We start from the raw sequence: 237,111 nt of genomic DNA on the forward strand, positions 1-237,111 counted from the left end.
AGACTGGTGACAGGAAAATTCTGTGTCCTTTGTTGAGAGTGATCCTACAGTGAAAGAGACTTTTCACAGGCCCAGGGATCAAACCCTCCTGGATCTCATTGCAGGACTGGGACTGGTGTCAACCACATATCCAAAACTGTCTTATCTTTTGACAGCAGAAAGCCATGCCAGGCTCCCCTAGCCCACTGGACCTCTCTATCCTCCATCAAACTCAACAGAGGGTTTCGCAGCAGATCCAGACCTGTGGTTTCCATAGAATTGTGGAATGGTTTGGGTTGGAAGGGAGTTTATAGATCACCTAACTCCAGCCTCCCTACCATAGGCAGGGACACGTTCCACTAGACCAGGTTGCTCCAAGCACCATCCAACCTGGCCTTGAGACCCAGGAGTCCTGGCTCCTTCCATAGCAATTACTTGAACTTTCTAGCACAGCCCTAGATGCTCACTGAGCATTGCTCACCCTGCAGAGTTAAACAAAGGCTCCAGCTCACCTGGAAGCACACTCAGTATTTGATCCTGCCTGATTTTCATCCATATCCTGGCAGCATCAAGCCAGTCATGTTAATTTGAAAGAACTGAGAACTGGGGACACAGATAGATGGGTGGACTCTGTTGTTCCAGTGTTTGGTCCTGGGAGGTCCTGGGCTTTGGTCACCACCCTTAGCTGCAGCTCAGGCATATCTTAATGGCCATATCCCACATATCCAAGCTAAGGTAGAAGCTGAGTGTTGGAGCAGAGAGAGGAGGATGTATTTCACAGGCAAAGCCAGCACCAGCCATTTAGCAGCCTGTGTATCCATATATTCAAACTAAGGAGCTGCACTGTGTGGGGCTGCCAAGGGTGGCAGCCATGGGGCCAGGCTCAAATACAGCTGCTGAACAAAGCTGCAGTACCTATCCAGCAAAAATAACCTCAGTGGAAACATCCAAGGAAAACCACAAGTGGTTTTTACTCCTCTGTCCTGTTCATCCACATGGAATTAAGCTGAACTCTCCAAAAACATTGATCTTAGAGGCAAAAACAGCTGTAAGAAACTTCAGTGCAAAGGGCTCCAGGGTTTTTTCAGAGTTGAGCGAACTGGTAAAGTGTTTCTATTCTGAAATTTCTAACAATGTTTCAGCTGTTCTCAGATGAATATCAGACTGGCTGCCTGATTATATGTGAAAGACATTTTCAAGAGTGCTGCCATGAATACCAGAGTAATTTTTTCCACCAGAAGTCTGTCCTGGGATGGTCTGTGGTCTTCACTAGAAGCAGACTCCAAGAGGAGCTGTAAGTCCCATGGCCCTGTTTGCCTTCTGCCCATACGGCCACTTGCTCAAGTTCCAAACACAGAGAGTGAGAGTAAAACAGTAAATCTGGAGTTTGAGCTCAAATCCTGTCCGTGACCACAGGAATAAGAGCCTGGCCTGATCTGCACCTAAGCACCTCCTCATAACACCTCTTCACACCCTGAGGGTCTCCCGTGAAGCTGCAGATGTGTCTCCTCAAGGGCAGTGGTGACTCTGGGCTGCCCTAACAGCACAGACACAGCCTGAGATCCAACAGGCTCTGTAAAATCCAGCCCCAGTCCCTTCTCTCTGCAGACAATTTTGCCCCCTTACTTTTTTTGCAGAGGGTTACTTAAGTAAGATAAAAAAACAGGAACTTCTACAGGCTGCCTTGTTCTTTATTTCACCTGATACTTTAATCCCACCTGCCAAACCTCTCTGACCCATATTTTTCCAGGGTTGACCTAAGTTTTAAAGAGAAAATACCAGGAGATTTGACTCCTGGCATCTATGTATAATTCTTGTCTCACCTAGTTCTTGCCAAGAGGAAGATTCGCCACTGCTGTTTTACAGGCATGAGATAACCATACCCATTACCAGATTATCAGTCAAAGCTCCTTATGAGCAAGACAAAGAAACAATAGGACCCCTGGAAATTTATCAGCCTCTGGAAAAGGGAAGCACTATTTGCTGAAAAGAGCCCACCCTGTTAGCAGGTGTTGATTTTACTGATTAAAGGGTAATTAGGTTTGGCTGACTCAGTATATGGGGAAGAAAAAAAACTTCTGGTGACAAAGGATTTAAGGCTAAACACGGGCAGTGTGCTTGAGCAGCCCTTAAGGTTAATGTGAATAAAGTCAAACCAAAGGGGAGGGTGTTGTCCTCTGAGGTCGTGGGTTTTTTTAAGTCTGTACAAATGCCTTTCAAAAGGAAAGAAGAAAGCAACTCTTGCCAAAAAGAACAAGAAAAAAAAAAAGAAAAGAAAAAATTGGCCATTGAGAAACAGACAATTCAGTTAGAGCCCATCTCCATAATGCCCTTATTCCCTGGGGCATGTGGAAACATCAGCTGTGTTTGCAAGGCAAAGAGGCCACCTGTCCCAGCACAGCACAGATAAAGGATGTCTGTCATGGACAGTCTCATGGGGTAAACATGAATCAAGGCAACACCAAAATGGAACTTTACTTTTATGAGTAACAGCCCTTGAAATCCATCCATGCCTTCAAATACATCTCTGGGGATACATTCTCTTGGATCCCTTGCCCCCAAAGCCACCCAGAAGTGGAAATAGGCCAGTACTGATGCAGGCCAGCATTGCGTCTTAGCTTGGAGGAATGACATTTGCTCTCTTTCCCTCCACTGATTAACTGTGGAGAAGTCTCACTAAGTCTAAGATGCTTAACAAGTGTACCTCAGTCCTCCTTTTAGACTATGTTACTTAAGTGCATTTTTCACTCCTCCCATCCTCCTCTCTTGTAGATCCTCTCCTGCTGCTGCACATAAAACTGTAATATCTGAAACATGCATGTAAATTCCCAAAGTACAGTTAAGTACAACTGCAACTGGGCAAACTGAGGCAGTGAGAAAGGAAGTAATTTGTCATTCAGTTTTGTGACCCCAACATTATCCAGTTCATAAATGGTAGTCAGGAATGGACCCAGTTAGGATGATTCCCAGTTTAATGCTGTTTGTGCTGATCTTGCTTTCTTCCAGGGCTGATTTTTCTTAATGCTTTCCTACTTTTTACTGACCTGGCACCATTAACCTCTTCCTTGCTGATTAAACCATCAACAGCCAAAGGCTGGTCAGTAGAAGAGCTGGACCAGGAATAGATCTCAGCTAGAGAACCGGATGTAGAACTGAAGTCCTGTTTGTTTACACAGTCACATGCAGATTTACAAATTTTCTAAAACTACTCTTTCTTTCTAACTCTAGTAACATTACTCACTTCTTACTGTTTTTTCCATAAGATCTCAAAGCACTCTCCAAAAGGCCCTGTTGCATTCTGCAATTTCACACATGGACAAAGAACAGTCATATGTTTAAAGTCAATACTTTTGCAATGTCAGCCAGGGGAAATTGATAGAGATAAGAAAATATTAAATACTTTTTAAGTCCAGCCAGAGCTCTTTCCACTTGGCCACATTCCTTCTAAACAAATGTAAATTAATAAAAAAGTATATGTGCATTTATACCTACAGAAAGAAAAGTAAACTGGGTGGTCAGAGCTTCAATATAAAATGGCAAAGTTTCCCAGCAGAGTACAGCTCTTTGTTTTCTTTTTTTCTTAATCTTTCCTCTAAGAGTGTGTTATGGAAACAGATGGGGTTACTCATGGAAGTAAGCACTGTTTGCATTCATCAGTTTGAAGCAGAGGACTTCACATAATGCAGTTTTGCAATACAACACCAAGTATCTCACAAGTAAAATCCATATTCATTGCTAAACAACAGCTGTGCAGAATATTCAAACTGAAAAGCCTTTGAAGTTTTCACATTTTGTGTCACTCAATCACTTCAGTTTACAAAACGAACATAAAACCTGGAGGACTTTGCTCCATACTGGGAAAGGTTTCAAGTGGGCGTAGTGCTTCAACCAAATTCTGTGTAGAGTAAAAGCCCCAAGTGATGCTTTTATCCCACTGAAACACTGGGAAACACTGAACAAGGTGGTGCGAAATCCTCCAATGCATGAAAATGTCGAAAGTAAAATATTTGAAGACTACAAAGTGATCCACAACAGAGCTGAAAACTTTCTCCTCATGCCTGACCAAGTAACTGGAGTTGAAACCTCTCTCAGTTGGCATTCTCTTTATTCTAATGATTCCATGTTCTGTGTCAGAGGGTACTGTGTAATCTGGTGATTTTTCTGGGATCAGCATATCCAGTTGGGTTTAGCTGGTACCTTGTGCACAGGATGTTAATCCCTGTACTAGAACTACAGGAATTTGGAGTCATCTTGATCTTTGTACTACAATGCAAGTCACATAAATGTTTAAAGAGACAAGTTTCACTGAGATCTTAATGACCTGCACTGTCTTCTGATATCTGTAAAGTGAAACTGTTCTCCACTTGATCTGACTCATAAGTCCTCTTCTAGCAGTTTTTCTGGGTAGATTTCTCCATTAATTGGATGATGGTAGGTACTGGCTTTACTGTTTTCCACCCCTATCCTTCCATTAGTATATTCAATAGCTCTCTGGGAGTGCTTCTTAGATGAGAGGCTGAATTTGACACCTGAGGATACCTATCTCTGACCTCGTTGGTCTTGGCTTTGAAGAGCAGAGACATCCCAGCTGGTTCAATGTGAGCAGCAGAATGTTTTTCCTGTTATCTCACCTATGATAAGCAAGGCAGAATTGTCTCAATCCTACTGCCATGTAGTCATGAAGCACTTCAGGTTGCAGACCCCTTCTAATCTAGATCTCCACTAGGTTCTTCCCTTTTGTTTTTCCTGCTTTACTATCAACCCTCACAAATCATTTACATTGTCCTTAATTTCCACAGGAACTAGAATTGTTTCTCAGATTACCTTGTCTAGAAGTTCTCTGCCTGTCCTGTGGGAGTAACTTGAAGTAATGTTATTTGATTAAAAAAAGGAATAATCTCAACATTCATCCTTAAAATGATAGCATGGGCATTTATCACAAACCTCTGTACTCTACTCTGAGGGCATGCAAAGGCAGTAGATTGTAGGACAACAAGAGAGTCCTTCAGCATTCCCCAGGTTCTTCTCTCCCTCATGGGCGCACATCCTCTACACACAGCCCATCATCATGGAAACTACTGTTATAACTTACACTGGAAAAGCCATTTTTGTTGCCAGAGACCTTTCCCACAAAAAGGTTGGTTTCCAAACATTGTCATGAAGCTTTTTCAAAAAATCCACCTTTATACTAATAGTCTGAACCACATAAGAGTCTGAACACAGGCACTGTCACTCACATTTTGGACTAGTCCTTGGTTCACTTTTGATCCAGGTCACCTGGATCAAACAATCCAGAACATTTCTGAGCATGGCTTGGGAGTCGGCAGGAACTTTGGCCATTCCCAACAGGCAGGAAGGAATCATGGTTTGGAGTTTGATAGCGTGACCACAAACAGATGATGTGCTCTAAGAGACTCAAGAGTGTTTCAGGAGTTTGTAATATCCTTGGTGAAGACACAGTGGCATGGGCTGAGAACTGAAAAAATAACCCCAGAGCAGACTGTCTGCCAGTGCTACAGCATCTTCTTCTGCTGCTCTGGCAAGCCCAATTAGAGCTGCCCAGGAATGACAGGGCATCCTGCAGTCTCCAGACTCCAGCACAGCTATAGCCCAGGTTGCTCCGTGTTTGTGCTCCCACCCATTTACAGTGACCAGCAGGACAGAGCATTCCTTCAGGAGCATTCAGCATAGACTGTGCTTAAGTTGCATCTGGAGAAGTCAAGGAAAAAACCTTATTGGCTCCTCTGGTTCCAACATAATTTGGACAGATCAGCTTTTGCCTCCGATTTATCATTGCCTTGGAGCAGAGGGTATTTCCCTTGGTTTTGGACAGACAGCAAATTATACAAAAAAACTCTGGCTCACAGATGACAAACTGGTAAAAAATCAAAGGGAATCAGAGGAAATGCTTTTCTGCTGAATGGGGAAAATTAATCCCAAGTGTAATTACACTGGCATCAGCGCAAATTCAACAATGGACTACATCTACCATTTGCAAGAAGAACAGGTTTGTGTTCTCCTTTCACATGTACTTAAACATACATTTTCCTTTCCTCTTTTAAATCTTTTCCATTTGAGAGGGCTGTTTCAAGAGTAACCATATGCTTTCACATGCATTTTAGTACTCAGGCCAAAAATATCACCAGGTATTTTTTTTTTACAGTGGTCCCAAGAGACAATCTAGTGACAAAGTCCAGGTGTGCTGGGCAGTGCAGACAGGACTGGACTATGTCATCTAAAACAACCCAAGGAATTTACAAGGGCATTGAAGTCCAAGACAGTCAAATCTCCACACACTGTAGCCACAACACTATAATTAGTGAACTTCAGTTAACTTGCTTCTAGGGCAAGAGATGCTTCCCACTGTAGAAAGATCATACTGAAATTTGGCTGCAGTCATTGTCTCTGGGCACCTGGCTCACACATCACTGATACCTAATGCGGTAATGCTGCTCACCAGACCAGCTAGAGAGGATACAGAGGAAGGAAGGAAGGAAACCTTACAGGTTTTTATGACTGTTTTACAAGATATTTGAAAATGTCAGAGTTCACCAGGCTGGGCATTGCCTGGACTGACAACAGTGTTATTTGCAGAGCTGTGTGTGTATGAGCATAGTTTAGTGGTTGCGTGCATCCAGAGACTACATAAAATAAGTGTAAAAAATGGCTTTTCTAACACAAGCAACTTGCCTCAGAGACTGGAGCCCACTTAGATTCCAAAATATTTTCAGTTTTTGCTGGACTATCCCATTGTGAAGACCAACAAGCAGCATCACCCTCCCAGCCTTACCCTGCCCAACACTGGTGCTGTGCTCTGCCCTGTCCTGCAATCATCCCCCGGGCGCTGTTCCATGCACAGTCCTTCCCTGGTCATTCTCAATCTCAGGTATTGTTGTCCACGGAGAATCTATTATATTTATTACTACACTGCAGGTAATTTCTCGCTTCATTTGCTAACCCCATCTTGGACATGCATAACTAATCAAATTCCCTTTTCCTTTCCCACAGTGAAAGGTAAAACAATTTTTTTTTCAGTTCACTGAATCTATCCTGACACAGCACACCAGCTCATCTCCACCTAATGCTCCTTCTGTAAAATGAACCTTCTGACAGTAGAGGAAAAGCAGCTTTTTCCATTAAAAGGAGTCTGATTTGAGGCAGTTTGGTTTTCACCCAAAGAAGATTGCCACAAATGTTGCTGTGAATAACCAGGAGAGCTGAGAGCTTCTTCAGCTGGTTTAGGAAGCCAGTGTCCAGAGCTGCTGCTGCTTCTGTGGTGGAAGAGGCCGAGACTCAAAGCTTGTAAAGCCCAGTTCTCAGATGAAAGCCCTGCTGAGAGTCCAGAGGGAAGCCTAGTGAGACATAAGACAAAGCAGCAGTTTCTCTCTCCCACCTATTTCCACACAATACTACTGCACACAGCTGAGCCAGTGCAGTGGAAAACAATGTTATGATTTCTAAAGGGCTTTTGCAAAACAAAGGATATAAGAGACATTTTCTCTTCAGTTTAGTCACTAGTCACTCAATAATGAAGAGCAGAAGTTGATTTGTTTTGTTAAAAATAATGAGAAGCCACGACGTTGAGCAATTTGGTCATAAATTTTTTACTTGCTTTCCCTCCTGCATACGGAGGTTGAGATAGTAGATATAATTTACTATGACAAACCACCAGCATTAATGCATTAATCAAGAAAAACAAATGGTCTCCCTAGAAATCTCCTGCCCACCTAGAGAGAGTAATGGGGTTATAAATAGAGAAAGAACAAATATTGACTCTATGAAATGTAAAGGTACCTGGGAGTTCACCCATCAGTCTTTCAATTACACTTGCCTTTCAAGATAAATGGGATTGCTTTTATAATTAATTTCAATTGTTTCAATTGGATTTTTTAGCATCTCAGGAAACAGGAGGGGGACATCAGTGGTCTCTTTAGATTCCGAAGGTGTTCCAGACTGTTTCTGAAGGACAGGACCTCCAATTTCTAGAATGAGATAGATGCTCCCAACACAAGACATGTCTTCCAGTTTGAGATCGGTACTGAAGGAGCTGCCTGGACTCATCAATTAGTTATTTGTTTAATGGTATTTCTGGGGCAGCTTTCTGTAAAATGGCTCTGGAACTGAGCCTCCATTACTCAGACTATAGAAGCTTGGAGGCAAGGACACCCCTTGGCATCTGGACCCATACAGAACTCAAGGAGACCCAAGAATTAACTGCCTAAGGGAAAGACCTCTGGCATCATTTCCTGAACTTAACCTTACTTTGTCACACACTCTTCATAACTCTCCAAACTCATAACATCTCACTCTTTTAACCTCTAAGCAATTATATACCCGTCTTCTACACAGTTTATTGGATTATTGGAGTAATTTCAACATTGTCTTCCATACTAGACACAATTCCTCTTAAAAATTTCTTACTAAATCAGAAAATTAGTAGAATCAAGTGGTTTATAAATGCTGAGATGAGCCAGTGTTGTCGTCCATTCCTTAACCTGTAAGGGTGCCTGCCACGCATCCCAGAGGAAACTGAATTCTCAGTGGGGACATATTCAAGAGCAAAAGACAACAAAAACAACAGCTCAAATTCTCAATGATCTTAAACATCACAGATTCCAAGAGGAATTTAAAGACACTTCTGACTCTGAACATAGAGCCAGTGTCTACTGGGGCACTGGCAAAGCTACCAACAAACCAGATCACATTTCATAGATCCCCTGCACCCTGACAGAAATCACCGGCACACGTATTTTTTTCTTCTCCCATACAGGTTATACAATAACAATTTACCCTCCAGGGCTGGAATGCAACAAAGGGAAAAGGAAATAGAAGAGCATAGGTGTGCAGGAACATGGCAGTGATGTGCCACAGAAGCCATGCCTGCTGCCAGAGTCCCTCTGGAAGCCTCAGGCTCAGAGGAGCAGATATGAGCCTCTTCCCAGCGCTGCACAGAGGGCAGAGCGTGCACTGGCCTGGCAGGGTTAACTGTGTGTGGCTCCAGCAGGATGCAGCTCCAAAACAACCCAGGCTCCAAAACAACCGAGGCCCGGGGCTGTTTTGACAGAAGGAGCGGAAGATTTTCCAGTCCATCGCTTTCCTGAGCTCAGTGCTGGGATGCTGTGTCTGAAGAACAGCTCTCCCTCTCCTCTTTATTTGCTCTACAGTAAGGAAAAAATGTAATTGTGGATGCTTGATGGCCACCTTAATGAGCAGCTGCTCTATCCAGAAGGGCCTGGCACCTGAGGTCATTTTAAGTGACATTTTGGGATTTCTCTGATTATTTTCAGCTAGGTCAACTCACCTTAAGTTAACCAATAATTCATGTGTCATTAAAGGGAAGCTTCCAGAAAGACTAGAACTTACATCAGATTATTTCAAGGTTCTAATAAAATCCACTATACTCAAACCTTTCCAGAGTAGTTTATAGGGCTGCTTTGGTACCTGCGATAATCAGGACACAGAGGAATCCAGGCATAGCCTTGTGTCCCTGCTGACACAGGTTTGCAAGAGAGCCTGAAGGATTCAGACACCTCTGGACAGTCTGAAAGGAGCTATGTCTGCTCCACCAGCCATTGCTAGGGCTACAGCAGCTATGAATAGGTTGAAAATAGGTTGACAGGTTGAAAAGGGCACAATTTAGCTAGAAGATGAGGTGGAGAGGCCCTCCATGAGCCAGTCCCATTTCTTTTGTAATCTGAGGACATCCAGCTGCCTCTTCTCAACTCCTAAGGGACAACAGACCAGATCTCCAGAGCAACTTAGTCCCTTGCAGACATCTCTTTTTGTTTAGAGACACAGTAATAATAACAGCAGGTTATCATTGACTGTGTTTGCTATAAAAAGACATTTTTGGCTGTGTTTCCTATAAAAAGACATCCATGTTCCCTTGGGCAACGTGAAAATTCACTCCCTTCTTCACACCTTCTGACAGGCCACAGACAGCTGTGCTGGGGCTGCTGCAATGCGGCTTCAGGTGTTCAGCCTGCAACGCAGACTGTTTTGGAAGGTGATACTGACAGCCCTGATCCTGGTGGTGCTGGGACTGAAGCACTGCATTCCTGGGGACACAAGCAGATTAAATTCAGGTAAGCAGGTCAGCTCAGGCCGGTACAATCTGTTGGGCATCTCCACACCAGAAATGTGCACCCTTCCTTTACCTTCCAAAGGCAGCACATGGTCTGAGAAGGTCTGTTCTTCAGCCTTTGTTACAACAAAGCTGAATTAAAGCACAGGAATCAAAAATGAATGGCTCAGAGTGACAAAGAATGCGGGGAGCAAAACTCAAGGTCTCCTTCCTCCTTAAACATTGGCATTTTTTCCTCTAATGAGCAGGACCATGTTCAGTGAAATCTTTAGCAAGGAAGTGCAGAGGGATCAGTTGTACTGCTGACCTTGGAGAGAATTTCTTGACTTTATTGATACATCTGCAAAGACACATCAAGGGAGGAAGACACTGAAATGCTGATGTCAAAAGAGATTTGGGTTTAAAATAGGCTGGAGGTGGCAGTTTGTCCAGCTGGATAACTGAGGGTGTTTGGGGTGACTGTGAGCACTGCTGAACTGCCATGTTCAGTTTTGAAACAAATATCTCAAAAAGGGTGTTGAAATAAGGGAGGAGACTTCAAAGACCCTAACATGAAGATGGCATTCAGTGGAAGATCTTGGGCACATCCTACTTCCACAGATGAGAGAGGATCAGGCTAAGCACTATTTACCACCTGTCCTGCTTTTCTTCCCAAAGAAACTCAGATTTGATTAGTAAGGAACCATAAGTGAGTGTCCCCAGGATTGGACAGGAAGGACTAGAAATATGTTCAGCTCAGTTAGAATTAATTCAGAGAAGTACCAAAGTCTGTTTAATCACAGAATAAGCTGAGTTGGAAGGTACCCTCAAGGATCATCAAGTCTACCCTGTGCCTGAGAGCATCATTGAAACACTTCTTGAACTCTGTCAGGCTTGGTGCTGTGACCACTTCCCTGGGGAAGATCCCATTCCAGTGCCCAACCACCCTCTGGGTAAAAAATCTTTTTCTAACACCCAACCTAAACCTTACCGGGCACAGCTTCAGTTCATTCCCTCAGGTCTTGTCACTGGTCACCACAGAGAAGAGATCATCCTCTGCCTCCCCTTTCTCCTCACCAGCAAATTGTAACTGCAGTGAGGTCTCCCCTCATTCTCCTCTCCAGGCTGCACAAGCCAAGTGCCCTCAGCCACTCCTCATGTGGCGTCCCCCCAAGGCCCTTCACCATCTTCCTTGCCCTCCTTTGTTGTATCACCTTAGAACAGTGATGCCTTTCATTTGTGAGCCTCACCCTCTTCCAGCGATTGTAAAGCGATCCATATTCTCATAGATGTTGTTATATAGGCAAGAAGAGTAGGGAGGCAGCCCTTCTCCTACCCTGCCTCATGTGACAGAATGAAGAAACTCAAGGGGAGTGTCTTGCCCCTGTATATCAAACTCAAGAAAGCTGTTCCTGAAAAAAGAGACCCAACAACACGTGGTCCAGTGTCTTGATGCCAGGGTCCCTCAACAACCCACACAGGAACTGGGAAATACACAGGGGCAAGTTTCTGGGCTCTGCAGAGCAGCTTAAGGGAAGCGAGGTTCTCTTGGGAAGCCCTGAGGTCAGGGCAGTTCCAGCCCATCAAAGCAGTTTTGTAAGCCTGCAATCCACAGTGGTCAGTCAGGGAGTTAAAAGTGGCTCCCTGACACTGAAACATCCAATTCTCTTCTTTAAAGACAGTTGTGAGCTACAAATGTGCAGTTTCCCAAGTCATAGCCCACACATCTCCTTACAGCTATTTTGTTATCTCCTCAATCAGCATTAAGGTATTGGAATTACCCTTACATGATAATTTCTCACCCCCTGAAAAATATTATTCCACCTTTTTAATAAAGCTCACATAAGGGATAAGAACATAAAAGATTAAACTTGAGGAGGAGTGGTGTGCTCAGTACTGGTGGATTTTTTTGCATTTTAAGGGTCAGAGTGCCCTCTTCTGTCCCATCCGTGTCCTGCTGATTAACTCGCTGTTAACCCGCAGATTACAGAAACCTGTGACTTGTCTTCTGCACACCTTATCGTCTACTGAAGCACAGCTAAGGAACGAAGCACCAGATCACAAAGCAGGAAATTATTCGTGTTAATTTGGGGGCTTGGGCAGTCATCTGCAACCAATAAAAGGGGTTGGGGGACCATCACAGGCAACATGATGGATCTGATTAGTTCATGGGGTCAGGGATGTTTTGAAGTGAATCTCTGCAAGGTTTAAACAGCGGGGTGTTATTTATAGACCTACATTTAGAATTCACCTTCCTCCTCCCTCTGTAAGCACTAATTGAATCCAGACTGATGGCCAAGGAAACCTGACTGACACAAACATATTAAAGATACCTCAACAGTACTTTTGCATATAATCATTTCCAAACTAATCTTGGTGAAAAGCACTGGGGCTGCAGGATATCTGAATTACGGACAGAGATAACGATGGCCTCGAAAAATATTTTTAGCTGAGTGTTTTTATCATGAAAACAGAAGTGTGTTTCTTGAAAACATGCCATCACTTTCATGCGGCAAAGCCAGAATTCATAACCTCTGGCGGATCCCTGTGGTGCCCAAGGAGCTGCCAGCGGTGCCTGCGCTGTGTTGTGATGATCCCGGGGATGCACTGGGAGCTCCAGCTCCGCATCCCAGGGACAGCAGCTGCCCCTCTCCCCTGCTCTGGGGCCGCGGTCCTCCTGCCAAAATCGCCCTGAGGGACGGAGGTGACAGGGTTTGTTTCCCTCCACCCTCAAATCCCAGGACGGGTTGGCTTGAGAGGGTCTTTAATGACCCTTCCAGCCCCTGCCCTGGGGCAGGGACACCTCGCACTAAACCAGCCCCTTCTAACCCGGCCTGGAACACTTCCGGGGATGGGAAATGCACAGCTCCTCCGGGCGGTCCGACCCAGCGCCTCACCACCCTCACGGCGAGGAATTCCCTCCCGCTATCCGACCCGAACCTGCTCCAGCTCGGCACCGCCCCGTGAGGCGGCACCGCCTCCGCGCTCCGTCCCGACGCGCTTTGTCCCCCCGCGCCCGCCGTAGCGGCCGCGCCGCAGCCGCCATGGCGGCCGCCTGTGGGAGGCTGGTGCCGCGGGGCGCCGCCATCGCCCTGCCCGGCCGTGAGCACCGCGCGGGCCCTCACCCTCACCCCCGAGCACCCCCGGGCACCCCCGAGCCTCCCCCGGGCCCGGCGCCCTCCCCCTGCCCTCCCTGGCCCACAGAGCGCGGGGGAGGAGGCTCCTGGCCTGGCGGGCTGGTTGTGGTGTCATGTCCTGCTTTGGTGGGGAGGGGTTAAACTTGAAATCACGGGTGTTTTAAACGTTGTTTCGTATTTTACAGGGTATTTTTCTTTATCGGGGTATCGAGTGAGCAGCGATGGAAAGCCACCGAAATTCCAGCCGCCTCCGAAGCCCGTCATTATCGACAGGAAGACGCAGAAGGAGGAGAGCAGGTGAGGGTGCCGCTGCTCACCTGGGCTGTGCTCGGGCTGCTCGCTGTGTGAGCACGCACTTAGAGAGCCAAGGAATTACTACACACACAAAAAAAATACCCCAACACAGTTTGGAAAATTCTAGCAAAGATCATTTGTGTTGGAATATGCTCAAAACACCTTCAAATACTGTTTCTGGAGTTTGTGAAAGCAATGAAACATGAAAAAAATGTAGAGCAGTAAATACTATTGAAAATTTGGAGATAATGTGGGAGATTATATCTGTTAAAGGCGTCTCTTTAGCGTGCCAGGGGTGACAGGGACACAGGTCCTGTGTCTGCCATTGCCTTGGACCTCAAGGCTGGTTGTGCATCACTGGTTGTGACATGGACCTGATGTCTCTGGTAGCCTTCATGAGATGTCTCATTCTGGGTACTGTTGATGTCACTTCAGCCCATTTCACAGAATCACAGAATGGTTTGGGTTGGAAGGGCCCTAAAGATCATCTCGTGCAAATCCCCCCTGCCATGGGCAGGGACACCTCCCACTAGAGCAGCTTGCTCCAAGTTCCATCCAGCCTGTTCATGAACACTTCCAGGATTGGGGCATCCACAGCCTCTCTGGGTTTTAAACCAAATTTGCACTGCTTTAAATGACCCAGTGGTTCAAACTGCAGTGCTGTGTCTGGAAGAAGAGTGGTGGCCCTGTGTTGTTCATCTGCCCCTTCCAAAAACCTCACTTTGAAGATCATGAGTAGGTTTGGTGTTGTTTGCTGCCTGTGGGGCTGCCTGTGGGCAGCAGCACCAGCAAGAACCTCTGCTGCCCCCACAGCCCCATAAGGTTTGTAGGGCAGATTTGCATTTGTCCTCTTCTCTGTTGGGTCCTTCTCTCCTGGCCAGATCCAGGACTTTTAAGATGGATCTGTCCACCTTCATCCATCTGCTCTGAGGGCAGGTGGTCTTGCCATCCAAACCTGAGTGAGCACATCCAAATATCTGTTGGAAATGGTTCTCAGCTCAAGCCAGTCCATGTCAGGAAGTATGCACTCAGCTCAGCAGTCAATAACTGAGGTCCAGGCCATGGGGAAATTCTTTGGCATGGTTTAATTTTTTTGTAGCAAAAAAATAGTTTTACCAGTCTCTTTAAGCTTCTGTAACACAAAAGGACATTTATGTGGTGTGTCCTGTAGAATCAATTTGTGAAAGCTGTAATAGATTATTCCATAGCTGTTACTAAGGTCAACAAATAGTAAGTGTTCTGTCATGGGGATTACAATTAAACCATGAAATAACGTGTTTCTAAGCTGTGACAGCACTAATTGAACTGGCCTCTTTCAGTCAGCTCCTCTGAGACCACCATGTATTACTGGTTTGGGAAAAAATCTCTTTAAAAAGAACGACAACAAAAGAAGCCGACAAAAAAGCCACATAAAAACCCAAAACCAATATCAGAACCCCACAAAAACTCCTTATAAATAACGAAAGACAATAATTAAATAAAATTGGTGACTTCTGAAACTGCAGTTCATATCTCTGAAAAGGCAACAGCTGGCAAATCTTAGGCCAAATACTTGGAATTGTCTAATATTTTAATGCAAATGCTTTTGTTTCATACTTCTAAAAGTTTGGCTTTTCTTACAGGTTTCTGAGCCCTGAATTTATACCTCCCAGAGGGAGAACAGATCCTCTTAAATACTACATAGAAAGAAAGGATATGATACAGAGAAGAAAAGTGTTCAACATCCCAGAATTCTATGTTGGTCAGTGTCAGCACTAAAACTTTTGTAATTCTGGCAGTATTTTACATTGTGTGGGGTGTTAAAAAGTGTGGTCATATGTAGAATAGCATAAAACACAAAGTCTCAGGTGTGTTTGATCAACTAGGACATGTTTCTATATGTAGTACTTTGTGTGTTAATCTCATATTTACATCCTGATTAATTAAGAGTAATTCTTATGTCCTCCTTATGTGGAATCCTGGCCCTTGAGCATATGGTTTACCAGTACAACTAAAGAAAAAAAATACATTAGATTAATTATATTCAATTGGAATAGGGAAGAGCAGAAAAATAAAGGTGAAGCTTGCAGTTAACCTGCAGTACCACTTCAACCTGTATTAATTCAGGTTTTAATTTAATTAATTAAAACCTTAGCAGTTTTTTCTGTTTCTGGCATTTTTGATGGGAAGCAAAAGTATTTTCAAAACGCACCTGAATAGATGCACTTTGCCTGATTCTTCCCACATTTTGGCACGTATTAAGTGGGACAGGCTGTTAATTTGAGTCCATTTTTCTGGCAGGCAGTATACTCGCCGTGACGACTGCGAATCCCCTCGCCAGTGACAAATCCAGCCGCTTTGTTGGGATCTGCATCCAGAGGGGAGGGAAAGGGCTCGGCGCTACCTTTGTCCTTCGGAATGTCATAGAAGACCAAGGTGGGCTTTCAGCTGTGGTAATTATGCTGCAAGTGTTCAGCAAAAAATGTGCTATGTGGTAGAAATTTAGTCTGTGGGGAGGAAAACAGCAGATTGAAGTGAAAGTATCAGTCTGCCTGTTAGAGTACTGGGCAAGTTTAAAACTGCGTACACAGAAATGCTGATGTGCTCTGTACTTGAAGGTATGGAACTGCACAGTAATTTTTAGACATTCTGTGATGGTTGTGCTTATGTCTGAGTCTGGGTTGTCTGTTGCCATGTAAATACCAGCCCAGTTTGAGCACTGTGTTTTCATGAACTAGGGATGTAGGTGTGAACTGTTTTAATAAGCAACAGATTAGAAGAGTTTTATCACAGGTTCATATTCTGGATTATGACAAAAGCAGGGGCAGTGCAAATAGTGAAGTTCTGAGGGCAAATATGAAAGGAGTGCATGTCTCTTCATACACCCTACACCTACACTGAGATTCATAATTAACAGCCATTGTAACCAAAAGGAAATAAAATTTAAAACCCAAGCTCGTGTTCCTTAAATTTGAGCCATTCAAGTCTCTTATACAGAATGGCTTCAAAGATTTGATTTACAGAAAAATGTGCAGACACAGTGCACGAGTATGATCACAAGTGCACTGCAGTGCTCTGAGGAGTAAAAAGCAGTTTGCAATGATGCAGGAATGTGTAACTGAAGCAATACTGCTTGGGTGTTAGTATTTCTCCTGAATTTGGTGCATTAAGCCAGGCTTTCTGTCTCTAAGGGGTTGAAATCTGTTACGAACTGTACAGCCCTCGAATCCAGGCGATTGAGGTGCTGAAGCTGGAGAAGAGGCTGGATGAGAACCTGATGTACCTGCGGGATGCCCTCCCCGAGTACAGCACTGTCGATGTCAATATGAAACCCGTGCCTCGGATGGAGCACGAGGAAATTCCTGTGAACAAGGTAGGAGCCATGTGCGTCAGAGGGAAAGCACAGGATTATTTACAGCTTCCATTTATGACTTATCCTGGCAGGCTGGAGCAGCTCTTTGCTACATCAGTTACCAGGGTGACAAAAGAAGATAAAATGAGGCAAATCTTTGTGCCATTTGTTTAATGAAAGAATGGTGAGAATGTAAAACACCTACCATCCTCTGGAGTTAGTTTTGAAAACATGCAAAGAGAAGCCTCCACATTCCTCTGTAGAACTGTGCAGAAGGGAAAGCTTTTCTTACAGGAATGTTATTATTAACGTAGTTACTGATTCAGGAGTGGTTGGTGTAGGGAAACAAGGTGAGAAAGATGGAAGAGTCACCTAAAATCTTCATCTCAGGGAAGATCCAGAAACTGTCAGACCCTGCCAGAGTGTTGTGTAGAAACTCAGTATGGCAATTCCTCCCTTTTCCTCTTGTGCTACTTTTATTTTTTTCTTAATAAGGAGCAAAAGTACAAAAGATGAGTTAGCTTCAATTTATGTTTCGATTAAGGACTCTGTGGTAAATCAAGCCAGTGTTAATTAAAAAGTTTTACAAGATACTATGATAACAATCATAGTATCATAGTAGTTACTAAACAACACACTGACAGATTGGTCAGTTTTCTCTTACTTTTTGCTAGATCACAATCAAAAATCTAATTCCTTAATACCTTTTTATTGTTTTGGGGGGTTTTTTATATTTTTTAATCTTTCACTCTAGGTGCAGGTACGAATGAAACCTAAACCATGGTCAAAACGGTGGGAAAGACCGAAATACAATATAAAGGGAATCAAGTTTGAGCTACCAGAACATAAAATGCAAGCAGCACAGAAATGGAGCCAGCCATGGCTGGAGTTTGACATGCTGAGAGAATATGATACTTCAAAAATAGAGGAAAAGATTCGGAAAGAACTGAGTGAAGAACTTGAAAAATAATAATGTTTTTTGCAGTCTAGAATTCCTGAGAAAATTAGTATTTTTAGTTTACTGTATGGATGATCAGTTGTCAAGTTTTGTATATACATGGGCAAAGCAACAATAAAGTTAACCTTTCCAGATTTCAGCATGAACAGATTTCTGTGGCTCAAGTGTCCACTGCCCTGTCAACTCCTACAAGTCATTACAAGGAATCTTTCTTCCAGAAACAAACATCTACAGAGCTAAATTGTGACAGAACATCAATTACATTTTTGTCATAGCACAAGGCTGGTGCTAGAGACAAGCTGGCATGAGGCAAAGCAGAACAAGAGAAAAGCAATGAGATCATGAGCTTGTGGTGATTGCTGATCACCAGTTGCATTTTTGTTGCATTCTGAGAGGAAAAACAGCAGAAATTGATTATTAGAAAGTGGCATTTACATATAACATAAATCCTGAAGCTGCTGTATGTTAGTGGAACTGGAAGGGCTTATTTTCATACAACTTCATAACATTTTGTCACACATTAAAGAAATGAGCTGTAAGAGTCATTACCACAGTAAAATATTTTATTTTCAAAAAAACCCTAATTATTTTTAATCTTTTGTCTGTAATACTGATCAAACCTATTTACAATTAAAATATTTTACAAAAATATATTTTAACTTAAAAAAATATAAAAAGAAGGCATAAGGATTAAGTCTACAAGAGTTAAATTCTATTCCCAGAAGATTTTGGAGAAATAGTCACGAACATATAGATTCTGTGATGCATTACAGTTTTTACAATGAAACATCACTGTTATTCTGTAACAATATTTATTGCAAATATACAAAATTACAAAACATTAGAAATAATATAATATCCTAGTAAGGATATGAAGAAGTAAAGTTCTGTGGAGCTTACTGGGAAGCAAAGGGAGATTTCTAGAACTCCAGTTACTAGAAAGTAACTGAAGTTGTTCTGTTCTTCTCATCATCACAGTGTCTGCAAATCCTGATTCCTTACCTGCACACTGAGCCCCCCTTGTTTCTGTATCAGGGGCATCATGAATCCTTTTCGCTAGGAATGGCTGAACAATAACCCTACCAAAAATCTCTGTGGACCACAAGTCAGAAGAGCTCAGTGACTGCTGAGTCAAATGGTATTTGGCAATTAGTACTGGAAATAACCTGTCAAGTTGTTTACTGGCTAGCAGTGATGAAGTTCACAGGCACTTTCTGTTTGCAAGTTTCCTTCAAGAAGGATACAGCAGTAAAGCACTGTCACACGTTTTAGAATGCCTGAACCATTGCTTTGACAACTGCAACTTCTAAATACTGCCTAATCTAGGAGTAGATGGCATAGTAAAAAACATTTTGGAAAAACACCTCATGTATTTAGTGAGACCAAGATAGCGATTACCACTACCTCTGAGTAGACAGGATCCACTAATTAAGTTTCATATTAGAACTGGTTTACTGTGAGTAGCAGGCTTGTTTCAGTAATGTAAGCATTCCTTCAAAGGTTTCTATTTCCCAGTCACTGCTTTAAGGTGTTCAAGTTTATGCTCTTCAATGAAGTCTTCTACAATATGCAAAGCTCCAATTTTCACCAACAGGAGAAGAACTTCTTTTGTTTCATCACTGTTTAAGAATTAAAAAAAAAAATTAATAAGTATAATAGCACTTTTATTGACCTGTCTAAACTATAATTTTTGTTTCCTGACTTTGGCTACTCTGATCATTAACAGCACCCAACGTCAACCACCTCAAACTCTCACAGTAAATGAGGACTGCTCAAGTGCTCCTTCACATTACACCCATCTTTTCTTTTTGATACACATATATATATATATATATACACCATACATGAGCATACTTAGGAATTTTTAAAAATTTTAACACAAAAGTATTTGGGAAAGCTCTTGAATCTCAAGGACAGCCTCATCAATTACCTGTGGTTGTCCTTGTGTAGCTCACGAGCACATTGCAGCAAGTGCTGGCTGAAGTTCAGTAATTCAGGGAGAGTTGATCCACCCTTGAGATCTTGAAACCATCTTTCTGGAAGGCATGCAACCACCTGTTTACACAATATTTGGAAAAAGTTTAACAAGCATTTCAATATAACCAAGTCACATCATTTCTGACAGGAACCTTCTGGCAGGTTCAGTCATTATTACTGTGCTTTTTCCTTCAAACCAACACCTACTATCTCTCCAAGAAGTTATGTTTAAGAGCCTACAGACCAGAATTTGCTCTAAAATGCTCTATGCAGCAAGGTTGTTAAAAGAAAAAATTAAAATCAAGTTTTAAATGTTTACTTCTTTTTTTTTTAAATATTCCATCTTCAGTTTTGACCCCTCTTCATGAAAAACAAAAGGCTTTGAGCATACACCCTTCTTGCAACGAACATTATCTTTTACCTTATTACACTTTTCAGTATTTTCTGGCCCTAGCGGTGTGTTTAGGATGTTCAGGAGAAGGTAACGATTCAGCAGCTTGCTCAGTCCCAAATCACGCACCTTGTCTTCCTGGACAATCCCATCCCAAAGAACAACATTGGAGAGCAGCTGCAGTAATGAAGAAACAATCTGTAGAGCTGTTGGCTGTAAGTGTGCTAGAACTGTTACAAGTTTCATAAAAGAAGAACATGGAAAAGTAATATGCGCATCCAATGCAAGTCCTCAAACTCCAGGATTTACACTTTTCAAACTTCTGGTCAGTTAGCCACTAATAAACTGCACAGAGTAAATAACCTAATTAATTTTACAAGTACATCTGTATGTATGTATAGATACACCTGTGTATGTGTACACATGACCTCCCAAGGGTGGGAAGAACATTTTTCCCTTCCTTCTTGGGGGTTTAACAATTTGCTAAGTACAGAAGGCAACTAAGCAAACTGTTAGAGAAGCAAAGACAGAAATGAAAAGGCACATCAACTGCTCAGGACAAGACTACACACAGTCCCTCATGACATGATGATACTACAATTTGTGGCATCACAAAGATTTTTTTGTAGTTCATATCAGTATTATTAGGCACTGAGGGTTTTTCTGTTGCCTCTATCACTGTAAATCCTTACAACTGTCATTTTTGAGCGTGGTGTAAGGCTGTGTTTGTGAGGGTAAAATACCTTGAGGTTAAGCTACCTGAAAATCAACCTGCTCTGAACCAAGGAGGAGGGCAGGCAACATGAATAGCAGGAAAACTGAATATTGTCTGGGATGTTAATATTTCCAGTGAAATGAATTTCAGAGAGGACAAACAGAACAAATCCAGCCCTATTTTCTCTACCTTAACAGCTGACCAAAATCGTCTCTCTTGAAATTTTGAACGTAGTGATGACTTGTCTTCCACAGTGCTGCTCACAGAAAAAAAAAAGAAAAAGTTAAAATAAAGATTATTTTTTGTTGGATTTAAAAGAAGATAAACAGACACCTGATCTCTCAGACATAGATGTCTACAGTATTTCATCTACATCTGTAGGGGAGAAAGGTAGAGGAACTAAAAAAATACAAACTGAAGAGAGTCACAGGGTTAGCTTACCTTTTAGGATACAGAGGAATAAAGACATCTTCCTCTACAGATTTCTTCATTCTTAGGACAACCGTGTTCATCAAATCCTATTAAAAAAGAATTATTAATATGTCCGCAGAAGAAAGATTTCGTATTCCATTTGTAACAACCTCAAAGGTTATTTAGTTCATCCAGAGGTCTGGTATCTTAGAGATAAGTGCAGCTGCCATTTGTATAGAACACACACTGAGACCCTGAATAGAAAATAGAAACAGCAGACAAATCACAGCTGCAATTGTCTATAGGCTTAGCCTAGAGGGTTTCACTGTATCCCTGAGCTATATCCCTAGGTGAGGCCTTTTTTTGCACACTAATCTGCAAGGCAGCAAGAAAACTGAACAGATTAAAGCCAAATCAAGTTATACACATGGGATCTCCATTAAAAGATGTTAAATTCTATGTAAAAAAAAAATCACCATAGCTAGGATAGTAAGTATTTTTGAGCAACATGTTTTCAGGTGCCATAGACTGCCCCCTACCTTTTTTTTTTTAAGCCTATTTATTTAAGTTCTTGCTAAGATCAGTTGAATCACTTGACTTTAAGCCATGGTTTCAAAAGAGCAAACTTTGGAAGGCATAAACATTTTCTTTAGAATATTTATTTTCATACTCAGGGCCCAAACGTCCATCCTATTTCACCACTTAATCCATCCCATTTTCACTAGATAAACTGTCTGATTTACATCAGAATAAACCCCGAATCAGGCTAAGAAAGGCTTCCTAGAGCAACTGTGTATATAAAAGTAATTACTAAAGGATTGCTAGGATTACATAGTAGTTTTCCTCCTCACCAATTAACCAACCTTTGGGGATTCTCAACTTTTAAAATTCTAGGCCTACTTTATAAATAAAAGCTTAAGGGATGCACCACTGAAGCATCACCAGCATATAAATCTCAAATTTGGAGAGATAATTAAATGCAAATAATTGTTATTGCAGGGAAGGAAGATTAGATCTACGAACAGATTCTGGATAGATACAGGCAGAATTTTTCTACTGACAGCAGCTGATTTCTGCCTCATCATCTTCAACAAGGAGAGCATCAGAGAGCTGGAAGTTTAACTGTTAAATCATCTTAATATAAAGTGACAAATCAAAAAAGTAGTCAGAACCAAACAGCTTCAGGGGAATGTTCTCAGTGCCCACAGGAGCACACACAAAAGTACACACAGTGGTGAAGTTCCCCTTTCTCAGTACCACAGCTTTTACCTCTCTTGCTCGGCTGGACTCATTTTTGGAAAGGATTTGTCTTCCAAAGATGTTATTGCAAAGCTGTACAAGGTTCTTTGTCTGTGAAGTAGATAAAGGATCCCACACACTCTTCACAAATGCTGAAAAAAAATAGGAATTTATTTCATTCACAATATGCAATTACTTATCTGCCCTACTTTCAAGCCATTACAATGTAACAGAAGTAAACATGTAAAAAGCTCAGCCTCTCACAAAATAATTTTGAAGATGCCACCTCAGCCCCACTCTGTGGAACTACACAATCATTACATCTTGGAGCACTGTGATATCACCAGCATTATTTGATATTATCATTTTTATTTAAGGTTTGATTGTGTAGCTGCAGTGAACATTTTCAATACAATCTTATCATACCTGTAATTTTGGGAAGAACAGTTTTTTCAATCACTCTAGGCAAAACTTCTTTATCATGATCATCATCTCTTTTTGATTCAGATACATTTCCTGCATCACTGAATTCTTCTATAGCTTTGAACCAGGGCATCTCTTCCAACTCTGTAAAAGTCTGCTGAAAGATGAGTCCTGTTAGTTGTTCAGCTGGTCAGCATTAAGAGAAAAGCTCTATCCAGTAACACCCAAATTCCCACTTAATTTCAGCTTCATCCTCATCACTGAATGGGCCAAAACAACAAAACTAGATTTAAAGCCACAATTTCATGGATGGGATTCTTCAAGTGTCTTCAAAGAACCCAGAAGAACTGTTTTTACAGGAGATGTAGCAAAAGGGACTGGAGGTAAAAGGAAAGGGGAACGTTAAGAATATTCCACAACATGCTTCAGTTTCTGAGGCAACACAGTACCTTTCTTAATTTCTATGCTCTGTGCTAGGTATAGGAAAAAAATAATTCTTCATATTAATACATCATACAAACACAATTTTTAACAAAAATGTCAGCTGATGCACCCACCTCAAGAGGATTCCAACTTATCAACTGAACTCTGATCAACGGGTTTAGTAGCTTAGGCAGGCAGAAACTGATGTAAGCATCACAGTAAGAGTCAGGAAACTTTTCTTTCCATTCCTGGAATTTCAACAGGATTTTTCTGATGTCACAAAAATCTGCATGTACATCTTCAAAGATTTTCCTACTATCCTCTAAAACGTTATCTATGGATAATATTCATTGGGAATAAAAAGAAACAATCACAGAACTTATTGAGGCACAAGCTGAAGGGTTTATGCATCTATAGGACATAAGAGATATTTTTATGAGAATTGCATTTGTTATTTATCTTTGACACACCTGACATTGAAATGGTTTAAAAACAGCTCCCACAAAAACCCAGTTTTAGAGAAAAATAGTGTCAGAAGACCAAGGAAAGGCAAGTTTGTTCATGACCTTTTTCACAGATTTATATAATCACTGTATTTCAAACTTTGTTCCAGAATGATAACATTTCAGGCATGGAAACCCTTCTGCTGTTATATGAAGAAAAGCTATTATACCTTTCCCTCCTCCTCTTCATCCATTCACTCAAGATAATTAAAACACCAACCTTTAATTCACACTCCAACTTCTGGAAATAAATTGACTGTACAGAACACATTGCAGCACTGCACTGAGTACTGCCAGATCAGCTCTGGCATAATCTGACAGAGCTAACCTCTAGTTTGAAAAGCCATGCAGAGTGCTGCCACCACATAACTGACACCACAAGAAATTTACAACCATTCATTCATCCATTCTTCCCAAGTCATTAGTCAGAACTGCCTGGGTGCATTTTTTTCTACAGCATGCAAATAAAAACATGGAACTCAAATGAAGTATTCCTCTACTTTTCCTTAAAAAAAAAAATCATTGAAGAAATATCAACGAGAGATCTTCTTCTAGGACATCACATGAGGACTGTCACCAACCTTTGCTCTTCTGGAACTCCTCCAGCTCTGTGGGAGTCAGCTCCTCATCACTCGACAAGCCCTCATGGTGATCTCCTTCTCCCAATTGCTCCCTCGCCTGCCGCCTGCAAGCCCTGCAGTTTGGAATGAGCTCAGATGAGTTATCCTCTCCTGTGCGTGCAGGAGAGAGCTTAAAGAAAATAATCCAACTTCAAAAAATGTACTTAAAACAAGTCATGAGAAAACAGCCTAAGAAGAGGCAATGGGGGAGCCACAGTGACTAAAGAACTGACTACAAGAACTCCTAAACTGTGGAAAAAGGAGGGGATTTGAGCTCAGAGCAACATCTCTGACCTCCCCCATGAGCCATACAATAACCTTCCCTTCACCTCATCACCACTGATGAGGCTAACAACTCATCCCACCTGAGCATCTGGTGTTGAACTGGATCCTGTCTGACAGTTTAGTGCGTATTTACTGAGTTCTCAGACTGTCCTGTCAGTCTTGGATCTTGTTCAACAACCTACAGGAAAAAGGTAATAGCATCCATGTGCCAGTGGGGTTCTAAAAACTGTTGCAGTGGCATCAAGAGAAACAGGCTGCAAAATCAATGGCTTGAATTTCTACCGCAGGAAAATGATAAATTATATGGAAGTGATATTGCATAAATACTTTTAAACAGCTATTCACACCAATTAGCATTAAAAGTTAATTGCTTTGAGAAGAAGTTGTTATTATTATACCACTTTTCATCCAGTAAAATTTCAAGGTACTTGCTGCTTCAAAGTGTAGTTATGACTTGAGGTACTTCAACTATAAAACTTTCAAAGCTCCCAATAATATGAAAAAGATTTGGTACCAATCTGTGAACACTGTAACATCCAAAATGTAGCATGGGGCTAGAGGTAGATTTGCTTCACTCTCCATTGCCTCTCCAGCAGAAACAATTCTGCCCAATTTTGATATTTATACATAATACAAAAATATATTTTGGTAGAAGTTAATAATATTAAAATATTAATACTATTAAAATAGGAAGAAAAAAAGCTCCCCTCATAATTTTGTCTCACTTAAGAATTTTTAGTTTAAAATATCCAGCTCTATTAGCATTCACGTTCAAATCAAAATAACGCATAGATGGCTTCCATGTACTTCACGTTTTGGAAAGCAAATACTGAAAGATTTTTAGTGTAATCTCATTTAATAATCCTACAGGTTTACAATCATGACTCTAGGAATGACAGGAAGTCAGTGCACAGCACATTTATCAGGGTTAAGTGCACCCCTATGTAAGAGTTACCTTCGGTGCTCACACATTTCCAGAACCTGTGTCTTCTCATCACCTTCCAATTTGCTTTTCACTGGTTTGTCATTCCCACCTATAAGACAGAAAGAGACAAAAAATAAAGTGGTGTGTTTTCAAAGTTCCTGTTTTATTTTAAATCGGGAAACAAAGAACCTCCTTCTATTGTTTTGTTAGGTTTTTTTAATTTGGAAAATAGCCAACAAAAGAACAAACCTAATCAAAACTCTAACATTATCCAGAGTAAGTCAGAGTAAATTCCTTATAGCACTAATAACTAGCTAATGTGCAAAACATGCCAAAGAGAAAGGGTGTACTACTACTGAAGTACTATCATGTAAGAAAAAACAGCCTTTCCACTATATTAAATATAATTAGGAACATAAAAAACAATGCTATGTGCTGCTAAATATGCAAGTGAAGTCTCATTTGTAATGAGCTGGAGATAAAATCATTTTAATAGCAATTCCTACTATGGCATTACCCCATTACCCTTTTCTCCTTACACCTGTCAGTTTGCCACCCCATTTTACAAAACCATCCAGGCTGCTACTTTCTCTCATCAGCAGTTTATCCTCTCATGTAAGAAGACTGAACCCATATGATTTAGTATTTACCAGGATCCAGTACATCTGCCCTCCATCTGTTCCCAGCAGATTGCTCTCAGCTTTGCCTGAACAGTTTTAAAGGGTTTGGTTTTGAAGGTCTGGTTTGTTTGGGTTTTTTAAATAGTACCAGCTAGAGATTCACACAGCATATAAACAATACCTTAATGAGGAAAGAAAATATGAGCTGAGAAAACTGCACTAATTTTTCCTACAGTGACTGAAACAGTTTTCCTTTAGATAAAACCCTTACACAGAGTAGCTTCTCTCTTCATGCTCGGCCACATGGGTGTTACCTCCTGGTTTGAAATCTCCAATCTGGGCACACACATAGCCTTACACACCCTCAGGTAAAAGTGATGCTGCCAATTATACACTCAGCTTTTTCAGATAATCACAGAATTCAATAATAAGGAAGCTTTCTCCAACTTGAAATCTACTGATGCAGTGGTCTTCAGGGCAGTTAGGACTTGGGGAAGGGAAGGAGAGATCTTGACTCCGTTTCAGAAGGCTGGTTTATTATATTATGATATATATTACATTAAAAAAGACCACACCTAACTATACTACAAAGAACAGAGAGAAAGATTCATCAGAAAGCGAGACAGGAATAGAAAGGAATGAATAATAAAGTTCTGTGACTCCCAGAGAGTTCGAGAGCTGTTGCTTTCTTGACTGGTCACCAAGTAGAAACATCCCACATTGACCAATCGAGAAAGCACCTGCTGCATTCCACAGCAGCAGATAACAAATTGTTTACACTTGAAGCTGAGGCCCTCTCAGCTTCTCAAGAGAAGAAAATCCTAGCAAAGGGATTTTCATAAAATATCATAACTACAATCTATTGGAAAACTGACTCTCATTTTTCTTTTTAAATATTGATGGGAAATTGAACAATTAAAAATTGACAAGGTACTTGGTCATGTCATTCAGAGAAATTAAACCAGAGAAAAACAGTATCATGGGCATTACTGAGGTAAGAATTTCAAATGAAGTACAGTATAAGACGCCTACTGACAATGGGAAGGGGAAAGGAGATCAAAAGTGAAAATTAAAATCTTAACCCAAAAATTAACTGTATTTCTGCTCAAAGACAGAAGTTACTTTCTCACTGAAAATTTGAACTTAGTACTAACTTGTCAGATGCTGAACATAAGCAGATTCATTTTTCAGCTCCTCTTGCCTTCGCTTCGATACTCTCACGGCTCGTTGCTGAAGAAGGGCATGCACAGCCCACTCCAGTTCATTAATGTCCTTCAGCTGCAATACAGCAAACACCAATTAGGCTTTCAATAGATTTAAATCCCACAAGAAACAAAAACCAGTTTCCATGGGGTTTTTGTATAGCTGTGAAATTAGAACAGAAGTATCATAGTTTGACAAGTAAGTTCCTGGTCATGGGAGTTTTTCAGGCTGAAAACACAAACTACATGCCAGTTACACATCAAGGACTAAGACTTCATACAAAAGGGCTCTCAAGGACACCACTGGTGTCCCTTGTTTTATTGCAGTTTGCTTTTGAGGCACTAGCTACTGAAGAAAATGTATTCACTAACATTTCTTCTCTTTAAAGTTACCTGAAGAAATTCACAACTGCAAAGTGACACAAAATTAAATTTAGATTAAATTTGATTCTGATAGAACTGATTTTTAACTGGGTGGTATCTCTCATTTTTCACTGAAAGAATATACCTTTATCATCTTAAAAAAAAAAAAAAGAGGAAAATATACATACTTTTTCATTCAAACAGTTTATCAAGTTTTCTACATATGTTTTCATGGTCCTGTAGAATTTGTAATTCATAGCTGCATCTGAAGACTTCTCCAACTCCTGGACAGACATCTTTGAGCTCTCAATATCCTCCATATATTTTTCATACTCTCTCTGGTGGGCACGGTGCACATCCTGTAAGGACGTTATCCTAAAAGAGAGAAACCCAGATAATCAGAGCTATTGCCAACTTAACTGCTGATGCACTCCAAAACATTTATAATCATATACAAAATCTTTGCCTGTGCTAATAATAGCACTTGCATTTGACCTGAGCAGCACTGAAAGATTTACCCATGCCAACATTTACAGGGTAGGGACAAACTTCATGCTTTGGCAACCCAAATGTCATTTATATGATGCCAGTTTTGAAAGCACCACAGGTATTTTACCTGGACTCCTCAATACACCACACTTCCCAAAACCATAAAAGCCAAAATTACATGGTATCAAATTATAAAATAGATTCTACCCGATGTAATCTGGTAAAAACTACAGCTCACATCAGCATGTCCATATCAGTTAATAAAAGCTGCATGGACAGAAGTACCTGTAGCATTCACAATGTGCTCACCATTAAATACAATTCAACTGACAACTCTTACTATTGTGTGATCAACACCAAAAACTTCTGTCTACAGCTATCTCTAGTGGACAGGTAGCACACAAACATTTACATATATTACAACTCTGCTTCCTCTCTTTTTTACCCCTTCCCTCCTTACATATCCCAAGTGTTTGCTCAGTTTGAGCAGGTCTGTAACAGAATCAAGGCACCGACCACAATTTATTTCACCTTCCCAAAGAAACACTTCCCAAAGAAAATAGTTTAATTAAGCTATTGCATTCTACTGTGCTACAAATTAAAAAGAAAAAAATATTAATTTATTTCAGCACTTAATATGCTAAAAACATCTAAAAACAAAACAGGTTTGTACCTACACCAAACAGGTTCTTCCTCCCATTCCTGCTGTTTCCCAGACAAATTTCCCACCCTTGACAGCTGTATTCTTATGTTTTCTTATTTGATTCTGTACATAAATTCCTGCTTCAGTTAACTCAATTCCCTTCAGATGATTAAAGCTAAGAAAGCATACAATTCCACAAAAATATTTAGTCCAACTTAGTTTCACTTCTCTAAACAAATGTGGCAGTGATGGTCTGTACAAAGCAAAGATTACACACAGAGCTTGGTGCAAGCTCACAGCACAACTTACATCCCGCTTGTATTAAGTTACTTGTCTAAACTTATCTGAACAGCTGCCTCCCTGTGCTGGGAAGGATGACAGGGGATGGCTTACCTTGGGATGCCTGACACCAGCTGTCCTTCCCACACACCCTCTAGGAGGCTCCCATGTCCAACCAAGGACACTTCAGCTGCCCACACAGCAGCTGAGCTCCTCAAGAGGAGTCACAGCCTGGCACAAAACTAAAGAAAAAGATCCAGGCACGTTCTGAACAGGCTGTAAAACACTTGGGCTGGTTTAGGAAATACTGGGCTATTTTTGCAGCTGGTATAAGAACTACCATAGGAGCATTGGAAGTGCCAGCTCCACCTGCCCCAAGTGAAATTCTGCTTGCTGGGAAAACATAACATTGAACCAAGGCTTCTGTCAAGAACCACCAGTAACCATAAAAAGCTGCTGCCAAATAAAAGAATTTACTTTCTAAAGTTCAAGTTGACAGAAACACTCTTGGAAATTCCAAATGCTCCCCTGAAATAAAGCATTATCACATAAAGTAAGAAATTTGTAGTACTCCATTAGACATCATTACACTTGGTAACAACCCAAATAAAGCTCAATGCTCTGGAAAAAAAGAGTAAGACTTCAAAGCTGTTGCCTCATTCTGTGACAAAAACTCAGACAACTAGTAAGTTAAGGAGTTACCTTTCAGTCAATCTCTTCTTCACAATTTCCAGATTCACAGGTGGTAGAGAAACAGAGGTATCAAATTTGGGTTTGGTTGGTTGATATTTACACACAGAAGCATCATCACAAATTTCCTACAAAAATTAAGTGTCAGTTTTTAATACATCATTTACACAATTTGTCCCCTTGCAACTCTACAGATCAACAAGACATATCATTTGAATACTAGACATCTGATACAAAGATATATATTTAAATCACAAAAAAATCTAGACAAAACCCAATCAAATCAAGCATTATTCCATAACTAACAAGGTCTACAGCTATAAATTGCTGCTGTTTCCTGAGGAGTAGAATTAACTTTTCCATAAGCAAGTGGAGTATGAGGACTTAAGATCATACTGGATTTGAACACCAGTCTCAGAAAGGTGTAACTTTCTCTCATTCCTCTACTCCCCAAATTAGAAAAACTTCTACAGATGTCAATTCTGACTTCAATAAAGAGCTGGTTATTCAGATACTCCTAAGTGATCCAAGCCAGAGCCAAAACTTCCAGCATATCAGAATATAGCTTGTTTTTGCCAATTACTTAGTGAGAAAAAGACAGCATTCTGCTGAACTGTGAAGAGAGCTCAGATTGCCACTCAACAGAAATTTAGCAGAATAAAAGAATAATTTTTGCTTTGCAACTTTGCAACATTTGTATCATTTGCATACTCTTGCTTTCAAGATCCCTTGCGCAGCAGCAAAAAAATCAGAGTTCAGAATTTTCTTCTCTGCTTCTTGTGATCTCTTATCACAACAGGTATCTGTCTCTGGGGCTGACACCACCACACTGCTTCTCAACAGCCAGACAGATTACAGATTTTCATTATCATCTTCCCATATTTCTAATCATCTTTCCCAGAAGAATCAGGGGAAACTTCCTTAAATCCTCCCTAATGAGAGGGCAAAACAGAAATAACAACAGTACCCCAGAAAAGCTCTCTTGCCTATAAGCAAAAAGCAACTTCCAATGGTTAGGAAAGCATGTGTCACCTGAGAGAGTTTAACAGCTTTCTTTATTTGCTGTTCTTCCCACTTGGCTTCATCGTCACTTGATGCATCACCCAGAGACACTGGAAGGTAAAACAACTGTTATTAGATCTAACTACACCCTTTAGTTTTTCCCCTCCATCTAAAGCAACAATTGCTCTCCCAGCCAACACTGAGAAGTGATACACACAAAAAACAGCAGATGAAAAACCTGCAGATGGAGGACTGAAAAACTGAAAGGCAAGGAAGGCTTGGAAAAGGCTACTGGGATTTGTAGGATTCACACTAACATTAATTCCCCCAACTGTTTCTCAGACAACTACTACTGCAGTAGGAGACACAAACATCTTGTTTTTATTTCTCAAAACAAAGTTTACATGTATAATACATGTAAACAAGAGTGTAAGTATAGACCAAGACATGACACCCAACAAACCCCTGAGCATTCCAGAACATACACTCAACTACAGATACAAAAACATCTCATTAGCATTAAATTGAATGGCAGATTCTGCTCACAGATATGCATTCCTTATAGCCCTTATTCAAATACTTAAGTAAACCTGTGCTTCATAAACAACACTATAAGCAGCTCTAAGCGAATAAAAACAATGGAAAAGCCAATTATGTTTTGCATGCAGTAGGTTTGTTTACTTCTGAATGGCTGGAATGCTGGTTTTGTTTGTTTGTTTTTCATTTTTCAAATTTATAATGTCAGTGCAGGAAGAGCACTTAAAAGACCAGACCAGAAGCAGGAGGCAGGACTTAGAATAACTTTATTCACAGTAAATGTGCCTCTTACAAGGCCATTTTTTTGCAGTCAACAAGTCCAAAAATAATTCTGTAAACATTTCTTAAAGTATCCTGCACCACCACAAGTGAGACCTAAACCAGGTTTATGACCCATATAAATAAACCTCAAGTACCAACTGCACAGCCTTTTTCCAAGAGCCCTGAGGAGCAAAGCTTCCCTCCTTACTGGAAAAGTCCCATGTGGCTCCAGAGACTAAAACAAAGCCTCTGGGAGAAACACCACACACTCACCCATGTCTTCAGTCATCCTCTGCCTAAGAGTTCTCATTTTAGGAGCAAAATCGAGATTCTTTGTTTCAGACTCATCTTCACTCTCCAAATCACTGCTTCCTCTTCTCTGAAGGACCTGAGGACTGTTTGAAACATCCAGGGCAAGATAATCAGCCTCTGTCCTGGCTAAGTGACGCTTCCTCCGAGCAGCCTCAACGTGAGCTGCACTGGGGATATTGCCTGCAACAAAGATGGAGAAAATCTAAGGAAAAGACTAAAAGCAACACTCTATCTAATGCCAATCATCACAACTGTTCAGCACCACTGTACAACTCTGGATACAGAACACAAGATGGTTTTCTACAATGGTTGCCACGTAGAATATAAGGAGATGAAAAAGTAGCTCTCAGCCTCAAAGTGAGGTTTTCTTTTCACCTCATGAAGGGAATTGTGCATCACTAAAGAGGAATTTTCTGCTGCTTTCCTTCTATAACCAGGGCTCATAATTTCTGCTCCATTCCCAAAATTAGCACAGAAAGACAACAAATGTTTGCAACTATGGGGGAACTACTATTCTTCCAGAAGGGTAGTCCTGACTCACACCTAACAGATGCCCATACCTTAAGTGGTTTAAGCTGAGTGGAACTCATCTCACCTAACTTGTCATGTACTTCAAACAAAATGTTCTAAAATAGCTTTCTTGGAGAAAAAAAGAAAAAAAGCCAGGGAACTAACCTGGTGATAAATCCTTCCTCCTTTGTGGAGAGCTGGATTCATTTTCAGAATCTGAGCTGTTGTAATCCTCATTCAGTGAAGAATAAGTTTCATCCTCATTGTCCTCATCCTCTTCACGAGCATCTTTGGTGTTGCCAACTCCAGGCTCCAACTGACAGATTTCTTCATTACAGGGGAAAAAAGTATGATCCATTATTTCAGTTTCAGCTGCTGGAACATGATGTGCCATAACTGGTTACCAGAAATTACTTACACCTTGCTGCAGCAAAGACTGGCCCCTTGTCTAGCTCCACCTGTTCTCATCAAAACATGTCAAATTGTAACACCCCAAGACAGTCACTTACAAGCCAATTCTTGTATTGAATAAAAGCATCTTTGATGATGCTTCCCATAGAAAGACTGTGAGTCCTTCTGAGACACAGAGTGTATTTACAGGCACAAAAGCAATGAGATCAGCCCTCAGATAACAACTAATTAATATTCTGATTGCTTACAGCATATTTGGATTCTTGACTTAAAAAACTGCATTTAGAAAGCACTTTTTTTAAAGCATTAACAATGAGGGAGCTCTTAGTAAAACTATAAACATTTATATCTATCTTGTCTCCAGTTATTATCAAATTCTTTAAAAATATTGATTTCTCTTCGTCTACCACTACTCTTTCAGTAAATCATAAGATTACTGAACAACAGAAAGTACCACCTTTTATAAGAATATGATATGCTTTTATAAGAGGTTACTAAGAAAATTTACTATCTCAGCTGAATCACAGCCTCAAAGGGAATTATTGCCCAATCTCAATCTAATTTACTTTTATCAAACATTAGTAAATATGGTATATCTGTGAATTGAGAGAGGTGTCAAAGGGGAAATACATAAAAAGAACTTTTAGATGCATTTGTTTCTAAAACACAGAAACTCCAAATATTCCAACAGGAGAGTTACCACAGAATGGTTTGGGTTAGAAGGCACCTTAAAGATCACCTAGTTCCAATTCCCCTGCCATGGGCAGGCACATCTTCCACCAGACCAGGTGCTCACAGCCCCATCCAACCTGGCCTTGGACACTTCCAGGGATGGGGAGCCTAGCCTCTCTGGGCAACTGACTGTATTCCAATGAAACTAGGGATACTACCAGAATAATCAAGGCTACTGACTGAACTCAATCAAAACATTCAAATGCGGTAAGAGCACACAATTTAATAATGTTTACATTAATTTTCATCAGACAAAATGCTACTAAGCTCACATTTTCCCTCAATGCCAATCCTCAGATCAAACTGCAATCTGACAGCAATAAGCAGTGGATACCTGGCCCATAGTTTGAAAGATATGATGCTGAGGTATAAACTTATCAAAACTTTGTTAACTTTGACGTAGTAGATGGTTCTGCATAATCGGGTTTTCTCAAGAACAGCCCTCAAGTTCTGATAATCTTTTACCAAGGTCAAACTGAAAATTATTTCAGCAGAAACACATTACAATTATAAACCTGTAAACTAACATTGTAAGTATAATTCTGGGTTCAATTAACAAGCAAAAAACATCGAACAGCAGTATTCTTATATCACTCTTCATGTATTTCATAAAATATTTAACTAAACAAAGTACTTACTTTTGCTTTCTTCAGCTTCTGTCTGTGCAGGCAGTAAGCTTTCCTTCTTTTTAATTCTAAAGGTTACTTCGTTGAAGGATGGCTTTTTAACTTTAAAAAACTCTTCACCTATCAGATAAAACAAAGTGATTCTGAGTAACATTCATAAAGCTACCAATATACACACATATATATGAATGTACTGCATACAAAAGTGCATGTAAGCTCTATGTGTGCACAGCATAACTTCTGAATCACGGAATCAATTAGGTTGGAAAGGATCTCGGAGATCAAGTCCAACCTATGACCAAACACCAACATGTCAACAAGCTATGGCACTAAGGGCCATGTCCAGTCTTTCAGTTCTAGATTAATTCTAAATATTACAGTGGCTTTATCACTCATGATCGATCACCTCTTAGGTAAAAACTGCAGCTCAGCCTCCTCTACAGAGCAACACTGCACTGCTGAAAGGCAGGGTCTCTGCAGCTTGCCCCCACCAAGGTGGCTATGTCTTCTCACCAACCACAACAGTAACAGCCCAGAAGTGTCAATTAAACATTCAAGTTTCATTTAGTTAGGATTGTTCATCTTAAGCTTGTTCAGTCACAGAACCACACAGTACTTGTTCTCTCTGGTTTTCTGCAGTTCTAAGAAGATTTCAGATGCTTTCCAACCAAAAGAACATGGACATCAACAATTGCCAAAATACTTTTCACAGCATCACAGAATTGTCAAGGTTGAAAGGACCTCCGGAGATCACCTTGGCCAACCCCTCTGCCAGGGCAGGATCACCTGGAACAGGTGAGACAGGAACGTGTCCAGGTGGGCCTGGAATGTCTCCAGAGAGGGAGACTGCACGCCCTCCCTCGGCAGCTGCTCCAGTGCTCTGCCACCCTTGATGTAAACGAGTTCTTCCTCGTGTTGAGGTGGAACTTATTGTGTTTTGGTTTGTTGCCACTGCTGCTCATCCTACTGCTGGGCATCACCGAAGAGAGTTCTGCACCATTCTCTGGGCACCCACTTTCGAGATATTTAAATGGACCGATGAGACCAGCTCTCTGTCTTCTCCAGACTAACCAGGCCCAGCCCACGTTTAGCACGGGCTTACCGTGCAAAACCTCCCGAGAGCCCTTCCCCCGACACGGCACGGCTGGGTGTGTTTGCAGCGAGGGGCAGGAGGGGCTCGCTGAGGCGGCAGCCCAAGGCAGAGCCCCTCCGCTCCCGGCGCCCCCGGCCGTGCCCTGCGGATGCCACACACTCGATCGCTCCTCACCTTCCCGCTCCTCCTCGCCGCCGAAGCTCAGCAGCTCCTTCCCGGCGCGGCCCGGCCCCGCTGCGGCCCCGGCTCGGCGCTGCCCCGGGCCCGTGCCCGCCCCGGCTCTGCGCGCCCGGCCGCGGGGGCTGCGGGCCGGCTCCTCCGCGGGCAGCGGCCCTTCCGCGCCGGGATCGCCCTCTGCCTCCTCGGGCTCCGCTTCCCGCTCCGAGGGCGAGCTGGCGCCCGAGTCCGGGGACGGGGCTGCGGCCGGCTCCGCCCGCGGCTCCGGCTCCGGCTCCGGCTCGCCCTCGCTGCTGCCGCTGGAGGCTGCGCGCCGCCGGCCGCGGAAGTTGCGCGGCGGACGGCGGAACATCGCTGCGGGAATCGCTCCGGGGAACCGCTCCCGGAAATCGCTGCGGGAATCGCTCCCGGGAATCGCTGCGGGAATCGCTCCCGGGAATCGCTCCCGGGAGCCGCCGCGATCCCAGCGTGGGGCCCGGCGCGCACGCGCGGCGACCCCGGCGCGGGTGGGAGGGAGCTTGGGAGGGACGGAGGGGCGGAAGGGAAAGGTGTAAAAGAACGTAAAAGGCGTTTTTTGGTGATTTGTTGATGCCTAAACGTGTAACTTGTTTTACAAACCGTGAGCCTCTCAGTGCGGGGTCTGCCGAGCTGGGTGAGTGCTCCCCCTCCTCCGCTGTACCATCGAAAGCTTGTGGAGTTCTGGTATTATGAAATTCAATTTATTAATAATATATGATAATATATTATTTCAATCTGCAAAAGTTGTATTTCAGTTATATGGCGGTAATTATTAATGAATATTTATAAGCTTTTGTGATTGCTATGTATTACATAAATGAATAGTAAATTGAAATGTAATTGCTAATGCCTAACTACACATAAACGAAGTAGCTATTTTAGAATTAGTAGTACTATACACCAAAAAACAAATAAATATGCTTTTTAAGGCCAGGTTGGAGGGAGCTCTGAGCAACCTGCCTAGTGGAAGGTGTCCCTGCCCATGGAAGGGACAAATGGAATTAGATAATCTTTAAGGTCCCTTCCAACACAAGCTATTCTATGATTATTATAAACGTAAAAATGACTCTGAAGCTCGTTGTCAAAAAGTAATCACGCTTTTTTTTCCCTTTCCTCAGGCTGAGCTCACAGAAGGAGCCAGGCAGGTGCCAGTGCTGGTGGAAGGGGAGGGAACATATGGCTGGGAACAGAAGGAAGGTGGGAATGTGACAAGTGATGACAAATTGGTTTGCTTGGAGAGGAGTTGCACTGTAGCTTGTATCAGCCTTTGATTTCTGCTGTGCTGACTTGAGCTGTGTGTGATTTGCTCTGTGGAAAGAAAGCATCCCACTCCAAATGAAACCATGAAACCAGGCAGAGCAAGTCCTTCAAGTAAGCCTTTGTGTCCCAAGAGAAGTATCCAGGAATAGCAAACGTTTGAAATGTTCTTGCTCAAATTGCTCCACCTTTCTGTTCTTCCTCTGTAAGATGAGGATACTAATATTAACTTGCCTCAGGAATCTTGTGAAGAAAAAGCTGCATTTGTGAAGCACCAGTTACAGTAAGAATAACATAAAAACCCAAGAGAAAATAAACCAAAATATATTTTTATTTAGCACTGCTTCTGAATAATTTTTAAATAAAACCCAAGGCTACTTAGTGAATAAGGAAGATTATAAAATCTTTAAGAATTCAGGAAACACAATTCACCTTGCAGCGTTATTCATTTTCTGCACTGAAAAAGGGTGGGGGTCTGGTGGAAAAATAAAGTATTTATGCAAATGCTGAAATTAAATCTGTCCATGGATTTGTATTTAAATTGACTTATTGCAGGCTCTTATTCAAAACTGCCTTATTGCTGTGGAATTGATATACACTTTTCCTGGGTAGTTTCTCTGACTGAAGGGTGAAGTCAAGAATAGTCTGGGGATGCACAGATGTATTGAGTTGTTCCATTGCAACCTGGGCAAAGCAAAGTTTTCAGGTGTACATTTACCTGGAATAATGCCCATAAGTTTCCTGTTTCTCGTTTACCACTCCAGGACTGATGAAGGCTTCATCATGCCAAACAAAGATGGGAGTTTTACCAGGAACCTTTAACATCTTTATAATAATGACAGAGATTCTTTGCCTGGCTGTGTCTCTGTATTTAAGTGTTTCTTTTTAATCTGATTTTAAATCCTGTCAGTCTAGTGAGCACCGCTCAGGCAGGACTGAGCTGGCTCCTTCTAAGACAAAATGGGCCAGGACCCAAATGTTTCAGCATGGCAGAAACAGGGGACACAACCCTTGTACTCTTGGTCTTTCCTGCAGGTTGAAATTGCCATGTTTGCAGTTGTCCCTCCAGTTAGTGCCAAGATACTGATCTAGGCAGTGGCATCCAATCCATGATGATCCCAGTTCAGAAGAGGAAAAGCAAATTCAGCCTCAGCAACACAGCACAGTATTTCTTGGAAGGACTGCCAATGCCAAGTGCTGATGGATTTATCTTGTTAGGCAGTAAAAGCCCTTTTCCTGACACTGCTGACACAGAACAAAAGGATAATTTTGCCTTAAACTATTTAGCCATGAAGGTTAAACTTAATAGACAGGTGAGGATTTATTGGTCACAAATATTAGAATCATTTGTTCTTAAGTGTTTTAGTGACTCTGCAGCCAAAATTCCTCTGGCAATGAATTTTCAGAAAGACTTGGAGTAGATCAGTGAAGTAGATCAGCAAATTGTTATCGATTTCCCTTTCCAAAGCAAGAAGCGGGATAAAAGCAAGACAAACCTTGCATGAAAATTCAAGTGAAGCATTAATGGCTGATAGTATGATCTCTTTTCACACTCCATTGATTTCAGCTCTAGCTTGAACTCTGTTAAACTTTAATGTCAATGTAAGTTACAAAGTGACTTGCTCTGACAGACTTACCTCTGGTCAAAAACAACTTTCAACTGCAAAAAAAACCCTAAACCTAAGAGGTCAACCTGTTTTAGGGAAAGACTACAAAATTAGATCTAACTCCCTGAATGCAAAAAGTTTGCCTCTGATTCGAGTACAGCACGACCTTATTACTTGCAGCTGGTGGAAGAATTTGCCTTTGCTTCTGTTTTTCATGGAAAAGTCCAGCAGGATGTCAGGCAGATGGGGGCAGCAGCACCTCAAACTCTCAGCGTTACACCAGACAAGCAAGAGCTATAGTCAGGGGAAATTTCCGTGTCCCATAAACACAGAGCTTTTGTGTAGACTTCCATAAGCCAGCTTGAAACCACAGTGATCTCTTTGCCCATTCAATGAATCCCTGTTTTTATTAATTATGTTATTAATCATAAACTCACTTTACTATTTTGCACTGTTTTGCTTATCTTTATCATAGTATGTACTTGTTTTATAGCATGCCTGCATCTTTCCAGAAAACTGTGAATATGAAAAAATTTCATTTTCACAGCAACTCATGAAACATTCTGAAATCTGAGATTTATTTCAGATTTTCCACAATATTTATGTTATTCATCCCTTAAAAGCAACATGTAATTCCAGAGAACTGCACAAAATTTGGTACACAAGAGGTACACTACTCAAAAGTAGTACTGGTCCTCAAAACCCAACAGTGTGTATGAAACAACAGGAGTTTAGCACCTAAAAGTGAAAGATTTGGGGGAAAAAAAACCCACATTTGTAGCAAATGCAGTAGGGATCCCAGCCTACTGGGGTCAGAGTGGCTTCTTAGCTTGCATCAAAATTTGAGTGCAGAGAAACAAATGTGTCTGAAATGAACCTGCAGCTCTGCCTTACTGAGGTGTTATTTACTAATTGTGGCATAAGGATTGTAAAATTGCAACTAATAACCTTGCTTAACCCCATTACTCTGCTATTGTCAGCACTTGGCACTTGTGAAATTCCTGTGTGCTTGAGCATTTCTGCCCGCCTGCACTGCAGCTAGGGATAGCAAGTAAAACCCTTGTGTCTGCTCAGCAGTTGGCGAAGTTTTATTTGCAATAATTCAGTCTGCATGAGTCAGCACTGCCTCCCTTCACAACATGGTCTGGCTTGTCTGGAAAGCTGCTTTCTCTATGGTTACATAGATGTTCTGAAAAATCTCAAAATAATTTCAGTGCGGTAGGCAAAGAAGCCTTTGCCACACTGAACAAATACAGTCCAGCTCCCCATCCACTACTAAATAATATCAGTGCCTGGCAGGGAACAAAGTTGGGACATGAATATTTTATTTCATACAGCTATGAAGTAATAGAAAATCCTGCAAAATGAATACTGTAGCCATTTGTTATTTTAAAACCTGTGTGGGTTTCTGGTTCAGAAACCAAACCAGCATCTCTAGAAGTTCTATTTTTGATGCAGTGTGTGCTTTGTGCCTTCTATGCCTTTTTGATAAGTTGTTACTCAGAATCTATATCAGAAATGCAGCACTCTTGTTCTGTTAGGTGTGGAAAGCAAATATTAACCCGTCCCTTTGTTTATCCCATTCTGTTTTTTTGCCTCCATTTTTAAATAAAGATGTGGGTTAAAAGACAGTATCTAGCATTTACTCAAAAGGAGGAAAGCAATTGGCACTGCTGTAAATATGGAACCTCCAGCAGCACCGAGTGAGGGCTCCTTGCTTCTGTGTTTGCTGGAAAGAAAAAAGAGGAGGTGGAAAAGGAAATTTAGCATGAATAAGAGAGTTAAATCTAGTAAAGGGGTCAGAGCTGTCACTCATCAGGTAGGTGTGGCTGTTCCTAAGTAGTTCTTTATAGCTGGGACAACAAGCTGGACTCTCCAGATGAGGAAATGCCACTCACTAGGAAGCAAAATTAAACAGGTCACTGCAGGAGGAATGTGTGCAGGTAACTATTGAGCAATTACTGCTTTTTGACCACTCAGAAATAGTTGTCACTTTACGTCCCTTGATCTCTGACCAGTAACTGTGCACAAAGCATGGCTTGTTCTTGCAGTAACTGATTTCTGGTATACATTTGGTCCTGGTTTAACTTTATGTATTTTAAACATACATTTACAGGAAGATGTCCATCATCAAGCTTAGACACTGCCTGGTCAGAGGGCTTGGACAGGGAGAATAAAGCATTCACTTCTGGTGTGATTTCCTGCAGTAGAGCAAAGAAAATAAGCAATATTACTGGGTAAACTAAGAGCAGAGAAGAAAGTCATGTTACCTTTTGCCACTCAGCTCAGGCTAAGCAATTTTATTCATTATTTTTTTTGCTGTCAGTGGAGGTCTTTCCTTATTACTCTAAGGATAGGAAAAATGTTTGTAACAGGATACTGAGACAGAGTACAGATAATGATCAAAAAGTAAAGCCTTAATGTGAAAATTTAGTTGCTAGTAATAGGAATAGTTTCTCCATCTTCATTATATCTTTTAGGTTGTTAGGTTTTGCTGTTGTGTCTTGCTTTTGGCTCAGACATGACAAGGAGATCATAGAACCATAGGATGGGTTGAGTTTGACCTTAAAGATCATCTAGTTCCAATCTCCCTGCCACGGGCAAGGACACCTCCCACTAGAAGCCCAGGATAATAAATGATACCATAACAATCCTAGAGGATGAAACATTGCTTATAGTAAATCCTACTTCTTTTCTACTCCTCACACACTTTTCATCTTAATTGGTCTCCTCTGAGTAGCTGTTGTGCTGCAACACTGCCCCTATGTCTGGAACAAGCCTCTATCTTATCATACCTTTGGTTTCTCCTCCTTTCAGCTCCCTTTTCTATTATCAGTTATTATTAAACAATTTCTCTTACTTTAATGGCTTTTTGAAACAAACTAATTAGTTCCTGCAGTTCTTTGCCACTGTCTACTCATTGCTAGAAGGGTACTGTCACCAGAAGGGACTTTTATTTCACCTGGTATTTGACATCAGCCCCCAAAACCACATCTTGAAGCTTGTAAAAAGCACTTTTCCCAAACCCTGAGATGCCCACAGGCAGTATCTGCCTGTAGAAACTCCACCTTCATAAAAGTAGCATTTTTCTTTTGAACCAGCTTCAAGCAGTAGTCAAACTCTGAGTGGAAACAAATTTCATTCTCCATTTTAAAGATGTAATACTAGTTTGTGCCTTGGACATTACTAATAAAATATCTCTGTAAGACCCGTAGGTTGAGTAAGAGTTCAGCTTTACTTCAAGGATGCACTTTTTCATAGCTGACACTAAACATTGTATGTCTACATACTCTATTTCCAAGAAGAGTGGCTTGAGGGGCTGCTGCATTCAAATGTGTCTGCAGTACAGATTGTGAGTCCTCCTCCTCTTCCTGATAATTAATTAATCTTACAGATATTTATTCTTCTAGTATCTCTGATCAGCTGCAGTTCATTGTGATAACAGAGATGCATTGAATTTGTGTAGAATCAGAATGCATAAAGCCTTGATGTACTAATTTTTTGTACCCGGTTATATTGCTAGGGAGTCAGCTGAATTTTTAATTCCCTACAACTCCTCCCTCCCCAGGCAACAGGTCAAAAGAGGTGATTCTAACTGGGTGTCCAGCTCTGGGGTGTTTAGCACAAGAAAGGTGTGGTCCTGTTGGGGTGGGCTCAGTTCGGGCCATGAAGATGCTCAGAGGGCTGAAACACCTCTGGTATGAAGCAAGGCTGAGTGAGTTGGGATTGTTCAAAGAATATATCCCTTCTTATTGCAGGGGGTTTGGACTAGATGACCCTTAAAGGTCCTTTCCAAGTCAAACTATGCTACCATTGTGATTTTCCTGGCTTCAGTTTTGTCTCAAAGGAGCTATTAGGCAAGGTGTGTAGTTACCCCAACTGAGGCACATTGCTGCTTTCCTGTAGGGATCTCTCATTTAATAAAGCAGACGGGTCATTCCCCATCTGTCATATTTACAGAATCAAATATCCCAACATCCTTTATGCGATTTCTGCTTTATGTACTTTGTCACCTCTAAGCCGTCGTTAAGCACAGACATTGCCCAAGTTCATTTGTGTGTGGGATGTGGCAGTAACATCAATTACAGAAGAAAGGAACCATGAGGTTCTTTGAAACGTCACCTAGTTCAATGTTCAAGGCATGATCAACTGTATTTACCAAACTCCTACAACATCTGTCTAACATGTTCTTAGAGACTTTCCTTCACAGATTTTTACATTGCCCTTCCCAGTCCTTAACTACTGTAATCAGTAATGTGATCGATTTTGTCTTACGAGAAGAAACGTGTTTACCTGGTTTATTGTTATCTTAATCCTCTCTACAATGGTGTTTCTGTAAACTGTTATGCCTGGTGCAAGCACTTGTCTTCAGTCCGGAGCAGGCTGGAGGTGTTGCCAACACAACAAAGTCACATTTAGAACTGTATCACTATAACGTGTACTAAACAGATTAAAGGCTGTGCATTAAGAGGTGTTATAAAGTAATTAAAGTGAAAAATGTCAGATGAGAGACTTTTTAATTGGGCTTCGGAGAAGCCTGTTCTTGACCAAGGGCTGCTTTGTTATCCCAAATAATTGTTTGGAATTATATGAAGCACTGCTTATGAAATCTGGAGATGACTTCAAAACAGCCCAGGGCCACCTGGGCCCCTTGAATAACACATGTTTTAATCCACCTACACAGCAAATATCTGTGCATCAAAGCCAAGGTTGCTGTCTGTTCATAGGATAAAAATACAAAGCATGTTTTTGGGCTGGGCGTGAGGGAGGAGAGTGCTGTATCTTCAAAAGCAGTGAATCAGATGAAGGCTGAGGAGGTCACAAGGGGTAAATGCATGAATGCTGCCCGCGCAATGTGGCAGCTGTGACAGCAAATGCAGACATCGGGTGTGTAACACAAATCCTGCCAGGGCTAAGTGCTAGGATGTGGCCACAGCCATTGCATGGCACAGGAACGTGACTCTTCTGCAATCACCGGGAATGATAAAAGGTGTAACCAACTGGAAAGGCTCATTAGGAACCCAGAAGAATGAGTCAGTGGAAAGCTCTGGGCTGTACGAAGGTGATAGGTAATTATTACCCAGCAAAAGCATAGCAGAAAGGCGCTGTAATCGTCCGTGCACAGCGAGATCCCTCGCTGGAGAAGGAAAACGTTTGGTGGTTAAAAATCATGGCATTTTCGACGTGTTGCCTTCCTATAGGATTCTTTAATTTTTGTTAAGATAAACCCATGAAACCCTACGTGTTTCAGTCCCCGAGCAGTGCCTGGCGTGAGCCCAGTTTAGCTGCTGGTGGCAGCCCGCTCCGCGCTGGTGCGGGCTCCCAGCGGGACACGCTTCCCATGGACAAGCACCAAGGGTGCTGTCACCTGCTGCCAGGGGGAAGAATGATCTGAATCTGGGCGCTTTGCCCGTGCAGAACAGAGGCCACGGCTTGTCAGCTTCTAGTAGAGATAGGGCTGGGACACAGCCGGAAAGCTAAAGCAAAGGTAACCTGTGGAGCAGATGAGGAGGCAGCGGGTGGAATCGAGTGAGAGAGAGGTGAGCAAGGACGTGGTAAATCCTCTGTCAGACAGGTCTTTAAGCAGTAGCAGTTACCGTATAGCAAAAGCCCCGACAGGCTCGGTGCCGACATCCCCAGACCGCGGCACTGTTTGGCGAGCCCGGCCCAGACCCGGGGGCTGCACCCACGGCACAGGAACCCCTCCATAGGGCTCCGAGAGCCCCGTCCCGGCAGCGGCGGAGCCCGGCCTCGGGCAGCGCCCGCCCCCGCTTCCTCCCCCGCCCCCGCCGCCATGTTGTGGGGCCGAGCGCCGCGGGAGGCGCAGGGGCCGCGGCCCGGCGGAGCCGCCGCTCGGGGCAGCGCAACAGGTACCGGCGGGCCGGGGGCGGGAGCGCTGCGGGCTCCACTGCCTTGAGCCGCTTTACTTGTCTTTTATTCCTTAGCTGACTCTTAGCTCTCTCTCTCTTTTTTTTTCTTTCTTTTTCCCTTTTTTTTTTTTTTTAAGTTTTTTTTTTTCTTCCTAATTTTTTTCTCCCTTTTTTCGGGCGGGGGTGGTGTCTGGGGCTTTAGCGGAGGTGGCTCCCACTGCCGGCGCTGCCGCCGCTCGCCCGCGCTCCCTCAGTGCGCTGCGAGCGGAGCGGCCGCGGTGCCCGTGCCCAGGCTGCTCCCGGAGCGCCCTGCCGAGCTGAGGGGACTCGGACGCGTTTGTAGAGCCCGGTTCCTTGTGGTGATGGTGATTTTGTTCCGTCTGGTTAACTGTGAAAAGGCGGGGTTTGGGGAAACCAAGCTGGTTTCTGCAGTTAAAGTTTGCAAACTGCTCTGTCTGTAAATAGACTGGATTTTCTCCGTCTGGACTGCTCACCGCGGCATGTCGTAATTCAGAGAATAAAATGAGACTGAGGTACGTGATTCGGTTTCCTAAACATCAAGGTACCATTTTGAATAGAGTAAATGGTTTTCGGGGCAGCTGGGGCTTTGACATCTGTCACATTGCAGAACTCGAAAGTAGATCGTGCTTTAAGATAGTGCCTGCATTCTTTGAAGATATTCTTGCAGCGGCTCTCTTAAACATCGGTCGGAAATTCCCCATCTAAAACATGGGAATGAGAAGTCTCAAGCTTCTTCGCCCTCGTGTCCAGGCTGCCCGATGTTGTGCGTCGCTCTTTTGGGAAAAGGATGGTTTTTGGGCTGGTTCGCTGGTGGTGCTGGCCTGTGCTGGCCGCAGCTCCCCCGCCGGAGTGTGCGCAGGAAGGCTCGGGGCTGTGTGAAGCTGAGCGTGGTGGGGGTAGCATCGGTGGTGCATAAATTGCTGCCTGCTTTCAAGAACTTTAATCATTCATCTGAAATTCGCTTGTAACAAACATCTACATCCTCTGATGCCACGGGGACATGTAGAAGTAATGAGCGCTGGGAACTAGTTGGATAAGCAGCTGCCCAAACCTGGTTCGTTTTTGTTACCTTGTTTCCACTCTTCCTCCCCTGTTTTGTTTGTGTGTATTTTTTTAGTCTGACTCATCTGGGAGGGGCATTCACACCACCATACCTCTGAGTATTTAGAGAAACCTTAACTCAGGCTCTGGGCTCCCTGTGATGTGAAGACAACTGTGTGATGCTTGCAGACATGGATTTAGGCTGCTCCGTGCTTTCTGTTGAACAGATTTTTTTGTTAGATTAGCCTCCTAACTCAGATGCCTAAATTAGATCAAGTGAATATGCTTATCCTTTTAATTACTATCCTGAGGGAATTTAATTTACTTTTTTTTCTCCTCCATCTGTACAAAATCTGGGGTACAGGATGTATCCCTGGCTGAGTTGTAGCTGTCACTGTAATAGAAACCAAGAGGATGATGTTCCCGTAGCAGTAATAATAACAAACAATACGGGTACCTATGGTCTGTTTGTGCTAATCTTAAAAATAATGGGGTTATCTACTATAGGTGCTGTTCAAAGCGCCAAAGCTTTATGGACACTTATTTTTTTAACCATTCTTGTAGACAGAATGAGATAGATCAAGGCAAAAGTGAACGTGGGTGATTTTGAATGGTGTTTTTGAGAAGGCCTTATTTATTGAGATTCAGGTATTACAGTGAATTGTATCAGAGCAGTACTTACAGCAACGTTTTTTACAGATATTTCTGTTGTAGTCTCTAATGTTGAAAAGTTAATTAATTTCATGCCATAGGAAAGTAGCAGCTATGAAAAATGAAGCTAAGTCTGTAGGTGATAGTATTTCCTAGTGAGCTGCTTGTCAGAAGCTGGTGAGGAAAATGAGGCAGCATTTGGAAAGTGAAAGGTGATGTGCATGCTTTGCTTTGGGTGTTATCAGAAACCTTCACAGCTTTTGAGAAGAGGCATCTGTCAGGAAAATACTGGGGGTTTAGTTCCTGAAGGGCAATGTAGTCCAGATTAGTTCACAAATTGAGACAGATGTCTCTGGTCTGAGAGATAATTTACTTGCAGACTTTTAACTAACAGGTTATCTACTGTTGCATCAAAAGATTTAATTTGATCAGCATGCAAAATATGTGAAAAAAGCATTTAATGAGATTTTTCTTTTAAAGGCCAGAGCTGTTCTCTTTGCCTTTTTAAAAACTGGTTCAAAAATTGGACATCTTTATTTGAAATGTTAATTTCTAGCCTATTTTCACTTGAAAGAAAATACCTCCACTATCTCAGTTTTTAAAAAGCTTTTAACTGCTTCCATTCGTTTTTATTTACCTCAAGTGTAGTTACAGAACAATATTGTTTTGAAAGGATTTCTGGAGATCATCTGGTACAACTCCATGAAAAGCATGGCCGGATCGGGTCACTCAGAACCATGTCTGGTTGTGTTGGGATTATCTCTGAGGGTGGAGATCCCAAAAACTCACTGGACAGCCCTCTCCACTTTGGTACCTACCCTGGCTCAAAGTACATCCCATCCCCTTGTCCAGGCTGTCAGTGAAGACATTAAACAATACTGGCCATGATGTCAGCTCCTGGGGAGCATCACTAGTTCCAGCCAGATGGATTTGGGGCTACTGACCACAGCCCTTGGAGTCTGCTGGTCAGGCAGGTTTTCCACCCAGTTTACAGTCAGCTTTTTCAAACTGTATTCCACCAGTTTGGGTGTAAGGACACTGTGGGAGACCTTGTTAAAAGCCTTTGTAGTGTCAAAACAAGCTGCTGTGCCCTTGTTCACAGGGCAAATCATCTCAAAGATGGGATGTGTCAGGTGTGGTTGGTCCTCAATAGCCACGTGCCATTTCCCTTCACCTTTTTCTTCTTCAAGCATCTGTGGGTGGGTCCCATGATGATTTGCTCCATAATCTTTCTAGGGACTGAAGTGAGACTTAACTGCCTTCTGTTTGCCTTTTTCCAGTCACCAGGATCCTTGACCAGTCACCAAGACCCCCAAAAATAACTGTTTGGTCTTACAGTGACATTAGCCAGTGTTCCTGGCAGCACTGGGGCTGTGATTTGTTCCATATGTATGCAAATACTCTATTTACATGTTTTCAAATTATTTTGACTTTCAAAAGCTGCTTTCAGTTCAGGGCAATGTTAAATCTCTTGGTAAAGCATACTGGATGATGAATCCTGCCATGTTTTTAAGTTTTGGGGTGAACCTTGGTGTAGACAGTCGTTCTATGAAAATCACGAGAGAAGTAGTTGGCTGACAGAGTTTGAGGTGTTGCTTGGATTGGAAGGTTCATTTTATGTGGCTGAATGATTGGGACAGTCAGTAACCCTTCTTAGGCTTTTTTGTCTTAAATGGTGATTGGTGATTATAAAGATAGCAAAGATAGGGTTGTGCTAATTGGAGAGTCCATTTTGTGAGGGACTGACCTATTTCAAGCACTATCACTATTTAGGAAAACAACACAATGTATTCTTTGAGGTTCAGAGGTTGAGGCTAGATATGGGGTGAAATAGGGTAGTTACTCTATTCCTCTTACCTTTAAAAACATATCACTCCTTAACTTCACCTTTTAGAATTGCGTTTTTCTTGTGTGCCCTGGTTGGTGATAGATGGCACATCAGACTATTTGGAGGAAAACATTCATGTTAGAGTTCCTAGTTGGATTTCTGGAAGGGCTAAGCAGCTGTTTTAAGTGATCCTGAAATTTTTCAAATGCTTAGTTGCAAATATTGCAGGTAGCTGAATTCCCTCTGGTATAGTGTGTCTGACTCCTGATCAATATAGAACTGGGAGATTTATGTCTACATGTAAGTTCGAGTTCCTTCCAGTGACAGACCAATGTAAGCCAAAATTTTAAGCCAGCTGTGAGCAGTGAAGCCTTGTTTTCTGTGGCATTAGCTGTCTGAGTTTGATCAGATGTGAGCCTGTGTTAATTTTTTCTTGTGGTCAGTATATTTACAGCTCCTTTCAGCCATGTGGATCCTCTGGTGTCTAATATAGGTACTCAAACATACAGCAGTCTTTCTCTCCCTTGAGGGTACTAAATTTGGTTGTGCCTTTTCTGTCTGGTTGCCTGCTTTTTATGAACGTTATATTCAGTTAAGATCATTTCAAAGGACACCATTCTGTTAAGCTTGGTTCATTTTGGGTGATGGGGTTCATCAAAGTCGTTTACTCATGTCTCATACTCTGAGAAAGGCAAGCTAAAAATTCAGACATCCTGGTTGCTTGGTTACTATAATGCTACTGCTTGCATTAATTCACTTGTCTATCAGGATGGTGGGTTTTGGGGTTTGTTTTTGGTTTGTGTTTTTTTTTTTTTTTTCCTTATTCTTATTCTCAGATTTATTTAAGGATAAGTCTTTAGAAAACAAATAGAAGACTATTTCATGAGGAGTCCTTTGTTCTTCTTATTTCTACATATACATTGTTTTATTGCCCTTTGCAAGATGATGCAGGGACTGTAGTAACTCATTTTTCTGGTATTGTTGTGCCATTAGCACCAAATGTTGGAAAGGTGAGGATTAGGTCACATAAAAATTATATAGTAAAAATGGAGCTGGTGAAATGTCATTTTTCTTCAAATTGAGAGTATTTAGAACTTTTTCAGTCTAGGAACAGAGCCTGGCCACGTTGGTTAATTGGATCCAAGAGTTAAAACAATGGATTGAACATTAATACATAGGTGAGCGCAGTGTTGTGTAACTCTTATTTTCAGAGCAACACATGAAATTCAAATGATGTAATATGATGACAGTAGCAGCACAAAGCATTGGAATTACCTAATAGAGGACAAGTACCTGAGAACTATTTTTAAACACTTTGGCAGTTACAGATAGTTGAAAAGGCATGGTTGATCCAGAAAAGTCACAGCTTCTTTGGAACAGCGATTCCGAGAGCAGCCAGTTTGACTCAAAACACTTTGATACGAGGTGTTGCTGCTTCAGAAGTAGCAGATAATAATTCTGAGCTGGCTCTACTAGTGAAAATGTTCAAGGCTGATGCAAGTGGAGCTTGTGAAATGCTGTGGCATCAGTCATGAGCAGTATCTGCAGTTAGTGATTCAACAGCATACACATGAAGTAAGGGAAGAACAGGAAATGGGAGTTAACTTTTCTTTGTTTCTAAAAATATTACGATTGGAATGTGGAAAAAATTACCTATTATGGTTATACTAATAAATGTATCAAAAAGCAGAGCACATTTAAGTAATACTTTGGTCTTATTTTTCAAAGGTCAAGAATTTTACTAATCAAAAGCTAAAACTTTCTAGCTTTTTTTACCACACTCTTATGACTTCAAGGTAGGACATGTGTCTTTCTAATTGAGATACATTTGTCCCTTGGGATTTTACATGATATTGAGATGTTTGTTTAACATGGGTGATAATTGATTCCCTAAGATCATGAAATTCAATTTGGTGGTCAAAACATTATTACTGTATGCTCTAGAGCTCTGTGCTAAAGGTTTAAGAGACCACATTTCGACTGGATGGTTTGAAGGACTGTTCTTGATAATACGAGCATGAATGTGACTTGTGGATGGGAGTGGGGTCAGAGGCAGGAGTCTTCAGCTGGGGCAGTTGGGAGGTGCTGTGCCACACTGCCTGTGTCCTGGGTCCAGCTCAGAACCAGCGTGCTGGTCCCAGAGTCCCTGTGCTGGGGGGGGATCTCCATTACACCCACACTTTTCAGTGTCACTTTGGGAAATGCATTTTCACCCATCCATTATCCAACTAAAATACTCCTACCTAGTTATTTTGACTGCCATATGCTAATCTTTGCTTCTTCTCCCACGAGGTTTCCCTGTTTTTGATTCATCAGAGATAAACACCATTTCTCTGCTTTAAAGGATTCTTGTGGCCTTTCTCCTCTCCGCTTGTCATCTCATTCAATTTTGAGAAGTTAAACCTTATGGTTTTGTGCACCTGTCCAGCTTGAAAGCAGACACTTAAACGGTAAATCCAGTCTCACTAAATGTTTTACTTTCATTAGTCTTACAGATAGACAAAGATTGTTCTCTGCTGAGCACAGAAGAGTGCTCACGTATCTTTTGTTTCATGCTTTGCTATAGCGGCCCATTAGATGTTCTGTATATTTTGTTATCTGTGTCTGAAAGCTGAGCAGCAAGCTAAGCAGCATCTCTTCTATCATAAGAAGAAAATAATATTAAAATAATATTAAGAATTCTTCTGTTAGCTTTTTTTTTTCTCTGCTAGCATTTTGCTTGTGCTTCTGATGGAAGGACAGGAGTGGGCTCAAAATTTTCCTCTAGGGTGGCAAGATTTTAAATTAATAAACTTAAAAGTAATATGCACTCATGCTGCCAGTCATGGTTGCAGTAAGAAAACAGTGAAAAGAAGACAACTCATCAAATACTTTCGTCTTGCCCAAGTCCACATTGACATAAATTAGGAGTTACAGTGTGAAAGGGGAGAACTGCAAGTTTTAAGATGTGTGGACCTCACCAAACAGCATTTAAGGGTGCTTGCACAAAATTTGCAAATGATTACATGTGAGAATTGATGTGTTTTAAAACAGAATCTAAAAAAAAGGCATATGGAGTGTGGAGTCATGTGAATTGGAAAGTAGGAAGCATTAAAAAACCCAAAAAACCACAAGGGTATTTTAAGTTACCACCCTCGAGGAGCAAGCGTATCTCACTCAGCTCTCTGGAAAGGTTACAATATGCAGCCTAGAGTTGCTTCTTGAATATAGAAGCTCAGAGCCTTTCAAAAGAAACCTTATAAATAGTCTACCCTCTACTTCTTGGTTTTTTTTTCACTTCCTTTCTAAGCAAGCAGAGGTGGTGATGTCTGTCTGGGATCAGGTGAGTGAATGTATTCTCTCAGGGCGTGACTGAGCTGGGTTCAATTCCCATCTTTTCCTGAGGAAGTTTGTGTCTCCTGGGAGAAGGGCCAGGGAATTAAATAGTGAGCTTCCTGAAGTGGGATTCTCATTCTCTCCCTCAGAACAATTTCTTCCTTGCAAAGAAGGTTTGAAGCTGGAGGGGCAGACAGAGAGGGACCTGTAGGTCTCGCCTTAATGTAGAGAATTAAAAATAAAATGGGAGAAATCTTCTCCTAGAAAGGAGGAAGGAAAGATCAGTTTTAATCTCCAGAAACAGAGGAGAGAGCTGAACTGTGTCTTGATACTTTGAATGGGTGCTTTCACAGCTGAGCAGCTGTGTAAGAACCAGAGTAAGCCCAGCAATAGTGACCACACAATTCTGTTTTTTGAACAGAAACAGTGATCCTTGTATTTTGGATGGTCAGGATGTTCAGAAAGTGTATTAGTCAAGCAAGGTGGGCAGAAAGGTATTTGTCAGAAAAATACTTCTTGTGTTCTCTCTGGATCACAGAATCACTGGGTTGAAGAGACCTTCAAGATCATTGAGTTCAACCCAGCCCTAACACCTCAACTAAACCATGGCACCAAGTGCCACATCCAGTCATTTTTTAAACATATCCAGGGAATGGTGACTCCAGCACCTCCCCAGGCAGACCATTGCATAACTTTATCACTCTTTCAGTAAAAAACTTTTCCTAAATCCAGCCTGTATTTCTCTAGGCGCAGCTGGAGACTGTGTCCTTTCATTCTGTCAGTTGCTGCCTGGAGAAAGAGACCAACCTCACCTGACTACAGCCACATTTCAGGGAGTTGCAGAGAGTGATAAGGTCACCTCTGAGTCTCCTTTTCTCCAGGCTAAACACCCCCAGCTCCCTCAGTCATTCCTCAAAGGGTTTGAGTTCCAAGCCCCTCACCAGCCTCGTTGCCCTCCTCTGGATGCACTCACTGTTGGGTAGGAAGTTTCTCTTTCACAATAAGAAAGGAAGGGACTTCATACCATAGGGTTAAGAAGTAAAGTTAGAAGCCTTTTTTTTTTTTTTCTCTTTTTTTAATATCAAAATATTAACTGAGGCTCTCAGTACTGTTATCTGCAGTAGCAGGGGAGCAGGAAGAGCCAGCAATGTGCTACCCACAGTCAACTCCTCCGTTTTACCACTGATGTCATTCATCTGTTATCAGAGTGGGTGGACTTTGTAAGCTGGCCACAGTGCATTTTGAAAAGGCCATGTGGCTGTGTATAACTGTACTGTATAAAGGAGATAAATACTTGGCCTGCCACAATGTTGAGATGTTTTTCTTTTTTTTTTTTTATCAGCAAACTCTCATACCAGTATGTCTTGAACAAAAAGACAAAGAGAAGTTACAGTCTGTGGTGCTTCATAATGCCTTACTAATGCTTCTTATTCTCTCATTTCTAAGAGAGTACTCAAAAAAAAGCAGCAATCAACTTCATGGGCTATTACAGTGTCACTGCTTTGCAAATATAATGAGTTGTCTTATGTTGTCCAGGTCTACAGGTGTTGCAAAGAGTAAATCAGGTAGATAGTGCTGCAATCTCTGTCCTTGCTGATTGGCTCTTGAAGCAAAAATCTGCAACATATCTTCCTCCTGCCACAGAGAGAAGGAAGAGAGTAATAGTGTGACCACACATTCTGCTTCCATGGGATTTGCTTTCTTCCAGACAGAGCCTGGTGCACCAGACCTTCATTCCAACTAAAACTATGTGGCTGTGGTTTTTCTGAGAAATGTTTAAAAAAAAAAGATTCAAGTATAAATATTAACAAAGATTGTGGTAAGGCTGCCCTTCATAAAATGGCAATATGCCTATGATAGGGAAAACAAAAAGCTTTTTTCCTTTCTCCTGCAGTCTGTCCAGCTCTAATGTTTCCTAATGCTTTCAGCGTGGTCCTGTCGTGCCCCCTGCTTCTTGCAATCTCTTAATATCTTTTCTCCACTTGTATCAACTGTAATGAACACTGAGAGAGGGAACAGAAGTTGCAGTCTGGCAGGTCAGTTTGTGAAAACAATTAGTGCTTTAAAGATTTGGGCTTGTCAGATGGCTTGTTTACAAGAACTTGCTGTTCTGTTGTTTAAATGTGAGATCCAAGTTTTCCTGTTTTCACCCTAAATGGCAGCAGGACTTAATGTCATCTCCAGTGTTTGTAAGGATGTTTGATCCTGTTGTTACACCGTGGATTTCGTTCTGTCTGCCACGGTTTCTTACAACTGATGACGGAGTTCACCAAGCACATCTTCAGAGCATTTTGCAGAAACAGCTTTCTGTGAAATGCTCTGGTGGCAATGTCCATGATTTCATCAATATCATCTGTTTGGGATGCTGGCTGTAGTATTTTCTTGACTCTTATCTTCTTTTTTCAGTGAACATTTCTATATGACATTGTGTAGAAAGGGTCCTTGGAAGTGTACAGCTTTCACCTCCATTAATGATTAAAACTTATCAGAATGTATCTAAAAAAGTTTAAGTTTGTCTTAAAGTGAGAATATTTTGCTGTGATTCCCCTTGGAAAATAAATGGTTCACACTTGTGTCCTAAAGGCTTAAGGTGCTTTTACACCCTTGTAATCTTTATAGATGGTAACTGCAGCAACATTATTTGCAATTTGTGAAAATAATCTGCTTTTAGCTTTGATATATGCATAATCTCCAAGCCTTTGGGATGTGCTGGAGAAATGCAGAAGACAGAATACTTGTTGAGAGCAAGCTCCATTCATTGGGAAGGATTGTTTTCCCAGACTTTTGAAAAAATGCGCATAGATTTTAAGCTTACAGGACTGTTTCCTCATTCTTTAAAAAAAATGAGGGGAAATTATACTGCAGCAATACTTTTGTTCTTCCTTTTTTCAGTTCTTGGTACAATTGAGAAGCTGTCACTGTAGAAGTATCTGTGCTTGGTGCAGTTGTGGTGTCTGAATGATGTGGATCTGTGCAAAGGGATAAGACTCTGTTCCCAGTGTTGGTGAGATACAAAGTCCTGTAAAAGTCCCATTTATGATTTTTGGTTTCTTCTGTAAGATCATAGTTTACTCTGTTTGTAAGGGTTTATTTTAGGAGGGTTTGGTTCCCTTCAAGTTTAGTGTTTATTTGAAATACCAGGAGGTCTGCATATAGACATAATAGTGAGACAACAGAGCTAAATCATGATTTAGTCACATCACACTGCTGTAGTATACTCTCAGTACAGACCTATTGGACCGTTCCCTGGTTTTGGACCTTGGGTGTTGGTTCATCTACATGGCAGTGCCCAGCACAGATTTACCAGGCTGGTTCAGCCCAGACTTGGGAAACTTGGGGAGTTTTCAGGTACGCTGAAAAATCCCATATTGATAATTTGAGCAGGGATGCTCATTATTTTTGCTGATGAAAATGAACTGGCGACACATGTCCTCCATAGATGCAGGGCCTTCATAAATAAGAATGACCTTCACCAAGCGAAAGTGACATCAAAGTCCTCAAAAGTTTACAGTTGAAATGGATTTTAAAATGTGGTATAGTTGTGACTCTAGGGACATTAAAATGAGGAGAAGGGGTTTCCCCAATTAGTGTGCATGAAGCTACCCGGGTTACTTCTCCCACTCATGGGCTCAGCAGTGGAGCATTTTGAAAGCTCAATCTACACAAACCATTTCAGCAAAACCAATGCAAAATGCTGCTGTAGAACTGTGAGTTGTATGAAGCATTTTAAAAGTATATCTTAAGATTTGGGGCTGTAAGAGTTAATCAGTTTACTATCAAGACTTGTATTGTCTGATAACTATCTGACTTGTGTTGTGAGGCCTCTCCTCAAGTACTGTGTCCAGTTTTTGGCCCCACAGTAAGAAGTATATAAAAACACCAGAATATGTCCAAAGGAGGGAAACAAGGATGGTGAAAGGACTAGAGGGCAAGACTTTTGAGGAACAGCTGAGGATGTGAGGTTTGTCCAGTTTGGAGAAGAGACTGAGGGTGTGACCATATTGCTGACTGCATCTTCCTCATGATGGGAGCAGCAAGAGAAGAGCTGGTTCTGTTGGCAGGACCCGAGGGAATGGCTTAAAGCCCTATCAGAGCACATTGAGATAGGACATAAGGAGAAGTTCTCCACAGAGGGGGCAAATGTGCACAGGAAACTCCCCAGGGAAGGGGGTCCTGGCCCCAGCTGGTGTTCATGAAATATTGGCCAGTGCTCTTTAGATACCCAGTTTAACTTTTAGAGTGTCCTGCATGGAGTCTGAAGTTGGACTCAATGGTTCTCTTGTGTCCCTTCCAACTTGGGATATTCTATGTTTTTGTGATTACTCATTTGAAAAAAAAAAAAAAAACAGACTAAAAGCCACCTGAAATTAAGAGAATAAAGTGAGTTGGAGGAAAGAGCAAATATGTAGCCATTAACCAGGAAGATTAAATCTGGAACAAGTCACGTGCAGGTAGAAGTCTGCTGATTCTGGGGGTGTTCTCCAGCATCCTGCTTCTGTGTCATGGTTTCAGGGTCTGTTTTAGACCTCCTTGACAGAACAGCTTTTGCAGAGAAACGTGCTGTAGAAAGGTTTAACAACATTGGCAGCACTTTTCAGGAAGGCTTTTTATAGATCTCAAGTGTCTCTTGGTAGGCTGCTTGGTAGATCCATGTCTTGGAACAGGTCCATGCTTCCTTTTTTCATCTTTCTGTGCTTGATACCTTGTGTCATTGTGAGAGAACACTTGGACTCATCAACCACTCCATTTATGTATAATGATGATGATGTAAGCTATATATGGAGAATTGTTAACAACTGATCCCAGACATTTTTAATTTTGTTGAATAAATGTGCAATAGATACAAAAAATGCTTTCCTGTCCTCAGGTGGAACTGGAGTGCTTTCCAGTTGTGTGATTTTTGTGCTGAGATGCGCAGGAGTTTCTTTGCAGGAAAGGAGTAGGGGGATGTGATATTTCTGTACTTTAATATTAAGTACGTGCTTGTATGAGGTGAGGGTTTTTTTTTTTTGTGTATGTGTGTGGGTAGGAGGTTTGGTGTCTGAAAAGGGGGTGAGCAAGATGTGATTCATGTTTCTTTTAATTAAAATAAATATTTCATTTTTCTAGCTTCATCCTGTACAATAGTTTCTCCACAGAGAGCACTATGATAATGATGTATAAATTTCAGTATTTAAGTAAAATTTTCTCTTCCAATGCACAAGCTCACTTCATTGTCTTAGTTCTACATTTTTAAAGCAGTGAATTGTTCATGCTTTTCCCTCGGATAATTATTTGTGACTATTTTGCAGTTTCAAGGAATTCTTTATACAGGTACTCTTGAAAGAATGTGTACTAGAAAAAGAAAATCTTAGCACTCTGCTATTTATTATGAAAGTAAGTTCTGTTGAGACCCTGTTTAACTGCTGCTTTTGAGTGCTTATGGAGTAGCTCAGGAGAAGGAATAACTTCATTGTATTGCTTCTGCAAAACTGGCTGATGACAGATTTTTATTGGCACAATCCCTTTCTTCAGAATGCATCATCATGTAAGAGTGTTTTCTTTGTTAATAGTGCATGGAGTGTTGGAGTGGATGAATTTGAATAATAATTGGTTTTCCACTTCGCTCAGCAGCAGCTTTCGTTTACGTAGCTGAGCGCTGAACTTTTTTTAAAATGAAACACTGAATATCTCCCGGGGAGCGCTGGCAGGGATGCGCTGGGGCTCAGCCATATGTCCCGGCCAGCCGGGAGCTGTTTGTGCACATCACTCCCAACAGTTGGTACTGTTTTCCTTTAAGAGCTGCCACGAGGCTCGGGACTGCACTGCATACCCTATACAAAAAAAAAAATAAAAAAAAATTTAAAAAAAAATAAAAAAAAGACCAGAAAAAGATCCCGCCACCCATCCCCGGCGTGGATGCGGCTGGCTCAGCGCAGCCCCGGGCCGGGCATTGTTCGCTGAGGGAAGCGGGCCCGCGGCTCGGCCCTGCCCTTGTCGCGTTATCAATGCACGATGTTTTCCTGTTGCAGATGGCTGAGGGCTAGCGGCGCGCACTCGGGACCATGATGGCTCAGTTTCCCGCAGCCGTGAATGGTGAGTAGCTCGGGGTCGCTCAGGAAGGGGTGGAGGTTTGGGATTTGTTGTTCGGTTGTGGGTTTTGGTGCCCGCGGCAGCGTTGGGGTCGCTTTGCTGCAGATGGGATCGCTGTGCGTGGGCTGAGCCGGTGCTGCGAGGCTGGGAGGGGACAGCATCGCTGCAGTGTCATCCGGGCTGCGATGGCAGTCCCGGGTCATTTGCAGGGCTTAGGAATGTGCGAGTTGGAGTTCGAGAGCTGCCTGACTTCAAGCAGGGAATATGCTAAGTAATAGTTAATTAAACTTGCATACCTTCTCTATTATGCAATTCAGCACAAAGCGTGTTCCTTATGGTCCATTACGCTGTTTATTTAAAACAAAATATTCGAATGTGTCAAGGTGTTTGTGACATTGATGAAAACAATCAGCCGTTCTCAAAAAAAACACAAGAGAAAAAGAATTTTCCTCTTGATTGTGCTCTTTCCACTACGGAAACTTTTGAATTTGTTTCTTGGTGATTTCCTTTCAAAGAGTTGGAACCTTAAAATTGTTCCTGCATGTGTGTACGGGATGGAGCTTTTCTTTTTAGAGGAGGCTTATTTGTGAAGGCATGATTTGCAAAGACCTGCAAAGAAATTTGACATTTGCATGATGTTATTTACAGAGCTGGCCAAAATGAAAATACAATCATAGAATCAATGTTTTGTACTTCAGATACTCCTGATAAGGAGTTTTTCTCCTGATAAAAATAGAAACATAGATACAGGAATGAGTATTTATCTCATTTGTCTGTGAAGGTTACTGCAGGACTGGGAGGTCTTTAACTAATTTAGAAAATTGTCCCTGAGATAAATTGGGAAAAGGTTTTTGGGTTGTTTTTTTTTTTTTTTTTTCCCCAGAACAACATTCAGATTTCAAATTAAACCTCTTATTAAACCTACAAACCTCTTTCGTATAAGTGTAAGGCATTTCATTAAGAAAAAAATCTATGTAATCAGTGCTTTTTTTTTTTTTTACAGTCAGCTGCAGTTTTTTCCAGACTTTGTTTCACAGACCTTACAATAGAAGCCAAGTAAAAGGAGTCAATAAATACCAGGGGGAATCCTGTAGACGAAATTATTTTTTTTCACTTAATTGGACATAATGGAAGGGTTTTTTGTTTTTTTTTTTTGCCATATGGTTTTTGCTTCTTAATTTAAAATAAACAGTCAGAAGCTTTCTTTGGAGAAGATACAGCTTTATGTTCTTGGCTGTCTCTGTGGTGTATGCATGAGTTATTTGATGTCTTTTAGTTTTGGCTTTTTATTCCTTGGTTCTGTTGGAGGATTGCAAGTGTGCTGTCAGTGTTGACCACATACACTGCTCTCAGAAGCCTTGGTTTGGGAGAATATCCTTGATGTGAAATCCCTTGGGCAGTACTGTCTGCCACTCTCAAAAGGAATGGTGGCAGGGGATGCTGCCTTTCTCCTCTCAGAATTTTACAGTGTTGGAAGGCACAGTAAGAGGGAGAGCATGGGGAAGAGAGCCACCAGGCAATAGTTAAACTGTTGCTCCTCGCAGAGTAGTTTGGATGACTGTGTCAACTCTGTGTAGTCTTGCAGTTACAGTTCTTATCAGAACTGGTGACATTTCAAACAAGTCAGGTGTTTTAAACAATAGTTTTAATGTGATTTCTAGATAAATACTGAGCAACCTTTGCTGTTGTAATTGTTCTCTCATCTTTGTGCCTCTTCCCTGCTACTTACCACTTACAAGCACTGCTGTAGTGGTTGCATTCAAAGTAGTTCACCTGCATTTGCCACTCATTGCAGGAAACCTCTAATTATGTTGTTAGACCTTGGTAGTGACTTGAAGCATGAGATGAAGAATGAGGTGATGTGTGAGGCAACCAAGCCATTAGGCACGCTGCAGCCTGGGAGCACTGGCTGCCTACCTCACCTTTGTGCTAGCACAGCATTGACCCTTCCCTTTTGTATGCTACTGGGGGAAATAGTGGGTTCCTTCTGTGGGAAAAAACCTCTTATTCTTACCAAGGTACAATATACTGAGCTTTTAGTTCATGAGTAGTGTAATGCATGAAGTAGTTTCTGTTTCTGGGTTATTTTTGGTGTTCAGTGTTACAGAAGAGTGAGGGGATGGCTTGGAGCAGATGTGTGTACAAGTGTGTGATTATGTGACACAGTCTGAGAGCTGCAGGGTTCAAAGCACAATACTCAGCCTCAAACAAATACAAATGGGATGTGCTACAACACTTTATTTACCAGCCTAAGCAGAGAAAGCAGCTCTGCACAGGGTCCTGAGAAGGAGGGGGAGCTGAGCTGTGTGTGTAGCTCCAGTGGAGAGACTCGGCTTCACTGAGGCACCTTCAGAGCTCACCTTGGCTGAGCAGGGTCCTGAGCCTGTCCAGCCTCAGCGTGTGCCTGGTGGCCACTGTGCTGTGCTGAGAGCTGGCCACGTGTGAACGCTGTGTGCTCCAGGGGCACCTGCTGTTGATAGACCTCTCTTTAGAAAGTCATGAAAGGACACAGTGCCCGGAATGGAGCTCCCTTTGACTCTCCATTGCTGTCCAAGGTGACCTTTGTGGGTGCCTTACCAGCAAACTGAAATTCAAAGAGGAAAAGCAGGACTAAAGAGGGGGTGTTGATTTTTCTGGAACTCAGTGCAGACCCACTGGTTTTTATAAATTTATATCCCGTGCAGAATGTAAAGGTTATGGTGACATTTTATATGAAAAGGCAAGGCTGAGCAACTTATTTCTTATACAGCACCAGATGGATGAGACATTTATCTATTGGAGTCCAGTTCTGTCAAAGAGCCACTCCAGGCACATCCTTCTCCTCAGTCAGCAAACTGCTTGTATATTGGTCATTATTCCTGTGAAAATGATAAAACAAACCCAGTTTATGGTAGTTGATTCTTCTTACAAACAGTTCTCCATCTGGACAAAGGTTGCTTAGGAATTCATCCCGAGTCTTGCAAAAGCTTTTGGAAATGGCATTTTGTTACACTAAATAACAGCTTCAGCAATTGTGTTTCTAGAGAAAGAGTTAATATACTAACTGCTGAAGACACTTAAAAGGATAAAGGTTTTAAATGGTTAAAATGTACTTCAGTCTAATTTGTCTCAGTGATTGCTGCCTTTGTCTCTGCAAGAAGTAATCTTCACTGCCATGGGATGTGTTCTTTCTAGCTGGAGAGGATTTGCAAGATGTTTCTTTTCCAGTTCTCCTTCCTTCTTCTATAGGCCAGATTTATTCAGGGTTTGATATCCACGCTGATGGTTCTTGGTTTGGGGAGATTTAATCTTAAGGGACCACCTGGAACAAGGAAAGCAGTGTTTGCTGATCAGTATCTTTCACATTGTTTACTTAAGTACCATTGGAATTTTTGGGCTGTGCTTTTTTTGTTTATATTTTTATTTGCCATTTCTCTTCCCTTCTACCATCTGTTTCCTTTCAATATAAATTTTCTGTGGTCCAGCAGGAAAATCTCTGATAAACTGAGGTGTAGAAAGTAATAGTTGTAACTCATTTCACGTGCTTCCAGACCTTCATAAGTAAAACTGGATTATGTGCTGCTGTGAATAGAATTTTGTGTCTTCACACTTAGGTGTGTTGGGGACTACAGTAGACATGAAGGGGTTCTGTGAGGTCCTGGTTCCCTGGTGTCAAGGACAAAACACTCACCAACAGGTTCTGCTGCACCTTCTCTTTAAAAAAGTCAGTCTCAAGCTTTGCAGTCTGAATATTTTTGAATTAGGATCAACTCTGGTCATCAGAGCTCAATTAAAAGCTGCTTGTGTGCAACCTGACTCTTCACCTTGGGTGCACTGTAGATATGGAAACTGTAGACTTGAATGTCAACAAGTGTAGATAAAGACACAAAGCTGAATTAGACCTTGCAAAACAAGTATCAGAACTTGTTCTTCCATCTAAAAGTAGGAAAGAGAAAGAAATTGTAAGACAAGAGCAAATATCTTCTCTGTCTTTATTTATAAATTAAAGCTTCCTCTTGGTGAGGGCAGTGGTGTCAGTTGATATGGAGTAAAATTCATATGCTCAGAGGGGTGTTTATCTGCCACTGTCACACCCTGCAAAAAATTGGATTTCCAGTGTGTCTGCCATATTATATGTTTTCTTTAATCTTGTAAGTCAGAAATAGTGCTGTTAGGTTTCAGAATACAAGGTGTCTTATTTATATTTAATTGTGAGCATAATAAAATTCACTTGGAGGATGTAAGAGGAAATCTTAGAAGGAAAAAACTAGTTAGACGTGGAGGTACATGTTAAATAAAGTAAGTGGAAATAGGTTTTAACAAGGGAAGGTTGCACTTTGTGCCTTCTTGAATACCTGAGTTTTGTAGAAAACATGTAGCAGATCCCATGGTTGGATTTTATTAGAGAAATAAATGGCTAAAAGGAAAAGAAAATGCAAGTTTTAGACCAGACTGTTGTAGTCATGTTATTCTTCTTGGATTTTATCATGATGCCAGTCTTAATGGTTATTTATGGCAATATCATAAGTAAAAAGAAAACATATGCTGGTTAAATTGGAAGATGACAAACTCTGGAGTAATTTTCTAGCCAGAATTACACAGTATGGGCTGCATATCATTGGTTATATTTCGTCACATTTCTGCTGTGCTGACTTCAAATAGCTTTTTAGCCATACCATTATGGGCTAGAAGAATTTCTGCTGTGTGCTGGGAACTCAGCAGTTGGCTGTGACTAACGAGGAGGACAGCCGGATGTGTTGGAGGATCACGTAGTAATTACGTGGTTTGAGGGAAAGGAAATGCATCCTAAAATGTGGTGGATGAAATAAGGAGTGCTGTGTGCTATTGCTTCAGGCCCTGGTGAGACATGTTGTGGGTGAGAGGGTAGAATTTGTGTTATCTGCTTAAGAGGGGGGAAAAGAACCCAGGGAGTGAAATAGATACAGAGCTGGGCTTCAGTGTAATTAATTAAGTGCTGAGAAAGAATAAAGGGATTGCCTTTGTTAACCTGCCCAGATAAAAGCTTACTGTTTTGGTTTGGGTTTTAATTTTAATTTTATTGCATTTCCTACTCAGTAAATAAATTTGCTCTTTATTTTTTCTTACTAGGAAGAACAACATTAAGGAAGGAAACTAACTTGTCTTTGAGTACAGTGTTAGCACAGGGATAAATAGAGATGAAGCAGCTGTTGATGCAGTTGGTCTGGAAATGGGAATGGTTCTGTCAGCAGTGACATTCTGGACCGTGGTCAAGGAGGAAATCTGATTGCCTTAAGGCAGAACTTGCATTTTAGGAAGGAATTAACGTATTAGAGTTTCTTGGAGAACCAGCAGTCTGCACATGGTGACCTTGGAAGTGCCTTCCAATCTGGTGCTCCTAAAATATATTGAAGATTAGTGTTAGATCTTGAGCTGTTAACTTACTTTAGGCCTATAGTTTTGTCTTGCTAAGATTTCATTTTGTTAGTATCATGTGTTAGCTTTTATGAGGTAAGTTTTCACTGAATGGGAAACCCAGGATGGTTTTTATTTGGAATACTAATACTATAATGTAAGCTGCTTTATTCATTTTGGATGTCAGAGAGACTTTCTGGTGTTTTTTCTTCAAAGCATATAAAACCCTAAACAAAAACACACAAGAAGATCTACAAATACTTTCCCAAAATGGAGCAGGATGCTGAAGGCTTAGCTTAGAAGACTCAAAACCACAAATCTAATACATGGCCAAGTTTCAAAGTGCTTTGACTGTTAAAATGTTCATTTCCTTGAAGGTTTAACTCCCAAGTTTGTGAAATACATTACTCTGATAAGGCACTTCATGTGGTTGTTGCACTTTAGGGTTGATGAGCATTGTGTGAAGTGGCACCATGTTAACATCTACTAAATTCCAAATCATCTGTGATCATCACTTTGAGCAGGCCACAGACAATACTAATCAGTATTGGCAGAATGAGTTCAGGTTTAGCCCATTAATTATAATGGCAAGAACAAACACATTTTTCAGGCATTATGGTCTGTCAGATATATTTATATAATGCCTATTACTTTAATTAGGAATCTTGTGTGTTCAGGCTTTCCAGTGTACTGCATCAGTTCTTTGGGACATCTGTTGTTTGTACAACAATGGGACAGTAGCTTTAAATCATCACTGAGAGAGCTGCAAGGGGTGAAACCCTGGAATGCTGAAAGAATGTCAGTGTCCATGGGACTAGCATTCATACTGGCTATCTTCAGAGAGGATTTTTTTAAAAGCTAAAAGCATTTGTGCTTAGTTGGATGTGAAGTTCTCTGTATGGAAGTCTCAACAACAGGTAAGGTTAAATGAACATCAGGAATTTTTGCTGCTCTTTTACTTCTTCTTATTGAAGTAATTTGCTTAAAGGTTTTTTATATATGTAAATATGAGGTGGTATATTTTAAATTATGTACTGACATTTTTCCCTGCATTTCTTCTCATAACCATGATTTAGCATTGAACCATGATCTCTGCAGCACAGTTGTTTCTTTAGGAAACAGATCTTTCCTGAAAGGTCCTGGTTTCACTGCTGTGGAGCTCTGCACCTATTGCAGAGTGTGTTGATACTTGTAGAACTGTACTGAAGAGAGTACACTTATATTTTCTTACCAGCTATGAGTGAAATCTGTTGTGCAACAAATAATAGTGCTTCCATAGCTCTGTGTCTCGCAGGAGATCTTCAGGCTTGGGGAAATCAAATGTGCGGGTGTGCGTTTATATATATGAACTGTTTCTGATGGAGATGATGTTGGTTGGAAGGCTAGCAGAGTCTCTCCTCTTATTTCTCATGTTCTCTGTATTCAGACTGGATTAAGAAATACACAGACAGTCCTTTTTAACCTGGCCTGAAGATAACATTCACTAAGCTCCCTTTTCTGGAAATGATCCACTCTGTAGCTGCCAGAATCTGTTATGCTAAAGGAATTAAACACAAAGTAAGGATAGCTGTGAAAAAAGTGGCTACAAAGAGGTTGTGGCTCCTGTGCTAAGCTAGACAAATGGATGAGAGTTGTTTAGTTTAGTTCAGAGACAGCTGTGGATAGTTTAGGTGGTTTTTTAGAGACAGCTAAAAACTTGTAAAGCCATGACAGTACAGATAATGCCAACAAGGGAAGGAATATTCACTGTATTTTTTCATAGCTGCAAAGCAACATGAAACATCGTGAAATGACTGAGTTTAAGGCTAGCAGAAGAAAATGGGTTTGTTTGTTTGTTGGTTTGGTAGTTTGTTTCTCACAGTGAACAATTCACAGCTCATTTTTAGGACTCACTGTCTTTAAGATGTTTTGGAAACAGTACATGGAATCAAACCTTGAGGAGGAAAGATCTGTGCCATGGCTATAAAATGGTTGCTGCCTTTTTTTTTTTTTTTCCTTTCCCTTTGGGGGCTTTTTTTGCTCAAGAAGCTTGCTAAATCAGCGGTTTCTGGCAACTGAGAAATTGTAATACCCAGGGAAGAATTCTGTTCCAAATTCTAGCCCATAAGTGTCCCTATGAGCCACTGGCAAGGCAGGATGAGGGACTGTGATATAAACTGATACCAGTGGTTGTATGAACATAAATTCAACAGTTTTTAGTTTATTACATTTCAAATCAAACCCCCATGTGTGCTAGGAAAGTAATACTGTATGTGTGCTGGATATAGTTGGCAGGTTCTGCTAATTAGTAATTTATCCTTTTAAGGATTACTGTTTAAGCAAACTCTCTTGTTCTTGCTTCTGTTTCCTTTGTGTTTCCTTTGTGTTTCCTTTCAGTTTTCCCTCCATTTTTTCTTTCTCCCAGGACTAGAAGTTACAAAGAGGAAGGTAACAAGAGTGATTAAACATACAGAACAGCTTCCATATGTGGATTAGTTGAATTGACTAGGACATTTCAGCTTGGAAATGAAAGGGTGGGGATGGTGGAAAATGTAGCTGTCACCTTCCCGAGGTCATCCATTATTTTTCAGGAGAGGGAATGGTAATTACTCTCTGATAACACAAGGATTATCCAGTATCAGATGAAAGTACCATAGATCTCAGTCATACAGAGCACTTTGCACTGTGTCAAATAAACAATGAAAGCTGTAGGAAGCTGTGGATTACAAAAGATCTTGGATTCCTTAAATGATTAGAGATAGGTGGATTTTTCCTTCTAACAATGAGGCAGTTCTCTGGTTCAGGAGCTGCACTGGGGCTGAGGAGACATCCTGGAGCAGCACCACCACATGCTTGGCTCTCACTGTCACTCTGTGTGGGATATCAGCTGGGGGAATATTCAGTCTCTGCTGGAAGGACTGTTACTGTGTTTTGTTTCCTAAATTATCTCCTATTTTTATTTTATTCCAAGATCATTCAGGAAATGTCTCTTCATTTTTTTTTTAATTTCTCTCCCACCCTTCCTGTGTAATTTTTTGGGGATTTTTTTTTTGTTTGTCTGTTCTCCTCTTCTCTTTCAAGTCTGTGTCCCAGTTCTCCATTGCAAATATAACCCATCAGCCTTCCTCCTAGTCCCAGACTTCCTCCTCAGCTCTGAGAACCCAGAAATGTGGTTTTTACTCTGATGGCCAGATAGTGATGAGAACTACAAAAATTACTGGAAAGGACCTAATATTCCTGAAACAAAATTCTCTTCTGATTTTTGTCAGTGTGTGTCTTCGTGGGAAAATAATTTCCTTTACCACACCTAATTTCAAGGTTCACTTTGCATCCTCTTCCCTGGTATTTTTACTGCCTGCATTTCTCCTGGTGCAGAAATATTTATTGGCTGCCACAGATGGAAACTCACCTGAATCTTATTAGTTTTGCTGCACTCCATAGAGATTTGCTAGACAATAATTAAACAATTTGTTCTTTTGTAAATTTTTTATTAAGTCATAGGATTGTTTTGTGAATGCTGGTGAACAGCAGCAGAATAAAGCATCAGTTTCCAGGGTTAGAAATATTTTCTCTAAGCTTTGGTGATATTTTTCCACAAACATGGTAACTAAAAATTTTTATTTTTCTCCTGGAAGGCTTTGATATTGTACAGGTTGATAAGTTTACTCGAAAAAGCTTCTGACTTGTCCTTAACTGAAGGGTAAGCATCTCTTCCATCTTCTGTGTCAGGCTGGAAAGGAAGGCCATGGATTTTGTCAGCTGGAAGTCTGCTCACCTTAAAAGCAAATGGAGGCAGGGCTTAAAGCTGGAGAATTTAGCAAAGTATGATTATATTATGCCATGATAATATTGTTTACTCGACCTTTTCATACCTTCCATTGGAAAGACTCTTGTTGGTGTGACTTTTCTCTTCTTTCCATTTCTAAAATCCATCCAAAAGTATGAATTGCAGGTTTAGGAAAATTACCATTCCTGTGTGCTGGGCACTGGAGAGGATGTGCCTCAAATCCTGTGTGCAGTTCTGGGCCCCTCAGTTCAGGAAGGGCATTGAGGGGCTGGAGCGTGTCCAGGGAAGGGAACGGAGCTGGGGAAGGGGCTGGAGCACAGGTGTGATGAGGAGCAGCTGAGGGAGCTGGGAAAGGGGCTCAGCCTGGAGAAAAGGAGGCTCAGGGGGGACCTTCTGGCTCTGCACAGCTCCCTGACAGGAGGGGACAGCCAGGGGAGGTCGGGCTCTTCTCACAAGTAACAAATGACAGGACAAAGTCCTGTGAAGCAAAGTGACTTCCAAGTTGTACCAGGGAGATTTGTATTGAATACTGAAAAAAATTTCTTTCCTGAAAGTGTTGTCAAGCATTAGACAGGCTGGAGTCATCATCCCTGCAGGCATTTAAAAGACATGTAAATGTGGCCCTGAGGGCCATGGTTTAGTGGTGGGCTTGGCAGTGCTGGGTTGATGGCTGGACTCTGTCATCTTACAGGTATTTCCCAACCTAAATGATTCTGTGGATCTGTGATTCTGGGCACAGACAGAGCTGTCATTGGCTAGAAGAATGGGCTTGTTTCACCTGCTGTATCAGTGTAAATCAGCAACTACAGCTGGTTTCACTGTCATTGTTTCTCCAGAATTAGGCAGAAAATAATTTTATAGTAATTGCTGGTATTGAATCTAGATCTGGCAAAGGCTTAGGTTAAGCCCAGCTCTGTGTGCCAACTTCATGTAAGGAAAGGTAAAGTTAATTAACTTTCAATAATAAAACATGAGTTTACCAACATTGCACATTACAGTGATTGCACGTTTTGATGACATGTAGGAAACTTGCTTCATTAAAACTTTAAAAATCCACTATTGAATGAGTAGTCAAAAACTTTACAGAAAACTAGTGCAAAGGGTAGCATATTAATTTGCAGTTCAAAATAATGTCAAGTTTATACACATTTCTAGCACATATTTCCTGATGTACTTTTACATTAGTGGACCGTTAACAAAACTTTACTTTGTTTGTTTGTTTTTCACTATTTTTCTTCCTTGGTGTGGTTTTGTTGTTGTTGTTTGTTTGTTTCTGGTTTTTTGTTTGTTTCTGGTTTTTTGTTTGTTTGGGGTTTTTTGTTTGTTTCTGGTTTTTTGTTTGTTTCTGGTTTTTTGTTTGTTTCTGGTTTTTGTTTTAGTTTTGGGGTTTTTGTTTGGGTTTTTTTTTAGTGCTTCAGTGGAATTGGCAATAATTTAATTAAAAAGGATCTTCTGAAAATGGATAGCTTTAATGAGCTAGAATATTCTGTGATATTTATAAAGTATAGAAATACTATCCTGCTATTATAAACTGATACTTTAAGTGCTTTGGAATAGCCAAGTGTGCTGTAGAGTTCAGAAAAGAATTGGATCTATACTGTTAGCATAGATCACACTATTATGTATCTCTAAATTGTTTAAGGGATATACTCCTTCTAAAAGCATGGATTATATTTCTACATTGAGATCACTGCATGGCACGGAGTGTTCTGTGTTCTGATGTTCCTCCTTTATGGATGGATTTTGTGTATCAGAGTGGGAGCTGCCAGTGACAAGATCTCCGGGCAGAATTCTGCACCACATCTCACAGGAGCAAGTGGATCTAGTTTAAACCAGCTCAGTATTTGATTTCAGTGAACTGCCCTACCCCAGAGTTCCCAGTATACCAAATACCTGGAAATTTTGTACATAATGTAAAGAATGTTAATTGTACTCGAAAATGCAATGTGGCTGCTGTTGCTTTGTCTACATTTCTTGACGTTTACTCTTCATTTAAACAAGCTTTTCTGGGCCAATTCTTGTAGCCTTGCATGTGCCTGACACCTGTCTGCAGGTACCAGCTATTTTTTGACAGTGCACCAGAGATGCTTGAAAATCTTTAAAAATTCTCTTGGCTTCAAGGGGCACAATTCTTGTAAATTTCATGACATTGCAAAATTGAAGGAGAATCACATTTCCCTGTGTTTAACATGCTTTAGCTACAAGTTTTTCCTTTTAACTATGCACACAAAAAGGAGTTGCTGAAGTTACAGTTAAGCACAGAAATAGATACCCTTTTCCTCTGGCAGATGCCTTGGTGTTGCTTAATAAACATGAGAGCCTCCATGGAGCATTTCTGGGGATTAATGTATGTATTGTGAGAAGAGATTGCATGTGGCTCCTGTGATGGCCTGAGATTGTGGGAATAGCAGGTGCAAACCTCAGGGAAGAGCAGGTAATGCTTTGCGATGGACCCAAAGCCTCCACAGTAGTAGTTCATATGCATTAGCACACCTAAATAAGGATAAATGCTGATTATTAGTCATTTTTCTCCTGTTAGAGATACAGAATCAACAGCGAAGGAGGGAAGCAAATATTGAAAATAGCAATAACATTGATAAAGAATCTCAAATTCAGACTAATGGTAAAAGGTTCTGTGTATTTTCAGACTCGTGGAGTGTTTACTCACCACTGGGGAAAAATTAGAAGCCTGATTCAACATCTCAATTGGGAGTGTTAAATCTGTGATAAATGCCTCTGTGGTAAACTTATCTGCAAACACAGAAATACTGGAATTATTAGATTAATCCAAATATGTCCTAGACCAGACAACTCTCTGGGGGCTCCTAATAAGAGACTGCAATGTCGTTGCTGGTTGCATTAAGGAAAACCCCTTGTTATACAGCTTGAGGCACATTGCTGCATGTCTGTGCTGAAATTTCCCTGTCTTTAAACACAGGGGTAAATATTTATTTAAGGTCATTATGAAGCTTCATGCTAGTTTTTTTGATGGCTACAGAGGTGGTAGTATAATCTTCATGATTTACATGTACAAGGAATGCTCTTTCAATTTAGGTTTATTATCTCTGTGGAGTTAATTAACTTTGTAGGTCATAGGAGCACACTTTTTATTAGAGAAAAACAAGCAATGCCTGTGAGTGAGAAACTAAGATATTCTGGAGATTGTGAGACATGTCTTATGGTTTTTCCTTATCAGTAATCCTGCTTTTCTCACTGTAGCTACCCTTTCCGTATGGGCAGGACTAACCAGTGGCAGAGGTCTTAACAGAGCATTTTGAAGTCTATTTACTTTTCTTCTATGACTGCACTTTCTTTTCTCCGCTCTCTTTCAATGGTGATTTACCATTTTAAGGAAAGAACAGTGTTTGTTTCCCTTTTGATGTTGGCAGCCCATCAAAGCAAGTCCTTTATTTTATTCAGAAGGTTATCTGTCTGATGCAGTGCTGTAAAGACATTTCTGGAGCTTTCCTGAAATGCTGTGATCCTGCCATAAGCAGACCTCCCTACTCTCTCCTAAAGAGATGTCTTAAATTTAAAATGAACTTAAACTGAAGATGTTTCCAGCAATAGAAAACTGAGTTCTGCCACGTGGAATTACAGAAATACCTGTTACATGAAAGTGAGGGCAGTCTGTATTTTGTCATGTTCAGAGAAGTCTCGGGAGTGAAGTTCAAAGTGTGTTTAGCTTTGGGTGTTTGGGTCTTTGTCATCCTACATGGGCAGACTCCACATGTGGGATGACACTTGAATGTGTTGTGGAGTTTTGGAGTAGGCAAGTAAAGGATCTTTCACTGTTGGTATTCTGTTTTGGAATAGGGAATCTGTGGATACATACCTGGATGTGAAGTCCAGGTTTCCAATATTGGGTATCAAGAACCATTGCCAGTGCTGACATTTATCCAGTCTTCTCTGAAAGTATCAGCCTTCTCTAGGAAAGAAAGAAAACTTGGCCTCTGTCTTCCTGAAGTCTTACTAAGATAGACTTGTGATTTTTCATGAGCAAAAAGAAGTTACTCTGTTCTAGGCAAAGTCTTTGTGGGGAAAATCTCTCTGGTTCAGCACTTCTTGAGTTTTGATTCCTAAAAATGCAGGGTAGTCGAATACAGTGTTGATTTCATGTATAAAGTTGGAAGATTCTGAAGTACCCTGTTTTGAAGAATAATGAATTATTGAGATACCTTCTTGTCAGAGAGATTGTACTGTTTTTCCCCTGCAAAATTTTATCAGCTGCAGTTGGGAAATGATTTAGATGTTGAAAATGTCCAGGAAATATAAGCTGAGTCAGAAAAGTAATGTACTATTCCTTGTCAGCAGCAAAGCCTCTCATGGGAACATGTAGTAGCAACTGTGTTTTGATTTCTGGTGGGGAACTGATCTGTAAAATCTGATTTTACACATTGTAACTCACTGCTCCTTGGGCAGCCAAAGGTTCAGCATTGCTCCATCAAGGAGATTCCTGCGTCTTGCCCATCCTGTGGTCAGAGAGGGCTGTGAGGAGCAGACCCTGCCATTTGGTTTGTGATTCATGACTTGCCATGAGTGAGGACTGGGGCCATGTGGATGGAAGAACAGCAATTTCTCTATGCAGAATTCATTGGATCTGGTTTACAGGCAAGACATTTCTCAACCCTAGAACTGAAGGTGTGTTAGTGCAAAAAATGGCTGAGCTAAGCCAGATCAGTTTAGATGATACATCTTGGATGGCAGATGTTTGACTCCTCCTGCAGTTCTGCCTTTCCCAGGGAAGGAGTATCTTCCCTTCGTCACAGCTCAGCATGCCCAGGACGTGGTTGTGTGTAAACCAGGCAGTGTAAATTCTCTCAGCAGTTGCACTCAGTGTCCATTTTTACCACTTGTGACAAGTTTTGGGAAGCAATCACAATATTTGTGAGGATTGTAGCATGATTTTTGTAGCATGATTTGATGGTGATGGCACAGGAGAAGTGACTACTTTCAGAATAATTTTGGCTGAGTTTTTGTGATGCTCTTGGTTGTATTATATAGGTAAACACAGCAATTACTTTGGAGAATGGTGCTGTGATGTGCTTTGTGAGTGCCATTGTTGAAAGTGTTTATTTCAGATAGACTGGTATGGTATTTTCACATGGTATTTTGACAAATCTTCATTTGAGCTTTTCTGTACACAGATTCTACTTTTCTTAATTGTGTCACCAAGAGTACCATCAAAAGAACTGTGAGCACCTGGTTAAGCTAAATACAATCATTCACAGTGCTTTAGCCTTCCCTCTTGTGCTGTGCTCTTTATCTTGTTTCTGTGGCATATGGGGTGGGAGTTGATAAAAACAGTGAATCCTTTAAATAATAAGTGTGGGTGGGTTTGACTGCATTCACTGTGGATCCCTACCAGAAGCAATGGGTTTTAATTTTTAATTTTTTTTATTTTAGACAAATACTTTCATTGTCCAACAGTTATTAACCTGTACTCAGAAAACATTGACCTGTTCTAGCTCAGGCTGCAGATGGTAGACATTCTCTCAAGTGATGTTAGGATAAAACTTAATTTTCTGGGCCTTTGTTCAGTTATAGACAAGCACTAAAATTTCACTGGGAGGGGTGTGCTGACTTAAAAGTGTGCTGTTCTCTAGATCCTAATTCCTGCTATGAATACTTATATTTTTAAAAATCTGTGGTTTTATACATTGGAATTTAAGACTTACTACATTTTCTTCCACGCCTATAAAGAAACCATCAGGGAGCATGTCTTTATGGAATTAATCACCAAAAAAGTAAGACTGTCAGTCTCTCTCCCTAGGGAAAGGGAGAATCTGAAATTTTTCTTACTGTTGAAAATAAATTAATAGCAGGTTGGTGTTTTCAGTTCCCTGAAACATTCCCACAATGTGCTTTTGATAATGTTTGTAGTTATCACTGTTCCATGACAGCTGCTTGCACTGACTCACTGGGACTGTGGAAGGCTGGAGAAGCACTTGTTGATAGAATAATGTGGTTTTAGTCAAAAATTTCTTTTTTTTATATGAAATTTCTACTTGTAAGAGATTTGGGGTTGTTCAACCTGGAGAAGGCTCAAGAGAGACCTTTCTGTGGCTTTTTAGTACTTGAAGGGGGCCTGTAAGAAAGATGGGGACAAACACTCTAGCAGGACCTGTTGAGACAGGAGAAGGGGCGATGGTTTTAAGTTAAAAAATGTAGATTTCAAATAGATGTAAGGTAGAATTTTCCTGCAAGGGTGGTGGGGCCCTGGCACAGGTTGCCCTGAGGAGCTGTGGCTGCTCCATCCCTGGGAGTGACCCAGACTGGATGAGGCTCTGAGCAACCTGGGCTGGGGAAAGATGTTCCTGCTCCTTGCAGGTGTGTTGGAATAAATCACAGAGTCACAGTCATGGAACAGAAAGGACCTTGAAGATGTAGATCCACAGGTAAAAGTGTGCAGAATATCGAGTGTGCAAAAAATAGCAATATTCTTGGATGTGTTAAGGAAGGCAAAAATGAGAATGAAGGGTGAATGTGGATCTTGAATCACTTGTAGAATGAGATTTTAGTCATCATCCAGCTACAGGTGTGAATTTGGGGATTTGCTGACATGCAAGGTGTTAGCACATTTGAGACAATGCTGTGTAGAATGCTGGATTTCATAGTTGGAGAGGAAATATAATCTACCAGATAGTAAATCAACTCTTGAATAGAGAAATATGTGAGATTTTCAAGACTGATTGCCATCTTCTTGCTTAATCTGTGACAAATAAGTAAGAAACTGTGCATATATCAACAGAAGTTGCCTTACAATGTAAATTGGATTCTCTAGAGGGGCCATGGTGATGGTCATAACTCCAGTCAAGAAATTGTTACTGTGTTTTTATCACTTTGTAGCCGCTGACCATGTGAATATATTATGGTGGTCTTAATCATTCTGACATTGATTTAAAAAAGTTGAGAACTCTTACAGCTACCTGCTTCAAAAGATGTTCAAAGAGGAGTATTTAATAGAAGGAAAATGTGATGTTGATAATATTTTGTTTTCCAAAAATGAAAAAAGTGGTCAATTTCTCTGAAGTTGCTGCTGGCAGCTTTAGGAGCATTTTTTCATCTGAAATAATTTCTATAATCATAACCACATCTTAGGCACTTCCCATTTCGAGCTTAAATTTAGCACTTTAAAGAAATCTAAGTGCTGCTCTAATTTTTGCCTTAGGGTGTAAGTTGTCCTCATTAGTGTCTTGCAGTAATGCTTACAGTGCCCATTGACTTCTAGGCATCTGACTCAGATTTACTTCACTTTATTATCAGTATCTAATGTAGATTTATTTATGCTCATTTAATCAGAAGAAAAAAGAGGGGTGTTCTTGAGGTGCAATTTCACATGTAACCAGCAAAAAGACTCTTTCATTGAGGCCACACTAAAAAAAAATTGTATATCCTTGAGAGAGAAGCAGAACTCCAATTTCAGATGTGTAGAGGATGTATCCTAATGCCCTCATATATTTTCTGTCATACATCTCCCCAGTGAGTTTCTGTTTTCTTTCGGTCTTTTTAACTATTTTATTTCTCTACTAAAAGAGCAAGGGTAAAGAATTAAATCTGTACACATGCAAGGAGAAATACAGTTTTAACAAGACCTTCTTAAGAGGAAAAATTACGTCTGTTTTGGAAAATGTATTTGTTTATGTAGATAAACAAAGATGAGAGATGATTAACATCGTTACTGTGCCTATACTGGCAAGTAAATCATCTCACAGTCCCTTCACTCTGCTCTATAAACTGAAAAACAGGGCAAAAACCTCTTGAAATTTTAGCAATTCAAAGCTTTGAAATAAGGTTTATGTAGGAAGAGGAAGCCTTTTATGCTAACTTTTTTTCCCAAGTGCTGTGGCTTTTAAAGCAAGTTGTTAGTATCTTATTAGAAGAATTATTTATTCCCTTGACTGTCTTTTAGGGAGCAATACAAACACTTGAACAGATTAACAGTTCTTTGGAAGTAGTAATACTCAGCAGAATGTAACTTTAGAAGTGTTTTTCATATAATAACCTTTTAATGCTGTTTTGAGTGGTTCCATTCAGAATTTTGGCAAATTCTTGCATTCATTGACTTGAAAAATTAAATATTTGTGAAGAACTTCCCGAGTAAAACTTCCTTTTACTTAAAAAACAAACCAAATTATTTCTGGCAAGCTGCTTTTCCTGCAAAGGATGCACGCCCTGACCTTTAAGCAGCAGGTTGCAGCATTTCTGAAAGTCGGTCTGGTTCTGCCTGGTATTACCAGCACTGTAAACACAGTTATTCCCTGTAACTTCTCATTCCTACTCTCAGGCTGTAATATCTTATTCTTTAAGGAGTGTTAAAAATGTGAAATGGGCATTGCATGCTGTTCAAAAAAACCTGAAAAAAAGTCCAAAATGTCACTTCTTTGTTAGACAAAACCAAATTATTTTTGTTAGCAGTCCCTATTTGCGTTTTAGAGTGCTGGCAAGACAAGTGTAAGCCTTTTTGGCACCTAGAGGGTGTTAACCCTGTGCTTGGGAACCTGGGTGACACTGAATGCCATTTGTTCATCAGAGAGCCAGGGGAGTGTTTGGCTCACATAGGGGATGGTGAGGCACATCCTGCCCGGGCTGCAAACAATCAGCAGCGACAGGAAACTGCTCTGCACCAGCCTTGAAGGACGACAGAGCTTGTTTAAAAGCCAGGGTGAAGCAGTGTGGCTGGGGCATTGTCTCAGCTGGGCTTGCACATCTGGGAAGCAGGTTTGTGTTGCATAACGCTCTTGCCAAACTGGTAGGAGCTGGGTGTGGCCACGTCTAACTTTGTCTCTTGAGAAAGCCAAGCTTTTATTTTGCGAGTGACATGCTTTATTTTTGAAAGCTTTCAGTCTATTTGGTTGTTCTCTGGTTTTTTGTTGATTTGTTTTGGGGTTGTTTTCCAGGAGGGCCAAACATATGGGCCATCACCTCCGAAGAGCGGGCCAAGCATGACAAGCAGTTCGATAGCCTTAAACCCACGGGAGGTTTCATTACAGGTTGGTCTGAGGCTCTGCATTACACATTAACTTCTGTGTACACCTATCTCTACAGAGCAGTTTGAGAACTGCATCCTATTTCTAGCCTTTTGTTGTGTGACTAATAACCATAGTCTTCAGGCGAACAGCCACAGGTTGTTAGTAAACTTAACAAGCTTTCCTCTCAAGTCTGGCACGGGAATGCTGCTCTGTTTAACCCTGTCGCTTCTGCAGCCACCAGCTCTGTGCTGCCATTCTGTCTAGTTTCAGAAACCAGAGAATATCAGTTGAAATCTGTGCTCACATGGGAGGCTGCCAGGGAGCACTTCCAGTAGCTGTTGTGGCAGTGACACCAGACACAGCAGGAGTGGCTCTCCTCAGTCTGAGGAGAGAATGCTGTGCTATTAGGTATCTTTGTTTGGCAGGAGCAGGCAGGGAGAGGGATGCTGACAGCTTGTCCTTGTTAGCAGCTGCTTGAAATTTGGGCCATTGAGCCTTCAGCAGGGACTGGGTGGACTAATGGCATTTTGCAGGGGCCTGCTGTCAGTTCCAGTTGCATTCAGCTGTGTCTCCTCTGAAACAATTGGGTCACGTTGCTATGCACCTCAGAATTTGGAGGTTTTAGATCTAAAATCTGCTTTTGATATCAAGAAAGACCCAATTTCATTGGCAAAGAGATGTATTAATTTAAGAATGCCCCATTCTTGCTGGGTGGGTACTAAAGACCAGCCCTGACGACTCCTACCTGCCCAGCTATCCCGTGATGCCCTGCCTAGTTCCTCCACTGGCTCTGCTTTTCCTCTTTTGGGGCTGGAAAGGACTGAGGAGAGATTGGGAAGTTGTCTGTTTGGAACATGCTAAGTGGCACCTAACTCCTGCTTTGGCCAAACAGCACTGGGAGGTTGGTGTTCACCTCCAGCTGAAAACTATGCAGTCCCAGGAACTACCCTGAGGCCACTTCTGGGCTCTTACCTGCATCTACAGCTGCAGGCTTTGTTATTTATTTGGCTAATGCTTGAAATAAAAACTTGTGTATGAATATACACAAGAGAGAGCTGAAAGAGTAACTTGAAGTCTTAGCTTTAAGCATCTGCAATTCACTCAGATGTAGGATAAACACCACTGTCCCTGTTTTGGATGTGTACCAACTGATGTGGAACTTGGTATGGGATTGCACAACAGTTCCCATTCCCTTCCTGAAATACTGAAATCCTGGGTGTTCTCTGACAGAAAAGAATATTATTTAGAACATGGTGTTTTCCTGATTTTTCTAGAGACTCAATACTGGCTCAAGTTAGATGGGATAGAAAAGGAAAGAAACAGCATTCTCATCCTTTCCTGCATAAGTAATTGGGGCAGGACTAAATTTTCATTCATTTTTTAATCCATTCATCTTTTAAGATGTTGGCAGCCATTGATTTGTGACCTGTTAGAGTTTTTATAGCTATCTGAAATCACTTCTCAGAGCAAAGATTAGGAATTATGGAATCCATGGGTATCTGACAATCACTGTGACCATTGTTAAAAGCTGGAAAAAAAGCCCTGGAAAGCTTGGCATCCAGCATGGGGGTTTCTTTCAAAAATCTAATCCCCCAAGAACCTCCTGAGCTCTTTAAAAATCTGTCACTGGTATAAAAGTCTGTGTTTTTTTCTTTGTTTATCACAGGTGATCAAGCACGTACCTTTTTTTTGCAATCAGGTCTGCCATCTTCAATCCTTGCTCAAATATGGTAAGGTATTCTTTATTGCTTGTTTTTTCTAAGAGAGGAGATTCATAGTATTCAAATGCTGCCTTTGCTATGTGCTGTTTCACAGAGGCTTTCAGCAGTCAAGGCAGAAAGTGTTGTCTGAATCATTGTTTTAATTTTATTAAATATAGAGGGAGGTTTCAGCCCATATGTGTACCAACAGTTTAAACAATTAATTAAAAAGATGTAATTTTTACATCTTTCTTATGATATTATTTTAAATTGGATCCTGCTGAATGTAGCATTTTTAAACTATATTAAGGGCTTGAAATACCCATAAAGTAGAAGATAATAAAAAAATCTAAAGTCACAAAAAAGTAGAAGGACAGTTCTGCTATGTGTGATATCAAGCAATGCTGTAATACAGGAACTGGAAAAAGTGCTGTTCCTTGCAGCATATATGTGGTGAGTGCAACACTTGAAATGTTTTCTTCTCTGTAACCCCTTGGTCCTCACTGGAATCCTGTGCTCAGTTTGGGGTATGTGTGCTAAAATACATATACTGGAGGCTCGTCATAATTAAAAACAACTTAAAGAAAAAATGCTAGAGCAAATAACTAAGTGCAAGTTAGTTTTTCCTTTAGCCACATAGAATCACAGAATTGTTAAGGTTAGAAAAGTGTTCTAGGATCATCAAGTCCAACCATCATCACCACCATGTTCATCATTAAACCTCAGTGCCTAGAAGAGAGGGGCAAGGAGATTTTTATGTTGGGCCTTGGGGTTTTGTACTGAGCAGTAAACAGAATCAAAGGAAAAATGAAGCTTAACATTAGTCTGATTTTTTTTCTCCTAATTTTATTTACATTCTTGTGCTTGGTCCTTGCATGGTTAAATGTTAATAAAATTTCATATTATCTGTCTGACCAGAAAGGTTGAGGTTATGTATGCACTGTTGCATATATTTCCTGTTGTATTTATTTGGAGAACTGTCAAAAGGAAGACAGTGTGGGTGTCAGGCTTAGAAAACCTCACCACTGGGTGGTTAGTTCATCACTGTGAATTAATGAAGTTTTCATAGCAGTGCAGGGTGCCTTTAGGAGGTTTCTGCATCCTCCTGCATCTTGTTCCAGATTCTTGCATTAATTCCTTACTCTACCAAGGATTAATTTTAAATAATTATTCTGACTGGGAGCATAAAGAAAAGCATAACAGAGGCTTGCAGCAGAGGCAACAAGTGTATCCACTGGGCAGGAGACTTCTGCTTTCTTGGGAATTGCATGTTCAATATATAGCAACCTCAAAACTGATCTCTGCAGAAGCGGGTACTCAAACTTCTCAAAGGTATGAGCATTATCAAAAGTAGAACATTTACTTTGCAATAGGTTTCCTGTTTTCCTGTGCAAAAACAGTAAATAAATCTAGTAGGAAAGCCTCTCACAGATCAAAACTGTTATATTTCTGTTTCCTCTCTAATTTTATTTTATTTTGTTTTAAGGACGCTCTCAGACCTGAACAAGGATGGAAAAATGGATCAACTGGAGTTCTCTATAGCTATGAAACTCATCAAGCTGAAATTGCAAGGACAGCACTTGCCTTCCGTTCTCCCTCCTGTCATGAAACAAACTCCAGTGTTTTCACCACTAATGTCAGCTCGCTTTGGTACTTATGAATATATAATTACTTAGTGTTCAGAGGTAAAAAAAAACACAGTTAATTGCAGCCAAATAAAAGCATTAATCTGACCATGAAAGTTTAGTGAATCAGTGTGAAACAAGAAAAAAGGATATTCTGATTTAGGAAATTCACCAGGTCACTTTCTTGATATTTTTGAAAATTTGATTCTTTGAAGACATTTAATAGCGAAAAACATTTATTCAGTTTTGTCAAGAAGGCCACTTACATCTGCCATCTGCCTTGCAGGCCCTCGTTTTGTACTGGTGGTCTTTTTTGTTTCTTCCTCCTACTCAGTCACCTATTTATACGTGGGGGTTTTAAAGTTAAATTTAGTCAAAGGTCAGAGTTTTAGTAGAACAGCAGTTTTACATATTTTTCAAAGTGAATCAGACTGTTTTGGTTATATGATTAACTGAATAGAATTACTTTGACTCTTTTTTTTTGTAGTGTTTGGGAATTCTGTCCATGTTTGTTATTGTGTTATTTTATGGCACAAAATATCCACAATGACTTGAGCTGGAGTACAAAATGCGTGCACACTTCTACACTGAAATTAAATGTATGCATATATTAATTACATACATGATTTAAAATGTCTGCCCATCACCAGATCTCATGTGTTTGAGTACAAGGGCATCATGCATTTACAGGGAGCTGTGGTTGGCATACAGTTACCTCTATAACTTTCCATCATCTCACTAGCACTGTTGTGCTCCACAAGGTGCAGCCAGTAATTCAAGTGCCCTAATTTGCCTCAGGCAGCTGCCTCTAGAAACCCTTTGCTAAGCATGGGTCCCTTATAAGGACTTTTCACCCCTGTGGATTCTTCCAAGGCTGATAGTTGGAAGAGACTTAGTTCAGAAACAGCAGCAGCTTTTCCCTGTGGAGGATTGTCACAGCTTTTGAGGTTGTAATTCTCTCTCAGGGGCCAGGCTTGTTGAAGAAATAGGTATAGCTGCAATTATAGAAAACCAGATCATACTCTGTTGTGAAATAGTAGCTAAACCTACCTTGAGAATGAATTTGCTTGTCAAGATTTTTCTTTTTACATTCCTGTTCTCCAGTCTGTTTTCCCCTGTGAGCTGTCTTGCCTAAGTTTAGAGAAGAAGTAAATATTGTACATGAGCATCTGTTTTGACTCATTGTATTCCAGCAACTACACCAGTTGCTTTGTGTAGTTTCTGCCCCACATAAAGGACCCAGTTTCTTGCTGAAGCCTCTGCCATGTTAAACCCTGAATTATTGGATTTTGCTCTAGGAATGGGTAGTATGCCAAACCTGTCCATGCCAACATCTATGTCTGCGATCACACCATTGCCTCCCATGGCTCTGAGCTCCATGGCTTCCATCCCTCCTTTGGTTATCTCTGCTCCCCTGGTGCCTTCTGTCAGTACCTCCTCGCTGCCAAATGGAACATCCAGCCTCCTGCAGCCTTTGTCCGTTCCTTTCTCCTCAAGTAAGTACAGCACAGTCTAGTGCTTGCTCTCAGAATTGTGATTCTTATTTTCCCTGTGGCTAATTTCAGACAGGAATGCTAACACATGCATGAGAGTTAAAAAAAAACAACAAAACAACCAAAAACCCAGAAAACCCTACAAACGGTTTTTCTCCAAAGTTTACATTTGTTAATTCTGTTCTAACTAGTTAATCATAACAACAAGGCACTGATTAGCTTTTCTTACTTCTAGCAAAGTGAATGTTGATTATGAAGCATTATCTTATACCCAGTTGCTTTACAGTTCTGGGGTTAATTTCTTGTTTCTTCTTGTTCCAGCTCTGCCTCATACTGGTTCTTTAGGCCCCATGGCAGGAGGATTTGGTGGTTCCAGTATGCAGAAGGCACAGTCACTAATTGATTTAGGATCTAGCAGGTATGGAAGTTAAGTTTAAAATTGTTGTATCTTTACACTATGGTAGCATACCTTCTAAAACTTACAGAGCATTTCTGTTCTCAAAGTTAATTTGTTAAAAATTAGTTGATCTAATTTGACCTGTCAAGTATAAAAACAGATTTTGTTTTTATATGCACAGTAAGTAATTTTCAGTAAACTGACAAAATATCCAAAGTAGGTGAGGGGGTCAGATGAGCAGTGCCAAAAAGAAGGGAATGTACCTCATTAATAAATAGAAACAAACCTTGCTAAGTGGTTATAAACGCAATGTTTGTGCATTATGTGCTCATTCATTATAGAGGGCACCATGTCATCAGAAGGCATGTAAGAATAGGATTTGTTATCAATATTTATGTGTGAATTTGCTTTATGAATAATAAGAGGTTATGGATCTTTATAATCAGCTGCTCTGGTTCACTGATTTTAGAGCTTTGCCATAGAGGGACTTGCACATAGTGAGGGACTGGGCTTGTGTCTCTGATTTGGCATCCAGGGGTGTCTCCCAAAGGATGGTCCTGAGGGCAGCTTTGCCCCAGCTCAGTTCCATAAGTAACTCAGAGGCTCTTGCACCTCCCTGTTCAGGGCATGTGGGGTGCATGATCTGGGCTCCTCACACACCATCAGCAGATGTCCTGTAAGATGACTGTAGGCATGGCATGTGCCTGGAACCATCTTTTTTTTTTGTTGTTGGTTGTCTTTTTTGGATTGGAAAGCTTTCTTTTTCTGGTGCTGTACAAAGGAGCCCTTCTCCAGTGTTATTGTTGGCAGCATTGTCACCATCATGTTGTCTCATTCCATGCAGGGGATGTCAATCCAGCATTGTGCTGGAGAGGCTTTGTTTCTATCAGCATTCTGAATTGCCTTGGATAGCACTTCAAGAGTTTGGGTTTTTTTACTTGACAGAGCAGGGGATCGCCTGAAACAAGGCAGGCTGAATTCAGCTCTCCTGAGTTTGTCTGATTTTCAGAGACACTGAAAATGCTGGGAGTTCAGATGGAAGTTTGATGGGTGTATCTACACCCTCCATCAGCACTACTCTGCAGAAACTGACTGAGTTGGAAAAGCTCCACTCAGCATGTCATTGTCACAGGAGGTAGAGCTGGAAAATGGTGATTAAAACAGCTTTTGGTTATGAGTTCATCAGATCAATTTTTATTCTCATATTTATTCATTTACATGCCTCTTAAAGTTACTTAAACAATGACCCAACACTCTTGGGATAGTGGTGTTTTCCTGTGGTTTCCAGTACTATTATTCTGCAGTGGTAGAAGGATCAAGTATGTGCATTAGTGCCTGTGATACCAAAGGAAAGGGATTTTCTAATCAACATGTTGTTTCCTTACAAATGTATCCCTCCTGTGGCTGTAAAATTCCATATTTGTGATGAAATTATTTATAGCAAGTTAGCAGAGGTGAAACTTTGTGAAAGTTGTTTCATGTTACTGGAAGATTCCATGTATCTTCTGTTCCAATGCCTCTTTTTTAAACCAAGTGATTCAGAGTTATTTCTTTATCTCTTTTTCTCTTTTGGTTTTCTTTTAATATTTGGTTGTTTGGTTTGGTTTGGTTTTTTTGCTTTGTTTTGTTTTGAAACTTTATTGCAGTTCAAATTCTTCCTCTAGTGCATCACTAACTGGGAATTCACCAAAGATTACATCCTCAGACTGGGCAGTTCCTCAGGCCTCCAGATTAAAATACAGACAGAAATTTAACAGTCTTGATAAAAGCATGAGTGGATATTTATCAGGTGAGTATGACTTTAGGTGTGGACTGGGAAAACCAGAGTGTTTCCTGCCTCTGAACATCACAGGCTGAGGGATGGAATCCCAGCTCGGGATTTGACTTGCATGTGAAGTAAAAGCTGAAATGTTGGTGTTCAGACCTGTGCAGGACAGGGTGGATTTCAGCCACCCAGGGAATGAATGGAAGTGACCATCAGTTCATTGACTTGGGCTTTGTGTTAGACCTGGAGGAGCCAAACACACTGGGGAAGCTGCAGCAGCCGTGGCAGGGAAGAGGAGAAGCCTGGAGTGGTGGGACCTGACTAGAGGAGGCTGAGAAGCGCAAGGCTGTGGAGTTCAACTTTGTAAAATCAGCAGGCATTTTTCAGACATCACTCTTTGGACTGAGACTCTTTCTTGTGACACTGGGGGACATTCACCATCATTTTTGTGCCATGTACTCCTTTATCAGTCAATGCTCAGATACTTGGGCTTTGTCTTTTGAAAGAAAGTAGCTTGGGAAAGACACTGCAGAGCTGCAGGCATTGCTTGGAATTTTTTCCAAAGTAATTTAAGAGAGTCCTTGTTGATTTTCAGTGACATCTGTGCTGAGCGACAGCATTGTGGTGGCTTCAAAAGACTTCAGACAAAGTTAATATAAGAGGAGAGTTTTACAAAAGTTCTTACAAAATGGAATTCCTCATTGTAGTGCAGTGAGTAGAGAGTGCCCAGAGAGCAGTCGGGGGTGCGAAGTCAGTATGTGTATCTTGAAACTTTATTGCAGAAAACTTTATTACTGAAATCTAATCTGCATTAGATTTCCCATTTTGAATGAGCACTCTGCCTCAGTTCCCTTGCCTACAAAAGAGCAGGACAATTGATTCTTTAAGGAAAGGGTCTCAATGTTTTAATCTTCAGTCGATTTTGGACTGAAGGTTTCCTCCATCTGCCTAGAAATGTATCTGATTCTTTGCTACCAAGGAAAGCTCTCCAGGTGATAGCTCAAGGTTTAGGCAGTCAGCTGTGCTTTTGTGACAGCTGTGGGGATTACCATAAATACCCATTTTTCATGTCAGCTTTTGTGGAAAAAGGTACAGGAGAATACGTGCATCTTCATTATGTTCAGGTTATAATGCCTGTTGTTAAGCTTGGAAGTAAAACCAACTGATGAAAATGGATTAGATTAATATTAAAAATAAACATGCCCCAGTTCATGACCCATTTTTTGCCTTATGTGAACCTTTGAATGAAGTGTTTATTTTAATAAAAATCTTTTACACTTTCACTAAGGATTTCAAGCAAGGAATGCCCTTCTGCAATCAAATCTTTCACAGACTCAGCTGGCTACTATTTGGTGAGTTTAGTTACTGATTCAATGTCTTCATGTGTTATGAGAGGAAATGTACTTTTATTGAATAAGAAATGATAAAGAGACACCACAGAGCTAAAATCATAAACAGAAACTGAGCTGCTAGTTAAACCCAGTCTGTTCACTAGTTACATTTCTAAAAGACACCTTGAGATAATTCAGTTTTTCATTGTTTTTGTGTGTTTGTTAAACTCTGTGTAATAGAAGAGATGCGAACTCTAATTTCTGATCCAGGGATGCTCTTGCTGAGCTGAGGGCATGTTCCTTTCAAAAGTAGGATTCTGAAATCTAGGCTGTTAGTTTTAAAGTATGGAGGAAGATTAAAAATTAAGTAACCCTTCAGCTTTTTTGAGTTTTACTGCAGTTTCCATAAAGATATCTGCATATTACAAATTTGTTAAGACTTGCCTTTATTGTGCTGATGAAAGTGGTGAGAGTTGTCTGAAGGCTTGAATGATCTGCTCTGCTAGACATGGCAGTTTAGGTTACACCTTCAGACATAACTCAAATGTGAGTTATATGTGAAATTTAGTGTCCCAGCAGAATTCACAACAGCTTTACGTCTCTCTTGAGTTCCCCTTCTTCTTCCTCTGTCCCAGGACAGTCACTTGTATCTCTAGCAACAGCAAAGCTCAGCTTGTTTGCTTTCATGCTGTGAAGATAAACGTGGGCTGCTCCTCTCTGGAGTCTGGGAGGATAAATCAGGCGTGCAGTGGCTCTTTTCCTTCTGGGTGTGTGTCCTGAAGGTATCAGTAGCCAATGCAAGGAGCTCTGTGTTCCCCTGTAGAGAGAAATAACAGCCCAAATTTCAGTTTTGCCCTAAGAAACTACCAGTATTTCTACTGGGGGCTTGTTAGTGGTAATTACTGCAATAATGGTGCTATTACGTGTGAGTAGTGCTAGTGTGTGAACATAACAAAATATCATCATCTCCTGCTTTTGTTTTTCAATGTGGTTTGTGTGATGGGGTCGTTTTTGGTGTTTGTTTTGTTGTTTCCTTTTGCTTTTCATAGTTTTTTTTTAACTGCTTTTTTAATGAACTGTATTTTTACTAAGCATTTTGCTTTTTGCAGTCTAAGGACACATTTCAGTAATTCTGTCTCTATAGACAGGTCTTTAAGAGAGGCTCCTGCTTTCTTGCATTTCACTGATTTCACACAAATACACATACCCCACCAGCCCCCCAGCTTGTGGGAAACATTTTGTAGGCTCATATGATCTCCTGTTCCTTAGAGGGAGTAGGTGATCCTTTTCCTACCCTCTGCAAGTTACTCTGCACCAGCTTGTGTCTTCCCTGCACTGTCAAGGTGACATAAGCGGAAAAAAGAGTTCTTTGCAAGGTTTCCTCTTGTATAGTTTGATGTAATTTTACGTAATGTTTTCTTTGGCTTCAAAAATATAATTGAAAAAGTGATTTCTAGCTTTTTGAGGTGGTTAAGAACAGTTCTGGATTCACTTTCCAGCTCTTCTATTTGTGATGCAATAAAGCAAAAGATACTTCTTACTTTCAGTGTTTATGGAAATGTAAGAGAATTGGATTTGTTCAAGCTGGAGAAGAGAACGTTTCAGTGAAGCTGAAAATAAAGTTTCACCTGAAAATAGCCAAAGAAAGATGGAGAGAGTTAATTTACAAGGGTCTGTAGAGACAGGACAAGGAGAAATGGCTTCAAATTGAAAGAGACCAGATTTACACTGGAAATTAGGAAGAAGTTCTTTATTGTAAGAACTGTGAGGCACTGGAACAGGCTGTCTGGAGAAGCTGTGGATTCCCAGTCCCTGGAAGTGTTCATAGCCAAGCTGGATGGAGCTTGGAGCAACCTGGCTAGTGGAAGGTGTCCCTGTCCATGGCAGGGGGTTGGAACTGGATGATCCTTAAGGTTCCTTCCAACCCAAACCACTCCATGATTCTGTGATCTGAATAACAGTACATGATTAAACCAAATAATATCTCCCTTCATCAATTATTTATGTTATTAATTGTAAGTATTTTTACCAAAACGTTCCACAGGAATTGTCAGTTTTAAAAATTGTTTTTCCACAGTGCCTTGTTTCAGCTGTAATTTGTGAATGATTGTGGTGTTTGATTCTAATTGCTGCTGAACCCCTGCAGGTCCCTGGCTGATATAGATGGAGATGGGCAGCTGAAGGCTGATGAGTTTGTGTTGGCCATGCACCTCACAGACATGGCCAAAGCTGGACAGCCACTGCCCCTGACTCTGCCCCTTGAGCTGGTGCCACCTTCTTTCAGGTAATCACGGAGGGCAGTGAAATGTAATATATTTACCACAACTGTGCTGTTTCTCTAACAATGGTGGGGTGGGTTTTTTTTTCCTCTCCAGGAGTGGAAAATATACTGAAAATATAAATGGAACTCTGCCATCTTATCAACCTGTGCAAGAGGAGGAGCCGCAGAAAAAACAACCAGGTAAAAACCAGGATTCATGTTCTTAATGTATGGGGCTGGTTTTGAAGGGCACTGAAACCTTTAGAAAGTGGAAGAATCCAATCCGTGGAGAGCTTCATTTCAGGAGCCAGATCCCTTTTAACTGGGATGTTAGGAAGGTTGTTAAGTGGATGTAGCCAGCCTCTTACATCTAATAGAATTGAGAAGGCAGAGACAGGGGCTATTTTTAGCTCTAGGAAAGGAAAAGTGGGCTGATTAATAATGTATTCTGGAAAATAAACCCTTCATGGCCAGACACTGCTGTGCTACTGCAATTTTTTTCTTCATTTGAAAGTTCCTGGCATTGCTGGCCATTCTGAAAAGAGGGAGGTCCAGTGTAGTTCAATTCTGTGCAAACTGGAAGCAGTTTGAACATAACATAAATTCTGTTACTGACAATGTTACAGGGCCTTTGCAAGACAGGACTTGCCTCTCTTTTTGGAAGGGTGGTTGCTGGGGCCTAAACCATTCCTTTGTGTCTCTTTTTATCCTTGTGTGCAGTAATTGAGCTTGATCCTGGTTTTGTTACTCATAGTTTTAACTCCAGGAGCTTTTACAGGGAGCACCCTTAAAAACAAAGCTCTTTATCTATGTGTTAATGTTTCCTGCACATTGGAAAACCTTTTTAACAGCAGACAGTTTTCTACCAGCTTATAAAAGCTGTTCTTTTATGTTTTCCTCTAGCATTCTTTCCTCTTTCATCCTTTAGAGTGAGAGGCTTTCCTGTAGCATTCAAGTCATTTTTGTGGTCATTTTTAAACTGCAACTTTTTTCTTTTATTTTTTTTTCCCCAGCTGGAGTATACTTAGGAAAATTTAGAGGTATTTTTGAAGAGAAAAATAATACTTTAACAAATGGAAGATGCTTACATCATCCATGACTGAACAACCTGAGCTTGCCAAGAAGTATCTATCTATAGTGGCATAACTGAGGTCCTTGTTTGAGAGCAGTGTTTTGCACGGGGCAGAAATAACGACCTTTCCTTATTTTAGTGACATTTGAGGACAAAAGGAAAGCCAACTATGAGAGGGGAAATATGGAGCTGGAAAAACGCCGACAGGTCCTGCTGGAGCAGCAACAGAGAGAGGCTGAAAGAAAGGCTCAGAAGGAACGGGAAGAGCAGGAGCGACGAGAGAGGGAACGCCAGGAGCAGGAACGGAAGAGGCAGCTGGAAATGGAAAGGCAGCTGGAGAGACAACGAGAGCTGGAAAGACAAAGGGAAGAAGAAAGGAGGAAAGAAATAGAAAGGCGGGAGGTTGTTTTCTTAACATTGCTTTTTAATGCTCCAGGGAATGTGTGTGTGCAGTCAGCATCCAGGGTTTCAGGGCTGCCTTTGGCTGTCTCCTGGCCTGGCTGATTCCAGATTGTCTTGGAGAGAGAACATAATTTGTTATAAATATCGGTATAGGTTAAAGATTTTCAGATACTTATTAGAACAGAGATTTTCTTGGGCATATTTCTTGCATTTTTGCAAAAATTTGTATTCCCAACAAGACTCTACTGAATTTATAATTGATAACATTTTGACAACCGAACTTGAGACAAATTTGCTTCTACTTGGTGTCTCAGTGCATGCATCACACTTCCATATTTTATGTAGTTTTGTGAAATACTCAAAGGAGGTTACAAGCAGTATCTGTCAATGTGCTGTTTTATGGGCAGTATTCCAGGCTGCAAAGGCTTTCTGAATTATGAAGCTTTTTTTCATCCAGACTCAGGAGTGTGGCACGAAGAATCTTTTAGGATCACTTCCTGCGTTCTTTGATGCTGAAGTGTATAAGAGCACTTTAGAGAAGACATTATGTTGTGTTGCTGTTGTGCTGTTTAGAAATAGAGCACATTATACTAAATCATGCTCTCTGAGTTCTGCATCTCCACTGTAATTTAAGGTAATGCAACTTTTCCTCAGGCAGCAAAGCAGGAGCTCGAGCGCCAGCGACGACTGGAATGGGAGAGAATCCGTCGCCAAGAGCTTCTTAATCAGCGTAACAGGGAACAAGAAGAGATTGTCAAGTTGACCTCTAAAAAGAAGAGCCTTAATCTTGAATTAGAAGCCCTGGTAAGACAGGAATTTCACCACATATGCTGAAATACAGTATTTTAAATCATACAAATATTATACCTGCATTAATGGCCCACTAGGAGTTCCACTTTGTTTTGGATAATGAATCCAAAGCAGGTATTTTGGGTTGTTTTAAAGAACTGGTTGTGAACTAACCTGCCCACAGGCTTAGCAAAGGGATTTTTGCCATATGTGGTGTAATCTGTCTCTCCTTTCTTTCCAGACTGACAAACATCAGCAGATCTCAGGCAGGTTGCAGGATATTCGTAGCAAAAAGCAAATGCGAAAAACTGAGCTGGAGGCTTTGGATAGGAAATATGACCAAGGGATCATGGAAGTCAAGCAACTACAGCAACAGCTGGAGGTGTGTAACTTGGTTAAGCTTACGGTTTTCTTTTACCATATTCTGTTTCCCTAATGCTGTTGATAATGCATGTCCATAGGGAGGAATGTGCAGTTAGTTGGATTGCAGTGGAGAGAGGAAATAAGCAAGACTGTCAGCATTGCAGAGGCTTTTAGTTTTGTCTGTGGTGTTAAACAAATGATTATATGTACTAAAATGACCTGAGAGTTAAATAACAGTTGTGAAAACCTCAGCTATTTATTTGTGGACTGATAGTAGAGACTTCTCTTTAATTTTGAATTCTTCTGTGGCTCGAGACTCAGATTTTTTGGAGGAATGTTGTCCTGTGCTCAGACCAAGTTAGTGCTTAGGTTGAATTACCTTGCTGCTCTTATATCTTTTTTTTCTCTATTTGAGTAAAAAGACTTTAATTATTTCTAATCACTTGACTACCATAAATTATCCTCTTCCATATTTTTATGTGATGTTTCTGCTCGTCAGGAAAACTTCTTTTCATGTTGTTACTGGTTTATGTTAGGCTTGGAGCAGTCACCTTAAATGTCTTGTGATAATATTTACACTTCTAGCATGTTTGTTAAATATTTTTCCATCTGTGTTAATGGTTTGGGGTCAAAATCTTTTGATTATAATACTATTTCTATTAAGAGTATAGAAATAAATTTTTTCTTTATCCAGTAATAATAACTTGCATCCCTGTTTCATTAACATGAGTTGAAGCTATGCTTGAAAAGTCTCTGAGTTTTATTTAATGATTCATAAATAATATTTAAAAATTGTTATGTTCCTTCAACATCTACAGGATTATCAGAATAAACTAATCTATTTGGTTCCTGAAAAGCAGTTGTTAAATGAAAGGATAAAAAATGCTCAGCTTGAAAACACTCAGAGTAAGTGCCTGCACATGAGTTCTATTCTTGGTTGCCCTGCTGATTTCTCATCCTTTGTAATTAAGGCTGAAGGGTACAGAGGTGTTAATAACACCTTCACTTCTGCATCTTCCCAGTTGAGTGCCATTGTCTCATCTGCATTCCATTATTTCCTTCATGTTCCGAATAAGGGACAAACAAACACATTTTGGCAAGAAAGCACAGATTTTGCTTAAAACTTTTTTTATACAGGCTATGTAGCTCACAGATACTATCATAATTTGTCCTTTTTTTGGTAGTCTAAACTCAGGAGAGTTCATTTATGTAAAGTTTACATTGGTCTTTATTTCAAATTACACTGGAAGTCTCTGTCTAGAGAAACTTGGTATGAATTGGTCTGATATTAAAAAAAAAACAACTTGCAAATTACTCTGTATGTATTGCATGTAATGCCTGTGTGACTTAATTCACTGTTGGGGATATTTCTTCCTTGTGCTGTATATGAATAGAAAGGTAAATCAGGGAATTTTTGTGAGGAAGGAGGTTTGGATTTTGTAAACAATAGGAAAATAACAAACAATGATACAAAACGGGGGGGAAATTGAAAAAAACCTCAGAAACACTTGTAAAATTGCATGTCTTTCCGTCTGCAGGTACAGGAGTCAATTCAGTGCACAAGAAGTCCCAAGAAAAGGAAGAATTATGCCAAAGACTTAAGGAGCAACTAGATGCCCTTGAGAAAGAAACTGCTTCTAAACTTGCTGAAATGGATGAGTTTAACAGTCAGCTTAAGGTACGTGTGTTACCTAAATATCCTGCACTTGTGAGCACTGTATTGTTTTCTTCATCCAGTCATAAAGATTGGTGCCACTTTCACCAGGCTTCCACCAACTTCAGTGCCAAATAAGAATTATCAAAAGTCTTGGAGTAAATAACATAATAAAAATGCAAACATATTGCTAATGTACTAAAATATGAGTCTCTTGCTAACTATTGCTCTGCATGACTCAACTATTGCTCACTCTCCCCTTTTGCCTTCTAGAACTCATTTTGATTTAGAATTAAAGTTTCTCAGGCCCTTGCACATTCTGTTCTTACAGTATGAGGTCATATTTGCTGCTATTTTTGAATTGTGTACTGAACACTTGACTTTTGTTGATAGACCTGTGCAGTTTCACAGTACACTGTGCAAGGTCTGGTGGCAGATTTGGATACGAGCCTAAAAGTGTAAGCCACTTATTTGTTAATATTTGTTCATTTGTTGTAAGCCAAGAGTTGTTGACCATTGGCTCTGAATTTTTGTTTCTGGGGCAACTCTTGGCCTGCCTAAAAGCTCAGGCAGCTCTCACTGGGTAGCTCACATCCATGTAACTTTATTTGCCAGCTTGCTCCAAGTGGCACTGGTGGGAACCTTTTCCTTAAGTAATGGATTGATGCTGGGCCAGCACGATGGCTCTGAACTGTCCAATAAAAAAAAAGACCACAAAAATTTGTAAATGTATAAGGAATTCATTTTCTTTTTAAAAGTGGCTTCATGCAATGGGCATTTTCAGTTACTTGTTTATTGCATGGCTTGCTGTGTTCAGTGGCTGCATCCACAGTTCAGTCTTCCCTAAAATATGTTTTTCAAAATACAGTGCAAAGATTAATTGGCTTTTTATCTACCTTATCTTACAGTGTGAGAATATGGATGATTCTGTTCTTCAGTGCCTTTTGTCTCTGCTAAGCTGTCTCAACAACCTCTTCCTCTTACTTAAGGTTATTTTCTAATCTTTGGCTTTTTTGTTTTTTAATTATTTCGCAATTTTTCTCTGCTTACCCTTTCTGTTTGGATGTACAACTTCTATTAAATACATTTTCCCAAAAGAAAATCAGGAGGCTGCTTTTCTGTCTGCTAGCTTTTATATCCTCTTTAAGACTTAACATCCTTACCTGCTTAGAAATCCAAACTGCAGAATACTGAGAGCAAAATCCTGACTTGTAATTTTTTCATTTCTTAATGGTCTGTTCTCGAAGTTGTTTCTCCCAAACGTTTTTCTTGTTAGTTAAGGTAACATGAACCAAAAAAGCAGTCTCAGGTGGAAACAATGTCTTCTCCCACTTTTCCATCTCTTGCTCTGTATCTGTAGCCATCCATCCTAAGCTGTGAGTCAGGTATTTGAGTTCTTGTGCAGGGTGCAGAATATGCTATGGCAAACACAGTGCTGTCAAACCTCCAGATTAACCCAGTACTAAAACCTACTTGCTGTCTTTCAACACTACTTTTGTCTGCTGAGGTCAGAACTACTTTTAGAATAATGTATGAGGAAAAAAAACCTAACAGAATTACCTAAGTGAGCTTTTCATTTTGCTTTGCACGAGGGTTTTTCTGTCCTTAAAGATAGAGAGTTTTTCTAATGTAAGTTTGCTTCCATAGTGTTCCTGAAATTCTGGGCAAAATAAGAAGGAAAAATATTCCCTGCTGAATATGTTGGAGAAAAATTATAGTAAATTGCTTGATTTTGCTTGTTGCTACAGAGACATCCAATGACTCAGCAATTATGTTATCTTGCCTTTGTCATATAAATTGCACCATATATCTTAGGCAACATGATTGTTGGTAGAGGTGCATATTGTAGTGAGAATGCTTCATTCTTAATTGCTTTATTTGTATTTATGAGATCAGATACAAAACCTCAGGATTTCCCTGTTGCATTGCTCAATGTATATCAGCAGGATTCCTAAGAAAAAAGACTGAAGTATCTTAGAGGTGTTTTGCAACAAGGCAAAGTACAGGCTAAAGTAATTCTATTACTGTTGATTTTTTCGGTCTGTAAATTTAATTATCCAAAAGATTCATGCTGACTTTTTTTTGGAAAAAACAAAACCCCCTGATAACCCCCTGTTATCAGAGGGAGGTGGGATAGGAATTGAAGGATGTGTTCAGAAAGAAAAAGACTAAGACTGAGGAGTTTACAAGTACAGGAAAAGTCCAGTGAGAGTTAGTGTCTTTAAGGTGTGGTTTCCCTCAGTGGTAAGACTGCTGGGTATATTTATGAAGTTCTTCTGGTTTAAGCATGGGACTGATCACTCAGGAAGCATCAAGGGTGAGCATCCTACTGCAGGATGCCTTCTCAGGTTATGGTGCAGTGTTGGCTTTCAGCTGAAATCTGCCTCCTTGTAGTTACTCAAAATACAATTCACTGCCTTCGGTAGTGTTGTGTTTGAACAGTCAATTTTGCATCTTCCCCTCTCCTCTGTTGTATTTGGCTGTAGGACTGTAGCAGCTGTAGGACTGGAAGGGCTCATTGAAAGCCCAAATTACATCACTGACTTTGCAAACCTGCTGTCTCCTTTTATACTTCCAATGATTTGACTTTCTTTGCAGTGACCTCCAAGGACTATTAATAACTTAATACAATTCTGGCCATTTGTATTAAAACTTGGTTGAAAAAGCATTAAATGCCTGGATGCTTTTCTCAAAGATTGGCTTTATTCCCTTTTATGTATTCCATTGTTCCCTCCCTAGGACCTGAGGGAAAGTTACAGCACACAGCAATTAGCCTTGGAGCAGCTCCACAGGATCAAACAGGACAAAATCAGAGAGGTACAAAAAAGAAGAGCTGAGCTGGCACAGAAGAAGCGACTGGAAGATGAGGCTGCAAGGTAATCGTGGCTGAGGGTGTCAGTGCTGCAGCTCTTAGAACAAAATAATGCTGTTGTGGCTTTTAAGATAAGATCTTATGTATTTAATGTAAAAATATATCCTGTTGGTTGCCTTAGAGGAAGCATTTTATGTGGAGTACCACTCGTGTAAGAGGGTTTGAATTTAAGATTTTCCATGATTTATATTTGATTTAACTAAAGAAGCAGAGCTAGTGACCTTGTAGTGTGGGTGATTCATGGGCTTTGCTCATCACAGCGTTTTGCTGCCTGTGATGAAGTTTCATAACATTGTGACAGTCTAAGAGAGCCATGTGCCATATGTGTGGTGATAGCCTGTTAATTTTTTGGTTGGACACAGCTGTGTGATGGAGTAACAGCATCACTGCACAGCTCCTACTGCACCTGCCACATGCTTGGAAACACTAAAAAGCCCATCAGAGGAGTGGATGTCCCATAGAGAATGGATGAAAAGGTCTCATCTAGACATTTTTAAGAAGATGCCCTAAAGGGTTAGGTCCTTTCTCTTCAGAAGAAAGGTCTTGACAGCTAAAATACTGTGTTGAATTGGATATTAACTTCTTTAGACAGCTGAGGCACAGGATAACATCTGAATAGTTACAGAGAATACAGTCAAGTTTCCAGATCCTGTCTGCTGCAGTGTGGGTCCTGGCAGGGATAAGCACATTGGATAGATTACAACTGCTGAAGGCAAAAATACCAAGCTGCCAAGATCAGTATGCAAAGGCTGTTTTTATCTATGTACCTGAGTGAAATTAATATTTTTGGAAGTAATTGTTGCCAGTCAGGAGATTTGGGTACTGCCTTGCTGGAGAGCTTAAATCCAGCTTGGTTTAATTATCAGATCAGTTCTTGCTCATCAGGATGCAGATGGGCAGAAGTGCTTGTGAAGGCACTGTGCAGGTGATGGACTAAAATTATTGAATTTTAATCAAATTGTTATTTTTATGTGGAACACACTGGCACTCATGTTAAGCCATGGTCTGTGGCAGAGCTGATGGCCCTGAGAGCAGAGTGATCAATTTCATAAAATCAGTTTTGCTGACAAGTGTCACTGATTACTGTAGGAACACAATCTCACTCATTTTTATATAGATGTTCTCTTACCTTTCTCATTCCTCTCTTCTAGGAAGGCAAAACGGGAGAAGGAGAACCGATGGCAGGAAAACATCCGCAGGGAAGAGGAAGAGAAAAAGAAGAGATTGGAGGAAGAACGAATGCAGGAAAAAGTCCAAGAAAAACTGAAAGCTGAAGAAGCAGCTGCCATGATGAGAGAAAGGGAAAACAAACAACAGCTTCTTGTAGAGGAGGAGAAAAATAGACAAGCCACGATCTCGAGGGAGGTGGAACAACAAAGGCAGAGACAACTGGAAGAAGATAAAAGAAAGCAAGAACAAATAGCAAAAGAAGCTGAGGAGAGGCGCAAGCAGAACGAGGAGATAAAAAAGATAAAAGAAGCAACCAACTCTCAGGAGGTGGAGAAACACACTTCTAAAATAAACATAAATGAAAAGTTTGCAGATCTCTTGAAGCCAACAGAGGGGAAAAGTCTTAAGCCGCCCTGGAAAAATGAAGGTAATCTCAAAATCCTTAGACTTTTGGACTTTTACTTTCCTGAGTGTTCTTTCAGTCTTCGGGTGTGCTATTAATGATGTGACCCTGTGGCAGACTTCTTGCCTAAGTTACAATTAAAAAGAACCCAAACCAGCAATGTTTCATGTCTCTGTCAGTTATAAATGATCCTATAAACTTAAGTTACTTCTGTCAGTTTTCAGCACCTATGTCTCTGATGACAAATCTTCCAGTGATCATGGTCAATAAATAGCAGTTGCTGGGAACAGTAATATTTTAGGTTTTTCCTAGGGCTTGCACTTTCTTTCATTAAAATAGAATGCTAATATGGAGGGGGTTTGTTCATTGAGGAGAGATGGATAGGTAATGTTCAGAAAAGTGATTTCCTAACAGTGAAATGTAGTTTATTTTTGCATTACTCAATGCCTCATGTGAAAAAAACAAAAACCAGACTGACTAGAGCTAACTAGTTGTGGGACTTGGAAAAATAGTGCTTTAACAATACTTTCACTAAAGACACATTTGATTTCATCCTTCATTAGTTCTTGTCAGTTTTTATTAGCCACTTTTCTCACTGAGTTCAGCAAGGATCAAATTAGAACAAAGCTGAAAGATATTTGCACACCTCAGCTAAACCTTGTAAAACATTCCCTGTTTGCAACATCAGTCACTGACTTGGAGAATGGAGATGCAAAGAAAATAGAAATTGTGATATTTTGCTATTACTGATTTCTAAATAAAATCTTCACAACATGCTGCTGAGCACTTATTGTTGCAACAGTGGGACCTTTTCAACTTGGAACATTACAGTGGTGTTAAATGAGGCTTTATTAAAGCACTGTCTTAGCCAGAGCAGCATGGCAAGGAAAGAGGAGAAGATGTCATTTTAATGTCATTTTAATGAAGTCTAGTGGAAGGTGTCCCTGCCCATGGCAGGAGGCTGGAACTAGATGACCTTTAAGGTCCCTTCCAGCCCAACTCATTCTATGTTTTTGTGATTTTTTCACTGCAGAAGTCAATGCATTTTGTTGTCTCAGTTACATTTCCATGATTGGTGTGTTAAACTGATGCCCTGGTGATCTCTGATACCTGCACTGTGTCTGGGGCAAGAACTGACATTCCTACCATGGGGCTCTATCTGAGTGCTTGGCTCAGCTGTGTCAGAGTGGTGACTGGCTGTTTTACCTTCCAGGCAAGGCAGCTGGTGCTGCAGAGTCGAGGAATTCCATTGCCTTGGTAAATTACAGAGCTTTGTATCCATTTGAGGCAAGGAACCACGATGAGATGAGCTTTAATACTGGAGATATAATTCAGGTAAGATTGGCTATTCATTTTAACATGCAAAAATTCACCTTTTTCTCTAGCCTTGAGATGCACAAAGTCTTAAGGGTCAAAAGCATTGTGTTGATGTATTGTAAGGTTTACTCAAAATTTAAACTGGATTGCTGCTTTGTTTTTTTAAACAGGTGAAATTAGGATTAGTTCAGCCAAAATATTTCTCTGAGTTTTACACATGCTAGATATGTTGACAATCTCTTTAAATATAAGAACAGTGAATGCTAAACATAAACTTTCTAAAATTAGTAGATCAGAAACAATGTAGTTGTTGCAGCTCAGTGCACATGTACAAGTTGGCTTCTGAGTGTTTGCTTGAAATAAGAGCATAGTTAATAGACACATGAATTATTCATTGATGGCGTTTGAATTAAAATCAAATTAGTTATATAACAAGTAGATGTGAGAGGTTCTTTTGAATCTTAATACTGTTTTCCAGTGTATTCTTAATAGACATTTCTGCCTGTCTGAGCAACTTGGTCTAGTGGAAGGTGTCCCTGCCCCTGGTGGAGGGGGTGGAACCAGGTGATCTTCAAGATCCCTTTCAACACAAACCATCCTGTGAATCTGTGATTCTCTGAGTGTTCCTTTGCCAATCCTGCCTCAGGCAGACACTTAGAGCAATTTATTCTGTGTCCTTTTATTGTAGCACTTCTTGGAATTTGGTGTCTATAATATTACAGCAGGACCATAAGATTGGAAATGCCTTGTGGCTTCTCAGTTGAAGTCTGTGTTATTTCACGTATATTAGTTATTAGCACTTGTTTGAAAATCTTTGCCTGCAGGTGAATGTGTGAAAACTGATTTACAATCATGGTAATACAGTTTCTAATGTATAAATATGTGTTGTTGCTCCTCATTGAGACTGTAAGTAATACAAGTAGGTGATAAGGAAGAATTTGTGAAGCTATGTGGTACAAAATATTAAAACACTTGACTAAATTAGCTTTCAGTTTGACAGTGTTAAAGCATTTATTTGCATTTTCATACCAGTGAGCCATGGAAGAGGGAACAAGAGAAGTAGGTTTTGCTTTGACTTCCTTCTCAGCTGTAATTGTATCATTTAACTGCTGATAACTGATTTCAGAAATAATCTTAACAACTTCCACCTCCTCCTCCTCTGGCATCCCAAACCCCAGCTAAGCTAACCAGCTGATAGTGTTTGATGGGCTGCTAATTTCTAGCCAATTTTTGCTAACTGGCTAATTTGCAGCATAATGGAAGCTTCAGGATTGCTGTGAATGTTTAAGGATGCTCTATACTTAATCACATAATAAATAACAGAATTTTTGGATGTGTTTTGGGAGCAGTCAGATGACAGAGTTAATTATATCTGTGAGCAGAACAGCAGCAGTTGTTTCCTGCTCTGCTGGGCTCACCAGCCCCTTCCTCTTGGCTGCACATTCAGCAGAATCCAGCACGATGCACTGGCATTTTTGGCAGGACAGAGTGGCTCAGAGGCACTGCATGACCCCCGTGTGCAGGGCTGGGGCCTGTCTGCAGCAGCGCAGGGTCCCTGAGGTCTGGCTGCACCTGTGTCTGAATCCAGTGCAGCTGCATCATCCCAGGGCAGAATCAGCTCAGTTCTGCCAGGGCAGATCCTGGTCTGGGCACTGCCCCGGTTCGGGTCAGAGAGCCAGCAGGTGCTCACACACCACGTACTCTGCTTGTTTCATGCTGCTAATTCTCCTTCCTTTGTATTTCTTCTCCTGTCCATAGGTTGATGAAAAAACTGTGGGAGAGCCTGGTTGGCTTTATGGGAGTTTTCAAGGACATTTTGGTTGGTTTCCGTGCAATTATGTAGAAAAAATACCAGAAGGAGAAAAAGCTTTATCTCCTAAGAAAGCCTTACTTCCTCCTACAGTATCTTTATCTACTACCTCAGCTGCTTCAGAGTGAGTTGTTGTTATGCTTGTGTTTAAATTGCTTTTTCTAAATTTAGCTGGCACATAATGTGCTGTATAGTTTCACTTGGTTTTCAAATATAAAGGCAGAAAACTTAATGAAGAGCCTTCTTAAATGTCTTGGCTTGGAAAATTTGAGTGTTTGATAGTCTGCTTTGCATTGTATAGAATATCAGTTTTATAGATGTTGGAAAAAAAGTTCTCTGCTTGAGGTACTTTCTAAATTAAAGTTGTCATTTCATATAAATGCCTTGTGTTCAATTTGCAGACCACTTTCACCAAGTAAATCTGTAGAAGAATCTGATTACCAAAACATCCCCTTTTCCAGTCTGAATGTTAACACAGCCTGGCAGCAGAAATCAGCTTTTACTCGTACTGTGTCCCCTGGATCTGTTTCACCCATTCATGGACAGGTACCTTGTGCAGAACTTGATGTATTTCAGATTAATCTTAATGAAAATGATTTAAAGAAAAACCAGAACACCACACAACTTTGCTAGTGCTGGGTGCACTGAACGGGCCGGAGGATAAAGAAGCTCATCTAAATATTCTACTAGAGTGCATTGATATAATTCCATACATTTCCAGGGACTACTGTGCAACAACACTCATCTTTCATAATTCTAAAATAACTTTCACCTACAGTTAGACACAAAAAATCTTTCTAACAAATAAGAAACTGAGTTGCATGCATGCATTGATGTAAACAAAGTTATTCTGCCATCACTTAGGAATGAAGTCGCTTAACCTTCAATAAAAGACACCAGTGTTTGTTTTTAGCAGCTGGGGCAGTGTGGTCAACCAACATCACTTCTGTCTTACAGGGGCAGCCTGTAGAGAACCTAAAAGCACAAGCACTTTGTTCTTGGACTGCAAAAAAAGATAACCACTTGAATTTTTCAAAGAATGACATCATTACTGTCCTGGAGCAGCAGGAGAACTGGTGGTTTGGAGAGGTACATGGAGGAAGGGGTTGGTTTCCAAAGTCCTATGTCAAGCTCTTACCTGGGAGTGAAGCCAAGAAAGAGGAGTAAGTGTGACTTTTGTTGTTGTTTTATTCATCAGTTTGCAAAAAGAGGTAGTTAAGAGTGCAGAATTCTTGCAGTCCTTTAGTGTGCAGAACATAAATGCCATTTAGAATTTAAACAGTGTCATTTTAGGCTTTTATTATTTCATTCTGGCAAGCCAAGTAATGTTGGGCTCACTGCTGTGTAACTGTAGACAGTCTTGCTAGGCTGAGTGCTGTGAGACATCAGTGGTGTTTGATTATTCATCAAGTGCCAGACTTTTTGTTCATTACCAAGTCTCCTCTCTTGCAGTGCAGTTGCATTCTGCCTCTAAAGATGCCATTTTTTAAGTGACCCAAAACTAATTGTAAGCTTTGCACAGAGCAGTAGTGCGTTTTTCTTCACTTGACAAGATTATTATTCCTCTTCTAGTGCTCCAGGTACCTGTTCAGGTAAAGTCTGGTTACTGCTGGGATAGCTGCACCACTGTGTGTAAATTGTTCTGCTCATGCATTTTGCTACAACTTCTTAAAAATTCTTTAGAATAACAGAATTTAGTCAAAATCATAAATTTTCTTCTTTTGAATAACATAATTTATGAATGTATTCTTCCCTTTTGTCACATAATATTTTTAAGTGGTGTGCTCTTGGGTGCCATAAATATATTAAATATCAGTAATACTTGGCACTGTTTGATAGTCAGGGAAGCCTTTGTAGTTAATTCAGAGTCTGTGCTAGCTCTGATATAACCAAAGTGATCTTAGTCTCATGTGAATTGAGAGATTTGCTCTTGATCAGTCTCTTGGTAACACAAAGCTTTTTTTTTCCTCCTTTCTGCAGACCAGAAGCTATTTATGCAGCTGTAAACAAAAGGCCTTATACCCAGAGTTACACAGCAGGAGAGGGTAAGTGAGCATGAAAATTGCCAACTAATGCTACAGTCTGGTTCTGCTTAATGACTTGTAAATATAGTTCAGTTTGTGAGGAGTTTCTGAGCAGCAGTTTGACTGCATCTCCAAAAGACACAGTGCAAATGTTCAGCTGTTGATGCAAAAGTTCTAAAAGAAGAACTTAAGGTTTAAGTAATTCAGGTTGAGCATAGGCCTAGGTTCTCTTAATAAGACTTCTGCTCGAGCCTGAATATATTTCTGAAAACCCCTAAGCAGAGTTCTCTTCCTGCTGTTCTCTGCTGTGTTATGCTATTCTGTAAAGACATGAGGAAAGAATTTAAATCTCCTGAATGTGGATCATTCTCTTACAGTCAGTAAGGAGCAGAGAAAACTTACTGGAGAAAAATTTCCAGTGTATCTCCACGCTTCCCCCGTTATATTTTAATTGCAGCTGTGTTTTTTCATTACAAAGGTGTGTAACTTTAAGAGTAAATGAGTACAGTCAAGCAGGTGGACAGGTCAGTTCACAGACTTGGGAAGGTGTGATCCCTGTTATGAACACACTGTTATGATCCCTGTTGTGCACACACTGGAGAATGCTGATAGCCCTTTATCTGCACCTGGGGTTCCTTTGTGCCCCTCTGAAGCTGTCCTCTCCCGTGTGCTCCTTGCACAGAGTACGTTGCCCTCTATCCGTACTCGAGCTCTGAGCCCGGTGACCTGACGTTCATGGAAGGTGAGGAGATCCTGGTGACCCAGAAGGAAGGGGAGTGGTGGACCGGGAGCATCAAGAACAGAACTGGAATCTTCCCCTCCAATTACGTCAGACCAAAAGATCCAGACGTGAGTTGAAAGTCTGAGAATTAACAATCCTCAATGTATCTTCTCTCCATTTCATTCTGTTGGCACCCAGCTCCCACACAGGGATTTTGAGCGGAGATTAATATGCTTGACAGAAAAGAAAATCTTTAGTAGCTTGAGTGCAAAATCAGAGCTTTGGCCAGCGTCACGCTGCCTCTCTCTGTGTACAGGATGGTGTTTTGTTAAATACAGGTTTAAAGTTAAAATCTCCATGTACTTTTAGTGCAAACTGGTTTTATAGCACATTAAAGGTGTTGTTGTTTTGTCTTTGTAGGCTTCTAGCTATGCTGGCAAAACTGGAACAATAAATAAGAAACCCGGTAAGTGTCTGATAACCTTTTAACATATGAAGCTGTTTCTTAAGTAGCTCTGAGCATTTAGGTTCATAGCAGTGTTTTGTTGTGGCTGGTGTTCTTAGCTCCAAGCTGTGTACCAGGATATTTCTGTGGATCCAGCTCTCACTGCAGTGAAAAAATAACAAATGCAATTACTGCTTTCTTTCCAGAAATCGCTCAGGTTACTACTGCCTATGCTGCATCAGGAACTGAACAGCTCAGTCTTGCTCCAGGACAGCTGATACTTATTCTGAAGAAAAATGCCAGTGGATGGTGGCAAGGAGAGTTGCAGGTAGTGATTTGAAGAGGAATAATTGTGTCTTCATGAATGGCAAGGAGGTGCTCTCAGGTTTAATTCAAAAAAACAACTAAGCATAGAGTTATATAAAAGCTTGTCTGAAAGTTATCCTGTATAAACCAAAGGGGAAGAAAAGCTGTGTGGTGGGTTTTTTTTGTTTGTTAGATTGGTTGGTTGGCTTTTTTAAACATTAGGTTGCTGGGGGTTTTATGGTTTTTTTAGAGTCGATTTTCTTGGTCACATAAAATAATAAAACTGTCGATTAACAGGCGGGAGGAGGAAGAGACAAGTTGACAGTTACTTAATTGGTTAGGATTTAATTGGTGAAACATTAAACTGTGAAGTTATTCTAATGACAGAACAGGTGGGTTTGGAAGCTGGAGTTGGAAGCTTCTATAATGCAAAACTGCTGTTCCCACTTCTCTCCTTACCCCACCTAGATTTAAGGAGAATGTCCTGTTAAAGTGCCCTTGACCTCATTAGAAACTCTGGATATGATGCATAGGTGGAATATTCATAGAACAAATTTTCAGCACCACATTTGAGTTGTACTCTGAAATCTCACTTGAAAATTTTGGATGAACATATTAGGGTGCAGCTTTATCTGAATTGCATTGTTTTATGCTTTAGTCAGATTTTTATCTTTTGAGATTCATTTAGTAGCTGTTTAGAAGCCTGACTTTTTGTCTTTTGTTGGCAAAAATCTGTGACATATTTGTTGCAATTTTTTCCAGTCTATGGACTATTCATTTTTTTCAGTTGTGTAATAACCATTATAAACATTTACAGGCAAGAGGGAAAAAGAGACAGAAGGGATGGTTCCCTGCCAGCCATGTGAAGCTGCTGGGTCCAAGCAGTGAAAGAACCACATCAGCTGCTCCCTCAGGTGAAAAAGAGACTTTGTATTTAATTTAGAATTTTATGTAACTATTTCAAATGTTCATGTGCCTGTGAGGGTTAGGCATCCATCTCCTGGGCTTTTTAATTTTGATGGTTGCTCTGAAGAGCCATACTCTTCTCTTTTGGAAACCCCATGTTTCCAAGTGCTAGCAAAAATCTTAGAGGAATTACATGCACTGCTCCTTACAAAGAGGGAGACTAAGCAAATTTTCAGGTTATTTCTAGGTTTTTCTATTTGAATGGCTGGGTACAAATGAGGTTATTTCACAGAAAATGAGCTTTTTTGCTTCTGTGTGCCTAAATTATGCTGTTCTCTACAGCTATGAGTTGCTTATACAACAGTTTCCTGGGTTTTACTGGACAAAACTTCCCTGTGACTAAAGCTGCAACTCATTATTAGCTGATGCATATTTCCTCTTCCTCTGCCACATTTTGCCACAAGTGTCTGCAGTAAGATAATGAAACTCACTCTTTTTCAGCCAGTAAAAGAGAGTAGGATACTTGATTACATTTTAAGGTGTTTGGAAGGCCAGTAGATGCAGTCCATTCATTATAAAAGTTCACAGATACAGAAAGTGGAAGTAAGAATTACTGGCTGGCTCAGTTTTAAAGCAGTAAAAGAAAAGGGAAGGCAATTCTGTATCAAGATAAAATCATGTGGCACTTTTCTCATGCAACAGTGCATCTGAGATGGTTGTTTCTTTCCTGTGGTTTTGTAAAACACTGAGAAAACAGTTTTAATACTGGTATAACTCCATTCTGCTCTTCTTTCCTTCCCAGTGTGCCAGGTAATAGCCATGTATGATTACACGGCCAACAATGAGGATGAGCTCAGTTTCTCCAAGGGGCAGCTGATTAATGTGCTGAACAAAGATGATGCTGACTGGTGGCAAGGAGAAATCAATGGTGTGACAGGTCTCTTCCCCTCAAACTACGTGAAGATGACCACAGATTCCGATCCAAGTCAGCAGTGTAAGAAGCCTTTACTTTTGATTAATTTTGTTACTTCATTTCAAAGGTGCATTGCTGTTCTTCTTTGTGTTTGGAATTTGGAGTTCCAGACATCAGCTGAATTGATTAGTAGTACTTCAAGCACTCTTTCTTTAAATACTTTATTACAGTACAAGGTAGTTTAAACCTTTTTCCTGTTCACCTACAAACAACCAGCACATTACCAACCAGCCAGCGTAGGATAGCAAGAGTGCTGTAGGGTGAGCTAAAAATACTGGATTGGGTAGGAGTTCTCCTTCCAACAAGATTCTGATAATTACATGGACTGGGAAGCAGTGCAGGCACACTGCAATTACAGAACTTGCTCAAGTTTTGTAAGATAAGGAAAAGTGCTGTAGGAATTTTAACACATGTGTCAGTTAAGTAAAAATACCCATAAAAGGGATAGGAAAAAGATTTTGGCATTAGCACGTGGTCTGTCCAGTCCTAAATATGCTTGTCCTGGCTCCCAGCATTCCAGCTGTCATCCAGTCCTAAGAAACAAGATATATGTCAGGACACAGGTTGAGGTGAAAATTACCAGCAGCAGGCTGACAACTGGATCCTAAACTGTACACCTGACAGTCAACATCTTCTCTGCCTTTTTAGCACATAAACACAGTAAAGGTTTCTGGCGTCCCCTACACACACCCTGTTTTTTGGCCCCTGTCCCCAGTGAAAATCCTCCTCCCAGAGAAATAGAGCACAATTTTTATTCTCTCAGCTTTTCATCTTGTGATTAAACCAATTTTTCCATGAGCCCAGTGGGTTTGGGAACACACCATGATGCCAGAATTGCTCCTTTGACACGACAGGCCTTGTCCCTTCACTTGCTGTTTTCCTCTAGACAACGTTTGGAGTTCTCTTGGGATAAAAACACCCATCTGGAAATCTGGCTGAGCCTCACTCTTGTTAGCCTGTAGCTACTGTAGGATCAGTCTGCACTTCATTAATCACACAGTTGTGTTCTTACAGAAACATTCACAAACACATAATGAAGGTACAGCTTGGGTTGGAAAGTTAAAATATTTTCTTTCCCTGGGTAACTTGTTCTGGTTCCTGGGCAAAAGAGAGTGTGCACCATTCTTGAGGTTTTCTTTTTAGCTAAATTACTTCTGAGCTCATATTTTTGGTAACACATTGTTCAGGCTTTTTTTTTTTTTAATGTCTCTGGCCAATGTGGTTGGAATGGCAAAAGCTTCTGGATTTAGATTAAACTTAACACTCTTTGATTCGACATAGCTAAATCATTAAAATGGCCCTCTGAAAGCTTTAATTTGTTTGCAAATCTCACTTTTAAAGAAACAGTATAGACCATACCAGGTGGGCTATAAAATTAAGATTCTGGCTGAGTATTAAAACTTAGGAATTTTCAAAAATGATAAAGGTAACAGCTTGTCACACTAGGTGTGTTGTTATTTCAAATTACATGGTTAAATGTGACAAATGCAAGGTCATCACATAAACCACTGATTTTCAGCAAAAGCCATGTTAAGACCACGTTGTAATTGGAAACTTTCTGGATAATGAGTAAGTTTTTCTCATTTTTTCTGGTACATTGTAAGTTTTCCTCAGATTTCAGTAATGTGAAATATGAATATTTCCATCCACATCAAACTGGCTTTTGACAAAGGTCAATGATGTGCAGATGTGCACCAGGTCATCTGTACCTGGCCATTAAACTTTTCTCTAAGAACTGCTCCGTGAAGCAGTTCTACAAAATTCACCTACTGGTGAACAAAGAGTAGGTTGAATTTATTCTCATTTTTAAAAATTCTCTCAGGATTTCAAATAACCTAAGTTCCACACTAGTTCTGTGCTGGGATTTGCCAGCACAACTCTGTTGTGATACAGGCATTTGCAAACTTAAGGAAAAATCCTGCCCTAAGCCCAGAGCCTGCACAAACCCAGCACAGCTCAGTAGCTCTGTTCAGTTACCATTTCCCAGATTTCAGCTGGGCTGCTGCTGGTCAGTTGTGTGAGCAGTAAGCGACTGCTCTGTACATCTTCTGTAACCAGAGGAATGTTTAAATGTGTCCTGGATGAACTTCCAAACTTCTTTGGGTTTCCTTACAATATTTTTGGCTCTTGTTTAAACTCAGTAGAGAAACCATCATGAGTATTCTTGTGAAATCACTAAGGAGTTGTCCCACAGAAATGTTGATGTGGCCCTCTACAGAACAGCTTTGAGATATGAGAGAATATATTTTTAGAAATGCATTGTTGCATTTCAAAGAACTGCTGATCTGAGTATTACAATGTCTCTGTTGAATAATAGCAGTTTTTCACACTGTTTTTTCTACAACAAGTATAATGGTATTGGAAAGGGAGCAGGCAAATTTTGTTAACTCAGACAGGTTTGTAGCTTAGGAAATTGTGATTTCCCCCCAGATTTAAAGACCTTTGTATCTAGAGTCTTTTCTGGGAGTTATTTGTTGTAGCTGTAATGGCAAACTTCCCTAGCAAAGAAGGAACTGGGGTCAGTAAAATGTCCCGTCTGTTAAGTTGCTGACATAGCTCTGTGGACAGAACAAAATCACTCTTCCTCTTAGTGTAGCTGCACATCCTGGCACAGGACCCCTGCAAGGAAAGAAAAAGAAAACCAAAATGACTCCAGGGTGTTGTCGGTTTGGTTGTCTCTTAAACACGTGGTAATTGCAGAACACAGGACAGTTGAGTCGTGTTCCTGGTGGCTGTGGTGGTGGTTAGACTTGCTCCTGTTTTAATGACAGTTTTAATAGCCTTTTTTCTAATGTTTGCACAAAAGCCATCATAAATAATAAATATACTCATCAGGTTTCAAAATAGATTTAAATAAATCTTTGAGTGTTCGCACAACCATGCAGGATCAGAGCTTGTGTGTTGCCAGTACCTGTTTAGTGCCAGGTTCTCTTCCCATCCTTTCCAAAGTGTGTGTAATGGGGGTAGGCATGGTGCTTTTACCACTTCACAGTTCTTCCCAGTGGCTTGGTCTTGAGATAATTTTATTTTGGCCAGTCTTCATCTGCTTTGCACTTGGAAACTTGTTCTCTTATTATTTGTTGGCTTTTTCAATGAGATACCTTTTCAAGTTTGTCATCTTATCCATGGAACCAGTGTGAACTTTGTCATTTTGTTTTCTTTAGTTGAGATTTTTTCCCCTCAGGTAAATCTCAACCATTAAACATCAAGAGTCAGGTCTTTCCTGTGTTACCAGGATCTGACAAGGATACATCTACCAGGTTCTCTTCCCGTTCCTCCCAAGGGATGTTTAAGATGGGGTAGGCAGGAGAGAAGTGTAAGGAGGGAAGACAGCTGCTCCAGCTGTGTCTGCATATGTGGTTGCTAGATGTCTTCTAGTGTTGGAGATCAGTTCATCCCTCAGAGATGTTCTTGCTCAGGGCTGGACAGCTCAGTGTACACACGTGTGCTCCATGTGCACAGGGGCTTCTGGTTCATCCTGAGGTGTCTCATCCCATGAGAGTCTCAGAGCTGAATGTCATGCCAGTTCTTTCTACTCTAATCTATGTGTAGTGACTGTTTCCTGTTCATGTTTTCTGCTTTCCATAGCCCAGCACTGCTGCAGTTCCTCACACATCACAGTTACTCCTTCAGGTGCTCAGCCTGAGCTCCAGGCTGTTGTTTGTCGTAATATCTCTAGAGCTACCTCATTTTTGTCTTCCCCAAACCTTACTAGTGGATGTGACATGTTGGAGATATGAGGCAAGTCCTGTAACAAGAATCTGTATTTCCAGAAGTTGATTTCCATGTGAAAAAAATCTTTAGTAATTCCTGTCTACACTGTCAGGTGGATGAAGCTGACTCACTTTCAGGGGTGTTCATACTGAAAAAACAACTTCTGAACCGACGTGCTTGTGGCTGGTGCATTTCTGTGTCTGTATGGACAGCACGTTTGGAAGTTCTCTAGTTCTTGCCAAGTAACTTCTCTTTGTGGAGTAACAGTTCATGGTAGCAGTGGCTTTGAGGTGTTGCCTGTTGCAGTTCCACGCTGATATTTTAACACATGAGGATTAACGATTTATTCTAAGATTTAATTCAACAGCTCCAGAATTGTACCTCTTTTAGCAAAGATCGAATATGAGATCAGTCCCTTACTTCATAGTGACACAGTGACTTTGTATTTCTAAAACTGATTTGGTGAATGTCAGTCAGGCTTGATAACACTTCCAGGTTGTAATCTTGGGGTCTGGAATAGTCTCTGGATTGCCCACAAGGTGTGTCCCTCTTCAGACCATGTAGCCCTTGAATCCTGAGGGATGTGGCACCTCCTGTTCCATGGACACATAAGACTAGATGCAAGGTTTTAATTTCTTTCAGCCTCAAACAGAATTGAACAGGTTAATTTTTATGTGCTGATATGAATAAATTCCAATGAGATTTTTCTTTACAAGTTTTCTTTTTATCTGGTTTTCTAATGTCCCAGTAGAAGTTTCTCAAGAGAGATTCTAGTTTTGTTGAAATCTCAGGGAATTTTGCCATTGCCTTTAAAAAATCCCTTAGGGCTTGACCTTGTGTTGAAGTCTACATGACAGAAGTTTTCCTTAGGAAGATACTTTTTGTTCAAATGAATGAGCTGCAGGGGTTTTCAGAGTCAGCCATGGCTGGTCACAAGTACTTAAATTTGTGTTTATAAATAAAAAACTGCAAGGGTGGACGCTTGTGATGTCTGTTTTCAGAAAGTTGAATGTTCATCATTCCTTTCTGACCTTTTTGGTGTTGTTCTGTCTTTGTCCGTAGAATTCATATGTTTCACTCTTTAAATTTATGTTCATTTTATCCTTCATTTTTTTTTTTGTTTTTTTTTTAGGACCCAATGTTGTCTTCCAGTGTGAAAGCACCTCAGAGACCCACTATCCAAGTTTGACTAGCGTGGAGGCAGGGTGGCCAGCCCTGCTCACGTGTCTGACACAATCCTTTTGCTTCGTTTGAACGTTAGATCCAACCAAGAAATTAGGTTTTCGTGGGTTTTCTTCGAATCTACAGTTTCAGTGGATTTGTAAAAGCAGAAAGGATAGTGGGTCTTTGTGTGGCTTTCACTGCTGTTCATTCTTGTTTCCTTTAGTATTTCCTTTGGGATTGATAATCGTAGTCATTAGCATGCATATCAAGTATTGTTTGCATGGTGGGATTGCAGACACACAAAGACCCACTATTTGCACAGTTTATCTGAGCTGTTTGGAATGGGCACTTGTGTTCTTTTAATGTTGTAATGTACATATTTTGCAGAATTAAAATGTTCATTGATTATTGTTCTAATGGACTTGATTTAATCTCTTACACACTGAGCTTTCAAAACTGGGGGCCTTCATGGCTCATCCAGAAAGAAACCCTACCTGTCTGCTGCTGATAGTCACTGTGATTACAAACATGCAACAGGATCTAAGGGTTAGATCTGGTGCACTCCATCCAGCCTTTTCACACCCATTTTAACAGGGAAAAGATCTATTAGGTGTAGAGTGGAGGATATTTTAATGTTTTTTCTTCCTTCACAGTAGTACTATGGCAGGAATTCAGGTTGTTTTGGCTCAAAACATTCTAAACAGCCTCCTTCCTCTAAATTCTGATCATTCATGTTTGCTTTCAGTTTTGGCAAATGTGCTTAGTTGCTGCAGTAAGTACTTGCACAGCCTCTGTGTGACCAGGCCCTTCCCCTGCCCCTTCTTTTCATTAAATAGTTCATGGTACTGAATTGTTTGTCTCTGGCTGTGATCTGCAGTGACGTTTAAAGTACTGTCTGAAAGCTGCTGCTCTTCCTCCTGGTAAACAGAGCAGCAGCCTAACGCAGAGGTAACCTCAGTGAAGAGGTGTTGCCAGGAGAGAGACACTAAGAGAACCTGGAGTGAGGGCAGAGCATTTGGGTTTAGGATGGAACTGTGCTCCTCAGCCCACAGTCCTGGCCTGTTGGAAATGCAGTGCAGTATGAGCTGCCCTTGTCTTGCTATAATGTTTGGAGGGAAGGAGGAACTTGTAACCTTGATTTCCCTTTAAATAAAAGGATTAATTTGATTCTAGATTACTTCTCTGATTAAATAGTTCTGTGCTCTTGTAACAACAAGAGAGATCTCTAGACACAGTATTTAATTTAGTTGGTTTCTTGAGCTTGGTTATGAAACAGCAAAGGTCACTTATGCAATCAGAAATGTTTACAAAACAAACTGCTTGTTTACTATATAGACATATATATATATATAGATGAGTGTTGTGATGGTACTATCAGGAAAAGGTTAATCCAATTGCAGAGATTTAAAAGCCTTTCTCCAAAATCCAATGTTATGTATTTATATCCTTGATCAAATAATGTATATGTGCCCTTTAGTTCAGAGATGTATCTTCTGTGCAATACGGACTACGCAATGTGCCTACAGAAAACTACAAATGGATTTTTATTCTGGATGTATTTTGTCTGAACCAGTATTTTGTTATAGAATGGAATCATGTTGTTGTAGGCAAATAATGTGCTAGATAATCCTTCGAGTATTTCAGATTACTTGATTTCCTTCTGAAACCATGTTTTAAGTATTTCTACTAAAATACACTACTCACCCAGAATTGCCTTCTCTGAATTTCTGTCTTGGAAATCCTGTTTAATACAGGCTGGAATGTGTTGTGCTGCACCAGTGGCCTCGAGCAGTCATGTACTGTAGTCAGTAAGAATTTGTAATACTGTTAGAATTAGGTGATGATCCAAATGATGTAATTTCTGAAAGTCAAAAAGGCACTGTTCATCTGTGGGATTTGAGCCACACTGACAATCAATGTGCAGTCAGTTTTCCTTGAATGCCAGATTACTACTATTGTCTTTGAAATATTAAAAACAACTTCCCATCCTCACTGAGGTATTTGAGGAATTTTCCAAAACAAAGTGGCATTCTACTAATTTTTAATTTTTTTTAACTGATACATTTGGAGATTACAGTACTGTTGGCAAAGTTTCACACAGGTAGCCCTGTGTTGTTGTGTATGGTATGAGCACTGATAATCATTGAAACCTCTGCCTTGAAGTCTGAACTGAAAAGTATTGAAGTGTGAAGCATTTTGTGCTTTCACAGCTATCTTTTCATGTTTCAGTATAACTTGAGTACACTCTAAATTCTCTTAAGTGTAATAATAAATATAATAATAATAAAAATACACCTTAATAATGCTGATTGAGAGGGACATAGTCCCTGCCTTCAGTATTCATCTGTATTGCAAAAGTCTGCCTAGCACAGTTCCAGCACAGTTGCCTGAGAGCTCTGCTGTCCTGCACAGTGGTGCAGGAAGAGTTGGATACACACATCAGATCATCCAAAGGAAAGATTATACCAAGGATGTATTTACACAAAGATTATTTAAAAATAATATTCTGTATAAATGAAGCAGTGTGGCTATTGGAAGTATTGGAAGTAATCAGACTTTACTTTTAAAAATGCTACTTTTTCTCTGGTTGAGTGCAATCCACCCCTTTGTTGATAAAAGACCACAGAGTTGAGTTCAGCTGGCCATCCCAGCCAGTCAAGTAAAATCACCCTTGTCTGGGTGAGAAAGGTTGGCTGTGGGGCTAAGGGCAAGGTAGAAAACAGAGTCTTTTGCTGAACTCATGGCTCCCAGGCAAGAGCTGAGAGTCTAAATGTTGCTGAGAGCCACACAAGGTAAAAAAGTAAAACTGAAGCCAACATGGAAAGCAAAATACGTTGTTAGCTGTTGCCTGCAGTGTGGTACTTGCTAAATGTTGTTTCCTGTGGGCCAGCACAGAATAGGGGCCCTGGTGTCGCAGGGGTGAGAACCAAACAGTGCTGTAAATGCACAAGAACAGGTACCAAAGCGCTACTTCTGTAACTGGTTTGCATAATGGACTAACAAACTACAGGAGCCTGGTTTGACACAAGCTTAGCTCCTGATCCAGAGCTGGATCCACGCAGGAAGGCCTTGTGCCACCACTGGGACCAGAGGCAGGGCTGGGTGTGTGAGGAGCCCGTGGTGGTGAGGGCTGGGAGCACCCAAAGCTCTGTCTCCACGTGGTTGATGGTGCAGTCAGAAGGCACAAAGCTCCATCAGAGAGTTGCACACTAATAACTGAAATGTCTCCCTCTGGTCGCTGAACATTTCTGCCATTTCAGAGCTTTGTCAGATTGTATCCATGTATGATTCTCCTGGGCAGGGTTGGAAACACCTGTAAATAAGTCTGCTGGTAGGAATGCCAACACTCCTTGGCCTGCAGCAGGAGCTGCTGCAGGGTTGTGCTACTTCAGTGTAATGAACCCATAAAACTGCTGCATTCTGGTGTGTGCTGCCTTAAAGCCCCTCCTTGTCCTTCCCAAGCTTGAGTGTCACGTGTGGGATGGTTGTTGAGACATGCAAATGCAGGCTGTGCTTAGCATGAGGCAATTGTTCACCTTTGGATTTGAACAAAGTTGTAAGATAACTATGCAAATGTATTTTATTAAAGGGACACATAAAAGGATCTAGTTTGTCTGTTGTGGTTTTTTTTGTCCAGCTGGAGAGGATTTTTTTCCCAGCTGAATAGCTTGGAATGAGCATTGTGTCACCTGTGACGGAGTGACTTGATTTTGCTGTTTACCTCTTGAAAATTGATTCATAAATTTCCTCTGTTGTCACACAGTATCCTATGTTTACTGATTGGGGGAGATTGGCTAAAAGTTCTATTGTTTCTCCCAGAGCCTGATGGAAACTGCCTTTTCCACAGTAGCAGATTCCTTGTATTCATTCCTTTCCTGGGGTTCAGAGACTGCTGGCACCTCCAGGAGTGACAGGAGTGTGTTGGCCTTGTGTGTGGCTGCAGAGCTTGCACCTGGCTGTGCTGGTGTCCCCTGATGCCATCAGCTGCCCTCTGGCTGTACTGAAGGGACTGTGCTAATGCCAGCCCATGGTCCTTAAGGGGACTCTTGGCCTTTCTAGGGCAGGCTGGGAAAATGGAGGCAGGAAAAAGACCCTCAACCTTTACCTGTTTTTCCCAGCCATGTCAGCTGGCCTCAGAGTCAAACAATCAATCAAAAAAATAAACAACCCCTTCCAAAAAAAATCCAACACTAAGCAAACCAAGATACTTCCTTTAAAAAAGCAGTTTATATGGATCATTAAGGTTGGAAAAGACCTTTAAAATCATCAAAATCAGTCATTTACACAGCACCAATAAACCACATCCTAGACTGCCATATCAATGTTTTTTAATACTTCCAGGGATGATGGCTCCACCACTTTCTTGGGTAGCTTTATAACCCCTTCCATGAATAAATTTTTCATAATATCAAATCTAAACTTCTTCTCTATCCCTAAATAGTCTTCACTGGTCATCTAAAGCCGTTAGTGCCTGTGGTGTAGCTGCATCCTTCCAGATGAGTGCCTGAGCTCCTGTTGGAAGGTTGAGATGTCTTTTCAGAGCAGTCACTTTTAATGGCTGTTTGCCCCTGCTCATTTAGTGGGAAAGTCTCTTGGGAAAATAGTGATACCTGTTATTCATCTGTCTTTCACTGGAGGATTTCCTTTCTTCAGAAACTGCCCCTCTTCCCCTTGAATGAGCTCATACCCAAAAAGTCGGTAATTGGGAAGGTTTTCTTCCCCAGCCACCCATGTTTTTCAGGGCTTTGAATCTCCTGCAGAAGAGAGCATCTCTTCACTGTGAAACTCAGTAGTTTTTCATGCTGGGGTAGTTGTGTTAGTAGGAAAAAATTCTCCTTGTTCAGGTATATTTGGAAAGTATAATTTTAAACACAACTTCAGAGACTGGGATTTCCTATTTACAAATTCTCCAGGTTGCTTTACCCTGGCAGCTGCTTCCTCAGCTCAGAGAGCAGGATTTAGCCCAGAGGGCACCACAGTGAGTGTAGGCACCTCTCTGTTGCTGTGCCCTGAGTTTCCAAGGTTGCAGACACCCCCTGTTCGCTCTGCTGAGCGCGCTGGAGAGGGGGCTGGGCAGGCTGTGCCCCAGGCTGGCTGAAAGCCTGGCGCTGCCTGCTCTTGGTGGGAGAGGCAGGCTGGCTTCCCCTGCAGGGAGCAGGTATCCCTCTTGGTCAGCAGAGCAGGTGAGGAGCTGCAATTCCTTGCTGCAAACACTCCCAGAAATCCCACTGCTTTTCCTGAGCTGCCTGGGGAGCTTGGGATGAAGCTTCACCAGAGGGAAGCCAAGCTAAGAGCTTTCTGCTGCCAAACAAGGCAGTTTTACTGCTTCCGTGCACATTCCTGGCTGTTAAACCAGCAGAAAACTGCTTTCTTTTACTCCCCTTGGGGATTTGTTTGCTGCCAGCATGTGAGCAGGGAGTCTGATAAGTGCCAGAATTGGTGCAAGGAAAGGAGGGAACAGCAGTGTGGGAGGAGAAAGGGTAGAGATGAAGCTCCACCCTTTCAGCATCAGTGAGCCCATGAGTTGTTGTGGCTACTTAGGGAAAACAAATGCACTCATTAGGCTGGTTTATTCTCCTTTTATTTTTTGTTTTTCCCTTCAGGCTCAAATGCCTGAATTCACCCTCTAAAATCAAATGTGGGGATTCCATAATGTGTTTTTATGCCAGTATCATCAGACCTATCAAAATTAGGAGTGTTTTCACTAGTAAACACTAGTGTTTAAATAAAATTGTAAAAATAAAATTATATAAAATACTAAATACAAAGTAGCATTCGTCCCTTCATCCCAGAAGCTGACAGTCCAAACACAAGGTTAGCAGAGGAGCCAGTTAAAGTAACTAAATTTTTGCATCTGATAACAAATTTATAAACCAAATCTATTTTAATGCATAAAAAGGGCCCATTTCTCTCCCAGGCTTGGCCCCAACTTTCAGTGGTCAGCATGAGACAGACCCGAATCCCAGCATGTGTGTTGTTCCAGCAGCTGGGACAAGCCAACAAGAGCTTCAGACCATCCCTCCTTCTGTCACAGGAGTGCACCTTGCAGTAGGAAAGGGAGCCACTGGCCAAAGCTGAGACTTCCAAATCTGGACAACTAATGCCTGGTTACTGTGCAAGCCCTTGGATTGTCCTGAAATTTCATATCTTAGTAACCAGGTGGGTTTAAACTTAGTCCTGTACAGACTGAAGAGTGACACAAGAATCCAGAAGTAGCACATTGGCCACAGACTGTCTCAATGGACTAAGACATCAAACTTTGCAGGAATCACTTTTATCTGTAACTTCACTCTTTTTCTCATCTAATTTTGGCCTGGTTGTAGCTTTGGGGATATCTATGGCCAGAAGGAATATTCTGTGTGATCAAAAGAGCTGCAATCCCTCATCTCTTCTTAAAAAGTGGTGTTCTTTCAAACCTTGTCAGAAAGCTTGAGATCTGTGATCCTCCTTAGGGTGCAAAACAGAACTGAAAAGTCTTGATTTTCAATCTAGCTGTTGTCTTTGCTGCTGTTTTCCTTCTTTGTGTTGTTCAAAGGGTTTCCTTGTTACGGTGTCCTAAAATTTCACTTGGCAAGAGTTTTATCTTCTGCTGACAGTTGTTCTTTCAGAGCACCTTGATGCTGGTGTAGCTGGAACCTCAGGAGCCTGTGAGGTTCCTATTAGGCCACTGTCACATCAAGGTCAGCCCAATGTTTAGTGTTTCTTGGTTTTTTTCCCTCAAATTTATTACTAACTCGTCTTCCCATGAGCAGATCTATACCTTGACAGTGAATAGTCACATCCTTGTGTGCCAGGAGCGTCAGGGTGACAAGGGAGACACAGCCCTTCCTGCTGTAGGTCATTCTGCCTTTCACAACTCCTGTGAACCTTCATGAAGTATTGTTCCTCTAGAACTGCTGGATCACAGTGAGTCCCTGCGATGTCCTTTCTGCTGTCCTGCAAACCCACAGTTCACCTGGTACTGCAGTCTGATGCCATCACATCAGCGATAGATGGATGTTCTCAAGCACTCTGTAATTGTTCCTTCTTTTTTCCTTTTCCCCCATCCTGCTGCTTTGCAATATTCTGCTGTGATGGCTGACAGAGGGATCAGATTGACTTTCTGGCTCTCCTTTACCCAGCTAAACACATTCACCACTCTGGTTTTACCCGTTTTTGGTTTGGGTTTGTTCAAAGTTTGAACACCGTTGTCTTGTTTACTAACATCCAGTAGAGATAGAGTCGTGTGAAGCTGCAGGGATTGCATGTTCTGGCAGAAACTTGGGGTTTGTGTCATTGACTGTTGGTGTGCACCTGTGCATGATTTTGATTCTTCATCCTTGATGCATGATAATAATTCAATATATTTCCAGCTCATTTTGAAAAAAAAAAAGTTGTGCTACTGTCAGTTCCACAACCACAATGTTGTGTTACAGCTTTACAAATTAGTAGTGGTGGTTTGTATCATAAATTAATTACTAAGGCAGAGAACCTCCGAAGTGGGGTGGGGATTAAAAGTGCAATGTCCTAAGTCAGGACCAGCCACATTTTCTATGACTTCATCTCTCAAAAGACAACTTAGAATCATAGAATCATTAAGGTTGGAAAAGACCTTTAAGATCATCAAGTCCAAAAAGACATTGCTCAAGGTAAGAGAAAATCACAGTTTCAAATCAGTGTGGCAGAAGAGATGAGAAAAGTCATGAGACAAATGGAGTGGCAAGAAGTCAGGAACTCTTAATTCTGCATCACAGTACAAGGGGTGTTCAAAAAAGTAAAAAGGTGATAGATTGAAAACAAAGAAGGGAGGGGGTCGATTTCTACATCACTTGATTTTGAAACCCACTGCTGCTGCAGAGAGGGTTTACCAGTGCCTGTGTAGTCTGAGCCATAGACTGCTGAATGCTGGTGCGATTTTGTTAATTTATCAGATTTAATGCCTTGAGTGGGATCTGAACTCCTGACTTTCTTCCTGCAGGGTGTGCTGATCTCCAGAGCCTTGACACCATGCAGCCCATGGAAAGGAAAAGGCAGGGCTACATTCACGAGCTCATTCAGACAGAAGAAAGGTACATGGACGATCTGCAGCTCGTCGTAGAGGTGAGATGGCTTGGATGTGAAAGTGCATTTGGAAAAAGAACACCTCTATACTAAGTAATAACAATAAAGGAATTCTTAGGAATTGTGAGATGATGGAGGAAGAAAGGTGTGTGGGCACCTCCCTTTCCAGTGAATGATATGTGGTTGCTCACCAGGCAAAAGCACCACTTTGTGAAACCCATCAGCTTACAAAGACCTTCCTGTTTTCCAAATCCTGTTCTTAGGCGTTCGGGCTCAGTAAAAAGATGATGGGCTGGGGCCAGGTGTCAGGCAGAGCTGCACAGAGCTGTAGAAGCACCATAAAAGCTTTTCATCTGCCTTCTCCCCAGTTTTATTTCTGGAAGCAAGACCACCTCCCTCAGCAGGGCAGGGACAGGCCAGCATTAGGTGCTCTTGTGTGTCCAACTTGGCCTCTCTGTACAGAGCAATGGTGTGGTGAAGTGTGGCAAAACAAATAGTTGAGTCACAAGGGTGCTCTGCTCCCCAGAGATGAGGTGCTGATGGCCCCTGAGAGCAGCTGTGGTTCTGCACACAGGGTGACCCTGAGTGCTCTGGGTCAGGGGAGAGGAGCAGTGCCTGAGTGTAATTTGTGCAGTGACTGACCCTGAAATCACAGGAATGCTCTTCTGCTGAGCTGTCAGCCTGCAGGTCCCAGTGCTTGTCCTCGCTTTGCAAGTGCTGCTGCCAGTGTCAGAATGGGGTCACACGCTCAGGGGAAACAGCTGTCACAAGTGCTAGCAAGAAATTGCTTTTAACTGCTGAGAAATTAGACACTGAGCATTCAAAAAAAGTCACTGCTGGGCTAAGCAAGAGGCTAGGCTCTTTCTATTCTCTGAAGAATTGCTCATTTTTTGGCTGCAGGTTTTCCAAAAACCAATGGCTGATTCAGGCTGTCTCACAGAAGGAGAAATGGGACTGATCTTTGTTAACTGGAAGGAACTCATCATGTCAAATACAAAGTTACTGAAGTGAGTACTTACCTGCAGTCTTATATTTTCCTTTTCATTATTCTGTCATTCTTTCCCCAGGAAGTTTACTGGGTTTACAGTCAATATTCTGTCCTTGCTGATTATTTCCTGTGGATGCTTGCATTCAGAACAGCTGAATGCAGTCAGACTGCTTCAAAAGGAAAGAAATAATAAGAGAGAGGGAGAAATCAACAGCAAGAACAGATGTACATTTGCTGTAATATCTTAGAAACAGGCCCTACACAAAAGTAGGGAGCTTTTCTTTCCAGTTTTCTTCAAAACAACTTTTTATTCTCTAAAAATAATCTTTAGAAAGATACAATGGCTAGTAATTCATTGAATGGGATGCTGGTTGAATGTAGATTGATGCTGATTGTCCCAGAAACCTCAAAGGAGAGTCCCAGTCCCCCAGACCCCGTCGGGGAGATTGTTCAGCTCAGGGTGTTGTGTCAGGGTGACTTCCTGGGGTTTCAGGCAGGACCCTGGCACCTCCTGGAAGTGCCTGTGCTGTGTAAGGAAATTCACCTGCCAGGTTTGTGTCCTTTCAGAGGTGGATCTCTGAGGGTTGTGATCTGGGCCTCACGGACTTGGCAGCAAAGTTGGATGTTGATCTCTTTCCTGGTCCGCAGAGCCTTGCGGGTGCGTAAGAAAACCGGAGGTGAGAAGATGCCGGTGCAGATGATCGGGGACATCCTGGCAGCAGAGCTGTCCCACATGCAGGCCTACATTCGGTTCTGCAGCTGCCAGCTCAACGGAGCGGCCCTGCTGCAGCAGAAAACTGACGAAGATGCTGATTTCAAAGACTACTTGAAGGTATCTGATTCAGTGGCTTTTGTGCCCTCTCCTTTGACCACATCAAAATAACCCAGAAGAGTAAAATCCTGCAAAAATAGCTAAGAGGCTTCCAAGGTGTATTTACAGGGTGACCATGGCTAACACTGTGTGTGCTCTTTATTTATAACACTGTCTTTCTCTCTAGCTAATTTACTTAGGCCATAAAAGGAAAATTGCCAGAACAGTTGACATCAGGCATTTGTTTCTTTCATTGCTTTGTTCTTTTTCAACCCGAGTGGAGCCTGTGGTGTCAAAATAAAAGCTGGAACAGTTTTGAATGTAAGGATTCTGCATGAACAATGATCCTGTGATTTATTCTGGGAAAGCATCTGGGTGCAATGACACTGCCAGCTTTCCTGTTTGTTCTAGATACAAGTAGTGTTTGCTTGCTGAAAAAATCCAAGATCTCTTGGAATGCCTGGAAAAATGAATCTGATCAGAGAATTTTCTGTATTCAGTGCCAGTCATGAAACTGTTTTCTGATGACTAATGCAATGTCTCTGCTAAATCTCTGGGTTGCACCACAGAAACTTGCCCTGGACCCTCGCTGCAAAGGAATGCCCCTCTCCAGCTTCCTCCTGAAACCCATGCAAAGGATAACGCGCTACCCCCTGCTCATAAAGAGTGTGAGTACCCCAAGTCAGGTTTTGTAGGTGAACGCTTTGAGTTCGATCTCTGTAGCAAAAGCCAAGATAAAGGCTTGTCCCTTTATGGGGATTTCTCTGACAGGCTTACCTCTGTTTTTGTCTTGCTTTCTTCCCTCTTTGATCCACACCAGATTCTAGAGAACACTGCAGAGAACCACCCGGATCACAGTAACCTGCGGCTCGCCCTGGAGCGTGCGGAGGAGTTGTGCTCCCAGGTGAACGAGGGCGTGCGTGAGAAGGAGAACTCGGACAGGCTGGAATGGATCCAGGCCCACGTCCAGTGTGAGGGCCTTGCTGAGGTACCTGCACTCATAGCGGGTGGGGCTGGGGCTTTTCAGAGTAATTTCAGGAAGGCTGGGGAGGGAATGGGAGCCCTTGCTGACATCCCTTATTGGAACATGATCCTCTGCTGAGCTCTAGGCAGGGAAGCTTTAATTGAATTCTACTCACAGCCGTAACTTGATGAACCTTTGTTTTTGCATGGCTGTAGTGGCAGAGAAATCTTAATTTATCATCTTAAAAACTGGCACCATTTAGACCATTAAACAGACAGAAATAACTCTTCTCTCTGAGCTCCTGATCATGCTGCCACTGGGCCAAGTCAGGTGTTACTATGGAGGATTTCACTTGGTGTGTGTTTCCCAGGGTTTTCCTTCAAGCAGTCAGGGAACAGCAGCCCTCAGTGGCAGATCCTCAAGGATTTGTGGTGTTCAGGCTCTTGTACTTCTCAGAACAGCCTTCAAACTGAGGTGTGTGTGACAGTTCTCCACTACATAAGGAACCATGGCTTGACAGACCCAGAAGGTCTGTCCTGTTCCATCACCTAATCACCTGTAAGAGGTGACCTGACTGCAGCCTGTGCAGCCTCTTCTTAAACAGTTTCTGGACAACACAGAAGGGGCCATGCAGTAAATGCCTCCATCTGGCCATCTCTCTGTGTGTTTTTGGTAAAGCTTAAATCTCCTCTGAGGTGGCAGTTGGGCTGTGGCCACGGCTGATCCAGAACAGTTCTCTTCATTTAGAATGGAATTCATTAAACAAAAGAGCATTTTCAGCAGCTTGGTCAGTCTCCACAGAGAAGAGGAGCAGGAGCTGATGTCTGCACAGGCTTGCTGCTGCTAATGGGTTTTGTCTCTTCTCAGCAACCTGTGTTCAACTCCCTCACAAACTGCTTGGGACCACGGAAGCTCCTGCACAGTGGGAAGCTGTACAAGGCCAAAAGCAGTAAGGAGCTGTATGGATTCCTTTTCAATGACTTTCTGCTGCTCACCTACATGGTTAAACAGTTTGTGTCTTCCGGATCCGATAAACTGTTCAGCCCCAAATCCAACTCCCAGTTCAAAATGTACAAAATGGTGAGTGAGTCAAGGTGCTCCAAGTGTTGGTACAGTGGGTCCTGGCTTCTGATGAGGAATGCTGCTCTCCACTGGGATTAGCTGTGTGGCCCCTTTTGCTGTCACATGGGCACCTTCTGGCAAACTTGCACAAATGATGTTGGCTTAATACCCAGAAAAGGACAGACTTCTGCATTTTGGTTTAACTAACACTTCCATCCACTTTGGTGGGAAGGGGCAGAAGTAGCATCATGCCTGAACAGCTGAATGGGATGTTCAGAAGCAGGAGCCTTGACTTCAGTATGCACAGGTTCCTGCATCCACAAGAAAATTCCTGTCCTTCAGAAAACAGAAGATGCAAAATTTTAGTCTCTGTGCCCATACAGTGTGTGTTCTCAAGATTCTGAAACTGGAGACATAAGCTTAAGTATCAGGGCTGCTTTCCCACAGAGAACCTGAGAGATTCCTGGATTTCCGAGCTCCACACTGCAGCTCTGCTTGCACACTCCTTCCCCTTTCACAAAGCTCTTTGCCTAGGAAAGCAGAATGGGGTGAATTGCCAGAGAAGTTTTTCTCTCAGCCCTTTCTTGCATCCTTCACATGGTGATCTCATTGTCTGTCCTGTGTCCTATGACTTTCATTTTCCCTACAGTAAAACAGTGTATTTAAACATGCATACAGAGTTTCTGCCTATTGTCACAGGGTGATTCTGCCACAGTGACATTTGCTTTTCTTTCAGCCGGTTTTCCTTAATGAAGTCCTCGTGAAGCTGCCCACAGACCCTTCAAGTGATGAGCCAGTTTTTCACATATCACACATTGACAGAGTTTACACACTTAAAACTGACAACATTAACGAGCGGTGAGTAGTGAAAATGCAAATCTGAACTTAAACTTGTTCACTGATACTGCAGGCTGTGTTTCCAGTGAGCAGACACGGGGACTCTGAGCTCAGGAACTAAGCTGTCTCTTGGTCAGGAAACAAACTCACTTGGCTCTCATTTGAATGAGAAGTTTTCTCTGATTTTGCTCCTCTTCTGCAGCAGCTCTTGCAGTGGCATCCGGCCACATCTGCTGCTCCTTGATGTTTCAGTTGTATCGAAGAACAGTTTAGGGCTGCAAAATCCAGCATCCCATAGGACTCTTCCCCTGTCCTGAGCAGTCTTTAATGTGACCCAGCAGTCTTTAAAAAAACAGCAGCTCCACATCCATTTATTGAGGCTGATTTGGAATGTGGTGCAAGTCAAAAAACTCCATCACCTCAGTCCATTAACTGACTTGATTTGTGATGGCTCTAAAATTTAGGGAAGGGAGAAAGGGAAAAGAGAGTGGGGCAGAGTCACTGAGGATTTTGCTGCCTGTGGGATGACCCTGACTGTAGGGATTGCTCTCTGCAGGACTGCCTGGGTCCAGAAAATCAAAGCGGCATCAGAGCAATACATTGAAACGGAGAAGAGGAAACGTGAAAAGGCTTATCAAGGTACCCACTGAGTTCTGTATTTCCCTCTATCCACCCGGATACAGGGGCAGGCCATTTCCTGGAGGATGCCAGTGTCTCCTTAAGATTTACTGCCAGTCCTTACAGTTCCAACCAATCTGTTTATTTCTGACCTTGTTCCCAGCTCGTTCACAGAAGACCGCAGGAATAGGACGCTTGATGGTGCACGTGATTGAAGCAACGGAACTTAAGGCCTGTAAGCCCAATGGTAAGTGAGGGAAACAGTTTCAGAGCAGTTTTATTCCTGTAACATTTGGAAAGGCTTGTGGAGAGGAGTTGTCATTTGGGAATCCCTGTGGTTTTGCCTACAGTTTCTATATGAAATAGTCATTCTTTAGTTTCAGAGGACAGAGTGAAGAACCAGCTCTGTGCTGCTCTGGAATATAGGATTGTCTGATCCACATCATCTGGCAGCAGCATTGATGTGTGTCCAGGCAGGCTCCAGATAGAGGGGAAGGTTCTGCACTGCAAAGGGGTTTCACTCCCTGTTCTGTGTTTAGGGAAGAGCAACCCATACTGTGAGATCAGCATGGGCTCACAGAGCTACACTACCAGGACCCTGCAGGACACCCTGAACCCCAAGTGGAACTTCAACTGCCAGTTCTTCATCAAGGATCTGTATCAGGATGTCCTGTGCATCACCATGTTTGACAGGGATCAGTTCTCACCTGATGGTAAGTGTGAGTATTTAGGCAAAGAATGCTTTTTTGTTAGCTGAGGTACTCAGTTCCTCAGCAGCAGTTTCAAGAGCCTATAGGTCTGACTGCTGCCTGAGAAGTGTTGGGTAAAAACAATGCCTCAGTACTCAGGAGGTTCAACAGCCTTCCAGTGCCAGTAATTCCAGGCAGTCAGATCTGATCCCAGTCTGGCTTCTGTATCAGACACAGAATTATTTTCTTGTCAGACTGAGGAGACAGACAAGTTGAAAGCAGAAGTTCTACTCACAATAGGTAGTGAGTAAAAATAAGGTCCTGGGTTCTATTTTCACAGCAACAGCATGATCAGCTTTCTTGTTGCTTGGAAACTGAGCACGTTTTTGGCAGTCAGTTGCTTCTCATATTCTCTGAAAGGTTAAGTGCTTTTTCAGGGCTCTGACATACAGTCAATTATTGCAAATTTGCAGGGAACTGCCTTGACCTGAGGTGCCTTGTGTGTAACCATAGCTCAGTCTTTTCTCCTGTGAGTTAATATGAGTTTGGCTGGACAGCTGAGTCTTGTTTTTCACTCCATGGTGAACTTTTCATGCACACACACACACAAAGATGTCATGTAAGAAATAGTCACACAGAAGGTGTATGATTTCTGAATAGGACTGTAGTCCTACTGTAGAGGTAATTGTTGAAGATCGTTCTAGTAAAAAGCATGATATATAGGCATAATTAAAAGTTGGCTGAGCCACAATAGTTGATTTTTTTACTGTCTTTGAGCACCTCAGCTGATTTGTAAACAAGTTCCATCACGTAACACTGACCAGCCAGCTCTGAAACTGAAGAACACTTGAAATTGCTTTTCTGAAAGGGTATTTTCTAAGAGTATTTTTAAAGCCCTTAGCTCAAACCGTGACATCCTAATTCCATAGCATTGTTCCCTTCCAAAAAGACCCCTTTTTGTCACTGCTGGCTGGTTTACACAGGGCTGGGGTCCAATCCATCTGGAAGCCTGGGAGCAGTGCTCTGGAACTGAGCATGTACCCCACAGCATTCCATTAACCTGCCTCACTCAGATTTTCTATGGTCAATATCTTTGCCTAATGAAATTTCTAATTCATTTGCCCAACAGATTTTTTGGGTCGCACTGAAGTTCCGGTAGCAAAAATCAGAACAGAACAAGAGAGCAAAGGCCCCACAACTAAACACTTACTGCTGCATGAAGTTCCAACAGGAGAGGTGTGGGTGCGCTTTGACCTGCAGCTCTTTGATCAGAAAACACTCCTCTAAGAATGCTTTTTTTTAATTTATGAAGGACAACTGAAGCTAACAGCCTAAACATCTTTTGGTAAAAGATTCCTTGTCCCATGCTGGTTATTAAGCAAGAATTCCTGCTGCTTCTGTATTTCCTCTTAGTTCCTGGTTGTGCTTAGTTCCTTGCATTGTTCCCAGTTGTTGTTGATCTATGCAAACACAAATGTTACTGTAAATACAGTACTGTAGCTCAGTGCCTTTTTATTGTTTTGGAATATCTTGGGTTTGGATGCCAATGTTTCCATTTTCAGGGCCATAAAAAGTATTATGTAGAAATGTGGCACCAAGCTGCTTGTATATTTTACCACTTAGTCTGACAGACAGACTGAGGAATGGTTTAAGCTCAGCACTAGAATCATTCCATTTGAAATCTTAAAAGTGATATCCACTGGAATTTTCCCATCTCAGGATGATCGTTTTAACGGTTAAATGCTGAAGAAGCCTTAGCACTGGAGAAGTCTCCAATATATTGTATATTCTTTTAAGAATCAAGCATAGTTCTTTACTTGACTTTAGTTCTGCACTGGAATCAGTAACTGCTACTTGATTTTTCTTTCTGCTTCAGTTTGATTTATCGTTCTCTGCTGAGACAATGTGGTTGTGAAGAATAACTAGAAAAAATATTTTAAATACTGTGACCCACAACAATGTGGCAAAATACTCTTCAGCTCTTTGGTTTTTTTCCTAAGTATAAGTTATTTGTGTACATTTCCTTGGTCTTGCAGACCTCCATGTGAATCTTGAAGCTTTGACATTGCCAACATGTATATAGAGAGTAAAATATAAGTTTATTAATTTGTCTACAGATGTTTATTGATGCATAGTGATTTTAAAAAAGTATATTTTATTGTACAGGGGAATGTGAAATAATGAGAAAAACTTATAGGATTTGTTCAAGGAAAGTGTATCACAAGTTTAAAAGGTTTGCTCTGGGGAACTGTCACCCCAATATAAACTGTAAAATGAACTGGTGAAATGAAAGCAAAAACTTTCTCTTGGCACCAAATCAGGGATGGTTTAAAAAAAAAGAAAGTTTGTTTATAAATATTTGTTACATTGTAACCATTCTATTTCAGCCTTTAAACTGCTTTGTTGCAGAAGCACAGCAAGCAGTTCTGAGCAGCCTGTGCCCTTGTTTTCCACGGGTGCAGAAATTCCTCCTGAAGTCTGGCAGTTTCCCACCCAGTGGCCATCTGTGCACCCTCCTATTACTGAGTCAACCTCTGTTACATTTAACAGTTTTCTGTGGTTCAATATTTCTAATCGTAAATAAAACTCAGCTCTTGGCAACTCTTGAGAGATGGTGTCTGTACAATGGGAGTTTGGAGGACAGAGAAAATTCTGTTTCCAGGCTTTGAGCCCAGAGCTGCTGGTCAGCTGCAGCAGCAGGAGATGGGATTGCACTGGCACAGGAGAGGGTCAGGTCTGAGGGCACTGGCAGCAGCTGCTGCTCAGCATCAGCTCTCCAGAAAGCACCAGGTGTTTTGTACACCACTTCCCATCTCCTCTGCCCTGCTTATTTCCTGCTTCTCAAAACACCTGCGATGTATGTTAAAAGTTTGATTTACTGCTTGAACACTGTCTCCAGGGGAGAACACCAGCACTGTCTTTATCAGGCTCAGCCCAAGTTAAACCTCCTAAAATAGCAGGTTTTGGCTTGTAGAGCATTGAACTGGATCTGGCAAGAGGAGGAGCAGCATCTCAGACATTTCTTTGGCTGCTGGGTAACAATATTTCAGAACTATATGTTTAAGACACCAAGTTTATTGCAGTTTGCCCAAAGACCTGCCTGGCCTGTTCTCACTTGCTTTGACAGTGCTTGTAACCTATTTTGTAGAGGGTACCTTCGATGGCTGTGCTTGCTGCTGAGGTCAGCTGGAGCACAGGTGACATCATTGGCTCTCTCTGTCATTGTGCTGGTCGATGAATTCCATCCTTTGGGGAGAAGGAAAAACTGCTGCCATGCTTCTGTAAAGATCAGCTGAGCTGTTAGATTATTTCCTTCTACACGGCACACACTAAGCTTGCCTGGGAACTCTCCAACCTTAGACAGGACATCCTCCCCCCGTGCTGCCACAATGGATTTGAAATGAGGAAAACAAACCTCTCCCTGCCATTGCTACTGTGCCTCAAAAACTGGGCTTAGATCCAGACTGTGTTCCTGATGAAAACCATGTTCAAACACTCTTGGGCTTAAACGCAGTAGGAATGAGTTAGTAAAACTAGAATATGCTCCCCTAGAGCAGCATATCAGTAACGTGCTCTGTTAACCTCCTGCTGGTCAAAGTGGGACTCCAAACCTGCTCACACCCTCCAGCAGTCTGTGCATGTCTTCTGGAAGAATGGATCGTACTCTGATGGGTCATAATCATCCAAAAACACATAGCCCTGTGGGAGAAACAGGTATGGGTCAGGTCTCGGAAGCTACTGGTGGTTACAACAGTGAGAGCAACCAGCCTGGGTGGGACAGAGCCAGGCACAGCACAACACAGCACCAGAGGGGGTTGAAATCTGTGAATTCTGACAAAAAAAAGAATTCCCAGTTTTCATACACTGCACCTCAGAAAGAAAGTGACTGAACTGTAGCAGAAAAATTCCTTCATCCATTTTAACTTATCACAGGCATAAATACATAACAAATGATTTCATGAAGCATCCAGAAATAATGACAGGCTAAAATGCTAATCTTAACTAGGACAGTCAAGACAATGGAAATTTTTTTTTTTGGAAGATGTTTTTGCAGAGAAGGAAGCCCTGAGACTGGCTCAGTTTGTCAGAGCATGGTGCTAATAACACCAAGGTCATGGGTTTGATCCCAGAATGGGCCATTCAAGAGTTGGACATAATGATCCTTCTGGGTCCCTTCCAACTCAAAATATGCTGTGATGTCAGCAAGGAAGATATTAAAAAGAAAATGAAAAACAGGAGTGAGTGACCCCTCACTAGCCACAACTTTAGGCAGGTCACTGGTCTGCAAGATACCAGTTCTATGTCTGGGTTCATGAGCTGGCTTTTCCATCTGTACATTGGAATAAAGACCTGAACCCACACCTCATGGTCCAGGCCACAGCTCCGTCTCATCAACAATGCTGCCACAAGTGAAGGAGAAAGCTGATAGCAGGGAAGAGAGCAAAAGAAAATGGGCAAAAAGAAGGGAGGGAAGGGAAAACACATCCAGAATTAACCACATTGACTAACCCACACAAGTGTCTCAAGTTCTGCAAAATTTACCATATGTTGCCACGGTTAATGCAAATTTATGCAAATAACCTGTCCTGTAAATATGAAGGGCCTCAGCCTGCTTTTCAGACATGCTGGTGACAGACGTGACACCACAGAGCATGGAGAAAAGGAGCTGATCCCTGATGCTGCTGCTCCCCTTCAGGCAGAAGAACACATCCCAGTGCATCAGCCATTGCTTCTGCAGGGCACCCAGCAAGTTCCAGACCTGGCACAGCAGCTTGCAAGACGGACTGATGCAGACCCAGATATGTACTGTACACCCAACACAGCCTAAATCCTACAACTTCGGCAGCAGGACTGGTTCAGTTCTTTGTCATTCCATGCAGTTTAGTTTGGTCTCTTTAAAACAACACAGCTCCCGTGGTATTTTCATTTCTGCATAAGTAGGTTGTTTACAGTCTCACAACTCCACTGTGCAGTGGTTTCCACTGACAACAACTGCCTGCTCTCATAAATATTATTTTTGTGGCAGATTACATAACTGCTTTTATTTTTCTCTTTTTTTTCATTCCTGACATGCAGAAAGTTTAGCTGTGGGATCTGATATTCAAGAGTGGTTTGAAATTAAGAGCAAAACAAAGAAAACTAACAAGTATATTCTACAGTGACTGCAATCTGCAATTTTTGTGAATACTGCTGAAACACATGGAACTACAAAATCCATGAGCTGGGTCCATTACCTGCATGCAGACTTAACTTAAAATTGTTTGTATCTCCCTGTTCCCATATTTTTTTCTTTTATGAAGCTTGATCAGTAGCATCCAAGGTCACAAAATCATTTCACTCATGCTCTGCTAACAGAGCTGCAGTACTGCTGTAGCTGAACTCCTGGGACTTGAGAGCGCAGCCCACACCCTGCTCACTCAGCCTTTGGTTTGAGCTGACAGAGCTCCAGGCTTTCCCACTAACTGGTCCAGCCCACAGAGGCAAACACACCTCAGCAGGGTGTCCCACCATATTCAGACCCCAGCACGTGTTCACTGCACCAAGCAGTGCTGCTGTTCATAGCTGCTAATGAATGTACACAGTTGCAACATCACCATTACAGAAGTCCTTGGGAAAAGTAAGTTACAGGCAAGGTATATCTGAACTCCAGGTTACTTCACAAGCAGGAAATAACGGCTAAACCCCAGAACTTTTCCACAACCCTCTATATAAAACCCCTTCCATGACAGAAATGTGTTTCTCATTGATACCTTCTTTGTACAGTAGTTTAAATATTGAGAAAATTGCTCTTGTCTCCTTTTCCACACTTCTTTCTCTGACTGGCTGTCCATTAGGTTCTTCATTTTTTGCATAAGTGGCTCTGAAACATTCTCAAGATATTTTTTGTACAGAAGCTCTGTCTTTCTCAGATCTAGGAAATCACTGTGCTTCAAATATCTGTCCAGTTCCTTAAGTAAGAAATGGAAAATAAAAACGATATAAACTACTGGTCAGTGACAGTAAAGATTCCACACGTAAAGGTCGCAGCTTGGCTGACCTGACTGCCACACTGCTCACTGCTCCAAGGCATCTATTTTCCAGCCCTTCCTTCTGCTCCTCCCTCTCTCCACTTCCCACCACTCATTTCCAAGCTTGCCCTTTCAAGAGCTCTGGCATTTAGACCCTTAATTTTTGAAGCTGTGGTGCAAAACTGGCAGAAAATTACTCACTTTTTCCCATCAGGTCATTGAGCTGAAATCACTGCAGAGCAGGGGGCTGCAAGCACCAGACTGTGCAAGACAGGCAGCAGAAGGACCTTCCCTGCAGCACTGGCGATCTGCTGGATCAGATCAGAGCAGCCCTCCTGCCCTTTGCTCACAGCACCACTGTCACAAATTACCACACCCACTGAACAAATATGAGTGCAAACAGCCAGTTCAAGTCACCTGGGATTCACATTTAGGGTTACTGCTTCAGTCCTATCCAGAGTGGACTGAAAAGATTAGAAGCTCATAACTCTAAATTAGTTGTTCAAGAATACAGGCAATTAACATTTTCTCATGAATCACTGTTTAGGAACTAAAAATACTGACATGCAGGAAAGCACACAGCAAATGAGAAAAGAGCACACTTCTCACCCTCACAAAATTTTCTCTGTCCAAGATGAGCTGAGCAGAAGCAATGATGTCTCGGCTTTGATCAGGTGCTGCCTAACAAAACATGAAAAAAGCCCACATGAGGTGAAAGCAGGACTTAGAGCAGGAGTTAGATTTACTTTTGAATTCAAAATAATTGCCAGTGTCATGATTAAAGGCACATTATACCACAAGCCAGCTGGCAAATCCTTGCAAGACTTGCTCTGAACAGTTGGGTTAAGTAGCAACAGAAGAGTGTTGGAAGAACTGGAATGAGAACTGGAATGTACATGCTCAGACCTCCTTGGCTGCTCCTCACCATGACCAAACACCACCTCCCCCTTGCCACTGTTTCTCACCTGTGCCAAACAGGTGGCTCTTTAACTCCTGCACTCCAGACAAGGAGTGCAGGCAATGCAGACCAAAACTACCATTTGGGGATGGAATGCATTTTATGCATAGAATGGAATATTAGCCTGCTAGTCCCTGTTCTTAATACTGGCTTTTCATTCCAATTGACAGTGTAGTTTTCAGTCATGTCTGCCTTGGCCCTGCTGACCAGCTCCACGCTCCTGAAGGTTTATTACACTAAGATGAGCAGGATATCACACATCAGAGTAAGCAAGGAAGAGACAAGAAGTATTAAAAATTCCACCAAAAATAAATGAGAAAGAGGAAATCTAAATTTCTGGCATGTTTCAAGATCCTAACATCTTACTATTTGAAACAACTGGTATGTTGTATTATGCCTGATGAATCTACTTGACATAGTCAGAGATCCTTTCTCAAGTCAGCCCAAAGACATGGCCATCACTCCAGCTAAGAACCATCACTGGTGAACAGAAGAGCTTTCCTTCAGAATGAAACATATGTGAAGGAGTTGAGTGTCCTTTGACTGAAGGAATGAAATCCCTTCTCCCTTGAAAAGGGCAGGCCCGGGTGCAGCCTCATCACAATGCCACTTACAGGGCAGCTACAAAAAAGGTAGAGGCTCTCACTTCACCAGAAGCCAGAGCAAGAAGACAAGGGATAAGAGATACAAGTTGCATTGGCAGAGGTTTAATCTCAATGCAAGAAATCAATTTTTACAGTGAGATCAATCATTCACTGAACAACCTCCCCAGGGATGTGGTGGAGTCCCCATCACTGGAGGTTTTCAAGGTGCAATTGGACAGGGAACTGGGTACACTCATCTGGTGTCTCCCATGAAAGGCTGGGCCAGAAGATCTTCCAAGGTCCCTTCCAGCCTGGGCTGTTCCATACGTCTGTGATTCTAACTAGTCACAAGCTTGTTTCAGGTTTTATGGGAAACTTTTCGACACACCAAACTGCAAGTAATTTAATAAAGCTGCCTCAAAAGGATGCAAGAGCTCTAAAAAAAAACCATTGAATCTGTTGCTATTTTTAGAATTCTTTGTTCTCCTTCTCGACATACACCTCTCAGATTTTACTGAAGTTTGACAATAACAATTTTTCATTCTTCCTTTCATAACTTCAATTCCTCCACTCACACCTTCACACAACAGAAGACCTTCCTTCTGTGTTAGCCAATCTTTGGCAATATTTTCCTCCCCAAAATGTCTGCTGCAATCAAAATTACTGGCTGTGCCACTCTGCTGGTGCTGAGGAGAACCTCTGGATAAATGTAAAGAAAGGAAAGGTCTGCATAAAAGGACAACCTGCTTTACAAAGATCAGGTTCTAATCCAGGTTCCACAACCAAGGCACAAACTGGGATGGAATGGTAATAATTAATACAACTGCAACACCTATTTCTGAGTGTGCTGTGGAGGGACAGACTGAAGCACAGAGCTCCTGCTCAGGGCTCACAGACGAGTTCAGGCGCATGCCAGGCATGGAAGTCTGGGAGCACAGCCAGACCAGAAAACACTGTCAGGATTTCAGTGGGATTGGGTGGCCAGCTCCAGCACAGGACCCAATGACACACCTGAGCTCCCAGTTACAGATACTGTGTTCCTCACAGCAGAACCTACAGCTGAAGGAATGCTGGGGGTCACTCACCTTGCAAGGCTCTTGGCGCTTGGGTTTTCTCACAGGTTTCCCATTTGCAAATCTTTGTAGCCAGGGATGTTCTGAGTTATTCACACTACCCATGGCTGGATTAGTCTGGGAAAAACAATAAAACCATCAAAACCCATTAAAAAACTATTGTATTAACAACAAAATCTAAATTTTTTTACAATTCCTAGTGATCAGCGAAACAGAACTCTAAAGGACTTCTAACTGCTGATACCTGCAGCGTTTTCCCGTGACAGTAAGTAAAACAGAGATGAAGTATCAGGTTTACAATCAGATACTGCCTCTGGTGGAACTGTCTGTCCTCATCTCCACACACCATGGATAGTGCATTTTGTTTCAAAGAACAGTGTATTTGAAAATGCCTGTCAGCTTTGGAAACATTTCAGAGTTATCAAATTTCACCTGCAGACTACTACTTCTTTCTTTTGTGCCTTTTTCAATCAGATAAAATCCTTTTCAAGTAACTGCCACATCCCACTATGGCTACATTTTATTGGTTTTTAAAGTTAGTTCTACCAGATGAAGCTTATGCTGAAGTGCCAACTCAGCTCCAGTCAGAAAATTCCATCTTCTCTCTTGTAGGTGCATCAGGATATCTGGATTGATTTATAACAGAGACAGTGGAACCACAGAGGCAAAATGCCCTTTACAGGAACCTCCATTTAAACCCCTATTTATCTCAGATTCACTGGAGATGCACTGCTTCCAGGAAACAAGGGATTCACATTACTTGGGTAAAGAATGGAACAAAAGAAAAGCTTATTTCTGCAGAGATACTGACCACAAGTCTTCAGACAGATCTTTCAGTTATTTTAAAAAAATAAAAATCTGACATTCAATTATTTTTTGCAATATCTAGTTGTAAGAATCTGCAAGGACTCTCAGGCATTCATAGGAGATCACTGTTTTGGTAGAAAACAACACTTAAGAGTTTATTCTGTCCAATCCAGCACTTTAGTAACAATATCTGACTCCCAGCTTACCTCTCTGGAGTGCAGATTCAAATTTCTTACCATCAATTCAAGGTAAAGTCTGTAATCTACATCTCTATTTGTTTCATTTTATATTCCCTGCTCTTGTACACTGACAAAAACATCTGCTGGGATAGTCCTGCATCCTCACAGCAATGTTTTCCTGTCTTTTCTGACTGAAAGTCAGAAATCACAGGAAAGCCTGTGTTGGAAGGGACTTCAGGAAGTCACCTGCTCCTGTTGCCTTCTTCCCAAACTGGAAATAGAACTCGAGATAATTTTAGTAAGGAGGTAATATAAAAGGGGATCTTTATTTGAAGGCCTTCAGAGGCAGTTATGGAAATGTGTCCACACAAGCCCCTCTGAGGGGTGAGCACATTTTTACAGGTTTTAGGAAATTAGCATAATTGATAAAAAGCACCAATTAGGAGGACAAGTGGTGATGCAATTCCCCCCGAGGTCAAGCCCCTTCTCTGGAGCCCCCCCTTCAGCACTAGCTGTACTTTGTCCATGAGAATGTATCCCAAAGAGTTGTTCTCAGCCTTGGTTCCCAGGAAGAACCAAGATAGGACAGGGGCCTTGTTCCTCTCAGGGCTTGGAGCTCTGGAATTTGTTTTCTCTTTCTGCTAAGGGAAAGGCCATGGAAAGGTACTGGGAAACCAGCTACTAATACAACAGGTGACAGAGTTACAAATATATTTGTGAGGAATACAGAGAACATATAAAAGAAAGAAAAGGCAAAGCCCAAATGACATCCGTCTCAGTGCCAGCTTGAGGAAAAGCAATTTCAGAACCAATTTCTGATACAAAATGAACAGGCAAACAGCAAGGGCTGAAGAGATTTGGGTATGGACATGCTATAGATTTGGCATTAGAAAAATCCAACACACCTTCCTATGAGTAATATATCCTCCCTACATGCATGGGTGCCACAGGCTCCTATGTCATGCCACCATTTACAGATTTCCTTCAACTCCAAGCAGTCCATCCACCTCACAAAGACAGACTGAGCACAAAGCAGAGGAGGTGCTTGACCTCCTCAGAGAACTGGGATCTCAGGGGAAATAAAACAGAGCAAACACAGAGAATGTGCCTCTGCAGCAATCTGCCTTCAGGAACCCACAAGTGGTAAAGACTCTAGCTGCAGATTTCCCACCACCAATCTTCATAACTCAAGCTTCTACTGAATCTTAATCCTTTCTTTTTCTGCTTTTTTTTGACGCTTGCTGAGAGATGCCAACTCTCCTCTCTGCAAAGGCAGGGCTCACTGATATGAGACAGCAGCTGTTTTGCAGGGCTTGAAACTACAGATTTAATCACAGGCTTAGACAGAAAAAGAGAAAAGGATTTCCAGAATCTGAGTGGATAAAACAAGCATTTAGTCAATCTAGCAGTTGCAGTCTGCAGATGTCAAATCCCATAAGCAGGTTGTCTGTCCTGTATCAGGATGTTTGTTTGACTGTGCCAGATCCCTGGAAGTGTCCAAGGCCAGGTCGGATGGGGCTTGGAGCAACCTGGTATAGGGGAAGGTGTCCCTGCCCGTGGCAGGGAGTTAGAACTAGATGACCTTTAAGGTCCTTTCCAATCCAAACCATTTCGTGATGATTAAACCTGAGAATACCCTAAAAATCCTTGCTAGATAAACGTGCATCCTTCTGTGCTGTCAGCAGTGCAGCTCTGTTCCAGTAAGTTTTAAAGACAGGTTTCTCTTCTTTCCTCAGTAAAATGAGGTTCTTCCCCAAACACCCATCTGTTCAAATTCACACCCTCTGTGCCCAAACACGAGGCTTTGCAGCGGCTTTGAGGAAACACATTTTAATCACTCTGTAAGAAATATAAGCACCCTCACATACGCCTCAGTGCTCTCAAAACCCCGTTCAGCCACGTAGGCTCACGGGTCACTGCACGGATGTCACCCTGCACAAGCACAGCCGGCTGCCTTTACTGCTGCCCCGGTCCCCCCGCATTGCCTCAGGGGCAGGGGAGAGAACGGGGAGAGAACGAGTCTCCAGTGCGAGCAGGGCAGCTCTGCGAACAGAACCTTTGACACCGTGAATGCTGGGCTAACAGGTAACGCGTGCACGCCCGGAGGGTCCTGGCCTGGCCCTGCACTTCAGAAGCAGCGTTGAGATAAAGGCCGGCGAAAGGGAAAGGCAGAGACCCTCTGGGCACGGCTTGCCCCGCACCCCCTGCCCGGTCCTGAGGCGGGTCCCGCAGGCCCCAGGGAAGACGAGGCGGCCAGCGAAGACCCACACCTACCACCCCCGTGCCGGGGTGCCTCACCGGGGCGGTGAACACAGCTCCAGGAGCCCCCAGGGGCGGCGGCACAGGGCTACAATCGAAGCCAAGGCCGCCCCGCACGGCCCCGCCCCGCTGAGGGGAAAATGGCGGCGCGGCGCGCTTTGGTCTCGCCTCACGTCAGTCGCACCGCCCCTCCGTGATCGAAAAACAAAATAGTCCCTCACCCATCGCCCACAGCCTCTCGGGACGAGGAGATGCCGTCCGTGGGGAGAGAGACCCGGCTACTCCTGGGGACAGGGCACAGAAACCTGCGGGGACAACGCTGCGGCAGCCCTGATCTGGTCCCAGAGACAGACGAGGCGGCGGCACGGCCGCATCCCTCCGCGCCCCGCCGCGCAGCGTCCCACACTGCCATGGCAACCCCAACGCGCGCGCTCCCGCCGGCAAGGCTCCCCACCAATCAGAGAGGGGAGCGCGCGGTGAGCGAGCCAATCAGGAACGAGGACGGCTCCGCCGAAGCGAGCCGAACGCGGCCGAACGCGGCCGAGCCGAAGCGAGGCGGCGCAGTTGGGTTCCGTGGTTTATTCAAAGTTCATTAAATCACAGTACGAGATTTCACACATCCCGCTGCAGTGCTGACCATGACACCAAATTTGAAACTGCAATCAGCCAGAGATACCATCAGATGAGAGAAATGTCAGAGCTTTTTCCCCCAGCAGCTCTGCACTGACACACGGATCTCACAAGAACTGAGTGCCACGTAGAGGGGGTGTTTCCTGGAGCCCTTTATACTTTATTTTTTAAAATGTATTAGTACGATTGATTTGCCAGCGCCCCAGGCATGACGAGACCCTTGTGCACAGCCGCTTGCCACTGCCCTGGAATGGGATCCCCATGCACAGCCCGCTGTGCCAGGGTGCGTTCATTAACCTGGCCAGGGACTTGTGACAGCAGCTTGTCAGAGTCAAACCCCTTATATTAGTCTAGAAAGAAAGACTCAGGCATGTGTGAATGAAATAATTTCTACTGCACATCCTGACCAAAATAACATCCTGGCCAGAAAAAAGTAATGCCTCAATTCTCCAACACTGAAAAGATGTTGTTGGAGAATTTCTGTTTTCCCCATAGTTTCAGTGATAATGTGACTATAACGTTAGCCTCAAGATACTTCTCAGTTTTCTTTAATTGCCCCCCCAGTAATTTTCCCACACTGTGCTAGAAGTGATTATTTATTTAAAAAGAAAATAATTTTTCGTTTGGGTCAAGCAAACCCAGCCCAGAAAAAAAACCCTCAGCTCCCTCCTTCTGCTCTGATCTAATGGTTGTAGCAAGTTTTATCTCGTTTCTAAGTGTTTTCACTGTGGACTTTTTCCTCAGCAAGATGAAAATTTAGGAGAAAAAAAATCAGAAACACACTATAAAAATGTAACTGGACTTTTATGGCCTTTCTGGGAAAGAGGACCAGTATCCTGCTGGTGAATTCTCGTGTCTTTGTTGTTGTTGTTGTTGTTACTGTTATTTTGCTTATCTGAAGCCTTACATTTCTTCTGCTGAAACTCCTGAATTTCACATGGAGGAAAATATGTTTTCCAATATGAAGGGGAGGGGGAGTGAACATTCATACATCTATATTTTTACAGAACAGAATGAAAATGAACCAACTTCAGGTTTTGCTGAGTGACAGCCTCGCCAGCACAAAAAGCATGTGGAAAATGCAGTTATCATTGGTATAAAGACAAGTCTCTGCATCTACCTTTGGCTTTATTGAAAGAGATCAAGAGCTTCCCGGGAAGTGACAGCAGAGGTGGAAACTCTGTGAAATCAGAGCACAAAGCAGAAATAATGGCAGGGAGCACAGCGCTGTACTAAATCCACTCGTTCTCTCAGCCTCAGAGCCCAGTGCCGGGGTACAGCTCAGCTGACTTGCAAGGTGATTGCTAATTTCACATCTTTGATTTTTTGGAACAAAGATGCCATTTAAGTGGCATTTTGAAGGAGTCCTTTTTAACCATGTTGTGCTCAGTGATACTGACTGCAAAGCAGATGGATGTAGGTCCATTCTCTGGCCCTCAGACCTGCTGGGATGGAATGTGCTGTGCCCATGCTATAACCCCAAAGCTGTGGCTGAACCGGGATGCCGGTTGGGAACATTGATCTAGATTCAATACCAGGAGTCAAGATAGAAACATTTTCTGCCTAATTCTGGAGAAACAATGCAGTGAAACCACCTGTAGCTGCCAAGTTACTATCACTGATGCAGCACATGAAACAAGCCCTTTCTTCTATCCAATGACAACTCTGTCTGTGCCCAGAATCACAGAACCACAGAATCATGGCTGGAAAAGACCTTTCAGATCATCAAGTCCAGCCATTAACCCAGCACTGCCAAGCCCACCACTAAACCATGTCCGTCAGTGCCACATTTACATGTCTTTTTAAATGCCCAGGTGACCCTGGGCAGTCTGTCCCAGTGTTTCACAGCCTTTTTGGTAAAGAAATTGTTCCTAAAATCCAATCTGAACCTCCACTTATGCAGCTTGACGTCATCTCATCTTGTTCTATCACTTGTAACTTGAGAGAAGAGCCCAACCCCCACCAGGCTTCACCCTCCTGTCAGCTGTACAGACAGAAAAGGGTCTCCCCCTGAGTTTCCTGGCCTGAGCCGCCCAGAGCTGCTCCTCATCAGACCTGTGCTCCAGACCCTTCCCCAGCTCCGTTCCCTTCCCTGGACACGCTCCAGCCCCTCAGTGTCCTTCCTGAACTGAGGGGCCCAGAACTGGGCACAGCCCTGGAGGTGACCTCAGCAGTGCCCAGCACAGGGACAGTCACTGCTCTGCTCCTGCTGCCACACCATGGCTGGTACAGCCCAGGTGCCTTTGGCCTTCTTGCCCACCTGGGCACAGCTGGCTCATGTTCAGCTGCTGTCCCCAGCACCCCCAGGTCCTTTCTCACTGGACACCTTTCCAGCCACTCTGTCCCCAGCCTGTGGCACTGCAGGGATTGTTGTGACGCAAGTGCAGGACCCAGCCCTTGGCTTTGTTGAACCTCAAACAATTGACCCCAGCCCATGGATCCAGCCTGCCCAGATCCCTCTGCAGAGCTTTCCCACTCTCCAGCAGATCAACACTCAAATTGGTGCTGTATGGGAACCTACTGAGGGGTGGACTCGGGTCCCCTCATCCAAACCATCAATAAAGACATCAAATAGAGCTGGCCCCAGTGCAGAGCCTTGGGGAATGGGATTTATTAAATCTAACAGCAAGGCCTTCCCCTATAAGCTAACTTCAGACTAGCTCTATCTTAATTTTTTCAGCAGAACTACACACAGAGCTGGAGCAGGTCCAAAAGGCACCATTGTCTTCCTTGCTGCCTCAAGAATAAATTCAGGAGCCATATCATATTTGATGTCAGCTTTTTTTTTTTTTTTTTCCTGCTATGGGAGGAAGGCAGAAAATGTAAAGCTGAAAGATTGCAAAAAATGCCAGCACTTTCAAAATCCTGTAACTGTATCCACTCATTATTTGTTCTTGCAAATAGTCACATTGTTTAAAACTGATCACTGTTCCTAGCAAAGACTAAAGCTAAGTTTTTCCAGAGCCAGATTTGCAGTAGTTATTCTTTAGAGTTTACTCTTGCTGTCCTGGATGATTTCTTTGCAGAAAAAAAAAAAGAAAGAGTAACTTTTCTTTGCATGTTACAAGATATTTCTGAAAATTATTTAAAGTGCTGCTCAGTGTTTATTCTTTAGAGCAGATAATACCTCACAAATTTAAGTATTTTTAATTTTCAGATAGAAACAGCACTGTCGTTATTTGAGTGCAGTACAGTGCGAGGGGGATTTGTACTTGAAAAAAAGCATCTCCATTACAGCAATTCTGTATATAACTTTTACAATCATTGATTTAAATTTTTTATTTATGTCCTTGTGTTATTATAGCAGACTACTTTAGAGAGAAAGGTAGCTGAATCACCACAAAACTTGGACTTCATCAACCTCAAGAGTGCTCATTAGGAAAGAAAGTATAGAAGTTCAAAACTTTAAACAAGAAGCTGTGCTGTGCTTTATCTTTCTAATGCTTTATTTTAGCCTGCTTCCAGATAACATAGTTACTAATCTCACTGCACAAAGTAAGTTCTTTAATGGCATTACAGCTACGCAGGGGCAACAGACCCAAGGGACAAAGGAAATTGCTACATTAACACATTTTCAGACTGTCCTGTACATCCTTGAATAATAAAATATTTTTTTTTATTATGTGAATTTGCATTGTCAATGAGTGTAATAGAAAGTTATTTTAAACTGCAGTGGACTGCAAAGTTCTCCAGGGACAGTGGAGGAGGGACAATGCCAGTAGTGGCACTGAATCAGGCTGTGTGTGCTACAGACCAGGCTTCATGATCTTTTCATCTTCAGAAACACAGCAATTATTAGCTCTTCAAGTCATGTGAGAACAAAAGAATTTTTAGCTATACTTGATTCTAAATTCGTTCAGTTTCAAAGAGGAGTTTAAAAGCCTGAATCGAAAAATCTCATTATTACAGGAAAAAAAAATCCATAGAAAATCCATATGAGTTACCATTTTTAAATAGTCTGAAGTGTCAATTTTATTCCCTGACAGCTCAAACACTCAAGAGCTGGTGATTATGATACCGAGAAAGGCGTGATCTGATCCTTCTGCAAAGCTCAAGGAGGTACCATCAGACTTTTAGAGTGGTACTGATTCTGATTCTAACCCATCAGGTAGAAACACACGGGGTGTAAGGACATGAACCAGCGAGCTCTGAACGCTGCTGTTCCCCAGGAGCAGAGCCCAGGGCAGCCTCTCGAGCCCCTTCATGGCATCAGAGCTGGCACAGCTCCCACGCCCTCAGTGCCAGTGGAGCAAATCGAGCCTGAGACTCTGAGAATCCTGAAATGCCAGCACTTGCGCAGCTGGAGCACACCCCATCACACACACTGGCACAGCCACGGGCAGGAGGCCAAGCTTCCCCGTGTGCTGGGGCAGCGGCCGACCTCTGCCGCAAGGCCGAGCGGGAAAACAGAGTTCTGTGCCAAGCCATGGAACCATCCAGGTCGTTCGCAGAAACAATGGGGAGCTGCGCTAACATTTCTGACTCCTCATATCTGTCGCTCCAAAGTAGAACAACCTCGCCCTGTTCCTCGCCTTGGCCTGCAGGGGAGTAGCCGAGTGCCAGGAGGAACTGGGATCGGACTCTGTTCCCCAGGACAGGCTGGGTTTGTTCCGGGGCACAGACTGTCCGTCCTTCCTTACAGGAAAAAGGTGAGCTTGGGAGTGGGCTCGGGAGCCACAGAGCTTCTTAAAATTGTCGTTTTCAGCCACCGCTGGCAGATCTGAGAGCTTGAAACGGTTGGAAACTTGTGTCTCAGTTTCTGCCGTTTTCTGTGCATTTGAGATCCTCTTGGTTTTTGGTTCTGTTTTGGTTTTGGGTTTTTTTAAACATTTTTGGGGGCCTGCTTCTAGCGAAAAAGACAATCATTTATAAAAAAAAAGCAGGTTAATGAATTCTGATGAAAGAGGGACAAAAGCTTCCTTCACATATTATTTTAACTGACTAAATCTGGACCCAATTAAGGCAGCAGAAATAATTGTTATGGGGTGGCATCAGGTGGGCTTTCCATTGAATTTTTTTTCTGATACAAGCAAATTTTGTGGGACTGGATTAAATAGTTAATAACAATGACTAGACAGCCAGCCTGAGAAACAAAAGCCTTTAAATTGCATTTTATACAAATAATTGGAAGTGCTTATTCATCATAAAATAGCCATAGAGCACCACCCTGTGGGGACTGGCATCCCTGGGGTTTCAAGCTGTTTATCATTCTGCATTTGCAGTCTTACCGCAAGTAATTAGGTATGCATTTAGCTTTTCCTGTGCAGAAATCAGTGATTTTGACAGAGGGCAGGGTGGTCTGTCACACGGTGCTGGTTGCTAGAAGAGGCTCTAGCCTGCAGCCCATCCTGTGCTGCACTCAGTGCAGTACCAGCTCTCAGGAAGTAACACAGCCCTTCCCGTTGTGATTGCCTCTCCTCCTCATCTCCTTCCACCCAGGACCCAGGGAGCAGGGAGAAGACTGTTCCTCATTTGATTTTACCAGGCAGGAGAAAGCTTGACAGCTCAGCCCATCTCAACATCTGCTGGTGCCAAAAGGATCCCAGGAACAACATCTGAGGAGGCACCTGAAAGACTTCTGCAGCAGTGAGAGCCTGTACCACAGCAAATCAGGCACGCAGCAATCACCTCCTGAGGCAAGGGGAATAAATAGGAATTTTTAAAGCCATTTGTTACCTTTCATTACTGAGGTTTTTCCACTGCACATGCCTGCGTTCATGCAATGTTTTTTCAGTTTGGTTTTGTTTGGTTTTTTTTTTTTTTTTTTAGAGAAAATGTTTGCAGCCTATTTTGATTGCCCAGGAGGCCCAGAAAATCTCTATATGAAAGAAGTGATGAAACCAAATCCAGGAGAAGGAGAAGTTCTTGTGAAGGTCTCTGCCAGTGCTCTGAATAGGGCTGATTTACTCCAGGTACGTGTAGATTAGGCAGATTGATGCACCTAAAAACAACATAGATTTTTCAAGCCCCTCTTTGAAGTCTTGACAGATCTGATGACCTAAAAGAGTTTGAACCTGGTGAGCATTTGGATGGGAGAGTTCATAGGGCTGAAAGAAGAGAGGTTTGTTGATTCAGCAGATAAATGTTTTTATCTGAGATAGTGCTGTGCTGGGCTGGTGTGGAAAAGCAGCTGCCTTTCAACAAAAACATGTAAAACCAAAGCTCCGGTCTTTCTAGATCTTAGATCCTTTTCTGGGCATTTGAAACGAAAAGCAAATGTTCCAATGGCACAGTTCCAGTGGGAGAACATTTATTCAAATTCACATTCAAATTATTACTTTGAGCTGCAAGCCATGCTCTGCAAATGGAGTCCATAGTATCTCCACAGCAGGGATTAGCCTGGACAGAGGGAACTCACAAATATTTCAATTTACACTTATTTTAGGAGTAAAACTTAGGAAGAATAATACTTAGGAAGCAAAAGTGTTTCCAGAGGCTAGAAGATCCTCAAATTACTGCAACATATGCACAGGGCAAAACCAGGATTAAAAAAAAATAGGAGTTTCGGCTGGAGAAGTGTGAATGAAATATTGCAGGTCATTACACTCATTGATGGTTTTTCCTTCCTTGCCTTCTACTTTTTTCTTTATTTTAGAGGAGAGGGAAGTACCCTCCCCCCAAAGGAGCAAGTGACATTTTAGGCCTGGAAGCAGCTGGGAGCGTGGCTGGGCTGGGTCCCGGCTGCTCGGGCCGCTGGAAGATCAGCGATGCAGTGATGGCTCTGCTCCCCGGGGGAGGCCAGGCACAATACGTGACAGTGCCCGAAGGCCTCCTGATGCCAATTCCCAAAGATATGACTTTTATCCAGGCTGCAGCCATTCCTGAAGCCTGGCTAACAGCATTTCAGCTGCTCCATTTTGTAGGTGAGAGGTGCATTTGCCCATTTATCCCACCAAAACAGCTCATCTTCCTTTCAGTTACAAAATCCTCTCCTTGTTGCCTCCATTTGAATGTTGCTTGCCTTCAAAGAACCTTTTCTCTGTCACTTTATTCTTGTGGGTTGGAATCCAGTATGCCAGACACAAACCCTTGAATCTTGACCACCTCTCCCCAGTGCCAACCTACCCTGCTGATTACGTATTTACAAGGAAGGATATGGCACGAGTCAATTTCTTTTCATCTGTATTTCTCAGTTTGAATCACTGGATGGTTTGGGTTGAAAAGGAACTATGTGATCTAGTTCCACTCCCTTGCCATGGACAGGGACACCTTCCATTAAGCCTAAACCCTATTCCCACCTTTTCCATACTCCTGAAAACACATCTTACTTCTAAGGATTTGGCTTCACTGCATGTATGAGCATACCAAGAATTTTATCACCAATTGCTTGTGAATCTACAGTAAGCAACATCTTGTACCTTTGTTTAACAGAGATATTATTTGTAGGTAAAATCCATTCTGAGCTGATTTAAAATAGACAGAAGCCCACACTCTTCATTTTAAAAATATGCTGCCAAGGTAATAAACTTGCCAAGGTTTTCCTCTGGTGAGAAATATCCTTCTTCTACACTCTTCAGCAGCAGCACCTAAAAGTTCCAAACATAACTTCCCTGCAGTCTTGCTTCAAGCACTATTGTTTCCTGGGCATCACTGGGAGGCTACTTGGTGGCTCACTTTGAGAAGCAATAGGTGAAACACAAATTAATGCAACCAGTAGATGGTAAAATGATTGGTAGGACTGGTCTTTAACATTACCCAGCGTTTCTGGTATTTCTCCATTGCTGAGTGCCTGATTTCTCAGTATGAACATCCTCCAAGTGTGTGTTTTCTACTGATGGTATAAAAAGGCTGTGACTGCCCTCACTTTAGCATCTTGGTCACAGATGCCCAGAACTGCACACAGCCAAGACAAAGTCCTTCCACTGGGGCTGGGAAAATGACATCCTGTCAGCACACTGCAACCTCTGCTGCTTCTGGATTCCTCTCTTTTATGAAGGCTATGAAGATGTCCAATTGTCCAAAGTCCAATCAAGGGCATCTCTTTCAACCTCCTCTTTGCTATCTTCAAGACTGTTCATATTTTAATTCAAAGGTGGTGCCCAAAGGATGACCACTTTCCTTCTGCCCTCCTCCAGGTAAAGTACAGGAGGGTGAGAGAGTGTTGATCCATGCTGGAGCCAGCGGGGTTGGCATGGCAGCCATTCAGCTGGTGAGACTGGCAAAGGCCATTCCCATTGTGACAGCAGGAACTCAGGAGAAACTGGAAGCAACAGCAAATGCTGGAGCAGCTGCAGGGTTCAACTACAAGAATGAAGACTTCAGTGAAAAGGTCTTGGAGTTCACCCAAGGTAAAAATCTCTCTGTAAAAGTGCAAACAAACCTCCCAACATGTGGACACAGACTCAGTTTCAGCTGTCACTTGGTGAGGGAACAGACAGTAGTGACCCTAGAAGCACAACCTGATATCCTGCTCAGTCCAGAACAGGCCTTTCTTTAGTTTAATTGTGCTGGTTTTTGCAATATTGTGCCATGTTATTGCTGCCTCCCCAAGGAACTGTGGGACCAAACAGTCACATTTTCGTATTTGAGTCATCACAGAAGCACAGCATGGCCTAGGTTGGAAAGGACATTAAAGATCATCCTGTTCCAACCCCCTGCCATGGGCAGGGACACCCCAGCTTGCTCTGAGCCCCATCCAACCTGCCTTGAACATTTCCAGGGGTGGGGCACCTACAGCTTCTCTGGGCAACCTGTGCCAGTGCCACTTAATTCTTAAACTGTTAGAAAAATGTAGCTTTTCTAAGCATTCGGGGTGGTTTATGCCTGAGTTTGCTTATGGGTAACTGATGATTCTTTTTTTGTGCCTGATTCTGTAACTCCTTACAAATCACTGTGCCAATTCCTAACTTCAGTATAAAGATTTCAATAAGAATTGTAGGGCCAATTCTGTACCTATGAATAACAGGGTTTTAGTCATGCTTGAAATTATCCTACCCTTAATGCAGCTTGACTTCATTACTGAAATCTCTTCTGTTTCTACTTGAGGTTCTGGAGTAGATATTATTTTAGATTGTGTTGGGGCCTCATACTGGGAGAAGAATCTCAAGTGTCTGAGCACTGATGGCCGGTGGATTATTTATGGACTGCTGAGTGGAGGTGAAGTCCATGGGGATTTGCTGGCAAGGCTGCTTTCCAAAAGAGCCAGCATCCACGCGAGCCTGTTACGATCCCGAGACAAGGAGGCAAGTAATGGCTATCAGCAGTTTGATCTTAAAATTTATGATAGTTTTGAGAGCTTTCTTTTAAAACCAGTGTTAAACACATTCTTGTCAAAAAAAGCCCCACCTTGAACTGTTACTACATACTTTGGAAAATGTCACAAAATTAAGTTATAATGTTTTTTTTCTGTTTTTAACAAATTCCTCTCTGAATGAGAGGAATGACACCCAGGACTTCTTAATGTGCTTCATGGGTACCATAGTTTAGATATTTGGCCCTAGAAGAAATAAAACTCCAGTGATCAAGCAACTTGATCACGTCTGAGGGAAAAATAAAAATCTCTATTAGGGTCACTTCAAAGTAGAAACCAAGGCTATTTGGATGCTCAGTTACCAAAGAAAACTCATTTTATGCGGAATATTCTCAGATGTTACAGTAAAAGACCCACAGTGCAGAGCCCTAAGGTGGATTCTGTGCATGGTTTAAGACAGAATATTTACAAGACCTTTATCAGTTTTATTTAAATGGTTCTGCCCGGAGCTCACGCCACTTGCTTTGGGGGAATTTCATTCAATCAAGATGTAATAAATCTAAAAGCTTTCTTCTTGTTTGTAATTTAGACCTGTCAGGTGTTTATATCTTTGTCTCGCTGTGAGAATGTCAGAAGGTGGCTCCTCGAGGGAGACATTTTATGTGTACATTTTATACGCCGTGCTCTGAGAGGCCTCGGTGAGTGAAGCGGCTGGAAATAACCTTGCAGGTGTTTTTCCCCAGTACAAGGAGCGGCTGGTGAGAGCCTTCACAGAGGAGGTGCTGCCCCATTTTTCCGGAGGGGCTTCCCCGCGTCTGCAGCCCCTCGTGGACAGCGTTTACCCCCTGCACGCCATCGCTGAGGCACACAGGGCCATGGAGGAAAACAAGAACATCGGCAAAATCGTCATCGAAATTCCCGTTTGCTTCAAGAAAGGGCCGCCACAGTAACCGCTCTGGGACGGTCGTTGCGGGGGCTGCACTGCGGCCATCCTGCCGCGTCTGCTCCACACCGGGAGCGGTTCATGTGGGTGGCGAGGAGGGGGAAAGGATAAGAGGAAGCGTTTATTAAAGAGGTTCCCGTCGCAATTCTGGCACCGCGCACCGAACGTGTGGGACCGCGCGGGGGCGGGGCCGGGCCTGAGGGGCGGGAAGGGGCGGGGCCGAGGGCGCGCGGGAGGGGCGGGGCCGGGACCGAGGTCACGTGAGGATGCCGGGCCGGTTTGGCGCGCTGCCGCTTCCCGCGCGGTGCACGCCGGGATAGATCCGGTTCCGTGAGGGCAGCGCGCGGTGCCTGCTGGGATAGAGCCCGGTGCGCCGCTCGCCGCTCCCGGTCCCCGCCGCTGGCCCCGCTCCGGGCTCGCTCCCCGCCGCACGCTCACTTCTCGCCGCTGTCTCCTCTCCGGGCTCGCTCCCGGCCGCACGCTCACTTCTCGCCGCTGACCCCGCTCCGGGCTCGGTCCCCGCCGCACGCTCACTTCTCGCCGCTGTCTCCGCCCCAGCTTCCTTCCCCGCCGCTGTTTCTGTCCCAGGCCGCGGCCCCCACTCACCGCCCGCCGTCATGGCGATGCAAGCAGCCAAACGAGCCAACGTGAGTGCGCTGTCCTGTCCCGTCCCGTCCCGTCCCTGCCAGGCTGGGCTCCGGTTCGTCCCGCTCCAGGCACCCCGCTGCTCTGACGGGAACGCGGCAGGGGGGTGGAACTGGGTGATATTTAGGGCCCCTTCCAGCCCCAGCCATCCCGTCGGTGATTCCGTGGTTTTGCCCGTAGGCTGCTGGGTTTAAGGTTTGTACGTGCCTGCCGTGGGCCTAACACACCGCTTGTCCTTCCCCCATCAGATCCGGCTCCCTCCGGAGGTTAACCGGATCCTGTACATCAGAAACCTGCCGTACAAGATCACGGCCGAGGAGATGTACGACATTTTTGGGAAGTACGGGCCCATCCGGCAGATCCGAGTGTGAGTATTCCCAGTTTCTTTGGGCCGTGAAGGGTTTCACGTGCTCCAGTGGCAGCTGCGTTTCACAGCTGGGAAGGTTCAGTGCCCTGGAGCACACCCCGAGTGCCAGAGGGGATGTGATGATGCTCTTAACATGTGAATTTGTTAGAAAATGATTCTGCTGGGAGGTGCAGAGAATGAGCTTAAATTTGAAATGAACTTGGGGAAGTCGATAAAATATGACAAATTTGTTGCTTAAGTAAGTTTCAAATACAAAGTTTTTGAAGTTTTACCTTGACTTGGGGTAAAAATAGGAAAGGCAGAAGCTGAGCACAAACAGTTTTCTGTTTTATGAGTATCTGCTAACCAGTGCAAAAACAGGGATGTTGCTGTTGCTGGATCTGTTCACTAGAAACAAATAGCAGCAGCCAGCCCTGTGTGGCACAGACGGGATGTCCTCGGGCCGTGCCCTGTCTGGGTAATGGAGGTGTGACTGTGCCTTTGGTTCTAACATGTGTGGAGGTTGTACAGGTCTGCAGCAGCTCTGATGTTCTTCTCCTGGTTAGTTCAAATGCTGAGGGCCTGAGCTTTGATCGTCATAGGAGGGTTTGTGTTGGGAGGGATCTTAAGACCATTTCATTCCAACCCCCTGCAGTGGGCAGGGACACCTTCCACCTTCCCAGGTGCTCCCAGCCCCATCCAACCTGGCCTTGAACACTTCTAGGGATGGAGCATCCACAGCTTCCCTGGGTGACTTGTTTGATTGGTTGTTGTGTAGAATAAAGTGAGTTTTACAGAGTTGCTCTCAGTGAGCAGAAGACGCCAAGGGGACACGTGCTGCTGGTGCCACGCTGGGATGTGACACCAGACAGACCCTTCTCGAGCAAGGGAGGGCTGTGGAAGTGGAGACTGGAGAAGTGCCTGAGGGAACAAGGGGCAGTGTAAACACTGCCTGGCTAAATAGGTGGAACTCTTTGCTAATGAGCATAAAGGAGAGCCAGTACTTGAGTTTTCTGAAAACATGTGGGCTGGAACAGCATGACAGTGGGACACAGAATTAGGACACATCAGGGGCTTTCCATTGGGGTGATGCTCTGGTGTGTGCACCCAGCAGTTGGTTCAGAACCACTAATGTAATTTCCACAGAAATCCTTACATCCATCCAGTGCCAGGGCATAACATGTAAGCCCCTCTGTAAAGGCTTCTGTGCTTTGTGCAGTGTTTATCCCATTCTCCTCCTCACCTTTGCACAGCTCTCACTGTGGAGCTGTGTGATACCATTTGTCCTCAGCAGGAGTTCTCAGAAGCACCTGAGGGAAGTTGTTTCTGACTGTGAAGTCTCTGTCGCCGTCTGTTAGCTGAGACCTTTGGGATCTCTGCAGCCCCTCTGGGCTCAGTACTGCTGTGTGCCCAGACGTGTGTTCCATCCCTCAGGAAAAGGACATGGAGTTGGTGCTCCCATGGATGGTGGCTGTGCCTCAGCAGTGGGCTTGCAGCAGCGGGGCTGTTCTGCCTCTTGAATTGACTATGATATGCCAGGAGCCCCGTTCCAGCCCAGGGACACATCTGATCCAGACAGCCACTAACTGACAGCCAAGTAGTATTGTAATATTAAATAAAAGCTAATTGCTATAATAAAGATTTAAATTATTTCCAGACACAACGTGGCAGCCCTGACAAAAGTTTCACCAATCCAGTTGTTGTGGAGAGGTGCATTTCCCTTATGGAGCAAAATAGAGCACATTTGCTGTTGTCTCTGGCTCTGAACTGTTCAGTGTGGAAAGCAGGGATGTAGCTTAATATCCAGAAAAAATAACAGTGATGTTCCATTAGTTCATCTGATCTCAGTCACTGTGAAATAAATAAACTATTTCTTGTTTATTTTATTTCACCTCGATTCTGCCCTTGCTGTGCAGTGGGAATACCCCTGAGACCAGAGGAACAGCCTACGTGGTCTATGAGGACATCTTCGATGCCAAGAACGCCTGTGACCACCTGTCGGGGTTCAACGTGTGCAACAGATACCTCGTGGTTCTGTACTACAATGCCAACAGGGTACGAGCACCTGGGCTGGGGAGGTCACCTCGGAGCAGAGCTGTCACAAAGAAACAACCCCAGCATCACTTTGTAAAGACAGTTGCTTGGGTATTTTTAAGAAATAGAATCCAAACTGTTAGAGGGAGTGAATGGGGTATATGGTCAGAGTTTCATATTTACTTGGTGCTTTGTGTGAAAAAAAAAAAAAAAACCTTTGGACAAAGGGTGGGAAAAACATGTTTGTGGGGAGTGTACTTTGGAGAAGAGGGTGCAGAGGCCCCACAATTGCACAGCTGCAGCCGGAGGTGAGATCTTGTTCATAGGCAAAAGGTCTCCAGTTCTGTGTGTCCTCCCTGTCACCAACGATGTCCAGGGCCCTGTGTCATTCTCCAAGGACAAGAATCAAACAATGCTCTGTGCGTGTGATGGTGATGGAGTTCACAGTGATGCTTGTTGCAGATACTGGGAAATAACTTATCATGAGATGAGAGATTTCTTTTGGCTTCTTACATCTTTTATTTTCCTAATTACAGGCATTCCAAAAGATGGACACAAAGAAGAAAGAAGAACAGCTTAAGCTTCTCAAGGAAAAATACGGAATTAACACAGACCCACCAAAATAAACTGATCCTTCTTGGAAAACAGTTTTTGAGCCCTGTCATCAAGTTCTTGGCCTCAACATAGGAATTCTTAACAAAGTGTAATTTTTTTCTCTTACGAATTTGATAAGCTGCAGTATGAGTTTTTATATCTTCAGATTAGGATTCAATAAATGTAGAACACAGGGAGATCTGCTTTAAGATTAAATCCCCCAAGGTGACATGGCTTCCCTGTGCTGAGGGTGACCTGGTAAAGGCTGCGATGTCCTGTTTCTAGCAGGAGCTTTCAAGAAAGGACTGAGCAGGTTCTGTGTTTGACTGAACAGAGCGAGCCCAAGCCTGTGTTTGTAGCAAAGTTTCTTCCACAAACTGTAGAAGATGAACAGCTTTCAAGAGGATCCAGCCGATAAGGGGACTCCAGTCCAAGTACCTTGTTCCCAGTGATGGTAGCAGCTCTGATAGGCTGCAGTGAAACAACCCACCTCTCACTCTACAAAAAAAAAGTGTATGGGGGCTTTGTTTTGTGCCCTAGGTTTGGACCAAGGATTTGGTATGAATCAAAGAACACATGACCAAAATGAGACAGTAGCTGAAGGTTTTCATTTTGATACCTGTAGTGTGATTGTTTTCTACTTGGCATGGTTGAACTGTAACACATTTTCTGTACATACATTTTTAGGTGTAGCATGTGGTGGAGGAAAAACAAATTTACAATATTTTGGCTCTTTTTTCAGTACTCATGTCCTGTGTATAAAAATGACGGTGATCCAGGCTGTGCATAGCCAGTATCTTTTGCAAGTGGGAAAGAATAATCTCTGCCTGTGTTCTGAACCAGCTGGAAGTGGTGTGAATGTGGGTAGTATCCTACCTTGGGAAGATTTATTTGCATGGATGTGATGTTCCACTCCCTGACCAGACAGCTTCCAGCCAGTGCAGAACCAGGGCAGATAAACATATACTTTGCCTAGAATTTGTAATTCAGTTTTATTTTTCAGTGCATTGTACTGTCATAGAGGAATGCTTTCATTTTCTGAAATTACTTTTTCATTAGAATCTGTCACTTCAGGAACAATGCTGTGTCCATTTGGTGAAAAAATAAATGCATGTTTTGTTTTTTTTCATCAAGGCTGTGTTCCTCCTGCCTGTAACCCGTGCTGGTAGATGGGAGCCATTCATCACCCGCGTGTTTGATGCAGGCAGGAGCTGCAGCGCGTCCCTCTGTGGGTACAAGGGTGTCCCTGTGTGACAGGAGGGTGCCCAGCTGTGGGGACAATGCCCACATCTCACCTGGAGGAGATCCCTGGCAGCTGCCCTGGGCTGGGCACCTCCTTTGGCAGCTGGGAGGGGCTCACAGCAATACTCACATTTACCAGCTGGAACCAGTGAGAAACTAAACACTTGTCACTTTGCACTAAATGGTCCTCTTTTCTTCATTCCTCAAATGAGATATTAAAAATTAATAAATCAGATGCTACAAAGAAAAGGTCAGGAATGGCTCATGAAGAGTGCGCTCCAAGCCAGCTCTGGGGGAAAGCAGCCATGATGGCTGAGGTGTGATTTCAGCTTTGGCTGGGTGCTTGAAGTCCTGTCCCGTGCCTGACCCGGAACAGATCTGCCCTGCCTTCCCCTGCACACAGGCACTGGGGCTGTGAGCCAGAGCTGTGCTTAGTGCACAATTCTCCCAAATCTGCATCTGTCCCTTGAAAATGATGCTGGTTTTGCAGCAAGAAGCCTCGCAGGCCGCAGTAACCCCAGCTGAGGTCAGGAGCAGGCACTGGGACACCTGGAGCCCAGAAGCTGGGTTAGGGGACCAGTCCTCCACGGCCAGCCTGGCCTCCAGGTCCTGCCCACCAGATGAACACAAACCAAGAGTTCTCAGGCAAGAACCAGGTTGCATTAAAAATCTTTAAATGAATTAAATCCTGCTGGGGGATTTGCTTCTATGTGACCATCCACAGCTTTTCAAGGGTTACAAACTGCTCTGCCCCCAAGTATGTATCTTTTATATGTATAAATATATATGTGCCATGTATATACATAAACATCCATGTACCAAACACTTGGATAACAAATCATTTACACCAACTGCTGGGCATTGAGAAGGCTCCTTGCTGAAACGGGAACTGGAGGTGCTTGTTGCCATGCTGGATTTATGGTTCTCATAAATGATGAGCACTGATAATAAATACCAGAGTGCCAATAATGGTGCTGCGTGCTGCCAGCCTTGTTTTAAATCGTATGCAAATACCACATTGCTTCTGTCAATAGCAGAGAGCATGGTGCTTGCACTGCAGTGTCTGTTTTGATGAGGATTTGATGCTGTTTGAAAAACATATATAAAAAGCAATTCTTTAGGGTAATAAGATTAATAAAAATTCCTTCAATGAATCCTCAAGATCAGCAGCTTTTGATTTCTCTGAGAGCTCAGCTGCCGCCTTTCATTAAATATTCCATTTCATAGTTTTTCTTCCAGTGCCTGTTCAGGGCTTTCAATATCCCTGCACATGTAAAATGAAATAATAATTTGTACCTGCAAGACAGAGGGAATGGAAATGGAATGCCCGGAGGACTGTTTTGATGAGATCTACTCAAGATTTTGTTTGAAATGTAATATCAAAGAACAGGGAAATGAGTTCAGCTCATGAATGGCAGAGGGGCAGCAAATAAAACAGATGTTACCAGGCTCACACTCTGCATCTGTGCTGGTTTTGTGTATGCTCACTTCCCATTTAATTTTTCAGGAAGTAGGGCATGAAATTAAGACTTGAAGGTCATTTTTTTTCCATTGAATCTGTTTGGAAATTAGTAACAAGAGTATATCTGATTACACAGGCAATGACAGTAAATTTTTTCCAATCTATTATATAGGGGTAATAATTATATGTACTGTGTTGATCAATGATACAATTAAATAAATTAACGCATTCGCAGTCAAATAAAGAGCTGAAGATTACATTTCCTTGAAGACTTAATTTCCCTAAGTATCACAAAGCACAATTAGTTTTCCTTTCAGATTTTTTCCTTTTTAATGAAATAGGCATGAAAAATGTAATAGTCCCTGTTTCCAACCAAGGTCTCCGCAGAGAGAAGGTGATGAGGGAGGGCTTCATCAGCCAGCTGTAATAAGGATTTTACAGAGTGGGTAATGGCTGGTTTGTGCTGGGAGGGCAGGAGGGAAGAGCACAGTGGCAGCTCTGCAGATAGAAGTGATAAGATCAAGTATGATCAGCTCTCAGAGCCCAGCAGGAACGTGCTGGGTTTCCTGGTGAGAAACCTGCAGGAGCAGAAGGGCAGAGCTGTGCCCTGCCTGTTGCCTCAGATGCAGCAGAAGCTCCCAAACAGCAAGGCCCAGAGGGGATGGAGGGAGCACGGGGCCATTCCAGGGTCACTCACACAATCCTTGGCATTGCCAGTGGCTGTTGGGACATTCAGGAAGGGGCCCAAGCAGGTGCTGGTCTCTGGTGAGACCCCACCTGCATCCAGCTCTGGGGCCCCAGCACAGGGAGGATGTGGACCTGCTGAAGCAAGGCCAGAGGAGAGACAGCAGGATTATCAGAGGGATGGAGCACCTCTCCCATGAGGAAAGGCTGGGAGAATTGGGATGGTTCAGCCTGGGGAAGAGAAGCTTTGGGGTGACTTAACTGTGGCCTTCCAGTAGCTGAAGAGAGATGACAAGAAAGACGCAGAGACTATTTACAAGGACACGGAGTGTCAGGGCAAGGGAGAATGACTTCAAACTAGCAGAAGGCACAGTTAGATAACAGATTAGGAAAAAATTTCTTTACTGTGAGAGGTGGTGAGACACTGGCAAAGGTTTCCCACAGAGGTTGTGAATGTTGCATCCCTGGGAGTGTTCAAGGCCAGGCTGGATGGGGCTGGTTTAATGGAAGGACCTTAAATTATCTTTACGGTCCCTTCCAACCCAAACCATTCTGTGATTCTAAACTTTTTTTTTTTTTTAATTTTTTTTTAATAAGCAATTAACTTAAACGGGGTCATTGATAGAAACAGCTTAGACCAATGTGCTGAATGAAACTGTGTTTGACAGCACAACAGAGCCACATCACCTTTAACCAAGACTTTGGGAAGTGCCATCTGTGATCCAGTGGTGAAAGGAGGGCCAGAGACAGAGGCCAGGGCAGTGGCAAAGGAGAGCAGAACCTTTTCAAATTATTTGGGAAAGCTGGTGGACATCAGATCTTGACAGAGCCAATTACCATTTTTTAACAGGAAATTAGCATGCCCTAAATAAAAGAAGTCTTAGTGGAGGTGTAGCCCAGCTGCTGCAGTGACCTAAGATTTCCACCAAAAAAAAGGGTTCTAAAAATCCCTTCATTTCTTTATGGAAAGCAGAGTGAGAAAAAAATTTACTCCACTTAGTGTATAAAAATCCATAAGATATGGATTTATGGGTTTATTAATTTACAAGCTGAAATAAATGCACCTCTGTGGGTAAAATGAACATCTGGAGAGAGAAGACCACGAGCCATTTTCCCCAGCCAGATCACCAGTCTTGCTTCTCTGTGCTCATTCCCCTCTCCCAGCTCCAGGAAGTGTCACCTGGGGTCATCTCTGTAGCTTTGCTGTCTGACTGCACATGCTGGGAGTGTTCTCCTTACACAGATATAGAAACAGCACAACTGTTTGAAATATGACCATCAAAACATCTGTTAGTAGAAAACCAAATAATTTATAGTCAAGTTAAATAAAAGTAACATCATGACCCTGGTTTTCTACAGCAAAGAGGAAAAATGAGCCTAATGGAAAGAAATCAAACAAGGCAAAATAACAGCCCAGAGAAAGCCTTGCTGATCACGTCCTGCTCCCAAATCCAGGTAAGTAACAGCCAACACATCTTCCTGCCTCCAGAGGAGAAACCAGCATTTCATGAATTCATATAAGCAGCAAATGAAATAAATATTGCTGAGTGTCAAGTGCCAGCGGCCCAGTGCACACGGTCAGTTTGCAGGCTTTGTAAACAGCAGCAGCTGCTACAGCCTAAAAACCCTGGAGTGTTCAGTGGCCACATCATCCCACAGCTCAGATTTCTTTTAAAAGGTGGATGCACATAATCCTGCTCTCTTCTAGCCTTGCTCAGCTGCAGTAGAAAATATTACACTAACTTTGCTGTTGTAAAGGCACAGAATTGGACCAGCACTGCATGTCTTTGACAAGCAGCACTTTCCATCTCCTCAGCAGCCAAATTTTGGCCAGAGTTGAGGGGCCATAGAGGCAGGGGAAATGGAGAGTCAGGAAAATTGTCCCAGCACCCCTTACTTGCATGTCCCTGGTACCTCTGGTCCCACAGAGATCTTCCACTGGGTCATCTCTAATAGGAACTGTGCATGGAGCTACATGTATTTCATATAAGAGAAATAATTAACAAAAAACGGATTGATGATTGAAGAACTTCTTGTACAGTAAAGAGCATCCCGGTAGACAGAAGAGAAAAACAGGATGAGAAACGGTAAAGTATCAAGATTTTATTGTTTTATATATATATTCATAATTTTTAAATGAGACAGTATTTTTTTAGAACAGCAGCAAGCAGAACGTACAAGTTGAGAAAAGTGGCAGCGCAGGTAACTCTGTTTGGCTAATGCCCGTTCATGTACAAGGTGTACATTAGAGTTTTTTCTTTTGAGCACCTTTTGTGGTTATTTTTTCTTGGTTTAAGTGTACAGTAAGGCAGTGGTTTTTTCAATAAGGAATATATATATGTATATTTATATTTATATATATTTTCAGTCATCACCATGAATTCTTTGTACATGCAAATTCAATAAAATGTACAACTCGGAAATGTTACACCGGGAGACATTCTTCCTCAGAGCAAAGCTTCTAATAAAAGGCAAATATGGACACCACAAAGTTATAAAAGAGAAGGAAGGCATAGGAAACCAAGAGTCAGGCGCTACTGACAGGACAGCTTGAGCAGGGAAGGTTGGGATTCCAGTGAAGATTCCTCCTGCCTCTGGCAAGGCGGGAAGGAACGGATGATTATTAACAGATGTCTCCAGCCAACTCCCTCGGGAAGGTTCACTCTAACCTGAGAAGCTCCACATCAAAGAGGAGCGTGGCATTGGGAGGTATGACCCCAGGGTGGCCTGTGGCTCCATAGGCCATCTCAGGTGTGCAGGTCAACTTTGCTCTTTGTCCTAAGCTCATCTGCGTTTTGGACATCAGAGAAAGGAAAAGAGAACACACAGAAAAAAAGAAAAAAACAGGATTAGGAGGAAAACAAAAAAAAAAAAAAAAAAAAAAATCATTTCCTTGCAGATTTACAGAATCAAGGAGTGTTCCTAGAATTGTTTAGTTTGGAAAAGACCTTTAAGATTATTGAGTCTGGGGCTTGGAAGGAGAAGATCTTTGAGGTCCCTTCCAACCCCAGCCACTCTATGATTCTGAGTCCAAGCAGTTTCACTTCAAGCTGAAGCTGCCACCAAGAGCTCAGACATGGGCATGGGCGTCCTCAATGATCTGCACTCTCACAGCAGTTATTTATAATGCCAGAACCAGCCTGGAAGTGACAAAGTCTTTTTAACACAATGCTTGGTCCATCCTGCCTGTACCGGGGCAGGCTGCAGGAGGTCTGAGTTCCTCCTCCTGAGTTCCTCCTGAGTTCCAAGCCCCAGGGCAGACATCTCACTGATGCTACATATCAAGGCAGAGAGCCCTTGCCCCTGGATGGGCAGGAATGCTGATTTCCCTCACTCCAGGCTGGCTCTGAAGTGAACTGCTCACTGAGGTGTGGAGTTATCTTCTAACTGAGTATTTTGGAACATTTTCAAACTGCTGTTCATGCACCATACACTAGTGATGGAATATTCACTGGCCAAGAAACATCCCCTAATTTGAAGCAGTGATTTTAATTCACACCTCTCTCCCAAGACTGGGCACATCACTGGACTACAGATTATGTGATAGATAGCTCCTGTTGAGAATATTTTCAGGTGCAATAAAATATACAAAGCTAGAGAGTCAATTACTTTGGCCAGAAGAAAAATGGGGATGTGAACTTTTCCACATTCAAGGAGTACTCATGGCACAGGGCTGAGGATGTCCAAACTGATGATGGCCTCCCCTGGTCCCCACAGAGATTTTGCATGGGGCTGGCTGTGCAGTGCTTGGATGTGTCCCTGCAAAGCAGGCAGCTGGTAGGTCACGCCTGGGGTTTTAGGGATGAGGCAAACTTGAACTGTCAGAAGCTGAGCAGAGAAATGCAGACAGACCCTGCTGACATCTGACAGTCATCACACCAAGGTTTGAGAAATCTGCGAGCTGGACATAGGGAACTGCCTTGTTCCAAGGGACTCTGTCTAGTACACTCCCAAATTCCTCAAACCCTGGGCTGGAAGGAGACAGCCACGAGCTCGATTTGTGTCAGTGATCCACTAGGAGGAGCAGGAGGGCAGCTTGTGGCCACACGGGTTCCTGGCATGGCTCTTGGCCACTTATTTTCTAAGGGACAAGAGCTGGGGAGCGAGAGCAGTCAAGAAGGGATGGATTGATTCACCCAGCACTTGTTGATGCTGCTTTATCTGCACTGGCTTCTGCTTCCTACAGCTCTGCAGTCCTGAGCTCTCTCAGGCCTTTCTGCAAAGCAAATAACAAACAGTCCAACTCCAATCCTTCAGAGGAAGATGGAATTTTTCACAGCCTAGGATTCCTCAAATGGACTTCTCTGTCTGGAAAGGAGGGAATGTTTGCACTGCTTTCTCCATAGGGCTGGAAACCCTTGTCTCTTCCACTCCTCTCTGGAAAAACATGGTTGCATCATTCCTCAGTGGATTGTTTCTCATTTTACATTCTTTCCTTCTCTCTATTTAAGCATAAGAACTTGTTCCTGTTAAAGTTTTTCCTGTAAGAGTATTTAAACAGTTGCCTCCTACACTGAGCTCTTGGATCCTGAAATGGGAAGTCAGGAGAAATTTGCACCCTGACCTCATTCACTCATGCTCTTGAGCAGCCTGATCACACTCCTCATGTGTGGGGGGCCCTCACAGCACTGCACAAAAGCAAGACCTGGCAGTGAATTGTATTGTGGGGTTTTTACTGTGCTGGTACTCAAACTGCAATTAATGGAGGGCAGTTTTCTTTCTCCCATCACTGGTCAGTGAATGTTTTGTAGCTGGAAGTCTGAAGCTGTAAAAATGTAACAGTGCAGTTGGGTACCTTCTTCAGTCAGGGTGAGAATCTGTAGCTGGGTCTTGGAAGTCATCAGAAAGGGCAGCTTGGGCTTCTATGGAGTAGCTGAATAGAGGTCACTCCATAAAAAGCTGCCACCTCAACGTTTCAGAGGCCACTGCTGTCTGTTTGTGGAGCTGCCCGTGGGAGAGGGACACGGCTTATGTGGCACCTGGGGAGGGGACTTCATCTTTCCCTCCCTCCTGGGAAAAGACTCTTGAGCAGGGGATAGCCCTGGGTGGATGGATGGATGGATGGATGGATGGATGGATGGATGGATGGATGGATGGATGGATGGGTGGATGGAAACTACAGGAAATACTGTGCTCAAATGCATCACGCTTTCACAAAACCACTCCATATCCTTCACTGTGATTTCCACTGGGTCTTGTCACCACTGCCCTGGACACTGCTGAGCTCACACACTCTTCAGCCAGGTTCAGCCAGAACAATTTATTAGTACCTGTGTAACACCTTCTTCAAATCCTTTAATGACTTCTTGCCTGCCAATCTTGAACCTGAAAGGCTTGTTTCTGTCTCTGGAGGAATCAAACTTCTTTCCATTCTGTAGCATTCCTGCCAAAACAAGACACATGGTTTCAGTCTGAGATACATCTAAATTTAAGTGCTGGAGGAGAGGGAAGGGGTGAAAAATTAATGTCTTGGTCACATCAGCTGCTCATTTCCATTTTTACTTTAAAGCCTCATTCAAAAGGCAGGAGAGGCAACTGCAATGGTACCAGATTGTTACCTTTGCCTTCCTGTAATTTAGGCTCTAAAATGGAAATTATTTTTACTGTTCCCAATGCAATAGGTTATGACCCATGTTGCACCAAACATTGCACAGACATACAGAAGAGCTGTTGTTTGCACAGTGGAGCTCCTTGCCTAAGTGGATAAAAGCAGGCAAGGAACAAGTGGGAGGCAGCAGAGAATCCCAAGACAGGTGGCTGATCCAGGGCTGCCCCTAATAATGTGTGTTATACAAACAGAGCCATCCCACACCATGTGTGTGAAACCTCCACACAACGTGACAACTGCATCTCCCTCCTCATACAGAGAGAACAGAAGAGACTCTGCAGTCACAAATATGGAAGCAACAAAGACATTTATGTAAATGTTCTACTACCCTCGTTCTTCGTGTTTTCATTCAGAGATGGTCACAGAAGATGTGACTTGTTCCTTTGCATGGGCACTGTTTCAATCCATGGGCTTTGAGCACATGCCCAGATTCCTCAGCAAATGGACAAACCTTCACACAGCACTACATGATCAGCTATTCTCCTTCTCTTTTCAAATTGTGGCTGATTACAGTAGCTTTCAATTTAGAAGCACCTGGTACTTAAAATGCTTTACTCTGGATATTGCAAGGTTGGGCTGATATTTATATATCAGACTCAATCCTTTCTTTGTAGTGCTGTAGAGCCAGTGTTGTGGGCATACACCATGACTCTCCTATGCAAGGGGATTGTACAAAGAGAAGTTAATTAATCTGAGAAAGACTTTGGTTGCAAAGAATTTAGCAAGTCCAGCTTTGAAAGAAAATGCTGAGAAAAAGGGTCTTTAAGGTCCAGTATCAAAGATAGTCTTAGTGGTTTCTTTCCATTAAAGCAGTTATAGTTACAGATCAGCTTGATGCACAGATTTTATTTTTCAGTGAAAACCATAAATTATTGTCCAAAAACAAAGAAGCATATTTTGCTTGCTTAAAAAGTCTGTACTATGAATCAAAGGTAAATATGAAGAGATGTGCCAGAATGAAAAACAGACTAAAAAGGTAGGATTCATTTTGCCAACTTTTAGGCTTCTAAGATGTAGCCAGCTACTTCTGAGCTAATTACTAAGAGAAAATAGATAATCAAGTCAGAGAAAAATGCACTTTCAGGGAGCAATTCAGCTAACCGGATCCAGAGATGTACATTAGGACATGATGAATCACATCCCAGCAGTCCCTATTTCTGTGCAATGAATAAAGGGCAGTCCAAACAACAGCTCAGACACAGATGTCTCCAAATTCATTAGTAGTTAAATCAGTGGCAATGGAATTCTTGACTTGCAGTTATGAGCACACAGCGTTTGATTATTCCAGTGGGGTTCTCTGTCCAGATATTTTACATCAATATTAAAATCAAATGCCATATTAAGGCAAATTAGCCATTAGCCAAGTCCAACATTTGTCCAAGTTGGTCTTTCAGACAGACCTATGCATGTGCTCAAGGCCTTAGAAAGAAAACTATGGAGTAACCTGCCCATAAGGAATGTTTCATAACCATTACCATTAGTGCCTGATATAATCCTTTAGTTTTCCACAGTAAAATAGTGAAGTGTTGTATGTGTGCTCTGATGCAAGTACCAGAATCACAGAACCACAAAATCAATGAGGTTGGACAAGACCTCTGAGATCACTGAGTCCAACCTTTGACTCAATGCCACCTTGTCAAACAGAACATGGCACCGAGTACCCCATCCAGGTGACTCCACCACCTCCCTGGGCAGCTCATTCCAATGTCCAATTACCCTTTCTGTGAAGCAATCTCTCTTAATGTCCAACCTCAACCTGCCCTGGCACAGTTTGAGGTCATTTTCTCTTGTTCTGTCCCTTGTTCCCTGGGAGCAGAGCCTGACCCCCACCGGCCACACCCTCCTGGCAGGGAGTTGTAGAGAGTGATGAGGTCCTGCTGAGCCCCCCTTTCTCCAGACTAACACTCCCAGCTCCCTCAGCCAGTCCTCGTAGGATTTACCCTCAAGACCCCTCCCCAGCTCCACTGCCCTTCTCTGGACTCACTCCAGCCCCTCAAAGTCCTTCCTGAATTGAGGGGCCAGAATTGGACAAAGAACTCAAGGAGTGGCCTCACCAATACAGGGGGAAATTCACATATCCTGTGCAATGTATCAGCTCAGTGATATCCACAAACCCCTCCAGGCAGGCTGGGAAGCCACAGCAGCTCCTGAACAAGGTTTTCCAGCGACAGACTAAGGCGGATTCATTCGTAATATAGAAATTCAGCCTGTATTGGGGGAGGGCAGGCAGGAAGAAGCAGCTCAGGGGGAACTCTCAGGCATATAATATAATCCTTTTTGAAGTATTTGATCTTAAATTTAAGTGACAGTTCTTCCTCAGAGCACTTTTATTTTTAAACACATCATAAAACCTTATGATTCTATGAAATGGAAGGAGACTACTACAGAATCCCAATATTTAATAGTTTTAATATTAAAACTTAGTATTGCCATTACAGTTTGCACGTTCAAAGCAGTACGCAAACATTAATTACTCTTCACATTAGCCCAAGGAGGTAAAGAAAACATTTATTATAAAATAGCCTCAATCTGAAAGTTCAGATTCAGATGCAAAGTTCCACAACACTTTATTATGCTTTCATTTCACTTTGTAACTAAATTCTACACCCCACATCAAACCAGCGACAGAATCAGAATTAACTCTTCAGAGATTCTGACAACAGCTCCTGGACAATGTTTCCCATTTAAAGCAACATTTCCATCTTCCCATGAGCTTGCTAGTTTGATACACCATTTAAAAACTAATTCATTTCACTAGAAAATGCCCATAGAAGATGTGTTAGGCCTCGTAGAAGAAACCAGGCTTTTCTATATTTACAGCAACGTCCTATTTTCAGCAACAACTGAAAATTCACAAGGTTATGGATTCACAAATGTAACTTCCTCTGCCATCACATTACTGCTTTTGGAAGATGAACTGGAATGCAGAGTCAAAGTGTCTGTATTCACTCAAGCTCTGGCAGGAGGGTCAGTTTTTAGTGGGTGCCCTTTAAATGCACATCCAGTCTGGAAATGAGTCAGAGACTCCATGTGCCCTGAAGAAGTTCCGATGCGGATTTAGATGTGAACTTTAGATATTTTTTATCTCTGATTCTGAGAGTTAGAGTTAGCTCTGCAGGCTCCTGGGAGCTAAAACAGCACAATGCTTTATTTTCTCTCTTGCTAATGCACCAATTGATTTTTTTTTTTGGTGAAAAAATTGATTTAGTTAATATTCTTCAACAAGGATGGATGCCCATCTTCAGCCTACATCTTTATTTATCTAGCTAACAGCAAGGAGAAAAAAACCCCACAATCTGGAACTCAGCAACAAAATTGTTTTGCAATTCAGAACAATCAATAAGAGTTTTGACTGAGCAAGGACATCTAGATGCCTATAAGGCTACTTGTAAGAAAACCCTTAGGTTTCTGAAAGGGAACAATCATTGTATTAAAATAATTAATTGCACAAACTTGGTTATCAGAATATGGCACGGATTTGAAAACATTCTGATCTACAAAGCATCCTAATTGAAAACCAGATTTTAAAAATGAAAAGAATGTAGACAAGGAGGCATTTCAGATCATGGGTCCTATTGAATCTCTGATGTTCGGCTCATTGAAGCTGCAGATTAAAGAGTAGCTGGATCATTTTATTAAGGAACATGACCACAGATCCATCCAAACTGCCAGCACTACAATGCCATTTGGGCTAAACTGCCAGTGAAAACACAACTTCAGGAGGGGTTCAACACAAGTTATTACTTCTTATTAAAACACAGGTGTGCCTGCAGCTATGTCTGCACTGCTTTTTAACACTGCACTACTTTAGCTAAGATCCCATCACTGAAGTCTGTTTCCTAAGGGGAGAGGGCTAATGAAATGAGACTGTCTGCACTTGCCTAATAATGTGTGATTCTTTGAGCCAATTTCAACCACATTTGGCAGAGGAAGAGGGATCATACTAATGTTAAGATCCTATGCATGTGATGAAAAATTTCTATGTAGAAAGAAGAGCCTGTAAGAGCTTCTACCAAGAGAAAGGCTCAGTCTCTGTTATCAGAGAAACTCTACTATTGAGGAGAGGTCAGGAATGAAAAGGCTGGACCACAGACTAAGTTTCTTTTTCTTTCATCTTTCTTTTCATCTGGGAATATAAGCAATCACACAGCACAAATCCATGGAACCATCCCAGCTGTTAGACACCTAATACACCTATTGTCCCAACAAAACCCTGCCCCAAACTGTTATCCACACAAAGGATGGATGGAGAGAGAACAGTGGAGGCCATCCACAGATAGTCTGTCAACTTCTGTGCCTGAACCTGGAAAATTCATTTGTAAATTCTACTGCTAATGTTATCCACTTCAAAGGTACAAACTGGGTCTCAACCTGGCACCTAGGCTACTCCTATGGTTAATGGAGAAAGAGTGGTACCTCCAAGAGTGATTCACCTAAATTTAGTTGTTAGGGCTGAAATAACCTTCTGGAACTGTTTATCATCCTCAGTCAGCTATCTTAAAAAAGGTAAGGTACCTAAAACCAAATGCTAGACTGCCAGGTTTTTATGGGGCCCTAGAGAGGCAGTGTGAATTCAGCCATCCATCCCTAAATGAAGCAGGCAAAATTGCATCCCAAGCTTCACTGGCTCCAGTGTTTACTGAATTATTTGTCTCTACAGTGTTGACAAATTCTGGGAATCAGAAGATGTAGATCCTAATCCAGGATAAATCTCTTGATTTCACTAGTTGCTCTCTTTTTATCCTGAACAATGGGATTCACTTATCTCACAAGTATTGAGGGGATAAATTGAATTAAATAGGTGACTTTCAAAAACCAGCATCATCCATCTAGAAAGTATTCCATTCCTATATTTTTTCAAACAGTAATTACCTACAGAATGTAAAGGCAATACTTATGCTTGAATACAGGTACTTCCTGAACACTTTTTGGCAGCAGAAAGAGGGGCAGATATTCAGCAGTTTCTAGGACACTATCCAGTTTAATTTTATGTAGACCAGAGGCTCTTCAGGACATGGACTATATTCTGATGCCACTCAATGCCACCACCTTTCCAATTATGCCCTGTAATCAATTTGTGCTGTTAGGAACATATCTTTCAGTTTGGTTCCTAGGACTTTCTGAGGAGTTAAGGTTGCTGTGGGTTAAGAATTTTTTTATCTCAAGTGTTTCTTTTTTTCCTCATAAAATATATTGTTTCTATGTCAAAATATATCCATATTCTGTTGGAGAATATCACAAAGACTGGAAAGTCTGATCTTCCCACCATTTACAACATGCAACTATTACTAATATTGACTTTTAGCCTGGAAAATATATTATCAGAAAGGTTCTAGTAACCGCACAAAAGTCCTTGTGTCAACATTGATGCCTTCCCAATGTATAGAGGAAGGCACAGTTCAGCACAATTCCTGAAGTGGTGGTGGGAGAAACACATCCATAAAGTCACAAATCACATCCCAGGTCGATTCACACCAGCAGAACTCCACTGCAGTGTTACTTGCATTTTGCATTAAAATAGATCAGTTGTCTTCAGGATTCAATTCTGAAATACTGTGGCAAAACATTCCCTGCATTCAGTGGTGTTCCCATCTTAGCTGGTGGCTGAGTCTCAAGCTAACACACCTGAAAAAAGTGTGGTTTCCCTCAGCAACAATTTCCCTATGTCTTGGTGTTAAACACAGAGATCTGGGCAACAGTTTTCTAGGCAAATACTGTCAGTGCCTTGTGTTTCTTCTTCCCAGGACCTAACTCAGCTCTCCAACACATTCCATCAGAGTTCAGATGTGCATCACTCAGACATCTCACACTTCTTCCATCTTAAGGTCATTGTTATCTCAAAATTCAATTCACCATTTTACACATTTCTGTCACAACAACAGCTTCCAGTAACCTGGCCATGAGCCTGCCCCTGCCACAGTGAGCAGCACACACCTCTGATTTCCTTGATTTGACTTCCAAAGCAAACTCTTCTGGACAAATTTGTTGTCTCATTAATTTTACTGATGGCTATTGTAATGGGAACAAGGAGTGTTGAATGTGAGTGGAAGATGCTTTTGTTCTCTTCATTGTGTTGGAATAGGGGCCACCCTACTGTGTCCTGTCTGGGGACTTTGGCAACTGAACTGCAAAGGAAGCCTCACTTTTCCAGGAAAAGGCTCAACAACAGAGGTTTAGTACCACTGCAAACACTCAGTTTTATCCTGCTAACATTTGCTCTGCTTAATATAAAAGAAGTCTTATGTGGAAAAAAGGATTTACTGTCTTAGACTGCATTTTCCTGACAGTTTGCAGCCACTTAAGAAAAAGTTATTAATACTTTAGGGGAATTTTCAGTCTAGAGGGATAATAGTTGAAAAAAAGGGGGAAGGGGATAAGCATAACTCTGCAGCATATCAGCCCTTTACCACAATTATTTCGTTTTGTCTAGAAAGGCAACAGCAAGGACTTGAATGTGCCATTTGTTGCCATGACAAACCAACTCAAAGTGGAGAAGTGGGAAATGGATAGCGGTGGTGGGCACTTCCCAGTTCCTGCTACTGCAGCGCACTTCAGTAATGCTTCATCTTTTGAACGCAGGCAGCCTTGCTACTTCATTTTCTTCCTGTATTAGATACTCATATATCTTTAATGTGGAGTAAGAGCAGCACAATCAATTATTTATTATGCAGCTGACAGCGTGCAATGAAGACACAACAGACAACTCTTCAATAATGCATCACCGTGGGCTATGAATCACTGTTGCGTACAACCACGAGACAAAATGAAAGAACCTTGCACTTAGCTCGACTTCACAGCCAGGAAAATTACCTGCAATTGTCTAGTTCACTCTGCTGAAAGGCATTATTCTGTCCTAGCAGCTTTAGGGATTTGCATACTTTTAAGAGAAGGAAAAGTAGATTTACCTTCAAGGGAGATATGGGGCTCACTAAGCATATTCTACATAAGTTGTAAAGAGAAAACAATTCCTCTGGTATCCCGTCACCCTAAAAAAAGTAATTTTATTTTAGAATTGGTTCTGTTACTGTTACAAAGTTCAGCTGTAAAATATACATGTACTGCAGCATAAGGCAAATTTCATTTGAATAAGCATGGCAGAATCAGGTCAGTGTGGGGATGCTACTGAGGGGGACGATAAATGTCTAAAGCAGCGTTTCAGAGAGACTATATTAAAACAGAAATACTTTGGATTTCTTGTTTCTCTATCCCCAAACACCATGTCCTGTAACATAGGGTCTGCAGGGAGGGGGAGTGTCCCTCACTGGTCTGGGTCTTTCTGTCCCTGCCCTCTGATAGCAGCCCAGAAGCACAAAGAACAGTTCAAGCATGGCTGTAATACAAAGAAGAGAGTATGCAAGATTTCCCACACAAACACAAGCAGCAGAGCTTGCCCAAAGAATTCTGAGCACCTAGTGCACCATGAAAACAGAGCAATAAAATCAACTCTTTTTTATTTTTTTTCATCTTGGTTTCATTCTCAGTCTCATCCTATGGCACATGTATTTCCTTCCCTCCTCCCTTATTGCTTCATGGTTGCCTATGTTGTGGGGTGTGGATTTGACACTTTAGCCGGTGGCACATGCACAACTGTGCAGGTGACCTCCCACTGGGAAGTTACACCCTTGTGTAGCAGGTGAAACCACCCTGAAATAGCTGTGAGTGTGACAGCTGCTGTCTCTCAGAATATGGCACCAGAAGGGCTCAAGGTGGAACTCCAGAGTTCTCAACACAGATCTGGGGGCAGGTAGCGTGGGAAAACATCAGAAAAGCATCTTCAGAGGTTTCTTGTGAAAGCTCTGAGCATGGCTCTGAGATCACATGAGAGGGGACTTGGGGTAAAAGCACCAGGCTCTTAATTCCTCTTCTGCTCCAGGGAAGAAACTGCCAGAAGAAACACCTTCCAGCCCAACAAGACAGTCTTACCAGCTGTTAGGTGTGCTTTAATGATAAGCTGTTCTCAGACTGGGCATTTTTTGGTTTTCAGTTGTCTAGCCTTGTAGTATATTCCATTCTGAATAAAATTTGTGCTAAAATTCCTAATTTAAGTACAACACTTCTGATTCCCTTGGCTTAAGCTAGCAACAGCCTAGTGACAGATCCACCCATCTCTACTAGGGCACTGAATTAAGGGGCTATGGAGAGAATCACAGAATGGTCAGGGCTGCAAGGAACATTAAAGATCATCTCATTCCAACCCCCTGCCATGAGCAGGGACACCTTGCACTAGATCCAGCTTCTAAGGGCCCCATCCAGCTTGGTCTTAAACAATTCCACAGATAGGGAATCCACAGCTTCTCTGGGCATGCCCAAAGACAATAAATTAGAGCATGAAAAAGTATATTATTTATCTGTTACCACTTAACACCAAGATGGTATGTTTGCTTTTAGGGCATTTGGAACTGAAAAATAACATTTCTCCCCACATCCCTGGTGAATGAATGCTCTTTCTCTCCCACAGGTCCTTGCTTACTTGGTTCTTTATCACATCCCACTTTCTTAATGCTCCTCAGCATGGCTACAGCTCCTTGACAGGGGAGTGTTTTACTGAGGCTCATCTTGACAAACACAGCAATCGTCTAACATCGTGCAAAGGACTCAGCAGCCACTCTGTTCTTAAATAAGATGGAGAACAGGAAAAACATTCTTGGAAAAAGAGAGAAACACACAGGACACAACCAGAGAAGTAAATAGTTTATAAAAATGGGTGTTTACTGAGCCAGTATGCCAGCCAGCCACAGTCAATATGCCAAGATTCCATATACTCTAAGTAAGTCAGAGGCAGACGCTGCTGTTCCACCATGATCTCATATGTACATAAAACACACATAATGCAGAAGTCCAATGCTTTTCATCCCGGGTGGCCAACTTTTTGATCTAGACTGGTCAGACATCCCTGTAATATCTTATTTTAGAGATGTGGCTTAACCTTCCTGGCTGGCATTATGCAATAGCCCCTCCTTTCACAAGTGTTTGGAGAATTCCTGGGGAGTCATCTCCTCCTGCCTGCGATTCCATGCAGAAAAATGAGACATTACTTCACTGACACCAATATGAGGCCACTATGAGGCCTCAGTCCAGCATAACATACAGAGTTTCCAGGGTGATCAGGTGGAACACACTGCTGGTTCTCTCAAGTGATGAGACCCTTGCTGGGATGGAAAAGGCATCTTGATGCTGCGCTCTCCTCACTGACATGGACAGACTGTAGACTTCTAGGTAGCTAAAGACAGTTAATTCCACCCAAAATTAGTCGATGACAGTCAAGATTAGTGAAAAAATGCAGCTTAAAACCAAGCTGGTTCTGATTTGTGCACCAAATGCCTTCCAGTGGATTATGTTGCCTGAGGTTGTTTACACTTGGTGACCACAGATCTACCCAGTCACTTACAGTGTACCAATACACTCAGCAACCCTGCTGCAGGAATAACAGAAGATAAGAGCCCCTCCTAGTATTTGAATGAACTCTGAGAAAGGTTCATTAGCAAGTTACGTGTTGGGAAACCCTTACAGTATTGTCAGAAGTTCAGCCTACCACTAACATCAGATAAACCCACCCTTTGCTGAGCAGAAGCTTTGTTGTTTGCTGCAGGACTCAAGTAGACAAATGTCTTATTTTACTTTTCTAGACCTTCATTTTAAAAGGCAGATGAGATACACTCATCAAAGGGACAATCTTTCCATGGATGTACAGTTTGCTCTTCCCACCTACTAGGAACGCACCCGCTTTCGCAAAAAAAGAGTATTTTTGCAGTATTGTTTTCAATGTAAACAGTGTTTTATGTGCTCCAAGGCAGACACTGTCAGTGTCATAAATATCCCTCTGCCTGTAAACTTTGAGTTTTCTGAAATCATATTACTATGAGATTATTTTTTGCCACGTTTGTTTCCTATTTTTGCTCATCATTCCTGATGTTGCAGGTTCTCTTTGGCATGAACTGGCACAGTTCCCCTGGTATTAATGAAAGTACAAAAATATATGTAACATTTTAAGGCCTGGATCTCAGTAATTTAAATCTACATTGAATCATGCACTTGGAACTATTCTCCAGAGCAGAATCCTGAACAATATAGAATACTGTACATTTGTGATCACAGCAAAAAGCTGGATGTCAAAAAGAACAGGCTGTGTCACAAGCCAGCTATGTCAGTATAACTCACCTTCATTTTATACCCTGTGAAACAAGCATTGTAGTTTCACCAAGGTCAGCCAGTCAATAGCGTTTCCAGCAATAATATTATTAACTAATGCACTTTGCCTTGGATATCCTGAAAGGCTTCATTCAGTAAGCCTTTAAAGCATCTTCCAAGCCGCAGTGGAAAGGAGCTATTAACAGCGCAGTTTGTTCTTAAAAATAGGTCTTTTCCATCTCCAAATTTTGATCTCAGTGATCTTATAAATGAACTATGGAAAAAGTAGCAGCTGTTATCTTGACAGATGGGTCGCAGGCATTGCTTTGCTGGACATTAGAGTCGTCTCTCTGAAGAACAATAGGAATTTCCAAGGGTCTGTATCTATTTTCATCTCCTTAATAAGCCACTCGTGTCTTGGGCAATGGAGAAGCAAGAACGCAAAATAAACATTTTAGGGGACACATCTCAGAGAAAGCGGTAAGAAGAGGGATATCACCCGTTAGGGACTTTCCCCTTGTGTTTTACTGAAGTGAGAGACAGAAAAAGAATTAGAAGTTTCTTACAGAGGCAAGAGGGACAAGCAGGCATTTCCAGAAGGTGAGATGAAGAAAGCCTGTGCACCAAGTGAAGTGCAGCCAACAGTCAGGTAGCAGGACACAGTAAGCACAAGGATGAACCTCAATTTTAATCTCTTTCTAAAATTTAGCATCATCATTCATTGTGGATGTAGAGCTTTGAATCTGGTTTTAAAGACAGACAGAAGGCTGAGAAAATTCATCCTAATTCAAGGGTGGTTGGGAGAGACAGTACTGCTGCCCACCTTTCCTTGACAAACACTTGACAAGGCACTGTGAGCTCAACTCCACCTTAACCCTGAATTTACACTCATTTTTTTCACCTTTTTTGATGGCATTCTCATCATCAGACAACCAAACACTCAGTGGGATCACCCTCCGTGCTCCCTCTTTGAATCACTATGGTAGCTGAAAATAGAGAACAACTGAGTTAGGAGAAAATGAAACAAGCAGTAATTAGGGAAGTCAGATCTGGATCCCAGCTCACAGACTCATGGAATCATGGAATGGTTTGTGTTGGAAGTGGCCTTGGATAGATCATCTTGTTCCAACCCCTCTGGCACCTCTCTCTAGCCCAGACTGCTCCAAGCTCCAGCCACCCTGGCCTGGAACACTTCCAGGGATGGGGACACCTCAACCTTTCTGGGGAACCAATCCTTGCTCCCAAGACTCATTCAATCAGCAGTGCCTGATGTGTGGGGTTTGTCCCTACACTGCCCTCACTGCCTTCAGTGGGAGTTTCAGGATGGACTGCACAGACCATAACCTTCTCCCAAAAGCAAAAGTGTTTTCACACTCAGGACTGCTGCAAACAAAAGACATTGTAAATTAAGCCAGTTTAGATACTACAAATAGAAATAGTAGTCAGTCCATAGACGCAAACAACAGAGATAAACATTGCCAAAAATACCTCAACGGCACAGCAGAGTGGAGAGCAACACAAGCTGAGTGTGGACAAAACAGCAAAGCACTACATTAAAAAACGCATTATTACACCAACAACAAAAAGTCTGAAGATTTCAGACTCTACAGTGAAATGTGTAACATTATAATTTGTAAAAGCAGAGGCTGAGATGGTGCATACATTGCAACTCACAGGGACTGCTGTAGACCAGACTGTGCTCTATCCCAGGTCACACTATCTTTTATAATCCCAACATGTGTAACTGAAAAAGTAGCATCTATATGAGCAATTTACTATGTGAAGTCAATAAAAATCTGTTCCTAGCAATCAAATGGCAAAAAACATCCAAAACACAGTATCAAAGGTTGTTTTTCTGTGGAAAAAATAATCAATGTCCTGTTCAATTTCAAAACTTCAGAGAAAAGACAGTTCAGTGTTGAATGGAATGAAATATTTTCCTTTAAAAATAATAAAAAGAAAAGGGTTATGTTCATCTGAAATGTTACATTCTAGGAAGACTTCATTACTTGGTTTTCCAATTACCAGTATTTAAATCTATTTAAAATTCAGCTTGGATGAGGTCTAAGGGGTTCTTGAGCACCACCACCTTTCCAATTACATAACACTAAATATTGTTTAGCTACATCCAAGATAAAAGACACCAGAGTTATTAAAAAGCAAACATAAAAGGAAAAAAGAGAAGTTTAAATTCATAAGAAGCTTGCTGAAGGGGCGGCATATCGGATAAAATCCAAGTATCCACACAGCCAAACCAGAAAGGCAGAACTGAGCTAAAATTTGGATCAAAGAAGCTGAGAATTATGTGAGAGGGGTACAGTTGTCTAGCTCAAAATAATCATTCACCCAGACACTTGGGTATTCTACAGTGCTTTTAAAAATAATTGAACAGATCTTCCCTGAGCAGGTAACATGGCTCACTCTGTAATCCATAAGATCTAATGTTATGGAATGTGTAAACATTCAATTCATTTGAGTTGCTGCTTCGATTTTCCCATTTTGCACAGAAAAAAAAAAAAAAAAAAAGAAGAAAAAAAGAAGAAAAAAAAGAAAGAAAAAAAAAGGCTTATGGCAGTTAATTTCTCTCTGTTTTGGGAACCATTTTAATGCTTACACATGGATCTGCTGATTTACTGGCTGCCTGCACAGGGAGTTTCAGTGATCCTGCTCACAAGGGCAGCAATCATCCAGGACACTGGGTCTTTGGAAATCATTCACCAGACTTTTAAGTATTCTGGCTGTTTGTGTCATAAAACACTTGTCAAGAAAAAAGGTAACAAAATGGGAACTTACAGTTGTTATATTATTTACTGTATCAAAAGTCGAAGACAGCCATAACAATTCTGGTAATTCAATTCTGATCTATACGTATTTCTGTAATTTTTGTGTGCTTTGCCCTTCTCAGTCACAACATCATCTGCCTTGCCTGTGCACTGTGTGCCCTGGTGTTTGCCTTCTAGCAGGAGGATTAAATATTGCCTTCCGTCCCTATGGATCCTCACTTTCTTACTTGCTGTTCACAGCCTTCTTGGAGAGGTGATCACACATTTCAAAGCCCAGTAGGGATGCTGTTCAGCAGCCAACTCTCCAAGAAAAAAAAAACAACCCACATATAAATTTTTGCACAGCTTACAAATGACCCAGTGAGCCCTTCTGTGATCTGCCCTTAAGTACTAAGGCGCCTTCCACAACACAAACAGCCTTTCCTGCAAAAATCTGAGCATCTGACTCTGGAGATTATGACACCAGACTCCTAGAAAGCAAACCTCAAATTAACATTTTGCTAAACAGTTTCACAAATACATCTTCCATCAGTGTTTCCCAAGGGTTTAAAAGAAAGTAGCGTGATTCAAAAAGAAAGAAAAGGTGATTTATAAACCACATGCATTTGGATTGCAACACCGAGTTAAGCAGAGAAGTAATTTTGGAGCAAATATAACAGTCTGCTTCTGTTCAGGTGTAATATTTTTTCACCTCTCTTACACCAAATTATGTGTTTAATAGAGGCACAGTGTACCCTGCAAGCAGCCAGAACTCCAGCAGTGTTTAGTTGCATCTCTTTTCCCAAACTCCTTTGTAGGACCATGAAACCTAAATAGTGGTGCATTGCAGATTGTCATTTTTAGCTGCTGCAATACCCTGTCTTGTTTTGGTCCCTACTGCCAGATGACATCATCTTGTAGCAACTTTTTCAGTGGAACAGCCAATGCTGCTTTTCCCAGGATATTGTTGACTAGAAATCCAACAATAGCATATTTTCTTTTTCTCTCTCTCTTTTTTTTTTTAATTTTTTTTTAAGTCTTCCTGCTGCTAGTAAGACTGAGGGATGCAAAGGAAGAGGAAATTACAGAATCATATCAGCAAGGAAGATCTCAGGGGGCCCTGTGATCTTGTGCAGTGCTGCACTTGCTGTTGTAGTGCAGCCTGAAGGTTGATCATATCTACACCAAATAAACACATGAACAGTATCAATTCTTCAGAGCTGGTGCATGTGTGGATACATAAAATTCTATTTTCTCACAGCAGCTTGAGCTTTGTGTCATGTTCTCTGCCTAGTAATCTAATAATGGCTGGAGGTGAAGCCCTAGCAGTAAAAAAAACCCAAAAAAACCCCAAACAACAAAACACAGAAAGGTCGTTTGCCATGCTGCAAAGACAATTTCTGCTGCAAATGTTTCACAGGCTGAGAGCACGACATCTGGCCGTCATGTAACACGGAGTTATAAGGCAAGATAAATTTGTCTTGGCCTCCACAAGTTTGGATTTTAGGGATGCACTGTGCATGTTCAAATCAAATACCAAACTTCCTCTGGGTGAGCTCCAAGATCTATGTTGACTCTTGGTATTGCTTAATAAAAAGGAGAGGAAGATTTAAACTACAAATTTTTGTTGGGGTTTTCTGTTGTTGTGGTTGGTTTGGGGTTTTTTTTAAGTCTAATGCTTTGCACAGCCATTAAAAGGATACAGAGTTTCACACATGACATGAAGCTGACAGTGAGCATTTCCAGTTATGGCACAATTATGTTTTTACTCTAAGGCAGACAGTCTCCATCCCAGTGACTGGGAGAACATATTATCTGATCCCTAATCGGTTTAACAGTCCATAGAACCTTTTTAGGCTGGTGCCCAGATATGATCTTTATTTCTGTCTTTGTGGTGACAGTGCTACTCAACTCAGTGCCTTGGGCCACGTCTCTGGTTGCTTACATCGCAATCATTTCAGCTCAGAAGAGAACACAAATCAGTGCCACCTGTATATTTAAGGTTACAGGAACATGGAACCCTTGTTCTGATCTTGTTCAGAGCAGCTTCACATCCTGTTAGTTCTGCTAAAGTGTTACAGAATGCAAAGCAGGGGCTCTGGTTTTTATCTGCTTCAGAAGCCTTTGAGGAGATTAGGAAGTGTTGCTCTGCTCTCTCCCACCTTGCTATCTGGACACAGAAGTTCTATGCCACCTTGCTATCTGCACACAAAAGGTCAGGTTTCAAGCTGGGGTAAATCAATTGAATCTCAAAAAGGTCAATAGAGCAATGTGAGCTCGTACGGGCTGAGGAGAAATTCTCACCGAGCCATTCCAGAGATATGAGACTTGGGATACAGGGTTTTCCCACCATAGAGTCTGCTACAGATATTTTCTACTCTCCTACACAGTTTCCCTAGCTCCCTGGATAGTCTATTCTATTTCTTGCTATTTTTTTTTCTCACTCACTGTATTTAAAGACAATTTGCCTTCCTGGAAGCCAGAAAATAAGCACATTCTAAACCTTGCACCACAAAGATTTTCTGCTAGACCCAGGACTAACAAACCTTGGTATTACAAAAGCTACAGTGAGACTATCTGCCCACAAATTATTCTTAACAGTAAAAAAAATTTTCTTCACTTGTCCTTGTACCAAGAGTCTACTGAGAGGGTAGGAAGGAGAAATGATAGAGCTTCTCCCAGTGTCCTTGCACATACATTTTGAAAGGACCAGAATACAAGAGAGATCTTTGTGGTTTCATTTGTGTGAAGAAAAAAAAGAAACGTGTGTGAGACACAAAAATAGTTCAGTTTCAACACTTTTTACTGCAACAGCAGAACATGACATAAAAATTAGTGTGTTGGCTGAGCACGGAATAAAATGAACATGTTTCATTCCCTTTAGATAATAACTGTACTTTATTTGGTTTTATCACAGATACAAAGAAAATTGAGCCAGGTTTATTTTGGCTGGTTTGCTGCATTGGTGTGACTGCTAAATATAGGCAAATCAAACCAGAGCTCCCTGCTCAAGTTTGACCCTATTAATAGAAATATGCATGACCCCGAGACACTCCTACATTAGTTAGTCTGAGTCAGGGCAGACTCCCTGACTCATCCAAATTGCATTTCTCATTTTGGGTAACGGTGGCATGGATGTTACAGGAGGGGCAGTAAGCGATACTTGTATTAACACCTTCATTTTTGGAAATTCGGTGTGCCTGCTACAGGCAGCTTGAGGAAGGAAGGCAATAAATAAATAAATCAAACTTTGGCTTCTATAGAGAGACAGCCATCCTTCCCCTGTGGGTAGGGAAAGTGTCAAGGAACAAATTAGATAGTGGGTACAAAATGAACAAAACCCCTCTATCCTGCTGTTTGCTTGCACCAGCACATGCCATTAAATGTGTATGTCTTGGGGAAATGCCAACCTGCCCCCAGGAAAATCTGGCTCATCTCGAGGAGAGTCATCATTTACTACTGAAAAAAAAAAAAAAAAAAGAAGGAGCAGGGGTAGTGAGAGGCTAAGACGATCAGGTTTAACTTTCACTGGCCTGAATCCAAATATGCAAGCACAGGCTTAAGAGAACTTTCTACTGATGTCTCTGTGCCAACAATAGATGTGGACAGGACAAATATTTACGGAGCAAAAGCGGAGGGAGACTAAATGCGGGGAGCCAGACCCTGCCTGAAGTGGTTATTGTAGCGCTCGGCCCCGGGTGAGCGCAGGCCGCAGACGGGACAGGAGGGGCTGACTCAACGCCACAAGATGTCTGTGCACACAACCATGGCCAGCCCCTGCCCTGGGTATTAACAGCAGCACAGTCACACTACACGTTCTACAGAACCACCACCTCGCTCTGGAGTGAGCCCAGGCAAGGCTGCCCGTGGGCTAAAACATGTTCAAAACAAAGAAAATGGTCCTGGAGACCCGCTGGAGGCGCTGACTCTTGCGCTCCACGCCCTGAACGTTCTCTTTATGCATCTCTATGAGGCCACCTCACTCTATAAGGCTCTCTCCTCAACACCTAAACATGTTGTAACATTACAGGAAAATGAGTTATTAAATGGATAATTTGGCTGAGAGATGCCTCGCACTTTGCCTTTGAAAACATGAAGTAAATATCATAGTAATACATGTGTGTATCTGATTGTGTCCCTTCCTCTTTGTTGTTCATCTTCCTCAGCTGTCTGAGAATGAGAGTTTCTCCTAATCCACTTTTTGCACAGATAAGCACAATGGAGCTCTTGAATGATTCTACAATACAAACATAATTAAATTCTCCTTTTGCTGTTCCAGGAAACAACGACAATGTTATTAAAAAAAATAATAACTCTACAGTAGTGGGGAGAACATTTGAGAGCAAAACTCTGTCCAAAAGCATCTGCATTGAAAGCAACCAAAGAACCATTAAAATGGTTGCTTGGTTGTGATAACTGGTTAGCTCATTCCTTATTTTTCCAGAGCTAAATGTGTCACTCACCCTGAAGAGCAGTTTATCACTGTGAATAAATTCAATCCGTAGATCTCCCCAAATTTCCCTTCCTGAGTATTTCTGTCTGAAACGCAAGAACTGCCACTGGCTGATCACTGCAGGATGAATCTTCAGCAAGCAGAACTGTGAAATAAATAGCCACATCCTGAAGCATCTGATTACAGGGCTATAACTGCATTATTTTCAACCATCTCAAAACCAATTACTCCCCTTCTTCCTACACACCCATGTTTACTGGAATAACTGGAAGCACTTTCACAGATGCATGGAAAAATACAGAAATTGTCTGAAAGAGCAGTTATGTAACACAGGAGTAAACACAGTTCTCCAGCTGGATGTTAAATAGTGATCTTCTGCTTCTCGGTCACTTTGAGCTTTAATGCCTTAATGTCCAGATGTCCAAGGCATGCCCAGGTGTACAAATTAGTAATTTTCTATTTGTCTTTTCTCCCAAGAAAATAAAATCAATAGTGTAACTCCACAAATGTCACAAACTGCAGCAACATGCAGCTTTCAATAAGGAGATGAACATTCTTCCTGTGTAGCCCTAAGGAGACCCATGAAGCAAACACAACCTTGTGTCACCACAGATAAAACACTGTTTACCTGCTGTGACTCTCACATTGCATTGCAGAGTAGCAGGAGGGCGCTCCTTGCAACTACTCTACTGTGCCCATCAAATTCCTTGCCTTTTCTCCCTCTGGCTTGTACATGCCAGAAATTAAGACAGGCATGTCCTGACCATCTGCAGGAGCTAAATCATGCATGGGACATTCTTGTCATCGGGTTCTCAGTCTGCCCAAAGTAAGATTAAATAGAAGATGCAATAAACTGTCCCATGAGGCCAGTAGCAAGCTCTGGGATTGGCTCCAGAGCTACGCTGAGACTTGTGAGTCGAGTGAATGCTCCAAGGCACAGCCTGGATGCTGCTCCATGAGCACTTGGTGTGGAGCTGCCAGGAAGCAGCTCCCCAACAGCGCGTGTGCGTGCGGTATCGCTACTGCCAAGACAAATGTAATCACTCTCATTCTAATCCTAAAACCCTTCATTCTTTTCCTTCTGTTTTGAGCTCTGCTGCTGTTCTCCAGTCAGAAATCTCTAAGCAGGCGCTGACCTGTCTGATCCCAACTGGGGTCTGAGCCAACATGGATTAGCACCAGTGGAGAGCTACAAAATCATGGCTGGGGAATGTCAAGGTCATGGATGTTTCCTCAGCTGAATTTGCTCTCTCTCCCCTTCACAGCCATGTATCTTCGACCTAACTTTGCAGCTTAGAGAGCTGTCTGTGCTCTGAGACTTGGGGTATTTCCACGTTGCATGCCGGGGTCATCCAAAGGCTGCCCTCGGGATCAGCCTTACTCTATATTCAGACAGTGAAATACAAGTGCAACCCCGGGCACAGCCCAAGGGACTCTGTCTAAGCCTGTCTGGCAGTTCAGTGCTCTGCCAGGCTGTGGGCACACGGCAGGGGCAGTCTGCAATGTGCCTTGGGGCAAGCCTGTGATCAGGAGCTGTGGCTCACACACCTTCCTGCTCCCAGCCCTCGTCAGCTGTAATGTAGACACAGCCTGGGGTGCTGGAGAACAGGAACGTGCTTGTCCCCAACCCAGCAGAGCCGCTTGAGACAGAGGCTGAACGTGCCACATCTCCTACACCTGAGACTCACACACATGTACATACCAGGAGGCAGTCAACATCTTTTCAACATCTTTATTAAATAAACTACTAAGTACTTAAAATTGCAAGCCAAATGGGACCAATCTTCATTTAATGTGGCCAGACCTGTCTCCATGATTCATAACATCAAAAAGTCCAGCAAAAGCTGAGAAACACGCAGTGCCTGCTGTGGAGCCACTCACACAATCTCCTTTAAACTGAAAATGTACACAAAATGCAGTAGGTAGTAACCAGATTAAAAATGTCTCCCCAACCAGAATAGTAGAATGTAATATCTGGTCTCTGGTCTCTGGTCTCATACACACTTTCTATTATACAAAAATTGTCGTTTGAAAATACAAATTTCCCCCAACATCTCTGCAATGCTCACATCAACACACCCATGTCAGAAACACAACACTTGTGACAGGTGGCACCGTTTTTATAGTCACAGAATCATTTAAGATGGAAAAGACTTCTAAGATGATCAAGTTCACCCATTAACTTAACACTGCCAAGCATTTTTTAATGTAAACATGACATAAAGGCAGCTATTTGGAGATAATTAGGTGTCTAAAGATGTAGTAGTCATACTGCGGGCATTTCAAATGCACCTGGGCATCAAACTCCTTTGATTTCAACACAATTATTTTAGAGACTTTTCAGCTCTGAATATTTTCTTATGTTTTACCCAGACATTAAATGTAACTATCACAAAGTTACAGTAATTACCATCACTTCAAAGCTCACACATCTCTTTTAAAAGTTTAACTTCCTAAATTGTACAAAAACATCTATGACATTTCACCCTTACAAAAACCCCAACTCTTAAAAGTGAGGAAATGGACAAGTCAGAACATTGAAAAGTTCATCATATCCACACAGTAAAAACCGTGTATTTTTATTATCCAGCATGAAGAACCTGCACTGCATCACAGCAGGCAGCCATAATTCTAATACTGAAATTTCATAGAGTTCTTCTCAGCTTTGGTGTGTACTGGGTAATGGAATATGGAATATATCAGTTGATATATGCATTAATCAGACATTTATCATTATTCATGCTTGTATTTTGATGGAGTATTCATAAATACTAATTCTGAGTCAGCTTTGACCTGGCAATCCCCATGGAATAGACTGACATCCTACTTGGCTAAACTTGCTCACAAGGCACATCCATAATTTTAAACCTGAATGTATTTCTGCCCCTGTCAACCTGTTATCTCATTATCTCACTATTCACTCACAAAAGAAATGATGAATCATGAACACTGGGGTACAGGGAACCAAATACACTCAATAAAATTAACCTCATTATGTCAGTTGTGAGTAGCACGATGAAAATCTCTGAGGGTAACTCCAACACAAGAAAAGTTGTGTTCTATTGAAAATAATGATGAACAGATACTTTGAGAAAAATCAGCAAAATCAGGGCTACAGGTGAATTTGCATTTGAGAGGTTTTGCTGTGTGACAGTAACAGATGAGAATTGTGACATCTTTCACAAAAGGTTTTTTGTGATTTGGTTTGATCACTAGGTCTAAAAAATACACAAAGTAGGTAGCATTTTATCCTTAAATAGAACAAAAATGTTACAAAAGGAAGTGAAAAATCTTACACCCAAAGTATCCACGGGATGAGGCTGTATTTTACCAATAACAAGAGGTCGTCCATGTCATTCCTTGTAATGTCTGTGATGCAGACCTACATTGGGAAAGGCATCAAGGCGCTCAGTATCACCATGTACAGACTGCACCACTGCCACCAGCAATGCCCAGGAATGTGCAGGCAATCCCAGGATCCTGCTGTGTCCACACAGCCCCACCCATGTACCAGTCCTGTCTATGTAGTTAGATTGCTACAGGTCATCCAGTGACCCCAGAATTTGCTCCCAAACCACCTCCAGTGTTATCATGACTTAAAAAATCAAGGTGAACTTCTGTGCAAGGTACACAGGGTATTTCGAGGTGGGATAATTTTATTTTACAATCACTCTGTAGGGAATTTTTCCATTTTCTTTTTCCCATACACAGATGTCCTTGAGGTATGCTTAAAGCCCAAACAGTGAGCACTGCTTGCCAACGTTGGGTTTTCCTGTAACACAACACAGTTCTGATGTGTGTGTGACACAGACAATCTCAGAACCACGCGCCCCCGTGGGCAGGAACACACGGCAGAATAAGAGTCAAAAAAATCCTGCTGCAAAACAGGGCAGAGCTGACAGGAGGCCAGGGCTTCAGATGGCCAATGTCCACTCCTGAGAACAGCTGCTGCAGAAACTTGCTTTGCCTGTACTATATTGATAAGGCAGTGTTTTCCAGAAGAGTCAATCAAATGTTTTTAAAGAAGAACAAAGTAGTGGGATGTCAATTAAATGAGACGTGATGATTGCAAAGGGGATTTATGCAAACAGTGTTTGATACCCTGAGAAGCACAATGGCTTGTCAATCTTCCTGAGCTGTGTGTTCTGTGTGTTGCAGATTCCCTTGGAAAGGCTCCCTTCTTGTAGGCGTTGCTGTCTTCTGCTGGGCATGTCTAGTACTTACCATTTTTTACAGAAAGAGCCATTGCAGCTGTCTGTTCCCAGCTCCAATCCCAGGTTTCTGCCCAGTAATCCCCACATCAAAGGCATACCTTGAAGTCAGACACCCACCTGTTTCAATGCAGCTATTTTGGTTTTCATATACAATAAGCACAATATAATAAAAATTGTATCAACCAAAGTGGTCTAAAAACATAATTAAGTCCTCTGGCTAAGCATGGAAAATGACTTTGAAACATGATCTTACATTCTATAATTGACAAAGCATTTTTTTAATATCCCTTTAATACACTTCAATTACTTTTCTGAGAAGTGACCAGTTCTAAGGATGTCCAGTGCAAGCTGGTGATTAGCATGCAAATGGATGTAAATGGTTCCAGAGCTGTCCCAGCTCATTCTTCTCAGTAAGGAGTATCTTGTGCAAAATGCTGACTGTCCTCTGGTGTCAGTGAATTCCACCCATGGGAGGGCACCATTTCATGGTACCAAACATTAGGACAAGAGACAAAAGGCAGAATCTGATGCACAGGAAGTTCCACCTGCACATGAGGAAGAACTTCTTTCCTGTGCCGTGACTGAGCACTGGAACAGTCTGTCCAGAGAGCCTGTGGAGTCCCCCTCACTGGAGATATTCCAGAAATGTCTGAATGCAATCTTGTGCCATGTGCTCTGGGATGACCCTGCCTGAGCAGGAAGTTGAACCAGATGAGCCACTGCAGTCCCTTCCAGCCTGACCCATTCTGAGCTTTACCTGACCATCACCCAGAAGCTGGAAAAGCAGGTAACATTTTGACACCATCTTTTAGTTGTCATATATATACAAGAAAAGGTATCAAAGATCTGGATACACAACTAATGAAATGCAAAAGAAGAAAAGTAACTGGCATGATCGAACCTAGGGAAGCAAATGAGTTCAAGTTCAAACATCGTTATGGGGGAAGTTGGACAAATTACCAGCCCAGCCCTAAGAACCATGAATCTAGGAAGGATGTGTAGTCTCTGGGACTAATCTACACAAGGGAAAGACCATTGAACAAGAATGCTACCAGAGCTTCCAAAATACATGACAAAACTCTAATTAATGCACCTATATGCCAGAAGTGATCCTTGCAATTTCTTCTTCTGACTTCCTACTTCAACGGAGGCTGCAGGACTTTCACTAAATAATTCCTGCTTGAATTAGAGCCGATTAAAAGTTTTCTCAGGGAGATGACGTGATTGCAATTATTGATTGAAATTATTATATTATTATCTTTGATTATTATTGAAATCAGAATTGCCAGTTCACATGTATTCCTTATTTTCAGGTGAACTTGCAAAATTTCACTTTCCAGCTATGATATCTTTATGTCTCTTGGTGAACTAACAGATCATTTCAATTGTCCTATCAAGGTTTTATTCCCCATGCAAGTAGCAAACCATCCCTTAACCCCTGCTGAATAAATCAGGCATTTTTTATTCAGAAAGGTCTCCCAGCACTTCCACCATCCTCATGTATTTTTCCAGCATTGTAGACTACAGTACTGAGCACGCTGTTTTTTGAAATATCTGTGTGAGACCTCTGGCCCTCCTCTCTTCTCCTCAGTGCTCCTGTTTATATAATCATGGATTGCAGTCAGCTTTTTGGCCAAAGAGCAGCTCAGAGCATGTGTTCATTGATAACCAACCCTAACTCTCCAAATCTGTTTCAAAGTCACTGCTTCACATGACAAAGTGCTCCTATCTGGAAGCACAGAGTCACTTTTCCCTCTTCCACCCTCAAGTTTGTAAAGAGTTTTATAGCAACTGAAACAAATTATTTACTCGTGACTATATTACACAGTGATCCCTCTTCCAGTGAATCAATGACCTATGGGATGAGAACATTTATTAGGATCTATCTGTTAATTTCTATCACCTTGGTATCTTCCTCCACTCATAAAAACATCACAGTGGGACTGACACCAGCCCGTTTTAAGGTCTACTGGGAAGTCCTCTATTGAATAAGCCAATTTTAGATCCACTGGCATGATTTTTTTGTATCTTTTTAAGTTTCTTATTCAGAGTACCATAAATTCCTTGCAGACCATGATGGAAAACCTCATGATCCTCTGTAAATGTTATCCAGCTATCCACACACCAACTCCTTGAGAGCCAGCTTGACAAGATTTTCTACCAATGACCCCAAAATTGCCTCTCAGTGTTTGAAAGGCATTTGGACAATGCTTTCAATAATACCCCATATTTTTTGGCCAGCTCTGAAGTGATCAGGCAGTTGGGTCAGATGACAGTTGTAGGTCCCTTCCAACTGAAACAGTCCCTTCCAACATTTCTATGACATCCTAAATCAGAATTTTGTCACTATTACTCACCAAAAACACAGATGAGAAAGACCAGCTGAAACAACACAACATGACACATTTCAGAACTGTAAAACTGACACAAGAGTCAGAATTTATTTTAAAACGTTTTGAACACTAAAAACCCAGATTCATTTTGACCTGAAGTTTTTTAACATTATAATCTAAGGTCTTTATACTTATACTGTCTTCATACTATGGCATACACACACCTGTATTAGAGATGTCTTCCCTGAATACATCTAAAAACAGGAAAACAAATTGTAAAAATTGACCCTAATCCATCTTAAATGTATAAGTGTTGATCCCATATTTAAGCAAATACCATAATCTGTTGTATAAGATATGCATCACAGTTAAAAAATATATGGCATGCTGATTTTTTTCTAAGCTGTTTCCCTGGCTCTCTGGCAAACAGCAGGGAGAAAAGCATCCATGGGTTGTGGCTTCTCCCCATAAAAAAATCCTAAATACTTTCCTCATATGAGGGGGCTATCATCGAATCCATCCTCACTCAGCTAGGCCAAAAGAAGCATTTCTAAATTATCAAATGCTGCTTCACAAGAAGCAGTAAAAGGAAAGTTCAGCAAAACAATTTTTTCACTTTTAAATCTAAGAGCCATGAATCTTTTGCAGGGGAAAAAGCAGTCCCATCATCTTGCACAGCATTGTCACTACTTCAGTGTAAGGTAGGGTTCTTTAAATACTTCACCCTGGTAGTGCCTTTGACATTCAAGTTAATACCTTCACCAGCATCTAATGTAGTTCTGATGAATCCTGCTCAGTGACAGGTTTATACAGGTTATGCTCAGAAGTTACCTTGGCTGGTGATAGTGATTCATTTTCTGATAAGAAGCTAATTATAAAGGTTTGAAATTTGCAAATGCTCAGCAGAAGGGCAAAGTACTTCCTTTAAAAGTCACGCACACTGTATTAGTAAATATATTTACAACAATAATTCTTTCCCCAGGTATAGACCGTTGTCTTCCTATTCAAAGTAAAATGCTCTCCTTGTGCACCACAATCCCAGCCCTGGCATGACTGTCCACCCACCACTAAATAACTGTGTACCAACAGTGTTCTTTAGTACCAAGTTTCAAGAAGGAAATTTTTTTGTCTTCTTTCTTGAGGAAAAAACAAAAGTCAAGCAGATTTATTCTGAGATCACTTGTATAAACAAATAACAGCACCACTAGAGAGTCCTCCTTACAGCAGTGTTATACATACAGACCATGCTCACCAGACAAATTTTGTCCCAGTACATTATTGCAATGGAGAGATTGAGAGTTTGCTATGGGAGGGTCCCCAAACTGTGCACTACTGGGAAGCTGGACAGGGCAGAAACATGAGAAGGAAGCAGAAATAAATATTCCCTCTTGTTCCCACAGGCAAGTCTTCTTTCCTCTTCTCTATAACTACCCGAGTGCTTTGGCTCCCTAAACCACTGCAAAACTCCAGGCCGGCTGCAGTGCCAGATCACAAGTGGCTGTTGATCTTTCCATCACCCTGCACTTCCATCCTGTTGTCCTGATGTCCTTCACAACCACTTCTTCCCTTCTTCCACAACTTTTGTTTCTCATCAGATTTTCAGCCCAGTTCATAGTGCAGCCACCGCAGCATTTCTACACCCAGGACAGAGTGATGCAGAGGCAGGAGGAAAGAGCTGGGAATGTCCCTGCATCCCATTTCAGCCCTATCTAATCACACAGTGGCACCTTCAGTGACTGTGACAAGCAATTATGCTGCAGCATAAAAAAAAACTTTTTCAAATCTGGGCTGCACTCACATGTTCTTTTGGATGTGCTGAAAATCTCCACTGCTTCATCCTCTGAGGAAGCAATCTGAAAACAAGTCTCAGCTTAATGAGACTAGACTGCTACAAAGTGCTTAAGAAGCTGCAAAACAAATAACACTGAAAACTCTAACAAAAACTTGCATGTGACTAAACAAACATACTAGAAAATTCTTCTAGAAGTCCCTTACAACTTGCTGAAGTATTGAAAAAAAAAAAAACTAGAAGAAGAAGGGTGGTTCTATGCATAGTAAGAGACCAACAGGAGGATGCAGTGGAAGGGCACACTGGGGACAATAATTTATTCACGGTGTGCCAGACAGTGTCTGGTTCCTCTTGGATGCCAGGCTCCTCCACGTCAAAACCAGAGAACACTTTGCATTTGTCTGACTTTTATCAGCTGACACCCTCTTGGCGTGTATTGCACAGCAGTTTCTCAAGGGAAAAAGAAGAGCTAAGATAAGTATTGCCCTAGTGGCCCCTGCTTTTTCAACACAGCTACTTGTCCACAAGACGTACAGAGGTGTCCAAAACCTCAAGTGAATGTGGCAGACACTGAAGACTGGGAGCTATTCTTATCTCACTGCCCTCTATAAACACAATGGCCAGCCACGTCCCTTACAGCCTCATACAGCTGTCAGCATCTAAATGCTTTGTAGCCTCCAAATGGGCCAGTCCTACAGTGACAGACTGAATAACAGAAAGATTACAGGTTGTGTAACTCCATTACAGTATGGAGGTGCTTTGCAATCAGTCAATGTTTCTTTTCACACTCCTGCAGGGAAAAATCCCAGCCCAAGATTTTATTGCACTTCTACGGTAAGGCAAATAATTTCTCTGCTCTCCACCACCTCTGGCCCCCGTGTTTATAGCTCCACACTCTCTCAGGCCCAGGCTACTTTGTTTCCTATTGTTTTTCCAAATGCTTTAGAAACTTTTGAATCTGAAGAGAAGCTTTGAATGTGCTATGATAGCAAGTCTTAGGAAAGCACTTCAGAAATGGTTCTGCAGTTTTAAGAAATCAATGTACTGCAAGCTTTAGTTACTCTATTGAAATACAGTGAATTGTTACAATCAAGTCCCCTATTCTTTACAGCAGGAAAGGACTGAGCCCTTATTCTGTTTACAATGCTTATATATATAACCAATCAAATCAAGACCCTTAGAAAAAGAGAAAACCTAATAAAAACTAAAGTACAGAGTGATTTTCCACCATTTATCTTAATTTAAATAGTTTGTTCTCAAAAGGTAAACACTTCTTTGAGGTCTGAAAAAAAAATAAACAGCTCTTTACAGAGTTGGTATACCCTACATATAATATATATAGGTGGGTAATGGAATAGACAAGTGGGAAGGTAAATATAGTAGATAAGGAATTTAAAAGCCCATTAATTTTTAGATTTTTCTATAGGCTTGTCTCAACTTTTCTAGAGGCTTGCTTTGTGCCCTGGACACAGCATTTCCCTTCTGCATGTCCCTGTCTTTTAAAGGGAAGCAAATAAAAAAAAAGTTTTTCCTTTTCCAAAGCAATTTATGAATGAAGTGAGTCGCTCTTTGATCAGATTGAGCTTTCTAAGTTGTCCACAGGGGACTAATGATAGCTGTTCCTCATGGCTGTATCAACTCTGAATTTGCATTTGACTCATATGCATTTAAAACTCCCACACCCTCACCCAGAGATTGCAAAAAATACTGAAAATGAGATGAGCTTTGTAGCTGGTTTTCTTTGTATAGACAAAGAATAAGTCTTAATGGCATAGGTAAGGATTATTTTGTAATGAAGCATTTCCACCCTGTTCCAATGACTTTTGGACATCTCTTCTTACAGTTACAGGCCCTGGAAGTCCTCAGTGCTAAGACATAAAAGGTCAGGACTCTTGAGTTCCAGGCAGGAAAAGGTAGGACATGACAAAACGGGCACAGTCAGATGACAGTCCTCAGCTGTGCTGTGCAGGAGCACTGCCCACTGACCTCAGCAAGCATCTGAATCTGTCCCTGCTATTTATTTGACTGAAGATGAGGTGCAAATGATGGCAGAAGAAATTCAAAGGACAGAATAAACTGAAAGCTATCAATGGGGCTGTCTGTGTTCTCCAAAATCTCCCCCGACAGTGGGACAGACATAGCCATAGTTTTCCAGAGCTGTTGCCAGCTGGCCACTGAGAGACACAAGGGTGTGAGGAGCTAGTCACCCAGGCCGAATGACAGAGGAGCAGCTCCTGCTCTCATCAGTAGAGAGACACTGCCAGAGAGTGACCTCAAGCACCAGCCAGGGTCAGGTGTTTCAGCATGACACTGCAGAAGAGCATTCGTCTTTGTGAATGGCCTAAGGAGCCCCACAGAGAAGGATTTGGAGGCACTGGTGGATGAACAGCTGGACATGACCTGTTAATGTGTGCTTTTAGCCCAGAAACCAAACACACACTGAGTTGCATCAGAAGCTTTTTGGCTTTTTCACCAAAATCGCAGCTTTTACAAATAAGATAATTTATTTCAATTCTTCAGGCTGAAAATTGTATGTTCCAGTCTGAAAATGGCAACACTTGATCATGATGCCTCAGGAACTTGTCCACTGTGGGACCCACCTTCTGTTTTCTTTTATGTACTCTAGATATGGCTACATTGCACCTCCAAAAGTATGAGGTGCTCCTGTCTTCGTGAAAATCCCTGCTTGTAGTAAAACCAGAAATTTATCCACAGAAGACAACAAATATATACATTCCCATAACTGCAATCCCTATATAGTATTTTAGTGTTGTTTCCAAACAACTACATGTTTGGTTTGTATTTGGGTTGTTTTTTTTCTAACACAGTGTAAAAAATTTCAACACAAAGCTGCTACTTTCAAAGTTGCAACAGCAGCAACTTCAACAGGTTAGCAAAATACAGCAAAATATATTTTCACTTTGGTCATTAAAAACTAGATAAAGCCAATGCATGTGGGAGTGTCTTTTTTTGTAGCAATCACCGATTGGAAAATGAACAAATCAGGTGTTAGGTCTCTTCTGCTGTCCAGCAAGAAACCACCTTCAAAAAACAAGTCTTCCATTTGTAACTGAGAAAAAAAGTAAGAGAAGACAATCTTGCTAAATCAAAGTTGTTACATCATTAAACGTGCAAAGGGAAGCGAATTAGAGCAGGAAGAGACAACTAAGAACCAAATAACTATGCAGGATTAAATGGAAAAGATCTGGAAGGAGTAACCACGCTTGGGATATCATAAGAAGAGACAGAGGGAGATCTACAAATCAAATGTACCTCACAACCACTACTGTAACCCTGAGTTTCAGAAGTCCCAGGGTGTTGGATGGGAGAGAAAGGACTACACTGCCTAAGTACATGGACCTGCTGCCTTGGCTACAAAGATCCTCTGGCTCTGCCTGAAGACACCACGGCTACAACATTTAAGATCCCTCACGCTGAGTGATGTGCAAGGGAGTACAAACTTCTGCAGCCAGCAGTCTTGTGGGAAAAAAAAATTAAGAAAGATTTACAATGCCCTTGAGTAAGTAAAGCTAAATAATACGTCTCAATTGAGAGATGTTGCTTTCAATATAAAGCCCCCCCAGCCCCTGGCCCTGGTTCAGCAAGACTCAGCAGAACTCCTGCCAACACCAAGCTGCTGCTTCCCGCGGCAGAGCGTGCGTCCTCCGAGGCCGCCTGCTCAGCTCTTCCCAGAGCCAAAACCGGGCACCATGGGAGCTCCTTGGCAATGCCCTCCCCAGGGATCTCCCACACGCATCCCTGCAGCACTCGGACCAACACAGAGTGCTGGAGATCACAAGCCTGCAGAGATCTCTGGCTGCACAGCATCTGCTCAGGTAATGCACCTGGGGCGTGGGGTATTACACACATCCCTGCCGTGGATCCACTGCAGAGGGATGACACCACGCGCTGTCCAATTGAGAAAATCTTCCCACTTCCACACTCCCTGCCTAGCTGAGCTGCCTGACCTAGGAACAGCATTAAGCTCTTTATCTAATCAATAGAAAGAGAGGCATGTCCACAATCTAACTATTTAGGTAACCCAAGGTAACTAAGCTCTCAATTTAGACTTCCTAATTAGGTAAATACGGTGATGTCAGTTCTATTTTGTCAATAAAGGGAGACAAGCCTATCACTGGTGCCAGCTGATAAGAGCTTCTCTTTGGCTGATGTAGGACCAATTGTACATTTTACACTAACAAATACTATTCATTGCACAGTTTTTTCAAAGATTTTTTTATTTTTGACTGCATAAATTACTAGAAAATTATGTCATTCTTGTAAGGACCTGGAATTCTAATGATCAAGAACTGATGCAAATCTTTCAGGTCTAAGTCCTCAAATACAGGTATGAGCTGCAAGCAGGGCACACTGGAATCACTGAAAATAAATGGAAAGAGGTTCCAGAAAAAAATACCTCGTTTGAAACAGCAATGTAATTTTCTAAAAGATGGCACTTTTTTGGATCAGCTCTGAGCTTTTAAAAACTTGATGAACAGAGGCTATTATTTCTCTGGTACTTTAGATAATCTGCTTTGTGAGCTTTTTTTTTTTTTTTTAATATCTTGAAATCCACTTCCTCAAGGCTTCTGTGAGGTAGGAGTAGGAAGTTGAATTATTCACTAGCAGTTTCATTTCTGTGCACGATAGGAAGAGAGCATGAGGCTACAATTCCACCATGAAAGGAAATCCTGTATAGGTTAGCAAGTGCTCCAAAATCGAAGCTAGCAGTCACCAAATCATTCAGCACATCTCATGCTGACAGAGAAGTCTCTGTCAGGGGAGAAAGTGCCAGTGTATGCTATCTTGAAGAAATCTATTTATAATCCTCTTTACTCTGCAAGAATGAAACTCATCCTGTCTTCTTCCCAAATGAATATAAGACAGTGCTCATGGGCAATCCTGGACCTGTCCCTTTCTTTGCCCAAAGCACATCAGCAGCAGTCCAAACAACACCTCAGTGCCATGGGGAGCACCCTAAAGGGGAGAAACTTCCAATTCTTAGTCAAACCAAGGCTTCCCAGCTGAGGTTGCCAGTAAGAACACTGTTGAAATAGTTCAAGGTCCTTTTCTGATTCACTTACCCACATTAAATAACATCTAACACCACACGTGATTTCAGTGAAACCAATGGGCACCATACACAGCAACACAGCAAAGGAGGAGCCACTGGGAAACTTGAGGCTACAGTTTATTACAGTGACCCTTTTCCATCAGGCAACAAACTGGTGTGTTCAGTTTAAACTCACTCACTCTGCCACTGAAGCTGCTGCTTTTTCTCTTACACATCTCTGAACCTTTCTATTCATCAAATCACTTTTTCACATCAATAGCCTCTTACAGTGAGTCCTACTGTACTTGCAAAATTAATTGCATGACAATTTTAAAAGGCACAGCCCCTTTTTCCATCACATTTACAAAATGAAAGAGCAAGTAATATACCTGACATCAGTCACTAAGCTGGCAGCATGTAGGAGATGTGTAGGAGAAATCTCTTCTGCTCAGACTTTTGCTTCTGGACTCTGACCACTATTATTCCTATCAGGCCAAAGTCACTGCTAAAATACTTCTGGGCATAACTAATCTGTAATTAATAAGCAAAGATGAGAATTTTTATCTCTTTACTGACAGAGTTTAAGACTTGCAGATTGTTTCTAAGGGACAGCAAAAGACCACATTCCTCAGGGAGGACAAAAAGTACTTTTTGCAGTTATGATCCACCAAAGAAAAAAGATGTTTCTAAGGGCTTAGTTGCCACCAAGATCTCCGCAGAAGCAAAAGGCTTTCACACTTTCAAACTAGGGCATTAAATAAAAAAAAAAACAAAAAACAAAAAACTGGTAGTCCCCAAAAGATGGACAGACATCACACTCCTATGGGATATTGTATCTTGGGAACATGCTTGATTAAATAATTAAATTCCTTCTAGGTAAGCAAGATTTAGCTGGCTTTAAATCAGGGTTCAATTATAATGCCTGTTACAATACAATTCTTATTAATGATAGTTCTAATTGCAGTGTTCACTATCCTCTTCCAAACCCAGCTAGACAGCCTCCTGGACACAAAGAATTTTTATTAAATGCCTTACTTCGTTCAATTTTCCTCTCAGCTACACATGCAGAGCTCCAACTTAAAGTAGTAAAGATATTTCGGAAAGTGGGACCAGAGAAATAACATCCTCCTGTACTCACCTGGCACAAAGTGCTTGCACAAGGCTGATGTTCATCCAGTCACGCTCATAGACAAACAGATGACACTCTGTAAAGTTACTCTGAATTTACCTTAGTCTTTTTGAGAGTATGTCACTGTAGACAAATCTCTGGCTATTACTACATACACTAAAGGCTGAGTTGATTTTGATCCAAGAAAAATAGGCAGCTCTTTTTGGCAAGGATTATTTCAAGGGAATTGCATTACATTTCTATTGTGTTAAATGGAAAATAGTGTTTTTAATCATGATAAATCAAGCATATTCTATGAATTACTGTTCATCTATATCTATGCAGTATGCTTTTGTTATATAAAGAGCTTTCAACCTCACAGACATAACCATAATTCTCAACACTACACCACTGCCAAAGCTAAAGAAACAATATAAAGTAATTCTGGCAATATATGGGAAAAGAAGATGATACGAATTTTTCCTTAGACCACTAGGAAAAGAACAATTAATCATTTGTTCTGCTTTAAATAAAAGCCTGCTTCCTAAAACAGAATGAATTTGTACAGCTCAGCTGCAATAAATGGAGTAGTATTCATTTATTTCAATGTGGAATTTCACTTCATGCATTAATAAAATAATAAAAAAGCAACTTCTCAGTATATAAATATTGAAGTGGAGAGGGAGGTGCTGGGCTCTTCCCCCTGTGATCCAGGACATCACAGGGGAGGAATGATTCCAAGCTGCTCCAGGGGAGGTTTAGACTGGACATGAGGCAGCGTTTCTTCACTGAGTGGGGAGCCCACCACCAAAGAAGTGGTTGATCCCCCAAATCAGTCAGTGCATAAAAGAATTTGGATAACGACCTTCACAACATACTTTTGGTCACCTCTGATGTTGTCAGGCAGTTGGAAGAGATGATCATTTTAGGTCCATTCCAACTGGAGTATTCTGTTCTCTTGGAAAGATTGTATGCTATTTAGTGCAATTTTGGGGCAATAGTCCTAGACTAAAAAGTCTATGGAAAATCTTCTGAGAGAAGTTCAGTTTAATAAATAATTAATGATTTACAGTGGCTTTATAGTCTCATCAAATAAGTCAGTTCCAGCACACTAGAAATACCGTTTATCATCAGTTCCTTAAAAAGAGTAATTGGATTATAATCAGTTTTACAGGTGGCCAAGGAGAAAGATGAAGAGGTTAAGAATTTAGCTCTGCCACAAGCTACATGGGACAACACAAGAGAACGTCAACTCTGAATAACTTGGGAAAAAAGCTGCCCTCTCATTATCATGAGCAGATTTAGATTCAGTACACACAAAGCTGGTGTGAAGGCACATCATCATCCAGCAGGAGGGCAGGGAATGGGATTCAGCTTCCTGGAGTGCAGGTTTTACCTCACAGTCTCCAGACAGAGCATGTCCCTCCTCAGTGAAGGTTTTGTTGAGGGGCATTTCTAACTGAAAGTCCCATTTTGTATCATGTTCATAAATCTTTGAAAATTCTACACTGCTAATTCCCATTGCCAGAGTCAACAAATTTAAATCACAGGAATCAAAACTGCAGAAAATGCCTTAATTCCCTTTATGCATTCCTGGATTAATTAGTTTGCTTGTACTACTGTCAGTGGTCCAATGTAACGTGAAGACCCAATCAAGATCAGGTCACCATTACAAGAGGCAATGAAGAAGGAGGCAGTTCATAGCTCAAACTGCCTGCAATCTCTCTACAGGAGGCAGACAAAGTACAACTATCATCTTGCAGATGGAAAACAGAAGGAGTAAGCAGATTGCCAAAGGCTTTGAGAAGCTTGCTCCAGGAAATCTGTGACAAAAAACATGACATAAACCAGTGCTGCTGCAAATGCATTTCAGTGCCAGTGCTCTGCCTTATCTATTAATCCCATTACAGCAATATTGTGTCAGGTAACTTTTGAGACTCAACATAGACACTGGATGCTAAGAAGAAATTATTGTATATTTGTAAACAAAAATAAGCATACAGGAACCTGACCACATTTTTCCATGATGTACTAAGATTGAGACTTGGTTTCATGTTCTATCACAGTCCCTCTATCTAATCTTCTACAATTATCTGGACATCTATTTGTGTACTTAAATCAGGTTGTGCAAAGCTGAAAAATTAGCAGGTGATTTACAGGACCAAAGTTAGGCACTAAGGCGCCTTATGAAAAGGCAGTTAGGTACTTCTGAAGGGTAATCCAAAAATCCTGCTCTAATTGTAAAGCAGCAAAGAATTAATCTCAAGGGGGGAAAAATAATTAAAAACAATCTCCTTAAATGAAGAGGTCCTTTCTAAATTGCTCCCTTGTGAGGTTGCACCTTAACTCCTGCTGCCACTGGAACTTAGGTCTGTTCCTTAAGGCACCACAATGCTTTTGGGAATCACACCACACTGTACCCAGAGATTCTGTATCCAGTTGATCAAAGAGAGAAAGAGGAAAAGCTGCCACATGTAACAGCCTAATAGCTGGAGTGCTGACAGCAGAAGTGTAAAACTCAATCACAGCTCTCCCTCATCTTGAGGAGATTCCAGTTCTCACTTCCCACTCCTCCAGAACATGTAGGGTTGTCAGACTAGAAACTACCCTGCTGAATCTCTACCTTGGTGATGAAGCATAAAATCCTGGAGGACAAGCAGACAGCTCTAAAGCTCTGCCAAGCATCTGGAGACCCAGCCTTTATCCTCTCTGGACTTTTCCTGCATGGACCACCAGGACAAGTCCTACAGACAGCTTACTCCTAGAAAATAGAGGTTGCTGTGGGCTTTTACTCCTGCAGTGACAGCAGTCCCTTCCTGTCCACGCTCTCTGCCATCACTCCCCATCACTTGGTAAATGGATGCCTACAAGAGCAAAGGCAAGAGGGGAAATAAGACCCTACAGAGCCTCACTGGAGTCTCCCTAAAGATTCAAAACTTGTTCTGGCAGAAGAGAACCCATTTTAGCCTCTTCTCTCCTCTCCTTTGAGAAGGAATAATTAGTGGGCAGGCAATGCTTTTTCTATGAATGCACAAAAAACCAGGACCAACCATGCTTGTTCTAAGGAGCTGTATCACCACAGTGTGTGTTGGTGTGAGAGCAGATGGGCCACTGCAAGAAGTTACATGGCCTGCCCAGCTGGCATCACCACATGGGAAAATCTTAGGATTAACAAAAAAGGTATTGAATTAATCCCCAAAGACAGAGATTGCACTACAACTCCTTCCATATCCCTGCAAGAGTGCCTGCAACAAATACTCACCCTCTTGCCTGTTCCTTTCCTTGCCCATGATTCCTGCATTCTTCACTGCTCAGTGTCCAAAGCTAGACTGGAGGGAGAGGGAAATTTCAGCTTTCTTCTCCCCAGGAATGTAATGTTTGCAGTTCGGGATGTGGCAGGCAGAGTTATGACCCTCTTCTATCGCACGAGCCAGCTGGGGATGGGTTTGCCATGTCTGAAACAGCTGTTCAGTTATTACCACCAAGTGGGCTTCCACAGGTCGTGCTTTTGGCTCTCTGCTCTGCTTGAGCCTGGATTCAGAGCTGTGCTCCAAGCACTCCAGTGAGGTCAGGCTTTTCTACAATCTCTGGATCCTGATGGAGTCAGTCAGAGCATGGTTCCCTCACCTCCCATAACACAACACCTCCTCACGGATATCTGTGCCCAGCTCAAGAGCATCCTACCAGCTGGACACAGAGATCACTTGAAAGTTATACAGGCTATACAATATTAAGCAGCTCTGAAAAGCAGCATTTCTGGATCTACGTGTCTTAGTTTTTCCTAGCTCCCATTTTAGGTGCCAAAGCAGAGGTTCTGCATTTCTCTGCAGACTTCCCTCTAACTTAGCTATACAATTCCTAAAGCAGGACTCAGAGGAGTGTGGTGAGGATAAGCCTCTAAGTGTATTGAATAAATAAGACAGAGATAATTCCAAGATAATTACCAGGCACATCCAGAATCTCATCAGTACAAAAAGAAACTGTACTGGATCCAGATAAAACTGTTTTAAACTAAAACTCAACACTTACATGTCATCTTACCCACATGCTTTATAGACCACTGGAAGGAAACACTTCATCCTCTAACCATGGGCTCAACTTAAAAACATCATCACCAAAGACTGCTGGCACCAGCAGTGGAACCGAGGTCATGAGCCTCCCTGATATCTGCTCTAATCTGGGAGGCAAGAGAGGTTGCATAGCACCAGCAGCAAGGTATATGGAGAAAGCACAGTTTACTCTAGACACTGATTTAATGAGTTTTTATAAAGTCTTTTATGTCAAAGCCAGCTTACAACAGCCTCATCTAAGACACTATCTAATATCAATAGCAGTATGCAGCATCTTGTTATCTTTTCACATTTACCATTCACACTCTCTGAAGTTATCCAGAAAAAATGTGCTTTGTGGGAGCCACCAGGCTCAATTTTTTTTTTCTTATTTCAGTTCTGACATTTAAATTTATCTTGAACTAACTAGGGGTAGGAGGTGACAATTTTATTTCATAAAACCTTTTGAAGTTTGGACAGGAAGAGAAACATCTTTAAGCATCTTCACAAAAATAATTTCAAAACATCTATTTTCATATCTAAGTTAGAGAGAAATGTCTGGAAGAGCTGAGACTGGAATGGGAGATCCATGTGCTTAACATCTTCTAATTCAAATTAGAAATCCTCATTAGATCAAAATACTTTGAATATATAAATGTATCTATGGGAGCTTAAACCCAGACAACCTCTACCCCAAGCCAGTGCACTAACTCCCATATAACCTTCTGAATGGTGGTATTATTGAAATCATATAAAACGTTTATTGAAAATACAAAAAGGTTTACTTCATTAGTCATATTTATTGGTGAATGTTCCCATCTTGCTCCAGTTGTAAGAATCAAATACAAAGCTAAAGGAAAGCAACAGTTACCAGAGAGACCTTTCCTATCATCCTGAACACTAGAGGGAAAACATTACCTCAGTATCTAGGACCAGATCAGAAGCTTCAATCCCTACATAACTTGAATGTTAGCTTCTTAAGGAAAATATCTCATAAAATAGCAGCTGCTGAAGTGAACTTCCCAGTTGGAGACTCTGACTACTGAGATTTTCCCAACCTTTGAAAACTTACATAACTACATACAAAGCATAACACCATAAACTGATCTAAAGAACATTTTCTTCTTCAGCATAAGCAGCTCCATTAACCAGCTCACCACGTAAGATTAACACAAGTCCATAAAGCAGGTGTTTAAACAGAGCTGGTATTGATTTCTTCAATCCGGAAAGAATTTTACTGCCAATACATGGACACATGCTTTTAAGATATATACAATCATTAATTGTCTGTGTCAAGACAAGAGGCTGTAAAGATATGAACCCAGCATTTTGACTGTTTCATGCTCAATTTCATTAGCTAATAAAATGGCTTAATGAATCAGGTCTGCAGCTTCTTCTGCAAAGCTTCTCTCACCATTAAACGCTGCCCATGGCAAATCTGCCAGCAGGCACATCCAGCTACTGTAGCCTGAACAGCTCAGCTAGAAGTGAAATAGGCAGGAAACCCACCCAATCATTATCCAGTGGATTATGAGTGACAGAACACAACAAAAAATACAACAGACACCTGAAATGGGAAATCACTCTTGACGTGAAGCAGTTGGTATCAAGCACATCCAGAACATGCCTTACCTGTGTAGTGCACCACACATGTCTGACCCTTCTTTGGAAATGTCCGTCCTGTTAAAATCAGAAAAGGTTAATCTTTTATTTTCTCTGATTGACCTGGCAAGGCAAGTTTATCTTTTAAGAGGAAAATGCTGAACTGAGATCTGGTATTAGCCATTTGGTTACATTAGGATACCTGAGACATCCATGTGAACGCTGTGGATTTAACTGGCTCCTCATACAACTTGGAGCACAATTATGAGGAGCAGCTGAGCGAGCTGGGGGTGTTTGGCCTGGAGAAAAGCAGGCTCAGGGGGGACCTTATTGCTCTCTACAACCCCCTGACAGGAGGTTGTAGTGAAGCGGGGATCAGCCTCTTCTCCCAGACAACAAGTGGAGGGTAAAAGTTAAGGGACATGGCCTCAAGTTGCTGGTTAGGTTTAGATTGGATATTAGGAAACATTTCTTCACAGAAAAGGTTGTAAAACATTGGGTTGTAAAACACTGACTGCCCAGGCAAGTGGTGGAGTGTTGAGAAAACAATCCTTTCAAGTGTTGAGAAAACACATGGATATGGCATCTGAAGACACGGTTTAGTGGGGAACACGGTGGTGGTGCTGGGTTGATGGATGGACTTGATGATCTTAGAAGTCTCTTCCAACCTTAACAACTCCATGATTCTATGACTATGTGTTACCAAATCACTAATATGCAACACAGGAATGGGATGGTTTAGGGTAAAAGGTCCCAGCTTGGCTGCTGTTTAGCTCTTAGATCAAGTAGTATTTTTCTTAGATAACTCTCCCTATATATGTGTGCATTACATATGCATTTACATTCTGTAAGTGCAAAAGGACAGTCAAAACTTCATGGATTATAACTTTTAATATTCTCAGAATGTTTTTGCTATAATTTTTCAAATCAAGTCTCAGCCTGACATTGTGAGAAAATCCATTTGTATTCACATCTCTAATGCCTTCCACTCAAGAAAGACAGTTCTGTGAGGGCATCTTTAATTAGCAGGGATGGGTTTTACAGAAATTTTCACAGACAAAAGCAGTTTAATTTTGTAGCATCAGGCAACAGTAAAACAGTAGTACACTGAGTTCTTTTAACAGCCTGGTAGCTCCTCCTAAAATGTTCATACTGAAAGGAAAAAAGCTTAAATTGATTTGCTTGACACTAGAAAATGAAATTTCTATTTCCATTTTACTTGTTCTTGGTACTGCTAAAGGTACTAAAAGCTGAGGGATGACTCTCAAGGCTCAGTTAGGTGCCTATGGTGTATTAAAGATGCTAACCACGATTTCTCAGGGTTGGCCAGGGGAGTGCCCAAGTGCAGAAATTGACAGTATCCAAGTTAAATATTAAGGAGCATGCTTGACAGAAAGCTAAATACTGGGGATTGAGTTAGGTTGCCCACAAAAGCTGTGGATGCCCCATCCCTGGAAATGTTCAATGTTGGGCTTGATGCAGCTTGGAGCAACCTGGTCTAGTGGAACATGTTGGGAGGTTGGAACAAGATGATCTCTTAAGGTCCCTTCCAACCAAACCATTCTATGATTCTATGAAACTGAGGCTCATCTCTTAGCTGGCTTTCTGGCTCTTTGGTCAGAGTTAACATGATAACAAGTTCTGCATTACAGGGCACTTCACAGGGTATAAACCAGCAGGTAACACACAAGCTATGGCCTTGGGGCTCACATGCCAAAACCACATGAGCAGTACGTGGCAGAGGGCAGGTTAATATGATGAACCAAGATTTACAACACAAAAATTGAGAAAGTGGTGCTTCCAAGTGCCACCTGAACAGCCTTGTTCATTGGCTTGGCTGGCTGGAATATCCCTAGCTGCACTTTGCACAAACTGCAGTACAGTATCTGGTAAGGTCACCATGGCATGCTAAAGTGGGATTCATCCCTTTTAAATTCACAGCCATCTAAACCACAGGCAACTATCATATGCCAGTCTCCTGGGCTTCCTCTATTGACAGCAAAGAATTAGCAGTGCTGTGAGAGAAAGCCAGCCTATCCAGAGAAAGGCAAGACGAATTATTCTCTGGAGATGGCCACAGAGAAAACCACGAAGACTGCTTTAGACTAGCCTGCTAACCTGAGAAAAGTTATGTGAGATGAATCCTACCTCCAGTAAAACAGGCATTATTAAAATGATCTACTATTATACAGACTTCTACAGTTTCAGACCATATGGACACACACTCTGCTGTGTGAGTTTACCACCAGCAAAGCCAATGAAGCTACATAATTTCACATCAAAGCCAAACTAAAAGCAGAGATTCGCAAGACCACTGACTCGCTGTGGTTTAAGACAGTGTTTAACGCCAGCTGATTTTGATTAAGACTTGCAACCAAGAGATCTAATTCATATAGTCTTATTTGGAATCACATATTACTTACAATGACAGCCTTGATCTATTTAATAGACAGAAAGTACTACTGTGAGGTAGTTCCACCCTCCTTCCTACTCCCAACTCAGCACCATTACTTATGGGGGTATAAGTATTCTTTTTTTACATCTGTGCAACCAAGAGAAGAATTTGATCTCTAGAGCTAAACAGCACAGAGGGAGAAGCCAATTTAAAAGCATATACAAAGAAAGGAAAGATACTGGGCCAAGAAACTTAATATGCAATCAACTTGAACGAATTATTTATGGTTGTATACCAGCCAATGATGAATCTGGCCCAATATATAGCTACATATGTATGCTAGAAATTACATTCTCTTTAAAAAAACCCAAAACACAAACACCTTACGGAATTATAATGCCAAGGAAGAGCAGAACACTGCGAATTAGCTCTCGAAAGCCAAGCGTGCGCCAAGGAGAGGTGACCGCCACCCGGGCTGCACATCAGCCCTCGCCAGCATCCCACGCTGGACCGGGAGGCGGCGGTGCCTTGCCGGGGGATGCTGGCACGAACGGTCGGCGGCCCCGGCGAGGCCGGGCTCGCCACCGGGGAAAGTTTGGGCTCCCCGCCGGGCGCGGGCGCTGACCCCGCGCTCGGGCCGTGCAGCTGTCAGCGGATGCCACGGAAACCCCGGCCCCTCGCCGCCCCCGCCGCCGCCGCGACCCCCGGCGGTCGCCTGGCCGCGCTCCGCCGCTCCCGCACCGGGGGTTCGTGCCCGCGGGGGCGGCCGTGCCTCCCTCCCGCCTCGCCGCTCCCCGCTCTGCCGCCCGCGGGGACGCGGCTCCCTCGCTCCCGGAGCGCCCGCGCCGCAGGGCTGCTCCCCGCACGGCCTCGTACCGTCTCCCGGAGAGATGGTCTCGATCTCCACCCCCATGGCGGCACCGGCTCGACTCAGCCCCGCTCCGCGGCGCGGCCGGACCCCCAGTGCGGGCAGTGCCCCTGGGCGGCCGCGGGCAGGGGCCGCCCCGGCTGCCCGTCAGCGCCCGCAGCCAATGCGGGGCAGGGGCGGGGAGCACGGGGAGGGGAGGGGAGGGGTCCGCCCGCCCCCGCTCCGAGCGCCCGGGGGCCGCGGGGAGCCTTGCGGCGGGGGTATCCCCCGCCGGCATCGCTCCCGCACCCGCGGCCGTGCCGGGGATGCTGCTGCCATCCCCCGGGCAGGGCTCGCTTTAGCGATGGTGCCCGGCGGAGCGCTCCTCCGGAGGTCTCGCCGGCCTTTGCCCCCCGTGTGCCCGTGCCCGTGCCCGTGCGGAGCCCGAGCGGCGGAGGGCTCGGGGCGTGTGCGGGAGCGGGGGTTACCGGGGGGATGATGCTGCAGGCATTGCCTGCCGCGCCGGGCAGACAGGGAAACCAAGCGCCGCGCTTCAGACCATGCAGACACCAGGACGCGGCTGAGTGCGAGCGGAGGGTCGGCATTTGCCGTGACAAAGAGCCATGGAGGAAGGCATCCGCGCTCGCACATTACGTGTGCGCGCTGCAGGGAATGTCCCCCCGATTCTGCTGGTGAACGGCAGCATCAGGGCAGTGGTACCCACCGCTGGTGCCCCCACACAGCAGCAGCAGCAGCGGCAGGTCTCCGGCAGGCTGGCAGTGACCTTGAGTTTCAGTGCAAAACACTTTCTAAGTTTTTCTTCATATCCATGTTTTAAATTGGAAAATCTATTTATGTATGGTGTTCCCATGATGTGAGATTACATATTCAACCTTGCTACAACTCTTTCTGGGGAGTGCACCTGAAATAGACTATTTCCTCATGCACTTACAGTGTATTTGAATCTCAGGAGTTTCCACTGCCTCTAAAGGAATAGTTCCGTCTGCAGTTCTGTGTTTTCTGAGTTAAAAATGGAACCACAACATCATCAGTTTTTCAACTGAAAGAGCTGTCTGTATCCATCAAATTCCAACCTGCACTGCTCTGATATTGCTTTGTCAAGATTTTTATCTGTTACAAACTGGGTTCTCTTCAGGAAAAAAGATCTTCCTCTATATGGGCAGTTGTCAGGATGACTGAACTGAGGAATTACTGTGCTGGTTCGTAACTGTGATCATGTGTCCTTTGCATGCATGCTCTGAACTACACTGACCATCTCCACACAGCTTTTCACATTACTCTCATCAGACTGTTCCTTCACCTCAGTGCTCGATTGTATCCATCTTTCCTTGTGGGTCAGATACTCTGAAATACCAGGGCTGGCTGCCTGAAGTTCCCTAAAAATGGGCAAGTGAGGAAAATCATGAGCTCACACGAGTTCAGAAGCAGTAATGGGGGCTGAACACGGACTCCTTTCACCTGCCTCCCATTCCAGTGAATTCTGCACCTGTAGGTAGCATGTACAGAATAAGCAGGCACTTACTGCAGTTTATCAGAGGAGGTCTGTAACAGTGGAAATTCTGAAAAGGGATTCTTTTCCACTGCCAGTCTCAAACTGGCATTTGATTTCTGATCAGTAGAAAGATACTAAAAATGCATTTGAGAAATAGGAAATGCCAGGTAGGAGGCAAGTGGCATGGAAGCATTAAGAACACATGAACATTGCTAATTCCAAAGATGCCTCTGAGTCATTACAGAGCAAAAAGGACAGCACAAGAAAAGCTGAGTGCATGAGGGGAGTTATAAAGGGAAATTCTAGGTACATGGTGTCCTATTTGCCCTCTTGACTTTACTAGAAAGGACTGCTTTCATCCAGGCTCCAGGTGGATGTCTGTGTCCTTTCAGATGATCAGAGCATCAGAAGGCATAAATCCAATGAACAAAAGCAAATTATTCTTTGCTGGGTTCACTTTAGCTTTTATAAATACATATTTCCTTTGATCAGGCCACACATCTCTCCATGATGGGAGAATAGCTGTTCTCGAGTTGTGTCTTGTGACAGGAGATTGGACCTAATCACATAATAGACATCGTTCAGACAGGATCACAGAATATCTGCTGCAAGTATCATCACAAGTAACAGACCTTAAAGGCAGACCACAGAATCCTCAGGCAGACTGACAATCAAAATAAAAAAGCAAAGACCACCAACAGCAAAATTCAGAAGGAAGAAAATGGGATTAGGAGGGAGCAAGCTGTGACCTAAGTCGGACTTGCTGTATCTACAATCCTCCTATCCCATGGCCTCTTGCTCCATGGTGAGAGCCTAAGTGCTTCTTTTGGGCATGAGCTGATTAGATCCCCCACACTCATATTCCCAAGACTATGGAAAGAAAGGAAAGGCCAACTTCCAAGACAGAAAATAAGGATCTGTAGAGGGCATATCAAAGTTGTTGGATGAATATGTTAAAAAATCTTTGACACCACAGATATTGAACCAAAAATAATGTTATTTTTTCTCTCACAATATTCACTGGAGGCATCAAGATCCTTAAATATGTGTTAACAAGTCTACAGCACATGAAGATCTTGGAAGAGTAGACTGAAACAAGGAATGCCCACATCTTCAGGAAAGGCTCTGAAATACAAGTAGTTTAAAACTAGCAGAGAATTGGAGGGGAAACAGAAAGGACAAAGGGACTAAGAGGGAAAGTTCACAACCAAGGAAATGGCTAAAACCAGATTATCAAAGCAGACCAGATTAGTGTATTAAGAATGCTCTTTGAAAGTCATTGCATGTCATCCACCTCCACCACCTCTGGGATCCAGTGTATCTGCATCAAGAGCAAAGTCCAGTAGTCTCTCTCTCCAAAGCTCTGTAGAGCTCACATTCCTGAACAGTTGTTTACCACAAGACCTTCCCACAGCATGTTTTTCTATCCTGGCACCAGAAAGACCAAGCTGGAAAAGGGGGGGTTCTCTCGACACTCATTCCCAAATGTTTTGATGGAACAACATGACTCCAACATCTAAGATTACTCAGTGGTCACATAGAGGACAATTTGCCACAGTCATTATGAGAAAAACCCAAAACCTCAAAGTTTAGCAGATGAATATCCATGCAATTTTCTTTAGTTAAAGCCCCTACAGCCATCACCGTTTACAAAATACTTATGCATTTCCACTTTTAGGAAGACAAACAGTTTTCAAATTTTTTTTGGTGTTTTAACATAGTTCATAGTTCCTATATTGTGAAATCCCATCCTTCATTGTTTTTAAAATCTACAAAGGATCTACAAATCATGTGTAATAGATTCCATATGCACACAAAGAACGCCCCTGGAAGGCAAAGCACTAAATTGCCCAGAAAATGGAAAGCACAAATTCTGAAAATGTAAAAATTCAGGGAGGCCACAAAATGCCCCCAACAATACAGACTTCCCTCACCAGTATCCATGGATAAAGAACCAGCATTACTTTGAAATCCAACCAGTGGGATATGAACAGTGAAAATGAACTAAAAATGTTACCAATACTGACCTTTCCATTCAGTGAACCAACATATGCAACCAAGTAATTTTAATCCCAAAGTGTACAGGTCATGCAAAACCAGCACCTCACTGGAAAAAATCCTGACCAAAATAAACAGCAGCTGCAGAGCTCAGCAGGTTGTGTCACTGCGAATGTTCCTGTGCCTCATGAGCATTGACAAAAGAGAGTCAGCCAGAATCCATGATTCCTCTCAAAGCACATGCTTAGGGTAAGTCTGACAGCACACCCACAGTGACAGCCATGCGATTAACAGATTTAACCCAAAAATCTCCATGTGCCTGTGTCTCACCACTGTTGTTTATCACAGGTCTGCAGCACAGTCACCTCCTCCCAACTGATACTTGTTCCAAATGCCCCAAAACAGAATAAAATTTCCTCCTGAAGTAATTATTCCAAATCCTCATCTTCCTCTTGGAGCTCCTTATCCACATCTGTATCTATTGATTCCTCTTGCAGCTGTAGCTCTGAGTGCAAAACTGCAGCTGGATTTTTTCAGTAGTACTAAAACTGCCTTGAAAGCCACCACCTCTCTCACCAAGCTCTTCCTAACTCAGATATTCACATATTCTCTCTCACAACACTTTTAAGTGAGTCATTACGAAGGCATTTGACCTGATCTTCAAAGCCTTTTACAGGACCAGGTGAGGTAACCTCAGGTATGCAGAGGGAAGACTCCAGCTCATCAGAGTATATGCCACCAGCTACTAGAGTCAAGAAATTGGTAGCTTATGTTCTGGAATGGAGGCAAAAATTCCACTAGACCAGGATCTTAATAATGGGGCTTGCTTCCAGAAGAGATTAATGCAATTTAACACTTCCAAATCCACATGAGTTTAGGCAGACTCATGGTCTCTCAGACTTGTCTCCCCAGTACAAGGACATACTGGATCAAGCCCAACCATTCCAATGCTGTTAGTGGTTGCAGAGCGTGGAGAGGAGGAGGGAGCTGGGTTTGTTCAGCCTGCAGAAGACAGAGAGAAGCAGGATCTCAGTTACTGTCTGCAACTACCTAACGGGTGGTGGAGAGGATGGTGCCACATTCTGCTCAGTGATGCCCAACAAAAGGACAAGAAGCAATGGACACAAGACATACCGAGGCAAGTTCTGACTATATATAGATAAAAAAAATCTTCACGAGATGAGTTATCAAACAAAACCTCAAGGAACCGGAACAAACTGATGTCAGTCCTGTTCCAAGCAAGAAATTGGACAATATGGCCTCCAAAAATCCCTTCCCCTAAACTGATGTATGAGTCTGTAATATTTTTCATGCAACATGGAGAAGGAAATTAAAAAATTAACCACAATTCCAACATTGACTGCAAGATCCTAAATCACCTTGCAGTGCATAGTGCTCCAAAGTGGCTAATACACTAGCTAGAACCTCAGATGCAATATAAATATGAGATTGCAGCATCCATCCAGACTAATTAGCACACATGCAGATTGCTACAGTGATGTTGCTTCACTGCTTACTCTTTTGAAGGCAGCTTGATGAATTGAAGATATGCTCTGAATTGCTCTGTGTCTCAGTATTTAATTTATATAAGAATGATCCTTCTACCTCGTTTAGATTCCAAATACTTCAGGGGAAGAGATCCTCTTTTATCATAAATAAAAAAGGACAAGTAACACCTTAGGGCGAGTAACAGAACCTAAACTCAGGGTCATGCAGTGCAGTCTCACAAATAAAATTTCCAATAATAACAATATCTTAAGCAGACAGTCCAAGAGGATTTGGTTTTCACTACCACCCAATATTTCATAGCAAAAAATTGATTTAAAAATGTAAGTAAATCTATCTTTCAAACTGTGGAAAAGTACTGGAATTACATATATTGCATCTATTCTGTAAACTAATTATTCCGGCTCTGTCATTTCCTTTCCCGTGGAAGTTACAGAAGGACATCAGGCTTTGAGAAACTTTGTATTTACAGGGCAACACATTTGCTGCTTTCTTCAGTAAAGCAATTTCTCTATAGTTTTGGTATTTATTCTGCTCGGTGGAGAAATGTCACTGGCAAGACATATTGGAAGCAGTTCAAACAACAGGAGAAAACCAAACAAGCTGCAAATATTAGCTACAAGCTTTTGATTAGTCTTTCTAAGATTTTGGAAAATGTAACTGTAGAAATGAAATTAACTGGCATTCTCAATCCTCCAGATAAATGAATCAAGGGAGCAGGCTAATAGGCTCAGAAAATTAAGGTTGTATTTGTTTTCCTTCATTCTGTATGTGCAATTATAACACTATTTAATGAGTTTCTAGAACCTCCTGACCAAAATGATCGGAAGTTATTACTAAAAGTTCAGCAGCCAGAGAGGCAGATTGCAACATACCGGGGCAGCTACAAGTAGGAGAGCACAGAAAGATTGTAAAAAGTTGGGGTTTTTCTGTGTGATGCTCCAGGGATGGCTCTAATTCCGGGTACGTGTCAACAGATCAGTGACAGCCACTAAAAATCTCTGAGCTTTTACATTCATGTCTAGGAGAAACACAAAAACTAATCTCTCTGATATTCAGCTTCTCATCAGGGTTGACCCAGCATTTGGTCTTTAGCTGTCCTAGAGAAAGACAAGGCTGAATCAGCCGTTTCAGGTTGTGCACTTATGGTGGCTGAATCCTGGAGAACAAGTATTTAGGCTTAAACTGACCCGGGGGAAACATTCTAATCCTTCCTACTAGGAAAGCAGGAAAAACTATTTGTCATTTTATTTTCCATTACATTTGAAGGCCTTATCTAAGATAAAAAAGAGGGTCAAAACAGAGCCATCACAGCCTTTCAGTAAAAATGTAGACCCCACTGGACCTTCAATACAATTCTAGCTAATGCTTCTGCTATCTTAAGGGCTGTGGATTAAAAACATCACTATAGCTCACTTTCAGCCTACACAGACAGTGACAGGTGAGCTACTTAAACAAGCAGGTGGATAACAGTACAATGTTACCACTGTTTCAGTTTAATTAGCAGGTTTGTGTTAGAACACATTCACCAATATTTTTGTCTGTATCAGGGAAGTAGGGGAGATCCTATTCAGTCTAACTAGTAAGAACAATTCTATGGGAGACCAAGTTAAATGTGTTTTATTACAAGGGTTTACAAATACAGCTGGGATTCAGCTTTCTTCAGACACTTTTGAAATTGTCCCAGGTAGAACCAGCAACAGCAAACCATTCAACTATCTTGGGCATCAGAAGTGTTATCACCAAACACACCCCATACATCAAGCAAAATAAGAGAGACCCCACAATCTTTCTCAATCAATAGTCTCAAACACAGTTTGACTGCCTGAATAGATACTAGAGCCCATGTGATTCAGAAGTAACCAATTTTTATATACTTTATAAAATTTGCTTTCTAGTGTACTTTCCAAAACAGGTGATGCTAAGAGTTTGACTCTGTCATTGTCAACCAACCAGTTTGGGTATAGGATTATGTCCATCTCATGCTGTCCTGAGTTCCTTTACAATAATAAATTATTTTGCCAGAGCTGACAGAGTTTAGTGACCTTTTCAACTTACCAAGCTGGGACAAATATGAATCTGCTAAAAATATTGCTATCCTTTGTTCTTCTTCAAGTCTCAGTGGGTTTTCAATTGAGAGTGATCTAACTGAGTATGCACACTGTGGCAAAGAGCATTTAGCCATGCAAGAGGTTCCTGACTTATCTGATGTGCCTGTTGGGAACTATAAAAATATCACTTCAAGGGTATAAATTTACATCATCCTGTAAAAAAGAAGATACTAATAAGAGACCTCTTCAAAAACAAATACATTTAATGCCTATGAAGAAAAAGACTGTCATAATTTGGAAGCTGAATGTTGACTTACAGATGGAAAGACCCATTAGATCATTCATTCCATATCTTTGCCAAGATAGAAATATATCCTAAAGAACATTTCATACTCTTCTGCCCAGTATAATTTTTGTAACATAAGTACTAGAGTTTCCATTGAAAACCTGATTGCTTTATAAAGCATGCACAAGAGACTGGCATGTACATATAGGGGGCATTAAATCATAAAACAGTGGTTTGAGACAGAGAGAGCATTCAGCAGTGGGAAGGGTGTGGGTAGGAATCATGTAGCTCTAGAAAGAGCTATTGGTGGGCTGATCATTGATAAATGTTCTAGTTAGAGCAGACATGCATGTAATGACTGCACAGCCATTCCTTGGCTTTCATCTGTCCATACCCATTTCCTATCCGAGTACTTCGGCTAGACTCATAAAGCAAGAGTTATTCATCTATTTTAGGTACTTTAGGATGAAATGAATCATGCCCTAAAAGTATCTATTTCTCACCACTGACTTTTAAGTGAATCAGGAAGGGTCTGACTTAGAGAACTGCAGTGTGTATGTGCAGAGATATGTTAGAGAGCTAAGGCTCCATGCTGTTGCCTAATGGGAGGGAGCTTGGGTACTACCTTCATGTAGGTGGCTATACTCATTTAATTTAATGCAAAAATACTAATTTGTGGGATGAATCCCACACCTACAATTAAATGAGGCATGAGTCTCATTCTCTGTGACCGTGTTTGCATAATCATCCTGCTTTGCTAACCAGTTTTGCTTAAGTGTTGTGAAGGCCCAAAAAACATTAGGCCCTTGATGAGAGTGAGAATTAAATGGCCTTCTGAAAAGACTTGGTTCTCTTGTTTCCACTCCAGTGAACTAGAGTTTCACTCTAAACCACAAAAGGGAAGGCTTGGGAGATTAACAACTGCTTCACCAACTTTACTCCCCCAGATGTGCTGGATTTCTATGTTTGAATTCCATATTTGCCTTTCTGTTACAGAGGAAAGGGAGTTCCAAGAGCCACGAGCTTCAAGAAAGCTGCTGACAACACACCTGCAAGAATGATGGACAGCTCCAGTTCAAATGATGGAGCATGTCTGGTGGTGCCTTTCCTGAGACCCAGAGGGATTTCAGAGAACCCAAGGTCCAGTGTCAGAGGGGTCACTGCAGTCAGTTATACACGCATGACATTTGGAGAGTTGCCATCTAGCAGCATATCCCTGAGGATAGAAATGAGGTCACAGAATTTATAAACTTCTACAAGAAGAGGCAAAACTTTTGTCTTGCTGTAGCAGTGTCTTGTTCATCATATGTGTCCCATGCTAGGTGCCTCTATTTACAGATGACAGATCTTGGCCCAGGCAGCTGCTCCAGAAAGGTAACACCAAGGGTCTGCATATATGAAAAAAACAGTCTTAGAAAGAAGTGGTGACTTTCCTGCCTGAAGTCTCCTTCTGCCTCCTGAATGTAGCCCACATAGAAAAGATGAGGGGCTTATAATATAGATAGATATAGATAATATAGATAATTTGCATTTATGTTTTTTTATTAATTAACCAAACTTATTAGCAATTTCTTAAATAGATGTATGTTAAAATTACAGTATTTCATTAGGTGTTTCCCACTTTACATGACATATGTACAAAAACATGTAGTTGGCGAGTAAAATCCTGTTCTGAGAGCAAGAAGAGCACACAGACATATCCCTGTCAAAAGAGCACTGATTTACAAGGCGTGGATCAGTGGATCTGCTCTGACAGATTACGCATTTTGTTTCTTTATTAACTCTGCATAATTTTTACATTTTATTCAAGTTAGTTCATGACACATAAGTACTTTTTAAAATCAGATCTTGAGGCTAAGAAATGTCAGTGTGAAAGAATAAAGACATTTAGTATGCATTTATTGCGTAAATAAATACTCAAGCTTCTCAAAAGTGCTGAAGTAAATGACACACCTACTTAAATTGGTGAATTCATGGTGAGTAGCTTTAAACAGGCATACTTTTGAAGTAAAAATACCACCATGTATTAGACATTTCATGAAGCTGAGTTAAATTCATATTAGAAAAAATATTACTCTTACATTTTTATTACGTATTGAGATGGATCGCTCTTCCTCTGAAGTCAGGAATATTAACATCTATTTAATTAACTTGAAGCAAGATTTAGCCTGAAAGAGTTATTTTACCATGACTAAAGGAGAAAATGAAGTCTGAAATTCTGCTTTTCCTGCAAGGCACTGAACTCAGATCCATAGAAATATTAAGATAACAATCTCCCACTGGACAAGAGATAGACAGGTAAATATATTTAAGAACCTGGAACTCATTAGCTCTGATCCATTTGCACACAAGAAGTATTCACTCTTTCCCTGAATAGCAAGTAGAGCAATGTGTCAAAACATCAATATAAATCAGTATTATAAGAAAAGGCAGCTCACCCTCTGCAATGATGAAGGCTGGATTAATTTTCCAACACTCATTATGAACCATGGGAACTCATGTCTACCAACTGGCAGCCATGTGCAACTCAGTGTCCAGTTTTGGACTTTATGTACGACTTCTCAAAACCATCTCCTCCAAAGCGCCAAGGACTGGCTGGCTGGAATTACTCTGCAGGAGAGAGCCAGCCAAGGAGCCACCAGTGAAACACCTTGTTTAAGCCAAAGGTGACATTCTGTTCTCAGCTACACCAGAGTTAATCAGAGGCACAGAGATGCTAATAGATCAGAATCTAGCTTATTGTAGGTGTAAAGACTGTGCTTGCTCACTGAAGTGTCTCAGATTTCTAACTGTGATATTTCCAGGACAGTTTTCAATTACCAGTCTTTATTTTGAGTGCGTGCTATAGAGATCTGTGCATGCCAAGGTGATGGAAAATTTTTTTTTTTTTCAGAAAAATATGATAACTGAATGAAGGGAACTTGTTTTTTTCACTCTTTTTAAATCCTGTTTTTTGAAAAATGAAGTTGTGCCAAACATAAGTTCAATGTCCCTTTTATTCACTTTGATCCCCAGTACAACTTGTTCAAATCCATAATCATGACATAACTTAGGTTTTATTCCCCACAGTATATTTTACAAGTCTTCTATTATTTACAGGTTTTTTAAAGATACAATCTGAAAGATAACCTTATCTCAAATGAATTTTGTCATACATGGTGTTTATGGAGGTACCAGAGGATTCTGTTCTCACAGAAGTTCCTTGCCCACATTATTGCCCCTCACCAGAACCACAAGAGGAAATTCTCCTTGAGATTCTCAAATGTTATCCCAAATGGAGTCTGAAGTTCCAACTCAATTTGCTACAGAATAGAGCTTGCAGTGTGCCCAAATCCTGCAGATTTCAAGGAACACTGAGCCTTAGAGAGTTTTGAAAAGGCCACAGCAAATTCATACATACTTGACTCCCCAGCTCACCATGCCAGTGGAACTTCGTGGATGTTGCCATCTTTGTATCTGTGTATTGCAGATTATTAATTAGAAATAAGCATGTTTCAGATGAAGTATGTCTTCATATGTGTGTCATAAGTATGACTTCAGATGAAGTCCTATTTCCTAAAGCCTTCAGAGATAGATGAAAATCTCACTGTAGCTCTGGTGCAAATATTTTTCAAGACTTCAGTGTTGTGAGATGACCTGAATTCCAAAATTGAGGTTTATTCTGACAAACTTACTGGCAAACCTCACATATTCAGCCCTGTATTACCCTCTGATAATGTCACAGACACTGATGAAGAGCAAATGCTTTATGAGATGATGAAATTTTAAAAAAACCCAACAGCAAATCAAGTCCAGTCTTCCACACAAGTAATCAGTCCATGCTCTCAAGATGCCAGCATAGCTGGCAGAATACACATTATCCCCAGTAAAAACTTCTGAGCATTTCAGTCACACTGAGGCAGAAGCTTCTGAATCCAAACCACATTTTAGGTTGCTAGAAACCAGCTGCGACACAGTTTTGTTAGGATATTTAAAGCACAGTGGTGCAGAATATAGATGAGATACTGTGCCAAAGAATAGCTTTATCAGTTTCAGCAAAATACATCCAGAAGACAACAAAGCAGTGAAACACCAATATTTTAAAGTAAAATAAATATATATTATACAGACTCTCTCAATTTATGGAGCTGCTGGGATTGTATTTTAATGCAATCTATTCATTATAACTACGATGAATAAGAAATTTTCACTAGTATAGAGAAACAATAATCCTGCTACAACTTGGAGGAAGTTGTCAGAACTCCTAGTGAAACAGGTGGCAGAGCAGCCACAAAGAGTAAGGTAAAATCATTAAAAATCATGGTTGCACCACAAGCACAGACAGAGACCAAAGAATTTACAAGTCTTGCATAAAAAAGGATCTTCTAACCTGTATATTTAGCTTTTTAACTTTTACCTATTCCAGTCATCCTTGCTGGCTTGTTCTTGAAGAATATAAATAAGTTTTTATTTTGAATGTAATCTTCATTAAATAATTCACAAAAAGAAAAAAAAACGGTAGCTGTGAATGAGCATGTGATATAATTACACCAATTTGGGAGTTCTTTAGTGGTAATAACCATTCTCAGTAAATACACCTGGAAAAAGGGTATTAAAATTTTTACAACAGAGGTCCAACTGCCTTCAACAAGACATTTGTTTTTCCTCAGGTGGTAATGTACAAATATATGATGTATAAATGAGCTAAGGATGCAGAATGTGTATTGTTAAGTCTTACATCTTTAACCACAATGATTACATTGATAGCTCGTAAACCTTTGCCCAGGTTTAATTCACTCACTTTTTGTTAATTTACAAAGCAAGAGACACGAGTTACATGGAAGCTGAAAGGAAATGCACTGGCAAGACAAGAATTACTGAAAGATGCTGAGAATGGGATTCACTTACCTGCTTTTAAGCTTCTAATGCCATCTTAGGCAGCCCTGGGACTATCTGGGGATCATCTCTTTGTTGCCAGCTGCCACCCCAGAATGGCACTACTCTTCTCTAAGTCCTAGGTTGTACCTGCCAGCTCCGTGTGGCTGTCTGAGATATCCTGGGGTGCTGAAAATAGTAATGGTTGCTTTTATTTAAGCTAATTAATCCCACTCTGACTATTTACGCCCAGCCATACACTCCCTGTCCAGGCTAACCCCAGAGAGGGCTGTGCTGAGGGGGGAAGGATGGAGACACCCAAGGCAGTCCATCTGGCCCAGCTCTGGGCCTGAAACAACACAGCCCACCCAAACTGCTGTATCCTCCCACAGCCCCATTGTGCTACAGCAATTTATTGCTTGAGTCTTTTGGTCTTTGACAACTCAAGGATCTTGCATGATGTTATGTTACATATTGTGGAAAATGTGGGGTTAGGAGAAACAGGAAATTTTTGCTCTCTGCATTCTGTCTGTATAATGAGGGAAAAGCCCTCAGATACAGGTGGCTGGGAAGACCAAGAAAGATATCAATATATATTTGTGGCTAGGAAGTATGTCCCAGTAAAATGAACTCTAATCACTAATCAGCTCTCTTTGCTTCTAGACTGTGTATCTGGGGCTTTTTAGTTTGGGTGTTTGGTTTTTTTTAATGTTGCCTTCCTCTGTTCTCTTGTAACTACTAATAGAACAGAGCATGATTTCCCTTTTCTACTTTCCTTTCATAGTCATTTCAGATCTTGTCTCTTTGAAAGATGCTGCCCATCACAGATTGCAATCTGCCTTGTACAGTTCTCAGTTATGTTTAAATCTTCTTTCATCCTTCAAAGGCTGGCTGAAAGAAGTGTCAGGTCATTATTTCAGGCTGCAGCTTAATACTTAGGCTTACCAGTATATGATCTCTCTCTTCGGTAAGAGAGATTCTGAAGGTCATTCATTCAGTGAAGGTCAAGGTATTAGTGTTATTTTTAAATATATTCCCAGCACTGAAGAGTTAAAAATAGCCTTCTACGAAAACGCACAGTAATTGGTTAAACCTTGTTAGCAATCACATGAAGATGATAACTCCTCCCAGGAAAAGACATAGCCAAAGCAGCTTTGACGTGGATTTATACTTAGAAGAGCAGCTGCAGGCCTCCTGAGAAGGAGTTCACAATATAGACTCTTGGATTATTAGCAGAAAATTAGCAGCTTGATGCTGGAAAGGAAGGGAAGGAGACATGAGAAAAAAACTTTCTCATGGTGATTTGCAAGTGAATTCCATGAATTCTCTATTTTGGAACTATCCCCATTAGAAAGAAAGCCTAAAAGATGGATCTGGGAAAGGCAAAGCTGCTGAGAACCGGCCTCAATGCTTTATATCAAGCTATCCACCCTGTGCATGGAATTGCCTGGACAGATGGGAAGCAAGTGATACTGACTACTTTATACTATCAAAATGGAGAGCTGAAGTTTGGAGACTCAAGCATTCTTGGTCAATTTGAACATGTGCATGGGCTTTACTGGGGCCCATATTGCTCTACAGACAGCCCAGCTCTGCTTGCCGTTCAGCACAAAAAGCACGTAAGCATTTGGCAGCTGGTCTACAGCAGTGCAGAGAAGAAAAAGCCCTTGATTTCTCAGACCTGTGAAGTTGGTGAGCCATTTCCACTGCTTTCTCAGGGCTGTGTCTGGCATCCAAAGAAGGAGGTCTTGGCTGTGCTTACAAAACGAGATGCTTCAGTCTTGCATGCTGTTCGTACTGACAATACGCGGGTTAAGGCAGAGATCAAAAGCAGCGGACTCATCCACTGTGCTTGCTGGACTAAGGATGGTAATCGTTTAGTAGTTGCTATAGGCACTACCCTGCACTCCTACATATGGGATAATGCTCAGAAAACTCTAAATATCTGCTCCTTTTGCCCAGTTTTTGATGTGGGAGGTTATATCTGCGCTATAGAAGCCACTCTGGATTTCCAGATTGCTGTAGCTACTGAGCTTCCTTTAGATAACATCTGTGGTTTCAATGCAGGCATTGCATTTGATGTGCCCTCTGGTACAGAAGCTGTTTCTTTAATCTCACAGTCTGCTTTGGTGCTTGGTGACGAGGAATACTCCATGGACACACGAAGAAAGTCCATAGATTCAGATAGATCAGGTGTTGATTCAGTTGCTTCTTCTTCATCAGGTCCTGTGGATTTGACCCATATCCTTGCAAACCACCGTCGGTCTGATCCCAGTCCTCTCATTACTCTGAAACGCAAAGACTCTGCAGCAACAAATGGTCAAGATTCTTCTCACTTGATCTTGGTGACTTTTGAGAGGAAGGTAACGACCACCAGAAAAGTCACCATCCCAGGTATTCTGGTTCCTGATATAATGGCTTTTGATCTTAGAGCTCAGATTGTGGCAGTAGCCTCTAATACTTCTAATATTGTTCTGGTGTATTCAGTAACCTCTTCCTCCATGCCTCATATTCAACAAATTCAGCTGGAAAAAAATGAAAGACCAAAGGGCCTATGCTTTTTCACAGACAAACTCTTATTGATTCTGATTGGCAAGCAGAGGTTCCCCGATCCTAATCTCATTCCATCTTCAAGTTCAGACAGGTATGTAATGCGTCTTATGGTCAAAGAATTGATGCTGGAAGAAAATTCTTCAGCATTGCCTGAGACTAAGCAGAATATGTTTTATAACTTTGAATCCTCTGTTAATATACCTGGGAAAAGAAAATTCTTTGAGAACCTTGCCACAGAAGACCAACCTCAAAGCAGGGAGTTGTTAATACCAAGAAGCACAGTTATTCAGTCTCCAAGTGGCAGGAGAAGACTCATTGAAGAAGTAAAGAGCCCTAGTTATGAGCAGAGCTCTTCATCAAGTGTGAGTGACCTGGATGAGAAAAGGCTCCCAGGTGACTCCTCAGTGGCCTTGGAAACACTGGATGCTGAACCTATGAATCGCTCAGTATCTCTTCGTGGTTTTGGATCACCCAGCAGGATTTCCAGCAGACCAACATCCCCTAAAGTGCAGTTCAATATGATCCGAGAAGCATCGAATTCTCCTAAAAACAACAATTTGCCAAGTGAAAGGGGAATGAGTCACATATCTAGAAATTTAGAAAGACTTTGTGGCAGTTTCAACGAGTTACAGCTGAGTCTTTCCGAAATCACGGACTTCGCTAGGAACGGGAGGAGGATATCTTTAGCCTACCCGTGCTCCCAGGAACCGCCTGTCGTGCATGTCACCTACCAGGTAACATTTTGTCAGCTTAGAAATACTGTGATAGGAACCAAATTTTTAAAAAATCATGCGTTTATTTGGCTTTAAACCAAGAGGATGCAGTTTAGTCTTATCAACCCCTAAGAAATGTAACCTTGGTTTAGAATCAAGCTTAACTTAAAATGGAATTATAATTTTTCATTGGAATGACAACTCAGGATGATGTGGATAGTTTAGAGGATGCTTAACATGGGAGATTTGTCTGTTTATTCTTTGGTCATGCACAATTATCTTGGACACTGGCTGACTTTGTGTGTATCTGTCAGAGAGAACAAAGCCAGAGTTGTTAATCTACAAAAGGCTTATATTTTAGTTTAGTGCAGAGATAAGCCGATGAATGGGGGGCTACAGTAGCTCACTAGAAATGTAATAAATTTAAACCTGAGCTCAAATCCAGAGTATGAAGATAGCCAGACTCACAGGAAGACTGAAACAAAGTACTGAATCTCAATTTATGGAAAAATTGAAATGGATATGACATGAATTTGGCTTATTTCTGCTTTGATTCCTCAACACTATTCTTTGCAAAATAAGATGTACTCAATTTGTGAAACACATAACCACTTCAAAATTTCAGAAAAAAAAAAAACAACTCAAACAAACCAAAACCTTCTAATACATCAATATGTAATTAAGATTTCATTAAATAAATTCAAGAATTTCAAACCATCACGTTCCTATCTACCCTTGTTTTGGTGAATTTCCTCCTGGCTTCAATAAGAATTTCAACTAAGGAATGCCGGTTGGGTAATTATTTCTATCTCCTGTTTTTAATATTATTTACAGGAATACTAACATAATACTGATCAGATTTTTGAACATGCTGATGGTAGTGATAAAACTAGTATCCCTTTCAGGAGATAGATGCCAATTATAAATGCATTCTTATCTTCTGCAACATGAGCAGCATTATGTCAAAATAATACACTGCATTGTGATGATGCTGAAGCAAATTTTACTTCCTTTAACTTTAAAGGAATCTATATAGACATCCAAGTACCCCTCCTTAAACAGTCATTAAGGGAATGGTGACTCAGTTCAATCATGGTCATTACTTTCTAGCAAGTATTTACTTGGCATTTAAACAGATTCTGGTGTGTTGGGTTGTCTGGATAAAAGCAAAGCTTTCAATCTGAATTAGTCAATAATTTAACTTGAACACATTATACAAATTCTGGTGAAAAAGTAGCATGTCTATTTTAAATAATTTAGGATTTTATTGGCCAAGAAGCAAGCCCTTCTGTTCTCCAGTATGTTCAAATTAATTTTGATTTCTTAACATAAATCAACTTATTTATTTAGCAAGCAGCCCTGTTTCTAGGAGTCAATTGGATTAACCTTTCCCAAGAGAAGTTTTATTTGTGACACATAACATTAATCTAAGATCTGAAGTCGCTGTGCACGTGCTTGCACTAGAAGTAAGAATTAGTTATCCTGCTATTTTTCTTTGGAAAGAACAATAGAAAAATTAAGTGCTTCTAGAATACTGCTAGAAAAACTATGTTTAGAAAGGAATACTTATTTATCTAAACAGGTTAGTTTCACATTAAGCCAGCAGCAAGCACTGCTAGCACCGCATTACAATGACTCGAAAAAGTGCCACTAATGCCTTCCCACACACGGCTTTCCTGGGGAAGTCTCGACTAATGCCTTGTATAGTTCAGCCCCTCTTCTGAAATCTAACAGAATCACAGTATGATGCCAAAAAATAATGAAAAATAGACTTGGCAGAAAGGTCTACAGACAGACAGGGAAATATTTGCTTCATAGGCAGCTAATAATTTTCAGAGAAATAGTTGTTTTGATTAGTTTATATTCAGACATCTGAACCTTGTTCCTCCTTCAGGAGTTGTTCTGTGCACTGTGAGCTCAGAGACCAGCTGGGCTGTGGGTTCCAGCCAGACTCTGTGTTCACAGAGCAAAAAGTCAGGAAATAGCTTTATTGCCTTATGATATAAATATCAGCCAGTGGAAAACTTTCTAAGCTTTAGGAACACTGCAGTCCAGTCAATAATATCTTCCATTATCTTCCAGCTCTTTCTGCCAAGTGCATGTCTTCTTAAGTATCTCTATAATCCCCAGCCCAGCAGAGGCTCAGTCTTGATTGAGAAGTCTATTGCACTAAAGAATATAATTATCAGAACTGCATAACCAGATTTATACATTTAAAAAATAAAATGAAAGTTTAAAACATAATGGTTAAAAATGTAGCAATAATTAATGAGCAATTACAAACACTGTTTTGCAGAAGAGTTATTGACGTATTTATGTGTACTTCCTGTTCTGCTTAGAAAACTAAAAAAACAGAAACATTTATTACTTAATAATTCATAATTGCTCATTTAACAGTCTTCAAAACCTTTGTTTATCCTGTTAGTGCAAGTCTGCCTGTAACTCCTCTGAAGTCACATCTATGCAGTGCTGCCAGAATTTGTATTCTTTGTAGCCCATAGCCATAGAAGAAAACCACGATCATTCACACTTTGGAAATGTCACTGCACTATCACTTTTGTAATAGCATTCAGCCACCAGAGGTAACTTGATCATTCAACCCTGAAAAGCAAATATTATTGCTCTTTCATCACATGCAGGTTTGTGATTCAGGGGAATGTGGGAGGGCAGACAGACATGCAATAAGAAGATATTACTTAAAAAGAAAAAAAAAAAGAGGATCTGTCACAGATTTTTTTCTGTTTCATTTTGCAAAAAGATACTTTTATCATGCCTTTCCCCCAGAAAAGAAACAGCTGCAGAATATTTAAACTAGTCTCATTCAAAAGCTAATTACAGTGGAAATAAAGCCAATCTGGATCTCAAATTAAAGGCATTTAGGCAAACCTCTCCAGGAGGAATAACATTCATCTTAATCTGAAGAATATCGTTAAACTCCTACATTTTGTTCACAAGCAGTATGATGTCAAAAGTTTATATCACTGAGAGCATATATTGCATAATTCAACAGGAAATAATATCTTTTCAGCAATTAGTCACAATGACTTTCTTTTCTTAGCACAGACCAATAATTGTACATAAGTCAATCTGTACTTTTATAGTATCTTCATACAACTTACTGTGGGAAGCTTTATAGCCAGCTACAAAGGTCAGCTATAAAATAAACGTGGCTTGTTGTTTGTTTGTTTTTTTAACACATATCTGGGAGATGAACAGAAAGGATCCAAACATATGGCAGTAAAGCTCTGATAGAAATACATGATGTAAAGAAGGGGAATATATGGGGGGCACAGTAAAATGAGCAAAGACCAGGCTGAAATGATGAGCTGTAATAAGACCATGAACTCTTCTGAAATCCAAAGGGCAATTTTAACTTGGGTTGAGCAATAGAAACTAAGTCATGAAAATGATGGAAGAGGAAGCTGATATGACTGCTCCCTGGAGTAAGAAACTAGTCAGCTATCCTGAAATTTAGAAACAAGAGATTTAGGATGACTGTAAAAGAAAGACCTGCAGTAGTCAAGGGAAAGTGTGATTAATGCATGGATAACATTTTGAGCAAAGGTTGAGGAATTTGTTATGAACAGATTCTGTCAACAGTGTTCTGAAACTGATCAATAGCAGACAAGCACAGTCCGTAGAGGAGACACAATTCCTTTTGTTAGAGCAGATGATTTGTTTGTTGGATATGCAGGTGCAAAAGGAAAGGAACATGCAATGTCAAAAATGAAGCCAAGCTATCATATTGCACAGAGAAAATAGAGATCACACATAAAGTTCATGGAAGCACAAAAGGTGTATCTTAGACAACAATACACCTGAAACAGTAGTTGCAGAACTATCAACAGAGAGCCAAGAGGAGAGAAATCCCAGCATGGTGTCACCAGGAATGCTGATGTGCCCTATAAATGCAAACTGCACTGGGATTTAAGCACCTCTGAGCACCTCAGATCTCTTCCAGCATAAACATTTTACAGGCTTACGCTTCTCTGCCAGGTTAATTAAGGTTGCAATTGGAATGTCCCACATTAGGGTAAGGAAAGGAAAGGTATCAATATCTCCACCACAATAAAAACAGAATCTACCGAAAAGCAGGCAGGAATCACAGCAAAGGTAGAAATAATGACAGGGAAGGGGAGCAGTGCAAGCTGTCAAACCTAATGAACACTACCTGTGGCAATGCTGCACGAGGCACAGTAAGAATATAAATCATAATTCTCCTTCCTCTTCAATGCTCTCTTCCTTAGCTGTTTAAGTGTCTTTTCATTGTCTTCTGGGACAGAACTCCCACATCTAGCTAATCTACTAGCTTTTTCTCATCCTGCACAATGTATATGGGGACAAGCTAAAAACAAGCTGACTAATGGGTACTAAGGTATCAAACCTGAAATCACCAGTGGAGCACAACACAGTTGAAATCAAGAGTGTAACATAATGACAACAGAATCCTAGGCAACTACAGTACTATTCACTGCATAATGCATGTACTAACCTGATACCTTTCCCTAATAAAAGAACAGATTATTAACACAAAGGAGATGAAGAATATTTAAAATACCTGTAATTCAGAACAGTACTTGAATCATGCCAAAGGGGAAATTATTTGTTCAACAGCAGAGAATAGGGATTAATAGAAGAAAAATAAGATGGTTAAGGAATTAGCTGCAATGGAGATAGTAATAGTCATAGCAGTATAGAAGAAAATGGAAAAAAATACTAGTGGATTTTCTCATGATGGATTTTCAGTGTCATCTAAAAGTTTCATTAATGATCTGCTGAGTTATGCCTATAAAATCTGCATATGACATAAAGTCAGTAATATTTTCAGTAAAGGATCAGGATTTCACACTTGTAAATTGATGACTATTATTTAACATCTAGAATAAATTTTTAAGAAGGATTGAAGTTAATAAAATGAACTAATATAAAGTGCATAGTTATATATTCCGGGATTAAGAGATGAAATTTCTGCTTTTGTACATGTTATGTGACTACAAGATGACTGTGATTTTAAAATACAATACTGTTATGAAAAGAACAAAGGCAGTATGTGGGCACATCAGTGAGGCATATCCTTCAGCAGGTAATGAGCACTGGGCACACAGCTGGCAGGTCTGATCTGAAAAACATTTTACATTCCTAGACATCCATGGGCAAGAAGAACACATTGAGACTTCAACTGATCGCTAACCCAGTGTCAATAAAAACAATTCTGAGTGGTAGCACATTCTCATTTACCTCACTGTTTCATCACTTGTTGAATTTAAGTTCCTTAAGATGATCTCAGCATGCAGGAGAGTGTAGGCAGTGCATTAGGAAATGCAAGACAAATGAAGAAAAGGTCAAGAGGCAGAACCAGCTCCAGCTGACTGCTCAGTGGGGCTCAGAAAAGGGAGAGAAGGCATGTTCACTTATTGTGCAGTATGAAAAGTGCAAATACATGAGATATGTAACACCTCATCCAGGAATCCTTTTGCCTTAGTAAATGATGTTTTTCTCTTACATATTTGCAATCCAAAATGTGAGTTTTGAAAGACAGCTTGGCACTGCTGTGACAGGCTGGGTGCTGTCCAAAACACCCTTTATAGGCTATAAAATCTGATCTGGGCAGGCTGACATGGCTGAGGGAAAACAATTATTGAATTTGTTTCTTTTTGCTGGCTTTCTGTTGAAGGAGAGTTGGACTTGACATACTACAGGAAGTTGGCTAAAGAAACTTAATCTGAAAATATACAACTAATGTGTGTGGAAATATATTTGTTTCTTCTGTGATTAACATATTCTTTGTCTACCAACAACCTTTGTTCTAAGAAAAAGCAACTAACACAAGGGATTTTAATCTGGGAATTTCAAGTCCTCTGATTCCTATTGAGATAAATAGCAAAAACAGACATGGATTTTGGGAAGAGGAGGATTAAATCTAGATTTGTCTAGAAAATTGTCTTTGGGTTACGGCATGAAAGTGGGAAATACCAAGGCAAGCTTTTAGTTGTACCTCTAACTCTGTCACAAATTACTTCCATGACCTTGACTAAATCTCTTAAGCTCCCTGTGTAATGGTATGATCTATAAAAAGGGGATACTAAGAGTTACCTGCCTCACAAGAAGGTACAGGTTTAAATCAGTTAATCTGTGATACGACGTGTGTGAACACATTCCTCCAAGAGAAGGCACATTATCATCACTCAAACTAAGCATTAAACAAAAAGGCTAAATAATTAGAAGATTATAACAGAGAAAGATTCATGACTTGACAGAATTTGTGAAAAGTCAAAAATAAATGTATAAGATGATTATGTTTATCATTATAAAGAGAAGCATGTGACAGAGAAAATAGCTCATATGAACACTGACAAGTGACGAAAGACAAACAACTGAGACTTGATCTTTCAGGTCTGTCCTTGAAAAACTGTTTAGGATAAAAAATAGGTGTTGTGCAGTTTTGTGTATACAAAAATGTCTTCCACTTCCAATGGCTGTTCCAATAATATTGTGCAATGCTATACAGGAACAAAACTAGAACAAAATCGTCTTCAGTATACATTTCCATTCAACTGATTTCAAGTCAAGACCGATAGAGCTAGATTATTTTCTGATAATTCTTGAGTTGAAGCACATCTATATGAAAAATGGACCACTTGGGTCAAGGCAATGAGCTTGTCTCATGTACAGTCCATCTTTTTCTATAATTCACGAGCTGAAGTTCTAGGTTGAATAAACTCCGTTGTTCCAACCCGAACTCAGGAAAATGAAATAATTGTTAGATGAGCTAGTCCACAATCTGCAGCAATGACAAAGCTTTGCACAAATACCTGCACAGGCAAGGAGCACCTTTGCAATGCCTATGCAAAGCACACACTCACTGCTGAACATTCACCCCACTGAGTTTCAGGTGTGTTTAGGTTCGATAGAATACAGTACTACATAACTTGGAAATACCTAAAAATTACAAAGAACTTTTCTGATATAGTTGCAGCTGTAACAAAAAGCTGCTATCAGTTTATGACTAAGACAATGATACTTCCTTGATACATTCCTTAGGTATGTCCTTTATTAATTATGCACAAATTTCTGGTTGTTTTGAATATGGAAAAAATATGAGAAGACATGTGAAAGTTGGAAAGTTCCTATATTTAATGGAAATATATTGTTATGGTTCTTATGAATAAAAAATAAATAAATAAATAAATAACAATCAGTCATAGACTATCTGCATGAGTAAATAATAGCAGAGTGGGAGAAAGGACATTTGCAACAGTCAGCAGACATTCTGATTTACAGGATTCAATGCAGTTGCATGATAGCACAGATACTGTGTACAGAAAAGTGAAAGGGATTGATTTAGAAAGGTTGTTACACAGCAAAAAAGCACACATTCACAGAGAGCAACTGCCAAAAGACAGCACAATTAGAAATGAAGACAAGCATTACAAGAGACATTTATTTAGTCAGAGGTTAGATTTCTGTGCACACAAATTGAAGATGCAGTTGTGAATTCATTCAACCGTAAGTTTTACATTAGCAAGAAAAATTCAAGGGTGTGAAGTAGACACAGAGAGAGTAGGACTAGAACAGGAGTTAGAATAGATGAGATTCTGTCAAACCATTCTGAAATATTACCTTGGATCCCTTTTGAATGTATGAAACAGAGGGGTCTATGCAATTGGGTAAGTAGACTGTCCATTCATAACAAATATGTAAAATCCGGGGTATCACAAACATAAAGATGCCAAATAAAAAGCAACAAAGCAAAACATAACACATGAAACTACACAGGGAGAAAACATGGAAAGAACAAAATTAAATTCATAGGACAAAGTATAGAAATATTATTTAGCAATATTATTCAGAAGAAAATGTCCCATTCACATCTATTTCATAATGACATTGAGTCATTGGAAAATTTTCAATGTTAAAAGGACTTTTAAATGATAGCAGATAGGAAAATGTAAATTCAAATATATATCCATTCCATGACCATAGTAGTTCAACAATTTTTTTTGTCCTTGCACCTTGCAGTAACCGGAAAGATGAAACACAAAGATGTTGATTCTCAGGGCCACCTAAATTTCATGAAGCAGAAACAAGCCACCTTTATACTCAAGTGTGTTCTTTCGGTAACTATAAGAGCAAATTCCAAGGCTGTAAATCCATACATTCCCTGTCTCTCAAAGCAAGTCACAGGATTCCCAAGGTACCTTGCTGTGACAGCTTTTGAGAGAGGCTGTTGCTAGGTCCAGTCTCTCTGCAATACTCCCTGTGCCAAAATAACCCTGAGGTTATTTTGCCAGGGTGGAATAGCTGCCCAATGGCTTCAAACCCATCCACACATACAGCTGAAACTGAGCAGAGTACTCACTTACTCTGGCAGCATCTGGAACAACATTATTCCAGGTATGACACATTCCCTTCCACTGAACTGGCTTCAGGCAGGGAGGCCCAACAGACAAACACACAGATGCCCAGCCCAGGACAATACATGCACAGGGCTGAGGCAGTTTTGAGCTGCAGAAGCTCACAAAGCAAAAAACAAAAAGGCATTTTTATCCTCCTCACATGGGACTACGAGATTGTGCTTAGAATGGTCCTGCATGATGTTGTCATCTATAAACTGTAGGAAAGACAGACAAAGAAAAGGCAGAATGGCTAAAGAACTGAAAGGAGTAAGAGCAGAGGAATGGTTTTAAGTACTCGGGCTCGATGTCAAAGCCATTAACTAGATCTTTTCTTTTACATACATGGATATGAAGAAAAGCTTTTCAAATGGATCAGTTACTGAAGAAACAAAAGACGTTCTCCTCTGTGATGGCAAGATCCATTTGAGTTTAGTCCAGCAGCTGTTTGACCTGCCTGTTATTGAAATGAAACACGGTATGTTCTTTTTATTTCTGCTATCTGGTTTCACCTGAGATTTTTAGCATATAAAAGAGGCATTTGTGATAGAATAACTACCCCAGACTTTAGTAAACCGAGCTAACTAACTTCTTTTGGCAAATGAGTGTTTTCCCTTGTCTGAAATACAGCAGAGTCTCTTGAAATCATTTAAATGCTAAGTAACTGCAAAACTATCTATTAGCAGAGTAATATGTTAGGTGGCTCTGCAAAGGAAGGCTGAGAAAATAATCAGTACACTCTGTTACCTGGAAGTAGGATTGCTTTCCTGAAAACTTTTGGCATTTTGCTTCACCTATCCTTACTAGCATGTCTCAGCCCTGACAACAGAGTATAGGTTGGAGAAAAATTCACTCTCAGAATATTATATATATATATATATATATATATATGTATCAAGTAGCATTTGGGATTATTTTAATGTAAGATAAAAAATGAAGCTCAATGTTCCTATTTGCCTATCTCCCATTTTTACCACCCACCACTGATTAACTCATAAGGACCGATGCCACAAGGGGAACCCTGGCCCCAGACTGGCCTCTGAAGTGCCTTGTCCCTGTCTGTTCCTGTGTGACACTCTCTCAGCAACACACAATCTGCCATTTCTTAGTCATTTCTCTATAATGCTTCTGAAAGCTTTTCTCATCATAGGCTACCATGATCCTCTTTTGAAGTTGTTCCAGAAGACAAGGACATGCATGTTCCATATTTTTTTCAAGAATCTTCCCTGACTGTGCAGTGCAGTGGAAGCATATATGAAAAAACTGCACTGCTGTTGAGACCTGAGCTATTTCCCAGCAGGCTTCTGCAGCAACATGATGCAGAGCTGCAGGGCAAGGAGGAGCCCATTTTTGGCCTGTATTTCCAGCTCTTGATTTTGGAAAGAAATGCCTGTAATAAACAAGGGAACTGAGAAAATCTATTTTCAAAGAGAATAGAAGAAATGAGAAAAATGAGAAAAATGAAAAAAATGAAAAACCTCTATAGAGCAGTTGAATATTTAATTAGCAGAACACTTTTCCTCAATTTTATGTATTAAACTTCAGAGATATCAAAAAGATAATGTCTCAGAATCATCCTAATATGACCCTCTTTCTGCTCAGATTTTCTGATATTGATTCTACTCTTTCAGCAAAAACAAAAACTGAAACAATTTTTCTAAAGCTCACCAAAATCCTGCAAAATTATTAGGTTTGGAACAGAAGCAGTTGTGTAGCTCTTTATTCAGTTCTAGATGGTACTTGCTTATATTCCTAAAAGTTTCTTTTGACACAAGACATAAATATTAAACATGAAGTTTAAAAATATCACTCCCATCCTTTAATACTGTATAATTAAATGGTACGTAACGAAGAGCATGCTTGTATTATAATGACAGCCTGGCATTTTTACTATTAGTAAACACTTAAGCATTAATAGATTGGAGGGAAAAGCTTCACAGCTGTAAGTAAAATTCATGTCCACAGCAATGCTGTTAAGATCATCAGAGTTAAAAAAGAGCAATGAGCTCGATCTTATTGTTTGCACTTTAAGCCCAGGACTGTAATACCATTGCTGGGGCTAAACAGAGTCTGTCGTGGAGTGCCCTGGTAGCAGCTCACAGGAGTCTCTCTTTTTGGCAAAGCATCAAAATAATTGCTCTCAGTAAAAGGGCACTACACTCCGCACACAGTTTTCCATTAAAATATTCCGTGGGATAAGCAAGTGTTACCAATGAGACTGAGAATTTCCAGCATTTCAATGGATGAAAATAAGTTCCAAGAGTCTGACATTAAAGTATGCTTCATCAATTTGATCAACAATGGAATATCCATTTGGACCATAGAACTTCCACTTTCAGGGCCACTGCTCACAGAATCTGAAGTCTGCTCAGATTTAGAAAGAAAGTATTAAGAGCAGAAGATTAAAGATCCATGGTTTGGAAAGACAATCTTCTTATGATGTAACAGGTGACATGACAACATGCAACCAGCCTGCAAAAGTGCTTTGTTAGTGAAGAAGGGGAGATTTACCTTCTCCAGGAGCATGCTTTGTTATGACTGACAAAAATAAGGATGGTTCATTTGGATTTTCTACAGTTCCTTTTTTCACATTCCATTTCAAAAACAGTTTTATATCCCAAAATCTAAAATCCCAACACAGAAGCTAACAGGGCTTTCTTTCCCTCATATCCCAGCTAAAGCCCCTGCTCAATAATGACAGAACCACATGCTCTAAGGAAAGTGTGTCATATAAGGTCTCCCCCAATGGTTTAAAGTTGCCACCGATTTTTTTTTTCCCCATACAGTGTCAAACTGGAAAAAAAAAAAATAGAGAATTCACTTTTTTTTTCTATGAGAACTGCAATATCCAGAGAGAAAGAAAGCCAAATGAATCACTAAAGAAAATAAATATCGCTTCATTTTTAAGCCAATTTGCTAAGAAAAGTAAAAAAAAAAAAAAAAAAAGAAAAAGTGAAGGGAGGTTTATTTTCTTCTATGCAATACAGAAAGATAACCTAAAAGGTTTTGAAGTATTTTGATTTTTAAATCTTGTCCCTTTTTTTCAGAAAAAAAAAGGATTAAAAATGTCATCCATATTTTGTTCATTCTCTTTAGGAGAAGATTTTATAAATAATTAAAAGACAAGACATTTTACTGTAGCAGCTTTTATAAAACATCTTTTGTAAATCATCTTCAAGGTGTAACTTTCTTCTATTTGCTATATGAATTTGAAAACATATGGAACAATCTTGGTTTGATAGTAATGAGATGGAGACCCCTACTCGTTTCTAGAACAAGTACAGCACAATCATTTTTGCTGGCAACTCTTCCAGTTTTTATAATCTCTTCGTCATTTGGGTAGAGAAGATGAGTGAAAAAGATAAGCAGAAGTAGATGCCATTAGAACAAAAGCCAGCTGAAATGCTGGCTGAGTTTTCAGAAGATAAAGATACTTTTAGTTTATTAGAACTAGCAAAGATGCACCTTGTGTTTGAACTTAATTTAAATAAGGGACAAAATGCCTCAAACCTTGCAAGACCTTTCATTTAGCCCCTCACTGCATTTGCACAAAGGTGTGTTGAGCATGGATTGTCAGACCTTAATGTCATTAGCGTAATAAGGCTTTAGTGCACAAAAAGAAACCCTGCTCTGCCTGCGTGCTCACTGACTTTTAGAAACGTGCTTCTACATTTACGTAACCACAGCAGTGCACTCATTATATCTTTTTCTTGCTTAATTTTTTGTAGGCTCTTCTTGGATTGTGCTCACTGCAGACAAGGACGGCTTTGTGCCATTAATATTCAAAGCCACACAAGAGATAATCATAAGGGATGGAACTGACAGTTCAGAAGTCTGTGGAGGTCACTCCCACAAAAAAAGCATCCCAATGCGACCACCAAGCAGAGTGACATAATTTCTGAACAAAGAACCCAAATGACCTTTTCTCCTACAATACAGAGACATTCTGTGCTCTCAGACACTGAGAGACTAGAAAGCTGTCTTCACTACTTTCTGTGTTAACTGCAAAATCTGTGGCATGGTTACACTATAGCTACATCCTCGGGTTGGCTGGACCCTCACTATTCCTTTGGAAGGACTGGACCTACAGTGAAGTTCACCACAGCTGCTGTTATTAATGGCTGGAGCTGAGAGACTATTGTCTACTTTGACTGAGGTCAGGATGTTCTTGGAGGAACAGTATTATGCTAAAAATCACACAGTAACAACAAATCTAGCTGGTGCAGATATACATTTTATCATAAAACCTGAAGAAAATACAACTAAAGGGCTTTTATATTCATTAAGGAAAACCAGGATAGAGAAAAAAATTGTTTCAGCCTCTTTTCTATTCCAGCTGGATCCCATGGAAACCTGCAACATTTTCAGAAATGCCTAATTTTTATATGAAAATGTTCAATTACTAAAAAGGCTTCATCACTGTCTCCTGTCAGTGTCTTACACAGCATGTGGATTTATACATGCACCCAGAAGAGAAAGAAAAAATCTTGCAAGATAAATTGAGAATCAAAGATATTGAATGTAAATTTCATTTGGCTAAATGCAGATGTATACACTGAACATTTAATCTATGCTCCTGCATGATCAGTCAAAAAAGAAAAGCACTTCTACAGCAGATTATTCATGCCCTAACAGAGATTTCTAAAACTGATTGTGGTGAACTGTCCCTGTGAAATAAGTGCCTGTTCCTTTCCACTGACTGCAAACACAAGCTGGGGGACTGGTTTAAACACAAACATTTGCTTTTAGCCAGGTGAACCTCACCCTGAGAGACAAGAGACAACACAGATACAGGTGAGAGTCAGGCAGGAGGGCCCATGGGAATGAAACTGCTGCGATTATGGTGATAGAAATAGGCATAAGGGAAGAACTCAATGAACTCTCTAACTTTTCCTCACTGAAATGCAAAATGAAGGATAAAGTAGAGTGAGCAGTCATGTGTGCAAGGGCATTTTGTACTGCTGGAGCCATGGAAAGTTGTGTCTGCTTCACCCTGTACAACCAGGGAAACAGACAAGGAAGGACACTTCAGCTACTATTAGGAGTTATTTTTCATACTCTGCATTTTGGGTCTTGTTTATACTCCTGGGGAGTCTTTTTTCCTTTCCTGGGAATTATGGCAAGCCCATTCATAGGGCACAGATACTAAAATCCAGTTACAATACCTCACCCCAGACAAAGGCTGGATCAAGACAGTAGAGCTATGCTTTGAAGGACTTTATTGGGTTTGGAGGTTTGCATTAGTACCATTGCAGTGATGCAGCCAGGAATCTCATAAGGAACAATTTCAATTCTTGAAATAAGTAAACAGTTTCATTTCATTGAATTAAATGTCTTCTTCATGCAAGTATCCTCCCAGGGACAAAGGAATCATCATTCTAAATCACCTATAACCACAGGTATGCAATATCACAAAATATATTTGTACTACCTTGTTTGTAAAGATATGTTTAAGCAGCCTCAAGAAGCATTCCTGATTGTAAAAAAAATCCTAAACAACAAATAAATATGACTTTTTAAGTATTAAACACATCAGTTACTTTATAGTTATTGGGATAATTGGATTTTCTGCTTCTTTGCATTAGACTTGTGTTCAAATTGGTATTTGTATTATTACTGCTTTAAGAATTTGATGTAAGTCATTCTTTCCTTCACTGAAATCAGCACAAATCACTGAAATCAAACAAGTAACACAAAGGTTCACAGACATAGCATGGTGAGGGAAGACATGATCAGATTTCTAAAGGACATAGCACATTTCAAGGCAGCAGATGTTTCTAATCCTGCAAATACCCTTGAATAACATCCTTATGTCTCATAAGTCTTGGGTATTTACAATGCTTATGTTATGGCCAAGCAAAATAAAACTTAATTATAACTAACTAGAGTGATGGGAGGATCTATTTTAGAGGACTACTTAGGGAAAAATAAAGGAAAAAACGACAAGGAAATTTTTTTCACAAATATTATCTTGTATGGGTGATAATCCCATAGTTTGATCCACTCAAATTGAAGCTAATGAAGCACAGAAAATGCTACAGGGGAACTTTGGGAAGGTGAAAAACTGAACTAGCAGAGATCAGCAAGTATCCAGGTATTAAAGATCCCTCAAAACTTATAACCAGACACTTCTTTGTCATTCTGTCATATTACCATATTAGTTTTTCATGCACTACACTTCTATAAAACAATCTGAGTGTTGAGGAGATCAGAAATTAAAGGAGATTCTTTGAACAGCTATCAAAGTTTGGTTTGGTTCTGTTTGATGGAGCTAAAAAAGGACAAATATTCAGATGACAGAACAGTTTGTTTCAGAGAGTGACTAGCTGTAAAATTGAAAACTTTAGTTCTGTGACGCTTAATGAATTTCTGAATTTGTTATATATTGGTGACATTGTTTTCCCTGCTGTATGATTCAAAGATTAAGTAGGAGCCATTCGACCTGAAAGTGCCATCATCAGCCAGCACAAATAGTCTGGTAACAAAAAAGGATTCCAGTTCATTCTGTTGGCCACTTAAAATTTTATAGGAAAGCTTAGGAAAAATACTGTACATCAATTAAAATTGCATAATGTTAAAGAATAGAACTGTTCCCACATTTATGAGTATGCTGTTATGTAAATATGCTTGAAAACAAGGGTTTAAACCACATAGATACACTCAAAAATGGACAACAATTGAACAAAGAAATATTTGGTTTCAGGTACTGATTAAGGAGAGCAGCACAGTGCAGAGTTATCTAGTGTCTATTACAGGGCTGTAAAGTTAAAATTGAAACAATAAAAGCACTGGAAGAAGTGCTGAAGAGATTTATGCAAAGCAGAGGATAAATTTTCAGCTTTGGTTTGGATGGAGAACAGATGGAGAATGAGTGAAGTAGAGAGATAAAAGACAACTGTTCTATTAAGCACAAGCTGTACAGAAGATATTTGCAAAAACAGTGATAAAGGCATGTGGGGAGAGAGAGAGAGAGAGAGAGAGAGAGTTTGTACCAAACAAGTTGAGCAGAGAGGAGATTGTGAAAAGGACAAAAGCAGAGACTGAGAAGCCTTCACCATCCTCCCCAAATGCCATTTTACAGGGCCAAAATCGATCAGTGTAGGAAAGGGGAGGTTTTCAGATCATCCAAATGTTAAGAAGCACCAACCTCCTTTTCTAGCTTTTTCCTTCACCAGCAGAAAGGACAGTCACCAGACTAGACAGTCACCAGAAAGGACAGTCACCAGACTAGACAGTCACCAGAAAGGACAGTGCCCTCTGGAAGAATAAGGACACTACTGGTGTTAAGCTTGTGTCCAGAGCCACCCAGCAGGGAAGTCTGTAGTCTGTAATTAAACCAGAGGAAAGCTAGGAAGGCTAGGAGCTTAAATTAGAAGTGGAAGCAGAATGATGACACTCAGTATGCCAAACCAGGGACACTCAGAAGTCTAAATGGGGTACCAGCTCCTAAAAAACATTTCCCCTGTGGGGAATAAACAACATACCACAAAGTCTAAATTTCCATTTTAATTACTCTGCATCTTCAGCCAGCACATTTATATGTATCCCAGTATATTTTTAGGAGTTGCTACAGCTTTACTTAAAAGTATAATCTGCTTCAAAGTAAAGTTAAAACTCACCTTACACTTTCCATAAGTTGCTTGCAAAGTATGCAACAGTCTGCTTTCTTTTCATGTTTTTTTTTGTACTGGCCCACTTCTTGAGAAAATGCTAACTGCAGAAGTTCTGTTTCCACATGGGCTTTTTCTTTTTTGATTTTTAAAATGATTTCATGAGAACAATAATAAAACAACATGCAAATGAAATCCAACAAAATCAAAGTAATCTGAAATTCTGCTGGTCAATTTATGATACTGACTTTGCACAATGAAATATTATTTTGTTATTCTTTATAATAGCTAAAAAGTGAAATATCACAGCAGGAAGTGTATATAGGAGGCCCTGCATTTCCCTTAACTAGTTCTTCCATTTTTCCCTCTATTACTCTAGAATAGTGTTTTCTATACTCATGTGAATTTCTTTAATATATTTTCAACCACTGAAATAGCATCAACACTATCCTCAAGCCTTACTTTCTTTCCCCCGGTTCTCATTTTCCTCTGTATTTCCAAGCTTGGATAATTAACTTATTTTTAGTTATTGTTTACTTTCAGGTTTTCCTGCCCTAACAGAAAACCACAAGCCCTGGACCATTTTCCCAACCAAAATGTTGCTGAAAAGTCCATCTCTCTAACCCAAAACAGTGCCAGTAATTCTGAAGTAACTCCTGTCAAATGTTTATCTAACTTTTTCCTTAAAAACCCAACATACAGTACCTGGTAGCACTAACCCATCCTTTGGAGCTGAACTCATCTGGCCTGACTTTTAAGCATGTGAAGTTAAGGCAAGGTAAATCCCAGGAGTTATGAAATTTCACACATGCAAATATTACTTTATTTTCCATTGTCACACACAACTGAAATTAACTTATGTGTTAGTGGTTTAATGTTGATAGTAATTTTATATATTTATATATATGTAAATCAGTCAATGTTATGGTTTCATTTTTTCAACAGACTGAGGCAATTTCACAATCTTGATGTTAAATGCAAACTCACTTTGCTGAGGTTCAGTGGTTCCTGACAGTGTTATTATCTAATGGATAAGGAGAGAGCTACCATTACCCCCCAGCTAATGACACTGATCTACTCCTCATTCGAGTCTCCAAAGTGGGAAGGATCCACCCCTCTTGTGCAGGTACCATGGCATCTTACCAGCCAAGGCAGCACACAGCCAGGAGAGCATCCAAACACCACAGGGTGACACTACAGACAAAACCAAACTGAAATGCTGCACGAATGCAAACCTTTAGGTCACTTCAGAGGCAGCAGTCACTTCCAATCAAACACACTTCATAAATTTTAAAAACATAAAAGGCAGTCTAGAAAGATATATTTCTCAAACATTATTTTACAAAAATAGCACAAAATTCACCATGATTTACTAATTTTAGCCATCAAAAGAATAAAACTTTGCTGTGTAAGAAAAACTCTGATGTCCTTATGGAAATTTAGCTGGAGGTGAAGTTTTCCAAACCAATACTGGTGACAGGAGTTCTCATTCTCCATTGGACCCCTCCTCATTCATCCTGCAGTCACTGGATGGAAATACACAGACCCAAACATTTATGGGGCTAAAAATACCAACCAAAACACTTCTAAAGTGGATCCATTTCTCAATCCAACCCACAGCTCAGCTGCACAGTTGTGCCAGCATAGAAGGCAGACCAACAAATAATAACATGCCTCCTGCTATCATAGCTCATTCCTTTTATCTGTCAGTGAATTCCGGTCTCTCTAAATATCAATAAATTTCTTTTTAATTGTAACACTTCAGAGCATTTTCAATACAGCTCATTGCATTTATTACATGTTTCCTACCTTAGACAGCATAACTCCATCTAATTTGTGTAATGCTAATTGCTTCCCTTGCTATCTTTCCCTCAGAAACTTAGTTCACCTAAGTCAAATGAAGAACAGTCAGGATACTGGCTCCACTGCAAAGTACTGTCAAAGTTTCCCTTGAACTTCAAACAAGTCACAGTTTCATTCCATTAGTAAATGTTCTTATGCTCATGTAACTCGTACACAGCTGTCATCTCCATTTCCATGTCTACCTTTCCTCATTAACATTTTATTTAGATATCAATGATATTGCTATCAGCACAAAATGTAGCAACACTGATCTTCCTTGATACACTGTTATCTCAAAACACTTGAACCTCTTAATAGCATAAAAGAAAACTGTGCATGACAACAGTGTGCCAGAAATGCAGGATTAACTAAGCGGCAGCAAAGATCAAAGAAGTACTTTTGCAGATTAGTTACATAAAAGGGAAATAGAAAATTTATCTGTAGGAGACAGAAATATCTAGGACTGAATTGTTTACAGGCAAAGGAAGGGTTCTCACAGAAACATTTACAGAGAAGGAAAAAAGATGTGTATATATGGTGGGACAAGGAAAAGGGAATCCAGATGCCTACCAGAAAGAATAAGATTTGAACAATCTCTTCCACAAGATATTGTTAAATATCTGTAATTATGTGATTTATGTATCAGCTTGGTTCTGGATTAAACACAGTTACAAGGATGTGTAATTTAAAAGAAGATACCATTTGCTCTGAAGATGTATGCCTGGAAATGCCCTTGCAAAGATTATTCTAAAGGAACACTGTCATCAAAAATCCTTGTTTACAACATGGCTGATTTACACAACTCAATTTTAAAATGGAAAGACTCTTAAGAGGCTATCTTATTTTCAATATATATTATGCTATTCTGGTTTTGTGTGTTATTTATGGTATACAACAAACTGAGAAGTCATGAGACTGATTTTTCTTTGTAGCATTTCCACAGCAGCACAAGAATATTAACTTGACACAGAGCTTTATTCCAGTGTCTTTATTCCAGGTCTGGAAGGTCTGTTTTGACTAGTCACAGTTTAGATCCTTGTTTGGGGCAGTTGTCTGTTAAATACATGAAATCTACTCTGTCCATTAGGTCTCCCTTAAGTTTCCTTTTCTCTGTGCAACGCCACTCTTCAGTTTCTGTCACAGACATCCACCCTGGATCTTGTTTCTCTGCCCTATGCCAGCGTGCATTGTCTTTCCCGAACTGCAAGAGTGGGCAGAACTCAGCTGAAGGCCTGTTTCAGACACTGAAAAGCACTGGTACAGGTACAGGTACAGGTACAGGTTTTTGCACCCATTAAAAATAGGCTGTCACAGCGTGAACTACTGCAGGGTGTTATAAATAAGAAGCTTGACTAGGCCAATATTCAAGCAGCTATCAATTTATTAATTAATATGGTAAAGTATGAGCAAAACAGCGCTGGGTACAGTGGGGGAAGTTTTCCCTCCAGCTGCACACCGATGGTTGTGGCTTACAGGTATTTATAGGGGTACACACACGCTTTCTCAGTAGTTTCTATTCCAAATTTTCACGTCACAATTCTATACACTATTGTGAGTTAGTTTTTCTCAGGATGTGTCCCAGAAAGGAGTACCCCCAGATGGGGGGGTCCGACTTCCAAAAGAAGAAAGAGGTCTCCCAGCTGGTGTGGTCCAGACTCCAGATGTGTGCCCACCTTTTAATTGCAAAGACCATAAATCTCATAACAGTGATGTCCAGCTTCAAGGATTGATAGGTCGAAGCTATCAATCCTTGGGTTGATGTTCATCTTCCCTTCTCAAGCTGCTTTTTACTGTTTTGCTAAGGTGTTGAGATAAGCATGTTTCCTTTTTATATATTCTAAAGCTATAGTTTCAAAGCTCCTTACTACAAGCAATATTCTAAAATTATACTTGCAAAGCTCTTCAAGGCTTAGCTACGTGCAGAAAGTTCCTGTCAAATAGCAACATCCTTAAAGCTTTAATTCAGATGCTATAATGGTTAATTGCAAACAAAAGATAGGTTCAAAGGCCTTCTTCCATGCTTTACTCCCTCGGTTATTTATTAGAATTTGTCTTTTAACTGTCCCTTGATCAGTTTCCACACATATCACAATCACAAGTACACACGTTGCCTGTATGTACCTGACACGAAACACAACGTTGTATTTCACAAGGGGGTGATCAATATTCCTGCAGGAGTTTTGTACATTTCCCATGCCTTCTTCCCAGTGTAGGAAACAACCAACTGTTTGAAAACTAATATACACAACAATCTGAATCTCCTTCGTCTCTACAACAACCAGCAAAGTGTTGTGCCTGTGCAGCACAACCTGCTAGGGCAGGCTTCAGGAGACCTGTACAGTAGCTGCTTTAGGAGAGGTGTGGTAGCTACAGCTGCAGAGAAAAGCAGCAATTCCCACTCTGTCGCTGTTCTAATCCCCAAAACTTGTACTGAACCTCTCAATTCATCAAAGCCTGGAGCCACAAGGAATCCCCTGCAAGACTTCATGCTACGAGCACAAAGCTAATTTTTGCCTGTGCTGCGGAAATACTGTGACCCCGTCTGGCTGTACTCAGCCAAGCCGAGCAGACACAATACAATGATCCTGTTCACACACCCCCCAGCACTGTCTGACTCCTGACAACATGATATTGACTCAGGACGAGGCAATTTTCTGCAAAATTGCTCATCTTATATTATTTTCATTACTAATCAGCTCCCAGAATGAAGAAGAAACATTTTTAATCTGATAATAAAAACACATAAAACATCTGTATCTTTTAGCTGCTGATCCTAGGCTTTACCATATCATATTTTAGAGGTCTAAATTACATGGTAGTGCCTCATTAAGTTTTCCCATTAAGAAATACAATTATGAGATCAATTTGCTCATTCAGTAGTGTCCATAGACCGGATTAAATATATATATGTTTTAAAATGATGCTTATGAAGCTGAGAGAAAATCTTTTTAAATCATTCTTTTCCCTTGTAGCATCATGTTCTTTAAATGTGTAAAAGTTCAGTAAGAGCAAAGAAAAAATCTAGAGTGCAAAACCAGCAACTCTACATATCTCATCACAACCATTTCACCTTCCTTCCTTGCCATTCCCTCCCTCTAAAAGGTATTCATAACTCTTCTGTCTCAGACTCTCCTATATTCTTATTAACATCGTGTTTCAACTAATTTGAAAAGCAGACACCCAAATGATACAACAAATTAAGTTATGAGAAGGCAAATCTGCTCTCCATGCAGGCCCTGAGAACAGATTGGTGAGTCTGCTTAGTGTTTAAGGATAAGCCTGACTCAATGCAATCATGTTTTTAAAAGCCAAGATGTGTGCTTTAAATGAGCATGACCACAGGAAACGATTTCTCTAATTTCAGCCTTTTAAACACTTTTCCTTGCATAATTTTATTGAGCCATTTTCTACCTTACAGACTTCTCCCAGGGGTTCTGCATCGTTAAAACTCCCAAAGTCACAGACACATTGTATGTATCAGCAGTAAACAGCTTGGCAAGTCTGGAAAAGAAAGAAAGAAAACCAGAGATGTTTATTTGCAGTACGGCTGCTGAGGAATAACCACTGTGCCTATGCATATCGTGGCTGTGTGACCAGCCATGGCTCATGGCTGCTGGCCAAGCAGCTTTTTTCATGCTGTTCTACATGTCAAAATAACCAGGCTATGGTTACACAAATAAGACACACACTGTTGGGCATGGAAGTAAACAACTGGTGTAATAATAACTTCCTGCACACCATTCTGGCACTCTGGTAGCTGAAGTCAATTCCATTTCAATGGAAATATTATTTTACAGATTTTCAACTAACTCTGAGTTTTTGTGATATTTTCAGTTCATTTGTTGAACTCTATTAGCAGTTTACATATAACACAAGTTACACAATGAAAATAAGTCTTAAAAATACTTAATTGTATAATTATATGCATAGGAAACAAAAATAGACATTTACCATGAAAATGTCTTTGAGGCATTCTTAAACTGTCGTCTCTGTGGTTTAAATGTCTATTTCTGTCTATTAATATGGATGGTCAATTTAAGTTTTATATTTAAAAAATAGTGACATCATTGCTGTTCAATGGAATTCTTTGTGAGACTAAAATTACAGTCAGAAAACTGTTTTTGTCTAATAAAGCCAGCTGGTGACTCAGGGTCCCAGACACCAAGTGACAATCCTGCTTGGCCAGACTCACCACTGAAGAAAATGGATATTATGAAGGTAAAAACAGAATAAACATTTGTGTAACAGAACTTCTCGGGAAATTGGCTTGAGTGAGCTGCTCAGGTAAGCCAGTGGTGGGGAGGAGGGAGTTGGTAATGTCTTTTGCCAAAGGGTGTCAAGTACAGGCTGTATGGGGCTCTGAGAAACCTGGTCTAGTGGAAGGTCTCCCTACCCGCTGCAGGGGGGTGGAATAAGATGATCTTTAAGGTCCCTTCCAACCCAAACCATTCTATGACTTACTATTTTAAATGAAAAAAATCACCCAGTTTTAAAGTGAAGATGCTCTGATGGCAGTTCGTTCCAATGGTCAGTCAGACTCACAGATGTGTCCTACATATTTGAATCTATCCACAGCTCTTGTTAAACCTTTCTTCACTAACTTCAGAGCTTTTTTGTGCTTTTGTTTCCCCTCTGTACAGGAACTCATGCGATATGGCCAAGTCACCACCTAGTGTTCTTCTTTTGCTAAGTTAGAGCTACTTACATATTTGACCTTGCAACTATTTTAAGCATTTTTAAAGAATTTTTTCCCCACACCTTTGGCAGCTTTTTTTATGGCACCTTTTCCAGTGTTGCAGCTTCCTATCAAGAGTGTGGGTTTCAAAAATGGCACAATGATCTGGTACACTGCTCTGCAGTGCTGAGGAGTGGCAAAGTGGCACAGTCACGCAATATAATTAACTTTTAAAAGGCCTCAGAGACTTATAAGGAGCTACGCTCAATACAATAAATCAGGACCAGGTAGGTTGTATTGGAGTAGTTCTGCATTGAATTTAGATGGTTTCCTCACTTCAATGTGACCACCTCATGGGATTGGATACATCACACCAGGGACGTGATGTCCTCCCGCTGGAGACATCTCTGCTCTTCTATGCCACTTCCTCAGGCCTCTCCAAAAGCCACACGGGTGTGAGCAGGCTGGGGGTCCTGTGTGGAAATGTCACATGGTGGATGACCCCTGGGGGCAATGGAAGTGACAAGAACAGAACAATCACTTCCTTAGCCTGGCTGGTGATGCTTTGCTTGATGCCAACCATGCCCATGCATCAGGCACAGCACTGACCGCTGGTCAAGGGAAGGGATTGTTCCTCTCTGTTCTGCACTGGTGTGGCCGCAGCTCAAGTCCCACGTGCAGTTTTGAGAGCCACAATATAAAAAAAGGACATCCAGAGGAGGGCCACAAGGATGACAAGGGTATGGAAGGAAAGCCTTACGAGGAGCAGCTGAGGCCATTTGGTTTGTCCAACCTGGAGGAGACTGAGGGGACATCTCTTTGTGGTCTTCAACATGCCAATGAGGGGCAACGGAGGGGCAGACACTGATCCCCCCGGCAACCAGTGACAGGAGCCAGGGGAATGGCATGGAGTTGTGTCAGGGGCGGTTTACGCTGGATATCAGGAAAGGCCTCTTCACGCAGAGGGTGGCTGGCCACTGCAACAGGCTCCGCAGGGCAGAGGTCCCAGCACCAAGCCTGAGTTGAGGAAGCGTTCTCAGG

General features: G+C 41.6%; 8 protein-coding genes across 26 annotated transcripts; 5 read left to right on the top strand and 3 right to left on the bottom strand.

Moving 5' to 3' along the window:
- Window positions 1-13,031: 13,031 nt before the first annotated feature.
- Window positions 13,032-17,912, top strand: MRPL19 (mitochondrial ribosomal protein L19). The gene is made up of 6 exons (XM_038133123.1): window positions 13,032-13,144; window positions 13,365-13,476; window positions 15,096-15,214; window positions 15,754-15,888; window positions 16,644-16,825; window positions 17,559-17,912. The coding sequence occupies exons 1-6, from the start codon at window positions 13,087-13,089 to the stop codon at window positions 17,772-17,774; spliced, it is 822 nt and encodes a 273-aa protein (XP_037989051.1). The 5' UTR covers window positions 13,032-13,086; the 3' UTR covers window positions 17,775-17,912.
- Window positions 17,913-18,055: 143 nt separating this feature from the next.
- GCFC2 (GC-rich sequence DNA-binding factor 2) lies at window positions 18,056-36,092 on the bottom strand. Its single transcript, XM_038133122.1, has 18 exons — window positions 35,619-36,092; window positions 34,364-34,471; window positions 32,748-32,909; window positions 32,034-32,252; window positions 30,993-31,072; window positions 29,973-30,088; window positions 28,048-28,234; window positions 27,449-27,572; window positions 25,705-25,783; window positions 24,426-24,538; window positions 23,476-23,675; window positions 22,922-23,075; window positions 22,526-22,647; window positions 21,287-21,363; window positions 21,035-21,101; window positions 20,161-20,307; window positions 19,693-19,817; window positions 18,056-19,381 (listed from the first exon to the last, which is right to left on the bottom strand). The coding sequence occupies exons 1-18, from the start codon at window positions 35,971-35,973 to the stop codon at window positions 19,267-19,269; spliced, it is 2,550 nt and encodes an 849-aa protein (XP_037989050.1). The 5' UTR covers window positions 35,974-36,092; the 3' UTR covers window positions 18,056-19,266.
- Window positions 36,093-36,757: 665 nt separating this feature from the next.
- ITSN2 (intersectin 2) lies at window positions 36,758-124,705 on the top strand. 10 transcript variants are annotated; one of them, XM_038130431.1, is made up of 41 exons: window positions 44,294-44,373; window positions 44,839-44,906; window positions 57,241-57,304; window positions 75,341-75,433; window positions 77,079-77,142; window positions 78,599-78,762; window positions 80,036-80,233; window positions 80,552-80,648; window positions 82,274-82,416; window positions 83,681-83,744; window positions 85,870-86,007; window positions 86,099-86,184; window positions 87,195-87,457; window positions 88,112-88,261; window positions 88,488-88,628; window positions 89,428-89,515; window positions 90,148-90,287; window positions 91,172-91,252; window positions 93,003-93,139; window positions 94,287-94,732; window positions 95,922-96,043; window positions 97,784-97,959; window positions 98,237-98,381; window positions 98,793-98,998; window positions 99,816-99,880; window positions 100,542-100,708; window positions 101,001-101,046; window positions 101,232-101,353; window positions 102,149-102,245; window positions 103,040-103,231; window positions 116,046-116,167; window positions 117,029-117,135; window positions 117,765-117,948; window positions 118,497-118,595; window positions 118,748-118,915; window positions 119,759-119,971; window positions 120,690-120,811; window positions 121,347-121,429; window positions 121,572-121,655; window positions 121,948-122,121; window positions 123,227-124,705. In XM_038130431.1, the coding sequence occupies exons 3-41, from the start codon at window positions 57,274-57,276 to the stop codon at window positions 123,382-123,384; spliced, it is 5,376 nt and encodes a 1,791-aa protein (XP_037986359.1). In that variant the 5' UTR covers window positions 44,294-44,373; window positions 44,839-44,906; window positions 57,241-57,273; the 3' UTR covers window positions 123,385-124,705. The 10 variants fall into 10 exon arrangements, with proteins under 10 accessions (XP_037986361.1, XP_037986360.1, XP_037986358.1 ...); XM_038130433.1 differs by lacking the exons at window positions 44,294-44,373; window positions 44,839-44,906 and adding an exon at window positions 36,758-36,836; XM_038130432.1 differs by lacking the exons at window positions 44,294-44,373; window positions 44,839-44,906 and adding an exon at window positions 43,879-44,043.
- Window positions 124,706-124,856: 151 nt separating this feature from the next.
- Window positions 124,857-134,362, bottom strand: FAM228B (family with sequence similarity 228 member B). Of its 5 annotated transcripts, none has more exons than XM_038130442.1 (6): window positions 134,187-134,362; window positions 130,733-130,837; window positions 128,715-128,786; window positions 127,848-128,045; window positions 125,717-125,796; window positions 124,857-125,343 (listed from the first exon to the last, which is right to left on the bottom strand). In XM_038130442.1, exons 2-6 carry the CDS (start codon window positions 130,823-130,825, stop codon window positions 125,301-125,303), a joined length of 486 nt encoding a protein of 161 aa, XP_037986370.1. In that variant the 5' UTR covers window positions 130,826-130,837; window positions 134,187-134,362; the 3' UTR covers window positions 124,857-125,300. The 5 variants fall into 5 exon arrangements, with proteins under 5 accessions (XP_037986370.1, XP_037986369.1, XP_037986375.1 ...); XM_038130441.1 differs by lacking the exon at window positions 134,187-134,362 and adding an exon at window positions 131,734-134,165; XM_038130447.1 differs by lacking the exon at window positions 134,187-134,362 and adding an exon at window positions 133,981-134,164.
- A 4,565-nt stretch (window positions 134,363-138,927) lies between these two features.
- TP53I3 (tumor protein p53 inducible protein 3) lies at window positions 138,928-144,873 on the top strand. Of its 5 annotated transcripts, none has more exons than XM_038133894.1 (7): window positions 138,928-139,244; window positions 140,035-140,208; window positions 140,365-140,507; window positions 141,191-141,458; window positions 142,671-142,883; window positions 143,581-143,777; window positions 144,529-144,873. In XM_038133894.1, exons 3-7 carry the CDS (start codon window positions 140,370-140,372, stop codon window positions 144,733-144,735), a joined length of 1,023 nt encoding a protein of 340 aa, XP_037989822.1. In that variant the 5' UTR covers window positions 138,928-139,244; window positions 140,035-140,208; window positions 140,365-140,369; the 3' UTR covers window positions 144,736-144,873. The 5 variants fall into 5 exon arrangements, with proteins under 5 accessions (XP_037989822.1, XP_037989826.1, XP_037989825.1 ...); XM_038133898.1 differs by having other exon boundaries at window positions 140,035-140,231; window positions 144,515-144,695; XM_038133893.1 differs by having other exon boundaries at window positions 138,930-139,244; window positions 140,035-140,231.
- Window positions 144,874-145,193: 320 nt separating this feature from the next.
- Window positions 145,194-149,480, top strand: SF3B6 (splicing factor 3b subunit 6). Its single transcript, XM_038132341.1, has 4 exons — window positions 145,194-145,375; window positions 145,622-145,740; window positions 147,636-147,774; window positions 148,290-149,480. The coding sequence occupies exons 1-4, from the start codon at window positions 145,346-145,348 to the stop codon at window positions 148,377-148,379; spliced, it is 378 nt and encodes a 125-aa protein (XP_037988269.1). The 5' UTR covers window positions 145,194-145,345; the 3' UTR covers window positions 148,380-149,480.
- A 4,338-nt stretch (window positions 149,481-153,818) lies between these two features.
- Window positions 153,819-198,257, bottom strand: FKBP1B (FKBP prolyl isomerase 1B). Of its 2 annotated transcripts, XM_038132342.1 has the most exons (4): window positions 198,106-198,257; window positions 194,865-194,912; window positions 157,006-157,118; window positions 153,819-154,523 (listed from the first exon to the last, which is right to left on the bottom strand). In XM_038132342.1, the coding sequence occupies exons 1-4, from the start codon at window positions 198,140-198,142 to the stop codon at window positions 154,395-154,397; spliced, it is 327 nt and encodes a 108-aa protein (XP_037988270.1). In that variant the 5' UTR covers window positions 198,143-198,257; the 3' UTR covers window positions 153,819-154,394. The 2 variants fall into 2 exon arrangements, with proteins under 2 accessions (XP_037988270.1, XP_037988271.1); XM_038132343.1 differs by lacking the exons at window positions 194,865-194,912; window positions 198,106-198,257 and adding an exon at window positions 164,249-164,345.
- A 13,200-nt stretch (window positions 198,258-211,457) lies between these two features.
- On the top strand, window positions 211,458-228,894 carry LOC119699719 (WD repeat and coiled-coil-containing protein-like). Its single transcript, XM_038133594.1, has 3 exons — window positions 211,458-213,571; window positions 222,301-222,421; window positions 225,672-228,894. The coding sequence occupies exons 1-3, from the start codon at window positions 211,652-211,654 to the stop codon at window positions 225,836-225,838; spliced, it is 2,208 nt and encodes a 735-aa protein (XP_037989522.1). The 5' UTR covers window positions 211,458-211,651; the 3' UTR covers window positions 225,839-228,894.
- The last annotated feature ends 8,217 nt before the right edge of the window (window positions 228,895-237,111 follow it).

This window comes from Motacilla alba, chromosome 3, assembly GCF_015832195.1.
Source record: "Motacilla alba alba isolate MOTALB_02 chromosome 3, Motacilla_alba_V1.0_pri, whole genome shotgun sequence".
NCBI classification, from domain to species: Eukaryota; Metazoa; Chordata; class Aves; order Passeriformes; family Motacillidae; genus Motacilla; species Motacilla alba.

Coding starts and splice junctions, on each gene's coding strand:
- LOC119699719 (XM_038133594.1), top strand. CDS start 211,652: ATGGATCTGGGAAAGGCAAAGCTGCTGAGAACCGGCCTCAATGCTTTA. Junction 213,572..222,300: donor TCGTGCATGTCACCTACCAG/GTAACATTTTGT, acceptor ATGGATATGAAG/AAAAGCTTTTCAAATGGATC. Junction 222,422..225,671: donor TGTTATTGAAATGAAACACG/GTATGTTCTTTT, acceptor AATTTTTTGTAG/GCTCTTCTTGGATTGTGCTC.
- TP53I3 (XM_038133894.1), top strand. CDS start 140,370: ATGTTTGCAGCCTATTTTGATTGCCCAGGAGGCCCAGAAAATCTCTAT. Junction 140,508..141,190: donor ATAGGGCTGATTTACTCCAG/GTACGTGTAGAT, acceptor TCTTTATTTTAG/AGGAGAGGGAAGTACCCTCC. Junction 141,459..142,670: donor TCAGCTGCTCCATTTTGTAG/GTGAGAGGTGCA, acceptor GCCCTCCTCCAG/GTAAAGTACAGGAGGGTGAG.
- MRPL19 (XM_038133123.1), top strand. CDS start 13,087: ATGGCGGCCGCCTGTGGGAGGCTGGTGCCGCGGGGCGCCGCCATCGCC. Junction 13,145..13,364: donor CGCCATCGCCCTGCCCGGCC/GTGAGCACCGCG, acceptor CGTATTTTACAG/GGTATTTTTCTTTATCGGGG. Junction 16,826..17,558: donor AGGAAATTCCTGTGAACAAG/GTAGGAGCCATG, acceptor CTTTCACTCTAG/GTGCAGGTACGAATGAAACC.
- GCFC2 (XM_038133122.1), bottom strand. CDS start 35,973: ATGTTCCGCCGTCCGCCGCGCAACTTCCGCGGCCGGCGGCGCGCAGCC. Junction 30,089..30,992: donor AAGCTGTTAAACTCTCTCAG/GTGACACATGCT, acceptor TAATTTTTGTAG/GAAATTTGTGATGATGCTTC. Junction 27,573..28,047: donor TAAACTGTTTGAATGAAAAA/GTATGTATATTT, acceptor GCTGTATTGCAG/CTGAAGGACATTAATGAACT.
- FAM228B (XM_038130441.1), bottom strand. CDS start 131,766: ATGGTAAGAAATTTGAATCTGCACTCCAGAGAG. Junction 128,046..128,714: donor ACAGAGAAAATTTTGTGAGG/GTGAGAAGTGTG, acceptor TTCTTACTTAAG/GAACTGGACAGATATTTGAA. Junction 125,344..125,716: donor TGCACAGACTGCTGGAGGGT/GTGAGCAGGTTT, acceptor TTCTCCCCAAAG/GATGGAATTCATCGACCAGC.
- SF3B6 (XM_038132341.1), top strand. CDS start 145,346: ATGGCGATGCAAGCAGCCAAACGAGCCAAC. Junction 145,376..145,621: donor AAGCAGCCAAACGAGCCAAC/GTGAGTGCGCTG, acceptor TTCCCCCATCAG/ATCCGGCTCCCTCCGGAGGT. Junction 147,775..148,289: donor TGTACTACAATGCCAACAGG/GTACGAGCACCT, acceptor TCCTAATTACAG/GCATTCCAAAAGATGGACAC.
- FKBP1B (XM_038132342.1), bottom strand. CDS start 198,142: ATGGGGGTGGAGATCGAGACCATCTCTCCGGGAGACG. Junction 194,913..198,105: donor GACCATCTCTCCGGGAGACG/GTACGAGGCCGT, acceptor TGATTTTAACAG/GACGGACATTTCCAAAGAAG. Junction 157,119..194,864: donor ATGTGTGGTGCACTACACAG/GTAAGGCATGTT, acceptor TTGTTTTGGCAG/GAATGCTACAGAATGGAAAG.
- ITSN2 (XM_038130433.1), top strand. CDS start 57,274: ATGATGGCTCAGTTTCCCGCAGCCGTGAATG. Junction 57,305..75,340: donor GTTTCCCGCAGCCGTGAATG/GTGAGTAGCTCG, acceptor GTTGTTTTCCAG/GAGGGCCAAACATATGGGCC. Junction 86,008..86,098: donor CTGGTGCCACCTTCTTTCAG/GTAATCACGGAG, acceptor TTTCCTCTCCAG/GAGTGGAAAATATACTGAAA.